Here is a 261928-nt window from a genome sequence, read left to right on the forward strand (position 1 = left end):
CCTTTGGTCTCCAACAGCCAAGATGGGCTGTATATGTTTGTTTGGGTTTTGTTTTTTTAAAAGACAGGGCTTCTCTGTGTAGTCCTGGCTATCCTGGAACTCACTCTGTAGAACAAGCTGGGCTTGAACTCAAAGAGATTCACCTGCCTCTGCCTTCTGAGCTTCTCCTACCACTTCCTGGCAGGAATGAAATATTTTCATAATTATTATTGTATGCGCATGAATGTCCACCTACCCGCATGTATGTCCTGCATCACGTGTGTTCCTGGTTCCCACAAAAATCGGCAATGGATCCCCTGAAACTGGAGTTATAGGTGGTAGGGAGCTACCATGTGGGTGCTCAGAATAGAACCCAGGCCCCTCAGCAAGAGCAACAAGTGCTTGTAACCTCTGAGGTCTCCATCTCCTGCACAGTGGAGTTCTATTTTGTTTGTTTGTTTGTTTTTGTTTTTCAAGACAGGGTTTCTCTGTGTAGCCCTGGCTGTCCTGGAACCCACTCTGCAGACCAGGCTGGCCTCAAACTCAGAAATCCACCTGCCTCTGCCTCCCAAGTGCTGGGATTAAATGTGTGTGCCAAGCCGGGTGTGGTGGCGCACGCCTTTAATCCCAGCACTCGGGAGGCAGAGGCAGGCAGATTTCTGAGTTCGAGGCCAGCCTGGTCTACAAAGTGAGCTCCAGGACAGTCAGGGCTACACAGAGAAACCCTGTCTTGAAAAAAACCAAAAAAAAAAAAAAAAAAGAAAAAAAGAAAAAGAGAAAAACCAACAAGAGGAGGAGGAAGAGGAGGAAGAAGAGGAAGAGGAACAGCAACAACAACAAGACCAACAAGAACAAGAAGGAAGTTATACCATTTATAGGAAAATGGAGAGAATCATAGTCAGTCGTGTGTGTGTGTGTGTGTGTGTGTGTGTGTGTGTATGTGTGTGATCTCTTGCTCATGGTTCCTAGATTTTTACAGAGTACCCAAAATCATATACATGGAAGTAGAAGTGAAGTTGCTCGGGGGGAACCAGTCGGACTGACAGGAGGAGAGAAATGAGAGGGGCATGGGGAGGTGAGGGAAGGGTGTGAGTGAGGGCACTGTAGACATCTGCATCGAAATTCAGAGATGGCTGCCTTGCTAAAGTTCTTGACAAGCAAGCAGAATGGTTTGAGCCCAGCCCTCACATAAACAAAACAAAACAAATGGGGGTGGCCCATGCCTTTAATTCCAGCACTCAATGGAAGAGGCACTCGGACCTCTGCAAATTCAAGGCCAGCGTGGTATACAGAGTGAGTTGTAGGACAGCCAGGGCTACAAAGAGACCTCCCCTCCATCTAAAAAAAACAAATGAACAACCCCCAACCCCTCAAAACAAAAAAATATGCATTTGAAACACAGGTTGGGAAGGTGGGAGGCAGGAACAGGTCTGAGCTGGAAGAGACCAGGGCTGACACACCCTGGTCTGGGTGTGGAAGGGCAAACCTTCCTTTCTCTGGGGAAAACCTGCCAGTGCTGTCAGATTGGCCCTAAGAGTCCTTAGGCTCACGAGGTTAGACCAGGTTAGACCTCACTAGGCGGCAGTAACCCAGACCTGCAGGCTTACCTCTCACCCTCGCCAAGTTCAGTCGGTCAAGAAAAACTAGCCTCAGGGCAGTGACATCATTTTCCAGACTCTGAAATCTTCCCTGAAGTGGAGGCTTCCAAGCCGGCAAGCTACACCCCTGGGGCCTGCTTTTGTGAATAAGGTTTTACTGAAATGCAGCTGGCCTTATTGTTGGTTATCCTCCAGTCCTCCATGCCCCTTGGTGCTAAGGCTGATTTAAGCCCTTGTTCCACAGACTGCAGAAGCCTGTGATGCTTTCATTCTGAACCACGCCCACAGTCAGGAGAAGGCTGGGGACTGAATGCCAGCAACAAATCCGAGTAACTCCGAAGGAGCATACTTTCTTCCTTCTGTTCCTGGTTCAGGGTCCAGAAGACTTATATGACTTCTCTGAAGTCCAGATTTCTCCCCCATACTCAGACCGTAGGAGCCGGGTATGGTGGCTCACGCCTTTAATCCCAGCACTTGGGAGGCAGAGGCAGGCGGATCTCTGAGTTCGAGGCCAGCCTGGTCTACAAAGTGAGTTCCAGGACAGCCAGGGCTACACAGAGAAACCCTGTCTCGAAAAAATCAAAAAAAGAAAGAAAGAAAGAAAGGCTGCAGGAACACATTAGCAAAATCTGCCACCGACTTCACAGACAGTCAGACTATTGGGCAATGGAGTAGATTCATGCTTGCCTGTTTATCTCGGAATCTGGGTGTTTATCATTTATTTATTTATTTATTATTAACTAACTAGTTAGCTAGCTAGTTAGTCTATTGTAAGACAATTTCTTATGTTGTCTAGGCCTGCTGCAAACTTCACTATGCAGCTGAGGATGTTTTTGGTCCTCCTGTTTCTGTCTCCCAAGTGCTGAGATTGCAGGCCTGTGCCACTATGACCAGCCACGAATTCACTTATCTTTATTTATTTAGGTACTTTTACATCAACATGGACTGGAACTCATGTAGACCAAAGTGGCCTTGAACTTTTGGCAATTCTCCTGCCTCAGTCTCTCTCTCTTGCTCTCTTGCAAGACAGGGTTTTTCAGTGTAGCCCTGGCTGTCCTGGAACTCACTCTATAGACCAGGTTGGCCTCGAACTCAGAAATCCACCTGCTTCTGCCTCCCAAGTGCTGGGATTACAGGCGTGCGCCACCACTGCCCGGCTCTACCTCAGTCTCCTCCTGAGTTCTGGAATTATTGTCGTAATGTTTATAGTTTTCTTTTCTTTTTTCTTTTTCTTTTTGGAATGGTAGGTGTCTTAGTTGTTGTTCTATTTCTGTGAAGAGACACCATGACCAAGGCAGCTTATAAAAGAACGTATTTAGTTGGGGGCTTGCTTAGAGTTTCAGCATTGCTGGAAGCACGGCAGCAGGCAAGCAGTTTCCATCTTTTCCAAACTAAGGAGGCAAAAAGAGATTGTGCCTGAGCATACCTGGTGACACGCCTCCTTAAAGAAGGCCACACCTCCTAATCCTTCCAAACAGTTCCCCAACTAGGAACCAAATATTCAAATCCCTGAGCCTGCAGGGACATTCTCCTTCAGACCATCCGACTAGGGGGACTCGGCAGGCCTGCTCCTGGTAGATAATCACTGAACTACTGTCCAGCCCCATGGAGGAACTTTTAAACAATTATTACTTTTTTATTATTATTTTATCGGTGTGTCTGTACATATTCATGGGTAGGCTTGTGTGTACACAGGCATCTGGAGGCCAAAGGTTTTTGTTTTGTTTTGCAAAGTCTCCCTATGTAGTCCTGGCTGTCCTACTACTTACATAGAGGACTTGTTTTGTTTTTCCTGCCATTATCTCCTGAGTACCACTGTGGTGATGTCACCCCTAGGCAAGTGGTCCTGGAGTGCAGAGCAACCAAGTCCAGGGAGGGCATTTAAGCTGGCCAGGACTCAACAGAAAAGACAGAAATGTTGGAAGAGATATAAAGTCTCTCATAAGGTCTCAGTAAGCTGGGCGTGGTGGCGCACGCCTTTAATTCCAGCACTCCGGAGGCAGAGGCAGGTGGATTTCTGAGTTCGAGGCCAGCCTGGTCTACAAAGTGAGTTCCAGGACAGCCAGGGCTATACAGAGAAACCCTGTCTCGAAAAAACAAAAAACAAAAAACAAAAAAAAAGAAGGTCTCAGTAACTTTCAAGAATGTAGGAAGTAATCATGTGATAGAGGGGAACAAAGGGCAGGAGAGAGGGGGGAAGGAGTGGGAGGGAGGGAGAGAGGCAGAGGGAGAGAAGAGAGAGTGGGGGAGAGAAGAGACAGAGACAGAGAGACAGAGATTGGTTTTGGAAAAGTCAGGCATCACAGCTGTAGTCCCAGCAGTCAGGAGGATGAAGCAGGAGGACTGCTGCCAGGAGTTCAAGGCTACCTGGGGTCTATAGCATGTTCTAGTTCAGCCCAGACTACAGAGTAAACTATGTCCCCCTGCAAAAAAAAAAAAAAAAAAGGAAAGAGGAAAAGAAAAAGAGACCATGTCTGGAGCCCTGAACCAGAAGCTTATGGTGTTACAGTTTTCCAAGGAGTGCTAGATCCTCCTTGTCTTTAGGAACCAGGAACCTCCAAGGTGAATAACCGTGGAGTGCTGTCTCCTGACTCTAAGAGTGCAGGCCACACTGATTACTCTCTGCACCCAGCGAGCGTGGGGCTGTTAATAAACACAGGGCCAGAGTTTAGGCGGAAGAGGAAGGAAGTGCTCGCTGTGTGCAAGCGTATCAGAACTGGGAAACCCCCTGGATGTGCCTTGTCAGTTCCACATATATGCCAGGCTCGGCCAGGTCTGCCATGCTCTGAAGCTGACATGAAGCTAGAGAAAAATCCCAGGCCTGCCTTCAAGCTGCCTCTAGTTCAGAACAGAGCCACCGATAGTGCTGTGTTTGGAGCCATCAGAAGGACCAGAGCAAAACCAACCCCCAAACCCCAAACAAAACTGAAATGGAAAGAATGAGCAATTCGCTAGGGTGCCTGCTTGGCCTGGCAGGCAAATGGGCTCACAAAGCACTGGGTTCAAATAGCACTGGGTTCTCAGCGGTTCCATTATGTCTCTGCCAGAGCTCTTGGAGAAAGATGTAGACCAGAGGAGTCTGGGAGGTGCTACAGACCGAGAAGTCTACCACTTGGTAGACTGAGATAAGCGGATTTTGAGTTCCAGGCAGGTTGTTTGTCACAAAACAACCAACAAAGCCTTCCATGGTGCCAGGTGAGGTGGTGCTTGACTGAGATTTCAGCACCTGGGACCTTCCATGAAGCCATGAACCTGGGAGGTTGAGGCAGACAGGTCAGGAGTTCAAGGCCATTTCTACCAAATAGCCAAGTAGAGGCCAGCCTGGGTGTGTTGGTTAGTTTTTCTGTGGGCTTGACACAAGCTAGAGTCAACTGAGAAGAGGACCCTTGAGAGAAAATGTTCCTATCAGGTCACCTGGTAGGAAGCCTGGGGGCACTGTCTTGATTGATGATTTATGTGGGAGGGTGCAGACCACTGAGTGACTTCACCCCTGGGTTGTAGAAGAAAGCAGGCTGAGTAAGCCAGGGTGAGCAAGCCAGCAAGCAGCATTCCTCCATGAATCTGCTTCAGTTCCTGTCTCCAGCTCCTGTCCTGGCTTCTCTTAACTGTGAGCTCAACTGAAACAAGTCTCTTCCTCTTCAAGTTGCTTTTAGTCAGTAAGAGAAACCAAACTGTTGGGGCCGGCCTGCAGCTCTCATATCTGGGTTCGAGCCTGAGAGGCAGCCTGGAGCTGAAAGAGAAGAGGAAATCTAGGCGGGTTGAGAAATAATGGAACCAGGACATGTTAGTCTGCACAAGGTTCAAATGTTTAATGGCGGACACGCTTTATAAAGGAGCGGGGAGGCCCATTCCCACCAGTTCATCCTTGGAGCCCAGCTGCAGGTGACCACATGTAGTCTCCGGAATAGCTAGGCGGACTCCCAGCAGGTAGCTGGGACAGCAGCTGAACAATAGAGTGATCTAGGGAGGCAGGCTCCACCCTAGGTAATCTCCTTAGTGGCAGCGAAGTTGAGGTCTGGTTCAGCCTGCTTCAGGTTAGGGGGGAGGTTACACCAAACAAGGATGCTGGGCTACAGGAGGCCTTGTTTCCAAACAAAACCAGAAAGCAAATCCAGGTGGGGTGGCGCTTTTGATGCCCAGCACTTGGGAGACAGACAGGCAGATCTCTGTGAGTTGGAGGCCTGGTCTACATGAGAGCCCTCTCTTAAAGTAACAACAACAATGCTCCTGCGTCAGTCTCCAAGTGCTGGGATTGTAGGCTGTAAGCACACCCTGCTCTTTGCTGTCCTCTCACCGTGCCCCCACACTTGCTGCTATCTTGTTTCCATATTTGAATTTTGAAGACCCCACTGGATCAAGCATAGTGCATCATACGTGAGATCCTAGATGGCAGAAGTCTCCGGAGCTAGGATAAAGAGTGTGGGTTTGAGACAAACTGGGGTACATGGTGAGATTTAGTCTGACCTAGGGTACAAAAGCAACAGTAACAATACTACACATGCACAAATCAGGAAACAATGACAGAAACAAGCTCTGGGGCTGGCTAGATGGTTCAACAGGTAAGAGCACTGACTGCTCTTCCAAAGGTCCTGAGTTCAAATCCCAGCAACCACGTGGTGGCTCACAATCACCCGTAAGGAGATGTGTCACTCTCTTTTGGCACGTCTGAAGCCAGCTTACAGTGTACTTATGTGTAATAATAAATAAATCTTTGGGCCAGAGCGAGCAGGGACTGAGCAAGCAGAGTAGACCAGAGCAAATGGGGCTGACCAGAGCGAGTGGGATTGACCAGAGCGAGCAGAGGTCCTAAAATTCAATTCCTAAAAACCACATGAAGGCTCACAACTATTTGTACAGCTACAGTGTACTCCCATACATAAAATAAATAAATAAAATTTTAAAAAGAAGGAGGAGGGAGAAGAGGAGGAGGAGGAGAACAGAAAAAAAGAAGAAATGAAATCTTTCTTTTTTTTTTTTCTGGTTTTTCGAGACATGGTTTCTCTGTGTAGCCCTGGCTGTCCTGGTACTCACTTTGTAGACCAGGCTGGCCTTGAACTCAGAAATCTGCCTGCCTCTGCCTCCCGAGTGCTGAGATTAAAGGCATGCGTCACCACGCCTGGCAGAAATGAAATCTTAAAGCAAAAACCAAAACAGCAAAACAGACCTTGTCATGAACCCCAAGATCAAGTTCTCAGCACAGAGGAGATTTGTTTGCCACAGAGGGACAGAGGACAGGGATACAGGACAAAGACAGGAGACAGAGGAAGAGGGAGAAGGATGAAATCCTGGGCTATGATGAGGTGTTTAATTTTAAATGGGTATGTTAATTAGGTGAGCCAAAGGTGGCTTTTGGCTGATGGACTTCAATATAGGTGGACCTTAATAGCCTCAGGAGAAGAAACTGACCAAATAAGGGAATAGACCTTGGCGGGTAGCTTTAGGAATGCAATCTGAGGGTTTTTAGCAAGGCAGAGAAACTGGAGGAGAAGGACAAGGCCTGCCTGAGCCATGCCTGTCATGCTAGAGCGGGCCAGAATCCCTTCCATCCTGTCTCAGGAAGGAGGAGGAAAAGTAACCATGGAGAGAGCCAGGTAACAGTCACAAGGTCAGTGAGGCAGCAGTGAGGTGGTCTGAGTCACTGGTGGGCCACCGGAGAGAAGCACTCTTCCAGCAGCCAGCAGGCCATGTGCTGGAATAGGCTTTCCCCCTGAGCATGGTATGACTGGCCATGTGTGAGAGGAACCTGGGTGTGGACTCACGTAAACCTCAGGGGAGTTCCTGCTTCCTGTGCCTAGGTGAGCCACAGTGTCTTCCTATGGGAAATGGGAACAATAGGTACACATTATCTGTCCGTTTGGCTTTGGGAGACTTGGGAGCGCTTACATGTAACTATCATGAGAGTTAAACAGAGCAGAATTCCCACGCTAGGCTTTGCTGAGGAAGAAAAGCCAGCTGTGGGCTGTGTGGGCTCATAGGTGGTGTCATGGAGCAGGTGGGATTGGAGCTGAGGTGGGGTTCATCATGACAGACAGGTGTAGGAAGGACATACGTGGAAGCATTTTTCCCAAGCACAGGCTGATTTGGGGTCTCAGGGGAATCAGAGGAACTTGCCCAGTGTTGGGGGGGCCCACAGTAAATGTCTTCCATAAAGCAAGAGAGAGTCAGCCACCAAAGCTATTGGGTAAAGATGCATGTTGGTAAAACTATCCTAAGAAGACCATTTTAAAACATTTTTTTATTATGTTTTAATCTACTTTGTATGGGGGCGCACCCTGGGGTTAAAGCATGTGTCATCATGTCTGACTTTGGGACATTCTTTTTTGAGAAAGGGTCACACACAGCTCACACAGGACTGGGGCTTGCTGTGTAGCTGAGGATGGACCCTGAATCCTCCCACTTTCTGGCTCAGCCTCCTGCGTGCAGGAATAACAGGTGTGGGCTATGTCTTGCTCAGACCTCTTTTCAGACACAGATTTCATCTTAACTATAAAAGATAACCGCAGATGACTAAGCAAATAATAAATACACACCTCATGGTGCGTAGGAGGGGCCCAAGGCTTCCAACAGCACCTAAGTGGTAAACACGGACTCTGTCCATTGTCTCATCCGGTTATGCATGGTCTTTGAAGGGCCCTAACCGGACAACACTTATCACTTATATAAACAAGCAATTAGCTCAGGAGTACATGTGTCATTGTAATGAACTGAACGGCTGGTCAGTCAGCAGTGGACTCTCCTGGGACAGACTGCCCTTTACCTGATGCTCCGTGCCCTTGTTAAGCCTGACCCTCATCCTTGGTGCCTTCTTTCCTTTTCCCTCCTTTGTCTTTGGTCTCTGTGTATGTCTGGGAGGGGTGAGAAGACCTTGCCGGTTGGGTTGATGGGTTAATGAGGTCACATGTTGCAGTCCTGGCTGTGAGCTCTCTCTCCTGAGTTCACATGTGAGGGTGCACGCTTGCATGCGTATGAGCATGCAGGTGAGTCTGTAAGTTAATTGTCATTTCTCAGGTGCCACCCACCCTGTCTTTTGAGGCTGTCTCTCACTGGGACCTGCTATTTGCTCATTAGGCCAGGCCGACTGGCTGCTCAGGCAGCCCCAGGATTCACCTCCCTAGCACTGGGATTGCAATCCTCCATGTCTGGCTTTTAAATGTGGGTTCTGGGGATCAAAGTCAGAACCTCATGCTACCAGACAAGCACTTTGCCAACTAAGTTATACCATATCCCCATTATATATATATATATATATATATATATATATATATATATATATATATATTACACTGTAGCTGTCTTCAGACACACCAGAAGAGGGTGTCAGATCTCATTACAAACTGTTGTGAGTCACCATGTGGTTGCTGACATTTGAACTCAGGACCTTTGGAAGAGCAGTCAGTGCTCTTAACTGCTGAGCCATCTCGCCAGCCCCACCATATCCCCATTTTTAAAAAAAGACTGAGTTTCATGATATAGTCTAGGCTAATCTGAAACTATATAGCCAAGGATGACCTTGAATTCCTTCTGGATCCACTGCTGTCTCTGTCTCTAAATCAACTTTCCTTTTCTCCTTCTTCCTCCTTTTTTTTTTTTTTTGGAGACAGGATCTAGCACAGGTTGGCCTTGAACTCACAATCCTCCTGATACAGCTGGGATTATACAGGTGGCAATTACAGCTCGCAAGGCTTTCTTTTTTTAAAAAAAATATATATATTTAATATATATATTTAATATATACATATATATGTGCATATATATATTTATGTGAACCACAGGAATGCAGGTGCCCATGGAGGCCCAATTGTGTCAGATCTGGAGTGGGAGTTACGGATGGCTGTGAGCTGCCTTCTGTGGGTGCTGGGGACAAACCCAGCTCTCTGCCAGAGCCCCAAGTGCACTCAACTGCTAAGTCATCTCTTCAGCCCCAAGACTGGTTTTCTTATTTCCATCTGAGCCCAGCCATGGGGGAGTTTTTGGGAGTGGAGTACACTGATGGGACAGCTGGGTACAGATGCACACTTGGGGTGGCTTTCTGAGCTCCTCCCTTGAGTTCACTTGTCCTCATAGCTCAGCCTGAAGAACAAAGCAAAAGGAAGGAAGAAAGACACACAGGCTGTGCATGGGAGACTCCTGGGTCCAGGGCACTTCTGTCATCTGACTGCCCTGTTCCTCCTTCAGGACTGCCTCTCTAAGGCTCCTTCTAAGTTACACATGATCCAGCTAGAACAGGAAGTTTGAAGAAACTCTAGGAGAGGCTGGGAGCCTATGTAGCCCTGGGGAGAGGGAGGGAAGAGTTGGAGGCAGGGGGAATAGAAACACAGAAACACTCTGGGAGAAGGAGGAGAATTTGTTCTCACTTCCCTCTTTGATCTTCTAAGCAACCACAGTGGATTATTTATTTTGTTAGAGGTCTGGGCTGTGACCACACTGCCTCCCCCAGATTCTGGCTTCTCTGGGTAAAGAGAGACAGATGCTGGGCTCTATGCCTGCCTGGTTGGCCTTCCTCCCCTCCCCCACCAAGGGTATGGAGGCAGCTGAATGGCTGCTGAGTTGAGGCCTTAGCGACACATTCTTTGCTCATTGACTTTATCGTGCAGAAGGTGCTGCCCCAGGTGGGGGGTAAACCCCAAATCAAAGGAAGACAGCAGAGACAGAAGTGGACATGAGGCACAGAAACAAGGTCTGCTGTGTGATTGAAACCATCTGTCACACCAGTAAAGCAAAACAGAACCAACCTCCTAACTTCTCTTCTGTTTTATATTTTCATGTCTGTGTGAGTGTTCTTGTGTGTGTGTGTTCGTTTGCGCCTGTGTGTGTCCTGGGCATACAAGTGGAGGTCCAAGAACTATTTCCAGGAGTTGATTGTCTCTCTGCAGCTTGTAGGTTCCGGTGCTCAAACTTAGGCGGTCAGGCTTTCCCAGCTGGGCCATCTTTCTGTCTTCAGCCCCCTGAACACACATACACACACTTTCTGGTTGAGACAGGGGTTCACTTGGTAGACCAGGCTGGCATGAAACTCACTATGTAGCCCAGGCTTTCCTTGAATTCCACAGAGATCTTGCCTCAGACTCCCAGTATTGGATTATAGACACAAACTACCATGTCTGGCTTCATCATGATTATATTCACCCCTAATTTCTTCAAAGTCGTCACTGAGCAGAAACAATACCTCACGTTTCCAATGCCAAATGTTTGAGGAATAGGCCAGAACCACCACAAGGAAAGGGCTTCATGGGACCATGATGCTAAGAGAGAGATCTACCCTAGATGTCCATCTTGGGCAGGGGCCTCACTAAGCTCTCTCAGTAGTCCCTGCTACTCAGGGCCTCATAGACATTGTTCATTTTGCTCCTGACTGGAAAAGTGAGTTAAGTTAAAGACCCAACAGATCCAAGGGAGGTTTGCAGCCATCAGAACCCTGACAACTGTATGAAGTGGAAACGTAAGGTTTCTTTGGAAAGTCAGTTCTGTCAGATGGTGTTTTGCTGAGGCACAAACACACGAAGGAGTGTTTTCCTGAAGGGGACATAAGTGAAAGCAGACACATGAAGGAATGTTTTGCTGAAGCAGACACAGGAGAGAGGATGTTCTGCTAAAGCTAGCACCCAGAAGGACACATGATGAAGGATTCTTCGATAACGACATGCGTGTATTGGTCCGCCTTACATTGTGTAGTCGGGGTCCATTTGTGGGGACTCCAAAGAGAGGAAAAGCCAAAAGATTTCTGGTGGTGTGCTGCGGTCTCTGCTTCCTCAGACGAGGGCCGATTGGCAGAATGATGTCAGCTGACACAGACACATTGTGAGGCAAGACCTGTGGGGGACATGTGATGTCTGGGGAGAATAAAAAGGACTCCACAGACAGTGAGGAAAGGCTTGCTTGGCTTGCTGGCATTGCCAAACGCTTCTTGGTCTCGTGTCTGCTTTGGGGGTAAGCATTCTACCGAGGACTCCATCTCCCCAGCCTGATGTTGGCTTTAACCCACTGAAGCCAAACGCCAAGAAAAGGGTCGGAGCATGAGTGTTGCTGAACAGACCCTGGCTTTGGGTCTGGAGGATCTGGGTTTATCCAGAACAGGCCTCTAATCTCCTGGCCCGGTGGCAGGGGGCCTGTGTGAACTCTTATAGGTCACCAGAGGCATCCCTGGCCCTGTTGCCTAGGGAATGCTGTGCTCCAGGGCAGTCAGTATCTATCTGTCAGTTCTCGCCTGCAGGCTCCCAGCCCTTCCTGTTGGGGGAACTGTTGAAGTGAGCATATGGGTTATAAAACAGAAAATGCACATCTGCATGGGAAGCAGAGAAGCCAGAGGAACAAGACGGGAATCTCAGAGGAACTGGCTGTCCTAGAAGTTACTTGGCCTCTGGGTCCCATCTTTTTTTCTCCCCTAGACCACGATTGGGAAGGGCTTGGAACTGTCTAAGCTTTCACTTCTGCCTTTCACAGATGTTTAAAGGAACCACAGGACCCTGGAAGGTGGGGTTGTCTGAGGGCACTCTCTCCGGGATGGTGCAGAACGGGTATTTACACAAAGGAGGTGAGATACTTGGCATTCACACATAACTTCCCTACCCAGTGTGTGACCCTTCCTGGACCAGGTTTTTAAGTTAAAAGCATTTTTATAGCTCTCTTGATAGCAGCTGCTTCTGGGCTCTTCCTCTCCTCTGAGTCATTTTCTCCCTCAGGCATTCTCCCTGGCCCAGATCTCCAATGAGTGAGCAGAACAGAGCTAAGGAAGGCCCAGGGAGGGAAGCAGGCCTCTGCAGCTCCAGCCCAGGCTCCTTGGAGAGATTAGCTGATTTGTCCTTTGTCCTAGGGACGCTCCATCCAGAACTGTATCAGTGTGGCTGCACTGTAGACTAGAATTCAAACTCAGTACTTAGACTGTCTTGTCGATCCAGAACTCCCTCTAAAGTAGCACTATCCCTTTCTGTTTCTGATCATCACTTTTAAAACAATGAGTCTCTGGGGTGGGGGGCGGGGAGGAGATGTGGCCGAGTCGGTAGAGTGTTTGCCTAGCATGCACGCAGCTCTGGGTTCAAGCCCCAGCATCCCCAGCACTGAATAAATTGATCATGGCTGTGCAGGTCTATAAACCTAGCTCTGGGGAGGTAAAGGCAGGAGGATCAGAAGTCCAGAGTCATCCTGAGCTACAGAAGAGTCTGAGGCGCCAGCCGAGGCTACTATGAGACCTGCTTGCCAAGGGCTGAGGTTACAGGCATGCACCACCATAGGCTGGGAGTATTTTTAGGCAAAGAAACTGAGATGAGGATTCTAAGGGATAGGTAACATCTACTTCATCCACTGGATGTCTAGATGTGTGAGGGGTTAAAATAGGGTATGGAGCAGCTACCTGCTTGTCCCTGTGGTAATATAGTCCAGGACCTCAAAAGAGCCTCCAGAATTCCACGTGAGCTGCTAGGCCCCCCGAGCTGCAATCTACATAAAGTTGCTTTTTGCTTTCTAAATAAGCAAGCAAGCAAGCAAACAAAACAAGCCTGGCACGGAGCCTCACTGCCGTGGTGGCTGCTCTATTTTATGTCTCTTTACTCTTCCAAGACTGTGGGTATGATTTCCTCATGGGAGGAGGGGTCACCTTCTAGGATGGGAAGCACTATGGAAGATAGGAATTAATCTGTATCAGGTTCCAAGCAGGCTGAGGTCCTATGAGTCCTGCTACTTTTTGTTTGTTGGATTTATTTATTTATTTAAAGACATGGTCTCACTATGCAGCCCTGGCTAGCCTGGAACTCACTATGTAGACCAGGTGGGCCTTGAACTCACAGAGATCCACCTGCCTCTGCCTCCCAAGTGCTGAGATTAAAGGTATTCACTATGAAACCTGGCTGTATGTTAACTGTTACCCTTGAATGTATGTCTGTGCACAATGTGCAGTGTCAGGTCCCCAAAGTCAACAGAGGGTATTGAGGTTCCCTGGAACCAGAGTTACAGTTGATTCTGAGCCACCATGTGGGTGCTGGGACTCAAACTTAGGTCCTTTGTAAGAACAGGAAGAGCTTTAACTGCTGGACCTTCTGTCCACAGCCCCAGACAGAGGATCCTGTAGTCAACAGTACTGAGGTGGGCAGCACAGTGAGACCCCCCATCTCAAAAATAAAAATGGTTGTGTCACTTTTGTCTGTAAGCCTGTGGTTTTTGCTGTTTTATATGCTCTAAGGTTTCATGTAGCCCGAGCTAGCTCATTATGCAGTCTGGAGTTCCTGGTCCTTCTTTCTCCACTTCCCAAAGGCTGGAACCACACACAGTCACCTGGCACCTGTGAGGAAGGATCTGTGTGTAGAGAAAGGAACATAGAGGGAGGCTACAGCTCTCTCCTAAGGTACCTCGGGAAGCCTAGTGGTTAGGGCTGGGGGGCTGCAGGGAGAGCTCCAAACTCAGGGAGCCCTGGAACCTGGATGAGGGTGTCTGGAGCAGGGACTTGGCCTCCCTCATTATCACCCGATGTGCATGATAGGAGTTGGCACCTGGCTTCCAGGGGACCTTGGGGAAAACCAAGGCAATTTTTCATAAGTAACTTTAACACAGAGTCAGTTAAATTCAGGTGAATGAAAATGCAAAATACTCTTGGGAGGCAGAGGCAGGAGACTCAGAAATTCAAGGCCACATTGGTTACAAGAAGTTCTGGGTCAACAGGAGCTACATGAGATCTGGTCTCAAGGAGGAGGGGCAGGGTAAAGGTGCCAGCCGAGCAGAGGAACTGAGATATATCCCTAGAATCCACACAGTTGAAGGAGAGAAAAGACTTCTGCAAGTTGTCCTTTGACCTCTAAAATCACCTGGCGATACAGGAGAGGACCCCCCCCCCAACACACAAATAAAATGTTAACATCAACAACAAAACTTAAACCACACACCAACCCCTGCAAACCACACACACACACACACACACACACACACACACACGGGGGGGGGGGCGGGGGGGGAGAAAAGAGAAGAGAAGAGATCAGGAGACAGATCTACAAAACGATTTTACAAACCTAAAGAAGGGAATCAGCCACCCCAAGCTACTCTGCATGTTGTTGAATGTTGACGTCATGTTGAAACAGTTCGGAATCTTGATCAGTCTCCCCTCCAGAGAAACAAAGACAAAACAAAACAAAAAACCCCAAAACCTCATCATACCCACAAATACAGAAATGTCTGTAATTAACTGAGCAATGACGTCTTCTGCCTGCCCACTGTGTGTGTGAGTGTGTGTAGGGAAGCCCTAGATCTGCCCTATCAAATTCCCTTTTTGATTCGAGGACTGTTCACTGATAGGCCACACAAGGCTCTTTCCAGTGTCTCCAGAGAACAGTTCACAAGGGACAGGCTCAGAGAGTGACTATCTTGAGTTGATGCCTACCAATCCAAACCCTAAAGGCTACCCGAGCTGTCCCGGGAAGGAGGTTACAAACAGCATTTACGGAGGGATGGCCACATCTTAGCAGACCATCCCAACATCCCCTATGCAGTCTTGGTGACATTTGGGACATGAGGTTGGCAGAGCACTTGGGGTTCAGGCGGTAGGGGCATGAGGGATGTGGATGCTCGCCCCTGGGCTATGACCTCGACAGACGCGGAGGAGGCGGGGCTCTGGCTGCCAGGGCGGGGCGGCTCGCTGTGGGATTCAGGGACAAAGACGCGCGAGCTCGAAGCAGGCCTCCGGGGTGCCGCGGGGGAGGCGCACCCGGAGCGATAATCCCATTGGGACACCGCTCGGGCGCGGCGGGGACCACGCTTCTTCCGCCCGCCGTGGCTGAGCAGCTCCGGGAGACTCAGACCCTTGCCCGTCGCTGCCGCCGAGCCCCAGGCCGCGTCCGCGCCGCAACCTCCGCGCGAAGCACGCGCCGCGGGCGCCCACCGCAGCTCGCTTCCCATTGGCTGGCCGGCCCGCGGGCGCTCCCGCCCCGCCGTCCCATTGGCCGAGGGCGCCGCGGTCCCCCCGCGCGCCAGCCGCCGCTGACATCACGCGGTCTGAGGCGGCGGCGGCGCCCCCGGGCTCAGCCCCGCAGCCCCCTCAGGCAGAGGCGCCACCGCGGTGCCCGGCGGAGGATGGTGCGCGCCGTGCGGGCCGCTCCCCGCAGCCTCAGCCGCAGCAGCGCCTCAGCCGAGCGGGCCGCGGCGGGCAGCCGACCCCCGCACCGGGCGTGCGGCCGGCCGGCGCGCTGAGGCTCGGACGCCGGAGCCCGGGCGACGCCGCGATCGCAGCGGCCATGGGGGCCCTGACGAGCCGGCAGCACGCGGGCGTGGAGGAGGTGGACATCCCGTCCAATTCCGTGTACCGCTACCCGCCCAAGTCCGGTGAGGGCCGGGCGCGCGCCGCGGGCCGGGCGGAGGGGAGGCCGCGCGTCGGATGCTGCGGGCGGGCAACGCGGTGGCCCGGGCGGCCCCGAGTCGGCCGCGGAGCGGGGGAGGTCTTCGGGATGCAGGGCGGGGGGCGCCCCCCATCCCCGGCGCCGGCGACGCCACGCGGAGGACTGCAGGTGCCTGCAGGGTCACCGAGGTCACCCACCGCTCGCGTCCTCCGTGGTAATCTGCTCTGCGACAGGGACGCGCGCCGCCGGGGATGCGGCGTTGCAGCGGCTGCGGGTTGGAGAGGCATCCCTGACAGGCACCTGTGCCAGGTGTTGTCCCCGGGCTGTCGCATCCATGCCCCCTGGGACAGCTAGAAGTGCGTTTCTGCGGGCGTGAGGAGTGCGGGAGGACGAACTTGCTAGGGCAGTTCTTAGCTTTTCCGGAGGCTGTCGGGGCGGGGGTTGGGGGAGAAACTAAGTTAACAGAGATGTGTAGGAATCTGACAAGAGTCACTTGGATTGCCCCTTTCCTAGTTTCTGGCAAGGGGATGGCTGGAGACAGAGCAAAAGTGTTTTCTGTCGTACACTGTCACTTGAAACAGTCAATGCCTCCATCAGCATCAGCATTGCAGGAGAGTTTTGACGGCAGATGAGAAAATAGTCCACTTGAGAGGGAGGACTGCTGCCCAAGCTGCTGGCGAGTGACCCGGCTACATGTCCTTTATATCCATCACCTTTATTTATTGTTTTTATTTTTATACTTGCTGATCTCAAGACCCCCGGGACCCGTGTCTACCACCTTCCCTCTGGCTTGAGGACCTGGTGTGGATTTTGATGCGGAGTAGTGAGTGAGGTGTCAGAATTGGACAGGGTCCCATTCTCCCTTGGGTAGGATAAAGACATGCTAATGAGTCGAGCTGATTTCTCAGCAGTACATCCAGTTTCTGCCAGGTGGAAGCTGGGACCAGACAATGAACCTGCCTCCCTGCGGAGTGAGTGCCAGCAGCTCCCTGTTTTGCTGCTTTTGTGCCAGAGAATGAGTCCTAGCAGAAATGAGTGAGAACCACTTTAGAGAGGTCTGACATTAAGCAGCGATTGTTAGTGTTTTTAATAAACCTCTTGCTAATTATGACCGTATGGTTACTTTTATCTATTAAAAATTGCATCTTGGTGCCCTGAAGGAGAGGCAGGATTGTTAAATTTGGGGTCAGCCTGGGCTACACAGGGAGACTGTCTCAAACAAAATAAAGCCAATACAACAACAAAGAGGCTGATCTAGCCCCCCTCCCCAGCCATAGGATTACAAATGTGAGCCACAATACCCGACTAGCATTTTGTTCTTTTAAAAACACAAATATGAAGCCAGGTGTGGTGGTGCACACCTTAATCCCAGCACTTGGGAGGCAGGTATGTATACATCTCTCTGTGAGTTCAAGGCCAGCCTGATCTACAAACCGAGTTTGAGCCAGGGCGGTTATACAGAGAAACCCTGCCTTGAAAAAAACTAAACAGCACAGCAGCAGTCGGGTTTTTCCTCTTAAGTGCCTTAGCCTTTTATCGATCAGAAGATAGAGCATGCTTTGCTGAGCTTGGAGTTTGTGAGAGAGTTGGCTGCCTCAGGAGAATATTTACCCTTCCTCCACATAATCCTCTTGCCTTAGCCTCCCCTTCCAAAGGATTACAAGGTGAGCTGCCACATCTGGCTCCAAAGCCTTTCTTAACTAACACATTCAGTATTTAACAATTCAAAAATGCTCCCCACTCTGCCAATCTCTGAAGCGTTTTACCTCATTTTAACTCATTTTTACTTCTTCAGGTTTTAGTGTTGTTTTTGAAACAGGGTCTTATTTAGCACTGGGTGGCCTCAGAGTGACTTTTGTAGCCAAGGATGACTGCAAATTATCAACTAGGCAAGTTGATAATCTAGAATGTAACCATAGTAGCTTCCTCTTAAAAAGAAGAATCTATTTTTTTTTTTATTATGTGTGAATGTGTGTGGCTGCAGAGGCATTGGACTCTTTGGAGCTGCAGTTATAGGCATGTAGGCAATTGTGAGCTACTGAGTGTGGGTGCTGGCAACTGAACTTGTGTCCTCTGCAAGAGCAGCATGGGCTCTTAACTAGCAGCTCCCTCTTTTAATCTCTTAAACTCAGGAACTATTAAGATCCCTGCCTTAGCCGGGCTTGGTGGCGCACGCCTTTAATCCCAGCACTTGGGAGGCAGAGGCAGGCGGATTTCTGAGTTCGAGGCCAGCCTGGTCTACAAAGTGAGCTCCAGGACAGCCAGAGCTATAAAGAGAAACCCTGTCTCGAAAAACCAAAAAAAAAAAAAAAAAAAAAAAGATCCCTGCCTTGGGGGCTGGAGAGATGGCTCAGTGTTTAAGAGCATCGGTCCTGAGTTCAAATCCCAGCAACCACATGGTGGCTCACAACCATCCATAATGAGATCTGAGGCCCTCTTCTGGTGCATCTGAAGACAGCTACAGTGTACTTACGTGTAATAAATAAATAAATTAAAAAAAAATCCCTGCCTTGGGCTCTGAATCGATAAGGATTTCAGGTGTAATATAGTGCTTGGCTGTTTAATTAGTCTTGCTAAGCTAGAGTTTTTAATTGTTGCAAGAGTGCTGGAATACATTTTAAAATGAATAACTATGTACTCTTAAAAATAATCACTATTTAAAAATTACCCTTCGGGTTGGAGAGGTGTCTCAGCGGTTAAGAGCACTGACTGCTCTTCCTGAGGTCCTGAGTTCAAATCCCAGCAACCACATGGTGGCTCACAACCATCTGTAATGGGATCTGACGCCCTTTTCCGGTGTGTCTGAAGACAGCTACAGTGTACTTATATATAATAAATAAATAAATCTTTTTAAAAAAATTAAACTTCTTCCAAAAAGTTCAGTGCTAATCATTTAGTGTCAGAGGTAAGTTGTGTACACGAACAATTATTGGAATGCAGAGTCACACAGGCCCTGTCCTATTAGCGTGAACTCTATTTAAACTATGATATCAGTTAGTGTTATTATATCAGTAAAATAAAGTACAAAGCTGCATGATTGTATCAGTAGGTTCAGACAACACATTTGTAGGAACCTCCATTTATCTGTGATTAGAAACCTTTAACTCTAGCACTCTTGAGGGCAGAGGCCAGCCTGGTCTACATAGAGAGCTCTAGGACAACCAGAGCTAGCCAGAGAAATCATGTCTCAAAACACCAAAATAGCCGGGCGTGGTGGATCACGCCTTTAATCCCAGCACTTGGGAGGCAGAGGCAGGCAGATTTCTGAGTTCGAGGCCAGCCTGGTCTACAGACTGGGTTCCAGGACAGCCAGGGCTACACAGAGAAACTGTCTCAGGGCTACACAGAGAAACTCTGTCTTGAAAGACCAAAAACAAAACAAAACAAAAAAACAACCTATCTGGAAACACCTCCCCCCCCAAAAAAACCCCCTCCAAACTAAAATAAACAAAACAAAACCAACCACACTTGCCAAATCAGACCTAGAAAGGAACTTCCTCCAGCTGATGAAGGACTTCCACAGGAAATGAGCATAGTGGATGTGTGATTCGGACCACTTCCCTGCTGATACCAGGAGCAAGCAAAGGAGACCCGCCTTTAGCAATCATTTATTTTTTTTCCAAGACAGGGTTTCATGTCTCCCTGATTGGCCTTGACTTTACCATTTAGCCGAGGAAGCCGTTGAACTCTTTGGCCTTCCTCACACACTAACGCACACCTTCAAGTACTAGGATTACAGGCAGGAGAACAAATCCAGGGCTCTATTCGTATGAGAGATGAGAAGCTAGCATTCAGCCGGGCGTGGTGGCGCACGCCTTTAATCCCAGCACTCGGGAGGCAGAGGCAGGTGGATTTCTGAGTTCGAGGCCAGCCTGGTCTACAAAGTGAGTGCCAGGACAGCCAAGACTACACAGAGAAACCCTGTCTCGAAAAACCAAAAAAAAAAAAAAAAAAAGAGAAGCTAGCATTCTACCAACTAGGATGCATCCAGAGCCACACATACTACCCGTACCTTTTTGACAGAGTCTTCTATAACCCAGGCTGTCCTGGGATGCAGCTGACGATTAGCTTCTTGATTTTAAAATAAATAGTAAGAAGGGTGTGAAAGATGGCTCTGCAGTTGTAATCACTGTATGCTCTTTTGAGGACCCTGTTCAATCCCCGGTACCTATATAATGACTTACAACCATTCTTAACCCCATTCCCAGGGCAACCAGTGCCCTCTTCAGTCTCCTCAGGCACCAGGTATGCACGTGGTTTATGGCATGTGGCATATGCAAGCAAAAGATTCATATACATTTAAAAAAGGCTTTTCAAAACCTTAAAAATAACTGTATATATAGAGACTGATACAATATATGAAGGCTGGGAATATGCTTCAGTAGTAGAATGCTTGCCCGGTATACACAAGGCCCTGGGTGCAATTTCTAGTGCTATTAAAAGTGTTCTGTTTTTGTTTTTTGTTTTGTTTTTCGAGACAGGGTTTCTCTGTGTTGCCCTGGCTGTCCTGGCACTCACTTTGTAGACCAGGCTGGCCTCGAACTCAGAAATCCGCCTGCCCCTGCCTCCCGAGTGCTGGGATTAAAGGCGTGCGCCACCACGCCCGGCTAAATCTTTTTTTAAAGATATTTTAAAAGACAATATGGTATCATTTCATTACAACAAGGGCATATTTTAGATCAATGGGAGAAAATTCTGAACCAGGAATAAATGCATTTATTCTCAGTTGAGCTTTTCTGAGAAAGTCTCCTGTATTCATGTAGCCATGCTGGCTTTGGAACCCTTTCCCGATTATCCCCCTCTCCTCGTGAGTATTGGGATTACTGAGTTTATCAGAAACAGTCTGTGCGGAGGAATAAACAGTGAAGAGGAAAAGGCTTTCCAGAAATTGTGTCAGAATAGTTTTGTATTAGCAGATAATCCGCTGTACTTCCACCACTTATAAGCTGGAATGTGCCTCAGTGGCAGAGTCCTTGCTTAGTGTGTGAGAATAGCCGTGCACTAACACCAGCAGGGGTGGAAACCTCAGCCAAAAATTTAACTAAAAATGGGTCGTAATGTGAGAAGACAATCCAGAGAGAACGGAAAGAAACATTTTCAAGTCATGCCTACAGTAAAGGATTTTTACCTAGAATACAGGAAGAAGTTACCTAATAGCATGGAAACCAGATTAGCTGGCCTTTGTGGCGCACACCTTTAGTCCTAGTACTTGAGAGACAGAGGCAGGCAGATCTCTGAGTTCCAGGGGCAGCTTGGTCTACAGAGCAATTTCCAGGATAGCCAAGGCCATACAGAGAAACTCTGCCTTGAAATACAACCCCCCCTCCCAAACCCAACCAAACAAAAGACTTAGTATTGGGGGCTGGTTAGATGGCTAGTGGCTGCTTTCCTAGAGGACCCAGGTTCAATTCCCAGCACCTACATGGCAGCTCAAAACTAACTCACATAGACATACATGCAAGCAAGCTAGCAATGTACATAAATAAAAATAAATTTTTAAGAAAGAAAAAGGCAAAGTTCTTTATAGACATTTCTCAAAAAAAAAATGATAGACAATGACTGATAAGCACATGAAGAGAGACAATATCTACCCCTAGGGAAAAGGTGGGTATGGTGACTCATGCCTATAAACCCAGTTCTCCTGAGGGAGGCCAATGCAGGAAGAGACTTAAGACTAGCCTGGGTTACAGAGGTAGTTCTTCTCCCTCCCAAAAGTAAACTGTGACTAGATAATAAGTCACATCCACTCGGATAGCTGTCAGCTGAAAAACAGAATAGGAACAAGAGTTGTTAACGAGGTAGGCAAATGGAAGGCCTGGAACCCTACCCACAAGACCCAGGAGCTCTCATGGTAATCTCAGCATTGAAGTAAGAGGGTAGCCTGGGCTACAGCGTACGTTCCATGTTAGCCTGGGCCAGTGTGAGATCTAGCATCAAAGTCAAACGGAAAAGAAAACCAGTTTCAAACGATTTCAGAACTTCTCAAGTGGTTAGTTACTGTCTGACTCAGCAGTCATACCGCTTACGGTGAATGCCCGTCACCCAAAGGGAGTAAATTCACACGGCATTTGCGCAGATCAGTTTTTCATAACAGAAAGGTAGAAATGACTCAGCCGACGGATGGAACAATGATGTGGAGGCACTATACACACACAGGAATCTTCCCGGGCAGTGGGGAGAGCAGCACCGATGCTTCAACAGGAGGACTGCTCAAACAGGCTAAGTGAAAGGCGCCAAATTCAAGATATCACACTGAATGCATTCAACGTGAAACATCAGAAGAGGACGCAATACAGAGACAGAAAGTAGATCCACCGGAAGCCGAGGAGGAGGAGGAGGAGAGAGAAATGACTGTTAATGGATTTCTTTTAGGGTAGTGAAAATGTTCTAAAATTAGATAAGGGTGAGTTGTACTCAGCCCTGAATGCACTACAAACCACACACTCTCGGTCTGAATGTATATTCCGGCCTCTGTGGACTCCCACACCATACCCACACACAGACTCACTCTCACACACACACATATATATGTACATTTTTTGAGACAAGGGCCCATATAGCTATGTTGCTATGTTGTTGAGGATATATCTTTTTCTATAATTTTGTTTTCATATGATATGTTCTTTTTTTTTTTTTTTTTTTTTTGTGGTTTTTCGAGACAGGGTTTCTCGGTATAGATCTAGCTGTCCTGGAACTTACTCTGAAGACCAGGCTGGCCCCGAACTCAGAAATCCGCCTGCCTCTGCTTCCTGAGTGCTGGGATTAAAGGCAAGCACCACCATGCTTATTCTTTTTTTTTTTAAATTAGGGTTTTACTTTTGTGCACGTTGATGTTTTGCCTTCATGTCTGTGTGGGGATTCCCTGAAACTGGAGTTAAGCGACAGTTGTGAGCTGCCACATGGGTACTAGGAAGTAAACCCTGGTTCTCTGGAAGAGCAGCCAGTGCTATTAACTGCAGAGGGCTTAGCCATCTCTCCAGGCCCTGTGGGGAGTAGATCTTTTTTCCACCTCCTAAATGCTGGGATTATAAACATGTGTCACTCTCCCTGGATTATACAGTTTAAAATAGATAAACTATAAACTACTGAAGTTACATTTCAAACCTTAAGCTAAAAGTTAAATGTATTATCATAAAAGACATCGGAGAAAGTATTTGATATGGATTACCTACAAAAAAAAAAAAAAAAGAGAGAGAGAGAGCTGGGCGTGGTGGCGCACGCCTTTAATCCTAGCACTTGGGAGGCAGAGGCAGGTAGATTTCTGAGTTCGAGGCCAACCTGGTCTACAGAGTGAGTTCCAGGACAGCCAGGGCTACACAGAGAAACCCTGTCTCAAAAAAACAAAACAAAAACAAACAAACAAACAAAAAGAAAGAGAGAAAGAAAAAAGGTAAAAATTTAAAGGTATTAAGAAAGGCTGGCTGGAGCCGGGCGTGGTGGTGGCGCACGCCTTTAATCCCAGCACTCGGGAGGCAGAGGCAGGCGGATTTCTGAGTTCGAGGCCAGCCTGGTCTACAAAGTGAGTTCCAGGACAGCCCGGGCTATACAGAGAAACCCTGTCTCGAAAAACCAAAAAAAAAAAAAAAAGAAAGGCTGGCTGGGCAGTGGTGGCACACGCCAGGACAGCCAAGGCTACACAGAAAAACCTTGTCTCGAAAAACCAAAAGAGCCGGGCATGGTGGCGCACGCCTTTAATCCCAGCACTTGGGAGGCAGAGGCAGGTAGATTTCTGAGTTCGAGGCCAGCCTGGTCTACAAAGTGAGTTCCAGGACAGCCAGGGCTATACAGAGAAACCCTGTCTCGAAAAAAACAAAAAAAAAAAAAAAGAAAGAAAGAAAGGCTGGTAATGACCTTTACCTGGTACAGACCTTTAATCCTAGCACTCTGGAGGCAGAGACAAGTGGATCTCTGTGAGTTTAAGGCCAGCCTGATCTACAAATTAAGTTTCAGGACAGCTAGAACTACACAGAGAAACTCTGTCTCAAAAAACAAAACAAAATAGCAAACAAGCAAACAAAAAGAAAGGAAGGAAGGACTGAAGGAAGGAAGGAGAAATGGCTCAGTGGATGAAAGCACAGAGCGCTCTTTCAGAGGACCGGAGTTCAATACTCAGCGCTCACACCAGGCAGCTCACAACCCATTCTAAATCAAGCATCATGGGATCCAATGACCTCTGTGGACTCCAGCACTCACATGCACATACCCACACCTAGACTCCCATGTACACGTCACAATATTACAATAAGGCATTAGAAAAAAGACATTGGAGCTGGGTGCCTTTAATCCCAGCACTTGGGGGGCAGAGGCAGGTGGATCTATTTGAATTGAGGCCACACTGTCCACAGAGTGAGTTCCAGGACAGCCTGACAGCCGGGGCTACACAGAGAAACCTGCTTTGAAAAATGAGAGGCGGGGAGGAGAGAGAGAGAAAGAGGAGGAGGGAGAGGAGGAAGAGGACGGCTGGTGAGATGGCTCAGTGAGTAAGAGCACTGGCTGCTCTTCCGAAGGTCCTGAGTTCAAATCCCAGCAACTACATAGTGGCTCACAACCATCCGCAATGAGATCTGACCACCTCTTCTGGTGCATCTGCAGACAGCTACAGTGTACTTATTTATAATAATAATACTAAATAAATCTTTGGACTGGGCCAGTCAGGGACTGAGCAAGCGGGGTTGACCGTAACGAGCAGAGGTTCTAAATTCAAATCCCAACAACCAGATGAAGGCTCACAACTATCTGTACAGCTACAGTGTGTACTCATATAAATAAAGTAAATAAATAAGTCTTTTGAAGGAGGAGGAGAAGAAAACAAGATGACGAAGACGGACAGTGACAGAAGACACCAGGCTAGAGTTCAGCGATCAAGAGCTCAGGCTGCTCTCCGTACAGGAGCTCAGTTCCCAGCAGCTACAGCAGGAAGCTCACACCATCTGTAACTTCAGCTCCTGGGGAACCAGCGCTGGCCTCTGCAGCTGCCCTCACTCCCATGCACACACATACATATAATTAAAGATGACGCAGAGGAGCCGAAAAGACAAGACAGAGATGTAATCGCTAAGGAAAAGCAGCTGCAGTCCTGCACTGCAAGTATGATAGGAATGTAATGGAAATGTCCATGAGAGAGGAGTCAGGCATGCAGGGGCTCAGGAGGTGAGGGCAGGAGCATCAGGAGTTCAAGGCTGGCCTTGTCTACATAGCAAGCTGGAGGAGGCCAGCCTGGACTACATAAAATCCTGTCGCACCCCCTTCCCTGCAAAACAAAGCAACGCCTCAGCATCAGTGAGGTGCCACTTAGACCCTCTAGGAGGCCTAAAATAAAAAAGGCAGAAATTATCAAATGTGACACAGAGATTAGAGTCCTTAGGAATTGCTAAGGGAAAATGTCACATGGTACAGCCACTTTGGAAAGAATTCCACAGTCTTATAAATTAACTTGTAAATGTTAAATATGGGGTGGTCTTGGTCACCATGACCACGAATCCAGTTGAGAACATTTTAGCCCTCCAAAGTGTCCCACTGTGCCTGGTACAGTTAATTCTCATTGCCTCCTCAGACAAGGTGGCTGACACCCTCGTCTTAACTCAAAGGTCTTGTTTTGAAGAGACACCGCCGCGGCAACTCTTAACAAAAGAAAGCATTTGCTGTATGTATGGCTTGCTTACAGTTTCAGAGGGTTGGTTCATTATCGTCCTGGTGGGCAGCTGGCAGGTGTGGTGGTGCAGTCCTGGAGAGCTTTACATCCGGATCCAGGCAGCAAACAGATCCAGACGCCGGGCCTGGCAGGGGCCTTTTAGACCTCACTTTCTTGCTGACACACTTTCCTCCATCAAAGTCACACCTCCTAACCCTTCCTGAACAGTCCACCGACTGATTGACGAGGCCCTCACATATCTGAGCCTGCGGGGGCCATTCTCATTTGAGCCACCACACCCTGTGATTTCAGTGAGGCTGAGGTAGAGGGGTGACTCCAATGTCTAGGCTAGTTTGGGGCACGTAGTAAGTCCCAGGTCATTCAGGACTATCTACTAAGGCCTTGTCGCAGAAAACGAAAACTCGCTGCCACCCTCAACACTGCGATCTGTCCTGTTCTCTGTCTCTGTGTGCTGCTTCTGTTCCCCACCCCACAGAAACACAGCGGACACTCGAGGCTGCCGTCTTCCACCGAGCTTGTTTGGAAAGTTTAGCGGAGTTCTTTGGCACGTGACAGGAGCTCAGTCCTGTAAGGCACTGAATATATTGTGTTGTCGGAACATAATATTTTAAAAATTTAAAAGTTAGAGCTGAGAGTGTAGCTCAGTGTCTCTCTGACATCTGTGGACCCCTAAGCTCACTTCTCAGCATGGCAAAAATTAATAAATGTTTAAAAAGAAAAAAAAACCAAGAAAAACTTAACTGTATTTTGCTTCTCCATTTATTGATTTACTGATTAGTGGATATTGGATTGTTCCAGTGCAACTTACTCCTTAAAGAAATAGTGCAGGACTAGAGAGATGTCTCACCGGTTAGGAGCTCCTGCTGCCCTTCTGAGAGACCTGGGCCCTGTTCCTGCTCGTGGGACATTTACTTGGCAGTTTACAATTGTGGGTAACTCCATTTCAGAAGTTCCAATGGCCTGTTTTGGTCCGTATGGCTACTTGGCACATGTGTGGTACACATACATACATGCAGGCATCCATATGTAGTAAAATTAATTTTTTTACGTGTAAATTTTAAAAAACTACAATGAGGGCTAGAGACATGGCTCAGTGGTTAAGAGCACTAACTAAACTTCCAGAGGTCCTGAGTTCAATTTCCCAGCAACCACATGGTGGCTCACAACCATCTGTAATGGGAACTGATGCCCTCTTCTGCCTTGCAGATAGAGTACTCATATAAATTAGATAAATAGATAAATCTTTTTAAAAATATGATACTATGAACATCTGCATGCTTTTTGAGTATACATGTGTTTTCATTTTTGCATGCGTCAATATGTGTGTGGTATATTGTGCTCATACATGTGCGTGTGTGCTTCTTGTGGGGGTCAGATTGCTCCCCACTCCCTTAGTTTTTTGAGACAGGCTTGAACCTGAAGCTAAGCAATTTAGCTGGGCTGGCTGGGTCCTTGAGCTCCCGGAACCCACCTGCCTTTCCTTACCAGTGCTGGCATTGCACACATGGGCCGCTGTTCTCAGCTTTTTTTTTTTTTTTTTTTTTCTGAGACAGGGTTTCTCTGTGTAGCCCTGGCTGTCCTGGCACTCACTTTGTAGACCAGGCTGGCCTCCAACTCAGAAATCCGCCTGCCTCTGCCTCCCGAGTGCTGGGATTAAAGGCGTGAGCCACCACGCCCGGCTTGTTCTCAGCTTTTTAAGTGTGCAATGGGACTCAAACTTAAATCTCCGCTCTCATGGGAAGCATTTTACCAATGTCTCCAGCTCTTCCCTCCCCCTGCCCAACCCCATTCGTCAGTCACTTCTGAGACCTCAGCATTAACTCTCCTGTCTTGCTTACTTATTAAAACAAAGACCATTTACTGCATGAGTAATAACAACTGTCCTCTTCCTTTGGGAGGGAGGGGTTGGCTTTATTTATTTGTTTTGTGATAAGGTCTTCAAAATACAGGCTTTAGCTTAAAACAGAGCTAGATTTTATCCCAATGCTGGCATCTACCAGCTGTGTGGCCCAATTACATTTATTGGGCTTTGTTGTTAAGCTACATTAAATAAAGTTATTTTAAAATACAGATCCATTCATTGGAATAATCAAGTATATAACTCCATTACTCTAAAAGTAAACAGTACAAGATTAATATTTTCCACTTACAGGCAGGACATTTGTTTATACTGTGACCTTAATAAGGGAAAATATGCAAAGAGGCTTCCCAGCAGGAACCATTAGCATGAGATAGCCATTGCTAAAATCTAAAATTATTTGCATGTTTGCCCTATATAATATAAAGTTTTTATGACTTGAAGATTTGAAGGTTTGGGTTTGGAATTTTGCCCCAGTTTTGCCACTCACCGTTTCTCACGTGGGGTTGTGTTTGGCTCTGCGGCATGCTACATAGTAATTACATGTTACATGTTAAAAATATCTATGGTTTACATTCTCTATCTAGGTTCAGAAGTCAGGTTTTTGGGGGTTTTGTTTGTTTGTTTGTTTGTTTGTTTGTTTTTTCAAGACAGGGTTTCTCTGTGTAACCCTGCCTGTCCTGGAACTCACTTTGTAGACCAGGCTGGCCTCAAACTCAGAAATCCGCCTGCCTCTGCCTCCCAAGTGCTGGGACTAAAGGCATACACCACCATGCTTGGCTAGAAGTCAGGTTTTTGTTTGTAGAATTATGACAGGCAGTGCAGTCTTGAGTTCTCTTTCGTTTCCTATTTTCTTTTTTTTTTTTTTTTTTTTTTTTTTTGGTTTTTTCGAGACAGGGTTTCTCTGTGTAGCCCTGGCTGTCCTGGAACTCACTTTGTAGACCAGGCTGGCCTCGAACTCAGAAATCCGCCTGCCTCTGCCTCCCGAGTGCTGGGATTAAAGGCGTGAGCCACCACGCCCGGCTCCGTTTCCTATTTTCTTCTGGGGAGGGGACTGTGTGCCGAGAATACTGGTTCCTCCATAAGATAAGCAAAACAAAAGATTGTAGTTTGGTGTAGAAAACAGAATGTTTTTGAGACTGAAGGGTCTGATTTACAGTCCTGGTTTGCCTCTGCCAGAAAGGAAACGTTCCCTGGGCTTTATCAGGGTGAGCATTTTATCATCTCAGCCTTTGTCTCTCTTAACCACAGTGCAGAACAGGAAAAGGAAAAGCCAGACAGGTTTGTGCCCTAAGGCTGCACACCCTGGCCTCTCTTCCCTGTGTCTGTCTGTGTGTACATACAAACTGCACGGCTGAGATGTGTGCTTGTATTCACGAGGCTGAGATGTGTGGCTGCTCCTCCCCCTCCACTGCTCCTCATCTCTCTCAGATTGTCGGATGCAGTTGAGTTTGGGACAGGGATTTGGGTTTAAACAGTCTCTCTTCGCTTCTGATGCTTCTTAGCCACCGTCTTTCTTCAGTCACTGGGGTCTTTGATCCACGGGGCCCTCATGGGGCCTAAGGCAGAGATGTTATAATCTTTGCAGATAGCATTGAGTTCCATCTTTGGTTGATGGGAATCTCCACAAATGAATTTTTTTTTCCAAGACAGGGTTTCTCTGTGTAGCCCTGGTTGTCCTGGAACTCACTCTGTAGACCAGGCTGGCCTCCAACTGACAAAGATCTGCCTGCTTCTGTGCTGGGAATAAAGACTTGTATTCCCCAACATGCCCCTCGAAAATCATTTTAGTCTGTGTGTTATTGGCCATGGTTTGAAATGTTGTATATCAAAACTTAACTTGGGGGTAGGAGGAGGGCGGGCTGTCCTGTGCTCTCGGACACGGTGATCCTCCTGATGGAGCTTCCTGTGTGTCTGGGACACAGGCACACACTACTGCTCAATAGAGTTTGGTGGGATTTTGTTTTTAATGGAATTTCAATACGTAGGCTGACCTGGCCTTGAACTGACGATCCGTCTTCCTCTGTCTCCTGGAGCCGGGCGTGGTGGAGCACGCAGTTAATGCCAGCACTCGGGAGGCAGAGGCAGGCGTATTTCTCAGTTCGAGGCCAGCCTGGTCTACAGAGTGAGTTCCAGGACAGCCAGGGCTACACAGAGAAACTGTCTCGAAAAACCAAAAAAAAAAAAAAAAAGAATTATAGGTCTGTTCCACCACATTAGACAGCCCTTGATTTTAATACAAGACAAAGACTGCATTCAGCTTTATGTATCTTTTGAGACAGGTTCTCTCTATATACAGCGTGGCTCTGGCCTGGGACTCCCAGTGATCACAGAGATCCAACTGCTTCTGCCGCCCGAGGATTGGGATTAAAGGCAGGGCACCACCATCCTCACCCCCTTCTTATAAAATTTGGTGAGATTCGCCAGGAATGGTGGCAGAGACCTGCGATCTCAGCACGTAGGAGGTAGAGGCAGAAGAGCCAGCAGTTCAAGGTCACCCTCCGCTACCTAATGACTTTGAGGTCGGCGTGTTACATAAGAGCCTATCTCAGAAGAAGGAAAGGCAAAATGCGTTTCTAGTAGAACCCTGCCGCCTGCTTACCCTGATGCGTAGGGTTGTTAGAGCTCCTGGCTTTCAGAGTTAGATAGATCACTGTGCTAGGTAAACCAATCAGTCCCAGTAATCTCCCACCCCACGTTCCTGTCCGACTACTGTCAGGTCCCACACTGAATTCATCTGGACAACTTTGGTTACCAAGATGGCTTCTTAACATTCCTTACTGGGACAAACCACACTCCACGTTAATAAAGAAACAAGAAACAAACAAACAAACAAACAGCGTATCTTGTCTTGTGTTTGCAGTGCTGAGCGTAGGCCCAGGACCATGCAGAGATGTTAGGAAAGCTTTTAGGTTGGGTTTTGTTGTTGTTGTTGTTGCTGTTTACGTCGGGTTTTGTTGTTGGTTGGTTGGTTGGTTGGTTTGGTTATTTGAGGCTGGCTCTCAATATGTAGCTCAGACTCTATAACTATAGGCACACAGCCGCACACCCAGCCAGATCATTTTCCCTAATTTCACCTGATGTCTAGGAAACAGATAATTTCCTGCTATATAGGAATACATCTCATTGCCAACAGTAATGGCCCAGTTCATTTGAGAAGACTTACTTTCTACCGAAGGCAGTGAGGCTCCTCCCCTCTATCAATAATGCGCTTGGAAAATAGGGCCAGCGAGTGTGCAGCATGCATAATGAATGGATGGAGGTGCTGTCCTGCGGTGCATTGCTTGCTGCACTGTGGCAGCCAGCTACTGCGTTTCTGGGTTCAGCAGGTTTTGAGGCGCAGCTCATTGCTACTTTGGTTCGGGCATCGCTGCTCTTTGCAAGTGTTTTCCTGATCTGTAGTTTAAGAACAGCCTCACTTTTTGGTGAGTGATCTCAGCCACATGGTCAGATTTAGTAGGTGTTTCTGAACTCAAGCTCCGAGTCTAGAAAGGAAGATCTGAATGTTCAGTTCTGTTTTCTGTTACATCTGTCTTCTCCCTCTCCCTTCCTGTGGCTTCTCTGTAGCTGAAAGTCCGAAAACTCAGTCTTTCAGCTTACTGAAAAGAGTCTCAAAAATCCCGGCTGACTGCAAGTTTATATTTACCTCAGCTGTATTACACACAAGGCTTTGTGGGTTCCTAAATTCTTTGCGTTATTTTGAGAGTCAAAGTACATGGGGATATTGACAGAATTTTCTGCGGTCTGAGTCCTTTTCTCGGATGGTCTCCCCTAGGATCAGATTAGAGAAATTTGAGGGCGCAGGATGTGATGCAACGTGCCTGTAATCTTAGCTCTTCGGAAGTAGAGGCAGGAGTTCAAGGCTAACCTCAGCTACTTAAACAAGTTTGAAGCCTACCTAGGCTACATGAGACCCTGTCTCAAAAATAACCCAAAACCAGCAAACAAACCAGCCACCCAAGATATTAGAATAAGAGGAACCTGTGTTCCTATCAAAGTTAAAATATGCCACCAGATAAGTGGTTCTCAATATTGCTAATGCTGCAGCACTTCAATATAGTTACTTCTTCATATTGTGTAACCCAACCCTGAACTTATTTTCAGTGCTAACTTCATAACTGTAACCTTCCCTTTCCCACTGTTACTAGTCACAGTGTAAATATCTGATATAATATACAAGATGATCTTAGACAATCCCAGTGAAAAGGTCACTCAATCCAGAAAGGTCTGGGACCCACGGCCTGAGAACCCGCACACTAGGCTTGCCCGTGTCCTCAAGTTTCTTGTTTACTGTTGAGATAATCTCACTTTGTAGCCCAGGCTGGCCTTGGATCTAAGTTATGCCTTAGCCTCCCGAGTGCTAGGACTGCAGGTACACACACCATTGTGTTGGCCACCTCCCTTGTTCAAGTCAGTGTGGAGAGCGTGCATTGGAAGGGTGTATAGAAATACCAAGGGGCAGGTGGGGGAACGGTGGGTATGAGCTACATTTAAAAACTGCAGGCAAAGATGATACATGCTGGGACCTCTAGTCAAGATTCTCAGATGCTCAGGAACCGCCTCAAGGTGAGGGGGTAAAATCAGGACCAAGCTGAGCCTGGTAGCATATGCTTATGATCCTAGCCCTGGGGGGTGGGACAGAGGCAGGAAGATCATGAGTTCTAGGCCTTCCAGGGTTTCACAAGGGAGGGCATGTGGTGGTGGCGCATGCTTTTAGACCCAGCCCTTAGGAGACATATGCAGGCAGATCTCTGGTTCAAGACTAGCCTGGTCTGCATAGTGAGTTCTAGGCCCTCATGGACTACACAGATGACACTTTGTTTCAGAAAACAAAACCAAGCAGGGTGTCAGGAGATGGCTCAGTAGTTGAAGTGTTTGCTAAGTGAGCATGAGGACCCTTGTGAAAAACTGTGTGTGGTCTGTTTGTAGACCCAGCAGTGGGGAGGGGGAAACAGGTCAATCTCTGGGCTCACTGGCCAGCCAGCTTAGTCTAGTTGGTAAGCTGCTGGTCCCATTGATACTGACCTCTGGCACTCGCGAGCGCATGCGCGTGCGCACACACACACTCACACACACACATACACACACATACACACTCACAGCAAGTAGCAAAATACAAGTAGGTTTGTCAGTGACCATTCATGGACTTTGTTGGCTTTTGGTTAATGGTATTTTAGGTCAGGATAAGGAAGGACTCAAGCTTGGTACAAGAACAGAAATGGCCTCTTTGTTTGTCGTTTCCGGTTCTGATGAGGTTTTGCTGATTTTGTGCCAGGCTCTGAAGTCAGAAGAAATGTATGTGATTCTTTGTTGGGAGTCCTAACCTCTTCCTTTCTCACAGCGTTTCCCCCTCCGTCCAGCCTCATGGCACTCTGCTTGTCTGACTCTTTTTGTCTCTCACTCTCCAGGCAGCTATTTTGCCAGCCACTTCATCATGGGAGGAGAGAAGTTTGACTCCACGCATCCGGAGGGTTACCTGTTTGGCGAGAACAGCGACCTGAACTTCCTGGGAAACAGGCCAGTGGCGGTAAGGGTAGACTCTCTTTACTGGCTGTGGGCCTACAGTGACCAGTGCACCCAGCCCTGTTAAAAACAAGTTTGCTGATGTGGCAGGGGGCTCTACGGGTTCGGTGTTGCCAGGCTGAGGGAGCTTTCCTGAGGATTCCCACTTCTAAGGGCATCTCCTTAGCAGTCCCGACCAGTGAAGGCAAGAACTGTGTTTACTGTTGTGTGTTGGACCTAGCACAGAGCCTGGTACAAAACGAAAAGCCTTGGCAAATATTTGTTGAGTGAATGAATGAAATTTCCCTGGCTTTGGAATTGCACACAGTCATGCCAGCACTTGGGGGGCTGAGGCAAGAGGGTTGCTGAGAAATTCAAGGCAATGTTAGGCTCCAGAGTCAACCCTTAGGCTCTGTAAACTTTAAATGGGGACCATTCCACATCTGCTTGAGGCTTTATAAAACAGCTGTCAGTGTGCAGAGGAAGACCCAGGTACTGTTCTCCATATGAAGACCTACCCGAGGGAGGACATACTGGGTTTGGTTTGGTTTTTTGGTTTTTTGGGTTTTTTGGGTTTTTTGGGGGGTGGTTGTGGTGGTGGTGGTGGTGGTATAGGGCCTTATGAAAGTGCTCCATCTCCAGGCCTCATCTCTATTCAGCTCTGGTCTGGCTGTCCTGGAATTTTTTTTTTTTTTTTTTTTGGTTTTTCGAGACAGGGTTTCTCTGTGTAGCCCTGGCTGTCCTGGCACTCAGTTTGTAGACCAGGCTGGCCTCGAACTCAGAAATCCGCCTGCCTCTGCCTCCCGAGTGCTGGGATTAAAGGCATGCGCCACCACGCCCGGCTCTGTCCTGGAATTTGTTACATAGACCAGATTGGTTGAACTTACCCGCCTTTCCTTCTGAGTGCTGGCATTAAAGGTATGGACTACCATGCCAAGTTTATTATATTTTATTTTCTTAATCGTTTCACTTGGTAGGACAGACTGTCTTGGACCTCACTCTGTGGTCTAGACTCAAGTCTGACTACCTTGGCTTCCTGAATGCAGGATTACAAGCCTGGGCCACCGGGTCTACCTGTCCCGGGACTTACAGTCCCTCTCATTTCGTGTTATCAGTGAAAGACAAGTAGCGGTAGAAGCTGGCATATAGAGACGGTGTGCCTGGTCCAGGGACCTTTCCAATGTTTTACATGAAATTTGCTCCCTGTCTTATAAGTAGATCTGCCTTGCTGTAAATCAGTCTTTTGCCTCTTGCTGCTTCGGAGAACTCTCTCTTCCACATTAGTGGGGCAGCTAGAACATGCAACAGGAAATGTTAGCTAAGAGAGAAGGTCTGCGGTGACTGAGTTCTCAGGAATGAGAGTGGGGGGAATGCTGCTGCTGGACGACGATTGCTTGGGTACTGAGCTGAGGGACTTGGGTGGGGCTTTGGGAACTGACTGACAGGGCTAGTGGGAAAGGGCTCTCACCTGGAGGGAGGTGCAGAGTTTAAGTCTAAGCCACCCCTGTGTTTGTAAACTTGACAGTCACTGAGCAACTGCCAGTGCCAGCTCTGTAGTAGGTGCTAGGGACACAGGGCTGAAGTGACTGAGTTTTGATGATCTTGGAACAGACAAGGGAGGCAGACTGGCCTGTGGCAGAACAACAGTAGAAAGCTGAGTGGGCTGCACTGCCCGAGAGGCTGACGTCTACAAAGTGAGTTCCAGGACAGCCAGGGCTCTACAGAGAAACCCTGTCTCGAAAAACAAAAAACAAACAAACAAATAAATAAATAAAATCCCAAATAGTCCAGTAGTGGTGGCTCATTTCTATAACTCTAGCACTCTGGCCCAATGATGGTGGCACTTTTAATCCTGGCATTCAGGAGGCAGAGGCAGGAGGATGTCTGTGACTTAAATTCTAGTCTGGTTTACAGAGTTCCAGGACAGCCAAGGCTCATTCAGCAGGCGCACAGAGCCACAGAGTTGAATATTACCAAGCCTGCAAGGGAGCCAGTCAGCTTCTGACATCACTGTGCTTCAGAGCCTCAGCACTCTGCTGTTGGGCCGTGGTCAGGCATAGCCAGTCTTTCCCACGTTCTGCCCAGGAACCCTTGTGTGGATCACCAAGAGCATTTTGTAGGTTTGGTTGAGATCTAAGAGGGCTCCAGGATTGCCGTGCCCTCCTGGAGCATTCCCTCAGAGAGTAAGCATGGTGTGTAATTCCATCTGCTGAGCTGACCTCTGGCTTTGCCAGGATGCTGTTTAGGTTTGATTGGGGGACATCCTGAAACTGAGAGTAGACACGGAGCTTTAGTTCTGTAGAACGGACTTGACTCTCAAGTGACAGAGCTGGGTGTCTGCTTGTGAGCATCGAGTTACAGAGCAGAGAAGACAGCCTTTTAAAGCCATCCAGCAGCAGGGGGCAAGAGCCACTCCTCTTTCCAGAGGGGGGAGGGGGGAGAATGGCAGAATGAGAAACGCATTGAAATTAATTGTCACATTGAAATATAAATGCCCCAGACTGCCTGGCTCCCGGGGTCTGTAGGATTTTGCAGGTATTTCCTGCTATCCTTTCCCAGTGGGCTGCAGAGAAGCCTTCCCTTCCCTTCCCTGGAGGGCTAGGGATCAACCCCCCCCCCCCCCCCCCGCCCTGCAGACTTCCTCAGCAGCTCTCAGGGTTGGATTTGGATGAATGAGTGTATGGATGTCCAGAAAGGTGGCTGAGGAGAGTGGGAATCAGTGTTTAAAGTCTTATTTTTTATCTTGCCATTAACCTCTGTGAGACCATGGAAGGTCTCAGATTGCACACTTATAAAGCAGGGATGGTTCTGACTTGAGAGGAGTGCAGTGCTTGGAAGATGCCTTCAGATTGCTGGATGAGAAGCAGCCTGGGACAGTGACAGCTATATCTGCCAGCCTTCCCTCCAGTTATCTATTCAGCTGCTGCTCATTGTGGGCAGATGGATCATCCTTTGTGTCTTTACATTATCGTTTGTTGGCTTGTCTTTAGAGTGCTACATGTCAAACATACAGCCTCATGCATGGGAAGCAAGTCACCTACCGTTGAGCTCTGCACCCTTAGCATGTACGTTGGGTTCAAGGTACTGGTTGGGTGTTTGTTTGTTGGTTTGTTTGTTGTTTGGTTTTGGCAGTGTTTTCCTGCATAGTGCAGACTGGCCCCAAATTTAAGATCCTTTTGCATTATCTGCATAGAGCTGGGGTTATAAATGTGCACCCCACTCCCAGCTTCTTCAGTGCTGTAGTAGGCGATGCCCTGGGCTTCCGAAGGCCTCTGGGAACCACAGTGAAGAAATACACAGTAAAGTCCATCCCGGTCCTGGGAAGTGCAGGTAGAGCAGCTGCTGGCCTCTCTGCCCCCTTGGTTAGAGTTAGTTTGCAGAGGAAAACCAGTGAAGCTCGAAGTTACTTAGTCAGTGGGAACTGTCTCTCCCACACTGTCCTCTCGCTGTCCTCTCTGCTTGCGGCCAGGAGTCCATGTAACATTCCTCTCGTTCCTGGGGAAACTGCTGCATTTTAGCCAGTCCTGACAGTTCCCCTCATGCTGTGTTTTCTGAAGTGGTCTGGTTCATGCCTTGCCCCTCATACGCTCTTCAGCAAAGCTGCTAAGAACCAAGGAGCACCAAGGTGTGTGCTTGGCTTCCCAGTCTTCTAGAGATGTGCCCAAAAGCTGTGCTAAATGCAGTGTCCGCAATTGTATGCTCTTATTAGCATGTGTACAGGGGGATGCCCTGCCAAGCATCCTACTACTGAGCAGGCATATTATTTTGACAGATGTCTCAGGTGGCCCAGGCTGGCTTCAACCTTGCTGTGTAGCAGAGGCTTTGAACTCCTTCTGATCCTCACCTCTATCTTTCTTCCTTCCTTCCTTTCTTTCTATTTTAAGTGATTTTAAAAAAAATTTTTAGTGCTTTGTTTATTTTTATTTTATGCGCTTTAGTGTTTTGCCTGCATGTGTGTCTTCATTACAGTGCCAGATTCCCTGGAGCTGGAGTTGCAGATTGTTAGGAGCTATAGTGTGGGTGCTGGGAATTGAACCCGGGTCCTTTGGAAGAGTAGCCATTGCTCTTAACTGCTGACCCATCCATCTCTCCAACCCTGCCTCTACTTTTCAAGTGCTGATTTTTAGAAGTGCCATGACACTCAGCTAGAGACAAGGTGTACTGGCTGGTTTTGTGTCAGCTTGACACAGCTGGAGTTGTTACAGAGAAAGGAGCTTCAGTTAGGGAATGCCTCCATGAGCTTAGGCATTTTTTAAATTAGTGATCAAGGGGGAGGGCCCCTTGTGGGTGATGCCATCCCTGGGCTGGTAGTCTTGGTTCTATAAGAGAGCAGGCTGAGCAAGCCAGGGGAAGCAAGCCAGTAAGTAGCATCCTTCCATGGCCTCTGCATCAGCTCCTGCTTCCTGACCTGCTTGAGTTCCAGTCTCAATTTCCTTTGGTGATCAACAGCAATGTGGAAGTGTAAGCTGAATAAACCTTTTCCTCTCCAACTTGCTTCTTGGTCATGATGCTTGTGCAGGGATAGAAACCCTGACTTAGACATAAGGTTTTTTCCTTTCTTTCTGTCTTAAGAAAAAAAAAAATTGGTGCCAGGCGTGGTGGTACATGCCTTTAATCCCAGCACTCGGGAGGCAAAGGCAGGCGAATTTCTGAGTTTGAGGCCAGCCTGGTCTACAAAGTAAGTTCCAGGACAGCCAGAGCTACACAGAGAAACCCTGTCTCAAAAAAGAAAAAGAAAAAACAAAACAAAACAAAACAAAAAACCCAAAAAAACCAAAACAACCCTGTCTCAAAAAAACTTAAAAGAAAAAGAAAAAAATGTTTTGCCAGCATGCCACACACACATATGAAGGTGAGGGATGGTTTTCAGGAATTCCTCCTCTCCTCCCACGGTGAGTTCCAGTCTCAAATTCTGGTCCTCAGACTTGTGCATGTGGTCTTGCTATGGTGCCTAGGCTGGTCTTTTACTTCTGAACTCCAGTGATTCCTGCCTCACCTTTCTTTCTCTCTTTCTTTCTTTCTTTCTTTCTTTCTTTCTTTCTTTCTTTCTTTCTTTCTTTCAAAGATTTATTTATTTATTATATGTGAGTACACTGTAGCTGTCTTCAGACACACCAGAAGAGGGCATCAGATCTCATTTAGATGGTTGTTAGTCACCATGTGGTTGCTGGGATTTGAACTCAGGATCTTCAGAAGAGCAGTCAGTGCTCCTAACCACTGAGCCATCTCTCCAGCCCCTGCCTCACTTTTCTAACTAGCTAAAATGATTGGATTTTACTGCAGTACCCATCTCAGGCCAGGTTGTTAACAGGAACGTACTAGCGTATTAACTTGTGAAGTAGGGGGTTGCACATAGTAACCCTAGGAGTGAGGTCGGGAGGCAGGGAGAGAGAAAGAGGAGCTTTCAGTCAGCCTTGCTGCCATTTGATATTCCTGCAGAAAGCAGGGTTGAGTAAGCCGACTCACACCTCACTCTGATGTGCCGAGCAAGCACTGGGAGAGAAGACTAGGTGTTCTGGCATGGAGAGTTTGTGCCTGTTTTCAGAGCAAGGGTATCTGAGAGGCTTGAGCAGGATGTCCAAGGCCGGAGAGCTGGGGAGGCACCAGAACTGACCTAACAGCAGCAAGAAAAGCACAGAGCAGGAACAGTGACTGTGGCTTCCAGCGCAGCACAGGAGCAGTGGCTGCGGCTCCCAGCACAGAGCTGTGTGGGTGCCACTTAGAGGGGAAACCGAGAGGACAGCGGGCCCGTGTCTGAAGGGCCGTGACTGGCATACCAAGTGTGCTTGGCCTCCGACTGGCTGAATAGAGTAAGGTGATGGTTAGTCACCAGGCCTCTGAAAGGCAGGGAAGAATTTATTTTATTATATCTTATTATTGTTATTTGTAAGCCAGATGTGGTGACACTGTAGTCCTAGACTTGAGATGGAGATGTCTGGGTATATTTACTGGCAAACCATGAACCCCAGACCCCCAGATTCATTGGGTTTCTGGAGGTGGCTCCCACCTACAGTCTGGGTGCACACAGAAGGCCAGAGCGGAAGGCCTGCTGTGAGTTAGAGGTGAGTGTGAGCTACACACAATGAGACTTTGTCTCAAAAAAACACTTTCTGCCTTCTCTGAGCTTTTCTTTTCTTAACATTCATTTTTACTTTTTTTTTTTTTTTTTTCCAAGACAGGGTTTTTCTGTGTAGCTCTGGCTGTCCTGGAACTCACTTTGTAGACCAGGCTGGCCTCGAACTCAGAAATCCACCTGCCTCTGCCTCCCAAGTGCTGGAATTAAAGGCAAGCCCGGCTTCATTTTTACTATTTTTAATTACGAATATCTGTATGTCTGTATAAGTGTATGCATATGAGTGCAGGTGGCCTTGGAGACCTGAAGAGGACATCAGATTCCTCACAGCTAGAGTTAACAGGCAGCTGTGAGCTGCTTCATGTGTGTGCTCGAATCAAACTCAGGTCCTCTAGAAGAGCACTAAGCACTCTTTTGTTTGTTTGTTTGTTTTTTGTTTTGGTTTTTTCGAGACAGGGTTTCTCTGTGCAGTCCTGGCTGTCCTGGAACTCACTCTGTAGACCAGGCTGGCCTCGAACTCAGAAATCCACCTGCCTCTGCCTCCCAAGTGCTGGGATTAAAGGTGTGCGCCACCACTGCCTGGCTGCACTAAGCACTCTCTCTTTTTTTTTAACGTTGGAAAATAACTTTATTTGTTCTAGGGCATTGGCCAGAGTCCCCTTAGAACTTCTGAAACTGCTTCTTGGTGCCAGCAGCCTTGGTGACCTGAGCACATTGAATGGCACAGTCTTGCTCAGGGGCCTGCACTCTCCAAACTGTGACATTGTCTCCTATCTGTACATCCCTGAAACAGGGGAACAGGTGCACAGACATGTTCTTGTGACGCTTCTCAAAGCGATTGTACTTTCGGGTGTAATAGAGATAGTCCCGGCGGGTGAAGATGGTCCTCTGCATCTTCATCTTCGTCACGACACCAGACAGGATCGGACCTCGGATGGAGGCGTTACCAGTGAAGGGCATTTCCTGTCTATGTAGTGCCCTCGACGGCCTCTTTGGGTGTTTTGAAGCCTAGACCGATGTTTTTGTAGTACCGAGGGAGTTTTCCTTGCCGGTTTCTCCCAGCAGAACCCGCTTCTTGTTTTGAAAGATCGTAGGCTGCTTTTGGTAAGCACGCTCCTTCTGAATGTCCGCCATCTTCCTGGCCGCCGGAGAAAAGGAGTGCACTAAACACTCTTAATTCCCAGTTCTTCTCTTAGTTTTTCACAGTTTGAGACAATAATTTCCTTTCATAATCATCACAGCCAGCCAACTGTCATCAGTCCCTTGTTCCTGTCTGCCAGACAAACACTGATCTGCTGGCCTCATCTGCTCCCTCATTCTCTTAATATCCTTTTGAACCTCCCTGGGACTCTAGGCTAATGTTAGGCTCTATAGGCTCTAGTGATAGAAAGACATAAAGTACAGCCCCTGCCACAGGCAACCTGTCCTGCAGCTTTGACATGACATGAGAAGGGTCAGACAGAAGCACCAGTGATTCATCCAAGCAAGTGAGTGCACCTCCTTCAAGTACTTGGAGGGAGAGCGGCAGCGGCAGCGGGAGGGGCAAGGCTGTCCTGCAGTGTTCTCCTGTCCTGATAGAGGTCTGGACTTCTATCCTTTGCACCTGGAAAACTCCGTCATTATAGTTTCTCTTTTATTTAAATAAAATATTCTTATTCTATATGTATGAGTGTTTTGCCTGCTTGTATGTGTGTGTACCACATGTGTGCAGTGCCCTCAGAGGCCAGCAGACAGTGGCGGATCACTTGGCACTGCAGTCACAGACAGTTACGAGGCACCATCTGAGTGCTGGCGATTGAACCCAGGTCCTCTGCAAGAGCAAATGATCTGAACAGCCAAGTCATCTCTTCAGCTCCTCACTGGTAGCTCTTTAATTGGGGCTCAATTAATACACATTCAGGTAACATAGGAAAATTGTGGAGATTCGAGAAAGAATACAGATGACAAGTTATCCAGATAAGACTCTGGGCCTCAGTAGGCACGAAGAGTACTGATGCATAGAGAGGTGGCCTTGTGCTGAGAACCAGTAGGAGAGGTAGAGTCTAGGCTGTAGCCACTAGAGCATCTTCTGGACCCTCCCAAAGGCTATAGCTAGCTAGTAAGTTCTAGCCTGTTCTAGTACGATGCTCTTCTGCCTCTGCGTAGAGACTTTCTCTAAAGAGTCACCACATGCCAGGGGATGTATCATTCAGGTCCCTCAACACCCCTGACATTAAAAAAAACAACAACAAGCCTTCCTTTCTTATTGATATTTGAGCCTAGCTATGGCAGTGGCCCGGAGGGCAGATGGGGACAGGTCTGTAGGGCAAGTATTCCCTTATCAGGTGTTACACTTATTGTGTAGCCCTTAAGCAAAGGGGAGAAGGGTAAGGGCAGATTTCTCCATTTTCAGGGAGAGGGAGTGGCCCCCTTCATAGACCCAGTTAATATGGGGTTTATAGATTTCTGGTAAATATACCCAGACATCTCTATCTCAAATGGAGTTCACTCCATTCCTACCAAGGCCCTCCACATAACATACTTGGCTTCACTGAGAGGCCAGCTTGTGTTTAACTCTACAGCTTTTCTTCTGTCTGTCTGTTTGTCTGTCTGTCTTTTGTATCTCATGCTGGCCAACAATTCACTTGAATTCCTGATCCTCCTGCTCCACCCTCCTAGGAGCTGAGATTCCAGGTATACATCACCGAGTCTGTAATTTCATGTTGTGTCTTCCGTGCAAGGTGGGCATTCTACCAGTTAGGTGAGCTGCATCTCCAGCCTCTGTTTTCGTTTGTTTTGTTTGGGGTCAGGATCTCCTGTATAGCTTAGGTGGCCTTGAACTTCTGCTGTAGCCTCCTCCCGGGTGCTGGGATTACAGGTATGCCGCCTAAATTCTGCTGCTCTTAACTACTGCTTTGTGCCTGCAGGAGGTGGGTGTGACTCACTGTTGACAGAGAAGGTTTTCTGGCCGTCAGAGTTGGGTTTAGGTTGTTGACTGTCACCATATCTGAGGTTGTCATTTTCTCTTTTCATCATGGATGGCTGCTAGTAATCACCATCCACTCTACAGTCCTGCTGGAACCTCCTCTCTCATACCTCCTGTTCCAGAGACATCAGACTGACCGGTGCAGTACATGCCACATGGTTCCTGTCTCCCTTCACCGTGGAGGGAAATTCACAGAATGCCAGGGACCAGCTATCACACCCCTCCCCCACAGTGGAGTCCCTTTGCTATCTGACTGATGGGCAGTCAGTCCACCTCCAAAATCCCATCTGTACAAACCACTGGGGTTTTGCTCTGCTCTGAGACATTCTTAGTCTCCAAACCCAGCTACCTCTGAGCTTGTTCCTCCAGCCTCTGACTTAAGTGCTAGGATCATAGATTCACACCACTGTGCCAAGGCAGACTGTCTAAGGCAACTTGTGAGTCTGACCACCACCAGATTCTGCCACACGGGGTCTCCCTCGGTCTTGTCTCTTCACTCAGGTCTGATATCACTTCCTCTCCCAGACCTGCCGAGTGTTGATTCTTCTTAGACGTTTTTTTATCCCAGTATGCTGCTTCCAGCATAAGCCGGACACACGCGTGCATGCAGGTGTGTGTGCTGCGGTGAGTGCAAGGCCTTCCTCATAAGCCGGGCACACGCGTGCATGCAGGTGTGTGTGCTGCGGTGAGTGCAAGGCCTTCCTCATAAGCCGGGCACACTCGTGCATGCAGGGGTGTGTGCTGCGGTGAGTGCAAGGCCTTCCTCAGGCTCAGCTCTTCCCATTTCAGATCTGTGCGGTTGGGAGCTGAGACGCCCTGCTAACTTCATATTTTCAGCTGCTTCTCCAAGCTACAACTCAGAAGTGAGAGTCAGCTCCATATACATGTAATTGAAAATGTTAACTATAAATAGTGTGTTGCCAAGGCTGGAGAGATGGCCCAGCAGTTAAGAGCACCTACTGCTCTTCCAAAGGTCCTGAGTTCAAATCCCAGCAACCACACGGTGGCTCACAACCATCTGTAATGGATTCTGATGTGTCTCAAGACAGCTACAGTGTACTCCTATACATAAATAAAATCTTTTAAAAAACAATCTTTAAATAGTGTGCCGCTTGTATTGGGGAAAGAATGAACAACCTGGTTAAGGCTTCTGAAGTACAGGACAAGGGTTTCCTTGTATAAGATTTTGCTTAACACTTTTAATGCCCAGTATCATTTTTAGTCGGGTTAGTAATAGGAAGCGACGTGCAGTTTATCTGGGTTCAGTCTTGCCACAGGTTGTTTCTTTGTCTATCACAGTCTTAGGCTTTCTGAGCTTCAATCTGTGTTAGCCCAGAGCTGTGCAGAACACTCAGCTGGGTTTTGCAGCTTGGTGAGACAATTAAGCATTTCACTAGCCACAGACTAAGGCCGAGTGGCACCGTGACAGTTCTTACAGGGAAGGGTACGTCACAGACTCAGGCTTCTTAGTGTAACAGACGTAATCTGAGGCTGGGTGTGGTGCACATCTTTACTCTTAGGACTAGGGAGGCAGGGGCAGGTGGATCTTTGTGAGTTCAAGGCCAACCTGGTCTACAAAGTGAGTTCTAGAACAGCCAAGGTTATGTAGAGAAATCCTGTTTCCAAAAAAGAAAAGAATTTAATCTGTATTCATTTCTAGCTAGCTATGGTTTTCTTCAAATGTTTTGTTTATTGACAGGGTCTCATGTAGCCAGGATTTACCTTCATCTGCTAATCTGCCTCAACCCTTGTAGGGCTAGGATTATGTTAACACCAAAGTTCATCTAAAGGGACAGTAACTGTGTCCTGTGTGCCACCATGGAAGAAGACAGTAGGCTGTCCCCTGCTGGGACATTTTTGTTTTTGTGTTTAAATTCCTTCAGGTCTCACTGAAAGTGGGCTGCTTCCAGTGGAGCCAGCAGAGTGGTCCCAGGCTGCTTTAGTGCACAGTGCTCTGTGCCCACCTAATGTGTCTTGTCATTTGCAGAGAGCCAACCTATGAGGATAGGAAACAGATCCTTGGCTGCCATCAACCGAGTGACAGGAAGGGAGGACCAACTCAAGGTTTTGGGGGTTTGGAAATCTTGGTTTTATTAATTATTTTTGTTTGTTTGTTTGTTTGCCACCTTGGCACATGCTGAAGTTATCTCAGGAGCAGAAGCTCTACTGAGAAAATGCCTCATCGTGTGACTTCTCTCAGGCTGACAGCTGTAAGCTGAAATAAATGTTGTCTTCCACAAGTTGCTTTTTTGGTCATGGTTAACCACAGTAATGGGAACCCTAACTGAAACATTATCTTTCTCTCTCTCTCTCTCTCTCTCTTCTAAAACAGTGTTTACCATGCAGCCCTGGCTAATCTAGAACTCACAGATCTCTGTCTGCTTCAAACTCCTGAGTGCTGGGATTGAAGGCATGTGCTAGTACCTTGACAGAGTTGGAATTTATGTCTCTGTTGGAAGTTTGCTTCAAACAGAGTAAATCCCAATAGTTCTGGGAAGACACAGTCTCTCCAAGGTCACAGCAAAGTAATGTATAGTCTAATTGTGTTTACTCCAAGTGCTCAGGGATTTATAGATGAGATACTTAATTGCTTATATTTGATTTATACTTTTTGTTTTGTTTTGTTTTTTTGTTTTTTCAAGACATGGTTTCTCTGTGTAGCCCTGGCTGTCCTGGAACTCACTTTGTAGACCAGGCCGGCCTCGAACTCAGAAATCCACCTGCCTCTGCCTCCCAAGTGCTGGGATTAAAGGCGTGCACCACCACTGCCTTCCCCGGCTATACATTATTTTTAAAGATTTATTTTTGTTATTTTTAATTATGTATATGTGTGTGTATATTTGTGGTCACCCTCAGAGTGGCATTATGAAAGACAAAAATAATGTAAGAAACAAAGCGTGCATCCCAGGTAGAAGGTGCTTTTGAGGATGATGTCACCATTGCTGATCGCTGGTGATGGCCTGTGACATGCCTTTCAAAGCATTTTCATTTGATCCCAGTTTCCCTGTAAGATACACAGGAGCTGTAATTCTTGTTCTACAGATGGGGACACTGATGTCCAGGGACATTTATAATGACTTGTCTGAGTGTCCTCTGTCAAGTCAGTGGGAGAACAGAGGCAACGCCCTGACCTGACTTTCGATGTCACCCCTGGGTTATTAAATCAGTTAGCTTAAGAAATACTAAGTAGCAAGACAACTTAATAAGTAACTGTGTCCCTCAGGTCCAGTCCTGTGGCCCACCCAGAACTCACGGGGCAGAGACTAGAGAGAGGATGCTAAAAGTTCAAGACCACCTTAGTCTACATAGTGAGTTCTGGACCAGCCAGGCCGCATGGCACGTGACCTTGTCACACAAAAGAAATGAGATCTACCTGGTGACCTTTCTTTTTTCAGTTATATTTGTGAGTGTTAATTGTGCACATGTGCCCTTTGGTCTGAGAGGCAATACTCAGTCTAGAGAGTCACCCTGGGGCACACACTGCCAGTATATATTTCTGTCTGTACTGGTTTCATCATGCAAGTGGCCCAAAAGTGGGTTTTCCCCTCCAGCATATAATGTCTCAGAATAGCACACACACACACACACACACACACACACACACAGAGTTGTGGTGCACCAGGAAGGTGGCAAGCTGAGTTCAGACACTCTTACAGGAGCACGGGGAAAGGTGCTGTGTGGTAGAAGTCTCTTTGGAAAGTGCCACTGAGAGCCCAGGGCAGCTGTGGTGTTGGGCAGATGAGCTCTGAAGCATCTGGCTGCAGGAATTTCCTCGAAATGTCTTAGAAACCACGGACACTCTCACCCGCTTCCTGTTGCCGTCGTGGTCCCTTACGGGAAACGGTGCTTACTACTGCTGCAGTTCAAAGAAAATTTTGCTTCATTTTTCTGCCTTTTTTTTTTTTTTTTCTTTTCCCTTTTTGGTATGATTCAGGCCTTGAACTTGTGATCTTTCTGCCTCTGCCTTCTGAATGTTAGGGTTACATGTACCACCACACCCAGCAATTTTTCTACTTTTAAAGATATATAAATTTTTTTTTTTTTTTTTTTTTTTTGGTTTTTCGAGACAGGGTTTCTCTGTATAGCCCTGGCTGTCCTGGAACTCACTTTGTAGACCAGGCTGGCCTCGAACTCAGAAATCCGCCTGCCTCTGCCTCCCGAGTGCTGGGATTAAAGGCGTGCGCCACCACTGCCCGGCTAAAGATATATAAATTTTAATGAGACAGTTCTACTTTCTACTGAAGGCTATAAAAGCCCTTCTGGGCCAAAAAGTCTAACAGCATCCCTAAGTGGCATACTTACTTCATTTTCTAGCCTGTCCGTGAGCCAGTGGCTTAGGAGCTCTGATATACAGAAATTAGTTATATGCTTATTTATTTATTTATTTATTTATTTATTATATGTAAGTACACTGTAGCTGTCTTCAGACACTCCAGAAGAGGGCGCCAGATCTCGTTACGGATGGTTGTGAGCCACCATGTGGTTGCTGGGATTTGAACTCTGGACCTTCAGAAGAGCAGTCGGGTGCTCTGACCCACTGAGCCATCTCACCAGCCCTATATGCTTATTTTCATATAGAAGGCAGAGCTAAGAGTGAGCTAACTGTGGAACATAGACCTCAGCTGTATCTTCTTTTCTTTTCTTTTTTTAAAAAAGAAAAGATTTATTTATTTATGTATTTATTTATGTATTTATTTATGTATTTATTTATTTATTGTAACTGTACTGATGGTTGTGAGCTTTCATGCGGTTGCTGGGAATTTGAATTCAGAGTCTCTGCTTGCTCAGGGTGACCTCGCTCAATCCAGTCGGCCCCGCTTGCTCCTGCCCTGCTCCCTCTGGCCTAAAGATCTATTTATTATTATATCTAAGTATACTGTAGCTGTCTTCAGACACACCAGAAGAGAGCATCAAATGCCATTACAGACAGCTGTGAGCCACCATGTGGTTGCTGGGAATTGAGCTCAGGACCTCTGGTAGAGCAGTCAGTGCTCCTAACCACTGAGCCATTTCTCCTGCCCAATTTTAATGTTTTTGTGTACATATGTGTGTTTGCCTGGGTGAGCTTATGTGCACCATGTGTGTGCAGGAGCCCATGGATGCCAGGAGAGGGTGCAGATGCCCTGGGGCTGGAGTTAGAGATGTGAGCTACCATGCAGGTGCTGCCAGCTGAGCCCTGGTTCTCTGCAAGGGCAGGAAGGACCTTAACTCTGGGCCAGCTCTCCAGCCCTAAAAACTACTTTTATGAATTGTTTTTTTTTTTGACTCTGCAGCAAAGTTGTTGCTTTACTGCATAAAACAGCACAGCAAATGAAATACATCCCAAAATTGAGAGTGTATTGTTCCTTCTTTGACATTGAAGAACAGACACTTAGATACTTCTCTCTACTCACAGGCAGTTCCAATGGGGAAAGCCTAGGGTTTTGTTTTTTTTTTTTTTCTTTTGTTTGGTTTGATTTAGTATTTATTTATTTATTTATTTATTTATTTATTTATTGCACTGTAGCTGTCTTCAGACACTCCAGAAGAGGGCATCAGATCTCATTACGGATGGTTGTGAGCCACCATGTGGTTGCTGGGATTTGAACTCAGGACCTTTGGTAGAGCAGTCGGCGCTCCTAACCGCTGAGCCATCTCACCAGCCCCCTGATTTGGTTTTTCAAGACAGGGTTTCTCTGTGTAGCCCTGGCTGTCCTGGAACTCACTCTGAGGAGCAGGCTGGCCTCGAACTCAGAGATCTTTCTCCCTTTGCCTCCCAAGAGCTGGGATTAAAAGTGTTCACCACCACTGTCCAGCAGTCATTTTTTTTTTTCAAGACAGGGTTTCTCTGTATAGCCCTGGCTGTCCTGGAACTCACTTTGTAGACCAGGCTGGCCTCGAACTCAGAAATCCGCCTGCCTCTGCCTCCCGAGTGCTGGGATTAAAGGCGTGCGCCACCACGCCCGGCTCCAGCAGTCATTTTTAAGTGAAATGTATTAGTGTGTTGTATGTGCACACATGTATCACATAGTCAAGGCGACGTTCCAGGACTACCTTTGAGACTTTCCACCTTCTCTGTGGCTCCTGAGACTTGAACTCGCTCAGCTTATCAGGTTTCGCATGTGGTGAGTTTACCCTGTGAGCCTTCTCACTCACCCCTTCCTGGATCTTGATGAATACAAATTTTAATCTCATAAATTATTGGGCAACTTCTTTTTTTTTTTTGGTTTTTCGAGACAGGGTTTCTCTGTATAGCTCTGGCTGTCCTGGAACTCACTTTGTAGACCAGGCTGGCCTCGAACTCGGAAATCCGCCTGCCTCTGCCTCCCGAGTGCTGGGTTGGGCAACTTCTTACAATATGTTTTATTCTTAAGGAAACAGAGGATTGGTGGGTAAAGCAACTTGTCTAAACCCACGCACACCTTTCACCAGTGGGTCCTGTTTTTCTATGACCTGTTTCAAAGTCTAAGTTACAGATTTTTAATTTATATTTTTTAAAAACAGGGTCTCACTATGTAGACTGCTCTGGCCTTGAACTCACAGAATCAGCCTGCTTCTGCTTCCTGAGTGCTGGCAATAAAGGTATGCCACACCACAACTGTGAGCTGTAGATTTTGAAGAGTACTGTGATGTCCTTATTACATCATTTCAGAGATATTCCTTATACTATGGTATTCTTTATATTATAGTATTCATTGTATTACTGTAGTACAGTATTATAGTATTCTTTGAACTATAGTATTTCTAGTGCTACAGTATTCCTTGTACTATGGTATTTCTTATAGTATTCCTTGTATTATAGGAATACTATATTCTGTGTACTACAGTATTCCTTGTCTTATTGTAGTATAGTATTATAGTACTCCTGGACCCATTATTGATCAGTCTTGATGACTTGATCCAGACAGTACAGGTTTATCTACTGAAAACTTCCACCTTTCCATATTTTGTTAGAGGCCAGTCACTAAGTCCTGCTGCTGAACTTTGGACTTCCTACTTAATAGTGGAGTTGTGCATTCTTTACAGGTTATTTTTTTTTTTTTTTTTTTTGGTTTTTCGAGACAGGGTTTCTCTGTGTAGCCTTGGCTGTCCTGGAACTCACTCTGTAGACCAGGCTGGCCTCGAACTCAGAAATCCGCCTGACTTTGCCTCCCGAGTGCTGGGATTAAAGGCGTGCGCCACCACGCCCGGCTCTTTACAGGTTATTATCAAGCATAAAAGAGTCTTTGTATAAATGGCCAGGCTGAGAATTATAAATTTAACTTACATTAATGATGTTGGGGGATGGGTAGTATGAATTACCTATTTTTATTACAGTTACTCATTGGGGATTTTTTATGTGTATTTGTGGTCTGTGTGGCAGGATTGGGGGTGCACGTGCCACAACACTCACATGGAGGTCAGGAGGCAACTTAGAGAAGTTGAGTCTCTTTCCACTTGTGTGAGGGAGTACTGAGGATGGAGCTCTGGCTGTCAGTCTGGGCAGCAAGCGAGTTCACCCACAGAGCCATCTTGCTGGCCTACGAAGCGCTTCATAAAGGATTTCTGTCTTTGCTTTACACCCTGAGTAAACTTGGAGCATGGCCCTTTGATTGTCGGTTTTAGACAGGATCTCCTTAAGTAGAGCAGACTGGCCTCAAACTGTCAACTCTCCAGCTTCTGCCTCAGCAGTACGGATTACAAGATTACAGGCATGACCTGCCGTGGAGCTGAAGCTTGGCATCCTACTGGCATGCAAGGAGTCAGTCAGAGAAGTGGAGCCGTGGAGAAAAGCTTGCTCGGAAAAGCATTGGTGGCATTGAAGCATGTGGCTCAAGGGGTCAGGATCTGAGAGGTGGTGAGGACAGAGAAAAGCAGAGCCCTCAGGAAGGACAAGGAGAGCACAGGGTGTGGGGAGCCCACATGCCCTGAACTTGATGGATTGGGAGGTCTGGGTTTTGTCTCTGACCTGTACTATCGAGAAGGTGCAATTGTAGCTACTAGATTTCAGTGTGCATGACTTAAAGCATCTTAGACTTTTATAAAAGCCAAAGAAAGTAGTCCAGCTCGTTGACTTAACTTAGCTGCTCCTTGCTCTTGAGGATGTCTGAAGGGCAGTCAGAGGTTTCAAGAGGCCCAGGAGCTCTGCAGGACAAAGTCAATGACGTCTTGTTATATTAGCTTCACGGTTGATTTTCATCAGTTTTCACATGTCTTTGTTTTAGTAACTTAGAAAAGTCTAGGAGACATACTGTTTATACAGTATATGCTGTGTGTACTGTATGCTATGCATGTTGTGTATACTGTATATGCTGTGTATACGGTGTATACTGTATGTGTGTATAGTGTATATACTGTATACTGTGTATGTCGCGTATACTGTATAAACTGTATACTGTGTGTGTTGTGTATACTCTGTATGCAGTGTCATTGTGTATGTAATGTATGCTGTGTATACTGTTTATATTGTGTGTGCTGTGTATGCTGTGTATACTATATACTATGTATGTTGTATATACTGTATTCTGTGTATACTATGTATACTATATATACGGTGTATACTGTATACGCTGTGTATGCTGTGACTTTATTTTGTGCCATTGTTCTCCTTAAATAGGATATCTGAATTTCAGGAGCAGCTAGAGAAAATACGGTCTCATAGTTTCTGACTGAGTAATGGCTTTCTTCCAACGGCTGCATTTCCAGATGCACTGGCCAGGCACAGTAATAGGCTTACAGAATTAACTCTTTCTGGTTTCATACAGCTCCCTTTTCTGGAGCTAGAGATGAGATTTTGATGCTAGGAGCTTCAGAGTATCTTTTCTCTCAGGAACTCTGGAGACCTTGCAACTCTTATAATTTACCTCGGCTCTCCCAGCAGGAGCTTTAACGTCGATCACTTCAGTGGGACTCAGAAAGCCAACTTGGAGTCTCCCAAGGTGAAGGCCATCTTAGGGTTTTAATTTCTTGTGTGTTTTTGAAATGGAGACAGAGAATATTTTGGTTCTACTGCCTTTGTTAGTAATTGGACAAAAAGAAATGTCTTTGTTTTTAAAAAGCTGGAAGCTAGCACTTTCAAATGTTTCTTTGGAAAAAGTATGTGTGTGTGATTTTAATATCCTGTCTCAGCTGGCCCTGGTACTTGCCTCTATGAGCGTAGGCTTCATGTACAGTGTCAGGCATTTCAGCCTTTCTTTTTCCCCCCGAGACAGGGTTTCTCTGTGTAGCCCTGGCTGTCCTGGAACTCACTTTGTAGACCAGGCTGGCCTCGAACTCAGAAATTCACCTGCCTCTACCTTCCAAGTGCTGGGATTAAAGGCTTGCACCACCACACCCGGCCATTTCAGCCTCTTTCCTGTCTCAAAAACCGAGAGCAGTGGTTCCAACCATTCCTCAGTATTCCCCGGTGTCTGGAAGGAAGAGAAGACTGTCTGTTTTCCCCTCTCATCTCCACCTGAAGTTAGTTGCTCTCAGTCAAGAAGCTCTTGTAATTAAAAGCAGCCCATCTTCCGCAGGGCAGTCTTTCATAGCGTGGGAGGACAAGGTCGTGCTTTAGTCTGCTGAGAAGGGAGGCGTCTTCTCATAGGGCCTGAATCCAGTGAGTTAGTTTATCACCTAAGCAGTCCCCATAGCTGTGTAGAGTCAGAGCAGTGCTGAGTTAAAATGCAAACCCAAGAAGAAAGAAGTTGCACTGGATGTCATTAAGCACGACGCACAGGAGTCTATGTTTGCCCGCTCTGAGATCGGCTGTTTTCACATTCTGGTTACCTATTATGCTTACAGAGAATTGCCTAATTGGATAATTGCTTAATTACATATTTTGGGAAAAGTCAACATTAGGGATGATGTCATATGGCCATGACATTGGTCCTGTCCTTACTGCGAGGAGACCTTGCAATGTAATTAGTAGACTAATAGAGATTGCTTTCTTGTTGAATTTCTTTGGTAGCCAAATCTAAACACAGCATTTTTGGGCTCAAAGTCATTCTGTGACACTTGGTTGGGGGTCACCTTCATAGTTTTGGGCGAAAAAGTTTTTGCATCTTGTTGCTTTGGTGACCACATCTTCTTAAATTGCTGATCGGCCCCTTAGTACGGCGGGAAATGAGGGGAAAGGGGTCTCCTGCAGCTGACACAGAGCAGTTATCCCACTCTGCAGCAGGCATGCAGTCCGTCTCAAGGATATGGCTGCTCAGAGCGGTCCGCGTTCTCACCCAAGTTTTCAAGTGAAGACTAAGCCGGTCTCCCCTGAGAGGCTCCGGGGACATTCCAAAGCCTCGCTAGCCTAAGGCAGTCCCTGCAAAGCTTCCCTGTGTTTGCAGCTCCGAGGTTAGAAATAGTGAGAGCAGAGGCGAGTCAGGCGTCAAATAAAAGTGGAGCATGAGTTTTAAAAATTATTTAATTTATTGAAAATAGTACAGTGTAAAGGGCAGAACACAGTAGCAAACATACTGCTGTCTTTTTTTTCCTCCCCTCTCAAGTAGCCCAGGTTGGCCCTAAGATTACTGTGTAGCCTCGAACTCCTGATCCTCCTGCCTCCATCTCTCAAGTGCTGGGATTACAGGGAATACCACCGAGCTGGGCTGTAACATACAGGGTTGTTTGTTTGTTTGTTTGTTTTGTTTTTTCGAGACAGGGTTTCACTGTGTAGCCCTGACTGTCCTAGAACTCACTTTGTAGACCAGGCTGGCCTCAAACTCAGAAATCCATGCATGTCTGCCTGCCTCCCTGGTGCTGGGATTAAAGGCGTGGGCCCCCACACCAGACTCGAGTGCTGTAAGTGTGGATTCCAGGTGATGTTCTGATCATTACTACAGAATTCCTTAAACGTTTCTGTTTGTTCACATTTTTTGATTATGTGAGGCTGGGGGTAATATGAAATTTGAGTAAGAAGGACATTAGTGGGGAAAATGAAATTTAAAGATTTGTACAGCTTCCTGGCTTTACTAACTTCTGTTTATATAACATGTTAACGGAGTAGTTGATGCTTCTAGAAACATGAGCAAAAGAAAGTTTTAAAAAATGATGAGCTGGGCAACAGTGGCATCACCTTTAATCATAGGGCCCATGAGGCAGGAGGATGGCTGTGAGTTCAAAGCCAGCCTGGCCTGCAGAGCAGGCTACATAGAGAAACACTGTTGAAAGGAAGGGGGGCAGGGAGGGAAGGAGGGAGGAAGGAAGGGGATGTGACACAATCCTCTAATCCCAGTACTCCGGAGTCAGCCACAGGCAAAGCTTTGTGAGTTTGAGGCTGACTAGGGCTACATAGTGAGTTCCAGGACAGCCAAGGCTACACAGTGAGATCTACCACCTCCCTGCGCCCCCCTCCCCCAAATAAAAACAACCCAGGAAAACTACACACAATGAAGGTGAAGTTGAGGCAGGAGAGACTGCCTCAAACAAATGAAAAGGAAAGGAAAGAAAGGAAAAGAGCTAAGTGTAGAAGTGATTGTGTCTTTGCAAAAATACTTCTAACCCCACTAACTCCGTGTAAAAACCCACAGCCAATGATGACATGTATAATCTCTACGCCTAGATTGGGCAGATCTACCACTACTCTATTCCCCAGCTAGGAGACCCCTTGCTACCTTCAGCTTCTCCAAGCCACGTGGTTCTGCTCCATCTTCCTCCCACCTCCTCTTCCTCCAGCCTTCTCTCTCTGTCCCTCGTTCTCTCTGACCTCCAGTCCCACCTTTCCCTCCCACTGTCCAGACACAGGCTCTAGTCTTTTTTTTTTTTTTTTAAGATTTATTTATTTATTATATGTAAGTACACTGTAGCTGTCTTCAGACACTCCAGAAGAGGGCGCCAGATCTCGTTACGGATGGTTGTGAGCCACCATGTGGTTGCTGGGATTTGAACTCTAGACCTTCAGAAGAGCAGTCGGGTGCTCTTACCCACTGAGCCATCTCACCAGCCCCCCAGGCTCTAGTCTTTATTGACCAGTTCGATTGGGGGAGGGGGAGAAGATTCACATGAAATCACGTGAGTATGTGATCCACTCCTGTCAGGGCGGCCCCTCTTGAGGAAGCAGAACTATCAGAATACAAACAGCACTAGGGCAACCCACAACAGCTCTCACTGCTGTATCCTGACACTGCTGCCGCCCTTTATCTATAGAGGAGTTCAGAGTGATCATTCTCTGCCTTCCTTCCTTCCTTCCTTCCTTCCTTCCTTCCTTCCTTCCTTCCTTCCTTCCTTTTTTAGACAGTAGGATTGAACTGAAATTCTCTATGTTTCAATTGGAATACAAACTTGTTCAGCCATGTATGTTTCATTATTTTTATTTTATTATTTACTTTTATTATTTTATGAGTGCTTTGTGTGCATGTATATGTGCATCGCAGATGCCAGAAGAGCATGCCAGATTCCCTGGGACTGGAGTTAGAGTTGATTCTGAAACACCATGTGGGTGCTGGGAATTGAACCCAGGTCCTCTTCAAGAGGAACATGTGACCTTCACCGCTGAACACTGCCCCTCTACTGCCCCTCCTTTTCATGATGTTGACCTGTTCCCATGGTGGTCACAAAATACGAATGGTTTCTACTAAGTGGAGAAAGGCCAGAGCATTCCGATCAATGAAGTGAGTCAGAGGGGAAGCAAACAAAGCCAAACCTGCACACTTAAGTTAAGGTCTGCAGGCTCAGCCCCAGCTCACTCTGTTCATGCTGCGTGTGTGTGTGTGTGTGTGTGTGTGTGTGTGTGTGTGTGTGTGCAGGAAGTCAGGAGCTGCTGTTTTCTTCTGGGCCTGGAGAAAAAACCCAGCCTCTGGCAGCACTTGCTGCTCTTCCACAGAACCTGAGTTTGATTCCTAGCACTCAGGTAGCTCACAGTATCTGCAACTCCAGCTCTCGGGGTCACAGACCCTTCTGGCTCCCAAGGACACCTCTGCATATACACAAATAAAACTTAAGGAAAGCTGTTTATTGAAGTGAATTGTTTATTTTTATGAATGAACGATGGTCTTTCTTTATGGGAAACTGGGGCTTTACGGGACAACCAGCACTTTACAAATGGAGTCAAACACTGGTCTGGTTTGTTTTTGCTTTTTGATCCCAGCTTGGCCTCAGACTTCCTGTAGAGCCGAGGCTGACCTTGAACTCTTATCCTTGTGCCCCCACAGCTGAAATCCTGAGATTAGAAGCATGTGCCACTGTACCCAGCCTGTTTTGTTCTTACCTAACGTGTGCTGTGAACGTATTTTCTATGACAGAAATGAAATTTTTTTCCTTCAACTTTAAGTAAAGTTAACAAGTTGTTTCAAATAAGCATGATAAAAACAAGCTTCAGAGTGTGCAGTCATTTACACAGTATGTAAGCACAGGCATTGCTCGCCGGTTCAGACGGGTGCCTGAACCAGCAGTTCCCTCACTGGGCACCAGGTGGCACTTTCCTTATGTACAAGGAAGTAACGCCAGGCTTGAAGCCAGAGTCTTGCTCTGCTGACACAGGCGCCTTGACTGGCAGACCCCTGGTGGATCTCAGTCATTTCTCAGATTCAGTTTGCCTGGCTCCTTGCTCGTTTCACTGCCAGGTTCAGTGCTCAGACGTAGTGCGGGTGCTGAGCAAATGGGTAAATGTCTTCGCTCTCCCACCAGTAACACCTCTTGGTACGTTTTGGGCAAGCAGCAATGTTCTCCAGCATTGACAAGCCCAGCATCCGAGTTGCTGGCTTCTGCACTTTCCATTGTATCTCATAGACAAAGACATTTGTCATGCTGTGCTCTAAGAAAGCCGTTCTCAGCGGAGACCTCCGGTATTCCTGTTAAAGTGTGGAAGCCCGGGCTGTGCGCTTTGGTGCCTGCTGCCGTCTAAGCAGAAGGGTGAGCTCTGGTGTCCCAGCTTCCAGAACCTGCGTGGAGCTTGGTTCTATTTGAAAGGACTTCATCTTTCCCACTTCCTTGTCCATTCCAACCGTGCTTCTACTTTCTGTTCCTTGGCCTTGGGACCTTCTGTGTATCACCTACTTTCTTCTTTTCTATGCTATCAGGAACTGAATCTAAACCTTGTACATGCTAAGCAAGTGTCCTCTCTGAGTTGTTCCCTTAGCCCCTTGACCCTTATCTGCCAGAGGAGGTTGTTAACATTGACAGTCTGCATTCGCTCAGGCAGCCATCGGATTTTGAGTTTCTCTTCTGTGCTGGTCTCTCCTCCAGGAGCTCACAGGCTGCTGGGAGAGGAGACTTGCCTCATCTTAGAATAGGAAGTACAAGTGTATGGCCTAGGGCTGGATGGCGGCTAAGGCTGGACAACGTATGTGTCATAATTAATGCCACTGAGCTGCGAGCCGGGATGTAGTTCACATGTAAATGTCACGTTGTATATATTTTACTGTAATTTAAAAATTAAAGTAAAGCAGGGATGGAGGCACAGCCCGGGTGGTGAGGTGCTGAGGGCCCGAGTTTGGTCCCAGGAATCCACAGAAAAAGCTGGGTGCAGAGGCACATACTTGGAATCTCAGTGGTGGGAGGTGAGAACAGGCGAATGCCCAGAACTCACTGTCCAGCCTCACTAGTCAAGTCGAGACCCTGTCTCAAGCAAGTGTGGGTGGCTCCTGGGTTAAGAACTGAAGGTGTGCTGGACAGTGGTGGCATGCACCTTTAATCCTAGCACTTGGGAGGCAGAGGCAGGCAGATTTCTGAGTTCGAGGCCAGCCTGGGCTACAGAGTGAGTTCCAGAACAGCCAGGGCTATACAGAGAAACCCTGTCTCAAAAAACCAAAACACAAACAAACAAAAAAGTGTCCCTTGGCCTCTACTGCATGCATATACATATATGCAAACACACATACACACACAACTGGGAGGAGAATGCATACAAAGGATGCATGGCACATAGTAGGGACTCAGAAGTGCTTATGTGTATTCCCTTTTTGTTATGGGTTTGTTCACATTTGATCCCACCACAAGGATTTGCTTTTATCAACATTTTCTGTTTAAAAAGTTAGATTGAGGACTGGTGAGATGGCTCAGTGGGTAAGAGCACTGACTGCTCCTGAGTTCAAATCCCAGCAACCACATGGTGGCTTACAACCACCTGTAATGAGATCTGACTCCCTCTTCTGGGGTGTCTGAAGACAGATACAGTGTACTTATGTATAAATACATCTTTGGGCTGGAGTGAGCAGGGCCGACCGGAGCGAGCAGAGGTCCTAAATTCAATTCTCAACAACTACATGAAGGCCCACAACCATCTATACAGCTACAGTGTACTCATATACATAAAATAAATAAGTAAAAAATTTTTAAAAAGGTTAGATTGAGGGTACCTGAGCCTCATTTCCTTACCCTGTATTTAGGCACCCTTCCCTAAATCCATTAAGATTTTACTACCTAAAGCCAGGTGGTGGGGGCACACGCCTTTACTCCCAGCACAGAGGTAGGCAGATCTGTTAAGTTTGAGGTCAGCCTGGTTTACAGAGAAACTTCACAGACAGCCAAAGCTACACAGAGAAATTTTATCTCCAATAAACACAAACTTTTTTTTTTTTTTAAACATTACAAACCAGGTGGTGGTAGCTCAATCCTGGGAGGCAGAGGGCGGGGGATCTGTGTGAGTTTAAGACCAGCCTCGGCTACATAGAGAGACCTCTGTCTCAAAATATCAAAATAAATAAATAAGGGTCCTTAAGAGTTTCTTAAGGGTCAGGGCTCTGGGTGTCTCCAGAGGAGAATGGCACCACCCAGACACACCAAGTGGTCGCTGTGCTGCCTGAGAGAACGCTAATCCCAAAGTCATTTACTTTGGCTTTAGAGCAGATTTAGAGTATGTGTCAGATTTTTCTGCCTAATTACTTTTTGCTTAAGCTTATTTTAAATTGGTTTTAAATTCCTTTAGTACTGCAGCCTAGGAAGTAGGGGGCGAAGAAATGGGCGTCAGATGAGAGCTGGCCTGGAATTCCCGTCCCCCCCCCCCCCCCCCCCGCCCGTTAAAGCCTCCTGGCCTGCTGCTCGCGCAACGTCGTAACGTCTTACTTAAGAGTGCGCTTACTCTTTGATCCAGTAATTCCGCTCCTAGGAACTCTTCTCAAAGACACAAGCAAGCGTGCAGAGCGCAGGGACGAGGGCGTGCGCCTACAACACACATCAGCAAAAAGGAAAGCCAACTGCTTAATAAAGCATGCGGTCGTCTCTACATGGTGTCAACATAGTGGACTTTGGAGCTGTTTGCCATGGCTTTGAATGAGAGAGAGAGAGAGAGAGAGAGAGAGAGAGAGAGAGAGAGAGAGAGACCGTGTAGTCCTTCACACAGTGAGAGCCCAGTGAGGGAGGGAGGACTGCTTCCATTCATTTTGATAGTGTGTGATAAAATGGTCACTGAGCTTGCGCCTCTTGTTTTTAAAGTTTTCTGCTTAAGCATATCATGCTTTGTCATTAAAAAGCATGTATGTATACATATGTATGTATGTATGTATGTCTACACACACACACACACACACCTGCCACTTTTGTGGCTGCCTGTGATGGCTCATGTTATTACCTCAGCACTCAGGAGGATGAGAGGCAGGAGGAGCAGGAGTTGAAGGCTTGTCCCGGGCTACGTAAGACACCGTCTCAAAGAACAACAGAAAGTAGAAGCCAGAGAGATTACTCAACAGGGAAAGGCGCCTGCTCCCAAGCCTGACCGGTGCAGATTCCCGGACCCGGGTGAGAGGGAAGAACTGACCCTTTCAGGTTGTCTTCTGACCTCCACATGCGTGCTATGGCACATGTGCCTAACATAAGTCAAATGTAATAAAAAATTGAAAACAAAAATTAAGACAAGTGCTGGGCGTGGTGGCGCACGCCCTTAATCCCAGCACTTGGGAGGCAGAGACAAGTGGATTTCTGAGTTCGAGGCCAGCCTGGTCTACAGAGTGAGTTCCAGGACAGCCAGGGCTATACAGAGAAACCCTGTCTCGAAAAACCAAAAACAAAATAAGTAAGAGGTTGCAGGCCAGGCATTGTGGTTCATGCTGTACTCTAAGCTAGACAGGAGGCTGAGACGAGAGAATGGGGTGTACAAGGCCAGCCCGGGCTACAAAGGCAATAGAATAAGTAAGTCACTGTTTCAAACCAAACACCTATAATGATAGTAAAATGTTTGTATGTAATGCCTAAAAAGTGTTTTATTCCGGGGCAGGAGGTAAGTATTCAGCACAGGTTCCTTAGTGTCTGTAGTATATTAGGATCACATTCACCCCACTCTCCTTCCCACTGAACCCCCTTTCCCTTCTGCCCTCAGTCCTCCTCCCCCTCTCCTCGGGTCACTGAGTTAAAGTTGTCACAACTTGGTGGCCGGTACTTAATGCAGCATGAGCAGCTAAAGAAAAGCATTCCTCCCCCTTTCTCTTTCTGATTGGGTCTTTCTTTGTAAGTCCTTTGTAGTCCTGGCTATCCTGGGTTCAGGATGTAGACCAGGCTGGCCTGGAACTCACTGAGATCCTCCTGCCTCTGCCTGTCATGTTGGGACTAACGGTGTGCACCACCATGCCTGGTCCCCTTTTTCTTGTTGAACTGAAATCTTACAGAGCAGCCTAGCCTGGAACTTACCATGTGCCTTAAGATAAGTGTCCGCTCCTCACTCTTCTGCCTCCCTGTGGAGGTGTTCCAGGCAGGAGCTGTCTGTCTTATGACTAGGCATGCTCTATCTGCATGGACACCTGTATGCTAGAAGAGGCATCGTGTGGCAGTCCAGATGGCTGAGAGCCACCATGTGGGTTCTGGGGATTGAACTCAGGACCTCTGGTAGAGCAGACAGTGTGCCTGACCACTGAGCCATCTCTCTAGCCACTCCAACTGAATATTTCAATGATGGGAAAAGAAAGTGTGTAAATGATGAAGCCAGCGGGGTGTGTGTGTGTGTGTGTAAAAATTATGAAGCCAGCACTGTATGTGTGTAAATGAGGCTGACCCCCAGGTGCCTGTAGGTTCAGGGTTAACAAACTGCTCTATGTGATCAGCTAAGGGGGTTTGTTCTTTGGTGTTTTCAAGCCTCTGCCCTGCACACTTGATGGGGTTCTCTATTAGTCTCAATTCTTAGAATAGGGGTTGTCTCCCCTGAAGGATAGATAGGGCTTGAGGGTCCTCCCTGTCATCTGCGGTAAAATGCAGAAGCTTTTTGCGGTTAACTTGGCCACAGTGAGTCCTTTGGTGTTTAGAACTTCAATAAGAGTTTTTAGGTTTTGGTTTGGTTTGGTTTTTTTTTTTTTTTTTTTTTTTGGTTTTTCGAGACAGGGTTTCTCTGTATAGCCCTGGCTGTCCTGGAACTCACTCTGTAGCCCCCAGGCTGGCCTCGAACTCAGAAATCTGCCTGCCTCTGCCTCCCGAGTGCTGGGATTAAAGGCGTGCACCACCACGCCCGGCTGTTTGTTTTTTTTTTAAAAATTAGTTTTCCAAGTATTGAACAGTAACCCATATAAGCTTCACATGAAGGGAGAAAAACAGATAAATCCTGCTTTTTTGACACCATCTTGAATCCTGGTTTTCCTGCACAGCAAGCTTACCTACTGTGTTAGAGGCTGCCTCCTCTGTCAGGAATGTGCCTCCTCCTCCTGCCTCATTGTTTTTCATTCACCCAAGAGCATCTTCCAGTTGGGGACAGCCATGTCTTTATAAATACACTCCTTCTCCCACTTTGTCTCTGACAGTTCCCTTACGCTGCCCCGCCTCCCCAAGAACCTGTGAAGACTCTGAGAAGCCTGATCAACATCCGGAAGGACACGCTGAGACTTGTCAAGTAAGTCCCCAAGGGCGCAGGCCAGGTCCCAGGTGCCCTTCTGCTTGTGGGGCAACAGGTACTCCACGGGAGTCAGAGCAGCTCCTGCCAGCCACGGCCTCCTGCCCGCACTGAGATGCCAGCTGCTGCTGCTGCTGAAGCACGGCTCCTAAGATGAGGCCTCGTCAGGCTGGGGTGATTTGGAACGTGACCGTGGGCAGTGCTCTCTACAGGAAGAACCTTCTCCTGCCTGCACCGGCATTTTAAATACTCTCTCTATTCTGTGGCTCTAAAATCAAAGAGCTATAGTTAGAGGGAAGGGAGCGTCTGAGACACCCCGACAAGCCTGTGTAGTGATGAGCTGCTTGGGTTAGGAGTGTAAAAGCTGATTTAAGTTGCTTATGGTGCTGTGCACTTCTGGTCTCAGCAGTCAGGAGGCGAAGGCAGGACAACAGGGTTTGAGGCCAGCCTGGGCTTCAGCACAAAACACAGAAGAGAGACAGAGCCACGGAGAGAGGACCAGCTGTGCAGCTGGCTCGCTGTAGAAGTGTGCAGATAGCTATCAGAGTTTGGGTAGAAATTCAGAATGAGTGTATGGAAAAGCAGAAGATTAACAAGGCTGTAGTGAGTGCAGGAGGTCAGGCAGGGAGAGAAACCGAGCACCGCCTGCCCGCTCTGTGCCGAGCTGGGGATCTAGCGTGTTTCTGAAGTCACTGCAAGGTGCTGTGCAGGGAGAGTTGTGATTTCCCTACAGTGTGAGGAGCGCAGAATCCTGTGGGGCAGGGAGGAAGGAGACAAACCGCTCTGTAGTAGCAAGTCTGTAGACGGTGCCTACGACCCAGTAACTGCGCTTGCTGGTTAGGAAGGAGGCTGAATGCTCATGCGTGAGTCCAGAAGAAGCTGCAGCGTAGAGGAGGAAGGGAAGGAGGAAGCCTGGCCTTTTCTAACCAGTGTACTCAGCTAAGTGATTAAAGTGAAAAAGAACCATGTTCTGGCGTACGCACTCAGCCTGTGAGATGCAGTAATAATCTAAGTGCCCCAGAGAGATGGCACAACCATGCCAATAACCACACTGAGAAGTATGCAGTGCTTTTGGGGGAGGGGGAGGTGCGGCTGGTTAGAGAAGACTAAGAGTGTTGTTTGTTTGTTTACTTGTTTGTTGTTCATTTTGGTGTTTTGTCTGCATGTGTGTCTGTGGGAAGGTGCCAGATCCCATGGAAGTGGAGCTACAGACAGTTGTCAACTACCCTGTGGGTGCTGGGAACTGAACGTAGGCACTCAGTGCTCTTGACTGCTGAGCCAACTTTCTAGCCCCACAGAGTAAATCTTAATATTTCTGACAGCGCTCGCCTTTAATCCCAGCACTAAGGAAGCAGTAGCAGGGGCTGGAGAGATTGCTCAGCGGTTAAGAGCACTGACTGCTCTCCCAGAGGTCCTGAGTGGCTCCCAAGCATCTGTAATAGGATCCGATGCCCTCTTCTGGTGTCTGAAGACAGCCACAGGAAGCAGTAGCAGTGCCCCTCTGAGTTCAAGACAAGCCTGATCTATAGAGTGAGTTCCAGAATAGCCAGGGCTACACAGAAAACAAAACAACAGAGTCCCGATCCACTGCCCCCAAAGGCTGTCTCTTGGGGTTTCCCAGGTGTGCTGAGGAAGTGAAGAGCCACGGAGAAGAGGCAGGCAAAGCGAAGGTCCACTACAATGTCGAGTTCACCTTTGACACAGATGCCCGGGTCGCCATCACCATCTACTACCAGGCCACTGAGGAATTCCAGAATGGCATTGCCAGGTAAGATGGCATAGCAGGTGAGCCAGCCGCCTTCTAGCCTCTACCCACCCGGGAACAAGCATACTCTTTTCTACGACCCGTCGGGGTCTGGACCTTGAATTTAGATTTTCTTGTGTGGATTAAATATGGATGTCTAGTAATAGTACCAGACTAGTGAAAAAAACGTTGGAAAAACTGGTTTTGTTCCCTGAGTGAGCGCTGCTGGACCGAGCGAGCACAGGTGTGAGACAGTGGGGACTGTCAGGCCGTCTGGGCTGAGCTCTAACTTTGGCTCTGCTTCCCCTCCCTCCACAGCTACATTCCAAAAGACAACAGCCTGCAGTCAGAGACCGTGCACTACAAGCGAGGGGTGTGCCAGCAGTTCTGCCTGCCCTCCCATACCGTGGACCCCTCGGAGTGGGCTGAAGAGGAGGTAAGCTGCCAGGTCCAGGATCTCCTGCCAGGAGGGCCTGTGCCAGCAGCAGACAGCCTGTCCAGATGCTGGGATGCCACGCTCAGCTGTTGTCCCTGGTGGCCCCTTCAGGCCCATCAACGGACTGCTTAGTTCAAATTAAAACTATACCTATCCTTGCTCGTTTTTCTATTCCAAAGCTAGTCTGTCAGTCAAGGACACTGTGAGAAAGCCATGCTGAAAGGAAACGGAGCTGCAGGCTAGGGACCCTTGATGCAGTGAGGGCTGGGTTGTTTGTTTTCTTAAAAGGAAATAAACCACCTTCAGTTAAACAGACCTAGACAGCTTCGAGTCTGACAGATGGGTGCCGAGATGAGGTTAACGCTTCTGTGCGGCACCTGCCTTCTGAGGGACTGATGAACATGCACACACACGCACACGCCCACACACGCACACTCACGTGCACACACACACTTGTGTGCGCAGTTCATCATCTGCATTTCCTTTTCGTCCCTGCAGCTTGGCTTTGATCTGGACCGTGAAGTCTACCCTCTGGTAGTGCACGCTGTGGTGGATGAAGGAGATGGTAAGGAGACCTCTGATTTCTTTCATGTGCCCACTCCCCTCTTACGATAGCCTCCCACCCTGAATACACCTCTGTGAGTCTTTCCTTTCCCTTCCCACCCTGCTCTGAGGGCAGAGTCTATAATGGTGTTTAGAACCCACCATTGCAGATGACCGCCCAGCACTGTGCTCCACCGAGCCGTGGGTTCTCGAGGAAGCGGGTGTGTTGGGAAAGGACTGAGGCTGTCTCATTGGCCTTCTTCAGCCTTGTGCCTTTTCTTTCAGAGTATTTTGGCCACTGCCACGTGCTTCTGGGCACTTTTGAGAAGGTAGGAACATGCTCTGTTTGGCATTTCTTTTTCATGTGAAAAAGCTGAAAAGCTGGGCACACTAGGGCTGCCCTCGGGAAGGTCTAGTTCGGCCACCCCACTGCCATGATCTTCACCTCATGAGTGGGCCTAGCTGGTCACTATTCCATGCTTACTGAGTCCGAGTGCACAGTGCCCCTGCCCGTCCTGGTCCTAACTAACGTCAGGCTTTTATTCCAGCACCCGGACGGGACCTTCTGTGTGAAGCCCCTCAAGCAGAAACAAGTGGTGAGTCCCCGAGGCCAGCAGCTCCTAGCGCTTCCCTCTCTTTCTCTTTCCTTGTGATTTTTTTTTAACTTTGTAAAACTATGCGCTCTTGTTTCTTTCTCCTATTTTTTTTCCTTTTAATAAAAGAAGATGTTTGGAGGAGTCCCTTGTGTCTGTTAGAAGCTGCTTGGGTGGCCCCGAGGGAGCACTGGCTTTTAGTGCCTTTATTGGTTTGGAATTGTCGGTGCCTCCCAGGCCACGGTTATCTTGAAAAGGGAAAGAATAATGTTTGTCTCCTGACATTAGGGTGAAGGAGAGCTCTTTTTACTTAAAATGCCATGATGGGAAACATTTCAAACACAAAGATAAAGTACTGAGCCTGTTTCAGGGCCAATCCGAGCGCTGAGCATAATTTATCCCTGAACTCCTTTTCTGAGATTCAGCGTATTGGCCATCTGCCTCCCAGGAGAGTGAACATCAAGATGTGAGCATGTCAGTTGGAAGGCCCAGCCCCTACCATGTGCCAACATTTTACACTTCTGCAACAGGAGGAGGACATGTCACGGAGGGCTAGGGACAAGTGCAGCCAGTGGTGTTGGCAAGGAGGGTAGGAGGCTCGAGGTGTGGTGACTTGTGCCTGTAATTTCAGCAGAAGGGAGGCAGAGGCAAGAACATTACCTGGAGTTCTAGACCAGCTTTAGCTACAGTGAGTTCGAGACCAACACGAGCTACAAAGTAAGAACCTGTAACAAACAAACAAACAAACAAACAAACAAAGGATGGTTTGAAAAAAGTGGTGACCAAACCAGATATGCTGATGCATGCCTTTAATTCCAGCACTTGGCAGACAGAGGCAGGTGGATCTCTGTGAGTCTGAGAACAGCCTGGTCTACAGAGCAAGTTTCAGGATAGCCAGGACGACATAGAGAAAACCCTGTCTCAAAACACACACACAAACCCAAAAACAAACAAGCAAAAAAGGGAGGAAGAAAGGAGGAAGAAGAGGAAGAGAAATAGAGCCAAGTGTGTGTGATTGCTCTCAGTACTTGGGAAGCAGAGACAGCTGGATCCATGAATCTGAGTCCAGCCTAGTCTATAAAGCAAGTTCCAGGACAGCTAGGACTACACAGAGAACCTTGTGTCATAAAATAAACAAAAAAAAAAAAAAAAAAAAAGAGGGGAGGGGAAGATTTAATTTTTTAAGAGTAGAAAAGAAAAAAATTTTTTTGAGACAGGGTTTCTCTGTGTAGCCCTGGCTGTCCTGGAACTCACTTTGTAGACCAGACTGGCCTCAAACTCAGAAATCCACCTGCCTCTGCTTCCCAAGTGCTGGGATTAAAGACATGTACCACCACTGCCTGGTGAAAAGAAATTTTTTAAAAGAAAAAAAAAAAAAAGGGCTGGTGAGATGGCTCAGTGGGAAAGAGCACCCGACTGCTCTTCCAAAGGTCTGGAGTTCAAATCCCAGCAACCACATGGTGGCTCACAACCATCTGTAACGAGATCTGACGCCCTCTTCTGGTGTGTCTGAAGACAGCTACAGTGTACATACATGTAATAAATGAATAAATCTTAAAAAAGAAAAAAAGAAAAAAAAAAGGAGATATCATCTCAAAACCAAGCTGAATGAGGACACTAATGCCTGTGAGGTGGACGCTGAGGCCAGCTTGGGCAAAACAGCAAGAGATCCCATTTAAGAAAAATCAAAGGAACCGGGCGTGGTGGCGCAAGCCTTTAATCCTAGCACTCGGGAGGCAGAAGCAGGTGGATTTCTGAGTTCGAGGTCAACCTGGTCTACAAAGTGAGTTCCAGGACAGCCAGGGCTACACAGAGAAACCCTGTCTCAAAAAAAAAAAAAAAAAAACAAACAAACAAAAACAAAAAAGAAATGGGGAAGGTATGTGGCAGCAATATGGCTTAGCAGGTAGCCTATGATAGAAAGAAGAGAATCGGTTTCTGAAAGCTGTCCTGTCCATTGAACCCCCACACGCATTCTCCATGACATGACTATACCCATATTCACAAAATAATAATAGTAATAATGGTAATAATTTAAAAGGGATGGGAAGACTGGGGCTGGAGATACGGCTCACTGGTTAAGAGCACTTGCTGTCCTCGTGAAGGGCCATCAGTGCCCAGCACCCACGGCAGGTAACTCCTGGAACTGCTGTTCCAGGGAACCTGGCACCTTTGGGCCTCTGTGAGCACCTGCACACAGATGGTGCGCGTATGTAAACTCAGGTTACACACAAGTACCTAAAGTAAAAAGAAATAAGCCACCGGGCATGGTGACGTACGTCTTTAATCCCAGCACTCGGGAGGCAGAGGCAGGTGGATCTCTGAGTTCGAGGCCAGCCTGGTCTACAGAGTGAGTTCCAGGACAGCCAGGGCTACACAGAGAAACCCTGTCTCAGAAAACCAAAAACCAAAACAAAACAAAAAAACCTTCTTATAAAATAGAGAAAACTCGAGGGTGGCTTTGTGGATGTGTACCACTGGCGTGTCGTCCCAGGACCTGCATGTCTCTGTCTTTGCCTTTTCTTCTTGAGGTAGAGTCTGGCTATGTAGTCCCAGCTGGCCTGGTACTTGCCATGTAGCGCAGGCTGGCCTCAAACTCATGAGAGTCCTCTTGCCTAGCTTACCAAGTGCTGGGACTGCAGGCATTAGCCACCACGCCTGCCTTACCTTTCCGTTTCCGTCTTCCTCTCTGTCCTTGCCATTCTCTCCTTCCTGTCAGTCTCGTGTGTCCCAGACTGGTCTTAGTGTGAGTGGAGGGTGACACTGAAGGCTTCTCGGGCCTCCATCTCTCCAACTCTACCACAACAAGGTCACACAGTGCTGGGATTCATACGTTCTAGGCAAACCCTCTCCCAGCTGAGCCACACACCTTGCCCATCTCTGCTGCTATTTCTATAGTATTTAAACTAAGGTCTCTCCTATAGTGAATGCCTACACTTTGACATACGTCCCTCCGTCCTCTTGAGTCAATGCTGTAAGAGTGAGCTACAGTACACATAGTCGGCCAGTGTGTGAAATCGCATGCTCCCTGTTGGATATGATAGTGGGTAAAAGAAACATTCCGTTGGCTTGCCCTCTCAAATGCAAATATAAGTTTTTTGTTTTTTTTTTTTTAAAAAACAAAGCAAAACAAAACATCCTTTCTAGACCCTGGAGTTTTTTCTTTGTGAAGCGGTGGTCCTGGGTTACCTTGGGAAGTGGCCAGCCCTGTGCCCCAGTCTCTTGGTGCTGAGCCTTCACTCTTCCCTCTTCAGGTGGATGGGGTCAGCTACCTTCTTCAGGAGATCTATGGGATTGAAAACAAGTACAACACACAAGATTCCAAGGTGAGGTTTGTTCAAAATTCAGCATTTGCTCTCTCCCAGAGGCAAAGTGAGAATGGGTGAGGGCCAGGAGCCAGCCCAATCCTATGAGAAGATTCTCGTTGTGGATCCACCACCCTTCTGCTCTGCAGCTTAGCTGAGCTCTGATTCCCGGAGGGTCTTGTATTTTTCCTTCACTTCATCTCTGGGCTCTCCTAGGTCCTTCTGTTCAGACCTTCAGAGGGAATGAGCTCAGGGTTAGTCCATTCTCTCACCTTCAGGCTGGCAGTTCTTAGAGGCAGAGGGACCAAGCAGCAAAAGCCATGCACGGGGCTGGAGAGATGGCTCAGCAGCCAAGAGCCCTGCCTCCTCTTCCAGGGGACCCAGGTTCAATTCCCAGCACCCTCATGGCAGCTCACAACAGTCTGTAACTCTGGCTCCAGGAGATCTGGCACCCTCTTCTGGCCTTTGCAAGCACCTGGCATGCAAAAGGCAAAATACCCATACACATAAAATAAAATAAAAACTAATTAAAAAGAAAACAAAAGCAGGGCATAAACTAAAGTCCAGCGTCAGCATAGATACAGTACCCAGGGTGTGTCTGCTCTTCAGCCTCACTGACTTGTGAGTAACTTGTGAGAGATGGAAGGCCTTGAGTGATGAGCTGTGTCCCCTCCTGGCCAGGTGGCAGAGGACGATGTCAGTGACAACAGCGCTGAGTGTGTGGTGTGTCTCTCTGACGTCCGCGATACTTTGATCCTGCCCTGCCGGCACCTCTGCCTCTGCAACACCTGCGCAGACACCCTGCGCTACCAGGCCAACAACTGCCCCATCTGCCGGCTGCGTAAGTCCTGGAGGGGCGGGCACAGAACATCAGAACACTGTACCCCGCCGGGCATAGCAAATGGACTAATGCTGGAGGGCGCATGGCTTCTGTCTGAGCGCCTGCTTATCCTTAATCCTGAAACAGGATGTCCTGATGGCCTTTCTTCTTCTTCACAGCCTTCCGGGCACTGCTTCAGATCCGAGCCATGAGGAAAAAACTGGGCCCTCTGTCCCCAAGCAGCTTTAACCCCATCATCTCTTCCCAGACCTCCGACTCTGAGGAGCATTCAGTAAGCTGGGCTCAGAAGCACAGCCCCTCCAGGGCACCTCTTTCTCTGAGTTCTTGATATTTCTCTGTAGGTTTTATTTGGGGGACAGAGTGTGACTGTGTGGCCCTAGATGGCTTGGAACTTGCTCTGTAGACCAGACCAGATCTGAAACTCTCAGTGGTCTTCCTGGTTGTGCCTTCCAAGCACAGGGGTTACAAGTGTGAGCCAGAACACCCAGTTTGTCCTGCCATCTGATGGCATTCCATCAAGAAATTAAACCCAAGTGTGCTGAAGGGTTTTGTTTAGACTGTCTGGGATCATGTTCTAGTAAAGCATCCTAAGACTGGGGCTGGAAAGATGGCTCAGCAGTTAAGAGCACTGCCTGCTCTTGTAGAGGACCCAGGTTCAATCCCCACTGGACCTCCACAGGCACCAGGCACACACATGGCGCACAGACACGCATGCAGGCTAACACTCAGACACATAAAATAAAAGTCTTTTTTTTTTTTTTTTTTTTTTTTGAGACAGGATTTCACCAGGTAGCCTTGGCTGTACTAGAACTTGCTGTAGTCCACACTGGCCTCGAACTCAGACCCGCCTATGTGTAACTAACCCCCGAGTGCCGGGGTTACAGGTGTGCACCACTCCCCAGAAGTAAATAAATCTGACACAACTTACTAATATTGCAACTGAAAGTTGAATTCTAATCATGGACAGTTCCGTTTCCTCCTTTGGAACTTGGAGTTCAGTTGATAGCTACATTTCCTGGAACCATCGTTTGGACGTTCACTCCAGCGGGATCCAGCTCACAACTGCCCCGAGCAGAAACAGGGCTGCCTGTTTTGGATTTGAACCAAATTCTCTCATTACTTGAGTTCTTGAAGAAAGTTACTGCCTTTCTTCATCCTTCTTGTGGCTTCAGAGCTTGGAAGCCAAGTAGATAAGATGATTGGCCTTAGAGTCACAGGGTGTGAGGCTATCAGAGGAAACCTGGAAGGTCTGCAGCTGCAAATCAGTCGAGGATGGGTGTGGCTCTGGGATCAGGCATGAGCCTAGCATACTCGAGGCCTTGGGACCAGTCACTAGCACTATAAAACAGCACCCTGCCCTCCAAAGACACAGCTACGTGTCCTGTCCTGCCTCGATTGGCCCAGTGGTGGAAGAGGTTTACTATTCAGTATGGGGGAAGTTGGTTAGTTATGCATAAAGGAAGAAGTCCTTTTTGCATTTTAAACTAATTTATTTTTTATATTTATTTAGAGCATGTGTGTCCAGGGCAGTGGATGAGGGATGTCTGGTAGGAGAGAACTTTGGGGAATTGGGTCTCCTTTTACTATGTGGGTCCCAGAGATGAAACTCACGTCATCAGGGTTAGTGCTAACCAACCTGGCATGCTCAGCCATCTCTGCAGCCCCCCTTTTTCAATTTGATCCTCATGGAGTAGATTTCAGATGGGACAATTAGTTAGATATTAAACAAAACAAAACAAAACAGCAGGCACACCAGGGCATGCCTTTAATCTCAGCACTTCGGAGACAGGCAGGCAGAACTCTGTGAGTTTAAGACCATCCTGGTCTACATATCAGTTCCTGGACAGCCAAGGCTACACCTTATCTAAAACCAAACCAAAACAAAAAACCCAAAAGCCAAACAAACAGACTAAATAAAGCATTATAACCCTAGAATAAACTATATAGTTATTCAGTTGACTCTGGATGGTATACTACTCAAGCAGTAACAACCATAAAAAAGCAGGGGTGTTGGGTAGAAGAGGGGGACTGTGGTCTGCCTGGTGAAGTGTTTGCCACACAAGCCTGAGAACCTGACTTTGGATCATCTCAGCCACATAAGCAGCCAGCTGCAGCAGCCAGTGCCTGTTCTCTCAAGAACAGGCAAAGATGGGTGGGGCCTCTGGAACTGGCTAGACAAACTAAGAAAGCCTCCTATCACAGGGGGAGGGGGGGGGGACTGTAGATTTAACCACATAAAAAGTCCAGTCAAGCCGGGCAGTAGTGACGCACACCTTTAATCCCAGCACTTGGGAGGCAGAGACAAGAGGATTTCTGACTTTGAGGCCAGCCTGGTCTACAAAGTGAGTTCCAGGACAGCCAAGGCTATACAGGGAAACCCTGTCAAAGTCAAGGGACTGAAGAGATGGCTCAGTGGTTAAGAGCACTGGCTGCTGTTCCAGAGGTTCTGAGTTCAATTCTCAGCAACCACATGGTGGCTCACAACCATCTGTTATGGGATCTGATGCCTTCTCTGGTGTGTCCGAAGATAGCTACAGTGTACTCATATACACAAAATAAATAAATCTTTTTTTAAAAAGCCCAACCAAGAGGCTAAGGAGAATGGCAAGTTCAAGGCCAACCTAGACCTCATAGTGAGTAAATTTCCAGGACAGCCAGGGCTATGTTGCCAGATCGTCTCTTAAAAACAACACACAAAAATCTTCTGTCAGCCAAACCTAAGCCCAGCAGGATGGTACACACCAGCACCCAGCACTGAGGGGGCTGAAGTCCAAGAACTGTGACCAAAGACAAATAGGTTAATTACACAGTGTATTCCAGACCTTGGGCTACGTGGCTCCCTCAGAACCAACAACTACCACTGCCCTGAATTCTCTTTAAGTAAATGAATTTGAGGCTTGAAATCTAAGCTAAAGGTGTGGGTTAGTGATAGAGTATTTACGAGATTACTTATCTTAATGATGAATGGCCCTGGGTTCATTCTCTAGTACTGCAATAAAATAAAATGTCAGAGGCAGGAAATGGATTGTAACTAAGAGTAGTTATTGCTCTCACAGAGGTTACACTGCAGGTGACTCACAGTCACCTCCAAGGGCATCCAGTGCCATCTTCTGGCCGCTGAAGTCACCTGCAGTCACCTCCATATCCAACACACACACACACACACACACACACACACACACACACACACACACACACATACGAGTTGCCGGAGAGATGGCTCAGAAGTTAGAGCACTTCCTACAGTCCAGCCATGGTGGCACATGCTATTAATCCCGGCGCTCTGGAGGCAGAGGCGGTGGACCAATGTCTACAAAAGGATGAATCTGAAGTTCCCAGCTATAGGAGAAGCTGGGGGATACGGGTGTACACCTGTCATCCCAGCACCTGGGAGATGGAGATAGGAAGACATAGTGAGTTTGAAGTCACATTGGGCTTTAGGAAAATCTGTCTTAAGAAAAAAGGAAGCCAGGTGTGGTGGTGCACACCTTTAATCTGAGCATTCGGGAGGCAGAGGCAGGCAGGTTTCTGAGTTTGAGGCCAGCCTGGTCTACAAAGTGAGTTCCAGGACAGCCAGGGCTACACAGAGAAACCCTGTCTCATAAAACCAAAAAAAAGAAAGAAAGAAAGAAAGAAAAAAAGAAAAAGAAAAAAGGAACTGGGCAGTGGTTCCTTTAATCCCAGCAGAGATAGGCAATTCTCTGAGTTCGAGGCCATCCTGGACTACAGAGTGAGTTCCAGGATGGCCATGGCTACACAGAGAAACCCTGTCTCAAAAAACCAAATACATATATACATACATACAGGAACATATTTATGTTTAACTAAATAATTAAAATACAAAATTGTTATCTTTAGTTTATGTGTATGTGTGTGTATGTGTGTCTGTCTTTGTGTGAATATTCACATGTGAGTGCAAGGTACCACTTGAGTGAATGGGGTCTGCCCTGGGGGTCAGAGGGCAGCATTAGCCCCTAGAGCAGGAATTACAGGTGACTGTGAGCCCCTGACATGGGTGCTGGGGTCTGAACTCAGGAGCAGCTCATGCTCTTTACTACTGAATCATCTCTCCAGCTCCTAGAATTATCTTTAAAGCTTAATCATAAATCAGCAACAAGATGAAATAATCGAAAAATGTCCTAGATTGCCAACAAAAGTTACTTTGGGTGATCGGTTATTGGTAATTTTTCTCTTCTTTGATTTGTTTGGCCAGTTTCCAACAGTATTTACTTCAATTCTCATCAGAGAAGTAGACTGTGTGAAACATCCCGGGGGCACCCGTGGCTCCCCACACTTCCCCTGTCCTTACATTTAGCATAGAAGTGTCTCCTGCTGGGCTGGTGAGATGGCTCAGTGGGTAAGAGCACCCGACTGCCCTTCCGAAGGTCCAGAGTTCAAATCCCAGCAACCACATGGTGGCTCACAACCACCTGAAATGAGATCTGACGCCCTCTTCTGGTGTGTCTGAAGACAGCTACAGTGTACTTACAAATAATAAATAAATAAATCTTTAAAAAAAAAAGTGTCTCATGCCACAGACGGATGCTTAAACACAAAATGCATCTTTTAATGTCCATGAAGAAACGTGATTGTGCCATAAATCTATAACTGCCTGACTAATTTTTGGCCTATCTCTGATTCTTGTAGTCCTCAGAGAATATCCCACCGGGCTATGAAGTGGTGTCTCTCCTGGAGGCCCTCAATGGGCCCCTCACCTCGTCCCCAGCAGTACCTCCCCTTCACGTTCTTGGGGACGGCCACCTCTCAGGAATGCTCCCGTCCTATGGCAGTGATGGCTACCTGCCCCCTGTTAGGACACTGTCCCCCCTTGACCGCCTGTCTGACTGCAACAACCAAGGACTCAAACTCAAAAAGAGTCTATCCAAGTAAGTGGTGGGTGCCCGCCAGTGTCACCCAGGGTCGTCTCTGAGAGCTTTCAAGACCGTCTTTCCCTCCTCCACATTGTGACAGTCACATCCTAGGTAGAAACCTTCACAATGATATTCACTATACAGAAGGCATAAAATAGTGAGCAGCAGCCTGGCGGCGGGGAGGAAGGGGCAGTTTCCCCCAGAGAAAGACGTAGAATGTGCATGGGCACTTAGGGGCATGTGCTCTTGGTGGGCATGGGTGCTTGAGGGGAGAGTAAAGAAAGAGGACATTGGACAGTGTTGACAGAGGGAGCATCTAAATCCATAGAACACAATCATACACACTCTCTGTGGCAAAGAGGCTATCTCAGGGATCAAGGAGCTGAGATGGGGGGTGCAATAAACCTGTCCCATCCCGCTCCCAAGAGCTGGCCTGGCTTCTCCAGCCCTCCTGGGAGTGAGGGTTGAGGCAGGAGAGAAAGGGAAGGCTGTGCTCAGCTGCTTTTCTTCTGGGGTTTTACAGATCCATTTCCCAGAATTCCTCTGTGCTTCACGAAGAGGAAGATGAGCGCTCTTGCAGCGAGTCAGACACTCAGCTCTCTCAGAGGCTCTCAGTCCAGCACCCTGAAGAGGTAACTGGCTTTCTTCTCCCTCCCTGGGTACTGGCATCAGGCATCTGCCTGCATGGCTCCTTGGTTCCTGATTCTATCTGCTCATGAGACCTTGCAGTGCCTTACAGGACGGCAGATGCACAAGTTTCCCGAGGTCCACGAGTTCCCCACCCTGTACGTCCCTCACACAGACCTTACCTACAACGTCCAGACCCTATTAGCCATGTGTCGTCCAAGCAACAAGCTAGGAGCAGAGGGTGTTCAGAGACAGGGCAGTGCTCTGGCCTCCAGGGCTCGTGTCTAACTGGGATGCCGTTTATACTCAACCACGAGCGCTCTGTGTGGCTCACTGTTGCTATCCAGTACATACTTCTTGCACAGGGGTAGGGGCGGAGTGAAATAACGTCTTAGTGTAACTTAGCTCAGGCTTGCCATGAACTAACTATATTGCTGAAGATGACCCTCCTGCCCCACCTGCCAAATGCTTGGTGGAGTACAGCTGCCTGTAGTCCCAGCTCTGGAGACTAAAGCAAGGGGGTCATAAGTTTGAGGTCAGCCTAGGCTACGTATCAAGTTCAGTGCCAGCCAGCTACTGAGGCTGTCTCAAGACAGATGGGGCAGTGTACTCAGAAGAAACCATGAAGTTTCATAGTATGGTGTGCCGTTCCCTTTAGCGGAGGACACCAGAAAGACTGTTGTGGAGGGAGTCGCCTTTGGCTGGACCTAGAAAGTTCTTAGGCATGAAAGGGAGAGAAGCATTGAGTGGGGGCTTGGAGCAGGGGAGGGACAAGGTGACAGCTCTGACTTACAGAGGTCCCCTGACAGTCACGGGTGGGCCAGTGGAGCCAGGGAGGGCTTGGTAGTTCAGACCTGACCTAAGGTGAGAGAGGCCTCCCTGGGAGCCCCTTTGCAGGCACCTAAGATGGCAAGGCTGTGTTGGGGGACTGGCAGGTGGAGGGCAGAAGTGGCTCAGATCCACTGAGCAGGAACTCCGTACATCCATATGGAGGGGCCTTGTGAGCAGTCAGGGCCCTGTTGGTTTTGTGTTCTTTCCCTTCTAAAGGAAAGCTGTTCCTAGTCCTGGGGACACCAGGGCTATCCCTGTGTGACAGCTGCTGGGTGACCTATGTCACTGGAGCTGCCACCTTTGTGTGCCCAGCAGATGCTGGGCCTCAGGCAGGAGGTGCTGACTGAAGTGTGCACTCCCCTGGGACAGAGTCACTCCAGGCCTTGGCTGAAAAGGAGTGCTGACAGAAGCCAGCACCGCCTGCCTTTCCTGTCACTCATACCCACAAGAGGAGGACCTCGTCCCTCCTGCGTTCCTCCCCAGCTCTGCTCCTAATGTAGGGCTTGTGCTGGATTCACATTCCAATTTGTCCTTCACCCCTAGGGACCCGACGTGACTCCAGAGAGTGAGAACCTCACCCTGTCCTCCTCAGGGGCTGTTGACCAGTCGTCTTGCACAGGGACTCCGCTTTCTTCTACCATCTCCTCCCCAGAAGGTACCTAAGGGAGTAACTGCATGCCCCTCCCTCACCTGGTCCACAGCTGTGACTTCCTCTGGGGATGGGAGCAGTGAGCTGGTGATTAAACCGGTCCACACTGGAGAAGGCAGGCCTCTTATCCACCCTCCTACATGATGCGATCCCCTGTGCTGTAGTAGCAGGAGCAAGCCCTCGGTCCTTGAGTTTCAGAGCAGAGTCTTAGAAGACCTTCAGTCTGAACCTTTCTCAGGACAGGGCATGTGGAGGCATTTGTATGCCTCGTTTTGGCCCTAGTGTAGGAAGTGTATACTGCTCCTTAGTAATCATGGTCCTGTCCCCACCCCGACTTCTGTGTCCACAGACCCAGCCAGCAGCAGCCTGGCCCAGTCAGTCATGTCCATGGCTTCCTCCCAGATCAGCACCGACACCGTGTCCTCCATGTCTGGCTCCTACATCGCACCTGGTACAGAAGAAGAAGGAGAGGCCCTGCCTTCCCCCCGAGCTGCTAGCAGGGCCCCTTCAGAAGGAGAGGTAAGGGAAGAGTCCTCCTTGACCTGCCTTGCTCTCGCTTCACACGGGAGTGCCAAGCAGCTTGGTCAAGGCCCATGTGCTGGCAGGAATGCTCAGGGAGGACAGCAGGCTCTCCCTTAGATCCCGCTCTGTGGGCCACCAGCCTTGTGCTGAGGACAGCTGTGGGCTTGGGTTTGCTGCCTTAAGAGCTTAACTGGAGAGCCTGTGATGACCACACCCTGTGGCTTCGTTGCTCTTTTACAGGAGACACCCGCAGAGTCCCCAGACAGCAATTTCGCTGGCCTTCCAGCTGGAGAGCAGGATGCAGAGGTAACCTGAACGTCAGGCAGCGGCTCCTTGCCCACAGCCAGGGTCTCCTACTGCTGGGGTTAGCTGGGAATGACTGTGGCAAAGGAACACTGGAGAAGCCGCCCTGGAGGCATGCCTAGACCATTTAGGAGTGTGGGTAGAGGGGAGAGTGGCCTCCACCCCTGGCCTGCTGCACTCTTCTGTCAGCAGAGGACACTGGTTCCATGTATGAGCCATAGAGAGTGACCTTCCCTTGCCAGACCCTGACAGGCCTGGGATGTGCTGGCTGTCCTGCTGTTAGTCTGTTTACCGGGGCCGCTAGGTCTCCAGCTGTGGGTGGAGATGCCCTGGGTGTGCTGTGCACCATCACTGTGCAGACCAGCCTCCATCACTGTGCAGGCCAGCCTTTACTTTCCTCCTCAGAGAGCCTCTCAGGACATTGGGTAGTAATTGGCCAATGGTGAATTTCTGAAAGCTTTGTGACCTCATGATTTTCTTTTATATCTTGTCTCTTTTGCTGGTTTGAGACAGGGTTTAACTATGTATACCCCCTAAGTATTCAGTCTGGCCTAGAACTGCCATAGTAGACCAAGCTGGCTATTTTTGTTTGGTTTGTTTTGTTTTTTCGAGACAGGGTTTCTCTGTGTAGCCCTGGCTGTCCTGGAACTCACTCTGTAGACCAGGCTGGCCTCGAACTCAGAAATCCACCTGCCTCTGCCTCCCAAATGCTGGGATGAAAGGCATGTGCCACCACTGCCCGAGACCGAAGCTGGCTTTTTACTTCAGGTGACCTCCCTGCCTCTGTCTCCCAGGTCCTGAAATTATAGGCCTATGCCCATACCTGGTTTTTATTTGCTTAATTTAACTCTTATTTGTACTTTAGTATAAGCGTATTTCTTACAACCCATCCTAAGCATAGACTTGAAGTTGATCAAGCATCCCCTGGCCATGGTGGGAAGTATGTGCTGTGAAGGTAGACCGTGGAAATCATGACGGCGGGCAGGACATGATTTGTCCTGTCTGTGCTTGGCGCCTCGATGGCAGACTCATGGGGCTTTTCTTGTGTCCTAGGGAAATGATATCATAGAGGAAGAGGACAGATCACCTGTGCGAGAAGATGGTAAAAGATCTGTCCCTGCTCTCACTCATGCTGCCTTTCTGGGTATTGCTAAGGGGGGAAGGGGGGATGACTGTGGCGTTAGTGGCGGTGCTCCGCTGTGGGAGATGCTGTCAGGCAAATGGGATATCGGTGACCTTAGTGACATGCTCAGCTCCTGCTGAGACACAGACTCCACAGGGTGGGGGTGGCGTGGATGGTGCCACAGAGGACACCACGTGTGGCAGCTCTCTAGCTGAGCCCTTGGGCTGCCCTAACCCCAAGTGGAGTAGTGGTCTCTTCCACATGAGAGGCAGGACTCTGGTAGCTTGTCTGGTTGGCTGTAGCGGAGAACACCTAAGAGGACCGCCAGCAGCTCCCTTGTCTCAAGGGTGTGGCTGACCTGAAGCACGGCCCCCTGCAGGGCTTGCTGGGGTGGGGGGCAGCACTACAGGCTGTGGTTTGCTCTTCAGTTAGATTTGTCTCCAGTGAGCCTGGAAACGCAGCATGCCCTGCAGGCCTCGGGAGGATGAAGAGGGGTGGTTAGGGGAGTCACTCTGCCCATCCCAGAAGCCAGACTCCCTGTCCTCTCTGCTCCCAGGCCTGCGTACAGTAGCCCTGGATCCGGTTGCTCCAGCAGAGGTCATCCTAGATGCTCCTGCTTTAGCACGGGCCATTGCCATTGCTTGAGGGGTGTCAGGGTTGCATGCCGGCTTGACTGCTCCCAGGGAGCACATCTGCCCAGGGCTAGGAGCTTTACCGCCTCTCAAGAGATTTCAGAACCCTACGTGGCTTCCCCAAGGAACCTTTTCTTCTAAGATGCACATGGTGGCCAGCTTGTTGGCACTCACCTCTTCATAGTCTCCATGGAGGGTTTGTCTCCTTTCTTTTCACTGAGAAAGAAAGGGGGAGCTTAAAAAACAACAATGCCTACAACTCTCCCTGGTCCTTTCATATGGCTGCAACTCTCTGGGCAGTCTCTGAGAACCTCCAGTACCAGCCTCAGCCTCCTGAGAGTGAGAATCACCATTCTGTGAACAGTCATTCCGATGCGCTGTGCAGAACTGCGCAACCCAGAGCCATGAGTTGTGCACTGTGTCTGCTTCTGCAGGCCCTTCGGTCATAAGCACACCTCACTCATGCCTGGGAGTCACAGGCCTGAACAGGGGACCATCTCACCTCAGGGCCTCAGGCCACAGTGTCATCAGGCTAGCCCGGGTGCAGCTGCCCTTCTGACCTATGTCTGGCAGCCTTCCATAGGCATCAGACTTATTAAGGAACAACTAGAAAGGAGCCACCTAAGGAAATGAGCCAGGGTGCCCTCGAGAACCCGACATGCCCACACAACTCAGTTCACAAACCAGGGTGCCCGCGAGAACCCGACACGCCCACACAACTCGGTTCTTCTGTCCACTCTTTACTTGATTTTATCGTCTTTTTTTTTTTTTGACACATGATTTTATTTTATTTTTTTACTTTTTGTCTCCATCTTAAAACTTTTACTTTTTTTTTTTAAGGACAGCAAAGTAGAGAACTCCTAGCCAGCCCCTGTCTAACTGCATTAACTCCGTTACAGGCCAGAGGACATGCGCATTTCTAGGCATGGAGTGTGACAATAACAATGACTTTGACGTCGCAAGCGTGAAAGCACTGGACAATAAGCTGTGCTCTGAGGTCTGCTTACCCGGTGAGTGGCAGTGTGCTGAACATGAACTTGGTGGGAGACGCCCCTCCGCTCGCCCCCGCTCTCCCCGTGGAGGCCTTGGAAAAGAAGCCTCAGCTTTTAGAGTAGAAACCGTAGCTCTTCCAGGGACGTACGTTTGAGGGTCACAAGGAAACTTAAAAGCATCAGTAAGTCAGTGAATGGCTTTCTGATCCACCGAGCCTTAGGTCTCCAGTGATCCCAGCGCAAGACTCGGATCCCAGCGGAGAAGGCAGGGGCGGGGATGACTCGCTCCTCTAAGGCCCCAACTTCTCAGCGTGCCCTGTCTCTTTCTATGACCTCAAACACAATCTGCAAAGCAGCCATGTTAATTGTACATTCAAGCCCACGCATGCTAGCCCATGCCTCCAACCCCACACTTGGCAAACAGAGGCAGCCCCATCATTGCAAGCTGCAGGCCAGGAGCTACGTAACAAGACCTACCTAGTCCCTCAAAAAATAAAATCAAGCTTGGTGTGGTGGCGCACGCCTTTAATCCCAGCACTGGGGAGGCCAGAGGCAGGCGGATTTCTGAGTTCGAGGCCAGCCTGGTCTGCAGACCAAGTTCCATTGACAGCCAGAGCCACACAGAGAAATTGTCTCGAAAACCCCAAAATAAAATAAGTCACAGTTGAGCACTGACTTCAGTGTGCCCATCCTGCAGCAGCCAAGACCCTGCCTGGGACAGATGTCCCTTCCTGGCCTCAGCAGATTCCCTTTACACTTCCCTGGATCGTCCCTGCAGTGTCCCCCACTGAAGACCTGCTTCAGCTTCAGAACAGCCACTCCGGGGTCCAGTGCTTTACTCGCTCAGCGAAGTAGCTGAAGTGTTAAGCCGCAGGGCCTTCTGTGGCTGCCACTTTCCTTCAGCCTGTGCCACCCATGGTCCCAGCAGGCCCTGGCCCCATGCAAGCCTGTGGCAAGGGAAGCCAGTTCCTCGGGAGAAACTTTCTCCAGCCTTTCTCTCTTTAGTTTGTCCTGAAGATACTGCCCAGGTCCCGGGCTTCCGTGAGACCTGAGAGACAGCATCAGATCACCTGCTTCTCCCGCACAGGCCCCAGGCGCTCTCCCTTCCTGTCCAAGCATGGTGGAGGGCGTTGATCCATATGGCCACCTCCTGCCCAGTTAAGGCTGGGCTGGAGCTGCTGGAGACCAGGCACGCTCACCCCTGCCTTCCCGCTCCTGGCCTTGCTTCCATCCGTCCATTTATGTTCCATGTCTTTATGCCAAATGTAGGTCTGTCTGTCTGTCTGTCTGGTTTGCTCATTTTTAACCTCATTTCTGTTTTCTGACTTGTGTGAAAGTTCATGTTCACTCTGTGCCAGCACTGACCTCCTGCCTCTGCTCAGCCCGACCAACACCAAGCTTACTCACTGGGGTGTATTTGAGGGGCTCTCACTTAGGGCTCTGGACAAGCTTCCAGTTCCTAACTGGCAAGGGCCTATGTGCAATACACTGAGTTCTAAAGAGAAAACCCGTGGGAGCTGCTCAACAAAAACAGACACGCTTCTGTGGCAAAGACCGGGATAGGCAGCCTCGGTTGGTCAGAGGGTGAAGATGGTGCCTGTGCCTAGCCCTGCCTGGGTCTGTGGTGGCTTTCTGCCGGCCAGCCTTTCCTCAAGGGCTTCTAGGCTGAGCCCCGCTTTTGGCAGAGGGAGCTGCTGCCACTGTTGGAGCCCACGGCGCCATGGAGACCAGGCTTGTTCTTTCTGCTTCCTCCTCGCCAAGTCCCCTTCCCATCACCCTGCTTGTCAGTGCAGTGCGTCCTCACTTACAGGGAGGAGGCTGCGCGGACACAGCAGCGTAAGCGGGCAGCGAGCAGCACGGCTTCCGTATGGGAATGTCTAGGGTCAGCAGGTTTGAGATTAAACGGAGCTCCCAGTTTGGCCAAACATGGACTCAGTCACCTGTGGCAGTGTCAGGAGAGGGACTCGGGGATAAGCAGCTCTTAAGTATATTCGAATTAAGTCTCTGTAGCAAAAGTCCAAGGGCTCTTGTGGAGAGGGAACGTGTCCCCTCTGCTGCATCTGTTAGAATCACACCAGTAGCAAAGGTGCCGAGGTACTCGGAGGTGTCTGTTTATCTCCTGGGTCAAAGCCAGGAGAGTCGTGTGTAGCTTCTCCGGACTAAGTTCCCACTCCTCCATGGTATGCTCATCTGACCCGGCCGTGAGAGCTGAGGGCTGGCTTGTGCCTCTCTGTTCTTTAATGCTCTTTTCTCCTGTGAGGAGCACTTGCCACAGACCCTGCCCCTGCTCGAGTCTGTGCCTCTTCAATAGGTGCCACCGCCTTCATGAAGAGCAGACAGGGGAAGGCCAAGAAGGGCAGAGGGTGCTTCCCTAGATTGTGTGTGTCATCCTCTGCCAAGAAAGCCATCATCACCATCCTTACGTGTGTGAGGGCCTTGGAGAGGGTCTGTGCCTTCCGACTCCTCTCCCCCACGCCCCAAACCCCAAGAAGCTTCCAGAGCTTCAAGGGCCCAAGACGGAGGCCAGATTTCTGGTTCCTTATGCTAGAGCCTAACTTGACAGGGGCTGTGATAAGAGCTGGAACTCTGGGACCCTGCAGTCTGTGGGGCTTCAAAGAGCAGTCCATGGCTAGCAGGAGAGTGGTGTGGGGTAATGAGCATGCTCACAAGGTGCTGGTAGGCTATGTGATGGGTAAGGAAGAGACAAAGGGCTTTCAGTGAAACTCTATACATGACTGAGCGACACAGGAGTAGACCTGAGCAGTAAAATCTAAACAAAAAGAGACCTAAAGTGAAACCCACTCCTGTCCTCAAGCCTCATGATAGAGGATGCGGTCATGTGGGGCTGGAGAGATGGCTCTGTGGTTAAGAGCACTGACTGCTCTTCCAGAGGATCTGAGTTCAAATCCCAGCACCCAAGTGGTGCCTCACAACTGTCTATAACTCCAGTTCCAGAGGATCCAACACCCTCACACAGGCATGCCACACATGCAGGCAAAACACCAATGCACATAAGATAAAAAATAAGTCATTTTAAAAAAACAAACAGATGTGGTCATGCACACCTTTCATCCCAGCACTCAGAAGGTGGAGCCAGGCGGATTTTCTGAGTTTGAGGGGAGCCTGGGTCTACATATCAGGTTCCAGGCCAATGAGGGCTACAAAGTGAAACCCCAGACTCCTGTTTTTACAATGAGATGTCTGCCGTGCACACTCCGAGGGGAAATCTCAATGACAGAATAAGCATACTTTTAACTACTCTAGCCCGTAAGTTAATCCGCACATGAGTAGAGGCAGCAGAGGTATGCCAAGTGTCCCTAAAGAGGCCTCTGGAGGTCTCTTCCTCTCATTTCTGATTCCCCAAAAGGGAGCCAACTATAGAGCACTACTGCCCCTCCCCTGGAAGGAGTCCCAGTCTCCAAGCTCCGTTTTCTTGCCAGAGAGCCTGGATCCAGGCAAATGGGAGGGCACACTCAGACATCTCCTCGGGATCCAGGCTGCCTTGTGAGTGGGCTGTGGAGAGGCAAGCACGTGAGGGCCACCATAGATCCTGTGGCTCCCTCCAGGGCAAAGGGCATCTCGTTCCCTCGCCATGTCCCTTCATTGCACATGGCCCGTCTGCAGCCTAGACTGTTCTACAGGCAACCTGGAGCCCCGACCGGAGTTCCTGGGTGGAAGATGCTGCCTAAGGACTTGTGTGAGTTTGGTCGGGACAGCGTTATTAGGCCCTGTGTCATGGATGCTGGCAGCAGTGACCCTGGTGGTAGTGATAAGGCTGCTGCCGTTTGACTTGTGTGTGCATGTGTGTCTTCTCTCTTGTTTACCATTTGCTTTTGGTCTCTCCTACTGAACAGCCGCAGCTCCGGAGTCCTGCCCCATAAACATTGAGGAATAGGTATGACATCTACCAAATTATATAACTGAACAGACCACTCATTTGACCTGGGGTCTCTTCCCTGATCCTCTTTCCCACGCCCCAGAGTGCCACCCGCAGAGGGGAAGAAACTCCTTGGACTCATGCTCAGGAGTGGAGAGCCTGTGGGCAAGACCCTGTGAAAAGGGTGTGGAGGACCCTGTACCCTTCCTTTCCCAGGGCCACACTATCTTTCTGAGCTCCAGGGCATAAACCTGTAAATGGTTCCTGCAGAAGCTTGCCTAGCAGAGCCAACAAGATGAAGTACCTTCCCTGAACATCCCGAGCCTGGAAAGGAGCAGGGCCTGCCTGCCATTGTATAAAACATAGTTGCTCTCCTGGAGAGAACAAAACAGAGCTAACTCGCCAGCTAGAGGGACCTAGGAAACACAGCAGCTAGAGGCTCCCCCAAACCAAGCTGGCAGGAACTGCTCACAGGTCATTTCTAGTCAGGTAGGTGGCTGGGCACCCTTACATAGGCCAATCTGTGAGTGCCACCCACTTGTCTCACTGGGCATACGAGAAGGCCAAGACCCCTAAGGAAGGTGACCGGCCAAAAATCAAACCGTTGGAACTTATGAACTAATCTGAGGCCCAGGTGGACGCAGGTGTGGATGAAACTAGGAAGAGCAAACAAGGTAGGTAGGTTGCATCAGAGCATGAAACAGAGAAGCGTCAGGGTTGAGTCTCCACTTGGGGCACAGATGCAGCCAGGGGCTGGGAGAAGTCAGGGTGATAAACAGCATCTTGGACTGAAAGGTGCTCAGGCAAGGAAGTGGTACAGGTGAAGGTGTGAGCATACACTGTCTCCCACCCAAGGCTTCCCTTCCCTGGCCCCTGCTATACTGCAGCGCCCCGCCCCCGCAGACACAGGCTATAGGTCAGAGTGTGCTCTGTACGCCCACCTTCCATGCAGGAAGCAGCCCAATTCAGCCTCCTAACTAACACTCCCAAGGCCAGAACCAAGTACATAACATGCAAGCTGGATGCTAGGTAAGTTCACGAGTGAAGAACACCTACAGTCTCCCCATCTGTCCATGGGTTACAGGCAGCGGCTACATAGCTAGGGAGGGGCAGCCGTGGCACCTGCCAGCACCTGCTCCTCACTCTTCCTCTCAGGAGTGGCTCATGCAGCCAGATGTCTCACGTCACACACATCCTGCTAGATTCTGTGTTGACTCCTGTGCTGCTGTACTGGGACACCATGTATGCTTGGCCTAAGGAATGCCTCCCAGAACCTCTGTTGTTCCTTCTCCAGGTACCTGGCAGCATGAAGATAACACAGTCAACTGTTGCCATACCCAGCGCCGGCGCTTATCCTCCAGCAGCCTGGAGGACCCTGAGGAGAACAGGCCTTGTGTATGGGATCCTATGGCTGTCTGAGGGCATCTGCACCTGCACCTGGGCTTCCCCTCCTGTCCTTGCCTTCCATCTGCCCTCACTGGACCACAAGCCTTCTGGTCATCTTCAACAAGACTCGTGGACTTCCTACTCACATGAAGGGAGGACGATGCGCAACCCTCCACCCGCCTCATCGCCTGTAGCTGCAATTCTTACCCTCTCAGAAAGAACCAGAAGCCTTCCTCCTGTGGGCTAATATGTGCCAGCCAAACCTGTGGGCCAGCTGAGCTGAGGGTCAGGGTTGTTTCTGTAGGCTTTCTCTTCTGAGTGGAGACCAAGAAGACTGAAGAGTTTGGCAGCTTTGTTAGACGCCCATGGACAGGTTTTGTTCTCTGGCACTCATAAGCAATTAGAAACCTAACTTGAAGTGGTTGGGAATTTGCTCCATGAGGAAGGCCATCCACTCCGGCCTCCCAGAACACCAGGAGCTCCTTGCCCAAGCCTAAGGGAGAGGGTAGCCATCGAACTATTGGTTGGAAGCCAGATCTAACAGAGTTGGTCTCCTGCACCTCCGGTGTCCACAGTTAGGAAGATCCCCCTTGCAAGGCCTGTCCTCCTCCAGTGCAGTCAGGAAGGCCTGCTGGGCCACTTCCCTGCAGTGCTTGGGCAGGCTCTTCCCATATCGTCACTTCAGCCACTGAGGGGGTCTCAAACTCAGCTAACCACTTCTCTACCCCCTTTGTGATAGCTGAAGAACTAGGCTAAGAGCTGAGGCCCAGTGGTTCTCAAACTGGTGCACAGGAACACCAAAGGAACGGTGGAGGCTCTGGGGCCAGAGGATTAGGAGACCTCCCTACCTAGTGCATTCCTCCTCCGCCTTTCAGATGGGAGAGGTGAGAGGTGCTGACTCTCCTTGGGCTCACCAGTGCTGAGAGATGTTGTCAGGTCAGCACTCGGACAAAGCCATAGCAGCAAGCTGGCAGGAAATGGTTGGGTGACACCTTTCTCAGTTCAGTGGGTTTTAACATGGCTCTGAAGTAGATGCCTATCTAGTGGCTTTTGGAACAGAAAGTCGTTCAGTGGAACATGAGATGGTTCGGGGATCAAGATTAGTGACTGTCACTTATGAGGGTGCGATACGAGGAGCTTTAGACTTGCAAGTGTGTTCTTTGAAAGGCTTTCCCCAAAATGCCAGTGCCCAGGATCCTGAGGGGAGGTTGGGGGTGGAGAGTCTGGCCTCAAACTTGCTATGTGGCTGGGAATGACCTTGAATTTCGGGTTTTCCTGCTGGTACTGCCCAAGAGTTAGGATCACAGGCCTGCACCACCGCACCGCTCTCCTTTCTGTGGTAATCCCACTGTTAGGGGCTCTGCTGTGCTGAGGGACGTGTGACAGGCTGAGCTTCAGATCCCGTGTTGCCCCTTCTGAACACCCTGCCGTTTCAAACCCTGTTTCATGTCTTTTACTTCCTCAGCATTCTGACAGCCCCTCCCATACTTAAGGTTTACACCAGTGTAGGCTGAGCAATATCCACACCTCAAAAAACAGAACAGAAACAACGGGGAAGTTCCCTTAGCCTGGGACGGCTGCACATAGCCCACCTCCTCCCCTGGCAGGCAGTAGGTAAGCCGTATTCACAGTGTGGTGTGACCTGGGAGGAGGGGAAGAAGCTGAGATAAAGGAGATTCGGGTAAACAGTAGCCACAGTGGCCAGGAACCCTCGGAAAAGCCATTATAATCAGCCCTTCCGTCTCCCTTCACAAGTGCTCAGCCTGAATTCCATAATCCAGGCACCCAGGTTAGCATACCCTTTGCTCTGCCTTGCTCATTCCGCCCCTCACGCTGCCCTTTTACTTCTTGGCAAGCAGAAATAGCCCATTCAACAGGGTGGCCCTCAGTCAGCTGCCACACAACCCAGTTCATTTGGGAACTATCCCTTTCTTGGGGCTCAAGTGTAGGGTCAGGCACATTCTCCTGGTGCCTTTGGCTCCTCACCACACAGTATCTGCACCTTTCCATGCTTGGTACTGCCCTGATCTCGGCCTCCTCAAAGAGCCTTTTTTGCTTTACCTAATTTCATCCCACCAGAGTGTCTATCCCCTGTGGCATCTGGCAGGCACAGACTCAAACCCTAAGCCATCCATCCCACTGGGGAACTAGTCCTGTCCACCTGGTGTTGGCGTGCTGGCTGCTCACTTTGTTTTAGGGACTGAACACCTGGTGTGTGTGTGTGTGTGTGTGTGTGTGCGCGTGTGCGTGTGCGTGCTCTGTCTGTGCCATCTGTGTACCCCTCACATTCATGGAGTACACTTATAGGCACATTACAGTGGGGACATCAAGATGCAATATTTATGGATTGCTGCATGATTCTTAAAAGTGAATAAAACTGTTTACAGGGGCAGGGGTGCCGTTAATTACAACGTGAATTTGTTTGTGAACGTTTCGGTCAGTGGTTCAGGCTCTTTTTAGTATTTCTGCAGACCTGGGTACAAGGCCTCGCTCCCCAGCTCCGTTCCTGACTGCCCTACCTGCTTCTGCATCAGCCTTTAACCCGATCACTTCCAATCCTGCAGCTCATCAATTATTAAAGAACCCCAAAGCCGGTGGCAGTAGGGAAAGCTAGGGCCCACAGTCCCTTATGCTTAGTAGTTCCCATCACTTAACCAGTTCCTGGCTAAATCAGTAAACAAATGACCTCTTTGAGAATCTTGCAAGCCCGGGGCTTTTTTGTTTTTTGCCGGCTGGCTCTGCTTCCTAGGCTGTCTGAAAGGACAGGCACCTCCGCAGATGCCCCATGGAATGCCAGCTTCCGGGAACTTGAGCAGGGTGAGTGGGCGAGCTGCTTACCGGGAGACGCTGGGTTACCCTACCCGCCTCGGTGTGTCTGCGAGCTGTGTGGCCGTTTCTGCGGATTATAAGCGACAGGTGGCATCAGAGAGTCAAACTTGCCTGTGGGCACCAGAGAAGACACTCGGGGACCAGGGAAAGGCCCCAGAAACCAGACAAAGGCCACTGGCAGCCCGGTGAGGGCAAAGACTTCAAGGGCACGGTTCCCCGAGACTTGGTCTGCAGAATCCGGGGCTGGGTCCCCTCAGCGGTCAAACCCGACGCGTTGGGGGAGGGGTTCCCGGGGCCTCGAGCGGGAGCCGAGCACCCGCCGTGAGACCCAGCGCGGGGCTCTCGGGCGGGAATGCACAGAGTCGGATCTCGGTGGCGGGTAGGGGGCTGGGTGGCGCGGGAGAGGGCGGCAGAACCAGAGAGTTCCAGAGAGTTGCCGCCAGAGGAGCTGCAAGGGCCCGCGGTCTCCTTGGAGACGTGCTGGCCAATGACAGCAGCGGAAGCTGTTTATGGGGGCGGGGCGTCGCCATGGCAGCAGGAGAAGCCTTCGGAGCGTCTACTTAATGCCGGTCCCCGGGCCGTCGGCGCTCAGAGAAGCGCCGTCGGGCGAGGGGGGGGGGGGGCGCGACGAGGGGCGCCAGCACAGCCCTCGAGCTGGGGACAGAGAACCGCGGGAGGTGGGAGGAACTTCTTCCAGAACCTTCCTCTGGCCGGCTGCGCTCTGAGCCAGGTAAGGGACTGGGAGGGCTGTGGACCACGGGATGGGAGGGCGTCGGGACCTGCTGGCTATCCAGTCCATCGGTCGTCCACAGAAGTAGTGGGGCCACTAAATGAAATCTGAGGAGTTCGGGAGATCGCTTCCTGCTCCTCCATAACTCGGTCCTGTGAGCTTCCTTTCCCGAGACCCTTCATCCTAACACCTCTTTTCAAGGATCAGATGACCTACTTTGCCCCAGCCGCGTCGTACTGACCCCCCTGGACTATTGGGATGTGATCTTAGTTTCCCACTCTTTGGGGGAAAGAGTTAGTTTGGGCCTTCCTACCCTCTTCCCTCATTGTGGCCAACAAACCCTTCAAGGGCAGATGGAGAGAGGTGGAGACGCAGGGTCAGACCAGGGTCCTGTGTTTCCCTGACCTCGCCACAGGCTGCGGGGATGAATGTGAGGGGCTCCCCCCCCACCTAAGGCGCCTCTTTCCTCTCGGGGTAGGGGAAGAGTGCTCAGTTCTGTGGTGCTCCCGCAGGCCTCACATTCGTGTTCGGAGGAGGCGACCCCCCGGGTCGCAGAATGGAAGTGAGTGTTCTGGAGACTGTGTAACTGGAGTCTGGGGTACCAGCGGGCCAGAGAGCGCGGCGGGCCACTCCGGCTCAGCCTGTGGATGTTGACCGCCCCTTCGGAGAGTCCCCGCAGACATGGCGGAGAGCTGGCTGCGCCTCTGCGGAGCGGGTCCCGGGGAGGAAGCCGGGCCGGAGGGCGGCATGGAGGAGCCGGACGCCCTGGATGACAGCCTGACCAGCCTGCAATGGCTGCAGGAATTCTCCATTCTCAACGCCAAGGCTCCCACTCTTCCCCCAGGAGGCACAGACCCCCACGGCTACCACCAAGTGCCGGGTTTGGTGGCGCCCGGGTCACCGCTGGCGGCAGACCCTGCCTGCCTTGGGCAGCCGCACACACCGGGCAAGCCCACATCGTCGTGCACATCTCGAAGCGCGCCCCCGGGGCTGCAGGCCCCGCCCCCTGACGACGTGGACTATGCCACCAACCCACACGTGAAGCCACCCTACTCCTATGCCACTCTCATCTGCATGGCCATGCAAGCCAGCAAGGCCACCAAGATCACTCTGTCGGCCATCTACAAGTGGATCACGGACAACTTCTGTTACTTCCGCCATGCAGACCCCACCTGGCAGGTAGGGGGAGAAGAGGTGCGGGTGGTGGCCACTCCCTCCTCACGACCTCCTTCTGGCACTTAGCCAGGCTCACATACCAGATCTGCAAGGCCAAGGAGACACCTGGCTGTGAGGTCAGGCCTCTCATGAGGTTTGACCACCCTGCCAGGTGCTGAACCTGCTCCCTCTGTCTTGAGCCAAGGCCCTGGAGGTACAGACGAAGTTGTAGAAGAGGGACCAATAGGGCCCAGTGTAGCCTCATGTGGGATGTAACGCTAAGGTACATTCTTGTCCCGTGTCCGGAAATTCCTAGACAATGATCTGCCCGAGGAATTAGAACTGGACTCTGAAATGGAACCCAGGTGGCCTCTCTGCCAACTTCTGCACCCTGCGTCTAGAGAGTAGGGCAGAGATGAGCCCTCTGGGGACAAAGATCAGTTGTCCAGGCGGAGGGGTCAGGAAGTCATCCTGAAGCCACTGACCCACCTCCCACCTCAGCTCCTCCCCAGTTTCCTGCCCCCACCCCCACCTTCTCAGCCAGCCTCCCTAGGGGGGCAATTACCTGAGCCAGGTGCTTTCCACAGGGGCACTTCTGCTGCAGTGGCTTCGGGTTCTAAGTCTCCAGAACCTGGCACAGAGCAGCCAATGGGCCAGGCTGCCGTGTAAACATCCCAGCCCTGCCGGCCAAAGGGGCACCCACTCTCTGCCCACCTGCCTTGCTAGCATAGCCTGGGCCCCTGGACACCAGTGTGGTGTGAGCAGAACTAAGCTGCTGCGCGTGGAGAGGGCAAGATAAGGCTCAGTAGACAGAGACAGCTCTGTGAACATCCTCCAGTATCAAGATCCATGTGCTAGAGATGAGGCCTGAGCTTGCCCACTCTTCCCTAAGGCAGCCAAGGAGCAGAGGGCAGGATCATAGTCCGAACCCATTCCAAATGGCTCTAACCCTGGGTCAAAAGATTCCCCCATCTTCTCTTTATTCAATGCCTTCGCCAACTCAGGTCCCAGAAAAGAGCCTTATGCACTTGGCTGGGTAATAATCAACTGAGGTGGTTTGGGTGGGAAGAGAGGATTGTAGGGGGGGGGGGAGGCCTAGGCCAGCAGCTGGCTCAACAAACAAGGAGTCACTAAATCTCCCAACACACACACACACACACACACACACACACACACACACACACTCCTTGGTCACCCAGCCCCCTCCCTTAACGCACCCACTTCACAAACAGAGGGAAACAGCCAGGCAGAGGGAGATGGCAGTCCAGGCCGTGGGGGAGCTGAGGGCTTTGGCCAGGACCTGCAAGCAACAGGGTAAGGGAGGGAGGGAGGATGACAGAGGGTGGCACTGAGAGCCACCCTGTGGCTCAGAGCTCGGATGACTGAGCAGGCAGATATCCCAGCAACAGAGAACAAAAGCCCCCCCCCCCCCCATGCACTCCGGGCTCCTCATACCCTGTGGCTGGTGTCCCAGAGTCCCCGAGCTACAGCTGCCTGGTCAGGGCATCGGATCTGCCCCTCCCCCGTCTGGGAGGATGCAGGGAGGATGCAGGAGCACCGGGTGCCACTTCACTGCCAGTCCCCTGACCCCTATGCCTTTTCTCTTGTTCTCTCTCTGTATCCAGAATTCCATCCGCCACAACCTGTCCTTGAACAAGTGCTTTATCAAAGTGCCTCGGGAGAAGGATGAGCCCGGCAAGGGGGGTTTCTGGCGCATCGACCCCCAGTACGCAGAGCGCCTGCTCAGTGGGGCCTTCAAGAAGCGGAGGCTTCCCCCAGTCCACATCCACCCTGCCTTTGCCCGCCAGGCCTCCCAGGAACCTAGCGCTGCCCCCTGGGGTGGGCCTCTGACCGTGAACAGGGAGGCCCAGCAGCTGCTTCAGGAGTTTGAGGAGGCCACCGGGGAGGGGGGCTGGGGCACAGGAGAGGGCAGGCTGGGGCATAAGCGAAAGCAGCCGCTGCCCAAGAGGGTGGCCAAGGTCCTGCGGCCTCCCAGCACCTTGCTGCTGACCCAGGAGGAGCAGGGTGAGCTGGAACCACTCAAAGGTAACTTTGACTGGGAGGCCATCTTTGAGGCTGGCGCACTGGGGGAGGAGCTGAGCTCACTGGAGGGTCTGGAGCTAAGCCCCCCGCTAAGCCCCAGCTCACATGGAGATGTGGATCTTACAGTCCATGGCCGGCACATCAACTGCCCTGCTACCTGGGGACCTCCAGCGGAGCAGGTTGCTGACAGCCTGGACTTTGATGAGACCTTCTTGGCCACATCCTTCCTACAGCATCCCTGGGATGAGAGTGGTAGTGGCTGCCTGCCCCCAGAACCCATCTTTGAAGCAGGGGATGCCACCCTGGCCGCTGACCTGCAGGACTGGGCCAGTGTGGGTGCCTTCTTGTAAAAGGTCAGGCCCCACCCCATCTCCGGACAGTGCTCAAGTCAGGGCCCAGAACTGCCTCCCAAGACAGGCCCGTGGACATCTCAGCACCCAGGCAGGGACTGGGCCAGGTCTCTGAAGGCCACACTGCTGCCAGCTGGGGATGTCCTCATATCCAAGCCCAGAAGACTGGGAGCTGGGGACCCTGCCCCTCCCCCCATCAGCAACCCCCATACACACAGTGTTTCATCCACCGATGTTCCCTCAAGCCCAAGGATTGGCAAAAGCACCCCCCTGCCCCTGCCTGCCCCCCCCCCCCCTGCACTCTGAGAGCTGAAGCCCGGAAGGGTCCTACCAGGCCAGGGAGGAACTGAACAGGGCCCTCACCAAAGCTTCACCTCACCCACTTCTGCTGCTTCTCTGGGTCTCTACCCAGAGAAAGTTCCCAGGTACAACAAACGCTCATTAGATGATAACAAATTAATTCCCAGGAGGTCCCTCCCGGCAGAGCTTTCCCAGGGGCCCTGGCAGCCTTGGCCAGGGAGAGAGAGTGAGGGCAGGAGACTGGGGAAGGGAAGAGAAAGGAGGCAGAAATCCGGTGGGGGCAGCGAAGTGGGGCGAGATGGTCTCTAAGCCCGCTGGGGCCTTTCCCTGATCCATCACCTGCACAAGGGAGGCTGCAAACCTTCCAGCCTGACTTGAGGCTAAGAGCATCAGGAAGATGGGGTGTGGGGTGGTTGGGCCAGGGGCAGCCAAGCTGCTAGGGGGTGGGGGGAAGAGACTAATATAGTGAATGTAGTTATAGCTAAGACTTAACTGGGGAAGGGATGCCCGGCTTACTGGGAACATTGGGGCCAGGAAGGGGACAAGCCCTAGGCCCCTGTCTATACTGGGGGGATCAGGTCTTGCTCCACCTTGACCCCTGGAGCTGGAACCTGAATCTACCCTCCACGTGGAGCAGTTTAACCTTTTTCATGTAAAGTTCTTTACAATAAAATGTTTTTTCAAAATAAAATTTAAAAAAAAAATCTGAACACGGCCGTATTTCCAGCTTTCTTTGGGAAAGGAGAGAAGCCAAATGTGGTGGCTTTGGGAGGAAAGGGTTGGTGTCTCTTCTCCATGCCAAGAGGGAATGGCCAGGGAAACAAGACAGAAAGGGTTTGTAGGTCTGTCCTCAAGCTAGGTCCCTAGGGAGGAGAGGGCCCTTCTCAGGGCCCTTCCATTCTGTACCTCAGGACCTCCGTCTGTACAATGGGACAGTTGGACCCACAGGCCCAGTTGAACAAGAGTCAGGGAGGAGATTGGCTCCGCCTCACCCCGAGGATTCACAAAGGCCAGTGTGCCCTGGCCCAAGCCGTCCCCCGCCATGAGAGCCTGCCCAGGCTTGCCTGCCCAAGAGTCCCGGGACTCTTTCCAGCAATACCCTCCCTGGGTCCTTCCCCAGAGGGACAGGGTGTGAGGTCAGAGGAGCCCCAAGGCCCCACATCCTGCTCTGATGTGTGTTTACCAGACCCAGTGCAGGCTCAGGGAGGCAGAAGGTCACCGTAAAATGAGACTTGCCCTCCCAACTGTGAAAGTCCAGGCTACCAGAGCTCTGACAGCAAAAACGGGATGCTCCTATCTGGATGGGCCCCTCATCTTAGGTTTGGTTGCCTGAGACCCATTTCTCTACCACTACCACTCGATTCCACCCTACATAGCATCCTTGTGCCCACCCAGCCCTTCTCTGTGGACAGCTTGTCTCGTGCACAGGTGCACACACATGAACAACAACACGCAGAGAGGAGCAGCATTGCCCGGGCGCTGTCCAGAGCTAGCCTGCCCAGCCTCCATGGCCTCCCCTTTCTTTCTTCCTCTGTCCTTGAGCCTGGCCCCAGGCCAGCCTGGCATTCCCCTGCTTTACACGCCGCTGCTTTCATTTGCTAATTATTCCAAATATTCCAGAACGGCTCACACTGAGCAGGGCAGGCTGGCCAGGCCTATCCCTTCACCCAGCACACAGATGGGGCCATTCCCCAACCAAAGCCTCTGTTCTACTCCCCCCCACCCCACCCCCAGTTGCCTCCCCCACCCCCTTCCTCTCTACAGACCACAGCACTAAAAGAACAAAGGCAGCCCCAGCCTTCTCCGTTTGCCTCAAGGATCAGCCTTCGGCCCTGGCCAAAGTGGGCACACCCTGGATTGACAGTGGGGCGAGTTACTGCCTGCCCCAGGCTTATGCTGGGAAGAAGAGAGGCAATGTCTGGGGCAAGTAGAACCGCCCCTCTCATGAATACAAGGCCAAAGACTAACGGAAGATGCCGAGCAGAGCAAGGCGTGCCCTTGGCTACACTTCACATTCACTCCGAGTTCCTGAAAATTCTGATGCCCAGGCTGTACTTTGGACCAATCAGACCAGAGTCTCTAATGGGCCCAGCACAGATCTTCTTAAGTCCCCACATACTTCTACTGTGGAGGGTATGCGCTGCGGGGGGTGGGTGGGGTGTGTGTGTTAAGGTGCAGCACCTGTCTTCTCCAGAGCAGGACAGTGGGTGTCTTCCTCCGTGGCTGTCTGCCTCATTACCTTGAGACAGAGTCTCTTGTGTGGAACCATAGCTCACTGTGCTAGGCCAGTAGGTCATCAAGTTCTTTTGCAAGGGAGGTGTCTCCGTCCCCAGTGATGGGGTTATTAGTCACATGGTGGCAATGCCCAGCTTTTAACACGGGTGCTCGCTCGGGACATCTTCTCAGGACCTCGTGCTTACACGATCAAGCCCTCTTGCCCCTGAGCCGTCTAAACCTCATCTCATATAGGTTCAGTATAATCTCAGCACTAACTGGCAAGCACAGTGCCCAGGACCACTAAGCATTTCACACACATTTCCCTAAAACTGAGAGACATACATAAAGGCTACTCGGGCCACAGAACTTCTCAAACGGTACGGGGCTGCCTCGCTCGCCTCGCTGGGCCAGCATCAGCAGCCTTCAACTCAGCTGCCTTTCTGACAGCCTCTGGGCTGTGTAGCTTTGTGTTCAGGACTCCAACTCTCAAAATGGGTCCCTCTTCCACGTGTATTCGGGAGCTGATGGCAGTTTTGTGCCTGGTTTTTATTTATTGGTTAGTTTATTGGTTAGTTTATTAGAGGCGCTGCTCTCCATGGCAGCTGATCGGGCACATTTCCCTCGGCCGTACATGAAGGATCCCGTTTCTTTCACGATTATGGGTTTATTTATATTTTTCTTATTTTCTTTTTAAAGATTTATTTATTTAATGTATGCGAGTGCCCTGTCTCTTGCATCAGAAGAGGACATTGGATCCCATTACAGATGGTTGTGAGCCACCAAGCAGTTGCTGGGAATTGAACTCAGGACCTCTAGAAGAGCAGTCAGTGCTCTTAACCATTGAGCCATCTTTCCAGCCCTTGTTTTTATATTTTTTGATTTGCCTGTTGTTGTGTTGGCGTTTGGCCCTAGGACGTCACAAGCACTAGGTGAACATTCCGCGCTGCACTGGATCCCCCGCTCCTGCTGGAGTTCCTTTTCCTTTGTGAGATGCAGCCTCACAGTGGGCAGTGGTGTCGCACACCTTTAATTCCAGCACTTGGGAGGCAGAGGCAGGCAGATTTCTGAGTTCAAGGCCAGCCTGGTCTACAAAGTGAGTTCCAGGACAGCCAGGACTATACAGAGAAACCCTGTCTCAAAAAAACAAACAAACAAACAAAAAAGATGCAGCCTCACTACGTTGCTAGCTCCAGCCACATACTCACTCTGTCCTCCACAGGTCTTGACCTTTCACCTCCCGCTGCCTGCAACCTCCCTAGCATCAGTCATTCCAGGCCTGCACCACTGCCCGGCCACCTACCTGGTCTTTAATTCTAGGCTTCAAACCCCAGGTTTTTGTTTGTTTGTTTGTTTTTGGTTTTTTGAGACAGGGTTTCTCTGTATAGCCCTGGCTGTCCTGGCACTCACTTTGTAGACCAGACTGGCCTCGAACTCAGAAATCCGCCTGCCTCTGCCTCCCGAGTGCTGGGATTAAAGGCGTGTGCCACCACACCTGGCTCAAACCCCAGTTTTGCAGCACCAGTCCCCGAACCCATCTCTTTTTAAGTATTGGGGGAAAGCCAGGAGCCACCCTTCCTGCCCCCAGACTTCCGGTCTATCCCAGCTTCTCCTTCACCCAATGTATCCTCTCCACTACCACCTGGGACCATGACAGGACTGACCATAAGAAAGGCCACAAGCTTGGAGCTTGGGGGCCTCCCACTCCTGGCTCTGAGTTCTATAGGACAGGACACTAAGGGGGTCCAGCGGCTCTCATCTGAAAGTCCCCAGGGGCATCCCTTGCCCTTGGTAGTGTTCGAAGCTAGACCCCCTTCAGAGCTGAACTGGACCTGAGACGCTCCAGAGTTGGGCTGGAGTCCACCCCCAACCCTGCGCAGCAAGGAGGGCAAGGGACAGGAAGGAAGTGGACACTGGCCAGGAGTCAGGTGTAGCTCCTGCTTTGTCCTTGGCGGAGCCTCAAAGGTAAACAGGTGTGTAAGGATTCCAGCAGGGGGGAATGGGCTGCCGCTGGGGCAGGTCTGGGCCTGTCCTGTGGGGAGGTGGAAGGGCAGCATTGTTAACAATGGGATGGGACAGCAGCCCAGGTCCTGCAGACACATTCTTGTGTGAGGAGAAAGAAAACACAGGTGACAGGGGGAGGAGGAGTGTTGGGGAGGGGAGGGGACTTTGGGAGGCCACCAGTGCCAGGCCTGTGCTAAGGAGTGTGAGCTGAAGCTCAGCAGGAGATGAAGTACACAGAAGCCCTTGGTTGGGGAGGGGGAGGACAGCTTCCTTCCTCCCAGGGGACATGTGCCCATCTCATTCCGTTTCTCCCAGGTGAGACAGGTCAGAGCCACCTGGACAGGCGGGCAAGCTGGGGCCTGAGCTGGCAAAGACACCTCAAAGGACACTGTCCCCAGAAGCTGAGGAGCCTGAACTGGCCTGGCAAGGTCAGGTCCAGACTCAGCAGGAATCAAAGAGGGATGCTGGAAGACCTGCCCTGCTGACCTTGCTGGCCTATATGGATGGTCCAAGTGCCCACCTTCTCTTCTGTGCGAGGCAGACGGGGAGCCTCAGTTCTGAAGCCCAAAGTTCTTTCCCTGGAGGCAGCAGCTCCGCTAAGCTCCTAAGAAAGCAAAGCCCCCAGGCAGGGTCTGCCACTGCCACCCCCATCAGCCCACCCTGCTGGGATCCACCTCTGCTGAGGCCTCCATCCCGCATGCTCCCAATCTCCATCTCAGTTGATCTTGGAAGCTAAGCAGGGTTGGGCCTGGTGAGTACTTGGTTTGGGGACTGTCTGGGAATAGTGAGCAGTCTAGGCTTAGCCATGGTGGAACACAGGTGAGGCAGGAGGATCGCTGTGAGTGTGAGGCCAGCCTGATCTACATAGCGAGTTCCAGGACAGTCAGAGCTATGTGGAGAGACCCTGCCTCAAAACCAACCAAACAAGAAACGACAACAGGAAAACCTAAACCACCAGCCCCCTCCCAGCGCTGCTGTGTGTCCAAGGAGTTAAGCTGGGGCCAGGAAGCTGCCCAACATCCTTCTTGCCCAGCTCTACCCACAGGCTCTAACTGTGGCCTCTCCCCCTTCTGCCCTCTCTCTGTACAGTGTCAAGGTTCCCTCTAACTTGCATTAATCGAATAGTGCCGGAGATGAACTGGGTACGTTGGGCTAGGGAGGGTAAAGTGGGTTTCAGACTGAGTTATTAATTCCACATTCCTGTTCCTGTGTCAGCAAAGTCCTGTGGGCAGACAAGCAGTCCACCCAGCCCAGTCTACACTGAAAGCATTAAACACAGTGGCCAGTGTGCTGAATCGTGACCATATGAACGAATGGATCATTGGAGTGAAAAACAGAAACACAGCCTTCACAAAAATGCTTTTAATGTAACGGGTTCCTGGCACACGCGTGCACTGAGGACATCCCCAAAACTGGTGAAGCTGCTGTGGCTTGACCCAAAGGTATACAGAGTCTGGGGCAGAGTGCCCAGGCCCGGGGAGAACTTGGAGGCTAGCCTGCACTGCCTTGTGGGAAAACAAGAGACCGGTTTGCTGACCCTACATATTTGTGTTCCTTGGCTGTGGAGGAGGCAGCGGAGGCCTTGAGGGTTGACCGAGGCTACCTTAGCTCAGGATCTGGGGAAGATGTGAGCCAGATGAAGAGGAAATGTCATGAAAGGGAAAGACCTGGTCCTCTGATCTCCAATCCTCTAGGGCCTGGTTGCAGCCATCTTGGGAGGCAGTGTGGGAGCCATAGAAGTTAGGGATGAAATGGGGAGGCAGCACACGGGATGCTCCATCCAAACACATCGGGGCAGCATGTAAGCCATTCATCCATTCATACCCTGGCCACAAGGTCACCAGGACAGAGCTGTGCCCGACTCAGCTGTCCTTGCTCACCTGCACCCCACTGTAGACCAGGAGCAAACAGAGCTTCTGGGCCTGACACTCTTATTATCCTGGGTGTACTGGCTCGTTCCTATAGCAACCTGACACAGTCGAGGGCCGTTTTGGAAGAGGGAACCTCAGATGAGAAAATGTTCCCACCAGATTGGCCTGTAGGCAAGCCTGTGGTTCACTTTCTTGATTGATATGGGAGGGCTCCGCCCACAGTGCAGAGATCTCATCCTGTGGCTCTCAACCACTTTGGGGGTTCAATGACCTTCAGGGGTTGCCTAAGACCATCGGAAAACACAAATGTTTGCATTACAATTTATTTATTTATTTATTTTAGGATTTATTTATCTTATTTATATGAATACACTACACTGTAGCTGTCTTCAGGCACACCAGAAGAGGGCATCGGATCCCACGACAGATGGTTGTGAGCCACCATGTAGCCCCTGGGAATTGAACTTCAGGACCTCTGGAAGATCAGCAGTCAGTGCTCTTAACTGCTGAACCATCTCTCCAGCCCTACGCTACAAATTTATAACACTAGCAAAATTACAGTTATGAAGCAGCAACAAAAGTAATTCTGTGGTTGGGGGTCACTACAACCAGAGGTACTGTGTTCAAGGATGTCAAGGAAGGTTAAGAACCGCTGCTGTGGCGTGGCGGGTGGGGCCATCCCTAGCCAGGTGCTCCGGGAGTGTGTAAGAAAGCCGGCTGACTGCATGGGTGTGCGTGCTATGCTTGTGTAGCTTGTTGCTTGTGAAACTCCTAACAGTGAGAGCAGAGCTGTTTCTAATCCTTTGCCTGCTTTGGGGACCCTTTTCTCCAACTGGGTCACCTCATCCAGCCTTGACACTGGGTAGGCGCCCTGAGAACCAAGACTGTGGCCCCAGCAGAAGAGGAACATCTCAGAGTGTCAAAAAAAACGGTAAGAAAGGATGGGGGAGTGAGGTCACTTGGATGGACAGCAGGAACAAAGGGCTGGTGGGGAGGGATCAGGGTGTGAGGAGTGTGGCTAAGTCCAGGGTGAGGTGGGAGGGCAGATGGGGAGGGGAGCAGAACGCCAGGAGGCCTGGCCAGCCCCCCAATATCTCCTATTTCCAGATTCCCAGCTTCAGACAGGTGGGCATGTGGACAGGATTCCTGCCCTCAGAGAGGATCCTTTGGTGTTGGACACAGGGGTCAGCCACTCACCAGAAGGAGAGTCTACACAGGCTTCTCCCATCCAGCAGTACCCTGAGCCTCAGTCATTACAAGATAACCAATTGCCTTTGCCAGGAGAACCCAGATTCCTGGGGTTCTGTACTCAAAGCATGATCCCTTGTGGGAGATGAATGGCCTAGGACCCCCTTCCTACCCAGAAGCAGTGCACGTACCCCTCAAATGCGCCACAGTCCTTCAGGTCCTGCATCTGCTTGGCTGACACCTGGCCACTGGTCAGGCCACCCAGTCTCCTTGGCCACTGTCCTCGATACAGTGTGCTCTCCATCTGCAGTCAGTGAGACCTTTTCTCACTGAGTTACTTACTTGGTTTTAGAGTACAGGGGATTTTAATGCAGAGCCTCACAGGTGTTAAGCAAGTACCCTGCTTCTGGCCAGCGCTCCCAGCTCTTCGACTCATTTTAACTCTTTCCTGCCTTTTGAATTTTAATTTTATTGTTTGTTATGTGTGTTTGTGTGTATTTGTGTATGTGAGTGTGTGTATTTGTGAGTATGAGTGTGTGTTTGAATGTGATTGTGTGCATATGTGTGGGGGTGAGTGTGTGTTTGTGTGTATGAGTATGTGTATTTATTTGTGTGTGTGAATGTGTGTGTGTGTGTGTGTGTATGGGTGTGAGTGTGTGTGTGTTTGTGACTGTGTGTGTGTGTGTGTTGGGGGTTACCCACATGACAGTGCATACATGAAGGTTTGTAGAGTTAGTTCTCTCCAGGCACTGTGGGTGGGAGGGAGCACTGTGGGTGGGAGGGAGATCTGTGGATGTAAAGAGCATTGTGGGTAGAAGGAGCGCTGTATGTGGGAGGGAGACCTGTGTGGAAGGAGCACTGTGGGTGTGAGGAGCACTGTGGGTAGGGGGAGTCCCTTGGTCCAGAGCCTGGTTCTGCTGCCGTGGAGAATGAATGGTCTTGGTGGAATGGACTATGTGGGTAAATCATGAGAAGACATGGGGTACAGACCAAGTACCCACACTCCAGCTCTGTGTGGTGACCTTTTGCAGAGTCTGGGGAGAAAACCATGTGACCTCTCTCTGTCACCCCTCCTGAAGGCTTCAGGAGTCCTGATCCATTGTCAGTTCAGATTTGTTGAAATCTCTTGTCTGATGCTATCTCCTCTCCCCACTGTCCACCTCCTCCTGCCCCTCATTCTGCACTGAAGTAAAGGTCACAAAAATCAAATGCTCAGATAGGAAGACCACCAGGTTTTTGTTTGTTTGTTTGAGGGAGCTGTGTCCCTCTGTGTGTGTGTGTCTTTGTGCCTGTGTGTCTGTCTGTCGATGTGTGCATGTGTGTCTGTCTATGTGTCTGTCTAATGTGTGTGTGTCTGCCTTTGTAAGTCTGTATGTTTGTGTATGTATCTGTTTCATGTGTGGGTGTGTCGGCCTGCTTGTGTGTCTGAGTGTGTTTGTCTTTGTATATCTGTCTGTTAGTGTCTGTCTGTCTCATGTGTGTGTCTGTGTGTCTGTCTCATGTGTAAGTGTGTGTGTGTGTCTCTGTCTCATGTATGTGTGTGTCTGTCTCATGTGTGTGCCTGCACATGTGTGTGTTAGGAAGCCAGAGTTCCATGTCTGTCTCTCCCTCCACCTTTATATGGGTTCCAAGATTGACCCCAGGCCCCCAGGCTTTTGCTGTAGGCACCGTCACCCATGGGGCCATTTTGCCAGCTCCAGTTTGTCCCTTTTTATGGCCAAATAGTATTCAGTTTGTTTAGCCATTCTCCTCTGATGGATATCTGAGTAGCTTCCAGTATAGGGCTATTGTAAACAAGCTTTTATGAACATTCCTGAACAAGGCTTTTGTAGCGCTCTCTCTCTCTCTCTCTCTCTCTCTCTCTCACACACACACACACTCACACACACACACACCACACATGCAACACACATTCCTTTGCATTTCATTTCATTTGGCAGGGCTGGGGGAAAGACCTACATGTGTGGGCTATCTGCCATGTTCAAGTGGGCCACGTCAAGGCAGCCTTAAAAGAGCAGGCATGGGTATTCAGCAGAAATGCAAAGAGAAAGGCAGAGCCAAGGGAGGTGTGGAGGTGAATCCCAGCAGGGGTGTCCAGGGCGCTGATGGCTACTTCATATGGGGCTAAGGACCCTGTCAAATGTGGCTCAGGCAAAAACACCTCAAAGACTCCCTACCTCCCCAACACACACACTGACAGTCGCTTGACACTGTCACCTGTCACTCAGCCTCAGCCTCCTCAGTGCTGCCATCATGGCTATGCACCACTGTGAGGGTCACACTGGGCTCCCCCTCACCTCCCCCTCCTTTCCCTTTTCCTTTCCTTCTTTAGTCCCAGGAGCCCCTAGTCCAACCAGGTGCTCAGCCTTTATCTGGTGGTTCCGTAGCTCCGTTGGGAGCTGACTGTCACCTTCCTACCTTATCCTTTTAGTAGCTCCAACTCCTTAAGTCATAGGACAAGTGTCGGGCACTGCCTGCCTTCTGCCTAACCTGGACCTCACCTTCCTCTACAGAAACACAAAGCCTCCTCCCTTGGGGCTCCTGGCAACACTTCTCAGGGGAGAGTCTGACTACTGAGTCCTAAGCTTGGGGAGGTCACTGCATTAGCTGCCCAGGCCTCTGGCAAACCTCCGGCTCAAAATGTCTGGTTTTGGTGAGCCCTGGACCCTGATCCCTAGACGGGAGGCCACAGTGCTGGTCTGTAACAACAAGATAGCATCATAGAAAGAGGCAAGGGTGCTCTTCAGTCTTTAGGACATGGCATCCTTCTGGGGTTGCCTACAGATGTGGACACTGAGATGCAGAGGACCTGCGGATGCCAGCACAGGTGAGGCCAGCTTCCGGGCATGCCGGCACTGTGTGGACACCGCCATCCGTCTTGCTTTCCTATTACTACAGGGGCAGAATCCCCTGCCCCATGGGAAGCTCAGGGTGAGCGGGGCAGGGACTGGTTCCTGTGATATCTGCCGAAAGTAGTGTGGAGAATATGGCACAGCGGAGTGGGGGGGGCCGCAACGCAAGACTCAGTGACCTGTCAGCAACCGGAGCTTTTCACCGAGCGGGCAGTGGGGATGCGGGGAGGTGTAGGTCAGGCTTGTCCCTGCCTGGGCCTACACTTCCCCGGGCCTCAACCTAGCTCTCCTTTCTGGCCTTATTTTAAAGCCCCTATTAGTTGGGCCTGGTAGTATATGGAAGTGGAGAAAGATTATGAGTTAGGCCAGCCTGGGCTACATGCAAAGATAGTCCCAAGAACCGTAAAATGTTCGAGGCCAGCCGCGTCTACAGAGTGAGTTCCAGGACAGCCAGGGCTATACAGAGAAACCCTGTCTCGAAAAACCAAAACCCAAACCCAAACCAAACCAAAACAAAACAAAAAAAATCAAAAAACAAAAAACCCCAAAACAATACAATCTTTATTAAAGACAACTGGTGGTGTGTGTTGGTATCAGGACCTCCCAAACCTATGACATCACATAGGTGACAGTGCAACCTGCAGACTGGCTGCCAAGGGAACAGGCACCATATTCCCAACATCCACTTGGCTCACTTTCCACCTTTACCTGAATTACCTCATTCTCCATATAAATAAGGAGAACGCCCCTCCCTCACCCTCTCTCCCCCTCTTCTCTTTCTGCTGCCACCTTCTCTCTCTTCTCCCAATAAAACCTCGTCCACGTGGAACTGTCTTGGCCCAGTGTGCTGTTGAGATGCAACCTGCCATTCTAACACATCAGTGTGTGTGATGTCTTTCCAGGCCGGGTGTACACTGATGGCGGCGGCACACACCTTTCTTTGGCCTTTCTGTTCATTCATTCATCCCATCAGTCAGTCACTCGAGAGCCTCGGGCTGGAAGACTCTCCCGTGGGTACGCAGGGCTCTCTTAAACACGCTCAGTAAAACCGAGCCTTGGTCCTGGAACCCTTGCTTCGGGGTAGTTCTGGATCAAGGGACTAAGACCTCCCATTTCCCACCACAGAGGCAGGATCTGTAAGTGCTGTGCCGGGGAGGAAAAAGGCCTTCTCTGCACCCCCACCCCTATCCAGCAGCTCCAGAGACCCCAGCTTGAATGTGGTTCGCCTCTGCCCAGCCACCTCCATTTGTACCTGCGGCACTGGTGTGAACTCTTCACTTGTATCCCAGTTACAATGAAGCCCATTCTTCTTTATCTGTCCTGAGACAGGGTTTCTCTGTATAGCCCTGTCTGTCATGGAACTCACTCTGTAGACCAGGCTGGCCTTGAACTCAGAGATCCACCAGCCTCTGCCTCCCGAGTGCAGGGACTAAAGACCAGGTGAAACCACATTGTCTTACCTCAAAGCTGCTCTAAAGTGCCTTACCTTTCCTGGCCGATACCTGTTCTTACTCCTCTGGTGACAGCCATCTCTGCCTTACTTCTCACAGAATAGATGTCCTCCTGGGACCCACCTTCCCACCCTTCAGAATCCAGGACACACCTGTGCCTCTCTGGTGGGCCATTCCCCTGTGGTGGTTTTTCCTTTAACCAGTCCCCACAGTCCTTGTCCCTCCTGTGACTGGCAGGACGCAGATTTGCTGTGAATCCCAAATTCTCAAAAGGACTTTCTTTTCTGCAGTCTTAGCAGGGAAGGGGGATCTCTTGCTGTCTCTTCCCTCCCAGGCTTTCCCGAGTTTTCTCGGCTACCTACACAGACAGGTTATTGAAAGCCCCAGCGATCTTACGTTTGTGATCTTGCACAGGAACCAGGGCAAACGTCCCTACGCCTGGAGCCAGGGAGCCTCTGTCCCCATGTGTGGATTGAACCCGACCTGCCAAACAATGCAAACCAGGATGCCCAGCATGTGAAAACGCTGAGTCACATTCTGGGAGCAGGAGCCCTGGGGACCCTGCCCTTCAACAGTGCGTTCTGCCGCGTTTGCGTTGCAGGAGTGCCCCGGGGGCTGCACTGGGCTGCGGGAACATGCTTGCAGGTGCAACTGGGCTATGGAATCGCGCTGGGAGCTGCAACTGGGCTATGGGAGCACTCCGGGGACTGCAACTGGATTGCACCTGGGCTGAGGGAGCACGCCCATGGCTGTGAGGGCGCCCCTGTCCAGGCCAGAGCTAACCTCCCCGCAGCACCGGCTGGACTAGGAGACTAGCGATCACGGGATTCGGGGCGCGCTTGGCACCCAGCAAACTTCTGGGGCCAGACTGCAGGCCCCTGGTCCAACAAGAACTGCCCCGGTTCCAGACGACGCCTGCACTCTCTCTCTCCCTACCGGCGCGCGCCCCCTGGTGGACGCCGTCCTGCTCGCTGTTTCCCCACCGCGCCGGGCTCTAAGCTCCCCGCAGGAAAGTGGTGACCCCCTTCCCAGAGCCAGCCCAGAATAGGAGAATAGTGGAAAATGCCGTGGTCTGAAAAGATAACGGTGTGGGCTAGTGTGCATACGTGTGTGAGCACATGAAATGATACATGTGTAAATAAGTAAGTGTTGTGTATGTGTGAGTGGATGTGGTATGGATGTACACATAGTGTAAGTGGAGCACTGGGTGGGTGGCTGGTGTGTGATTAAGTGATCCATCGTGGAGGGCAGGGGCAGGGTGTATGTCTAGTGGTCTCCAAGTGTCCAGGCACGGTTGGGTAACTCCTGAAAGCCTTTTTGTGATACTCTAGGGATTAAACCTAGGGCTTTGGAAGTTAGCCAGACCACTCTCTTCTTAACTTTGTTTTGTGTTCTGAAACAGGGTCTCACCATGAAGTCTTAGCTGGCCTGGAACTTCCTATGTAGACCAAGCCAGCACAGCGGGTAGCCTGCTTCTGCCTCCTGAGTGCTGGGGCTAAAGGTGTTTGCCACCACACCTGGCTCTTTTTAACTTCTATATTTACATTTTTTTAATTATCTGAGAATTTCATTCACGAGTACTGTATTTACATCATTCCCACCATCCCCATCCCCCTCCAGCTCCCCCCAGGGGTGAGACCTTAAGAACTTTCTCCCACTGGTGAACCAACTGGTGTCACTGTGTTGGTCTTGTCTAGGCAGCCATATTGTTGAGATTTCTTGGGTGTAATTTCCCTTGCCGTGTCTACAAGACATTGTCTTGGTGGTCCTCTGGTTCTTACAACCGTTCTGTGAGTTTCTCTCTCTCTCTCTCTCTCTCTCTCTCTGTGTGTGTGTGTGTGTGTGTGTGTGTGTGTGTGTGTGTATGTGTGTGTGTGACTATCCCTGAGCCCTGGGGATAAGTTGCATTACAGATGTACCAGGTCGGGTTGTGCACCCCACAGACACTAATTCTCTGCATTCTGACACAGTCAGCTTGACACCAGCTAGAGTCATCAGAGGAAGGAAGCAGCTTCCAGTTGAGGAAATGCCTCCATGAGATGCAGCTATGGGTGTCTGTAACCTTCTCCATCTGAAAAAGAAAACAAAATCATTCTTTGATGAAAAGCAGGAGCTACAGTCATCTGATGGTCTAACTATATAAAAGTTAATTATTTTATGTGTGGGTGTTATATGTGCATGTCTGTATATCACATATATGCAGTGCCCATGGAGGCCAGAAGAGAACGTTGGATCCCCTGAAACAGGTACTACATACACCACTGCTATGTGGGTGCTGGGACTAGAACCTGGGTCCTCTGGAAGAGCAGCCAGCATTCTTAACTACTGAACCACCTCTCCAGACCCTGGCCTACATATTTAAGATATAATTAGAAATTATACTGGTTTAGGAAAATGACTGTAGTTGGTTCTCATATAGGGCCTATGACCATGAACCCACATAGCCTGGTCTTACAGTCTGTCCTGGCTGGTTATGTGTGTTAGCTTGACACACGCTAGAGTCATCAGCTCAGTTGAGGAAATGCCTCCATGAGGCCCAGCTGTAAGGCATTTTCTCTATTAGTGATCAATGAAGGAAGGCTCAACGTATTATGGGTGGTGCCATCCCTGAGTTGGTGGTCCTGGGTTCCATAGAAAGCAAGCTGAGCAAGATAGGTGCCATCCCTGAGTTGGTGGTCCTGGGTTCCATAGAAAGCAAGCTGAGCAAGATATAGGGAGCAAACCAGTAAGCAACACCCCTCCATGACCTCTGCATCTGCTCCTGCCTTGGTTCCAGCCCTGCTTGAGTTCCTGTCCTGACTTCCTCCAGTGATGAATCATAATCTGGAAGTCTAGCTGAATTCACACTTTCCTCCCCGACTTGCTTTTTAGTTATGGTGTTTTTGTACCCTCTGTAGAAAGCCTAACTAGGACAAAGCCCTTCTGTAGTGCAGGCAGGTCCTGAATATAAAATAATCCTGCTTCAGCATCCTGGAAGCTGGCTACAGCCCAGGTGAGTACCTCTTGGATCTGTGTTACACAGCTCTGACCCAGCCTGGCTTAGATTTCCACTTTAAGATTCAGAGGTGTGCTGGAGCAATAACTCAGGTGTTAAACTCACTGGCTGCTCTTCCAGAGGACCCAGGGTCAATCCCCAGCACCCGTTATGGCAGCTCACATTTGTCTGTAACTCCAGTTCTAAAGGATCAGACACCCTCACACAGACATACATGCATGAAATGAGGGGTACAAAAGATCCAAAGGAAGCCGGGTAGTGGTGGTGCACACTTGTAATCCTAGAACTCGGGAGGCAGAGGCAGATGGATCTATGAGTTCGGGGCCAGCCTGGTCTACAGAGTGAGTTCCATGACAGCCAAGGCTCTCCCACCCCAAAAAAGATCCAAAGGAAACTGAGCTCAGTGGCTCAGACCTTTAATCCCAGAACTAGGGGGATAGAGGCAGGAGGATTGCTCCAAGCTAGACTACACACTGAATTCTAAGTCACCCTGAGCTACAGTTCAAAATCCTATCTAATAAAACATAGCAATAAGCCGGGCGTGGTGGCACATGACTTTAATCCCAGCACTGGGGAGGTAGAGGCAGGTGGATTTCTGAGTTCAAGGCCAGCCTGGTCTACCAAGTGAGTTCCAGGACAGCCAGGGCTATACAGAGAAACCCTGTCTCAAAAAACAAAAACAAACAACAACAAAAAAAAAACATAGCAATAGAATTTGGGGAGATGCCTCCATGGGTCAAAAAATCCACATAGAAGCCAGGCATGGAATGTTTGTAAGTCAGAGACAGTAGAATCCTGGAGGTTTGCTACCTAGCCAGAATTAGTCAGTTAAGGGAGGGATTTTTAGGAGTGCTCTTAAAAACCCTCTGTTATTTAATCTCGGTACTCTCCGGTGCCGAGGCCAGTAGATCTCTGAGTTTGAGGCCACCCTGATCTACATAGCTACTTTTAGGCCAGTCGAGTTACATGGTGAGACCCTGGCTCAGACAACACAAAGAAGTGCCCGGGGCAGGGGTGATGGGTCAGTAGTTGAAGTGCTTGCCCTTAAAGTGTGAGGACCCATGTTCAGACTCCCCAGCACCCACATAAATGCCAGTTGGGCAAGGCAACTTGCTTGTAATTCCAACCTTCAAAAGCAGCGACAGGGAATGCTGGAGCAAGCTGGCGAGCTAAACGAGCCATCACCACGACACTCTGGGTTTGATTAAGAAACCTGCTTCAGTGATTGATGCTGAAAGCCAATGGAAGATGATTTCTTTTCTTCTTCTTTTTTTTTTTTTTTTTTGAGACAGGGTTTCTCTGTGTAGCCCTGGCTGTCCTGGAACTCACTCTGTAGACCAGGCTGGCCTCAGAAATCTGCCTGCCTCTGCCTCCCGAGTGCTGGGATTAAAGGCGAGAGCCACCACGCCCGGCCTGGAAGATGATTTCTTAAGTCAGACGTGGCCCTTCACATCCACAAGCACCCACAGAAGTAGGCTCATGCACACATGCGCGCTGCTGCACATACATAAAAGAGAGCTTCCCACCCAGCTCACTCTGCTTTCGTATACAGCCCAGGGCCTCCTGCCCAGGCGTGGCACTGTCCACAGTGAGCTGGGCTCTCCCACAGTCTTATCTATAGACCAATCCCACGGAGGCACCTTTGCAACTGAGGTCCACTCTTCCCAGATGACCCAAGCTTCTTTCAAGTCGACAGGAGCAAGCCAGCTCACCATCCAGCCTCACATGCAAGCTGTGCCTTGTGTGGCACGTGCTGTGGCCTCCACCAAAATCTACCCCAGTACGTAATACTTTCCCAGATATCCACAGTCCTGCTTCAAAGCCACAGGCCTCTCCTGGACCTACCCTAAGTAAGCATTCGAGGGTGAGGGCCGCCTGTGGGTTGTGGGTTCGATTCGAGAGGAAGGTATGCTGATTTGCCATACCCTGGGGCATGCATTACTGTTGCTTGTAGGCTTGTGGTTGGTTCTCATGTCAGAGAGACTCGTGGATACCTCAAGGGGGCACCCAGTCTCCTCTGCTTTCCCTCTCTGGGATACAAATGTCCCAGTGGTCGGTCCCCAATACCCTCAGATTCAGCTTTTTGTGCACACATCTCTTATTTGTTAGCCAAAGATTTGTTGAGTACCCTAAACACCTCCAAATGTAGGGTCAAGGCTAGGAGCTGGGAGGCAGCTGGGAAGGCAAGCTGGCTTTTTCTGGTTACCATGGTGACTCCATCAGCCCCGTGGCCTGGCTGACCTCCTCCTTGTGTTGGTCAGCTGAGAAGACAGTGGTCCTCTGCCTGCTTTTGATCTGCCCAGCAGGCTCTCACTGGCCTGGTCCCTCCTTACCCTAGCTCCTTCCTGTGAAGCCCAGGGAACTATTTGCTGCCTCTGTACCCCCCTCTTACTGCCACATCCAAGTCAATACCAGGACCATGGTCAGGCCCGCGGGAGGATGGGTGATTCCTGGTAATGATGCCCTCAACACTTGGAGGACCTAGTTTCAAACCACTTTGCTCAGAGAGCGCAATTTGTACATACAGATTTAAAATTTTTAATTATACTTATTTATTTGTGTGTGTGTGTGTACCACATGTGTAGAGACCAGAGGACAATTTACAGGAGTTGGTTCTCTCCTTCCACCAACTCTGGGGATTCTGGGGAACACATCCAGGTCCTCGGGCTTGAGAGCAAGCGCCTTTACCCACAGAGCCATCTTGCTAGGCCATGAGCACAAGTTCAAAATGCACCTGGCAAGCCTTGTGATCCCAGCGACCTCCAATCTGAGGCAGGAGGATCTGTAGAGTGAGGCCAGCCTGAGCTACATATCTTTTGTCCCCCAAAAGAAAACACAAAACAATAGCCAGGCGTGGTGGCGCATGCCTTTAATCCCAGCACTCGGGAGGCAGAGGCAGGCGGATTTCTGAGTTCGAGGCCAGCCTGGTCTACAAAGTGAGTGCCAGGACAGCCAGGGCTACACAGAGAAACCCTGTCTCGAAAAACCAAAAAAAAACCAAAAAAAAAAAAAACACAAAACAGAAGAAAATGCACCCCCTCCAAAAAATAATCCCCCCCCCAAAAAATGCAGGGACTTGTGTTTTGGGAAATGAGAACCTAAGAAAGAGTCTCCCCGCTGGTGTTAGGCATAAAACTCAGTTCTCAAGCTGCGTTAGTCTAATGGGCTTCCTGTGGGGCTGTGCTGAGTGACCAGCAAATCCCAGAAAAAAAGGTCCAAATATCTTCTTGGACCTAATTCATGCTATAGGTAACATTTTAAGTCACAGGTCATCACTAACTAATGAGGAAATGGTACAGGAACGACTAGGTCTCCGCCAGGGAGAAAATCCAGATGGTTCAATGAATAAGCATTTAAAAAGAAAATACTAGAAGCTGGGAAGGTGGGCCCACCATAATCCCAGCAGGTAGGAGGCAGAGGCAGGAGGATAAATTCAAGGCCATCCTCAGCTACACCGGGAGCTGGCGTTTCAACCTGGGCTACATAAGGTTCTCACAAATTCGGATAAATAAAAGTTAAAGCCTGCAGAGACAGCTCAGAGGCCACAAAGACCAGAGTTCAGATCCCAGCGCCCACATAACAAGCTGGGCATCTTCACACACACACCTATAATTCCTGCTCCAGGGAGGAACAGAGACAGGTCACTGGGACCTGGGGCTTCAGGCCTAGTTGAGAAAATGCAAACCCTAGACTTCGGATAAGACGCTGCCCCAGAGGGATAGGCAAGGCTGGAGGTGGTGGCACACGCAGCCTTTAGTGCCAGCACCCAGGAAGCAGAGGTGTGGGTCTCTGCGGATTTGATACAGCCTGGTCTATGTAGTGAGTATTACGGCAGCCAGGGCTACACAGCAACACAGCAAGGGCCTGTCACAAACAGACAGACATCAAAGGGATAGGCAGAGAGTGGTAGAGGGGACACTGGACACCCTCCTGGCCTCTCTGGCAGCACTCTGCCCATGCATCACCAGGTACGCTCATACAAATAAATAAATACGTGAATAAGTCTTAAAAAAGTGAAAACTAGCAGAGAGAAATACCAGCAACAAAGAAAAACTAATCATAAAAGGGGGGAAAAAAGCCCTCATATAAGAGGTGACTAATGTCTTTAAACCTAAAGAATTCTGAAAACCAGCATGAAAATATCATTTGTATTATTAAAAAAGGGACAGAGGACCTTTATTTATTTGTTTATTTATTTTTGCCAGCCTGATCAACATAATGAGTTCCAGGATAGCCAGAGCTTCATAGGGAGACTTATTATTTAAATGCATTTCCACTTTTTAAAAAAAGATTTATTTATTTATTATAATATGTAAGTACACTGTAGCTGTCTTCAGACACACCAGAAGAGGGCATCAGATCTCATTATAGATGGTTGTGAGCCATCATGTGGTTGCTGGGATTTGAACTCATGATCTTCAGAAGAGCAGTCGGCGCTCTTAACCCCTGAGCCATCTCTCCAGCCCACATTCCCACTTTTGCTACAGGGCCGGGAAACATTAATTTAGAAAAATTACACAATTGAATTCCCAGGAAAGACACAAAACCCATAGTAGTTAAACTAAAGAACACACTGTTGGTGGAGGGACATCCTTCTTTCTCTCGGGACCACTCTCCTTCCTGAAAGAGACTTAGGGTGCCCTTAGGGTACTGGAGCTGTGCATGTAATCTTTGCATAGCTTGGTTTGGGGTGAATGTAAGAGAGACTTACAACCAGGCATTGGGGGGAGAGTAATTTAAACTCCATCCCCCACCCTGTTCTGTTCACTTTTGAATAGTTAGGATTGTCATGAACATAACCGGTTTTTCAGAACAGACTGTCTCAAAAGCCAGGAACTTGCTAGCATCAAATTCCCGCGCTATCTAGCTGGTGAGGCAGAGGCTCAAGCCTCAGCTGCCCCCTCTCTCCACCAGCTGTGTTGACTTAGTATAACCGAAGGAACTGGCTTCCTCTGCCGCAGAACGGAGACAGCTGGGCCCAACTTGTAGTTTACCCTGAGGATTATAAGAGATCATGCAAGGATGGCCTTTGTAACATGAATGTGCAAACAGAAGGCTCTCAGGCTCTTGGTGCTTGGTAGTTGGCTGTCAAGTTACACTTAGACATTGAAGGTGTTTGACAAACATGCAGAAAGGCTCACACATCCTTGTTTTGTTAAGTTAGGTCCAAAGTGAGTATTTATTTAATTTGCGGTAGGGTCTCTTATATCCCAGGCTCTGTTGGCAAGGATGAGCTTGGCCTTGATGTATGTTTGTGTGTGTGTATTTGTATGCCTTTGTGGGTGTTTGTGGGTGTGTATGTGTGCATGCGCATGTGATACAAATGCTGACTCTCCGACATGACAATAGCTCCAGAGACTGGCTGAAGGAGAGGTGATAGTTTGTCAGACCGAAAAAGCTTTGAATGTTGCAAACTTATTCCTGGTTATGGTATCTATGCTAGCTATACAGGTAACAAGGCTCAATTTTTTAAAAAGGTTTATTTATTATTATATGTACATGAGTACACTGTAACTATCTTCAGACACACCAGAAGAGGGCATCAGATCCCATCACAGATGGTTGTGAGCCACCATGGGGTTGCTGGGAATTGAACTCAGGACCTCTGGAAGAGCAGGACCTCTGGAAGAGCTCTTAACTGCTGGGCCATCTCTCCAGCCTAAAATGTTTATGTTCAGCCCTCCGACTGTGAGAGGGGTAAGTTGGGGAGACACGGATGTCTCTGCAATGAATCATTTTCACTACCTCGTGCTCAGGACTCATTATGATGTGCCACCCGTTCACGTGGTATAGATAGGGATTTATAGCACCTATTACAGTTTAGTTATGCAGTCCAAACTGACTTACAGATGTCTTTCACCTGCTCTGGCAGAGAGCAGAGAATTATCCTTAGCTGATTTGGCCATACTTCAGATTCCATACTCACCCTCAAGGATGCTGAGACGGATGCTGACTGGCTGAGACGTGTATCTGTTCCAGCATCCTGCCGGGTCCTGGTGTTTCCTCCAAATCTGCATCCAGGACAGCTTCAAAGCCGCTAGCCCCAGATGGTGCAGCCTCACAAACTGCTTCAGTTAGCACTTTAGCTAAACCCTGCACTTTCTTGGCGGTAGATGATCCCACAGAGCCTGCACATCAGTGGAACAGCCAGCTCTCCCAGGACTTGGCCAGCATCCCAATTTTCTTAGAGTCCCAAAGATGATGTTGCACCCGGACAGCAGGAAGCAATCTATAGAACACAATACTTTCATTCTGGAGATGCGGGGTGGGTGGCTATTGGTCGCTTGATGGGTTTTGGATGGTTGTCATTTAGGGGGGTTGGTTGCAAGTTGTTAATGGTTGCAGTCAGGGAAGAAACAAAGGAGATTGGATTCAGAGATCTCTTTCTCTCTCCCCTCTGTCCCACTTTTTCTACTGTCTAGGAGAGTTAGGGGGTGAAAATGTGAGAATGAGAAAAGAAGGGTGGATTGCATCTCCTTTTAGATTAAAAACACATCAAGTCTCAAATATCTTAGATTGGTATGGATTTTTGTATGATGGTAGAAATTTTAGGTTGTATTACCTACAACATAATATATACATGATTCAACTCTTGTAGAGGGTATATATACATATAACTTGAATACAACTCTTTTTTGGGGGGGGGGTCGAGACAGGGTTTCTCTGTATAGCCCTGGCTGTCCTGGAACTCACTTTGTAGACCAGGCGGTCCTCGAACTCAGAAATCTGTCTGCCTAAGCCTCCCAAGTGCTAGGATTAAAGGCGTGCGCCACCATGCCCGGCTGAATGCAACTCATTTAAAATATAATATAAAGTCCTAGTCTTACGATAGCTACTATTGTGAACTATTAAGAATATTTAAGAAATGCAAGCTAGCGGTCAATCACCTATAAATAATCAAATCTTTTAGCGTGTTCAGAACCATACTTGTAGTCATGTTAGGAACTAGTGTAATTACAGGAATAAGCCTTATTAAAACCCCTGTTGAATTTTTGAAACAAGTAACTAAAACCAAGCAAGGTTTGTGTATTTAGAAAGAGAGAGTCCTCAAATGCTTCAGAGCTCTGTAGAATATGCTGTTTAAGATGTTTTGTTTTGTTTTGTTTTTTTTAGATTTATTTATTTGTTTATTTATTTAATGTAAGTACACTGTAGCTGTCTTCAGATGCACCAGAAGAGGGCATCAGATCTCATTACGGGTGGTTGTGAGCCACCATGTGGTTGCTGGGATTTGAACTCTGGACCTTCGGAACAGCAGTCGGGTGCTCTTACCCACTGAGCCATCTCACCAGCCCCCTGTTTAAGATGTTTTAATAAAAAAGTCTTTTCATAGCCAGGCAGTGGTAGCACACACATTTAATTCCAGCACTTGGGAAGCAGAGGCAGGCAGATTTCTGAGTTTGAGTCCAGCCTGGTCTACAGAGTGAGTTCCAGGACAGCCAGGATTGCACAGAGAAACCCTGTCTCAAAAAACCAAAACCAAACAAAGAAAGGTGTGTGTGTGTGGGGGGCTCTTCATGGTAGAGAGACACATCAGCTGTTGTAGCACCCAACCTCCTCCTTAGAGGATGGGCACAGAAGAACACAGCCAGGGGCCTGCTTCAGACATGCAAAACTGCCAGCACTGGGCTACAAACTGTCCTTTACCCCACCTGGTGACCTCACACTGCAAACTGTGGACAAGCGGGACACTGGGGAGTTGAATGCCTCACTTTGCCTAGCCGAGGTAGGACTGTCCCCCCCTAGTTCCGGAGTCACAGGAAAGTCTGTCAAGTCTTCTGGCCTGGTGGCAGAAGATAGATGCCCCACCAACCACAGAGGAACCATGGTGACCATCCAGATAGCCAGTAAGTCGCTGTCATTTTCATAGACTCAGAAGCTGCTCTGTGTGCACTTCCTGCTTCTTCAGTGAAATGTTGAAGACTGGACAGTTACAGCTTTATCAGTTTTTCAGTAACAACCAAGGCTTGAGCTGCCATCTTGGTTATCTGCATATGTAAAATGCAGGCCACACAGGTCTGGCTCACTGGAGTCTGTCTTACAGTTTTCCTTGTTACCAGATTGAGAAAAGTGAAACTCACAAAAGAGGTGTAAGGTTAGCAAAGATTGAAAGCTTAAGTTGTGAAGGATCTAAGAAGGTGTTTTTAGGGTCTAAGAAGATGGTTTTGTAAATGTTTATTTATTCATTTATTTACTTTTATTTGATTTTTTTTTTACATTTTTCTTCTTTCTTTTAAATATTTATTTATTTAATGTGTATAAATACACTATTACTGTCCTCAGACACACCAGAAGAGGGCATCAGATCCCATCACAGATGGTCATGAGCCACCATGTGGTTGCTAGGACTTGAACTCAGGACCTTCAGAAGAGCAGTCAGTGCTCTCAACCTCGGAGCCATCTCTCCAGTCCTCTCTTTATTTACATTTCATCCCCTTTCCAAGATTCCCCTATCCCATCATCCCCCATCCCACTTCTTACCAACTCACCCACTCCTTCTATCCTGGCATTCCCCTACACTGGGGCATCGAGCCTTCTTAGGACCAAGGGCCTCTCCTCTCACTGATGTCCAACAAGGCCATCCTCTGCTACATATGCAGCTGGAGCCATGGGTGTGTGTGTACTCTCTGGTTGGTGGTTTAGACCCTGGGAGCTCTGGGGGTACTGGTTGGTTCATATTGTTGTTCCTCCCATGGGGTAAGAAGATGTTTTAAGGTCAGTAAATACAAGTTATGAAGGTTGGAGGGTCTAAGAAGGTGTTAAAAGGCCAGTAGGTGCAAACAGAGGACGGAAAAGCTTAAATGGTGATAAGAAAAGGATTTAAGGGGGCTGAAGAGATGGCTCAGCGGGTAAGAGCACTAGCCGCTCTTCCAGAGGTCCTGAGTTCAATTCCCAGCAACCACATGGTGGCTCACAGCCATCTATAATGAGGTCTGGTGCTCTCTTCTGGCCGTGCAGGCAGAACATTGAATACATAATAAATAAAACTTTTTTAAAAAAAGAAAACGAGGGGGCTGGTGAGATGGCTCAGTGGGTAAGAGCACCCGACTGCTCTTCCGAAGGTCCGAAGTTCAAATCCCAGCAACCACATGGTGGCTCACAACCATCCGTAATGAGATCTGACTCCCTCTTCTGGAGTGTCTGAAGACAGCTACAGTGTACTTATATATAATAAAAATAAATAAATCTTTAAAAAAAAAAAGAAAGAAAACGATTTAAGGTATATGTGCTTCAGATTTCTTTCCCTTATCCACTTGACACAAACCCTCTACAGAACTTTGAACTCACTGAGACAGGACAAATGGACTAGACATTGTGCTATAGAGCCATTTCTTGATCTAAAAGGGGAAGAGGCTGGGATGATTAAACCCACACATATTGCATCAAATGCCTATGCAGTTGTGTCCTGCATTTTCAGTTGTTAATTGCTGTGCTGGCAGGATATTTAATTACTGTCATTTCTATGGCCTATTACCTGCCTTTTTTTTTTAAGATTGATTTATTTATTATATGTAAGTACACTGTAACTGTCACCAGAAGAGGGAGTCAGATCTTGTTAGGGATTGTTGTGAGCCACCATGTAGTTACTGGGATTTGAACTCAGGATCTTCAGGAGAGCAGTTGGTGCTCTTAACCATTGAGCCAGCTCCCCAGCCCGATATTACCTGCTTTCTATATGTAAATGTTTGTCCTTCCTTACCTGCCAAAAAGGTGTTTCTCTGAGATTAGCCTGTTAAAAAGAAAGCTGCCTGATGAAGGTCACAAAGCTGCCAAAGCCAAAAGACAACACAGAGATATGGACCGGGCGTTGTCCTGCTGCTGATTGGCTCAGACTAGGCGTTGTCCGTTGCTGATTGGCTCAGATTGGATGAGTGAGGCGTGTGGCCTTTGAGGAATAGAGTTAGCAGTTGGAGTTGGGGCAGGAGGAGAGAGAGAGAGACAGAAGCAGAACTGGAGCAGGGCAGGGAGGTTGAGCAGAGAGAATGCCAGGGACTCGTAGCAGGGAAGTCGGGTTGAGTCTGGAGGGTTAGCTGAGGGACTGCCCCAGCAAACAGGCAAACAGCCTAATACTATACAGATGTCTCTGTGTCTCTGTTATTAAACCCACGTGGGATCCCACAAGTTCTGAAGTATCCATTGTAAGCCACTCTGTGTGGAATCCAGTCTCCAGACTTGAACCGTTAAGATATGATCTGCAAAAACAAAATTGTCTCCTCAGTCAGAGCTTTTATCCCAAACCAGGGTTTAGCCAGCTGGAAAGATGGCTCAGCAGTTAAGAGCTCTTTCTGCTCTTCCAGGAAGCCTGGGTTAGGGTTAGGGTCCCCAGAACCCACATGACAGACAGCTCACTACTGTAATGTCAGCTCCAGAGGGATCAGATAACCTTCTGGCCTTCCAGGGCACCTGGCATGCAAGTGATGGCACAGACATACATACCCACGGGCGAAACATCTATACACCTTGTTAAAATCCATAAATAAATCATGAGCTGGTGAAATAGCTCAGCAGGTTAAGGCATTTGCCACAAAGCCTGGCACCCGAATTCAATCCCTCTGGATCTCCCACCCACACATGGGAGGGAGAGAACTGTAAACCCTGTATACCACTCCGTGCCAGCCTCCACCTCCTGCCTTCCGCCACCGCCCTGCTTTTTCTCGGGTGAGCTGGGTTTGGCGGAGCACACCTTTCTTTAATCCAGCCCACGGTAGGCAGAAGTCAGCTGGGTCTACAAAACCTATTCCAGAGCATCCAAAACGATCTAAAAAATATATATTGTTGGTTTGCTTGATTTTTGGTTTGGAGACCGAGTCTGACTCTGTAGCCTAGGCTAGCCTGGAATTTACTATGTGATCCAAACTGGCTTCGAACTCGTGAATGGCCTCCTGCCTCAGTCTCCCAGCAAGGGGCTGCCTTTCAAAGGAGCGAGCAAACCAGCCTCTGGCTACGAGGAAGGACCCATGCATGCCTCAGGTGAGCGTCTCTTCCAGCCACATTCAAGATGGCGTCGACCCGCAGCCCGCTCGCGAGCTCTGGCAGGAACACACTTCCGCCTGCCACTCCCAACATGGCGCCCCCGAAGCGTCCGGGGGCGGGGCCGAGGGAGGAAGTGGGCGTGACAGAGACGGAAGCCGAGCAGGGTTTGGAGCTGAGACAGCGGGGAGTGGGGACAGCGCCGTCAGCTGCGATGATTCCCCCGCAGGAGGCTTCCGCCCGGCGGCGGGAGATCGAGGACAAACTGAAGCAGGTGACGCTGGGGAGAAAGTGAAGGAAAGGCGCTCAGGGGCATCGAACTGGGGTGGAAGGGAAGATGGGGTTAGGCGTAGGCCGTGGGGCTGGGTGCTGGTGGTCGCCTTTCACCATCGGCTTGTGGTGATGTCCTCCTCTCTGCCCCTCGTAGGAGGAGGAGACGCTGTCGTTTATCCGAGACAGCCTGGAGAAGAGCGACCAGCTCACTAGGAACATGGTGAGTAGCCCCTTAGGTGGGAGGCTGCCGCCAGGCTCCTGAGCCCCAGAGGAGGGGCGTATGATGGACGTGTCCTGCGCCTGAGTCCAGGGACTCCAGCGTGGGTAGTAAGCAGTGGGCATCTCTTGCGGCGATGGGTTTCTCTACACCCAAGTTTCCACCCCATCACCGAGGAAACCGCTGCCCTATACCTGTTACTGTCTGTCCTTCTGCAAACATTTCATGATATCCTGTACATGGCCTGGTAGCGAAGTCACAAGGGGCTTTGGAAACAGAACCATCTCAGAGAGTTAATGCGTCTTAGATCTACCCCTTGTCCTACAACTTACTTATGTGGTTCCTGGTGGTAGGCCTTGAGTTATGTTAATTTATCTGGTAAAGCAGACAATGTCAGCCTCCCAGTGTGTCCGTGGAGGAGTCTCTGCATGCTTCCCACTGTCTGGTATACGGTAGATGCTTTAAAAGTGATTGCATTTGTGTTTACACAGTAATAAAATACTTGTTGAGTGAGATTTGCCCTTAGGGAAAGAGGTTGGCTGTGTGTTTGGTTTTTGAGGTAACAGTAATATATTTGCAACTATTTTGGGTGAGGTTACTTTCTGTTCAGTCTAGGAAAACTTCAGAGAGAATGGAAATTGAGATTTGACTTTCAAGGGTAGAAAGGAAGCTATCCTGAGGTGATTTAAAAAAAAAAATTTTATTATGTATAGTGTTCTGGTTGTATGTATGGCCATATGCCAGAAGAGGGCACTAGATCTCATTATAGATGGTTGTGGTTGAGCCGCTATGTGGTGCTGGGAATTGAACTCAGGACTTCGGAAGAGCAGCCAGTGTTCTTAACCGCTGAGCCTGCTCTCCTACCTGATTGTCTCTTTTTGTAAATAAGCAAATTTATTTTATGTGCATGAGTGTTTGCATGCGTGTATGTGTACACACGAATGAGCAGTGCCTGCAGAGATCAGACGAGGCTGCCATATCCTGTGGAATTGGAGTTACAGGCAGTCAGTTGTAAGCTGGCTGATGTGCGTGCTGGGAACTCAGTACCAGTCCTCTGCAAGAGCAGAGTCATCTCTCCAGCTCCCTGGGGATGGCGATCTGAAGGAAGAATTCGCTTAATGTTCCTCTTGCCGTCAGATGAACTTTCAACCAGTTTATGTTGAGCCGTGTACCAGACTAGGAGTGCAGTCATAGCAAACCAGTCGACTGTGTTCCTTCCTATGTGTAGCAGTGTATCGTCTAGAAAACCAAGAAAAAACAAGAAATGTCTGTGAGTATTTCCAGGACAGCCCTGGGAGCCATGAGCCAGAGGAGTTCCCCCCACAGGTGTCCATCCTGTCGTCCTTTGAGAGCCGACTCATGAAGCTGGAGAACTCTATCATCCCTGTGCACAAGCAGACAGAGAACCTACAGAGGTTGCAGGAGAACGTGGAGAAGACGTTATCCTGCCTGGACCATGTTATCAGCTACTACCATGTAGCCAGCGACACAGAGAAGATCATCCGAGAGGGGTGAGTTCCATGCAGAGCTCAGCTCACATAACTAATGTCTCCTGGACCCATGGAGCCAAGTAAAACCCATGTGAGCGTGGAGCCCCTTATGTGCATTCTCTTCTTCTCCCGCAGCAGACCGTGGCCGTAGTCTGTCTATGTCATCCCTGCCCTCCAAGGCTGAGCCAGCTTTTCTCTTTCCCAGCCCCACAGGTAGGCTGGAAGAGTACCTGGGAAGTATGGCCAAAATCCAGAAGGCTGTGGAGTATTTTCAGGACAATAGCCCAGACAGCCCAGAACTCAACAAAGTGGTAAGAAACGTATAGGTTAGCATGAGACGACGGACAGATGGACATCAGTCCCTGTCCCGCTCTCACCAGGGACATGTGACAGTTTAAGGAAGTCTGTAGAAGCCAGGTGTGGTGGCCCAGGCCTAGAACTTGTGAGTTTGAGGCCAGCTTGGGATGTGTGGTATTCCAGACTAGCCTGGGTTATGTAGTGACACCATGTCTCAAATGTTAAGTAAACAGATATAAGAGGAAGATGCATAGCAGTCACAATGTACGTGGTAGGTCCTGTGCCTGGGGACCAAGCGATATGATTTTCCATCATACTATTTCAAGTGTAAGTTTAGCATTTGACTTTTATATATGGATTGGAGGTTTCTTCACTATGGTAAAAAATATGTCTTGTACCTAGCTAGGCATGGGGCCTCACGCCTGTAATTCTAGGACTTAGGAGGGTGAGGCAGGAGGATTGCAGCAAGTCCAGATTGGCCTACATAGTGAGTTCCAGGATGGCCAGAGCTACATAGCAAAACCTGTCTCAAAGCTGTAAAGCAAAACAAACACATAAATTGTATAAAATCAGCCATCTCAGCCAGGCGTGATGGCAGGCAAGACCTGCACTCGTGATACTTGAGAGGCAGAGGCAGGAGGATGGCTGCAAATGTGAGGCCACGCTGAGCCACATATCGTATTTCAGGCCAGAAAGGGCTTGAAAACCAAAACCAAAACAGCAGTTGTCTCCACTGTAACCCTTTGTGTGAGTTGGAGTTGGGTGTCATAGACGCACTCACAGTTTTCCCAGCAGTCCCTGTCATCTCCAGAACCTCTCATCTTCCTGAACTCAAGCTCTGCACCCATCTGACACCGCATGCCAACCCTGCCTTCCTTCCAGCATCTAAACATCCTTCTACATTGGTTCTCTTTTTATACAGGCTGTGTGTGTGTGTGTGTGCATGCATGTGTATATAGTGTATATACATATAAACATGCGTATGTGAAGGCCAGAAGTTAGCCTGATGAATTGTTCCTCAGTAATGTCACCTTGCTCTTTGAGACAGGGTCTCTTGTAGGGACCTGTGGCTCACTGGTTAGGCTAGGCCAGCTAGCTACTGAGTCCCAAGGATCTACCTGCCTTCACGGCCCCTGAGCAAGGATTAAAAACACTCACCACCCATAAACCATCCTTTGATTTCCACATATGCCATAGCACATGTGTGCACACAGTTTTCTGGTTTTGACTTTGGAGACTGGTCCCATGTAGAAATCTATCTGGCTCTATCTCTCTCTAGTGCTGGCATTAAAGGTGTATGCCGCCATACACCTCATGCCTGGCTTTTGATGTGGGTTCTGGGAAGAGAACATAGCTTTTCATGCTTGTGTGGCAAAAAGATTACCAACTAGGCCTTGGCTTCTTTGTTTTAGCATATTTCTTTTGTATTTTGGAGTTTTGCTTGTTCTTTTCAAGACAGGGTTTCTTCCATCTTGTGGGAGGCAGAGGCACGTGGACCTCTTGAGTCTGAGGCTACTTTAGACAGCCAGGGGTACACAGAGAAACCTTGTCTTAGAACCCTCCCCACCTCCCCAAAACACAGGGTTTCTCTGTGTAGTTCCGTCAGTGCTGGAACTTGGTCTGTAGACCAGGCTAGCCTCGAACTCTCAGAGTCACCTGCGAGCATTCTGAGCGCTGAGATTGAAGGCTTGCACCACCACCTTGGGCAGCATAGTGTTTTTATTGATTCACATCATACTATATCAGTACAGGACTAAATACCTTCTTATTACCAAATAATACAGATATGCAACATTAAGAAATGATTTATTCAGACTGGAGAGATGACTCAGTGGTTAAGAGCACTGACTCTCTTCGAGAGGACCCTGGGCCAAATCCTAGCACCATATGGCAGCTCACAACTGTCTGTCACTTCAAGATCTGACACCCACACACAGACATACATTCAGGCGAAACACTAATGCACATAAAATAAAAATAAATAAAATTTTAAAAAATTAAATAAAAGAAAAAGTTATTCATTCATCCCATTTGTGTTGTGGGCACACGTGTGCTCTAAGGACAACACAGGGCTTGCCCTCTCCTTCCCTGTGGCAGTCACTCTCTGAGATCAAACTCAGTACCTCAGGCATGGCAGCAGACACCACACCCACAGAACCATTGACCTGCTGTTTCCTACGTGTCCAGCCATTTACCACATGTTGATCACTGGGGTTGTTTCTGCTTCTTGCCCATCGTGAGCACTGCTGTATGAATCTTTGTCTGTGTTCTCCAGGCATGATTTGTAAATATTTTCTCAGTCATTTTTTTTTTCACTTTCTTGTTGATAACACTTGACACTAACTTGCAATAGTCCAACTTAGCCAGGGTTTCTGTTGCTGTGATGAAACACGGTGACCAAAGCAAGTTGGGGGGGAAAGGGGTTTGTTTTGTGTACACTTCCACATCACTATCCATCTTTTATTATTTATTTATTTATTTATTTATTTATTTATTATATGTAAGTACACTGTAGCTGTCTTCAGACACTCCAGAAGAGGGCATCAGATCTCATTACGGATGGTTGTGAGCCACCATGTGGTTGCTGGGATTTGAACTCAGGACCTTTGGAAGAGCAGTCGCTGCTCTTAACCACTGAGCCATCTCACCAGCCCCCGTTTTTGTTTTTGTTTTTGTTTTTGTTTAATTTATTTAACTATCCATCTTTGAAGGAGGTCAAGACAGGAACTCAAACAGGGCAGGAACCTGGAGGCAGGAACTAATGCAGAGGCCCTGGAGGGATGCTGCTTACTGGCTTGCTCCCATGGCTTGCTCAGCCTGCTTTCTCATAGAACCCAGGACCTCCAGCCCAGGGGATGGCTCTACCCACAGTGGACTGGGACCTCTGCCATCAATGAATCACTAGTTAAGAAATGCCCTACAGGGGCTGGTGAGATGGCTCAGTGGTTAAGAGCACCGACTGCTCTTCCAAAGGTCCAGAGTTCAAATCCCAGCAACCACATGGTGGCTCACAACCATCCGTAATGAGATCTGACTCCCTCTTCTGGGGTGTCTGAAGACAGCTACAGTGTACTTACATATAATCAATAAATAAATTAAAAAAAAAAAAAAAAAAGAAATGCCCTACAGCTGGATCTTATGGAGGCATTTTCTCAATGGAAGTTCCTTCCTCTCAGATGACTTTAGCTTGTGTCAAGTTGACATAAAACCAGCCAGTACATCAACTTACCTACTTTTTTCTTTTTTCAGATTGGTTTCTGACAAGCACACAAATTAACAATGACAATGAAAAAAAAATCAATAATACTTGTTAAGCCAAGTCTGGCCTGTGAGCATCATGTATTTTTTGTTTGTTTTGAGGGCAGGGCCTCACTGTGTTGTCATGGCAGGTCTCAATCTCAGAGACCCACCCGCCTCTGCTTCTTGAGTTGTAGGATTCAGGGTGCGCGCTACCACACTTGGAATGACCATTAGTCGTAGGAAGCAGAAGGGAAAGAAGTGACCAAGTCCGGTGTCCCAACATTTCCCCTGTGGGATAAAGGAGGAGCTGCTGTGGCCTGTGGAGGCCTGAGGGCAGGCGAGGACGAGGGGCCCCAGAACCCCCTCTGCAGCAGCAACCTGCCTCCTCCTGTCCTTGCAGAAGCTGCTGTTTGAGCGAGGGAAGGACTCCCTGGAGTCGGAGTTCCGCAGTCTGATGACCCGGCACAGCAAGGTGGTCTCCCCCGTGCTCCTCCTGGATCTCATCAGTGCTGATGACGAGCTGGAGGTGCAGGAGGACGTGGTCCTGGAGCACCTGCCTGAGAGCGTGCTCAGAGACGTGGTCCGCATCTCCCGCTGGCTGGTGGAATACGGTCGGAACCAAGGTGAGGGGGCTCCCTCTGTCAGAAGAATGGCAGCTCTTCTTCCCCTCCCACACCCCAACCCCTTTTCTCCTTTTAAAGACAGGATGTCACTATAAAGCTCTGGTTGTCCTAGAACTCTGTGTGTAAACCAGGCTAGCCACGAACTCATAGATGATGCCTTTGCCTCCCGAGTCCTGGCCTCAGGCGAGTTCACTCTCAGCCATTGCTCACCTCTTTTGACAAAGTTAAATCTGGATGTTGCCTTTGTTTTTTTTTTTTTGTTTTGTTTTGTTTTTTGTTTTTCGAGACAGGGTTTCTCTGTGTAGCCCTGGCTGTCCTGGCACTCACTTTGTAGACCAGGCTGGCCTCGAACTCAGAAATCCGCCTGCCTCTGCCTCCCGAGTGCTGGGATTAAAGGCGTGCGCCACCACGCCCGGCTCGTTGCCTTTGTTTTTGATTTTTGTTTTAGATTTATTTTCCTTTTTTTTTTTTTTTAAAGATTTATTTATTTATTATATGTAAGTACACTGTAGCTGTCTTCAGACATTCCAGAAGAGGGCGCCAGATCTCGTTGCGGATGGTTGTGAGCCACCATGTGGTTGCTGGGATTTGAACTCTGGACCTTCGGAAGAGCAGTCGGGTGCTCTTACCCACTGAGCCATCTCACCAGCCCCCTTTATTTTCCTTTTATTTACACGTATGTTGTGTGTCTGTGTGGATATATGGAATACATGTCACATGCAGGCACCTGCCCAAAATAGGCCAGATGAGAGAGAGAGAGTCTCTCATATCCTGGAACAGGAGTTATAGGTGCTTGTGAGCCATCTGCAGTGGGTACTGGAGCTGAACTCAGGTTGTCTGAAAACAACACACACCTATAAATACGCCTCACACCCTACACACAGAACAACAACAGAACTCAGAACTCAACAACAAAAGCAAATGCAGACCAGAATTGGAGTTGATACAGTGTGAGTTGGGAGGTTGGGAGGTCTGGCTCTGTGGAAGAGTGCTTGCCCGGCACATGGGAATACCTGGCTTTGAACCCCCGACCTGGGGCCCTGATGGTCTACCTTCCTCACCATCTCTCCAGACTTCATGAATGTCTACTACCAGATCCGCTCCAGCCAGCTGGACCGCTCCATCAAGGGCCTGAAGGAGCATTTTCGCAAAAGCAGTTCCACCTCTGGGGTGCCCTACTCCCCCGCCATCCCCAATAAGAGGAAAGACACACCCACCAAGAAGCCCATCAAGCGGCCAGGTGAGCGCCCACCTTAACCGGCTGAGTAACCAGCAGATCCAGGATCTCTGCAGTCTGGCTCGGCTTGGTCCACTCTGGGATGAGCCTTCTGGAGTTCATGCCTATAAACAGTGTCCCACTCACAGGGACCCAGGAGAGAGAGCACATGTCCCCTGCCCAGCAAGGCCCCGTGGAGAAGTTCTTACACCCAGCAGCTGGGTGATTTCTATAAGCTGGGGATGGGAGGGGCAGGGCCACTCGTATGCTTAATTGTCTCTGAGGCAGAGTGGCAGAGGCCATAGGTCAGAGCCTCCCTAGATCTCCTGTCCTCGCTGTGTGTTCCCACTGGGTGAGAAACAGCAGCCACTCTAGCCTTCCAGAAGCCAGAGCAGCATAAGCTTCAACAAGGCTGAGAGGTGGGCACTGTGGGCAGCAAGACTGCAGTGTGCTAGAAGCAGCCGTCATCCACCCCTCCTCACCTCACATCCAGTCTGTCAGCCTGGCAGTCCTTTGCCTCAGGAGAGACAGGGTAGTCTAGGTTACTGCAGTAGTGCCAGGAGAGGAAACCAGTGGGCTGCCAACTGCTGCTCAGGTACACCTAGGGGACACACTCTGCTGGCCTAGGGGACACACTCTGCTGGCCTAGGGGACACACTCTGCTGGCCTAGGGGACACACTCTGCTGGCCTAGGGGACACACTCTGCTGGCCTAGGGGACACACTCTGCTGGCCTAGGGGACACACTCTGCTGGCCTAGGGGACACACTCTGCTGGCCTAGGGGGCACACTCTGCTAGCCTAGGGGACACACTCTGCTAGCCTAGGGGAACACACTCTGCTAGCAACAGGTCTTGAGCAGGGCTCACACCCTCCTTTTCCAGTTCAAACCCACCCAGGCCCATAAGAGAGCAGCCAAGTCACCTGCTACGCCTCAGGCCTTTTGTTTAAGGTTTGGAGACATGACCCAGGGAGGCTGCCTTCAAGGCTTCCTGGCTTCAGCAGGAATTGCATTGTCTTCTGTCCTTCAGAGAGTGTCCTGGATTCCTCACTAGAGAACTGTGACTCTACTAACCTTCCCTGCTGGGCTATATCTGCCTGGCCAGTCCACCTCTGCCTTCCTTATGTGAGGAGGAGCTGTGTTCATGAGGCTACAGGGCCTCAGCTGCTCTCTGCTCTCTTCTTCTTGGTCCTTGACCAGCCCACTGGAGGCTCCAGATGGCTCTTTGCCCCTCCCCAGTCTCCACTGACCCTACAGGACCAAGCCTTTCAGGAGGAGCAATCTGAAAGCTCACCAGGAACTTAATCTGTCCTTGCTGTAGAGATGCAAAGCACCTTGGCTAAGGTCCCTGACATTTGTAGGGTTTTAGGAGTTGGCAGGAGGGAGTGGGTTTAAAACTGAGGTGAGGATGACGGAATCAGGCTCTTGGGACATCTGTTCTGCTCTGAGGACGGCCCCATTGGTGATGAGGCACTGACCCCAGCATCCGTCCTTATAATTGTGTACCCCGATGGCCTTGATTGCTGCCAGGCCAGCATGCCCATGTCCTTCCAGCCAGTGTGCTGGTTAGGTTCCAGGTTGAGCCTACAACCCACCTGCTCCTAGGTAGGTTGTGAGCAGCAGGAATCTGATTGACTCATTACTAAGGTGTTCACAGAAGAGGGGACATGGAGGGAAGCAGATGTGAGCTGGCCTGCCAGAAGTTCCCAGTAGCTAATTCCAGTGTGGTACAAAGAGAGATGAGCCAGCTGAAGCCCATCCCACCCCTCGCCTGCTGGGTACTATGGGGACAGGAGCCTTGCTGGGGTTGGATATGGTGGTGGGAATCTCCTGGAAAGCGGTGCGGTTAATCTTCTGGATGATGCACCTCTCCAGTACATTTTGCTAACTCAAGGCTGCCCTGTGGCTGAAATGCTGCTTATGTCCCCAAGTTGTGGGCTCCAAGATGTCTCACAGCGGAAGCTGGCTGTCCGGAAGGCCGGCTGCCAGGATGTCATCTGTACTCACCTGTGGTACTAACTGTTCTTTTTTCCCCGTGGCAAGAGCATGTCGTCTTTACTGTGGCTAGCCTTGCAGGTGGTGACTCCTGTTGGCCCCTCCCTAGCTTTCCAGCTTGTTACCATTGCCGTGTGGGCTCAGTGCCTTCCAGGGTGTGGGAGCCTCTGCCTCTGGGTGTCAGACTTCCATCTTGGTTACAGCTCCCCGGGAAGCTTAGACCTCCCTTCTAACCCCGAGGGGCTGCCTGCCCTCCACTGATGTTTGGCTTATGTCCCAACACTGAGCATGCTCAGGGAACCCAGCCTGGAGTCTAGGCTGGTTTCCAAGGAACCCCCAGGTTGCCCTGTCCTGCCCTTCAGTGTGAGAGCTTTCTCTTAGCTCCCCCGCCTGCTCCGTCAAGTGTGCTGTTCAGTAGCACTCAGGAGAACTTTCTGCTCTTCCTGCTTGCTCTTTGTGCATCACCTTCTGACCCTCTTAAAGTGACTCAGACCCAGACCTGAGGGACAGTGAAGAGCTCTGGGTTGTTTGAATACCTTTTCTTCTCTCCATCCTCAAGGGTGTCTGGTGGCCCTGGCAGAGGCGTTAAGGGGCATGCTCGCTGTTGGGTGGGCGGGCGGGCGGGCGAGGGTGGGCCCGGGTGGGCGGGGCAGGTGGAGGGCCGCTGCTGTTCTCTCTCACTCACTCCCTAGGTCTTCCTCTCTCCTCTCTGTGTGGCTCTGGTGACAGGGACGATCCGTAAAGCTCAGAACCTTCTGAAACAATATTCCCAGCATGGTCTAGATGGGAAAAAGGGGGGCTCTAACCTCATTCCTCTGGAAGGTAATCACCCTGTGCTCCCACCCCTTCCACTGTGTGTCTGTCGCTCACTCATCAGGCAGGGCAGAGCCTCCCCCAGGAGGGCCGTGGGACAGATCCTAAGGGGCTGGGTGGGAGTGGCAGACACCCCTGATACCCCTCAGGCCTCAGCAGGCCCGAGGACAAGTTTCATGGCCCTGGTCTGATCCTGCCTGGCTCTGCCCTTCCTAAGGTTCCCTCCCTGTCCCTGTTCTTGTATCCTGTGTCAACTCAGAGAACACTGTCATGGGGCAGCCCTTTCACGCCGAGATCAGCAGGGCAAAGGACCAAGTTGGCCAGGGCCTTCTGGCTCCCTGCCTCTGCAGAAAGAGTACTTCAGGTAGCCAAGGGGACGGGCTGCCTGAGGAACATGTCCCTCCTCTCCTGTCAAGAGAGGGACAGCCGGGCGTGGTGGCGCACGCCTTTAATCCCAGCACTCGGGAGACAGAGGCAGGCGGATTTCTGAGTTCGAGGCCAGCCTGGTCTACAAAGTGAGTGCCAGGACAGCCAGGGCTACACAGAGAAACCCTGTCTCGAAAAAACCAAAAAAAAAAAAAAAAAAAAAAAAAAAAAGAGAGGGACAGCCAGATCTGCTGACGGACCCAGCCCCTTACAAAGAAGGGGGTTCTCATTCCCTCAGCAGTGACACTTTCACTCTGTCACCCTGAGGCCATGCACCTTCTCCTGGTCTCCCTTGGTCAGGAAACACATAGGCAGGCATGGTCCTGAGACTCCCTGAGAATCAGGCTTGAAATGGCTGTTCCCAGTGGACTTTGAGGCGGTAGAGGGGCTCAGAGCCCTCCTCAGTGCCCCCTCCCTAACCCCACTTCACACTCCGCTCCTGGAGGTTAAGAGCTTCTTCCCCATACCCAAGGGGCAGCTGCCTGGCCCCTGGATAAATGCTGCTTGTGTTTGTGCGGCCAACGTCTTGCTAGGTCACGAGCATGATTTCCGAGTTAAGCACCTGTCGGAGGCCCTGAACGACAAGCACGGGCCACTGGCTGGTGAGTACCGTAGCCCAGCCCCAGGCGAGCCAGGCATGGCCTTCGAAGCAGTTCCCAGGGTGGCCTGCTCTACTCTAAGGATGGGCCTGGCCTGTGGCCTCGCTCCCACTCCAGGCTCCTTTGGGCCCAGGTCTCCTTGCCTCTTGTGAGATGGGAACACATGCTTGGCTCCTGGGGCCTGGCCAGAGCAGCAGCTGCAGCTTGAGCTTGGAAGGCAGGCAGGAGGACAGGTGGCTCCTCCGAGGTCAAGGAACCTGGATCTCCCACTTCTTGGAGCCGGTCCATGCCACATAAAACTGGACTGTTCTGTCCTGGCATGCCTGCATCTCCTCCTGGGGCAGCTCGACACGGAGACTCTGAGAACCACTTATGTCTTCTCAGATTGTTCTCTTTTGTTGAGGTAGCCTCACTGTGTACTCCAAGCTGGCCTTGAACTCTGTAGTCACACTGCAGCCCCGACAGTTGAGTGCTGGGATCACAGTTGTACGTCACACTTGGCCAGCTCATTCTTCTAGAATCAGCTGTCCTTTATACACATGCCAGCCGGCCTCATAGGCCATCGCCCACACTCCCTTACACTTTCAGGGCTTGACGAAGTTGGCAATGACCTTCATAGGAACCCCCCCACCCCCCAGTGGAGGACCACAGTGACTCCCTTCTTAAAATGGACACTGCCACCTGCCTATCCTAGATGGCCCTCTTTCAAGCAATTCAGAGTCCTCACACCTGGGGTCAGACAACCTTTTCCAGGAAGTCAGTTTAGGAACTTCCCTTCCTTTGCACTTTCTCCCACCACCTCTAGTGTTTGATCTGGGGACATAAATGCTGCCTGTGCTGAGCTGAAAATGGTGCCAGGACACGGTGTGGACTCAGCACCTGATCTCTCAGGTCTGCCAGAACAGTTCTTACAGCTTCCCGTCAGCATAGTCCTCCTCTTCCCGTGTGCTGCCTGTCAGGGCTCAGCCCAGGAGCTGGGGAGACTCGTAGCCCCAGTAGAGTGAGTGGTTCCTCCAAGATCAGCCACTCAGGGTCACTGCTGTCCCCCTAGGGAGAGACGACATGCTGGACGTGGAGACGGACGCCTACATTCACTGCGTCAGCGCCTTCGTCAAGCTGGCACAAAGTGAATACCGGCTGCTGATGGAGATCATCCCTGAGCATCACCAGAAGAAAACCTTTGACTCCTTGATACAGGTCTACCCCTCCCTCCCACCACGCTGCTCTGAGCACTGCCCCATGTAGCTGTTACTGCAGGGCCTAGAGGGTGGGGCAGGCCTGTTGTCACCCTAAGCCCTCAACTCTACTTGGTGTGGTTCCCTCCTCGATCCTTCACAGCATTCTGGCTTTCCTTCATGCCCTGCAAAGTGGCCCACTGTCCCTAGGAACCAACTCCATCCCTGTCCCTCTTCTAGGATGCCCTGGACGGGCTGATGCTTGAAGGGGAGAACATCGTATCTGCTGCCAGGAAAGCCATCATCCGCCATGACTTCTCCACAGTGCTCACCGTCTTCCCCATCCTGCGGCACCTCAAGCAGACCAAGCCCGAGTTTGACCAGGTGCTCCAGGTGTGTGAGCCGGGAGGTCTGTTAGACACACACAGACACACAGAAACACACAGAGAGATAGACACACACATACACACACACACACACACACACACACACACGCACAGAGCGTCCCTTTACTCCCTCTGGGAAACCATTCCGTGCTCACCCACAGCTCTTCTGAGTGGCTCCCAAGGGGCTTTGGACAAGTCAAGATGCTCCCAAGGTGACAGAAGAGCTGTGGTTGATCTCCACCTGCAGAAGTCGGTCTCTGCTGAGGGTTGGGAAGGACCTAGAAGGAGTGACACTTGGGGCTTGCTGGAGAGGGCAGTGCTCCGCACTTCTGATGACTGTGTCAGCCATGTCCTTCCTCAGGGCACAGCAGCCAGCACGAAGAACAAACTGCCTGGCCTCATCACCTCCATGGAGACCATTGGGGCCAAAGCTCTAGAAGACTTTGCTGATAACATCAAGGTGCCCGAAATCCCTTTCCCTTCACCAGCCCAGCTTGCTCCCTGAGCTCTGGGGACTCCTCAGAGAGCAGGCCTTCAGGAGAGCCAGGTTTGCTCTTAGAAAGGTGCCTGCAGTGCCGATTCCCCGGGGAGACCCTTGGAGAGCTTTGGTTTCTTCCCATGTGCCAGTAGATGGCGCCATGAGCAGGCTGATTTGGGCTCAGAGTGAACCAGAAGCAACTGGTCAGAGCCCTTTCCAGGAACCAGAGGCTGTTGTGTTTGTTTTCCTACAGAATGATCCAGACAAGGAGTACAACATGCCTAAAGACGGCACCGTCCATGAGCTCACAAGCAACGTAGGTGTTACTCAGTCTACTGGACTCTGCCTGGGGCGGGGTGGGGGGCCCTGAGCACCATGGACTTTGTAGGAATGAACATGAGGAGGGAGGGCCGGCTTTGTCAGTGTATGGGCAAGCCCCCCAGCTCAGGCTCTGGGGGATACAGCAACAGTGGGGACTCTGCCAGCCCAGGGCTCCGGGCCTCCATGAGCAGGCATTGGTGACGAAGGGCTAGCTTCTCAGGCAGCCAGAGTCCAGGGACAACACCTGAAATTGCCAGTTGTTCTTGTCACTGTGCAGACCCCTGCTACAAGACTTCCCCTGTTGGCTGGAAAGGGTACATGTGGGAAGCAATGGCTGCCCTGACCCTCTTGTGTGTTTCTCCACCAGGCCATCCTGTTCCTACAGCAGCTTCTGGACTTCCAGGAGACAGCAGGTGCCATGCTGGCCTCCCAAGGTACACCACCCTGAGCTGGGCTTGCCTGTGCCTGCTGTCCCCTCCTGCCTAGGGACATGGAGTTAGGCCCCTAGGAGGCACTGACTTGCTCTGGGTGAGGGCAGGGTGTGGTGAGAGGTCTCCAGCCTGGGGTGGGGGGACTCCAAGCCCCATGGACTTTGTGGGGATGAACCTGAGGAGGGAGGGCCGGGTTTGTTAGCATTCTTATGAGCCCTAACCCTGCACTTGCTCCTTTGGCTGTTGGTGCTCGCCCCGCCTCCATACTTCTCTGCTTGTCCCGTGCTGTCTGCCTACTGTCACTCTGTGTCCTCACTGCCCCTTGGTGGGGCTGGCGCATAAGGAAGAGTGATCTTCTGGGTCACTCCAAGCACTGAGGTCCCCGGCCCTTCCCACCCGCCCGGCTGCTTTTATTTTGGGGACATGAAGCCAAGAGCTGCCAGCTGTCCTGGGCTGCACTTTGCCAGGTTTCGGGTCTTGAGATAGTTCAGCTTGGTGTGCGCTGCTGTCCATGTCTGGCTGCTCTGCTCTGGGGAGGGTCTGCTTGGCTTGGGGCGGCCCAGCCATTTCTAACCTGTTTTTTGCACTTTGCATCTTTCCCCTCCTCTGTTTCCCTCCTCCCTCTCTGTATGCACTGCCTGTCACTCCGTAGTTCTTGGGGACACATACAATATTCCTTTAGACCCCCGAGGTAAGCGGTGCGGCTCCCCAGCCCCATCCTCCCCTCCAAAACCCGGTGGGTGAGGTTCCCAGAGGACCAGCCCTCAGGACCCACTGGGGCGGGGCAGAGGGGCTGAGTTCCTTAAGGATGCCCTCACCTCCCCTGGCTCCCTTCATGGCTACCTTCTGCCTCTGAGCCTATCCAGGCTGTACCCTGATGGGTCCAGTGCCCTAGGAACAACCCCTGATTAGCCCAGCCCCGCCCCTCTACCTTCTGTTCCATATCAGCAGGTTCCTGTGCTGGGGGTGGCAGTGTAGCAGGGGTTTGTGAGGAGAAGGTGGAAAGACTGACAGGGTGACCCTATCCAGAGACCTTGCTGTTGGCAAGATACTAACCATCATGTATGGGGACCAGGTTGGGAAGGAGTTGGTACCCGGCACCTCTCCTAACTGCCTACCTGCTATCATGGGCTGGTTCCTTAACATGTTAATGTAGAGGGCAGCCCGACCGGGACGCAGAAAGAGTCTAACAGCATTGCTCCCTGTGGCTCCGCAGGTGCCCATCTATCTCTGCTTGAGTTTTCACTTGAGTCCTGCCTGTCCCATGAGGGACTGTCCCGAGATTTCCTCCTCTGCCCCTGGGGTGTGGTAAGGGCCATCGAGGGTCTTGGCCATTGCCACCATGGTAACAGTACACCTTCTCTCAGAAACCAGCTCTTCGGCCACCAGCTACAGCTCCGAGTTCAGCAAGCGGCTGCTGAGCACCTACATCTGTGAGTCCCCTGTCCCCCGACCCTGGCCAGCTCCCTCCCTTGTCTCCGTGCTGTCCATCTCTTCCTGGTCCCTTCCTGACTAGTTCCAGTTCAGGAGCCAGGGCTTTGAGAAGAGCTTCAGAGGCCTGGTAGTCAGAAGAACAAGCAACAGTTGTCAGGAACTGGTTAGCCTGGAAGTCCGGGGTCGCAGATATTTGATCACACTGTGAACCTCTAGATTGTGTTATTTACTGGAAAACCCTGTTTCTAATTGTGGTGTGGCTCAGTGCTTAGTACACACCTTTAATCCTAAACAATGAGGGTAAAGTTAGTGTGTAGAAGGAAGCACCCATGTTTGAAAGTAATGTCTAATTGAGTGGCAGACAAAGTGACAAATCAGACAAAGATTTGACAGAAAAGGATGCCCAACTTTCACAAGAAGTGAAAGGAAGAGGAGGCTACTTAAGAGAGAGACTCGTAGACAGAAAGAAGGAAGAGGCAGTTTTACCAGGACAGTGATAGAGACAGGCTGCAGAAAGAGAGAATGAGCCAGACACAGGAAAGATAGACGGAGCCAAAGAATGAGAAGGAACCTGAAGATTAGAACACATTGCTAGAGTTGGTTTGAGGCCAAGCAGGGCAATTCAGAAGAAGCCCAGAGAAGCCAGATTGACTCAGTCAGCTTGGAGTAGAGTTTGAGCCAGGAGAGCTGAGCTGAGTGGCCAAGCAGAGCTCAGAGAGAACTAAGAGGGGTGAGCTTTCTCAGCAGTAAGTCTCGGAGGCTGAAAACACTTTAAGCTTAGATTAGAGTGTATGGATGCTAGAAGCTCCCAGACCTAGGCCTAGGTGAGCAGACAGGGGCAGTGAGCCTCTGAGATGACAATTACATCGGGCTGAATAAAAGATACTTTTACAGTCGGGTCATTTGGAGCAGACACCCCACACAGATGGGGTGGATGTAGCCCCATGTCTCTGTACAGGCAAAGTCCTGGGTAACCTGCAGCTGAACTTACTCAGCAAGTCCAAGGTGTACGAGGATCCAGCGCTGAGCGCCATCTTCCTACACAACAGCTACAACTACATCCTCAAGTCCCTGGAGAAGTAAGTGACCTTGGCTCCGCTGGGCAGTCGTGCCAGCCGCTGCCCTCCAGGGCTGGATGCACCCTACAGTCTCCTAGGACTGGGTGTTCAGTTTCTGTCTTTGTTCTGCACCTACTTGAGAGCTCAGGAAGGCTGGGCACAGGAGGCCTCCTTTCTGGTGCTATTGCAAGGCCAAAGATGGCCAGGCCCCTCTTTTCTCTTTCTCCTCTGCCTTCCCCCCAGGTCTGAGCTGATCCAGCTGGTGGCTGTGACCCAGAAGACAGCCGAGCGCTCCTACCGGGAGCACATTGAGCAGCAGATCCAGACCTACCAGCGCAGGTAAGCAGCCACCAGCATCCTTCTCAGCCCCTCATAGAGCGAGGTCCCCAGCTAAGGCCTGACATTCCAGGTGATAACCCTGTTTCCATCCGTTGTTGCTCTCCTTGGAGTTTGTTTTTAGAGTAGGGCTCAAAGCCAGAGCCTTCTAGAGGCTGAGTATAATGTCTGCCATCGAGTTGAGTCCCTAACATTTTTCTTTTCTCTAATTCATGGGTGAGGAGAGAGAAGCTCTGTCCCCCCCCCCCCCAGCCTCCCTTTGGGAGCTGCTCCCGAGGGACCACAGAGCCTCTGCAGAGTGCTGTGCCAAGTGTCCTGGCTAAGATAGCTGAAGAGCGAACTGTCAGAGATGTGAACAGTGTTTAGCCCTAGAGAACAGTAGGGTCATGAGAGCCCTTGAGCTTGGAAAGGTTCTGGCTACTTCTCTGGTCCTCTAGTGTCCCCGGCCTGTTTCTTTCTGAGCGCCTCCCGCTTCCTTCCTGTTTATCTGGCCTCTTTCCCCATCTGTTTCTCTATCTTAATTTGCCACAATATTGATGTGAGCTGCGGTCGACAGCATTTGTTCAGTGTATTGAGCGCCTTCTGCTTCCTGTTCTTAATTGTCACAGCGAGCAGCTTAAACACTGCCTGTTCCCAAGGAGAGCGTCTCTGCTGTTTTGCTTACTCTTGACCCAGATAATTCCTGCTCCCCCCACGTTTGTTCGTTCGGTAGATTGAGAGCTTTGAAAAGCAAAGCAAGCAGACTTTAGGAAAGATGCAGTTGTATGAAGCTGCCCCTCATTGTCCTCTCCCCCTGTTGTCTGGCAGCTGGCTAAAGGTGACTGACTACATCGCAGAGAAGAACCTACCAGTGTTCCAGCCCGGAGTCAAGGTAAAGGCCAGGCTTGTTCCAGGAATGGGTGGGTGTCAAGCAGATGGGGTACTTGTATCTTAGGAAAGACAGACAAGCACCTCTCTGCAACAGAGATGTTCGAGGCCATGAGGACAGCAGGAGAGGGCGGGGCACAGTGCTTGGGGCAGGAGAGGGCAGAGTAGCTCTGCTCTGAGCAAAGCTTTCTCTGCTGCCTTCTTCTCCCCTCTGGCTCTCCAGCTCCGGGACAAGGAGCGGCAGATGATTAAGGAACGTTTCAAGGTGAGTCAGGTCCTCCTGCATGGATGGTGGCCGCAGCGATGGCAACAGAGGCACAAAGCTTTTATCGCTTTTTGTTTGGTTTGGTTTTTTTGAGACAGGGTTTCTCTGTGTAGCTCTTGCTATCCTGGAACTCGCTTTGTAGACCAGGCTGGCCTTGAACTCACAGAGATCTGTCCTCCTGCCTCTGCCTTCTGAGTGCTGGGATTAAAGGTGTGCATCACCATGCCCAGCCTTAACTTTGTCTCTTGGTCCCTCCTTCCTACCTGTTTGGTGGTCAGGGGTTCAATGATGGACTCGAAGAACTGTGTAAGATTCAGAAGGCCTGGGCCATTCCAGACACAGAGCAGAGAGACAAGATTCGACAGGCTCAGAAAAACATTGTCAAGGAGACCTATGGGGCCTTTCTGCACAGGTGAGCCCATCTCCTCCTGGGCCCTTCGCCAATCACTTTCCAGGTGGCCCACGTGCTCTATCTTAGGGAAACACGAGGGGTCATGGGGGAGTCATGGGGTAGACAGCACGTCCCTGGGCTTTGGGACTTTACTCAGGCCTGCCCCGCCCGCCCACGCCATCTTAGTGCCTGGCAGAGGTGTTCTAGGTTGAGGATGGAGACGGCCTTCCCCTGACCTCTCATCATGGTGCCTGGTCAGGTATGGCAGCGTGCCCTTCACCAAAAACCCGGAGAAATACATCAAGTACCGCGTGGAGCAGGTGGGCGACATGATCGATCGCCTTTTCGACACCTCTGCTTGAGTCTGCCAGTGTCTCTGCCCAGTTCTGCCGGCATGCCTAGCGTGTCCTCGGACTCATAAACCAGGCCAGTGTCTCTGCCCAGTTCTGCTGACATGCCTAGCATGTCCTCGGACTCATAAACCAGTGGTGACACACTTCCGAGCGGGGCGAGTGTGAAGTCCTTCAGAACAGAGACCTGTGTGCCCAACCCAGGAGCCCCACCCCCATAGCCCTGGTGTCTGTGCCTTCCCTGCAGCCTTCATCTGCCACACTAGCATCACCCAGAGCGTAGGTCTCATGATGGAGTGCATCTGGCCAGCAGCCATGTGGATACCAAGAATAGGATGGCAGGCTCCACCCTGGTCTGCTTTCATCCCTTCACCCATGGATGTGGATGGGCTCAAAGAGAAATAGACCACATCCCAGCCGGCAGATCTAGAGGAAAGGCCGTCAGGCCCCACTCTCTTAGGTAGGGCATTGTCCGGATGCTGAGCTCTGGAATGCTCTGACACCTGGGCGTCTGCTAGCTGTCAGTCTCTGGTTCCTGTGGAGCTAGGCACTTCAGAAAGTGTTTGGAGGAATTCTGAGCCACCCTCTGGGGACAGCCACTCAGCCACCTGTTCCCTGGTCCCCAGCTTCTGTACTCGCCGGCCTGGGCCATGCACCAGTGGTTGAGGAGCTTAGGCTGAGAGTGTGAGGGACAGGGAACTAGGGGGCAAAGCAGAACAATCCAGGGTCAAACCGGAGGGTCACAAATGTAAAGTTGGACCCTACTGCTAGGACTGCCGGGAACGGCTGTGTTCAAAGGGCAGGCCCTTACGGTGCACTTGGGAGATGGTTGGTTTTTCTTTTCTACACAGAGGGGAGGGGAGAGCTGAGCCGCCTGTTAGAGAGTGAAGCTGACATGTCTCTCTGAGACACTGTTGTAACCCTCACCTAGCTGTAGGACCTACACTGCACCCTTAAGTCTGTATCCCTAGGCCCACTCTGTTACAGACCAGGCTGTCCACCATGCACACACACCCTGCCAGGGGCTGGGTCAGACTTGCACATGCTCACGCGCAGATCGCCACATACATGAGCCACACCCATGAGAGGGAAGGTGTGGTCAGCGGCTGTAGCCGGCCCCTCCTCCAGGAGCTGCTGTCAGGGAGAGGGACTGTTCTTGGCTGCTCCAGAATGTTCTTCCAGAGCAGAGTGGTCAAAGGAATTCAAAGCAAAGAAATTCTTGCTCCAGAGCCTCCCTTCTTCAGATCTCAGCTAATTAAAGGTTGGGTCTGGCCCGTCCCAAGCTTCCTCCGGTGGTGGGAACCCCCTCTTAGAGGGCTTTGCTTGGCAGAGACTTCTCCCAGGTGCCATGGAGGCCTTTAGAGGGATGGATCTGCCATACTCGAAAGCTGCCCCTACCTCAGATGTAGAACAGAGTGGGGCACCAGCTGGGAGCCATCGTCAATACAGCAGGCCCGGCCATTCAAGCCTGGCCGCTGTGAGTGCACGCACAGCTTGTCACCCTGCTCTGTTAAATCTCTCCATGCCTCGAGCCTCGTGGTCCTCCACGACCGCAATGGTCCTTAGGCTTTCCCTACTTTCCATATTAGGTCCTGGGTTCTCTTGATCACTCAGTTCACCTCGGGGCACAGGTTTGGGGCTGCCCTTGTCTCTAAGGCTGTATGTGGACAGCAACCTGGAAAAGCAGTAGCTGCTAAGGAAGCAGCCTGGGCCTCGCTGCAGAGCCCTGGCAGGGAGTTGAGGGAGCAGGTCTTACTGAGCAGAGCCTGCAGGGGGAGGAGTGGAAGACAAGGAACCGAGCAGCACTGCCACTTTGTAGGCAACACACTCACTGGTTTGGAGGGACAGCGACCCTCACACACATCAACTAACAGCAGTGCCTTCCTGGGGCCCAGCAGCACCAGGATGGCTTTGAGCTCTGTATTTTGGTTCAGCTGGAAGAAAAAAAAGGCATTTCCTGGAGTGTGGAGGGATCAGACAGCAGGGAGAGCACAGAGCCTCTGGGTGCCTCTGGAGGCAGGGCATGGGTGCTGGGGTGGGACCTGAGCTTTCAAATCATGAACTGTGTTTTCTCTCTTGACACAATCTCGAGAGTCTACCCCGTGGACCTGAGTCTCCATCAGCTCCATCACTAAAAGGGATGGGATGCAAAAAAAAAAAAGGGGGGGGGGTGACCTATGATGAGAGACTGGAGCCCACAGAAGCTGTTGAATTCTGAAGGCCTCTGGGGGCAGGCAGGAGGGGAGAGAGCTCATCCTCAGGTCCCCTCGCTTCTAGAGCTCATCGGATGGCCTCCAGTAAACAGTACCTCGTGGCAGGGAAGTGACCACAGATCATCTCTGTCCTCCATCTCACTCTAGAAACATTAGGGTCCATGGGGCAGCAGCTGTGGGCTTCCTGGGAGTGCTTTGCCAATTCAGCATCAGGTGGGTTTATGCATATGACCGGGTGGCTGCCTCTTCAGCTGCCTTTGGGATGAGCCTCTGGATCGAGCACTCCTGGCCCAGGCACTGTAGCCTGCCTTGGTGGCTGTGGAGAGCGGTCGCTCTGGGGAGAAAAGACTGAAGTGACAGGAGCCAGCTGCTGTGGAGTGGCTGCGACAACTGTAGCTGTGAACTGGAGGACTGTGAAGATCCTCCTAGGGGACCTGGAAGATGCACTCACTTGCTGGGAGATGGAGAATCTGTGTGGCTCTGTGCCACTCAGCTGCCATAAGACTGCGATGGACTAGAGGGGAGGATACAGTCTCGTAGACCACAGAGCCCTGTGCCAGGCTGGACTGGAGACCAGCCTCCTTTCTGACGCCCCACCCAGTCTCCCACTCCAGGATCTGTGTTGCTGAAAGGGTAGAAACCGAGACTGCAGTCACTGTGGTCCCTGGGAAATGGAGAAGCTCAAAGTTGCCATTGGTCTCTGGTTAGGACCTGGTTAGCTCCACATGGCCATCCTGGTCTACCCATAGCCTTCAGGGAGAAGCATCGTGGTCAGAGCCCAGGCTATTATTGTGCTGGGACAAGAGAGGTCCCCAGTTTTGCCAGTTCCACCAGGACTCCAGTGAGGCCTGGTCTTCCATATATATGTGTGCTTAAACTTAGTATGTTGATGAAGGCTGATGCTTTGGAGTGTGACTCCACCCTGACCTCCCCGAGGTGGGCACTTACCAGCCATAGCGTCAACACAGAGGACACTGTGAACTGCAGGATGTCCTTGGGGAGGGGGACATCAGATTGGGTTGGTTACTGTCATAGGCAGCAGGAAGCCCAAGCACTAGCCGAGGCTGAGTTCTGCCCTCTCCCCAGTTTGGCACTGGATCCTGTGCCTTCCTGCATCATCAGGGAATTCACCACATTAAACATGGCGGACACACCTGCATGCTCACCAGCACTCCCCGTTCTCGGGATCTGGATGACCAGGCTGATGGATGGGATCAGGTTTACCACTGGACCCAAACTCTAACACTTAAAACCTTGAGCCCTCTGCTACCAGCTGTTGGGATCCTGGGGAGCTGGGCTACAACCTGCACTCAGCCCATTCAGTGGGGCCTGAGCCACTGGATGGAGGCAGCTGCTCTGTGCAAGGACTAAGCCTTGGACTAAGCATGCCTTCTCCCAAACACCCAAACATGTTCTACAAACGCCCAAAGACAAAGCTTAGGGTCCAGCCCCAGCTACTACACCTGCCCACATGTTCTTTCCTGCTCTATTTCCAGCACAGGGTAAACGCTGCGCTATGAGACAAGCCATGTTTCTTTTCTTTCTTAAGTTTTACTTGTTTGTAAGTATTCTGTGTGCATAGATGGTGCGTGTCAGAAAAGGGCATCAGATCCCATTTATAGATGGTTGTGAGCCACCATGTGAGTGCTGGGAATTGAACTCAGGACCTCTGGAAGAGCAGCCAGTGCTCTTAACTCCTGAGCCATCTCTTTAGCCCCACTTTATCTCTTCTGTATGATCCTAATTGGGGTTGGGGTATAGGCTGCGCACTTTAGTGACTTTGGCCAAAGTCAGCCTACTCCGTGACGTGAGATGAAGACGTCTTTGCCCTTTTACTCCTTAAACACTGTAAAGTGCCTTGGCTCAAGAACTCAGGGATAGATAGAGACCAACTTGGGACACTCATGTTCTGCCAAATTAGGTTGCCCCAAGCCAAAGGAACTTTGAATCAGTCACTGTAGTTAGTGTATAAGGAATGGAACTTGCTGGAAGGTGACTTTTTGACCCCAAGCAAAAGTTAAGATGCTGGATACTTGATCTTGCCCAGCTGCAGGCAGGGAGGCAAATACAAGGTCACTAATCAGGCTGCCAATGAGAGGCCCCCTGAACTTGTGCGTGGACAAACTAAAACAGAAACACAAGTGATTCCTGTTGTCCATCAGTCAGCTTCAACCCGCTCAGATGTGTTACTTGTCTTGATCATATGAGTTGGCTGATGACTTAGTGATGTATGAACAACTAGCACCTCTGGGTGACCACATGCTAGGCATCACTGAACCCATAGCTGCTAGCTTTCACCCATAGCTGCTAGCTTTCTGTTCCGGCTGCTGTCTTCTAGTAGTCAAGCTAAGCCCCCTGCACTGAGAAGCCTCCTTCACCCTGTAAAGTCCCAGAGACGTTTTACCCTGGGCTTTGGGGTTTCATGACAGAAGTCCCACACACATCACAGCATATGAAGTGGTATGAGCATTTTTAATTTTTGCTCAAACAGGATCTCAGGTAGTTCAAGCACTCCTCAAACTTGATTCCTGGCTTTGCTCCTGCTCCTGCTTCCACCTCCCAGCTGCTAGGATGGAAGGGCTATGTCACCACTTTGGCAATCTGTGCAGTTTAATAACAGAAGGTTCCCTACAATCCTCGGTCTTTAGCTGCAACCCTGTAAGGTCCAAGCATAACCCCCAGGTATCGTCTGGTCACACTGTCCAGAAGCTGTTAGATGCCCTTTGGTCCTTTAACAGGCTGGATCGAGGGTTCTACTCAAGGCGGTGCAGTTGGGAAGTGCGGGTGCGGGGACAAGGGGCCCAGCTGCCTCGCTCACCTGTGTCAGGTCTGTGGACTCAGGTTCCAGCATGCCACCGCTATGGTTTCCAGGCGCCAGGATGCACACTCGGCCTGAAGCTCTCCTCGGGGCACGGCGTAGCAGGCCTGCGCAGATTTTGCGGAAACCTTTGCGGAAATGCTTGGAGACCAGAGCATAAACGATGGGGTTGACACACGAGTTGGCATAAGAAACTAGATGTGAAAGGATGCGCAGGGCGTAAGTGGCACGCGTGAGCGGAAAGCGACCAAACCACACGCAGAGGATAAGCGCGTGGTGGGGCATCCAACAGAGGCAGAAGAGTACCGCCACGATGACGATCATCCGTGTCACCTTGTGCTTGGCGCGCTGGGAACCTGAGCCTGCAGCTACTGGGTCGACTGTGCGCCAGAGGTAGTGCAGGGTGCGCGCATAGGTCAGGCTGAGGACCAGCACTGGCAACAGGTAGCTAAAGACGAAAGTGCAGAGGTCCATGGCGCGACGTCGTGGTGCGCTCCACGCTGGGTGGCACACCGTCAGATTGGCCAGCTGCGACTGACTGTAGTAGCTCAGGTAGGGCCCGGAGAAGAGCAGTGCTAGCCCCCAGATGAGCCCGATGGCCGCCAGCGCGTTTCGAGGTGTGCGCAACTCTCGGGAGTGCAGCGGGTAGCGGATGGCCAGATACCTGTGTGGACGGGGGAAGGTGGGGCGCGGGGGGACGTCAGGTAAGCGAGAGGATTCACTAATTCACTGCTAGACCATTACCAACCCTGGGAATGTGGCCACTGACCTACCTTGCGAAAGAGCACCCCCAAACCACCGAAAACTAAAAGTTGTAGAATCTGCCTGGACTTCTGGGGGCAGTGATTATTAACCTCTTGTGACAACCTAGGGAGGCAGATCTCTAATGCCTGAGGTTCTCTGACAGACAACCTGGAGAAGACTTGGGTAGAGCAAGGAAATCCCTGAAGAAAGCTGAAGTTTTGTGCGTCCCACCAGCGGACTCAGAACCCACCCACATGTTGCACTCAGTGGAAACCAGAGAATGAGGATCACCGCTCTACTGTGGGAAGGGCCAAGTGATGCGAAGGGGCAGGGAACTAATGACACCCAACCAGGAGTTCCTTCCCAGGACCTGTTTCTAGTGTCTTTTCCAGTCACTAGCCCTTCAGAGAATTCTGGAAGTTTCTCTTTCTGGGTCCTTTAGCTAGGGAAGGAGCATCAAACCGCTGGCGTCTCTGGGTGGGGAGCCTTGGCCTGGAAGGCTTTGGACGTTGGCTAGGAGCCCTCACTCACACTGCCTTGGACTTCAGCATGGGTCTATCCAAAGTACAGCTCAGTCCTAAGCCTAAAGCCGGACAACGCTCCAGGTGCTGAGCTTGGGGCCAAGAAGCAAATGCCTCTCTGCAGCTCTCAATTAGCATTTGAATACTGGCAAGTTACTTTGCAAGCCAACTCTGGTCTGAGTACTGAGTTCAGAGAGACATTTAGCTCGAGCAACAATAACGAAAAGACACCAGAGATCCGATTTCTCCAGCCTTCGAAGTCTGAGGACCGACTTAATCAAGGGACACTCTTAGTCACGAAGTCTTAATCCCCCTTTCCCTTGCGTTTCACGGCCTCGGACCACTTTGTAATTTTAGTGTTCTCCCCGACTAAGCATCCCTTCTGGATCCCTGCGTGGCAACTCCAGCCCAAGCTCCTACCTGGGTACCCAGTTCTCAGACACCACAGAATGTTCACTCACCTGTCCAGGGAGACAGCGGCCAGCGTGAAGCTGCTGGCGTGCATAGTGAGGAAGATGAGGAAATGAACGGTCTTGCAGAGCAGTGAGCCAAACACCCAATCGTCCAGGGTATAGATGGTGGCCTGGAAAGGCACGCAGCACAGGATGAAACACAGGTCGGCCACACCCAGGTTGAGGATGAACAGGTTCGTGGTGCTGACCGCCTGGCCGCCGCGCAGCAGCACCGCCAGCACCAGCGCGTTGCCCACAGTGCCCACGAGGAAGATGAGCGCGAAAAATAGGGGTACGAGGACCGCCTCGGGCTGCCAGCCGCCGCCACCTTCCTGGCTCGAGTCCTCCGCCCCCTGGCTGTCTGAGCCATTCATGGTATCACCAAAGCGGACACCGCCCTGGCTCCCGCAGCCGTCCGGGTCTTGGTGAGCGCGTAGCTCCCTGGCTGCAGCGCCGCAGCAAGACTGTCGAGCTCCAAGAGCCAGAGCAGGGGTGCGCGGGGGACGGGAGGAGGAGCGAGCACCCAGAGTGTAGGATGGTACCCCGCTCCAGTCTGCAGCTGAGAGAGGAGCTGTCGAATGATTCTGGCTCCATTTGGCTCCGGCACTCAAGTCCTGGGACGCGCTCTGCTTTAGACTTGAGTCGCTCAGGAGCCTGTCACACTGTTCCTGGATTGGTGGAGGGAGCAGGGTGCCTGTGTGACATGGGGCGCCTTTAAGAGATCCATCCCATTCTTGGAACGAGGGGGCTGACACTGATTACTGGCCCTGTGGTTGGTCACCCCTCAACGCCCCCTCCCCCAAACACAAAGTGTTATGGCCAGCCATATTTTTAGGCCTCTCCCATTTCTAAATCCTTGGAATACCTCAGCCTGCCACACAGGAACTCCAGAGACCAACCCAGAGGAGCCAGAAAGGAGGGCTGTGGGTTTTTTTGTTTTTTGTTTTTTGTTTTTTTTCTCCTTGTTTTGAGACTGGGTGTTCCTGTGGAGCCAAACTAGCCCAGACTCACCCTTTTGCATCAGCCTCTGTGGTACTGGGACTTTAGCCATGCGCCACTATGTCCGGCCAGAATGGAAATTTTCATCTTTTTTTTCATCTGCTAAGTATTTTCCCTCCCTCTTAACCCAGAAGTTCGCTGAATATGTACTATTATCACCTTGTCTGTGACCCTCTCTTCCCTTGTCTGGGATGGAATGGTCTGGAAACACTGCCTCAAAGAGGTGTGAGGTAAGAAATACTAGAAGGGTTGGAACAAGGCTCAGCGGTTAAGAGCACTTGCTGCTCATGCAGAGGACCCAGGTTCGGTTTCCAGCACCCACATGGCAGCTCTCACAGCTGCCTGTAACTCCAGTTCCAGGAGATCTGGTACCCTCTTCTGCTCCATGGGCTCCTGAATAAATATGATGCACATAAACTCACAAAGACACATGCACGCGCGTGCGCCCTCACACACACACACACACACACACACACACTGCACAAATAAATCAAATATAAGGAGATGTAAGACTAGAAACCAGTTTATTAGTGGATCAAATCTACTAAAGCATCCAGTCTTTATTTAAAAGGGGGTGGTGGTGGTGGTGGTGAACGATGGCTCAGTGGTTAAGAGCACTGACTGCTCTTCCAGAGGTCCTGAGTTCAATTCCCAGCAACCACTTGATGGCTCACAACTAGCTGTAATGGGATCCAATGCCCTCTTCTGGTGTGTGTCTAAAGACAGCTACAGTGTACTCATATAAAATAACTAAATAAATCTTTTTAAAAAATTCAGATCTTAGCCATAAATATTCTTTTCCTAAACTGGGCTTTGTGGACCCAGGCATGTAGTAACAACACTCTGGAGGCTGAAATGGGAGAATTGCAAGTTCAAGGCCACCCTGGGTTGCAGAGTGAGTTGTAGGCTAGCCTGAGCCACCAGTGAAATCCTGTCTTAAGAGGGCTGGGATGTTCCAGGTGTGGTGGTGCACACCTTTAACCCCAATCCCCAGGATGCAGGCAGGAGGGTCAATATCTGTGAGTTGGAGGCCAGCTTGAGCTACAAAGAAAGGCATTATCAAAAATAAAAAAAAGAAAAAAGAATGTGATACTAGTTGTCATCATACGTGTGTTCCCTGGGGATTGAATCCAGGGCCTCAGGCATGCTTGGTAAACACTCTGCCACCAAGTCATATCCTTATTGCAGAAAAACATAATTTAGCTAGATGTGATATATATCTATAGTGTCAGCTACTTAGGCATCCAAGGCTGAGGACCATTTGAGTCCAGAAGTTCAAAGCCAGCCCAAATAAAACAATAAGACACTGTCAAAAAGAAAACAAGAAAACTAAACCAAAAAACCCACAACCAACCATCTGAACATAGGTATAATGGCAAGGAAACAGCCCACTATCGGGGGTTGGGGGTGGAGGGAGATACAGAAAGAGGGAGCAGGAAGGAAAGGTGCCCTACCGTAGGAATGTGGTGGGTCTCTAAGTCATGGCTGGCCTGGCTCAACTGAATGGGTAAGAAAAGTGACAAGAACCAGGCAGTGGTGGCACATGCCTTTATTCCCAGCACTTGGAAGGCAGAGGCAGGCAGATTTCTGAGTTTGAGGCCAGCCTGGTCTACAGAGTGAGTTCCAGGAGAGCCAAGGATACACAGAGAAACCCCGTCTCAAAACAACAACAACAACAATAAAAAAACAAAAACAAATTTGTAAATTTTTTTTTTTTTTTGAAGCAGGGTCTCTTCTATGTCATCCTGGCTGCCCTGGAACTCTCTCTGTAGACCAGGCTGCCCTCCAACTCACAGACATCCTCCTGCCTCTGCCTCCTAAATGCTAAAAGATGTGTACTGCTCTGCCTGGCCTGTAATTTTTATTTTTTATTTTTATTTTTTTGGTTTTTCGAGACAGGGTTTCACTGTATAGCCCTGGCTGTCCTGGAACTCACTTTGTAGACCAGGCTTGGCCTCAAACTCAGAAATCCACCTGCCTCTGCCTCTGCCTCCCAAGTGCTGGGATTAAAGGCATGCGCCACCACTGCCCGGCCTGGCCAGTTATTTTTAATGACGGTTATATATGTCTGCTTGTCTGGATGTACACCGTCTGCATGTGGTGCCTGTGGAGGCCAGAAGAGGACTCACGAACCCTGTATTTGGAGTTAAGTTTATTGTGAGCCACTGGAGTGGGTGTTAAGAACAGAGCCTAGGTCCTCTGCAAGAACAGGAAGTATTCTTGAAGTCTGAGCTATCTTTCCTACCCTGTTCCTCAGCCACCTTTTATTTACTTATTTTTAAATTAGAATTTTATTTTTATTTTATGTATACTAGTGTTTTACCTGCATGTGTGTCTGTGTCAGGATCCTGGATCCCCTGGAACTGAAGCCACAGACAGTTGAAAGCTACTAGCCACCATGTGGGTGCTGGGAATTGAACCTGGTCCTCTGGTAGAGCAGCCAGTGCTCTTAACCACTGAGCTATCTCTCTACCCGCCCCCCCCCCTTAATTTTTTTTAGATTTGTTTATATGTGATTATTTTGCCTGCATATATATGTATGCACCACATGCCTAGTGCCCACAGAGGGTAGAGAAGGTACTAGACTCTCTAGAACTGGAGTTACAGATGGTTGTAAGCCATTGTGTGGATGCTGGGGATTGAACCTGGGTCCTTTGCAAGGGCAACTACCGACTGAACCATCTCCCCCAGCCATCTATTGATTGGCTGATTGATTGATTGATTGATTGACAGAGTCTCTTGTAGGCAGATTGGCCTGGAACTTGCTATGTAGCCAGAGCCCTTGAGCCTTTTATCTTCCTGCCTCCACTTCCCAAATCTTATGGCTTCAAGCCTGGTTTATGTGATGCTGGGGTTCAGACCCAAGACTCCGTGCATGGCAGAGAAACAGTTTAGCTGAGCAGCACCTCTGGGCCCCATCTTTTTCCAGTCTGAGGGTAGTGGCATTTAGTGCAGGAACATGAAGAGATTCTGAAGGGCTTTGAGGAGAACACTGACATACTTGTTCTCTCCTCCCCAGCAGCTTCCCCTAAATACTCATCTAAAGCATTTGCTTGGGGCTGGAGAGATGGCTCAGAGGTTAAGAGCACTGACTGCTCTTCCAGAGGTCCTGAGTTCAATTCCCAGCAACCACATGGTGGCTCACAACCATCTGTAATGAGATCCGATGCCCTCTTCTGTGTGCCTGAAGACAGTTACAATGTACTCATCACATATATAAGATAAATAAATAAATAAAAATTAAAAAAAAAGCATTTGCTTGGTTTTTGGTATGTTCATGGAGTTGGGTGACAATCGTCATACTCACACGTACATGTTATGCTCTTGTTTGTTTTGGGAAAGAAGCCATCCTATTGTGTGCAATGCAATACCCAATGTTTTAAACATTTCTCTCCCCACTTTATGGGCCACCTCCGCATCCTCCAAAATTCACCCCGAGCCTCTGGCAAGTGCTTATCTTTCTAATCTACGTATTGTCCCAATCCAGGCATTTCATACACATAGAATCACAAAATATGAGCTCTTAAGCCGGGCGTGGTGGCGCACGCCTTTAATCCCAGCACTCGGGAGGCAGAGGCAGGCGGATTTCTGAGTTCGAGGCCAGCCTGGTCTACAAAGTGAGTTCCAGGACAGCCAAGGCTACACAGAGAAACCCTGTCTCGAAAAACAAAAAACAAAACAAAACAAAAATATGAGCTCTTTGGCATCTGGCTCCTTTTACTTACTGTTTATTACAATATACTCAGGGTTCATCCATGCTGTGACATTGTTAGTAATCTTTTTCTTTTTATGGCCAAGGAATAATAATATCACAAGGTTATGCAGCATCTTTTCCATTTAAATGGGATAGATATTTAAGAGATGTTTGCTTGTTTGTGTGTTTGTTTGTTTGTTTGTTGAGACATGGTTTTTTTCTGTGTACTCCTGGCTGTCCTGGAACTCACTCTATAGACTAGCCTATCCTCAAACTAGAAGATCCATTTGCCTCTGCCTTGTGAGGGTTGGGATTGAAGCTATGCCCACCACTGCCCACCTTGCTTCTCATATATATATATATATTATGTATGATTTTGTCAATTTGACATATCTAGGTAAAGGGAACTCTTTTTTTGCTTTTTTGTTTTTTGCTTTTTTGAGACAGGGTTTCTCTGTGTAGCCCTAGCTGTCCTGGAACTCACTCTGTACACCAGGCTGGCCTTGAACTCAGAGACCCACCTGCCTCTGCCTCCCAAGTGCTGGGATTAAAGGTGTGTGCCACCATCGCCCAGCTGAGGGAGCAAGCCAGTAGGTAGTGTTCCTCAGTGGTTTCTGCTTCAGTTCCTGCCTCCAGGTTCTGCCTTGAGCTCCTGTCCTGACTTCTCTCAGAGGTGGACTATTTGTTACCTGAGAGCAGTTAAGATGAAATAAACCCTTTCTTCTCTAATCTGCTCTTGGTCATGATGTTTGCCTTAGGTTTCCATTGTTGTGAAGAGACACCGTGGCCAAGGTGACTCTTATAAAGGACATTTAGTGAGGAATAGCTTGCAGGCTCAGAGGTTTAGTCCATTATCATCATGGTGGAAAGCATGGCAGCACACAGTCTGACATGGGGCTGGAGGAGCCAAGAAGGGACAAGGGGACTGTCTTCCGCAGGCAGCTAAGAGGAGGCTCTAATTCCACACTGGGTGTGATTGAGCAAAGAGACTTAAAGCCCTCACCTAATAGCGCCTCTCCTCATGGGCCAAACCTTCAAACACATGAGTCTATGGAGGCCAGACCTATTCAAACCACCATGTTTTACCACATCAGCAGAAACTCTAAGACACCATTTATTTGTATTTTTAACTGCACCCTGGGATTGCAGCCCTTCCTTTCTCTCCCCTCCCCCTTTCCTTATGGCAACTGACCTGGCCTCAGTTCTTGGGGCCTATGAACTCAGTAAGAGAGCAGCTTCCCAATAAACCGCCTTTAATATAATCTTTGAAAAAAAGGGGGGGGGGGCTGGAGAGATGGCTCAGTGGTTAAGAGCACTGACTGCTCTGCCAAAGGTCCTGAGTTCAAATCCCAGCAACCACATGGTGGCTCACAACCATTTGTTATGAGATCTGACATCCTCTTTTGGTGTGTGTGAAGACAGTTACAGTGTACTTAGATATAATAATATATAAGTAAAAATATTTTGAAAAAAGTTTATATAGCAAGTTCTTTTTCCTGCTGGGCCATCTCCATGGCTTATTGTTTAGGTGTGTGTGTGTGTGTGTGTATGTGTGTGTGTGTGCAGGCCCATGCTTCACAGCTCAGTATGTGAATGGAAGTCGGAGGACCACTTTTTGAGGTTAGTTTTTTGCCTTCCACCTTCTGGAAGCAGTTTGTCTCATTTTTTGTTTTCAAAAGCCTTTAACCTTTATTTTTATTTTGTTTTATGTATATGAACATTCTGTCTACACGTATGTCTGTGTACATGTGTTTTGTAGACTAAGAAGCCAGAAGAGGGTTGGATCCCTGCGACTGGAATTCTAGATGGTTTTGAGCCACCATTCGTGTGCTAAAAACTAAACCCAGATCATCTTGATAGAGCAGCCAGTGTTCTTTTTTTTTTTTTTAGGTTTTTCGAGACAGGGTTTCTCTGTATAGCCCTGGCTGTCCTGGCACTCACTTTGTAGACCAGGCTGGCCTCGAACTCAGAAATCCGCCTGCCTCTGCCTCCCGAGTGCTGGGATTAAAGGCGTGCGCCACCACGCCCGGCTGCAGCCAGTGTTCTTAACCACTGAGCCTTCTGTCCAGGCCCAGTCTTTCTTGATATTTTTGCTGGAGAACTAGTACTCCACACTAGCTGGTCTCTGAACTCCGATGGGGGCAAGGGTTGGAATCGTACATTTTTTTTAATAACACAAAAGGGTAGACTGAGTTACCCGGCCAGCTTCTTTTCACCTGCAGTGATTGGCACAGGATTGAGACTCCTGGAGTACTCGATCGCAAAGATTGATAAAAGTCATACTTGGATGGTCACATGATCTAGAGGAGGCCACGGGTCTCAAGCTATTGGGGACACTGCCTTCTATTCTGACTGAGGCCTCTTCGTATGTGTGTGTGTGTGTGTGTGTGTGTGTGTGTGTGTGTGTGTGTGTGTTTTAAATAAGGTCTAACTGTGCAACTCAGACTGACCTCAACTCGAGGCAATCCTCCAGCCTCAGCCTCCTCGGTATTGGGATTAAAGGCGTACGCTACCATTCTCTGGGTGCAAGGATGCATGAGGTGGGCATCTTTCTCGGGTCCTCCTATCCTTGGTAGATTTGGAGCGAGGCTAATCCTTAGGAATGAGGAGACCTAGCAACAGCCACGAACGCAACCCAGAAGGCGCAGGCGCACACCAACACACCGCAGAGGCCCAAGAAATCCACGGTCGGCGGCGGAGTCCGTCAGTGTACCATCGGCCCAGCCTGGAAAGTGCCGCTCTCTCTCGCCGCTGGTCGTCTCGCCTGCTCCGTCCCATCGTGCTTTGCGGCTCAGGGGCAAGATGGCTGCTGAGAAGCAGATCCCGGGTGGTGGTAGTGGTGGCGGTGGAAGCGGCAGCGGCGGCGGCGGCGGAGGGAGCAGTGGCGGACGCAGTGCCGGAGGAGACGAGAATAAAGAAAACGAACGCCCTTCAGCGGGATCGAAGGCAAACAAAGAGTTCGGGGACAGCCTGAGTTTGGAGAGTATCCTCGAGCGGTGGCCTAACTCGCAATGACTACGTGTCGCTCGGAGGGCTGGGGGCGGGCGAGGCGGCCGGGGCCGGCACCGGGCTGCGGAGCCGAGGCGCGCCGCTGCCTCCTGCCCTTCACTTTGGGCATTCCCGCGTGCATGGTTTGCCTCTCGTCCTGGCTTTCCGGAGCTTGTTTTTGCAAGGGATATAGAGATGGTGGGCAGGGTCCCCTCTGTGCCCCTCAGATGTCCAGTTGGAGGGATGAGCCGGGGTTGACACCCTGCCCACCCCACAGAGCTCCTGGTCGGTACCTTGAGCCACCGGACTGTGGAGGGGAAACTGCAGCCTTGACATTTCAGCGTGGAGCTGTTGTCGGACAGCTGTTGTACCCTGGGTCATAAAACAGCGAGATGCTTTGAAAATGGAGGGAGGGTGCTCTCCGGGAAAGCTGCTGCTTACCTGTTTTGAATAGTGGTTACTTTAGTTTGTTAATATCATGTGTATCGTTTTTTGTTTTTTCAAAAGTAGGTCTGTAAGGCATTTTATCTTGTTGGACTCTTCTCGAAGAACTGTAGGAGTTACTTTTTTTTTGAGTGTCCAAGTCCGCATGGGTATGGGTGTAGGTGTAAGTGCTTGGTGCTGTGTGTGCAGGTCACAGGTCAACATCTTCCTAATTCTCTACCTTTGAGACTGGGTCTCCCTCCACAAGTGCAGCTCACTACTTGGGATAGACTGTATGGCCAGTGGGCTCCAGGGATCTTTCTGTCTCTTGCCATCCCAGCTGTGGGATTATGTGTGCAAACAACAGTATGACCTTTTTACGTGGGTTCTGGGGAGATCCCACCATGACCTCATGCTTGCTAACAGCAAGTCCTTTATCAGCTGAGCAGTCTCCCCAATCCTCAGGAGACATTTTCTGGTTTGTATTAGTTTATATATCATTTGTGTGGTTCTAATAGCATGTGGCCTTTTTTTTTTTTTATGTGTTACTTTAAATACTTTTAAATGTTGTTTTATCTTATTTTATGTGTGTGTTTGCCTGCATGTTTGTGTATCACATGTGTGCTGCTACATGTGTGCCTGGTGCCCACAAAGGCCTGAAGAACATATGGATCTCCAGGAACTGGAGTTACAGATGTTAAGTTCCTCCACGAGGGTGCTGGGAGCCGACCTGGATTCCTCCAGAAGAGCAGGAAGTGCTGTTAACCACTGAGCCGTCTCTCCAGCTGGTTTGTTGGTTTCTGAGTCAGAGTTTGGCTGTGTAGCCCAGTCCGGTCTTGAGCTGCTTCTCATCCCCCCGCCCCTCCTGTCCCCCCGTCCCCCCTCCCCCCCCCCCCCCCCCGTCCCTGTCCCCTCTGATGCTGAGATAATAGGCATATACTATTGTTGGAGTCCCTTGTGGCTTTTTGAGATGCATACCAAATGGAGGTGATTTAGAGGAATTTCTGAAATAAAACATGCACTTGTGTGTGTGTGTGTGTGTGTAAATTCTCATGGATTCGTACTTTGCTTTTTGCTCTGGTATTATTGTTCTTACTACATGTTAGAATGCCCAGGAGAAAGAAAAACTTGGATTTTTTTTTTTTTAATGGAAATTGGCGTATCTTGGTTGACACATGCTGATCATAGATTTTGAGCATTACAAGATGTTGTAAATTTGGCAAGCAGTGTAGTTAGAACCTGCCATTTATAACTGGAGTCTCCTTGCATGTGAGATCCAGGTGGGCACCTCCGAGGCAGCATTCAGAACAATCTGCTGGGTTTGAGACTCCCTACCAGCACTGCCCTCTGGTTCTGTCTGAAAATAGTAACAATTGGGACAGTTCACAGAGTATAAACTTAGCCTTGTCCTTTGATAAAGTAACTATTGGACAGTTACAAAAGGATCGGAGGCTACCACCCCTGGGCTCCCACAGTTCAGTGTGCGGTTGGGGCACTGCCTGACCTGCTGTCTTCTCACCCCGGAAGCTTTTCCTTGACCTAGGCTCTAGTTCTGCAGATCATTAAGGAGTCGCAGCAGCAGCATGGCTTACGGCACGGAGACTTCCAGCGGTACAGGTCAGTGTCCTGCACACCGTGCGTGGCAGTAATTGTGGCATTTTCTAACGTAGCTGCCTTTGTTAATCTCCTGCTCACTCTGCTATCTGGGTAAATGTACCTAGATGGTTCAGCATTATACTGCATCTTCAAAAGGAATGCATTCTAAGTTTAACATTTTATGAGGGCTGGAGAGATGGCTCAGTGTGAAAAGCACCAGAGGACCGGGCAGTGGTGGCGCACGCCTTTAATCTCAGTACTTGGGAGGCAGAGGCAGGCGGATTTCTGAGTTCAGGGTCAGCCAGGGCTGCACTGAGAAACCCTGTCCTGAAAAAAACAAAAAAACAAAAAACAAAAAGCAAGCAAGCACCATCCAGGTGGCTCACAACCATGTGTGGAATTCCAGTCTCGGAGAGTTGAAAGCTCTCATCTGGCCCCTACCTGCACTTCATGCATGTAGTGTAGAGACATACATTCAGTCAAACACTCACGCACATAAAGGATAAAAATAATTTCTTCATGGTTTGAGTGCTTGCTGAGGTGTTTTTGTCTTTGATTAAGGAGCTTGGGATACTCTCCCTGTAAAGTCACTCTCCTCTAAGTGTTTTATAAGAAGGAACTCTGAAATCCTGTGAATGTGCATTCTTGTTAGGCTCATAGTATATTCATGTATATTGTGTAGTGTCCAGTTGATTTTATGACATCAGCTAATATTATTTTGATGCTTAAATTGACTCAGGCTTGGTCTGCAGAAACCTTTTCAGGTGGCCTCTTTGACACAACTGACCCGGGTCTCCCCTTACTTAGCCAGGTATCCTGCAGTCACTTTTTGCATATACTAGAATGGGAATGTGCCCTTTTCAAATGCAACTTTATTTTTCTGGGGATAGAGCCCAGGTCATTGGGTGTTGGAAGAACTTTACTGCTGAGCTACACCTCACCTCTGGGTGCAGCTGTTTAGATCCGGCCTCTGGGTTAGGTGTTCTGAACTCGCATCTGTGCTGTCCATGTTGGCCTCCAGCTTGCTCTCATTGACTGCCAAGTGCTCGGTTTACTGGTGGGTGCCTGGCTCATGTTTCATTGTTTGGCTTTTTGAGAGAGTCTTACTATGTAATTCTGGCTGGCTTCCGAATTGTATGTAGCCCAGGCTAGCCTTAAGTTAGGATCTGTTTAAGTTGGCCTACCACGTGGTAGTTGCACAGGTGTGGCTCTCCACGCCTGCAAGTCTCAGGCTGTTAGTTTATGGTCCTGGGGGTTGTGCCCAGAACCTTAGGCACTTGGGTAAGTGCTCTGCTGTGTATCCCTAGATCTTGCTTTTCTTTGAGTCTGACTTGGGCTGGCTTGACAGATCAGGGACTCACAGCCACCTGTAGCTCCAGTTGCAGGGAGTCTGCTGCTCTCTTCTGGGCAGGTGCCGTGGAGTATAGAAGAGGGTGTTGGGTCCCCTGGAGCTAGAGTTCCTGCTAGAGGTGGTGATGGGCTGCCTGATGAGCTGCTGGGAACTGAACACAGGCCTTTGGGAGCCAGAGCTCCATCTTAACCCCAGAGCCATCTCTCCACTCGCTTCTTTTTCAGTGTCTTCATATGTTTTGTGTTCACATGTGTTTGTATATGGGTACATGCTTGCCGAGGCACACTTGTGGACATTGAGGGGGCAGCTGAGGAAGTTGGTTCTCTCCTTCCACCATGTGAGTCCCAAAGATGGACTCGGTGCCGTCTCCCTGGCCCCAATTTGGGCCTCACTGATGACGTCCTAGGAAGAGTCAGGAAGGTTAGAGGCCGAGTGGAGTGGAGCGGAGAACAAGGAGCTGAGGAGGTGCTGCTCTGCAGTTCCAGGGACAGCGGGACCTGTGGAATGCCCTGTGTGGAGCTGCTCCCTTCCTGCAGAGAATTCATAACTCACTCTCCCTTGTTCAGGGCTGCGCTTGTTTATCGTCTATAGTCACAGGACTTGCGCATCCCAGTTGTTTAATAAGGCTCTGCTCGATGACAGTTGGGAACAGCTCTACCCCACGGCTTTCTTACACAACAGATTTTCATGGAAGTGCGCTCGCTAGGCTGACAGGTGCTAGTAACCATATGCTGATTATCACTGTCCTTATGTTGGAGACTTGTCTGGCACCGCAACTGCTGCCACTCCACAGCTGTGCTCTCCTGCAGGCCACACTCCACAGAGACTGTCTCTCCTCATGCAGGCCACACTCCACAGAGACTGTCTCTCCTCATGCAGGCCACACTCCACAGAGACTGTCTCTCCTCATGCAGGCCACACTCCACAGAGACTGTCTCTCCTCATGCAGGCCACACTCCACAGACACTGTCTCTCCTCATGCAGGCCACACTCCACAGAGACTGTCTCTCCTCATGCAGGCCACACTCCACAGACACTGTCTCTCCTCATGCAGGCCACACTCCACAGACACTGTCTCTCCTCATGCAGGCCACATTCCACAGAGACTGTCTCTCCTCATGCAGGCCACACTCCACAGAGACTGTCTCTCCTCATGCAGGCCACACTCCACAGAGACTGTCTCTCCTCATGCAGGCCACACTCCACAGAGACTGTCTCTCCTCATGCAGGCCACACTCCACAGAGACTGTCTCTCCTCATGCAGGCCACACTCCACAGACACTGTCTCTCCTCATGCAGGCCACACTCCACAGAGACTGTCTCTTGTGCTCTCTTTTCTTTTCTTCCAGCAACAAAAGTTGAACTGTACTTTAGTGTGCTACATAATGAATGTCCTGTCTTCTGCAGGCCACACTCCACAGAGACTGTCTCTTCTCCTGCAGGCCACACTTCACAGAGACTGTCTCTCCTCATGCAGGCCACACTCCACAGAGACTGTCTCTCCTCATGCAGGGCCACACTCCACAGAGACTGTCTCTCCTCATGCAGGCCACACTCCACAGAGACTGTCTCTTCTCCTGCAGGCCACACTCCACAGAGACTGTCTCTTGTGCTCTCTTTTCTTTTCTTCCAGCAACAGAAGTTGAACTGTACTTTAGTGTGCTACATAATGAATGTCCATCTCCTTTTCTTTCGGCAGACTGTAGTGACGCACCCCTTAGTTGGTATTTTTTCCAATCCAAGGCCCAGGGCTGGCTCTTCCTTTCCTTCTTTTCTTGAGTTCCACATAGAATGCGAATTTATAAACTGTTACAACAATGGAACCAAAATGAATGAATTTTTTTTTTTAAGCCTAGAGATGAGCAACTATCATGGGCATTTTGGTAGATTTCAGTTTTAGACTTTCCTTTTTTTTTTTTTTTTTTGCCTTTTTTTTTTTTTAAGAATTTTTTTTTTTTTTTTTATTATATGTAAGTACACTGTAGCTGTCTTCAGACACTCCAGAAGAGGGCGCCAGATCTCGTTACGGATGGTTGTGAGCCACCATGTGGTTGCTGGGATTTGAACTCTGGACCTTTGGAAGAGCAGTCGGGTGCTCTTACCCACTGAGCCATCTCTCCAGCCCAGTTTTAGACTTTCCTAATTTGTATATTGATTTGGCTTTTCTGAGACAGTCTCATAGCTCAGGCTGACTGTGTAGAACCCCTGCTCCTCCTGCCTCAATCTCAGAGTGTTGTGTGTGCACTGCCATGCCTGGCTCATGTGTTTAGTAGTCTGTGTCCTGGAACCTCTAAGACTGTGATTGTGGGGCTGCAATGGTGGCTCCGCAGTTCAGAGCACTGACTGCCTTCCAGAGGACTCAGGTTTGGGTCCCATCACCCATGTGATGGCTCACAACTAACTAGGGTTGTGAGGTTAGGGTCTCTAGACCCTAACTCTAATTCCAAGGGACCTGACTCCCCTTTTCTGGCCTCTGCGTGTACCAGAGTGAACAAGTGATGGACAGGCATACATGTAGGCAAAACACCCATACACATAAAACAATTTAAGAAAAAAAAAAATCTTTAAAAAAACTGATAATGGAGGCAGAGGCAGGTGGGTTTCTGAGTTCGAGGCCAGCCTGGTCTACAAAGTGAGTTTCAGGACAGCCAGGGCTACACAGAGAAACCCTGTCTGGAAAAAAAAACCAAAACAAAAACACCTGATAATGGGGCAATATTTAAGTATTTTTAGCAAGACACATGGCTCACACGTGTACTCTTAGCACTTGGTAAATGGAGACAGGCGGATTGCCTTGAAATCTGTGGTCCAGCCTGGGCTATCTAGTGAGCTCCAGGCCTGCTTGTGCTGCAGCGTTAGACCCTATCAGAAAACCAAGAAGCGGGAAAACATCATTTTATGTCAGATGATTTATGGGTGTGTAGAAACTGTAATTTGTCCCAGCAGTCACATTGGCTTGTGTGTGTTAGCTGTTAGGCAGGTGACATGATGTCAGTGGTCACCATGAACAGTCCTCTGAACTTTGCCCTTACTTTGTTATAGAGTATTATGTCCAAAGTACTCCCAGCTTGGTTGAATGGATCTCGTTTTGTATTTCATTGCAGGGGCTACTGTTCTCGAAGACAAAGACGCCTCCGGAAAACACTCAACTTTAAGATGGGGAACAGACACAAATTCACGGGGAAGAAAGTAACGGAGGAGCTCCTGACTGATAACAGGTGCAGGCTCTAAGTCTCTTATTACACACCCAGCCTGAGCCGTGGCAGACAGCACCCCATCCCCTGAACCCCCTCCTGTGCCCTCTGAGCAGCTCTGTGGGGAGGCTGCACGGATAGGTGAAGAGACAGCAGTAGCTTGCTCAGCAGCCGCTGCTGGGGTTGGGGTGTAGTTCAGTAGGGGTAGAGCCTGGCTGTGATCTACAGCAGCACAAAAAGATGGATGTGTCAGCAAACACACCCGTGTGTGTTCCCATGCTTGGGAAGGGAGGCAGGAGGACTGAGAGTTCAGGGTTGTCCTTGACCACTTAGTAATTTCGAAGGCAACCTGAGCTCTCTCTTTTTTGTTTTTAAGTATTTTTAAGACTTATATATTTATTTTATGTGTATGGGCGCTGTAGCTATCTTCAGACACACCAGAAGAGGGCGCTGAGCATGGGCTCTCTGACACCCTGTCTCAGTTACTCCCCTCCCCCCAGAGAGATGAGTCTGTGAAACAATATAAACACCGTGCGTGCGCTGAGCGTCTCCAGGGAATCAGTTCCTAGAGCTTCAGTTCGGAGCACGTGGTCTCCTTGCTGTCTGCTTGTCTGTATTGAGCTTTGTGGCTGAGAGAGAGCTTGTTGGCACAGTGCTTCCATTCAGATGTGAACTTGAGTTTGGATCCCTGGCACTGCAGGAAAAGCTGGGAAGTGACCCGGTACTGGGGAGTAGACACAGCATTATCCCTGGGGTTTGCCAGTCAGCCAAGAGATCTGTCTCCAAAAGTAAAGTGGAGACAAGCTATAGAGATGACACACCCAGCATCAACCTCTGACCTCCAGCTGTATGCATGTAGACATGCACACACACGGGTGTGTTTACCACACATACATACACAACGTAAAAATGCCCATCTTTAGTCCTAGCGCTTGGGAAGTGGAGGCTCGTGGCTCTCTATAAGTTTAAGGCTAAAGCTACATAGAGAAACCCTGTCTCAAAAAGAAAACAAAGACTTAATTCATTTAAGTATTGTTTATGTTTTGTTATAAGAAAAGTGACAGAACCTAAAGCATGAGTTCTTTACAGAAAACATCGTAGAGCCAGGGTGGTGGCACACGCCTTTCATCCCGGCATGAGGTCCTCTGAGTTTGAGGCTAGCCTGGTCTACAGAAGGAGTTCCAGGACAGCTGGGTCTGCACAGAACATCCTGTCTTAACACCACCACCCTAGCCCACCTGCACCTCCCGAGCAAAAACCAAGTCTGATGCAGAGTATAGCCGGGTCTGAGCTAGATGCCATGCTGAGCTAGATGCCATGCTGACACAAGAGGGAGGGGTAAGGGAAGCCTTTGCTGAGCGCTCTGGGTCAGATGCAAAACCAGGGAGCACTTCTAAGCATGGCGGAGGTAGGAGGGGAGGACTGAGCAGGGTGCACTTAATGAGTAAACTGACATGGAGGACAGCTGCTGGGGAGGGAGAGCAGCTTGGTGTTTGAGGACTGAAGGGACAATAAAGCTCTGCAAGCTGCCCTGTGCCTGGGAAGTGGGGGCTGGGAGCCTGGTGTGCGGTGCCTGGGCAGAAAGCTCGAAGTGGAACCCGTGATGGAAGGAGCAGGACAGAGCGATGATCCCAGGAGGCCCAGTTAGAATTGCTTCCCCATGGCCTTTCTGCCCCAAACTCCAGCCCCAAGATCCTTTATTTTGCTTGGACAGAGTTGTTTGTTTGTTTGTTTAAAAAAAGATTAACTAGCCTGGCCTGGAGGAGCAAGCCTGTAATCCCAGCTTTTTGGGAGCCTGAGGCAGAAGGATCTGAGATTGAAGACTTTCGTGGGCAGCAGAGTGAGAAGGCCAGCTTGGGCACTTAATACGCTTCTGCCTCAAAAACAAACAAACTGGTGGCTGGGCACCTAGCTCAGTTATAGAGAGAGCACTTTGCCACCATCCATGAGGCTGGCTCTGAGTATAGTTTCCATTAGAAGAAAGAGGGGAGCCGGATGTGGTGGCGCACGCCTTTAATCCCAGCACTTGGGAGGCAGAGGCAGGAGGATTTCTGAGTTCGAGGCCAGCCTGGTCTACAAAGTGAGTTCCAGGACAGCCAGGGCTATACAGAGAAACCCTGTCTCGAAAAACCAAAAAAAAAAAAAAAAAGAGGGGAAAAAAAGTAATGAGACCACAATTTAAAGCCTCCTGAGGAAGTGCCGGCTGTGGTCGGTGTTGTGTGTATTAGCACAGAGTGAGGTGTAGAAAGATCGGTATTCCCCAGTCACACAGCCTAGTAAGTGAAGGCACAGGTCCTCCAGCACAGCCTGTGGTGAAGCCTGGTCCTCCAGCGCAGCCTGAGGTGCAGCCTTTCAACACTCCACAACATAACTTTCTCTGAGGTTTTTGGATGTTTGTTCGCATGCTTGCTTTGAAATAGGGTCTCACTCTGTGGCCCAGTCTTTCCTGGAACTTAAGATCCTCCTGCCTCAACCCTGGGAATGCTGGGGTTAGCAGTGGGTGCCACCATGGCCAACAGAACCTCCTACCACTTAAGCACTTGTTTCTGATTGGGTTCTGCTCCTGGGGTGGCCTAACCTGAGGTGGTAGAGACTTTTCAGTGAGATATGCCCTCTAGTGACTATAACTGTGAGGTATAGCCCTGGATGGTGCCAGAGATGCTGTTCTGGGAGGAGTCCTGAGGGAGGGGCAGGAAGAAGGAGAAAAGATAAGAGCACACTGTACCTCAGAACGCACTGGGGCCTTGTTCACTCTCCCAGCTCTCTGCTGTAGAGCACACTGTACCTCAGAACGCACTGGGGCCTTGTTCACTCTCCCAGCTCTCTGCTGTAGATACTTGCTGCTGGTGCTGATGGATGCAGAAAGAGCCTGGAGCTACGCCATGCAGCTCAAACAGGAAGCCAACACTGAGCCGAGGAAACGGTTTCACTTGCTGTCTCGCCTTCGAAAAGCCGTGAAGCATGCAGAGGAACTGGAGCGCTTGTGTGAGAGCAACCGGGTGGATGCCAAGACCAAGCTAGAGGCTCAGGTCTCTGTCTTACCGATCATCCAGGTTTACCTCATTGTGGAAATTAGACACATGACTTCAAAACAAAATGCAACTAAACAGAGCAGTGTCTTACTAGGCACAAACTGCCACTGAGCTGTAGTTCCGATTTTTCTTTGAAGGGCTAAGTTAGTGCATCTTATTTTCAGTTTTTTGTTTTTTATTAGTTCTAGTCTTTTAATAAAAACCAGGCTTCTTTTAGTGAGTAGGTAGAAACGTTTATATTTTATATCTGGGAAAGCTCCCAGGAATATTTTTGGCAATGAACTTGTTTAGAGATGATATATAATATTGGTTATGCTTAATTTTTTGTTTGTTTGTTTGTTTGTTTTGTTTTTCGAGACAGGGTTTCTCTGTGTAGCTCTGACTGTCCTGGAACTCACTCTGTACATCAGGCTGGCCTCGAACTCAGAAATCCGCCTGCCTCTGCCTCCCAAGTGCTGGGATTAGAGACGAGTGCCACCACTGCCCTACGCTCAATATTTTTAAGTTATCTGGAATGTGTAGCTTTTTGCCTGCATGTCTACATTCTACATGCATGCTGGAAGTGAGAGACAAAGACAGTAAAGCTTATATTCAACTTGGTTTTGTTTTTTTTTTTTTTGTTTTTTTTTTTTTTTTTTTGGTTTTTCGAGACAGGGTTTCTCTGTGTAGCCCTGGCTGTCCTGGAACTCACTTTGTAGACCAGGCTGGCCTCGAACTCAGAAATCCGCCTGCCTCTGCCTCCCAAGTGCTGGGATTAAAGGCGTGCGCCACCACGCCCGGCCCCTTGGTTTTGTTTTTAATTATTTTATGTATGCATACCAAACGAGGGAATCAGATTCCATTACAGATGGTTGTGAGCCACCATGTGGTTGCTGGGAATTGAACTCAGGACCTCTGGAATAGCAGTCAGTGCTCTTAACCACTGAACCATCTCTCCAGCCCTACTTTCAATTATTTCATGCGTGGCTATTTTACTACATAAATGTCTGTATAGGACATGTGTGACTGGTACCCCTGGAGGTCAGAAAAGAATGTTGGTTCTGAGTTATAGACGGTTGTGAGCTGCCATATGGGTGTAAGGAGTCGAACCTGGGTCCTACGGAAGAGCAGCCAGCTGTCTTAACTCTCTTAACTGCTGGGCCGTCTCTCCGAGTCTACTTTTGTTCTCTTAAACTGGGTCTTATGTAGGCCAGGCTTAACCTGCACTCAACCATCTAGCCAAGCCTCAGTCTCTTGAATGCTGGAGGATTTTAAGGTGCGCACCATCATGCCTGGCGGTGTTGAAATTGAACAAAACTGACTACTGTATCTGGGGTGTGGGCGTGGGTGCAGGATGACATGTTTGAGGAAGAAAACGGTTGGCATTCGGGTTCCAGGGATCAAACTGAGGCTCTCACAGTAACACTTAACTACTCCAAGGCCCAGTGTTGAACCTCTGATGCTTATGTGATGGTCTAGAGACCAGTTATTAAGTGAAATGAACAATGTCCTTTGGCGTATGATGCTCTGCCCTGAGCTGTGCCCTGGGCATCCTTTGTTTTGAAGTTCTTTCCTGGGAAGAAGGGAACCATAAGAGTGTATCATCACACTTTAGCATTTTAGTAAGTTTTTCTCTTTAAAAGTCAACTTGCTGGTGCTGGAGAGATGTCTCAGTGGTTAGAGCACAGGCTGCTCTTCCAGAGGTCCTGGGTTCAATTCCCAGTCCCAGCACGGCAGCTCACAGTTGTCTGTAACTCCTGTTGCAGGAGCTGTGATGCTGTCTCTGGGCATCAGGCACACATTCGGTACACAGACCTATATGCTGGCAAAACACTCACACACACTTGAATAAGAAAGAAAAGTCAGTCTTATTCCAAAGCAGGGCAGCGCTCACCTTTCGTCCGGAGCCCTCGGGGTAGAGGCAGGGGGAACTCTGCGAGTTCAGGGCCAGCTAGAGCTGTGGAGTGAGAAGCTGCATGTCTCTCAAAAAGAAAGAGGGAGGGAGGGAGGGAGGGAAGGCCATGGGGCCAGAACACTGGGTCTTTGTGCTGAAGCAGTTCTTTGTGGGCTAAGCATGAAGCTTCGTGGTCAGGCACCTGCCTAGTATACACAGAAATCTGGGTTCCTTCCATAGCACCCCAAAAGCAACAAAACAGATGTGAAAAGTTCCTTGCTTATTGGTCTTTGCACTCTCCCCAGGCCTACACGGCTTACCTCTCAGGAATGTTGCGCTTTGAACATCAAGAGTGGAAAGCTGCAATTGAGGCTTTCAACAAATGCAAGTAAGTCCTCCAGTCCAGAAGCGATGGCTGCTCTTTGTTACAGCCACAGTCCGGCTGCAGAACCCTGTGACTGGCTTCTTGGAAGCTAGGACATTTTCTTTCTCCCTTTTGTGCTTAGAGCATGCCATTCCCCCCGGTGCTCAGCAGATGCCCTCAGAGGGCTGGGTTTTGGTTTTAACCACATGGTTTTCCTGAGTTTTCTTTTCTTAAATACAGCTTCCATATTTTAAGAATGTCTGACATCTCTTTGCTCGCAGAACTATCTATGAGAAGCTAGCCAGTGCATTCACAGAGGAGCAGGCTGTGCTGTACAACCAGCGTGTTGAAGAGATCTCGCCCAACATCCGCTACTGTGCATATAACATTGGTGAGCAGGCTCTGGTGTGGTGCTCCAGTGAGGTGCTCCTCACCTCACCTGGCTTGCTGGGAGGCCTGTGTGACTCTCCCTCTGTTTCAGCATCTAGCTGTGGCCTGAGAGTGTTTGTTTGTTTGTTTGCTTGGTTGGTTTTGGGTTTTACCATGTAGAAAAGGCTGGCCTCTCACTCATAGAGACCCCCTGCCTCTGCCTCTGCCTCTGCCTCCCAAGTGCTAGGATTAAGGGTGAGCACCACACAGTACAGCTGGGTTAGCCTTAGATGTAATGATAGTAATAGTAGAGCTGTCTGATGTATACTGTGTTTTACACACACACACACACACACACACACACACAAGACAATGATGAAGAGCTGTCTTTGACAGCCCCACTCCAGTCTACAGACCTTGGCTGTTTGGCTTCTGTTTGAATCCCTTTATTTTCTCCACTCCCCAAGAACAGTTTAGAATTTCCAACTGATGTTATCTTACATTTTTGGAGAAGTTTCAGGTATACAGTAAAACTAAGTGAAAGATTAGAGAATTTTCAAGGTTTACCTGAGTCCAAACCTGCACAACTTCCCTTCCCATCATCGCCCTGAAAGATGTTAATATTTGTGTCTCTGTTCCTGTCCAGGTTTATGTCTGCTATGTGCATGCATTGCCTAAGGAGGTCCGAGGAGGGTAACAGATCCCCTGGACCTTCCGTAAGAGCAGCGAATGCTCTCACTGCTGAGCCGTCTGCAGTCCCATGGCAGTGCTGTTGTACAGTTGCACCTACATTAACATCCCATAGTTTCTCAAAGTCCACAGCTAAGCTTAGGGCTCAGCTCGACATTGAGCCCTTGAGCACTTAGACCACACTGTTAGCAGTGTTTCCGAGGCTCCAGCCAGGCTCATTTTGAACAGAGTCATCTTCAGAGCCGATGGACGGGCCGGTTGCGTGTTCCAGTTCACTAAGGGAGGAACTGTCAGTCTGGACTAAATTGAGGGCTTGTCAAGAAGGCACAAAACCCTAAACGATCCCCCTCCCTTCTCTTTCTCTCCCAGGGGACCAGTCAGCTATCAATGAGCTCATGCAGATGAGACTGAGGTCTGGGGGCACAGAGGGGCTCCTTGCTGAAAAACTTGAGGTAATACACACTCCAGTCTCTGGGGATATTTACTATTCTTATATATATATTTATAGCTATATCTACATTCAGATGTTACTTAAATATTTTAAGTATTTAACTTATATGTATGTTTACTGTCAACATGCATGTGTGTGTTGTATTTTGGCCTTATTTCTGTAATTCTGGCTGGCCTATAGATCACAGAGATCTGCCTAGCTCTGCCTCCTGAGCACCATCAAAGGCATTACGTCACTACACTTGATTTATAATCTCACTGTGTAGCCCTGGCTGGTCTGGATCTTGCTATGTTGATCAGGTCAGGCTGGCTTTGAACTCATAGAGCTCCACCTGCTCCTGCCTTCCGAGTGCTGGGATTACGGTGTGTGCCACCACTCCTGGAAACTTTTTCCTGAAATATTTACACATTAACTTACGTATGTACGTACGTGTGTGCGTGTGCGTGTGCGTGTGTGTGTGTGTATGTGCGCGCGTTCATTCTATAACCTATGCTGACCTTGAACTCATGGTAGTCCTCTTGCCTCAGCCTTATAAGTGTTGGGGTTACAGCCGTGAGCCATTATATCTGGAAACCTATTTGCTCTCTGAGCATGTAACATAGATGCATTGAAAAAGTAAGAAATTTTAAAACTGGGGGAAGAATTTTGACTTTCCATAAACTTAAAATTCATGATACCAGGGAGACATTGAAAATGAGGAATTTTGCATGCTGCAATGTGTCCTTGTCGGTTGGAGAGAGAGAGCCTGGCAGGCTGTTGTCCTGTCACAGAGCAGCTGCTAAAGCTCTGACCTAAACCCCTGTGCAGGCCTTGATCACTCAGACTCGAGCCAAGCAGGCGGCGACCATGAGTGAGGTGGAGTGGCGAGGCCGGACGGTCCCCGTGAAGATCGACAAAGTGAGGATCTTCCTACTGGGCCTGGCCGACAACGAGGCCGCCATCGTCCAGGTGAGGAGGGGACCCGTGGTGCTCGCCTCTGTGAAGTCAGGTGTGAAGGGTTACGTTTATGGGGTAGATTTACAGTGACAGTCATGGGAAAAGGAGCTCAAAGAGGCTGGCTCACTGCAGAGGGTCACGCTGGAGTAGCAGGGGCACTGCTGTCAGGTTCCTGGAGTCTGACCTGCTGTCCCCACCTCCTTGCCCTCAGGGCCACCCCTCATTCCTGGGCCGTTCGTTCACAAGAGCCCGGGTGAACCAGAATATCTGGTTCTGTATGTGGTCTGCAGGTAATGGCCATGCAGAGCTGTACTTGAAGCTGCTTATTGACATAATTACCTGCTTGTGGCTGTGAACAAGCAGATGTCGCCCCAAAGATAGGGATCCCAGAGTACTCCTGAGGCACCAGTGAGGCCCTTTAGAGCTCCTTCACAGGAGGTGAAGGGCATCTTTTAAAACAATGGGGTATGTTGACTTCTCCGGTCAGGAGTTGCGAAAGCCTGGCACTTACTGGGCCTGCACTGCTACCCCTGTTGATGAGGATGTTAAACATCCAGACTTAACAGCCACTTCCCACCCAGGCTGCTTTGGGTCGGAAGCAGCTTTTTAGCAATTGAAGGATTTTCCTTACGTGCTGGCCTGTGCTGCGTTCTGCTCTGCCACGGTTTTCCTTTGCGTAAAGCAGAGTGACACAGCAGCACCGGGAAGTTCGTTTTTCTTAGAGGACTGGAGAGCTCACTTTAGTTTTTTACATTTCTTTATTTTGTGAGTGGGCTCACACACATAAACAAGTGTTTGGATTTTTTGTGACTAAAGGCCGACATCTGGATAGACACTTGTTAAGCAGCTCGGGCTGGGGTGCAGCGTGGGCGGCAAGCCACTCACGCTGGAGACCACAGACCAGTCCCTAGCACCAGGAGGAAAAGGCCGCTCAGGATTGACCAAGATTTTGATGACTTTGGGAAGAGAAAAAGTAAAGTGACCATGGTTATGGTTAAGTCTCAAGTAAATAAAAAGCAAATCCAGCCAACCATTGTCAGCTCGTTAAGTCAGAGTTTAATTGTGTTTATAGAATGAAATGAGTACGTTCTGTCTATCTCATCAAGCTGCTAATAGCAGGTGTGCCTCTTCAAGCCTGCCTGTTATCTGTTATCAGACTCACATTGCACATGGTTAAGGGATGAGTCTGCAAAGCTTTGCTGCAGGAAGAGCTTTTGTTGTCTGGTTGGAAGAGTTTTTCAGGGCTGAGGACAGACCCAGACCCTAAAGCCTGTGAGGCGCTTGCTCTGCCATGGAGCGTACCTCAGCCCTGCTCCATGGTTGGTTTTGTTTGAAGTAGGCTCTCATTCTGAAGCCTGGAACTTGCTAAGTAGACCCGGCTGGCTTCAAACTCACAGCGCCTGCCTGCCTGTGCCTCCTGAGTGCTGGGATTAAAGTGTGGGGGCCACACCTGACTTTCTCCCTGCTTGCTTTTTTGGCTTTTTGAGACAGATTTCTATGTAGCAAATGGTGTTCTGGAACTTGCTTTGTAGACCAGGCTGGCCTCAAACTCCTAGAGATCTACCTGTTTCTGCCTCCCGAGTGCTGGGATCAAAGGGTTTTTTTTTTCCTATGCTTTTAATTACTACTGAAAATAGATTTCAAACTAAGAACACTGTCTTAAGTTTTAAACTTTTATTATATTTTATTTCCTTACCATGTGTGGGGCCACGTGTACACATGTGGAAGTCAGAGCACATCTTAGAAGGAGTTAGTTTCTTCCTTCCACTACGTGCTTTCTAGGGATTGAATTCAGCAGGTCTCCAGGCTTGGTGGCAAGTACCCTCCAATCCTGCCACCAGGGAGGCTGAACCAGGCAGATTTCTGTGAGGTCACGGTCATGTAGGGCTGCGCCGTGACAGCCTGTCTTAGAGTACAGTAAGTAAGTGGGGTCTGTCTGTGAGTGACAGTGACTTGAGTTACTCTGAAGCTTTCTTCAGCCTCCTGCTCTCAAGGTGAAGGGCTGTCCACAGACTGTCTGGGTTGCTGGCAGGGCCTTTCTGGTTTCTTGTAGAAGAGAAGGAACTGCAACGGGAAGACAAGCTCTGGAGTGGGCTGCTCTGTCTTGGGACCTTTCCCAAAGGTTCCCAGCTCCACCTAAGGGCCATTAGTTGTGTGTGTGTGCGTGTGTATGTGCGCAGCGTGTGTGTGTGCATGTGTATGTGCGCAGCGTGTGTGCGTGTGTGTGTGTGTGTGTGTGTGTGTGTGTGTGCATGTGTATGTGTGTGGGCTCTGGTGTATGTCAGTATGTGGTGGTCAGAAGGCAGCTTTGTGCAGTTGGTTTTTTCCTTTTCTTTGTGTGGGTTCTAGGGATGGAACTCAGGTTGTCAGGCTGCCATTGTTGGGAGGTAAGCTCTTTACCCCGAGACATCTTGTCATTGTCAGCCCTACTTAATTAACTTTTTTTTGGGGGGGGGGGGTCGAGACAGGGTTTCTCTGTGTAGCCCTGGCTGTCCTGGAACTCACTTTGTAGACCAGGCTGGCCTCGAACTCAGAAATCCGCCTGCCTCTGCCTCCCAAGTGCTGGGATTAAAGGCGTGCGCCACCACCGCCCGGCTTAATTAACTTTTTAATTGTGAAATCATATAGGTGCTTCTTCCTGGAACATGTAGTGATCATGTCACGAACTCTCTCATCGTGTGGTCCTAGCTAGCTTCTACGTAGACCAGGCTAGCCCCTAACACTGGGATTAAAGGGGAGTGCGGCAGACCCAGCACTTCCCTCGCCCTTACTGAGCATGATTGACGTGTGTCCGCGGGGAGTTGGTCCAGGTTCTGTGTGAGGGTGAGTCTAGAGTGTAGCCAGCAGCCTGTGCCTGTGGACCCGAGGCTCTCTGCCGTGTGTAGCTGTTCCTCAGCTACACTCAGGTGGAAACTCCATTCAGGGACACCTGGGGACACCCGGACAGGGGACGGATGGTTTTTGTTGGTCTTCATTCAGCGACTCAAGTGCACCTCTATGCCTTAGAGGTGCAGGCTGCTTAATCTCAGTGTTCGATATCTCAGTTGATATGGTCCCTACCACTGTCTGGGAAATAGAATGCCATTTTGGTAGCCCTAGCTGATTTCTTCCCGCTAGCGATCTTCGTGGCATAGAAATACTTAAACAGCAGCTGGAAAGTGGAAGGGAGAAGTAACTGGAGAGAGAAAACATGCCATCCTTCATTCCTGCTGTCTAATGTGTGTGCTCTGTGTGTGTGTGCGTGCGCGCGCTCATTTGTTTTGTTTCTTGAAACAGGGTATCTCACGTAGCCCTGACCGCCCTAGTTTTACTTTATTGGATATTTTCTTTATTTACATTTTAAATGTTATCCCCTTTCCTGGTTTCCCCTCCGAAAACCCTCTCCCTCCTGCCCCTGCTCATCAACCCACCCACTCCTGCTTCCTGGCCTTGGCATTCCCCTACACTGGGGCATCGAGCCTTTTCAGGACCAAGGGCCTCTCCTCCATTGATGTCCAACTAGGCCGTCCTCTGCTGTATATGCAGCTGCAGCTCTGTGGTTGGTGGTTTAGTCCCTGGGAGCTCTGGGGGTACTGGTTGGTTCATATTGATGTTCCTCCCATGGGCTGTCATTTTGTATCTTAATCTTTATTCAGTCCTTGGTGGTCACCGGCAGCGGTGCTGTGAGGTTGTTTGTGGGCAGCTTGTTTTGAGAGATTTTAAAACATTTGTGTGCTTGGTCATTTATGCCCCATTCAGTTCTGGGTGTTGGGGGGAATCCAACAAACCTGTTTTCATTGTGTTTGTTATATTTATTTATTATTACATTTTTAAATGTATTTTGTGGGGATAGGAGAGATGTGTGTCCCACAGCACACAGCTGGTGTCAGAGGACAACCTGAGAAAAAAGTCAGTTCCCTTCTTCTACCATGCAAGTCCCAATGATTGGACTTCCCCTTCACCAGGTAACCTGACCCAGCTTTTTGGAGTCTGAGTAAAATGAACAGCATTTACCTTCCTACCCCTACCCCCATTTTTTAAATAAAATTTTCAATTTTTTTTATTAAAGATTTATTTATTTCATATACGTGAGTACACTGTCGCTGTCTTCAGACATAACAGAAGAGGGCATTGGATCCCATTACAGATGGTTGTGAGTCACCATGTGGTTGCTGGGATTTGAACTCAGGACCTCTGGAAGAGCAGTCAGTGCTCTTAACCACTGAACCATCTCTCCAGGCCCCCCCCCTCTTTTTTAAGGAAAGAAACAACAACAACAAAACCCCCTTTCTTTATTTCCTTATCTTTTTTCTTCTGAGCCTCTCTCTCAGGTTGGGTGAGACTTGGTTCCTATCCCCATGATTCTCCTGTGGGTGTGGTGGAGAGAGAATGTGGCCAGGCTTGCCTGTGTGTCTCTTAGTCACACACCACCTTCTCCCCAAGATTCCTGTCAGCCAGTGAAAACAACCCAGCAGTGTCTGTAATAGCGGGAGACACTCTGGTGCCGTGTCCCTGCACTGGCTGGCCCAGAGGAGTTCCGTTGATTGATTGAGACGAGCAGGCAGGTCATCCTTTCCAAGCTCTAGACACGCCATTGACACACCGGGAACAGGGTCCAGCGGGCCACATGTTTCTATGCAGGGAGTGTGCCATTGAGTACTAGCTTGGTAGCAGATGTGGCAGGCTGGCATGTGGAGTGCAGTCCTGCCCCTGCATGTTGAAAGGCGTGTCTCCCTGTGGGAGTCACCTTGGCATCAAATATAGGTTCTAGAGTAAACGAGAGCCGTAAATATATGAAAACTTCCTGTTTGGAGACATTTTGCCCTAGGTAGGAAGATCCGTGGCAAGTTCTCAGATACTGGTGGTCTCTGAGTCACTCAGCATTGTGGGTGGCACTCGGAAAACATCCCACTAAGTCCTTCCCTTCAGACATACCTTTTCCTTGGTTGTTGTGGAATATCTTCATAAATTTCTACTGAGACGTAGAACGTGGGGAGCACCGGAAGTTTGTCCTCCGCACTCTGGTGCCGAGGCAACCGCAGAGGCAGTGACGAGGCTTAGCGTTCTGGCATCCTTTGATTTTATTTATTTATTTATTTTTAAATAGTAGAGAATAGAGTTTATTCAGGGCACTGGGAGGGGAGTTGAGGGGGTAGTAGAGACAGAGAAAAGCAGAGAGTAGAGGAATAGAGGCCAGCTATGAGCAGTGGAGGGGGGTGGAGGGGGAGGAGCAGGAGGAAGAAGACAGAGAGCAAGAAGCCAAGAGTGCATCCTCTGATTTTTAAATGTGAACTTTTCCTACCGATAGGAGAGAAGACAGATCCTCATTTATTGCCCACTGCCAGACAGCTCAGCGCCACCCACCTGAAGCAGTGCTGCTGTGGATTTGTGGGTTCTAGGGCTGACCCTTTCTGCGGTGGCTGCACAGGGGTTTGCCTATCTTACTCGGTTTCCACTGGAACCTCAGAGTCTGATTAGGTGAGGAAAGGGAGGGAGCCTTTTCTGGAGTCCCAGCGGACGGGACAGCACCTCGCTGTGTTTGTTCTGTGTAACCTACCATGGTCCCAGCAGTCCACACTGCTGGCCGCTGGCTGCATGGCGGACCTCAGCTAGAGCAGCTGTCCATCTTGACGTCTGTTGGACAGCAGGCACTGCTCTGGTGGGAAGTGAGCTAGCTGATGGGGTGATGTTCGCCTTCAGGGCACGGGAGGCCATGGTCCTGATTTGTTTCCCAAGTTAGTAAGGGACAGGAAAGTCAGGTGGCCTGTAAAGTGGCAGTGTCTGTGTGGTATATATGGGGCAATTTACAGTTATTTCCTTATACTAGAATGTAGGGAAAACACAAGAGATCTTCAGAAAGCTTTATCTGGGCTCCTCCTCCTCTCACAGGAGTGGAGGGTGTTCTGGGCGGGCTTCTGTGGTCCTGAGAGGCCAGTTGAAGGCTGGTGTTTTTCAGGCTGCCTGTTAGTTCTGTGGAAAGTCAAACATGACCATGGAATGCTTTCACTTCAGTGGGTCTGCTCGCCGGTGGCACAGGGCCATCTGCTTCCTGCCTTTTGTGGCTTCCCTGCTCAGTCAGATTCTTTAGGTTGGAAACATGGTGTGGCAGGCATTCAGTTAATAAGTCACTTTGTGGTTTATCGAGCAGTGTAGTGAGGGTGACACCTAGTACTGGGTGAAGACTGTCGCCTCTTTCTTGTCAACCATTTCTGCCCAGAAGTTGTTCTCAAAGAGTTGGCCATGTACAACAATGGACCCAGAATGTCTAGAGAAGACAATTTAGTCTTATATTTAGAAGAAATATTTTCCTGGTTGGATATTGATTAGAAATGTCTGTCTTTTGCTCGAATCTGAAAGAAACCAGAAACTGCAGGTTGGCTCAGATTGTAAAGGTTTGCAGACAGCGCCTCCGAGCCATGCGATGCCGTGCCTCCTCCAATCTGCTCAAAACAGTCTCTTGCTCCATTTTGCCACTGTGTAGGCTGAAAGTGAAGAAACGAAGGAGCGTCTGTTCGAGTCCATGCTGAGTGAGTGCCGAGATGCCCTCCAAGCCGTGAGGGAGGAGCTCAAGCCGGATCAGGTCAGCCCATCTCCTGTCCTCCCCCAGTCTGAGCTGTCCTCGGGATGCTCCCAGGGGCCATCACTGGGCCTTGGGCCGTTTGTAGATGTGATCAGCTTGTAAGCAGCAGATGCCTCTGGGCTCCTGTTCACACTTCATACTTCATTCTCTGGCCATTCGTGAGTCATCCAGTGGTCTCAGCTGCTTGTCTCCAGGGGCACCGCCTTTACTAATGGTGCCTTACTGAGGTCCTTCCCACTTTATACCACACCCTAGAGTCTCCCTCCCTCGTGTAGTGTCCCCTACAGATAATCCCACTACCTCAGCCTGTGGAGAGCTGGGATTTTTTTTTTTAAAGATTTATTTATTATATGTAAGTACACTATAGCTGTCTTCAGACACACCAGAAGAGGGCATCAGATCTCATTACAGATGGTTGTGAGCCACCATGTGGTTTCTGGGATTTGAACTCAGGACCTTCGGAAGAGCAGTCAGTGCTCTCACCCGCTGAGCCATCTCTCTAGCTCCTGAGAGCTGGGTTTGCAGAAGCTGAAGCCATGACTGGTTTCTACCTGTTCTTAAGTAGCATTTTAACGTATACTGAGATGGCTCTAAAGGTGAGGTGGTGCACACCTGTAATTGTAACATTCTGTAGACAGAGGCAGGAGGACTGCAGTTTAGTAATTGAAAAACACTTAAATATTCCCACCCAGAGTCTCTTCTACCACATGCAGTAACATCTCCATGGATGCTGGAGGTCAAGGATGTGGGTGGCTTAGGGTACTGGTCACACCAGGCATACAGGGATGGTAGAATTTGGGTCTACAGCAGGGAGGGTGTGGTCTCAGAGCCGACAGTGGGGCTGTGGTCTCGCTGCTTTTTTTGTTTTGTGGTTTACTGCATATTGAACCTAGGACTTTGTGCATGCTGGGAATGTCTTGTGGGTTTTTAAAAAAACTAGTTTGAGCCAAGATCTCACTAAGTTCCCAGACTGTAATTAAACTCAGGCTCTTCCTGTCTCAGTCTCCTATAGCCAGCACTGCAGGGGGGTGTGCCACACCTGACAGAACTGTCTGATTGTTGGGTTGGGGACAGAACAGGAAGCCTCAGCTGGCTGTTGTCAGCCTTCTGTCAGTCAAGGCCAGGTGTTGGCTGACAGTGGCAAAGGGGTAATCTTGTCCTTCTCTTAATGGATTCCTGGGGGCATGGTGACAGACCTTTTTTTTTTTTTTTTTTTTGAGTTTTTTGAGGCAGGGTTTCTCTGTGTAGTCCTGGCTGTCCTGGAACTCACTCTGTAGACCAGACTGGCCTCGAACTCAGAAATCCACCTGCCACTGCCTCCCAAGTGCTGGGATTAAAGGCATGCGCCACCGCTGCCTGGCATGACAGACACTTGATAGACTTTGTGGCTCTGGGGAGAGAACTTTATGGCCCATCGTATTGAAGGGCACTGAGAGCCAAGGCCAAGAGTTTTACTTTATACCTTTTTACCTTTACAGAAGCAGAGAGATTATACCCTTGATGGAGAGTCTGGGAAGGTTTCAAATCTCCAGTACCTGCACAGGTGAGTTTGACTTTTGTGTGTGTTTATATGCATTTACATTTTTAAATTTTATTTTATATATACAGTTGCCTGCATGCATATCTGTGCACCACATGTGTCCCTGCTGCTCCTGGAGGCCAGAAGAGGGTGTTGGGTGCCCTGGGACTGGAGTTACAGATGGTTGTGAGCTGTCATGTGGTGCTGGGACTCTAACCCTGGTCTTCTGCGAGAGCACCTAGGGCTCTTAAGCACCAGTCTAACTCTTGAGCCCTTCTGTTCCTTTTTGTTTGCTTGTTTATTTGAGGCAGAGTCTCTCTACATAACCCTGGCTATTCATTGTGTAGACCAGGCTAGCTTCAGATTCATAGAGATCCTCCTGGCTCTGCCATGTCCTCCCACAGGAGGTGCCCAGGTGAGTGGCAGCGCCTTCCCTGCCAGTCTCTCCTCTCAAGCCAGTCCTTGGCTGCAGCCTTGCTTTTAGTTTTTGTTTCTCTCTCTCTCTCTCTCTCTCTCTCTCTCTCTCTCTCTCTCTCTCTGTGTGTGTGTGTGTGTGTGTGTGTGTGCGCACAAGTGCAAGTGCAAGATCTCACTGGTAGCCTAGGCTGGCCTCTAACTCTTATAACTCCTTGTGCCTCGGTCTTGAGCATGGTGGAATTTGAGGTATGAACCACCACAGCCAGCCTCTGGCAGTAACTTTGGAGCATCTGTGACCTAGGGCTCACTCCCTACAGCTCCCGAGCTCTGCAGTTCATGTCACTTTCACATAATCATTTTGGCTCAATTGGATTCCACCTGCAAGCCTCCGAGTGAGACCAGGGTCTGCCTGGCTTCCTCTGAGCGAGCGAGCGAGCGAGCACTGGACACCTGTGTCCAGTCTCGGGGGCCGATTCGCTCTCCCCTGCGTTTGCTGCCACTGCTGTAGTTGTGCAGTAACACAGTAGTTGTCTTCCCCAGGGCTCTGTGCTTGTGTGCCCACTTGCCACCAGACACACACACTCACACACTCCTCCCTTGTCACACTTGGTGTCCATTCTTGGGGGTTTGGTATTTGTGGATATCAGACTGACTGACTCAGGTCCTTGGCATATCGTACAGGGTTCGCCATAGATGTTATCTGTTTAGTCAGCCTGAGGAGAAAGAGGCTCCTGGAGAGCTCTGCCTATGCATCTGTGTAGCTTAGAGCCCCACACTCAGAGCTGAGCTCACCTGACCTGGAGCGGGGCCTCTGAACCCTCACCTCCACTCAGACACCTCCCCTCCTTCAGCGCCAGCTGTCAGGGTGTGGCTTTCCATTCTCCTAAGTTGCCCGTGGTTGAGAGGGCAGCTCTGGGGCAGAAGGGATGAGTCAGGAAGCAGGGTCTTTGTATTTTTGTGAATGTGGTGAGCCTATGCCTGCTTGTGTGTAATAGGAAAATCTTTTAGGAACATCTTCCCGTTCCCATCACCTGTTCCTCAAATTCAACTTACTCAGTTATTTTAACATTCTTTGCATATTTACTTCTCTTATCTCTCAAAATGTCGCTGGTCTTGACTTGGTCACGTGTATGCCTAGTGTAGCTGTGGCCTCCCCTGCTCTGCGCACGTTCCACTGAGCTGTGGCCTCTCGGTGCCTTCTCACTTCTCATCTGTGTGTGGTCTCTGTGACTAGTGTGAATGGGGCCACAGGTGACGGCACACTGCCCTGTGTCAGAGCCCAGCAGCTGCCACATCAGAAGTTGGCTGCTGCTTTCTGAGGACTAGCAGTGTCCTCTGAAACTGGGAGCTTGTGGCTTTGAGAAAGGGTGTGAAGGGCCAGATGGTCCTGCTCTGTGATCCTCCACACCCCACTAGGTCCGCCCAAGTCAGCCTAGCATTGTTTGCAGAGCGTGAGCTTTCCTAAGCTGGTGTGTGGTACGTTGCAGCTACCTGACCTACATCAAGCTGTCAACAGCAATCAGGCGAAACGAGAACATGGCTAAAGGCTTGCACAGGGCTCTGCTGCAGCAGCAGCCGGAAGATGACAGCAAGCGATCTCCCAGGCCTCAGGACCTCATCCGGCTCTATGACATCATTCTGCAGGTAACCCCTGGGGACTAGAAAGGCAGCTACTTTCTGCCATGTTGGGTAGTGAAGGGCTTTTGAGAGCCTAGGGCAACTAGTTGGAAGACAAAAGAAGGTCTTATGGTAATTCCCAGCCTAGTATTCCATATTTCAGGCACTTTGAGGTCTGAATCCTTGTGCACCTACAGGCATTCACTTTCCCCGTGTAAGATACTCTACAGGTGCTAGGGCGTCCAGAGACCTGAATCCACACTGTGTCAACCTGCTGGTCAGTCAGTAAGCTTACCTCATGTAAGCCCTGCATGGGGAGTTGTACCTGTACCCTAACATGTGGGACCCATGGACAAGCTGTGCAGTAGATACAAGGTCTGAGCTGTATAATCTCCAGAATAATGAACCGAGATTAGGGGCTGGGGAGGTGGCTCAGCAGAGGACTTGCTTCGAGGACCTGTAATCCCAGCACTAGGAAGGTAAAGACAGGAGGCTCCCTAGGACTTGATGGCCAAACAGTCTAGCAAAGTGGGTGAGAGTGTCTCGAAAAATAAGGTGAGGGAGGGGTCTAAAGGATGGTGCTACAGAGTGCTCGCTGTGAGCAGGAGCCATGACTCAGTGGTTAGGAATATTATCATTCTTGCAGGGGATGGGAGTTGGGTTCCCAGTACCAGTGTGGGCGCTTCACAACTATGTCACTCCAAAGAGTCCAACATCCTCCTGGCCTCCATGAGCCGCCAGTCATGTGTATATAAATATACACACACACATAAATAAAAATAAAGTTACTCTTTAACAACAACAGTGCTGGGCTGGAGAGATGGCTCAGTGGTTAAGAGTTCTGACTACTTTTCCAGAAGTCCTGAGTTCAATTCCCAGCAACCACATGTTGGCTTACAACCATCTGTAATGTGTTGTGTGTAGTTTTATGCCACAGCCTTTAGCTCCAGGAGGTGACGGTGCTACCAGCCCCCACCTGGCTTCCTTTGAATCTGAGGATAAAAGACACTCCCTTCCTGGTTCAAAGAAGATTTTGACAGATTAAAGAACCAATTGAGGAGCAGGACCTTAGCATCAGGACCGCCCATTCATGAGTGGGTTCCAATGCCCTCTTCTGGTGTCTCTAAAGACACCTACAGTGTACTCATATACATAAAATAAATAATTACAAAACAACAATGCTGAAGACAGTTGCAAAGCATAGTGGCATACATCTGTGATCCCAGTCCTCCAGAGGCAGAGGAGGTGGGTCTCTGGGTTATAGGTCAGCCTGGGCGACATAGATAGACCCTGCACCTTTCCTCCTCTTCGGAGAACCTGAGATTGGTTCCCAGAACTCAAGTCAAATGGCTCCCAATTGCCTGAGCTCCAGCTGCTGAGGATCTAAAACCTCCTCTGGTCTCTGCGCACTGCACGTGTGGCTTACATAACTGCATAAGGAAGAGCTTCCTGAAAGAAAAAAGGTGACACCGGGTGTGAGGTGTGCCTTTAATTCCACACTGGGGAGGTAGAGGCAGCTCTGTGCACGTAGTGAGTGCCAGGACAGCCAGGGCTACATAATAGAGAGGCCTTGTCTCAAGAGGGAGGGAGGGAGGGAAGGAGGGAGGGAGGAAAGGAGGGAGGAAAGGAGGGAGGGAAGGTTAAGCAGAGAACAATTGAGGAAAATACCCAGTTTTGACCTCTGGCCTCCATGTGCGTATGCACACATGTGTACATGCATGTAAGTACAGGCATGCACATAAGCTGACTGTCATTGTCAAGTGGGTAGACCAATCTGAAGTGCAGATTTTCCTGTCCATGTAGTCCAGGAAGTCTCTGAAGGTTGGTGAGAGGTGGATTGAGTGGTAAGGGACAAGTGTGCTTTTGGTGACAATGGGTACAGGGCTGCCAGGCCACCCCTCACTTGACTTCCTAAAAGGTCTTTGGGGCTTCTCGTGGATTTTCTTGTTCCATCTGTTGTACAGAATCTGGTGGAATTGCTGCAGCTTCCTGGCTTAGAAGAGGACAGAACCTTCCAGAAAGAGATAAACCTCAAGACCCTGGTGTTCAAAGCTTACAGGTAAGCTCCTTCACGGTTAGAAGGCTGAGCTCTGCGCCCCAGCACTCAGCTCCATGGCTGGCGGCTCCCACAGGTCGTTTGCAGTTAGCCGTGCTGCCTAGCTCTGCCGGGGCTCTCAGCAAAGATGGCGGCCAGGAGTTTCCAGAGTTCTTCAGCTAAGAGAGTCACAGGCTGCAAAGGCACTGGCAAAGTGGAGCAGCCAGGTCGGGGGGCCTGATCTGAATTGGGAAACTGAGCACCTCAGGTTCTCACACAAGAGCTGAGTCGGTGTGGCTCACTTGAAAGGGGTCCAGGCAGACGGGAGGAGAGTGTGGGTGTCATATCTCGGGCTGCCTAGGCTGCCCCGTCTTTGCTCCTGCCCCTCCTGCTATGTCAAGGGCAACACTAAAGCTCTGTGGGCCCTGTAGAATTTTGGTGTGATTTTTTTTTTTGAAAGGCTCTGGTTCGAGATGAATAACTAGTTGTGGTGTAGTCATGCAGACAGGCGATGAGCAGGGTTCTGTTGGTATAGTCAGCGCTCCTCTCTAGCCTGCCTCTAGCTGCCACCATCCTGGGGCACTGCCTCCTCTGAAGTCAGTCACTGAAAGACAGTGGCTCGTGTTGGACCTGCAGAGCCATCTGAAATTGCTGAGACACTTGGAAGTTTGCCTGCAGAACGTTAGGGTGGGGTTTCACAAGCAATGATCCAGAGTTAAGAATCCTGTTTCCAGCTTTAACATTAAGCCTGCCAGTGGGGACAGCCCTGGTGTTGGGCAACTATTGCTTTAAATGGCGACTCTCTCCATCAGGTGTTTCTTCATTGCTCAGTCTTACGTGCTGGTGAAGAAGTGGAGCGAAGCCCTCGTCCTGTACGACAGAGTTCTCAAATATGCAAATGAAGTGAGTTCTCATGGAGGAGCCTCCAAGAACAGCCTGAAGGTGAGCTGGGCCTCCTCGTGTTTCCAAGCCAGTGAGGGGTTCAGGGACTGGGAGGGTGCAGCCACTGGCAGCTCCTAAGGCAGCCCTTCTCCGCCCTGCACCCTGAGTCACTGTACTGTAACCTACCCTGCTCTGGACTTGAAGAGGGTTTAGCTATGACAGAAAGCCATTACAGCCTGCTCTCCTAGGACACACCCGTAACCCTTGCCCTGAAGAGGTTGAGGCTGCAGACTCAGGAGTTTGAAGCTAGTCTGGGCTATAGAGCAAGCTCAGAGTCACAGCCAAAGCCTGTCTGCAGGAATTTGGGGGGGGGGGGGGCGGGGGATGTCGCTGCTGATTGCAGAGACGCAAACCCCACACATTGTCCTCAGATTGGCTGCTCACTGACATCACCTGGCAGGGTTTTAAAACTGTGTCCCCACCAGAGTGCCCCTGACAGGTGTGAGATCTGGATCGACAAGGGATTTCACAGCCTGACTACACCCACCTTTGTTCTTGGGGGTGTGGCTGGCCGAGCCTTTACCCTTACCGTGGTTCAGGGCTCTCATTTGCCAAATTCGAGTTGAGAGTGGCCACCCCAGAGTGCTAGAATGTTTGAATTAACAGGTGTGTGTCCCCTGGGTGTCAGCTTGCACTCAGAGCTCAACAGCAGAGTGTTGCTCTTCATCATTGCTCTCGAGCTATGTCAGCCTTTCCCACTTGGAAGAAGACAGGGCAGTGCTGGTATTGGTCTCCGATGTTTGCAGGGATGGGGTCTCTCCAGGTTGGTCTCAAACTCAACTGTGTGGCTGAGGCTGGCCTAGAACTCATGTTCTCTTTGCCTCTACCTCCCAAGGGCTAGGATTAACCACCAGACCCAGCATGTGTTGGGTTTTTTGTTTTTCTTTTTTATAGTAGAGACATTTTTTATTTATTTATTTATTTATTTATTTTATTTATTTATTTATTTGGTTTTTCGAGACAGGGTTTCTCTTTATAGCTCTGGCTGTCCTGGAGCTCACTTTGTAGACCAGGCTGGCCTCAAATTCAGAAATCCGCCTGCCTCTGCCTCCCGAGTGCTGGGATTAAAGGCGTGCGCCACCACGCCCGGCTGAGACATTTTTTAAAATAGAGACTTTTTTTTTGTTTTGTTTTTTTGAGACAGGGTTTCTCTGTGTAGGCCTGGCTGTCCTGGAACTCTCCTGAGGAGCAGGATAGCCTTGAACACAGAAGAGATCTGCTGCCTCTGCCTCCTGAACCCCAGTGGGATCAGCTACCACAGGCCTGCAAGGCTCATAGCTCCACCTGGCCTGCTGGTGACTGTATTCTCTGTTATACAGGACCTGCCCGACGTGCAAGAACTCATCACTCAAGTGCGGTCAGAGAAGTGCTCGCTGCAGGCCGCAGCCATCCTGGGTGAGCCACCTCTCTGGTCTCGGCTGTGTCCCCAGACTCTGCTGCTACTCCTCTTCCACACTCAATGCCACCTTTTTTACTATAAAAAGCAGTTGCAGTTAATCTCTTAAGATTGCTATTTCCTAGCCGCATTGCCTGTTACACTGGGCACTGAACTGTGCAGAAAAATTAGGGAAACCCCATCAAACTGTCGCTCCTCCTTAGCATCTCACAAACTCTGCAGCTCCTGTGGGTTGGCCACAGTGGGTCCCTCGCTGTGTTTGTCCTGACCAGATTGACTTGGGGTTTAGAGCCCTGTTCACCATGATGAAAAGCCATACTGCGGTAAGAGTGTGCAAAGTCCCTGTTCTTACTAACTCCCTGTGGAATTTCCAGATGCAAACGACTCTCATCAAACAGACACCTCGTCCCAAGTCAAAGACAATACGGTAAGGCCAGCTGTGGCATCCGAGGGATAAGGGAGCATTCTGTCCCTGGGTCTAGGCACCCCGACTTCTTTCCTTTTCTTGCCCGGACACCCACAAAGTACTCAATGGCTTGTTGATGGTCCATGTCCCCTAGGGAAGTGGAGGAATGTCCCTCCAGGTTACTCCGTGCCAGTAACTGCTGTTGGGACTGGAGGATGGCTTAGCGATTGCTTGTTCTTGCAGGGGACCCAGGTTTGATTTCAGGTATCCACTGGGGACCTTCTGACTGATGTTTTCATGTGTCTTCCAGCCTCTGATTGAACGGTTTGAGTCCTTTTGCCTGGACCCGTCCCTCGTCACCAAGCAAGCCAACCTCGTGCACTTCCCACCAGGGTTCCAGCCAATCCCTTGCAAGCCTTTGTTCTTTGACCTGGCCCTCAACCATGTGGCCTTCCCACCCCTTGAGGACAAATTGGAGCAGAAGACCAAGAGTGGCCTCACAGGCTACATCAAGGGCATCTTTGGTTTCAGGAGCTAACCAGGCTCTTCCTCGGGGCAGGGAGGTCCTGGCTTACTCTGTATTGAGACAGACCCGACAAGTTCCATGGCATTAAATCCAGTTCTGCGTTGGCTGGGGCAGAACTCAGCACCCTCAGCCCTGCGGCCGTTCATCTTGTGTGTTTGTGACTTCCTTTTGTAGCCTGTCATCTTCTGGGCCCAGAGTCAGGGTCTCTGTGTCCCCTGTGCCTCCTGGGGACTGCTGCTGTCCTGCCCTTGTAAGCCATGGCTGATCACTTTTGGTCAGTATGTCAAAATTCAGGGTCCATGCCAGGCTTGGGGGGCTTGGGAGTGTTTGCCATGTGTCCTCAGTCCCATGGATTTGAAATGACCCCTCCTCGCTGTGAGAGTCCAGAGTCTCCTGAAGTTTGTCAATGACTGAAACGCGAGCAATGTCACCCAGAGTTGTGGTCAGCCGTACCCCTTCTCCGAGAACAAGCAGAGCGCTCTATTTTTAACTATGTTACACTCGTAAATGACAAAACCAAATCTTCTATTAAAAGGCAAAGATGATGGAGACTCTGTCTGGTTTTTGCATGTCCTCCCTCACCCCCCACCCAGCCCCCTGGGGCCTGGTTGAATGACTATGAGGGCAAGTACACACTGCCTTGCTGGCAGCTAGATGTGGCCTTAGAAGCAGTTTTCAGTGTCCCCATCTGTGAGTTTAGACATCACCACATTTTCTCCTCTTTACCCGTGGCTGTTTGCTTTGGACATACTTTTCTTTAATTTCCATGACAGATTCAGTAACAGCCATCACAGAAAGCAATGTAAGAAAGAATAAACTTAGCATAAACCTGACATACACAGGTACCTCTCAGTCCCTTTGGAAAGCAAAGGTCCACCAGGAATGAGATGTTGGTTCCATGTGCTTCAGACCAGAACGGGCTGGATAGTGTGAGGGAGGGCAGGCAGGGGCTGAGGGGCTGAGGGTGCACTCCCGAGGATAGATCCCAGCACTCACACCAAGGGTGAAAGATCTAGAAAGGGTTACAGGAGACATGCTGGGCTAGCCTGGGCTGCTCAGAGGGGCTGCCTTCTCCCTGGGGAGTTGCTGAAGTGTCAAGGAGCTGCACGGCTGTTTATCACTTGTGAGTTGGCCTGACATGGAGCTTGCTCTGCTCGGTTCTGTTTTTCAAGTTTCGTCATCTGCCTGTGATTTAGAAGTTTCCTTTCTTTCCCTCTGTTCCCTCCCCTCCCTGTGAAGAGATAGCAAGATGAATGCCTACAGGTTGACAGCTGCAGATGAGTCCTGAAGGGTCTGGTCAGTGTCCCGGATGGGCTGAGGCGATTCTGAGGTCATTATATTACCTTTTGGAATTGGTGACAGAAACCAGGCCTTGCCCATGCTGGGCAGGAGCTCTACCATCCGGTCACTGAAGCTCTGGGCCTTTCTTCCTACCCCTCCCCTCCTCTGCCCTTGCAGCCCCAGGCCATGCTGGCTGAGGCTCTGCCAGCGTCTCTGCACTGCCCTGAGGCACAGCTGTGCAGGAGTTTAAGCCCAGTGTATGTGTGAGGGGGTGAGGCATGGAGAGGTTCCAGCCGTGGCTCAGTTTACCTCTTCTTAGGAAGCAGGTCTCAACCTCCAGCCTCAAGGGGAACCACACTCCAAATGGTGGGGACAGATAGGGAGGGAGGTCCGTCATTCTGACTGCACTCACTCTTCATTGGTTTTCTTCCTCCCAGTGGCCCTGCCCTCAGCACCCTGAAGAGCACTGCCCACTGTCAGCCTCATGCTGACCATGACATGATGATGTAAAATACTGCATTTGGGACACATGCATGTATTTATATAAGAAAACGGACAGGGCTAGAGAGTTGGCTCAGTGGTTAAGAGCACTGACTGTTCTTGCTCAGGGCCTGAGTTCAATTCCCAGCAACCACATGGTGGCTCACAACCATCTATAATGAGATCTGACATCCTCTTCTGGTGTGTCTGAAGGTAGCTACAGTGTACTTAGATACAATAATAAATAAAATCTTTGGGCCAGAGCGAGCAGGACTAGAGCAAGCAGGGCCAGCCGGAGTGAGTGGGGCCTGAATTCAATTTCCAGCATCCACGTGATGGCTCACAGCCATCTACAGCTACAGTATACTCTTATATATAAGAGAAAGAAAGAAAAAAAAGAAAGAGAGAGAGAAAGAGGGAGGGAGAGAAGAGAGAGAAGGAAAGGAAGGAAGGAAGGAGAGAAAAAGAAAGAAAAAAGAAAATGGACCTGACGGGTCAGAGCTGAGATCTCTAATTAGCTCACAATTGGGTTCATGGAGATTCAGGCAGAGTCTGGATTACAGACCTCAGGCTCAGGAGATGGGCGGGCCCTGTTCTGTTGTGGCTCATGTCCTTTCTGTCTTCTGTCTCTCTGAATTGAGAGAGGACTCTAGAGAGAATCCATCCCTGTTAACACTCACTAGCTTCCAGTCTACCCGATGGGACACTTCGAGAGACAGGGTTCTGCTTGGACAAGGGACACTGGTGCGGGGGGGTGGGGGGGACTTAGAAACTCCTGAGTGTTTTTCCCATCATGCCCTCACCTGATGTATGCCTCTCCCTCAGTACTTCATATCAAGAGTAAACTTTTGGAACTCCTGATTGCAGTGGGACATTGCCAGGCCTGCATCCTTCCCTGTAGCAACTGAGGGTCTCACCAGAGCAGTAAGCTGACAGCTTATGATAGAGCAGTAAGCTGACAGCTTATGACCGAGCAATCCTTGTCCCTCAGTGGCCTTAGACCACAGGAAGCACTTCTTCCTAAAAAGCTGGGGTGCTGGCTTCATCATGTCCTGGAAAGAAGGACCCTGCGCACTCTCAGGTGCCGCGACCATACACACCTAATACCACAGAAAAGCTAGTTGATTGCAGGATGCAGAGCGGGCCCTTGCTGCCTGAAACTCTGAACGTTCAGAGGGCTGAGAAAATACCCAAAGATAGCAAAGAGATGTGCTGCCCTGGATTTATTAGGTGTTTTTATTCCTTGAAGACAGTTGTTGCTATAAAGGAGACAGAAAGCAGATTTAGCTGTAGAATTTGCTGATGCTCCAAGGCTCCAGAGAATATATTGGATAGCACCAGTTGCAAGTCTAACCTGCTGTTCCTTTAGCATTAGACACACTTGCGTGATGGCTGCCAGAGGTCTGCAGAGCCTGGGAAAAGCTATGGTCAGGGACACTTCAGGGCAAGGCAGAAACCCTCTGGATGCCTGTCTGACTTCCTCTCTGTATCATCCTCTGCGCAGGAAAGGCTCTACAAATGTCTACAGAGAGATTGTTAGTTTCATGTAGGTCTCACCCCTCCATAGCCCCCTAAAAACCCCCAAAATAAAAAGACAAACAAACAACAACTTTATATGACATATTTAATTTACCCTTCCTGGAGGAGGGGTGCGCACATGCTGTGGTGTGGGTGTGGAGGTCGGAGGACAACTTTCAAGGTTCACTCTTCCACCGTGGTTCGTCTCCCGAGTGCTGTGATTAGAGCCTTGGCAGCCCCGGTTAGGTTTTAAACTCTGCTTCCAGTCCCTTGGTGTAGAAGACCCCAAAGGAAGAGCAGCATCCAGCTTGCCCTCCCTCCACACACTTCAGATGCCCCGGTCAGGTGGGCTGTGCCTCCTTTGATGCCTCCAGCATTCCATTTTATAGACACACCATCAAAAGAACCTCCCCCAGGCGGCCATGCGGATGCTGCGGCCCAACCTGGTGTGTCTCACTGAAGGAAGGAGGCTTCTCTAACTCCCCCGCCTAGCTGCATTCTCTAGGCCTGGTCGGTGGATGGCTTCGTTGGCCAGAGAGCACAAAGAAAGAAAGGGCATTCGGGCTGTCCAAGGGTCAGGCGGCGGATTATGTGCAAACCAAGGGCAATTTCCTGCTTCCAGGGAAAGAGAATTAATTGCCACCATCTGCTCCCAGGGGCCAAGGCCCGCTGAAAGGGCTCCTGAGCTAGGGGAGGCTTGAGGCCTGGTGTGTTTGCCAAGTGCTCCCCAGGGGCCTACCTGGTCTTGTACTTAGCTGTGCTGCATGGTTCTCAGTCTCCTCAGCCCTCCTCAGAGCCCACTATGGATTCACATGAGCTGCCCACCTCAGCCTGGAGTTGCAGATTAGGGACATGAATGCACTGCCACTGAAGTCACAGGGGAAGAAAGGGACTGGGAAACGCAGCTGCTTTCAAACGCCTGGATCCACAGAGGAGGAAGCAGGGCAAGGGGCAGGGAGGACCAGAAACCATGTCCCACCATGTCCCACCATGTCCCACCATGTCCCACGGGGCTGTAGGCGGGCCCCTGGGGTCTGCCCTGTTCAACTGGTAGGTCAGAGCTAGGCTACTAAGTCTCTGGTTGTTTCTTTCTCTGTTTTAGACAGGGTCTTGGCATCCAGTTCTGCGTCAGTCCTCTTGCCTCTGCCTCCCAAATAGCAGAATTATAGGAATGCATCACCATTACTGGCTTGTGCCATAGAGTTTTGTTTTGTGACAGCCTCGTGGAGTTCAATCATGAAGATGACTTTGAACTCCTGATCCTTCTCTCAGGTTCTGGAATAGCAAGCATGGTCAGCCACCCACCCGTATGTCAGAGAGATCCAGCATGAGCTATGGACACAAGCTTCACCTGCTAGGAGTCACAGAGCTACTTATTTTATTTATTTGTTTGTTTATTCATTCATTTGTTTGTTTGTTTGTTTTGTTTTGTTTTGTTTCGAGACAGGGTTTCTCTATGTAGCCCTGGCTGTCCTGGAACTCACTTTGTAGACCAGGCTGGCCTCAAACTCAGAAATCCGCCTGCCTCTGTCTCCCGGAGTGCTGGCATTCAAGTTGTGCACCACCACTGCCCAGCCAACTTACTTATTTTAAATTTTATTTTTTAAATTCTATGTGAGTGTCTTGCTGCATCCTTTCCTGTGCACACCAGGCATGCAAGGCTCAGGGTGGAGGACGGTGTCAGATCCCCTGGAACTAGAGTCACAGAGGGCTGTGAGCCATCACGTGGGCTCTAGGGATTGAACCTGGGTCCTTGGCAAGAACAGCCAGTGCTCTTAACTGCTGAGCCATCTCTCCAGCCCTCTATTTATTTATTTATGCTTATTTATTTATTTTTAAGACAGGGCCTCCTATTGCTCTGGCTGGTCTCAAACTTAATAAATAGGCAGAGATAGGCTTGATCTACTGATCTTCCTGCCTCTACCGATCCAGTCTTGAATTGGAAGGATCACCACACTGGGGTTATGCAGCTCTGGATATCGAACCCAGGGCCTCATGAACACTAGGCTGGCACTCTACCAAACTGCACTTCATCCCTAATAGTAAAAGCCAAAATAAAAAAAAAATTTAAAAGGTGGGGTGTGGTGTGGGAAGGATTAATATATTTAACTCAATATATTTAAAGCATCATTGCGACGTATCATTAATGTTGGGAAAGAGCTCGACATTTTGTCCTTTTCTATGGAAAGCCTTTGAGAGACAGTGTAAATGTTGAACCTGGAGTAGACATCTCACTTTGGTTTAGGCATGTTCAGATGGGGAGCAGCCACAACAAGGCGGATCAGAGCCAGGAGCCTTCCTGCCTGCAGCTGGCCAGCCCTCCGCTGGGAGCTGATTTGATTTCCTCGGACAGTGGACAGTCACACCAGGAGGTCAGCTCTTGTTTTTTTTTCTTGCAGTGAGTCAATTAGCCCTTGAGCCTGGGCGCTGTGCTCGGCCACCACAGTGCTGGCTGCTGCCTGAAGGGCTTCTGGAAAGGAGTTAGAGCCTCAGAGCAGCTGCTGTCTGAGCACCTTCCACCACTCCACCCCACCTCCCACAGCTACTGCCTCCCGGGAAGTGCCCTGTCTCAAAGGTGAAGACAGCTGTGTGGACACCGGGCTGGTGGGGGAAGGTGGTAGTTAGTGCAGACCTCTGGGCTATGCAGTCACTTAAATAGCCCCTTGGGAGGAGAGCTGATTGCAGGCGTGACATTAGTGTTTAGAAGGAAATTGTCACCGGGATTGAAACGGAGGAGGGCTGGGACAAGGCTGAGTGGTTTGCACCCCTGATGACATCTCTCACTAATCATTTTGTGCCTGGAGCAGTGGGCATCGCAGGCCACTGCGTTTCCTGTGGCTCTTGGCTCTGCCAGGTCCTTCCTCTGCCTTCTTCAGCTCCCTTTGCCACTAGCAACCTCTTTCAGGAGCTGAAAATGGAATCTTCTCTGTACTTCAGTGGCCATGCTCAGTAGCTTCTTGGTGAGATGCAGCCAAAAGACGGCTGGGCCTCTTCTGTTGCTCCGAGGCCCTGCTAGAAATAGGAGTTGACTTGGCGTCAGATGTGAGAGACAAGCCACTAAATCTTTTTTTTTTTTTTTTTAAGATTTATTTATATGAGTACACTATAGTTGTTTCCAGACACACCAGAAGAGAGCATCAGATCCCTTTACAGATGGTTGTGAGCCACCATGTAGTTGCTGGGAATTGAACTTAAGACCTTTGGAAGAGCAGTCAGTGCTCTTAACCACTGAGCCATCTCTCCAGCCCCATGCCACTAAATCTTAAGACAGTGTGATCATCAGACAGTCTGTCTGACTTCGTAGAAACCACAAGGACTAGTCAGTGGCTTTTCTACCTGGAAACCAGACAAAGTAACAAGCAGGGTACTTGTGGACTTCAGAGAGCTGGGGCTCCGCTACAGGGCTGATCAATTCTGGTCGTGACTCGAGGAGGTATGCATTGGGTAGCCTGGCCTCTCAGAAGCTAGTCTGAGTTCCTATCTGAACATGGAGAACCAGCTGGGTGGCACCCGCATTTTAAAAATAGATTCGAGAGCAGTTATGGTGGTTCCCACCTGTAATGACAGCACTTGGGAGGCTGAGGCAGGGAGGTTGGTTGCCATGGTTGCCAGCTTGGGTTACAGAGCAAAAGCCTCTCTCAAATTTAAAAGAAAAAAAAAAGATAGCTGTCTGATGTGAATGTCTACTAGCTGCTCCGTGGGAGACAGAGCAAGGTCCAGGGTGGCCCCACCTCTCCACCTCTCCTGGCAGGCCGAGCTATGGGTGGGGGCCCGGTTGATAGTGGACCTCTGTGCAAGAGCCTTTGAAGTTGGCTAACCCCGGCTCTAGGACCCGCTGAGCCAGGACCTGAACAAGTGCTTGAGTCAGTCTGTCTCGCGGTGCTCCAGCCTGGCCACTTCCCCACCTGGGTGTGATCCCTGCTCTCTGGCTGGGCATGTGGGTGTAACAAGTCCAAACCTCCGTGGGAGTCGTACGGGCGCCCCGCCCCTGGGCTGTGCCCTCTCCTCCCAGACTGGTTGTGCAGGAGCTGGCTGCGCACGTCGGGGCGGGCGCTGGGGCATGCGCGGGCCGGGCCTGGCGAGACACCGCACCTGCAGGGAGGAGCCTCCCAGAAACTGCCTTCCCTGACCGCCGCCCCACCTCCCCAGAGCCCGGCTAGTAGCCAGCCAGCGAAGACGCGCGTCGCCTTCCCGCCCTCCTCCCAGGAGAGCCCAGCCTGAGCCGGCACCTGCTTCACCACCATGTTCAAGGGGCTGAGCAAAGGCTCCCAGGGGAAGGGGTCCCCCAAGGGCTCCCCAGCCAAGGGGTCCCCCAAAGGCTCCCCCAACAAGCACAGTCGGTGAGCGGGGCCCTGGGTAGCGGTGCTGGAATCAGGGTGGTGCAGGGCCCAGGTATGTTTCAACTACCTGTTGGCGGCAGAGCTCAGTTCTGGCATTTGGTGTCCTTAGGCTAAAGGCCTAAGGGCCTCTCTCCTGCCTGTGGCCCAAGTTGAGCAAGGGATGGATAGCCTGCTGCCACCCACATTCTCCTGCAAATGAGGGATGTGGGGGACACAGGGGAATGGTGCCCTTTCAGAGGTGCGGGAGGGATGGCTGGGACCAGAAGAATCTGGCTCCCTGTTTTGACATGCAACCCTGATGGTGCACTTGTGTTGGCTAAGTCTTGGACTGAGTGTGGATTCAGGATGGGCAGGAGTAAGAGGCTCAAGAGAGGGCTTTCTGAGCTGGAGTACACCCCACCTAAACCACTTTCCCTCGGGTCCCAACTCTGGGTCTTGTCTGTCTCCTTCAAGAGTCAGGAGGCCTTTCTCATGGGGGTGAGAGGAGGTGGTGGTGCCATGCTCTTATCAGTGGCTCTCTGCAGAGAGACCTGACCACGTTCATCCCACTCACTGGCCCCAAGCCCTCTCTAGGAGGTGGCAGCCTGCCTGGATTCAGGTGTCGGTCGGGGTGCAGAGGTATCAAGATAAGAGTGTAGATGAAAGGCAAAGATCCAGGTACCCATTACCTCGACAGGGATCAGGGTGCCAACCCAGAGGCTGGGCATCTGGGCCAACAGGAAAGACAGTGCTTAAGACTCTCACTGCAGTGACCTGTCTCCCTGAGGCACTGAGCCCAGCCCAGGGTGGGGTGCATAGCTCCCAGCGGAAGCATCTCTGTCAGGAGGCCCAACTTGAGGCTGGGCTCTCCCTGGAGTCCCAGAAGCCTCCTGGTCTCCAGTCCCTGACTCCTGTAACTTCATTCACATGTCCTCCTTGATCCCCTCAGAGGTGTCAATTCCTTGAGCTCTTCTTTATGCCTGGACTGCCCTAGCCTCTGGGAATGCCTTGCAAGCAAAACACTGGCATCCCTACCTTGAAGGTGCTTGCTTCCATACAATAAAAATTAACTCGTTGCCTTTAATCTCAGCACTCCAGAGGCAGAGACTAGCGGATCTGTATGTTGGAGGCTAGGCCAGCTAGGGTCACACAGTGAGATTGGGGCCTGGAGAGATAGCTTAATGGCTAAAAGCACTGGCTATTTCAGAGGACCTCTGTTCAATTCCCAGATTCTACATTCATCTTCAGGTCCAGGGAATCCTGTTCTGGTCTCCACAGGCATCAGGCACACACATGATACACAGACATACATTTAGGCAAAACATCCGTGCACATAAAAATAAAATGATACATACTGGGTGCTGACTCCAAGGCACTGAGCTGGATGCTTCCCATGGCTTAATTCTTTAAGTACCTAGGAGACCTCTGTGCTCAGCGCCAGACATGGTGGCACAGGCCAACTTTAATCCTAGCACTCAAGGCTCAGGCAGGCAATCTCTATGAATTTGAGGCTAGCCTGGGCTATATAGTGAGTCTGAGCTAGCCAAGGGTACATAGTGAGGTCCTGTCTCATAGGAGCAGAACAAAACCTGTGCTGAAGATATTAAAGAACCCATGTCTCACACCAGTAATCCAGAACTTGGTAGTCCAGCCTGGACAACACAGTATGTTCCAGGCCAGCCTGGGATATAGAATAAGCCTTAGTTGTTGTGGGTTCTTGTTGTTTGTGGGAGGTTTGGGAGAGGGGAAGGGTATTTTTGTTTGTTCGTTTGAGACAGGGTTTCTCTGTGTAACCCTGGCTGTCCTAGAACTCACTCTGTAGACCAGGCTGGCCTCAAACTCACAGAAGTGCTCCTGCCTCCCGAGTGCTGGGATAAAAGGCGGGCGCCACCACTGCCCTACTGTTGTTTGTCTTTTTAAGGTAAAAAAAAAAAAAAATGAAATAAGTAAACCCAAATGTGGTAGCATATGCCTATGGACTCAATACCTCAGGAGGCGGAGGAAGAAGAGGAGGAAGAGGAGGAGGAGGAGGAGGAAGAGGCAGGATGACGAGCCAGGCCAACCTTGGCTATGTACTGAGTACTCATAAGAAGGACCAGACCCATCGTGGCCACAGACTTAGACAATTTTCTTCACTGGCGCTCACACTTCCCTGTGGCCGGAGGGAGTGTGACTCCTGCAGGGTGTTGTGTTCACAGGGGTACCTATTCAGGTCTGCCTGATTCACACCCCCAGAGCTCAGGCACACAGTAGGAACTCTGAAAGCTGCAGCCTGATTCACACCCCCAGAACACAGGCACACAGTAGGAACTCTGAAAGCTGCAGCCTGATTCACACCCCCAGAACACAGGCACACAGCAGGACCTCTGAAAGCTGCATGGGCGAGAAGCTTGGGGACCGAGCAACAGGCTTCCTCAGGGTTCCTAAGTCAGCAGGAGGATACTGGGGCACCCCAACCATCTCTTGGCCTCTCCCTACCTGGTTCCTCCAGAGAGTCACTAAAATCTCCTTACTGCTGAAGCCCCTTGGGCAAGAAGAACAGTGGAAGCAAACAAGGTAGGGTTGGGGAGAAGCTGGGGCTGGGGATTTGCCTCTACTCCCTGGCCTCAGTCAGTCAGCAGTTTGCCTCTCCTGAAGCCAGATAGGCGGTCCTAGGTAATTTCCTTTCTCTCTGGGCCACCTGCCACCACCCCAGGAAGCAGGCAGGCGTTGGGCAGGTCTTGGAGCACCTGAGGTAGCCATGCTTTGTAGCCACACAGAGTCCTAGACTCTCACCTTCTAAACCCTCTACAGGGGACGGTACCCTCCTCCTCCATCTAAGGCTGAGCCTCTCAGAGCTCAGACCATGGACTTTTCTCTAGGGAAGGTCGGGGTGAGAGATGGGGGAGCGGGTCCTACATGGCTGGCACAGAGGGCCTTTCCATAATGGCTGTCCTCTGGCCTGGACAATCCACCAGGGCTGCAACCCAGGAACTGGCTCTGCTCATCTCCCGCATGCAAGCCAACGCTGACCAGGTGGAAAGAGACATTTTGGAGACACAGAAGAAACTGCAACAGGTAAGGACTCTGTCAGGACAGGAGGGGAGGGGCATGGAGCCCCAGGGTCAATGCCAGAGAGGCCCCAGAGGGTCTCCTGTGAAGAGAGATCTGTCCACAGCCCACCACAGCCCAAGGGAGGGCTTTCCTTCTGCACCCTGCTCCCTGCTTTGGGAGTCAGAGGGACATTTTGCTATCTGACCTAGGTGTCCTCGCCACCTGCTATACGGATGCCCTAGCCTTCTGCTTGGTGATCCCCAAGGTGGGCTGGTCCAACTAGCCCCAGGGCCTGGTGGGGAGAGCTCAGTCCAGCAGAGGCAGGTCAGCAAGAACATTGGGGAAGTTGTGAGTCTTGGAGCCCTGCACGTGGGTCATGTCTCACCAGGATCGGCAGAATGGTGAGCAGAACCAGGCTTTACAGCACCAGCAGGAGACTGGCCGCAACCTGAAGGAAGCGGAGGTACTCCTCAAAGATCTCTTCCTGGATGTAGACAAGGCGCGGCGGCTCAAGCACCCACAGGCTGAGGAGATTGAGAAAGAGTGAGTGAGCTGGTCTCACCGTGGAGGGGTTGGGGGGATCTCCGGAGAACGCAGCCCAGCGCTGACCACCAGGCGTCTCTTCCTTGGCAGCATCAAGCAGCTGCATGAGCGGGTGACCCAGGAGTGCTCGGAGTACCGTGCTCTGTATGAGAAGATGGTACTGCCGCCAGATGTGGGGCCCAGGGTCGACTGGGCGCGTGTGTTGGAGCAGAAACAGGTCAGGGGCGGCCATACAAGGATGTGTTCTCAAGGAGCTCAGAGCCACACCCGGTGCAGTCAGAGAGCAAGACAGAATGGTGTCTACTGGAGTTTTAACTTAGAACCTGGGATCGTCGAGGGGAGGCTTCCTCCAGAAGGCACTGAGGGCTGGAAGGACTTAGCTGGGTCATAGTGACAAGTGGGGGCCTCCTGGGAAGGTGAAAGGCTCCCGCTGGGGGGATTGGGATAGGGTGGACAGTGGACATACCAAGTCACAGGACACTGAGCAGTTGTCTTTGATACATTGTGATGGCAACTAGGGACCATGGGCAGGGGCATTTCCTAGGACTGGCTGGACACATCCAGGCAGCAGTCACTGAGGCTTGGGCTACAGATAACACAAGAGTACAGTGTGAGGCCTGAATCCTGGGAACCAATGGGACTCAGAGCCTTAGTCCTGATGGCCACATGAGAACAGTCATGTCCCCACTATGGGGAGCAGCTGCCATTCGCCCGGGCTGCTTACCCGGCCTGTCCACTCTGTCTCTCCTGCTGTGGGGAGGGCACAGGTGGCTGTGGGTGGTGGTGGGGGTGGGAAGGGCTTTCTGGGCTGTAGGACGCAGACCTTCCTGGTAGGGCTGAGGACCTGGCTCTTCTGCAGAATCTGGTCCGTGAGGGCCACTATGGGCCTGGGATGGCAGAGCTGGAACAGCAGGTGGCCGAGCACAACATCCTGCAGAGAGAAATCGAGGCTTACGGGCAGCAGCTGCGGACGCTGGTGGGACCGGTGGGTGCATTCCCGGCCGGCCTGGTGTGGATCCCCCTTCCTCCCGTCACGATCAGGCTAGATATTCTGGCCTTAAAGGGAGAGATAAAGGGGATTGATGCAGGGGCTGGAGCACACAGGGGGTAGGGGGCAGAGCAAGAGGGAGAAAGGGAAGGGGAAAAGGAAAAAAGTGGGGAGCGATGTTGATGGGGATCAGCCTGTATGTGGGGAGCCATCACACTAAACCCCGTTTCTCTCTTTGGCTGAGGCAGGATGCAAACACCATCAGGAACCAATACCGTGATCTGCTGGTGAGCTGGGACCGGGTGCTACACTTGGTGGGACCTCTTTGCCTCAAGCCTTCCCTAGGGTCACTTGCTGAGGGCCCTGACACTATGGCCTGCCACCCCCTTCTCTCCTGAGCACAGAAGGCAGCGTCGTGGCGCCGACAGAGTCTGGGCAGCCTGTACACCCACCTTCAAGGCTGCACGAAGCAGCTGAGCGCCCTGGCCGATCAACAAGGCCACATCCTGCAGCAGGATTGGAGTGACCTCATGCCGGATCCCGCTGGCGTGAGGCGAGAGTATGAGGTCTGTGGGGACAGGCCCAGGCCGGGGGCAGCAGGGGGGGGGGGGCGAGGCGCGCATCTCGGGCCATCTTCTTGCTCATGGCCATCCCCGCTTCAATCGTCCCCAGCACTTCAAGCAGCATGAGCTGTTGGCCCAGGAGCGGAGCATAAACCAACTGGAAGATGACGCAGATCGCATGGTGGAGCTTGGGCACCCGGCCGTTGGGCCCATCCAGGTGTGGGGTCCCGCCCTTACGCCCCACCCCTTTTCCTGTGCTCCCCAAACAGCTTAGGGAGCTGGTGGGTGTAGTGGGATTTCAGCATTCACCCTGCCGTGCTCCAGGTCCACCAGGAGGCCCTCAAGATGGAGTGGCAGAATTTCCTAAACCTTTGCATCTGTCAGGAGAGCCAGCTGCAACGTGTGGAAGACTACCGTAGGGTGAGACTGTGGTGGGGACTGCAGAGGAGTTGGGGGGCGGGGTTCAAGGGCAACGTAGCACATAAGGGGTGCTGAAAAGACAGAGCTGAGGCTTTATGCCTAACTCCCTGTAGGGGAATCAAGAATGACCTGGTCGGTCTCACCCCTTGCAAATGGGTTTATTTTTCTAATTTTTAAAATTAATTAATTAGTTTGAGACAGAGTCTCATGTAACCCAGGTTGACCTCAAACTCACGATGTAGCTGAGGCTGACCATGAACTTCCGACCCTCCTAAGTGCTGGCCTTAAGGCGCGTGCTGCCACATCTTTTTATGTGGTGCTGGAAATTGAACCCAGGGCCTCTCTATCAACCCTACAAACTGTGTTGTATCTCCTGCCCCTGAGTTATTTTTCCTTTTTTTATTATTTTATTTTAAGCTATGTGTACATGTGTATGTCTGTGTGTGAATATGTTACACACACGAGTGTGTGGGTGCCTGGGAGGCCAGAAACGGGTGAATCTGTATGAGTTCAAGGACAATCTGGTCTATCTAGCAAATTCAAGGCCAACCAAGACTATAGTAAGACCCTCATCTCAAAAAAAACCAAAACAAACAAAAAAAACTACTAATAAAAAACATAACACATGGTGTCCAGTGTGGTAGCAGTGGCTGGAAGGGCATACACATAACCCAGCACTTGGGGAGCAGAGAGCAGGATGACAATCTTGAGGCTAGCCTGGGCTACTTAGTGAGCCCCTATTGCAAAAAAGGAAGATAAAATAACTAGGGGTATTATAGCTCATTACTTGATTTGACTGGCATGCACCAGACTCTTAAGTACAAAAGCCAGCATATTATCGTATGACACTAAAAGCTATTTTCAGTGAGCCAAAAATGTCCCATGTGTGGACACCCCCTTTTAAAAAGGTCCCATGGTCTGGGTAGATGTAGCTGGTCTTTGCTCAACTGGTTGAGATTTAATCTGTTTTGTTCTGGTTTTTGTTGTTGTTGTTTAAAGCTGATTTGAGTGTAGCTGGCCTGGGATGAGCCTGACTTTATGAAGTTTATCCTAGTATGACTTTAGCCTGGTCCATCTCCAGCTATTTTGCAGGGTCAGTGGGTAGTAGGTTGCCCCCTGGCTCTGCCCTTGACCACCCAGTGACCTTAGTTCCAGGAAGAGGCGGACTCAGTCAGCCAGACCCTGGCAAAGCTCAGCTCCAACCTGGATACCAAGTACAACTTTGGCACTGGGGACTCCTCCGGCTCCCCCACAGAACTCCTGCTACAGCTGGAGGTAAGAGTCCCACTGGGCCATGTTCATCCTGCCTCTGGGTTGGAGCTTTCTCTCTAGAAAAGAGGTCCTCAGGAGAAGGGGCTGCTCCAGCAGGAACCCTGGCCCTCCTGCACTCCGGTATGCTATCTGTAATATGACCAGAGAAGCCTGGCCCAGCTCTGAGGTCCCCACAGCTTCCTCCCACAAGGCCCTGTGTGGTTCTTTCTAGCCAGCATCTGTACCCTCCATCCATCCACAGACAGTCTGACTTAGCTTCTCCCCTGATGAAGCCCACACTCCTCTTGGGAGATGGAAGGGAGGCAGGTGGCTTCTACTATAGCCTGGCCTGTGCTCCTGTTGCCTGGGTTCCCAACAGGCAGAGGAGAAGCAGCTGGCCATAGCAGAGAGGGCTGTTGGAGATCTGCAGCAGCGAAGCCAGGAGGTGGCCCCACTGCCACAGCGCAGGAACCCACCCAAGCAGCCCCGGCACGTGGACAGCATCTGTGACTGGGACTCGGGAGAAGTATGAGCCCCACCTGCTTTTCTCGCCCACCCCAGCCTCTGTCCCCCACCTCTCCACACTGCTTCAGTCCCTAACCCACCCCACCCTGTCCCTTCCTCTTCTCACTCTTTCCCTGACCCAGCCCCACCCCTGTCAAACCTGTCCCACCTCTGACCTGTCCTTGTCCTTACCCCAGCCCCTCCCACCTCTTCTCTAGCCTTGTTCCAGCTGCTGTCTCACCTACCCATCTTGACCCTAGCCACCTCTGCAGTCCCCAACCCTCAATCCCACTGGAGTTCCTTTTCATCCTCAGGTTCAGCTGCTCCGGGGAGAGCGGTACACACTCAAGGATAATGCTGACCCATACACATGGCTGGTTCAGGGCCCTGGAGGAGAGACCAAAAGTGCCCCAGCTGCCTGCCTCTGCATCCCAGCACCAGACCCTGAGGCTGTGGCCAAAGTCTCTAGGTAGCTCACCCCAGGATGCCCACACGAACCAGGGCCAATGCTTTCCTCTGCGGCAGTGGGTGCTAGGGCCGGATAGGCAGGCAGACAGACAGACAGACAGACAGACAGATAGACAGACACCCTCCTCTCATCCTCTCCAGACTGGCCACGGAGCTGCAGACCCTGAAGCAGAAGCTGTCTACAGAGAAGAGCCGCCTGAAGGCTGCTTCTGTGGAACACTTACAGCCTGGCCAGCAGGGTACCGGAGGATGGTCAGGGAGGGCCAATGGGTGGGCGTGCTGCATAGGAGGTACTCCATCTTTACGACTAGACTCTTCTTCCCTCAGTCAGGCCCTGCCCACCCTCCAGGTCCCACAGGCACCCAGGGAGGGCCCATCTCAGGCAAACATAAGACCCTCACTAGCACTTCTGTCCCCAGCTCCGGCAGGCTCAGCCCCCGCTGACCCACAAGCTCAGACGCTTCTGTCACAGATGACCCAGCTGGATGGGGAACTGGGGCAGATAGAGAGGCAGGTTCTGAGCTGGGCCCGGAGCCCACTGAGCCAGTCTTCTTCACTGAAGGACCTCGAGGGCCGCATCCACAGCTGTGAGGTAAGTGGGTGGCCTTGAGAGCTTCAGGACAGGAAAAAGGGCCCTGCCCTGAGGGTGCACTCACTCCTGAGCCATGGACTCAGAAAATAGGGCTCCCATCCTGGTTCTTCCCCGGACAGGATCTGTCACCGTGGTCAAGTCAGTATTCTGACTTTGGTTTGCTTACCTCTGGGGTGATGCCCGCATCCTTTGGGCATCCCGGAGGTGAAAGTGTGACAAAGCCTGGCCCAGAGTAGGGACCCCTAACACATGAATGTTTTTTCTAATGAGAGTGATGGGAACAGCAGGGGAGCTGTGGCTGTCCCATAGTGGGAGAGTTCTAAACAGGGAAAACCTACCTGGAGGGATGAAAACACTGAGTCAGCCAGTGATGACCATGTGTCTCTGACACATGAACCCTGAAGCCTGGAGGTACCTGAGCATTCTCGTTAGCCTTCCAAACCGGTTTCTGTTCAAATAGAGCATACCATTAGTGTTTGGATTTTTAAAAATGTGAACCATGTTCATTTACATTGTTGTCTAACCTGTTCTGGTCTGTCTGCCATGCCGTAAGAACAGGGTAGCATGGGGGCGGGGGGCAGCCCAGCCTGGCAGGGGTGGGAGTGGGAAGGGGCTTCCCCAGGGTGAGGGATGGGAAGCCATGGGCTGCACGAGGATGCTCAGGCGGCGTAGGGGGAGGAATCTGGGTGCTCGATCATTGGAAGGTCTCACAGATGGGATACTGGTACAGGATGCCGGAGGCTGGTGGCTGACCCTGCCACACCAAAATAGGTGAATTAATTGTGATGAAAGACAGAAGGTAGCTGCCCTGAGTGAACTGTGAGTCAGGGTTCTGCCTGCTTAGCTCAAAGTAACAGCAAGGTATTGGGCTGACAGTGACCAGGACACTGACAGTAGCAACGCCAGGCCATGGTGTGCCTGGCTCTTGTTGCTAAGGATCTAATACACAGAATATACCTCCCAATCCATCATTCTGCGGATGAAGAGGCCAGGGGTGTGGCTATGGGCTGAGAAAGGTTGTTCTGCCCTCGGCTATCTCCATGGGGACAAGAAGAGGCAGGCCTGGCCCCACACTTGGACCACGCCTTCAGAGGCATAGGGTTAGGTGACCCAGAAATCCCTGACGGTGTCCTCTGCCTGCTCCACCCTTGACCCAGGGCACAGCACAGTGCCTTCAGAGTCTGGGAGCGGAGAAGGAGGCAGCCCAGCAGGAGTGTGAGGCGTTTCTGTCTACCAAACCTACGGGCTCCGCTGCCCTGCAACTGCCCGTGGTTCTCAACAGTGTGAAGAACAGATACAATGATGTGCAGAGCCTGTGCCACCTCTATGGGGAGAAGTGAGTGCCAGGGAGAGCCCGTCTAGAGGGCACTGGAGTGTGTGACTGAGCTGACTGACTGTTGCTTCCTCACCGCAGAGCCAAGGCTGCTCTGGGCCTGGAGAAGCAGATCCAGGAGGCAGACAGGGTCATCCAAGGCTTTGAAGCCTCCCTGGCACTTGAGGGCCCCATCCCCGAAGGCTCTGGGGCACTGCAGGAGAGGATCAGCGAGCTGCAGGTAGGGTTCCTGAGAGAAGGGGAAGACAGGAGTGGTCTGCGTCTCCCAAGGAGCCTAGGGCACACTCCATTCTGCTCCCTTTCCCACAGCGCCAGCGGAAAGAACTCCTTCAGCAGCAGGCCTGTGTGCTGGGGCTGCACCGCCAGCTAAAGGCCGCTGAGCATGCGTGCGGGGCACTGCAGAACAATTTCCAAGAGTTCTGCCAAGACCTGCCGCGCCAGCAGCGCCAGGTTCGTGCCCTCACTGACCGTTACCACGCCGTGGGGGACCAGCTGGATTTGAGGTAAGTAGAAGGAAGGGGTTCCCGGGCACCGCTGCCAACAAGCTAGTGACTTAACCCCTCTGGGGCTCTTTTCTTGCCTCTAATGGGGATAACTATACTTAATTCCCTCTCTTATGAGTGCCAGGCAGGCCGGGCAGTGGTGGCACACACCTTTAATCCCAGCACTTGGGAGGCAGAGGCAGGCAGATTTCTGAGTTCGAGGCCAGCCTGATCTACAGAGTGAGTTCCAGGATAGCCAGGGCTACACGGAGAAACCCTGTCTCGAAAAACCAAAAAGAAAAAAGAAATGAGTGCCAGACAGGCACCGTTCATTGTGTCTCAGACACAATCTCTGTTACCTGCAAGGCTCAGGCCTTCGGGTCTGTCTCGGGATGGAGGCCAGCTTCTCATGCCTGTATGGGACCTTGTCTCCTGGCAGGGAGAAGATACTACAGGATGCCAGCCTCACCTACCAGCAGCTCAGGAACAGCAGGGACAACCTGAGCTCTTGGCTGGAGCAGCTGCCCCACCACCGGGTGCAGCCCAGCGACGGGCCAAGCCAGATTGCCTACAAGTTGCAAGCACAGAAGGTGAGGCGCTGAGGCTGTGGGGATGGACATTACCTGCGTCAGGTCCTGGCCTCGAGCTGGGGCCTCCGGATACCTGTTTCTTCAAAGCCACCTCCTTAGCAGGGGCAGCTGCTTGTATACATGAGGCCAAGGCTCAAAAGCAAGAGATGCCATAGGTCAGATCAGGAAGTAGTGGTGGGGTGGCCCTTACCCCTCCACAGCGTTGTCAACACCGCCTTCCCCTGGTGGGATCCTCTTCATCCTTGGTAAGGCTGATGGGGAGAAACCAGGAGTGGAGGGTACAGAGCCACACCCTCAGGCACACCACCTGTTGGGGAAGTCCATCCCTGCAGCTTTTAGAGACAGGCCAGCCACCAGCTTGATATGAGTGCCCCCTGGTGGACACCTGTGAGGGCAAGTGACCTGAAGAAAAAAACCTGAGGGAAAAAAATCAGGTAGAGCCAGGCAGCGGTGGCGCACGCCTTTAATCCCAGCACTTGGGAGGCAGAGGCAGGTGGATTTCTGAGTTTGAGGCCAGCCTGATCTACAGAGTGAGTTCCAGAACAGCCAGAGTACACTAAGAAACCCTGTCTCAACCCCCCACCCCCCCAAAAAAAAAACAAGTCAGGTAGATGAGAAGTATCTCTTCATAGATGAGAAATGTCTCTTCCAAGGACTCTGGTCCCTGGGAGCTGGACAGACCCTGAAGGTTCTTCTAAGTATAGGATGGAATCCAGACTTAACATTACAGTATTGGGAGCCCCGCTGGAAGAGGGTCACCCTCAGACTGAAAGTTGTCTATGGAGGCCTCAGGATCAGCGAGGACAGACGTTCAAGGGGGTGGGGGCAGGGCCCTTCCCAGAAAAATGAAGCTGGACTTCTCAGAGCATTTTGGTACCTTTTCTCTGTTGTGTTCTCTCTCTCTCTCTCTGATACAGGTTTCTGTATAGCCCTGGCTATCCTAGAACTCACTCTGTAGACCAGGCTGGCCCTCAAACTCATAGAGATCTGGCTGCTTCTGCACCACTACTGCCTGCCTTTCTTTCTTTCTTTCTTTCTTTCTTTCTTTCTTTCTTTCTTTCTTCTTCCTCCTCCTCCTCTTCCTCTTTTTCCTCCTCCTCCTCCTCCTCCTCCTTTTAGATTCTAAGTAAATCACAATGCATACCCAGGGTTCAGAATGATTGGATAACCAGTGGTTTCCAGAGGCTGGTCCCTGAAAGCTTGAATGGTGCCTCAGAGCTTCAGGGTCTCACTGGACAGTTGAATCCAGCAGATCTGTGGCCTAATGACACCAGAGCTACAGTCTAAGAGCCACTGGGCCAAGACAGAACTCTAGGGCCATCAGACAAGAATGTCAGAGAATGGAGGCATCCCTGAGTCCCTGTTGCTTATGTGTGCTGGGGACACCAGCTGGTGGGGAAGGAGCTTTCCCCAGCCCCTGTGACTCTTGCTTCCTCCTTGGCAGAGGCTGATACAAGAAATCCTGGGGCGAGAGAAGGACCAGGCCACGGTGTCCCGCCTCACCCGGGACCTACAGGAGGCCCTCCAGGTGAGCACTTGTGCTTCAGCTTTTCCCTGTTATCCCACCAGTCTCCCTCCCTCTTCCAGCCCCTGGTCCCCCAGGTCCAGTCTCTACAAGTGGCTTTCCCTCCTCTTCAGGACTATGAGCTGCAAGCAGATACCTACCGCTGCTCCTTAGAGCCCTCCTTGGCAGTGTCTGCCCCTAAGAGAATCAGAGTGATTTCCTTGCAGGAGAGCATCCAGGCTCAGGTGAGGCTGGTCCTGGCAGGGTTGAGCATCTCCTGGCACCAGCCCTGCAGCCCCTCAGGCAGGAGCTGACTCTGCTGTCCCTCTCCCCACTTTGTTCCCCAGGAGAAGAACCTTGCGAAGGCTTACACTGAGGTTGCCGCAGCCGAGCAGCAGCAGCTGCGCCAGCTGGAGTTTGCTAAAAAGATGCTCAGGAAGGTAAAAAGATGGCGCCCACCCTGGGACGACAGTGGGGGGGGGGCAGCCTGGTTGGTTGGGGGTGGCTCCCACACTGGGATGACAGCGGACAGCCCAGTCTGGGGTGGCGCCCACCTTGGGACAACAGCGGACAGCCTGTTCCCGGTTGGACCCGGATGTCACCTTTCTCCCTTGCAGCCTTAGCTTCTGGACAGGCCTGGGCATGGAGATTTCTCTAGAAGTTCATGCAGACTGTGCCTACTCCAGGCAGGCTCTGGGGGTGCCTTCCAGTCTTCCCTTAGCCAGAAGCAGTCCTTCGGTGGGGACAAGAGAGCTTTAGAGAGCCAAGAAATGTGCCATAGTCCTCAGCCTTAACACCAGTCATGTTGAGCCGAGCAGTGTTGGCACACGCCTTTAATCCCAGCACTCGGGAGGCAGAGGCAGGCGGATTTCTGAGTTTGAGGCCAACCTGGTCTACAGAGTGAGTTCCAGGACAGCCAGAGCTACACAGAGAAACCCTGTTTTGAAAAACCAAGGGGGGAAAAAAAAAAAAAAAAGATCAGTCACATTGGCAATAGGCCATCTAAGTCTCCGTTGTGGGTTGAGCAGAAGCCAGGAACTCTTTGTGGTGCCTGTGGCTTGCCAGCTTTTCTTTTTTTTTTTTTTTTTTTTTTGGTTTTTCGAGACAGGGTTTCTCTGTGTAGTCCTGGCTGTCCTGGCACTCACTTTGTAGACCAGGCTGGCCTCGAACTCAGAAATCCGCCTGCCTCTGCCTCCCGAGTGCTGGGATTAAAGGCGTGCGCCACCACGCCCGGCTTTGCCAGCTTTTCTTATCCCGAGCCATTTTTTCAGTATCTACTGGAGAAGGTTAGCAGTCCCCCAGGGGGCGGGGCTGGGGATACCCAGACCCTGCTTTGTATCCTGATAGCATCTGAGTGATCTCTTCCGAATCCCCTGTTCAAGTATCCCAAGTCTTCAGCTCCGTTGCCCAGGATCTACCGGGAAGTTTAAGACAGCAGGCTGGGATCTCTGACCTCAGGGGTGGGGTGCAGAAAAATGGGGCTCCAGTGTTCTCTCTGCTCACCCCAGGACTGTCTCTCTCTTTCCCGGTCACCTACAGAAGGAACTTGATGAGGACATCCAAGCCATCCACAGCGCAAGACAGGGATCTGGGAGTCCGGCACACGCAAGGACGGCAGAGTCAGAGGTCCTGAAGACCCAGCTTGAGGAAGAGAGGAAGCGGGTGGCTGAGGTGCAGCGTGAACTGGAGGAGCAGAGGCAGCGGCTGCTGCAGCTGAGGACCCAGCAGCCTGTGGCACGGCTGGAGGAGAAGGAAGTGGTGGAATTCTACCGGGACCCCCAGCTGGAGAGTAACCTGTCTAGGGCAGCATCCCAGGTGGAGGAAGAGGGCAAGAGGCGAGCCCGCCTGCAGGCCGAGCTGGAGGTGGTGGCCCAGAAGGTTGTCCACTTGGAGGGCAAGAGGAAGACCATGCAACCTCACCTGCTGACCAAAGAGGTCACCCAAATCGAGAGGGACCCTGGCCTGGACAGCCAGGTTACCCAGCTCCACAGTGAGATGCAACGGTTGCATGGGGAGAACAGTATCCTCGCAGCCAGGCTGGAAGAGCTGAAGGACGAGCTGCTAGCCCTGGAGCAGAAGGAGATGAACGTGAAGGAGAAGGTCGTGGTGAAGGAGGTGGTTAAGGTGGAGAAGGATCTGGAAATGGTTAAGGCGGCCCAGACTCTGAGGCTCCAGATCGAGGAAGATGCTGCACGGAGGAAGGGGGCGAAGGAAACTGTTGCCAAGATACAGGCTCGCATCAAAGACCTGGAGCAGGCGATCAGCTCAGTGGAGCCCAAGGTCATTGTGAAGGAGGTGAAGAAGGTAGAGCAGGACCCGGGCCTTCTCAAGGAAGCTTCCAGGCTGAGAAGCCTCCTAGAGGAGGAGAAGAACAACAACGTCGCCTTGGCCAGGGAACTGCAGGAGCTGCAGGAGAAGTACAGGGTGGTGGAAAAGCAGAAGCCCAAGGTGCAGCTGCAGGAGCGAGTCAGCGAGATCTTCCAGGTGCTCCCGGAGACAGAGCAGGAGATCCGGAGGCTCCGGGCCCAGCTGCAGGAGACAGGCAGCAAGAAGAGCGGCGTGGAACAGGAGGTAGAGAAGCTGCTGCCTGAGCTGGAGGTCCTGCGGGCTCAGAAGCCCGTGGTGGAATATAAGGAGGTGACTCAGGAGGTGGTGAGGCACGAGAAGAACCCAGAGGTGCTGCGGGAGATCGACCGTCTCAAGGCTCAGCTCAACGAACTGGTCAACACCAACGGGCGCTCTCAGGAGCAGCTCATCCGGCTCCAGGGCGAGCGCGATGAGTGGAAGCGGGAAAGGTCCAAGGTGGAGACCAAGATGGTGAGCAAAGAAGTCGTGCGGCACGAGAAGGATCCGGTGCTGGAGAAGGAGGCCGAGAGGCTTCGGCAGGAGGTGCGGGAGGCTGTCCAGAGGAGGCGAGCCACGGAGGATGCTGTGTACGAGCTGCAGAACAAGTTGCTGCTGCTAGAGAGGAGGCGGCCCGAGGAGCAGATCGTGGTGCAGGAGGTGGTGGTCACCCAGAAGGACCCGAAGCTTCGCGAGGAGCACAGCCGGCTGAGCCGCAGCTTGGATGAGGAGGTGGGGCGCCGGCGGCAGCTGGAGCTGGAGGTGCGGCAGCTGGGCGCCAGAGTTGAGGAGGAGGAGGCCAGGCTCAGCTTCGAGGAGGACCGCAGCAAGAAGCTGGCCGCCGAAAGGGAGCTGCGGCAACTGACCCTGAAGATCCAGGAGCTGGAGAAGCGGCCCCCTGCCCTACAGGAAAAGATCATCATGGAGGAAGTGGTCAAGTTGGAGAAGGATCCCGACCTGGAGAGGTCTACGGAAGCTCTGCGGCGCGAGCTGGATCAGGAGAAGAACCGCGTGACCGAGCTGCACCGGGAGTGCCAGGGTCTGCAGGTTCAGGTCGACCTCCTCCAGAAAACTAAATCACAGGAGAAGACCATATATAAGGAAGTGATCAGGGTCGAGAAGGACCCGGTGCTGGAGGGCGAGAGGGCCCGAGTGTGGGAGATCCTTAACCGGGAGCGCGCAGCGCGCAAGGGCCGGGAGGAGGATGTCCGGAGCTTGCAGGAGCGGATCGACCGAGCCGAGGCTCTGAGGAGGTCCTGGTCCCGCGAGGAAGCTGAGCTCCAGAGGGCCCGGGACCAGGCTAGCCAGGACTGCGGGCGGCTGCAGAGACAGCTGCGGGAGCTGGAGCAGCAGAAACAGCAGAAAGCCCTGCAGCTACAGGAGGAGGGGAGGCTGCTTAGCCAGAAGACGGAGAGCGAGCGCCAGAAGGCCGCCCAGCGGAGCCAGGCCGTCACGCACCTCGAGGCTGCCATTCTCCAGGAAAAGGACAAGATCTACGAGAAAGAGAGGACCCTCAGGGACCTGCACACCAAGGTGAGCCGGGAGGAGCTCAACCAGGAGACCCAGACCCGGGAGACCAACCTCTCCACCAAGATCTGCATCTTGGAACCGGAGACCGGCAATGACATGTCTCCTTACGAGGCCTACAAGAGGGGTGTCATTGACAGAGGCCAGTACCTCCAGCTGCAGGAGCTGGAGTGTGACTGGGAAGAAGTCACGACCTCCAGCCCCTGCGGGGAGGAGTCTGTGCTCCTGGACCGCAAGAGCGGGAAGCAATACTCCATCGAGGCCGCCCTCCGCTGCCGCCGCATCTCCAAAGAGGAGTACCACAGGTACAAAGATGGCCGCCTCCCCATCTCCGAGTTTGCCCTGCTTGTGGCAGGGGAGACCAAGCCGAGTTCTTCACTCTCCATTGGGTCCATCATCTCCAAGTCTCCAGTCTGTTCCCCAGGCCCCCAGAGTACCGGCTTCTTCTCCCCAGGCCTCTCTTTTGGGCTCACTGAGGATAGCTTCCCCATCGCGGGGATCTACGATACAACCACAGACAACAAGTGTAGCATCAAGGCAGCTGTGGCCAAGAACATGCTGGATCCTATCACTGGGCAGAAGCTGTTGGAGGCCCAGGCAGCCACGGGAGGCATTGTTGACCTTCTTAGCCGAGAACGGTACTCCGTACACAAGGCAGTGGAGCGGGGACTCATTGAGAACACCTCCACTCAACGACTGCTCAACGCTCAGAAGGCCTTCACCGGCATCGAGGACCCCGTCACCAGGAAGAGGCTGTCGGTGGGTGAGGCCATCCAGAAGGGCTGGATGCCCCAGGAAAGCGTGCTTCCCCACCTGCTGGTACAGCACCTGACTGGGGGCCTCATTGACCCCAAGAGGACGGGACGCATCCCCGTCTCTCAGGCTGTGCTCTGCGGGATGATCAGCGAAGACCTGGGCCAGCTCCTGCAAGATGAATCCGGCTACGAGAAGGATCTGACAGACCCCATCACCAAGGAGAGGCTGAGCTACAAGGAGGCCATGGGGCGCTGCCGCAAAGATCCACTAAGTGGCCTACTACTGCTCCCCGCCATGCTAGAAGGCTATCGCTGCTACCGCGCGGCCTCCCCCACCCTGCCGCGATCCTGTGTGCGTTGATGAGGGGCTCTGCAGAGGGGGAGAGAGAATGCACACGTCGCCTTGCCCTGGAGCTGCGTAATCTGAGGCAGCGGGTCCTCCTCCTGAGTGTCCACCTCACTGAGCAATCGTTTGTGGTGTTGGGCTCTGTCCCCAAATATGGGAAGCTCCGTTGTTCCTCCCCACCCCGTGCTTCTAATAAATGAATTATCTCGGTGCCGAGTCTCCTCTCATTTGGGGTTGCAGGGTCGGTGTGTCTGGGGTGTGAACCCAGAAGCAGTACTGCTTGGGGATTTTCCCCCCAAAAGTATGTGTTGTGTGGGGTAGATGTGCCCAGCTCACCTGCCTGAGAAACAGGAGGTCATGAAAGGAGACCCTGGAAGCCCCATAGCCCCTCAGTTCCTGCCAGAACTGTCTCTAGCCCTCTGTCGAGAGCTTCCCTTTGTTGTCAGACCATGTCCCTCATACGAAGATTGACACCAAAAACTCAGGAACAAGTTACATTTATTTTCCGTGTGTCACACAGAAGGACATCAACTGCCTATTTTTGATGACGTGCCTACTTAGAACACCCTCAGGTGTTGTAAACTCTGATCTTAGGATCAGAGACCTGCCCTGCCCCTCCTCCCCTTTAACTAGGTCCTCTGACCTGGAATTCAACTCTCCCAATAGCCTAAACCAAAAGACCAGCAGAGGGCACGCTCTCTCAGGGGCCATGCTCTGCAGCTGCGCAGTGAAGGCGAAGGGCTAGGGTCTCTTATCTAACCTGACACCTATGTCTGGCGTCAGTCGGAGGAGTTCTGCGCCCTCCCCCCAAGCAGGGAGCACCTGCATGCCTTTCGAAAGTGCTCCATTAAATCCAACAAACAATACAGGAACTTGCCAACCTGTAGACGACATGAACCCAAGCCCCTCAGGGTCTGTTCTTCCCCAGAAAGTCAGAAAGGGAGGGAGGCAGCTGGCGAGGGTGTGAGGTGGTAGGCCCCACATGCGTGTTCTCAGCGGGAGGAACGCCCCGCTGTACATTGTTGGGGTGCTAGGGAGTGCCCAGGAGAGAAGTAGGGATGGGCCAGGGCAGTCTTGGCCGAGATCCGCTGGCTGGGGTCGTACTGCAGGAGTTGCTGGGGGGGTAAGGACGAGAGATTGTTGGGTGAAATTAGGGTAGAGAGGAAGTCCCTTCAACAGGTCCCAGGGGGAGGGAGAGCCATGCCCCTGAAAGGCTGCTTAACCCCAGAACTTTGTGAAGCCGCTGCCTGCCTCTTAGCTGTGTGTGTGTGTGTGTGTGTGTGTGTGTGTGTGTGTGTGCGCATGCGCACACGCAGGCAGAAGCATCAGGTCCCCCGGCCCCCGCCCCCCCCCCCCAACTGGAGTTAGAGTTGACTATGAGACTCCTGGTGTGGGTGCTGGGAACTGAACTCTGCAAGAGCAGCCATCTCTCCAGCCCCCAAACAGGGCCTCTTTGTTTGCCAGCACTGCATAGGCCAGGCTAGCTGGCCTGTGAGCTCCAGGGATTCCCCCTGTCTCAGGCCCCCATCCTGCCCTTGGAGCAGTGAAGTTACAGACTCCTGCTTCTGTGTTCAGCTCTAGGTACCATGACTGGGCCTCAGGAGCCTTACCCACTGAGCCACTCTACCCCCAGGCTTTGTGTGGTTCTGCAGATCTGAAGCCAAGCTCTCATGTTTAAATGGCAAGCACGTTGCCAACTGAACCATCTTAGCCTGAGTTTCCCAGCTTTTAAGCCAGGTCTGGATGCTTCCAGAACTGAGGTTAAACAGTTAGTTTTGAGTCCAGGCCTGTGATTCATGGTTCCACCTGCTCCTGCTTGAGAACAGATGTTTCATGGTAAGCAGCAGTCCCTAACCCTGTCCAAAGAGTGCGCACTTGCGGTGGGGCAGGATAGACGAGCAAGTGGAGGAGGAGCTAACAGCCTAAGGGCAGGCCTGTGCGGCTCACTCTCTGTAGTCACACACATAACCCAGGCAGGGTGCCAGGAAACAGCATTTGAAGGAAAAGTGGCTTTAGCAGGAAGTGCCTGCCATCCTAGGTTGCTAGGCAGCACACACAGCCTTCCGGTGAGGTCACTTTGGCCTCGATGGAGGCCCTGCCCTTTCTTCCCTGGCCCAGCGTGGGCAAACACAGAAATGGGGACATCAGGCTTGTGAGCAAACAGGGCTGGCTCTGAGGCCCAAGAGGCAGCTGAAGCATCAGTAGGGAGCCAGTGGTCCACAGGTAGGGAAGAGCTGCCCTGCACAGCCAGTCCTATGTGGAGACTGACCTGTGAGAGAGGTGCTATGGGGGACACTGAGGCAGGAGGAGGTGTGGCCTCTGCTCAGAGAACTGCTCCACCCAGATGGGGCAGGAAACCCACAAGAGAGTCAGACACAAGACAACAGCCAGGGCACAAGGCCAAAGCTAACTACTTTTGAGGAGTTTCGAAAGAGAAAGTGGACATTGGATTTATCAGGAGAGCCAAGAGACAAGCCAAGTGTTTACAAAGGTCAGAGGAGTCCAGTCTCACTTGGCTAGTTACATAAGAGGGTGGCTTGAAACAGGGGACCTGCTGCTGCTGCTAGGTCCTTGTTTATTGGTACCTACCAGGAGCAGGTCCTTGCCTTCTGGTCCCAGACTAGGCACGATTTCCTCCAGCCCCTTCCTGTTCCATTTGGGGAAGCTACTCTGATAGTCAGGCATCTGGGAGACTCCGGGCCATGTGGCTTCACTGGGGGTCCCCAGGGTGCGAAAGATCCGAAAGAGCTGGTCAATCTCTGAATCACCCGGAAACAGAGCTTTGCCAGTCACCTGGAGCAGGAGAGAAGGGTGTGCTCTGTATGACTCTAGTGATAGATGGTACAGACACGGGAAGGGGCATCATTCACAAGATGGGTGTGTTGGTGCACACCTTTCATCCCAGTACTCTTGAGACAGGAAGGTGGATCTCTATGAGTTAGTTCAAAGCCAGCCTGGTCTACACAGTGAGTTCTAGGCCAGCCAAAGTTCCATGGTGAGGCCTTGTCTCACAATAAACAATAAAGATGTCTTTCCCAGGGCTATGTTAAAATTCTCATCTTTTCTAGAACAAGGCTTGCCTCCCCAGCCAGCCCCATACACTCCTCAACCCACCTCTAATACAAGTATTAGCTGCAGTAGGTTCCTGGTGGGCTGCCAGGCTGGCCTTGACCTACAGGAGATCCTCCTGCCTCAGTGCACCCCCTTCCCCCATAACTCCTGTTTCTGTTGTTATTGTTTATGCTAGACACGTGTTCTATCCTTGAGCTGCATTCTTAGCCCTTGTGTTTGAGGCCGGCCTTAAACTCGATATTGTCCTGTCTTTCCAAATGCTAGGATGACCGGCATGTGCTACGATGCCTAGCTCAAATTTGTTGGTTTATATTTTTTTGTTTTACATTTATTGATTTAGTGTGTGTGTGTGTGCACGCACACACACGAGTGTGTCACTGTGCATGTGTGGCAGCAGTCAGGTGAGAGTTTTGGTTCTCTCCTTCCACCATGATGGTTCTAGGGATCAAACTCAGGTTGTCAGGCTGGGTAGCAAGTACTTTTACCCACTAAGCCATCTCCCTGGTCACCAGCTCAAAGTCTGTTTCTGTTTTTTGTGGCAGTCTTGAAAGCCATGGCCGTCACCAGCTTAGGCGACCACGCTGCCACTGAGAGACACCCCCGGCCCAGCTTGTCCCCTCTACCATCTCTGCAAAGATGCAGCCAATGCTCCAGATGTCCACAGCTGTTGAATAAAACTTGCTGCCCAAGAGGATCTCAGGGGCACGGTACCACAGGGTCACCACCTGTGGGGACAAGAACCAGCATCCTTCATGGTGGCTGAGTTCGCCAGTGATGCCGTATGGCTGTCCCTCTCCTCCCCTGCCCTCCACTACCTCGTGGGTGTAGGTGCGCAGGGGAACCCCGAAGGCCCGCGCCAGTCCAAAGTCGGCCAGTTTGATGGTCCCAAGCCCATCGAGGAGCAGGTTCTGCGGCTTCAGGTCTCGATGAATGACCCGGTGGGAGTGGCAGAAATTCACCCCTTCCAGCAGCTGCGAGAGGTAGCTCTGTGGAAATGACCAAGAAATGCCATGGAGCAGGATGTGGCTGGCAGGAGTCTGGGTGTGGCTTTCCCTGTCACTTTCCCCCTGGGCACCTTGACAAGGGGCAGAGGGAGCTCTGAGGTGGGGGAGGAATCCATGTGCTTCTTCAGGTCCTGAGTGAGGAACTCAAACACCATATACAGTTTCTTCTCTCTATGACCACATCCAGCAGCCTGCCAGGGAGGGGTCAGTCTCAGGATACGGCATTTGGGGTCCCACCCACCCCCACTTCCTTTCCCAGCTCACTTGATAATATTGGGGTGCTTCAGTTCTTTCAGCAGTGAGATCTCCCTGACGGCAGTGCTGGGAACCCCCTCGGCCTCCCTGTAGGAAAGGATGCAGCACCAGTGGGCACAGGGAGTCACTTCTGGCCGGGGTGCATGCCTGTGCACCTTACTGCTGTGTTCCATTTCTGTACAGGAGGCCTGTCCACTATTGCCCGCGCTTTTGTGTCCCCTGGTAAGAACACGCTCAGGGCAACCGGAATCTTCTGCAGCACAAGCTTTATTGCTTACCCCATCAGGAGCCAGTGGCGAAGAGAGCCAGAGAGGGAGCCAGAGAGAGAGAGAGATGGCGGAGCCCCCTCCCTTTTATGGAGGACTGTCCTCCGCCTCGGACGTGTCACTCCCTGATTGGCTGCAGCCCATCAGCCGGAGCTGTCGTCACGGGAAAGGCAGAGCACATGGCGTGGAAAGCTACCCCGGCACATGCGCAGCTTGCTTGTTTACTACTTAGAACACAGGTGCCAGTGCCATCAGCGCCATCTTGTAATGGCGAATGTGAAGGCGGCTCCTTACATCTCCCCCTTTTATTTAAGAGCAATAGGCCACCCATATTAATGAGAGTGGAGATAGAGGTCAAATCCCCAGTGTGTAAAATAGGGGCTTTACACAAAACCTCCTCCCAGGCTCATCACCCAAAGGGGTCTTGGTCCGCTCCCGTGTCGTTTGTCCTGGGGGAAGGACACTTGGACACTCAACCTTCTTGAAAGATGACATGTCTCCCTAGAATAGGCTCATAAATGCCACAGAGCCCTTCTACTGCAGTGCTTAGCCGTGCAACTCTCTCGGGCTGCTGAAGCACACTCACTCTATCCCGTGCAATGAGACTAGCCTCGTGGGGTGCAAGAGCTGAGTGGCCAGCGACCTATTGCTTAAGCATAGATAACCATATATCAGGGGAAGCACCATGTTCTAGTGCTGCAAGCGCCTGGGAAATAACCATGTCTCTCCTAGTTTGGGCCTTAAGCTTACAGACCAATCAGAGAAGCAACACTAATCCACAGCAAAGAACAGCTCCAAATAATTCCACCCCCACCCATTCTTTAAAGAAGGAAAATGTTGGGGAGATAATCCTTTGGTCAGGGACAGGTCCAAGTGCGTGGGGCAAGTCTCAATTTTCAAAGGGTCTGTTCAAATTTAGCCGTCCAATTCTGTATCTCCCAACGCTGCTCTCCCTTTGTTGTTGTCGCCCTGGGCATCACCATGATGAGGGACATCTGGATTTTTTGGGTGAGTCTTTCTGGTATCCAAAATGGGTTGTCTTCATTCTGTGGAAAAACACAAACAGCTCCCTTGGATCTTATCAAAATAGGATCCGGGCCTTTCCATTTGTTATTTAAAACATCTTTCCATTTAACCATTTTTTTGGGCCTATCTGGCTCTGAACAATGTCGTTCAGCCGCGGTATGGCCATGAGAATCAAGATTTAAAAAATTGAGTGTAAAAAGTGCTGTAGACACAGACACTCTTGGTACTCGGGGTAGAGCCTCCTCGACTCCCCCTTTCTGTTTTATTAGATGGAAGTCCAGTCAGGTGGGTCACGTCCATCTGACGGCAGAACTGTTGGAATTTTTGAGATGTATAAGCTGGTCCATTATCAGTCTTAAGGAGTTTGGGTTTTCCCCAAGCACTCCATGCCTCAAGGCAATGTTGAATCACATGTGAGGCCTTTTCTCCAGTTAAAGGAGAGGCAAACAAAACTAATTGTATCTACTGAAAAATATTGGCAACTGGAAGGCTTAATCACTCCAGCCATTTCTAAAAAATTAATGGGTTCTAAAAAGGTTTTTAAAACTTTTAAAACCACTAAACATTCTACCACTTGAGGTGAATTTTCATTATATTGTTTGGATACTACTTTACCATTAGCCACATAGGCACCTATGCCAGTTTTTGATCCATCAGTATATACCACAACCCCATTTTTAAGTGGGTTTCTTACTGTTATTTGTGGAAACACAACAGAATGATTTTGGGCGAACTGTAAAATTGGATGTTTTGGATAATGGTTATCTATTTTTCCTGAAAAGGAGGTAACTAAAACTGCCCAATCATTGGATGTGGCTGCCAAGGTCTGAACCTGTCAAAAGTCCAATCTCTCTGCTCTGGAGTCAAAGCAGCAGCGTTTGCTTGGGCCTGCGTTTGTGCAGCCTCTTGCCATAGAACTCTCCATTCCATATATTTGCCCATATTGGGGAGAGCGGCTTTTGCAATCATTTGCCAGTCGGCAGGAGTTAGTGCCATGCCGGCAAGCCTGTATACTCTACTGGAGCATGAACACGCCTACCCTCGGCTCCTTCAAAGACCGGAAATGCCTGTTGCATCTTCCTTTGTTTCTCTCTTGAAATGAACGAGTCTGTGCACTGCCTCTCTGTGCAGGGCTGACGCACTACGCAAGGCAGGGGCTCCGCATAGGGTGGAGATGCACTATGACCTTGAAGCCGACTGCCCGGAGGTTGAGCAGCAAGCTGGCCTTTGCCAGCCGTTTTTGGCTTCTTTCTTGACCTATAAGCTCACATTTCTCTCTCATAACGAGCTGCTCCCTCCTCCAAGTCTGTTTTCTCAGAAGAGCTAATTTTTTCATCTGATTCACAGCTACTAAGAACTGGCTCTTTAAACTCGTCTCTTTTCTCCTCTTTCCTTCTAATCTCTCCCCAGGTATTCTTCCCTGACATGAACTTTTCTTTTTTCCTTTGTTTTTCTCCTCTTTCCTTCTAGTCTCTCCCCAGGTATTCTTCCCTGACATTAACTTTTCCTTGGGTTCAAGACCCGTGGAAAGGCCTGTATACTTATTTGGCGCGCCATGCTTTCTCTTTTTTCCTGCTCTCTCTCCCCGCTTTACTTCTGATAGACTGTCTTGAATTTTGTCCAGAATTCTCCACCCTGTCTTAACCACTTGTTGACATGTGAAAAGAAATAAAAGGGCTTTTAACACTAGAGAAAGTTCAAGACCAGACATACCTTGTAAAGCTGTAACGCGCGTCCCATCCCCATAGTTCTGGTTCCGCTCCATTCCCCAGCTGAAGAGTTCTGAACCCATGCCGGATCCTTCTCAACAGTCTGTTTTGCGGGAACACTTCATTACCACAGTTCCCCAGCTGAAGAGTTCTGAACCCATGCCGGATCCTTCTCAACAGTCTGTTTTGCAGGAACACTTCATTAACCGCTCCTTCCCCTTGATGTAGTAGCTCCCGGGTTTCGGCACCATTTATTGCCCGCGCTTTTGTGTCCCCTGGTAAGAACACGCTCAGGGCAACCGGAATCTTCTGCAGCACAAGCTTTATTGCTTACCCCATCAGGAGCCAGTGGCGAAGAGAGCCAGAGAGGGAGCCAGAGAGAGAGAGAGATGGCAGAGCCCCCTCCCTTTTATGGAGGACTGTCCTCCGCCTCGGACGTGTCACTCCCTGATTGGCTGCAGCCCATCAGCCAGAGTTGTCGTCACGGGAAAGGCAGAGCACATGGCGTGGAAAGCTACCCCGGCACATGCGCAGCTTGCTTGTTTACTACTTAGAACACAGGTGCCAGTGCCATCAGCGCCATCTTGTAATGGCGAATGTGAAGGCGGCTCCTTACAGTCCACGAGCGGGACCTGTGCTCTGCCGTACACTTTACATCCACCAAGCTTCACAGAGGCTAATCAGAGGACAGGGAGGTAAGGGCTGCCCCTTCGTGGCTACCCTAGGAGTTGGGTGCAAGCCCCTGAGAGATCAGGTTTGGGCATTCCCTTGGGAGACAGGGTGTTGGGGAGAGCCCCAACACTCACAGATCCAGCCTGATCTTCTTGAGGGCCACAAGCTGCCCAGTCACTTTGTTCCTGGCCTTGTAGACCACCCCGTAGGTCCCCTCTCCGATCTTCTCTACCTTCTGGAACACATCCATGTCTGTAGAGCTGCCCGGGGAAACAGACCACATCTGGACATTTAAATTTTACAGCAAGAATCAATCCTGTCCCCCAGACTCCAGTCTCCACATAACACCCACCACAGCCCCAGCCAAGGCCTGGCTCTCCCCATGCACTGCCTGCCACCCATCTTGCTCGGGAAGATGGCTCAAGGCTGAGGACTGCTTCTTGCCCAGTCCGCCTGACTCAGCTCCAGGCGGCTTCTCCAGCGCCTGGCTACGGAATGCAGGAGAGCCCAAACTTCTACCTTAGCCCATGCCTGGGTCCAAGCAAAGCTACGCTCTGGGGGCCACAAGAATCGACCCATAAAAGCTGTACAGGGGAGCTGACAGCATGAGGCAGAGGTTAGGAGTAGGCCAAAGCTTCTGAGACCACAATCCCACCCTGGGTCACACATCAGGACCCTGGACCTCAGCCTTACCCGTCTGGCGATTCTTAGCCTCCACTGAGGTCAGAACCCCAGTAATAGTGAGCCTTTTTGAGTCCTGGGCCCCCCCAACTCTGCCCCTAGGTCCCTAGCCGTCTCCCCTCAGCCTCCTAGCCCAGAATTCACCAGAAGCCTTCGGCAGGCTGCAGCTTCTCTGTCAGGCAAGCTGTCTGCTTGTGGCTCCCCCTGCTGGCCCCTTCTGGCTGCAGCCGGCTCCGCATCAGCACACACACTATACGCTCATACTCTTTATTCAGGAACCCTTCACATCCCTCACAAGCCACAGCGCCAGGGCCCTGGGGTGGGGAATCATATTCATTTTTGTTTTTCTTCTTTGAGAGAAAGAGGGCATATGTGTCATGTAGCCCAGACTGGCTTTAAACTCCTCCCGCCTCTCCCTGCCTGCACTGGGATTGCAGCATGGGCCACTACGGCCAGATTGGGTGGGCTTTCTGGTCAGTCCAGAGTTTGGGGAAGGGGCACCTGCTGCCCCCTGTTCTCTGGTTCCAGACTAAGGCTGTCACTGGGAAGCGACTGAGGAGCAGGTGTAGGGGGTTGCAAGGTGCTGGCGTCTCCTATTGGCTGCTGCCTCTTCTGCAGGTGCCGCCTCTGCTCCAAGATGGCTTTCTCTAACAGGGACAGATCCATCCCCTCCACACAGGTGAGCAGTCGGGCCCTCACCACAAAAGCTCCACCTGGAAGACAGAGAGATGCCGAGGCATTAGCAGGGACTTCCTGGAGGGTCTGTGACCATCACTGCCGACTCTGGGACTCTGAGTGTTCTCAGACTAGTTCACTCCTGAGGCACTAAGAAAGCTGGCAATCTGTCTCCAGGAGACTCAGAGCCTGGGCCTGCCATGCTCTGCAGAGGGCAGGAAAGTGGACCTCCACACATTTTACACACACACACACACACACACACACACACACACACACACACCTATTATTCCTTTGCCTTCCAAAAGCCCAGGGCTCAGGAAATACTCTGTCTGCCCTAAGGGAAAGGCCTCCTTGGGACTCTGGGACCAGGTCCTGGAAAATTGGGGTGAAGGGAAACCATGTCTGATAAATCTAAGGGTCTGAGCTCCAGCAAGTTTGGCCTCGATGGGGCGAGTCACTCGCACACAGCTCTTCAGTGACATGTACACAGTTGCAGAGTGTGCATAGAGTTCCCTGACAGGGCAAAGGGGGCACTGGATCCCCTGAAAGTGGAGTTGCAGGTGGTTGTGAGCCCCTGTGTAGGTGCTGGGAATCAAAACCATGTCCTTTTCTTTTTCTTTTTTTTTTTTCTTTTTAGATTTATTTATTTATTATATGTAAGTACACTGTAGCTGTCTTCAGACACTCCAGAAGAGGGCGCCAGATCTCGGTACAGATGGTTGTGAGCCACCATGTGGTTGCTGGGAATTGAACTCTGGACCTTCGGAAGAGCAGTCGGGTGCTCTTACCCACTGAGCCATCTCACCAGCCCCCATGTCCTTTTCAAGAGCAGCGAGTGCTTTTAACCACTGAGCCATCGCTCCAGTCCCAATACCTATTCATGCTCAGATTTATTTTATGTGTATGGACACTTTTGCCTGCGTGGAGGCGTGCGTACCCAGTGTGTGTGCCTGGTATCTCCGGATGACAAAAGAGGGGGTCCTATCTTCTAGAACTGGATTTATGGATGGTCCTGAGCCACCGTATGGATGTTGGGAATGGAGCCAAAGTCTTCTGCAAAGGCAATGAGTGCTCTTAATCACAGAGCCATCTCTCTAGCCCCTACTTAGGTTTAGACAGGGTTTATAGCGTCCAGGCTGTCCTGAAATTTCCGATGTATCCTAGAATGGTCCAGAACACTTGATCCCCCTGCCTTTCCCTCCCAAGTACTAGGATTGCAGGTGCATGTCACATCCCTGGCTCCCTGTGATTATTAGAAAAACTTTCTCCACAAGTTCTCCTTGCTTCCCAGGAACTTCCACGAACAACTCGGTGTTCCAGGACATTGCCACATCTGCTTTGGATGCACTGGAGACATCAGGCTTAGGTCTAGCCTGGCCTTTCAGGTCTAGACCATTCACTCACTGCAACCAGTCTGGGGCAGAACTTATCATCAAGATGTCTAGGTTTCAACCACCTACACAGATCACCCATGAGAAAAAAAATGGACTTATTTGAGCCTCAGTTCCTTGGTGCCAAGTTACAGAGATGCTGCGCTTGCAGAGGTCTCAGAGTGTGACCCTGTCTGCATCTACTGATGGGTGTTGGTTGCCCATCATCACCTCTCAGGCCTCTGGACAGGGGGTGTCTATATACGTTAATCAAATATTCATACCGCCCTGAGCCCTGAGAAGCCTGGGGCACACTTAGCTGTAAAGGGTTTTTTGTTTTTGTTTTTTACAATGTAAGTACACTGTCACTGTCTTCAGACACACCAGAAGAGGGCATTGGATGCCATTACAGATGGTTGTGAGCCACCATGTGGTTGCTGGGAATTGAACTCAGGACCTCTGGAAGAGCAGTCAATGTTCTCAACCTCTGAGCCAGCTCTCCAGAGTTTATAAGAGCTCCAAGAACAAGAACAGAATGAGATGTTCCCAGCATCTCAGCAGCTGCTTGGGGGCTGGAGAGATGGTCAGACAGGAGTACCTGCTCCTCTTCAGGAGTCTGAGTCCTAGCCCGTCAGGTGACTCTCATGCACAGGTCTAGCCTCTGTGAAAGCCTGTACACACACACACCCACCCACCCCCCACGCAAACAATAAATAACTTAAAACAAACGGCAGCAGTAACAACAAAAACCAAGTGAAGACACACCAGAACAACGGGAAAAGAAGAAGCCAGGCGTGATGGTGCACACCTTTCAACCCAACACTGAGGAGCGACTGATGGAAGATCTCTGTGAGTTCAAGGCCAGCCTGCTCTATATAGCAAGTTCCAGGACAGCCAGGATGACACAGATAGAGACACCCGGTCTAAAAACAAAATGAACTGAAACAAAAATGGAGGGCACGGGAGGAGTTTGTTGAGAGCCCTTGCTTATGATTTGATTGTGACACCATGGGGGGGTGTGGGGTTCCACAATGAGAGGTGGGAGACACAGAACTCAAGGCAGGATCCTGTGTCAAATATTTCCAAACTTCTGGGGTGAAGATTTTCTTAGAAATCTGCTTAATGTCGGGCACTGGTGGTCCACGCCTTTAATCCCAGCACTCGGGAGGCAGAGGCAGGCAGATTTCTGAGTTCGAGACCAGCTTGGTCTACAGAGTGAGTTCCAGGACAGCCAGGGCTACACAGAGGAACCCTGCCTTGAAAAACCAAAAAAAAAAAAAAAAAAAAAAAAAAAAAAGTAAGAAAAGTAAAGAAAAAGAAAAAAAAGAAATCTGCTTAAATTTCACAGACTCTTAAAAGGTGCTTGCTTATACTTTAGAAGATTTAAATTTGTAAATTAGATATATATGTGTGTTCTATGAATGTGCGCATATGAGTGCAGGTGCCTATGAAGGCCTGAAGAGAATACTGGCTCCCCTGGAGCTGGAGTTACAGGTGGCTGTGAGCTGCCTGTGTGGGTGCCGGGAAGCAGGCTTGGATCCTGTGGAAGAGCAGCGAGTGGTCGCAGCCGTTGAGCCTTGGCTCCTGCTCATTCCATTCATCAGTCTCAGTTGGCTTTATCGTTTATTGTCTACAGAGCAAGCGGTCCCCAGAATGGACGGCTTCTCAGTGGCTCAGTCAGGCCATGGCTGCAGTCCAGGTGCTCCAGCCCATTCTGGATGGAAGGAGGAGAGATGGGAGTGCATGTGTGGCATCTGAGGATGGCAGCCTGTGGGTAGAAGGTGTGAGGTAAAGCAGGCAGGAAAGGGCTTGCCTAGAGTCCTAGCCCTTGGCAGGGTGTGGCTGAACAAAAATCCCATTTCAAAAAATAAATAGAGCACTGCTAGTGTGTGCAAGGACCTGGGTTTGACCTTCAGCACAAACAAAAAACATACATATACACATACACACACATATGCACATACACATACCTATGCACATACACATACCTATGCACATACACACAGGGTCTGGGAGATGGGTTGGAGGTTAAGAGCATGCAGAGGACCTGAGCTCAGTTCCCAACCTAAGTTCAGTTGCTCACAAGTCTTTGATCCAGTTCTGGGCGGATCCAAAGCCACAGGTCTCTATGGGTACCTGCATATATGTGTATATACCTACACACAGACAGACAGGAACACACACATACACACACATTTAAAAGTAAAATAAATCTTCAAGAGAAGGGAAAAGGCCGGGTATGCAACTCAGCTGGCAGAGCACTTGGCTAGCACCCCCTCAGCCTAGCATCCGAGCTCCCACGAGCACCACATGAATCGGACACGCTAGCACATGCCTGTAACCCGGCACCAGGAGATCAGGAGGTCAAGGTTCTTCTCCAATCAGCTAGGGAGTCTGTTGTACATGAGAGACCATCTAAGAATAGTCACACACAACCACGTGCCTAGCATGCAGGAGGCCCAGGTTCAAGCCTAAGCACACATGCAACTGTCAGGTACCACTGCCCTGTGGTGTGGAGACCACTAGTGCTGGCCTGTGCGCCTTAATGGCAGTCACTCGACGACGACATCAGAGGGTAGTCCTTGTACTGTCACCCCAAACCCACCAAGTCCTCATCCCTGCTCACACTCCTGGGTCCTGTGTCCTTCCTCTGTTGTACTGTGTTTCCCTCTTCCAGTGTCCTTATAAGATTCTCACCTTTTCTCTGGGACTTGGCTGAAACCTGGCTTTATCCATACCAACAGGTCCTACTGTGCAGGAGGTGAGTCCAGAGTTCACCTGCTGCTCGGGTTTCACATTACACGCCCTGCTCCTTCCCACTGATAACTGTTTACAGAACAGTTTACCTCTGCTCCAGTTCTCCCTCCCACACCCACCTCGCACCTTGGACTGGTTTGTTCTAGAATCTTACACCCCTGTTTGTTCTCAGTATCTTCCTGACCTTTCACTCCTACTGCAGCCTTCTTCACCCCTTGGTCTCCTGGACTCCCTCACCTTCTCTGTCCCTTCCGCTGGCCCTAAGTACCTCCCAGCCATTTTCCTGGTATTGTAGGAATCAGCCTTGGCCTTCCAACCTGCCTGCCTGATGCATCTCCAGCCTCTGCCTTCCCCCGTCACATCACTGACGAGTACAGAGAAGCCTCAGACCACAAAACAGATCCTCACTGTAACACAGGGACTTCAGAGTCTCCTCTCACTGAACAGCTTCCCTGCTCTGTCTAGAAACTCTTCTATGTCCTGGCTAGCCTGGCCTCACGCTCAGTGACAGTTATGCAGGCATTACCAAGCATGTAACTCTCCTGCCTCATACCTATCTCTCCTAGAAAAATTCCTTTACCTTTGTGTTGCCACCTCTGAGCTTGGCTTCCTTCCCCAAACTCCCTTCTTCTTTTCACTCATAACTCTCTGAGGTATGGCCTTGCCAAGATACCCAGGCTGCCCCTGAACTCACTCTGTATTCCTGGTAGGCCTGGAACTTCCTGGGCAGCTAAGATTACAGTCACTGTGTAACACCAGGCCTATTTGTTGCCAACGACTTCAATTAGTTCAAAACATCTAGCAGAGAGGATATTTTGAGTATTCTGAGCACACACAAACACACACACACACACACATACAGAATATAAATGCCTACAGAGATTGATATACCAATTGTCATGGACATGTACTGAAATGTCACCTTGTGCCCATAGTATGGCTATACAATCACCATGTCACAATTAAAAGTTTTTACAAGTCAGGCGTGGTGGTGCAAGCCTTTAGTCCCAGCACTTGGGAGGCAGAGGCAGGCGGATTTCTGAGATTGAGGCCAGCGTGGTCTACAAAGTGAGTTCCAGGAGAGCCAGGGCTACACAGAGAAACCCTGTCTCAAAAAAACCAAAAAAAAAAAAAAAAAAAGTTTTTACAATAGTTTTTAAAAGGTGAGAAAAGAGGTTTGTGAGGTGGCAGTTGTTACAGCCAGTATGCTTATACTAGGTGTGATTATTACTAATTACACACAGGGGAAGATGTTTAGAAACACCTCAGACAGGGACCCATCAGGGCCTTGGATGGTACCAAGCGGTGTCAGGTTCCGGGAGTTGATCACATAGCTGGTGCTGTTCCACACTAGTCTCCTGGCTGGCTCTAGATATAAAACATGGGAGAAAGGTTCCTCTGCCCGACCTCTCCTTTGTCCTCAGAACTTTCAACCTGGACACAGGGCACAGCACATGTTTGATGGACCTTTGTATCCGCCAGGACTTAAGGCCAGGCCCAGGAAGGATGAAAGCCGTGTACCTTCTGCTCAGGGGAGAGGTCAGGACAGGCATGGCCACACTCAGCCAGCTCAGGGCTCCAACCACGGCTCGTTCATCAATTCCTTACTCCACATCACAGTGGCACATTAAAATCCTCAGGAAATGCACAAAAACGTTATAAGGGAGGAAGGCAAGCAGAAGGTGGAGCACGGCCTTAGAGAGCACCAGGCCAGCACACAATGCTCAAGGAGGCCGATGTGAGCGTGTGCGCCCATACAGTGAATGAGGAGGGTGTTTGTTTTTTTTAAGATTTATTTATTTATTTTATGCATATGAGTACACTGTAGCTATCTTCAGACACACATCAGAAGAGGGCATCCGATCCCATTACAGATGGTTGTGAGCTACGACATGGTTGCTGGGAATTGAACTCAGGACCTCTGGAAGAGTAGTCAGTGCTCTTAACCCCTGAGCCACCTCTCCAGCCCAGGTTTTTTTTTGTTTTTTTGTTTGTTTGTTTTTTAAGATAAAAGGCCCTTAGTGCCTCCTCTCATTTCTCTCTCAAATCAGTTATGAGGGAAGGAACTCTGACCTTCAAATCTTAAATCTGGGTCAGAGGAACTTTTATTAAGTCCATTATAATTAAAATCAGCACTATTTAATTAATTACATTAATTGAAGTCCTGGGATTAAAGGCGTGTGCCATCACTGCCTGGCTGCTAAAATCAATTTTAAAAATGCTAAGAGAAGTCTAAAAATTAGATGGTTGTGGTTACATACATGCAAAATCCTAGTTCTCAGGAGTTAGAGGCAGGTGGATCACAAATTCAAGGCCAGCCTGGGCTATATATTGAGAGACTCTGTCTCCAAACAAGGGGAAGGGAGGGAGAGTTTTATGCCATAGCCAGTCTAGTGGCACGTTTATGAGGGAGGCAGGGGCAGGGGCAGGGGCAGGGGCAGAGGCCAGGGGATCACAGTTTTAGCTTTTAAAATTTTAAAGATGTATTTACCTGTGTGTATGACTATCTGTGTGTATGTCTGTGCAGAGATCAGACAAGCATGTCACATCCTGTGAACCTGGAACTATGGGCAGTTATGAGCTGCCATGTGGGTGCTACAAATATGTATCATAACGGGCATGGTCATCTACAAGAACAGCAAGTGCTCTTAATTGCTGAGCTTTCTCCAGCTCCAACCACAAGTATAAGGCCAGCCTTGGCTATACTACTAATTAGAGGTGAGCCCAGGATATATGAAACCGTCTCAAAAGCAACACACACACTAAATAAATAAGAACAAATTTTATATGTTTTTTAAAAAACTTAAAAAAAAAAAAAAACCAACTAAACACAGACAGGAAGTACAGTATGCTATTAACCATGTAAAGGAAAATGGCATAGAAAAAAATCCTGGGGACGCCGGAACTCTCCGGCTTAAGTGACTTACTGCTCCCTGGCAGCGGATCCTGCACTGTCTCTCTTTCTGATCATTTTCTGAAGATTTTTTTTTTAAAGATTTATTTATTTTACTTATTTGAGTACACTGTTGCTGTCTTCAGACACACCAGAAGAGGGCATCAGATCCCATTACAGATGGTTGTGAGCCACCATGTGGGTGCTGGGAATTGAACTCAGGACCTCTGGAAGAGCAGTCAGTGCTCTTAACCGCTGTTTATTTTGTTACTTTATACACGTAGGTGTTTTGCCTGCACGCATGTGTACCACATCCATGCATGTATGCAGTCCCCGTGGAGGCTGAGTGAGGGAGTCGGATCTCCAGAGCCTGAGGTTATGGACGGTTATGAGGCTTCGTGTGGGTGCTGGGAATTGAACTGGGGTCTGCAAGAGCGACAAAGCGACAAGTACTCTGAACTGATGAGACATGTCTCCAGCCCCTTGCACTGTTGAGGTCAGTAAATTTAACTTTTAAATAAAACTCCTTGCTGCTTGCTGAGAGAGATGGACAGACTACTGACTACCGGAGCCAGGTTCAGCATCACGTACCTGCAGTGCCAATTACCTAGAAGGCTAAGGCGAGAGGATCAGCTGAGCTCAGGGAGAACCTGACAGGACAATGTAAGGAGACATTGTCTCTAATTAAACAAAGTTGGAAAGTACTGGCCGGAAGTTAGTAACGGTAATTGCTCTAGGTAGGGTTAAAGGTGAACTCCTCTGTTTCTTTCCCTCCCGGTTCCCTCCATCTCTGCACTGCTGCTGATGAACCATGGCCTTCTCCATGCCAGGCAAGCGCTCCACTCCTCACCTACAGCCTCAGCCCCCTTTCCTGCTTCTTTTTACTCTGTAAATTCTCTACAAGGAACACTCGCTCCTTTGATAGAAGAGTTAGGGAAGCAAATGCTAACAGACACCCAGCTACACCACTGATAAATCCCCCAGGGGGAGAGAAGTCACCGCCCCCTCTCCAGCACCTGGGAGCACAGCCTGATCAATGACTCTTGTATTTTTTTTTTAAAGCAGGGATTAGAACCCAGGACTGGTGCATGCTGGGCGCCTACCCCTTACCCACACTTCAGCCTGGCCCCCGATGCTCTCTGCCAGACAGACTGCTGCCAGACAGACTGCTGCCAGACAGACTGCTGCCCCACACTACTTTTAACTCCCCCCTGCATTTTCTCTCTCATGGGGACTTCCTGGCCCGTCACTACAGCCCCGTCTTCTCTTGAGTCATAAGATGGAAATTAGGGCCTGTGGGCATCTTAGGAAAGATCTAAGCCAACTACCTCACATACAGAGCCTCAGAACCTGGCTCTTCTCTTTTGTCACGTCTCCATGGTGACATCTCTTCATATGGCTGGTTCATTCCAGTCCAATTACACACGTTTCCCAAGAGTCCTTGACCTCTTGGGCTGATCTGTAGGCAAGGATAACCCCAGCAGGTCACAGGACAGGCCCAGCCCATTCCTACCCTAATTAGTCTTCATGTGTTGGCCTGTGCATGCCATGGCACACGTGTGCACATCAGAGGCTAACCTTGGGAGTCGGGCCTTGCCTTTCACCTTGTTTGAGGTAAGGCCTTTTGCTCACCCCTGTGTACAGCAGTCTGGCCTCTTGTCTCTGCTTCCCATCTCCTTGTGGGAATACTGGAATCAGAAATTTATTGAGGTTCTTGTTGTGCTCTGGGAAACTGAACTTCTGGGAAACTCACATTTCTGTGGCAAGCATTTAACCACTGAGCTACAGCCCAGCCCATTTCTCTGGCTCTTTTGTTTGTTTGTTTGTTTTGTTTTTGTTTTAGACAGAGTCTCTCTCTGTCTTTTTTTTTGGTTTTTTGTTTTTGTTTTTGTTTTGAGACAGGGTTTCTCTGTATAGCCCTGGTGTAGCCCAGCCTGGCCTTGAACTCACAGAGACCCACCTGCCTCTGCCTCCCAAGTGCTGAGACTAAAGGCGTGGGCCCCAGGTCCAGTGCATTCTCAATTTACAGGAGCCAGCGTGAAGCAGGTTGTAGGTAGCACACCTTACCCTCCATACGCTCCAGGTCCCCAAGAACCATGTACAGGAAGTTCACATGAGCCTCAAAAGGCTCCACCAAGTTGGTGCAGACAAGCAGTTGACACTGATCAGGTTTCTGCGGAGCTGCCAGGGTCATGAGGGAGCGTGCCATGTCATAGAGATACAACCTGGAGGGCACAGGAAGTGTGAACATTTCTACTCACAGTCAAGCCCACCACCAAGCTCCAAAGGTTTGAAGAGGCCAGAAAGTACACGGAAGCCCATGCTTGGCCTCAATCTGATCTAAGAAATAAAATATAAGCAACAGATCTAAACACAACACATGTTTCTCACTACCACACGGATAGGGTGTCTTTCACATTCTTACTCTTGCTTTGAACTTGGTAGACAAGGTCTCAGTATGTTTCCCTGGCTGGCCTGTAACTCAATATGTAGACCAAGCTGGCCCTGAACTCGCCTGCCTCTGCTTCCCAAGGGCTGGAAATAAAGGCAGGAGCCACCATACCCAGCTTATTTTTTTTCTCTTTTGAGAAACGACATTGCCAAGCTACCCAAGCAGGCCTTAAACCTCAGATGCTTCTACACCGCCTTCCAAATGGGGACAGCGTGTCCCATGCTTGTGTCACTTTACTCTCAGGTAACTTGTGACATAACAACATACAACTAACACAATTGTGTGTATGTGTTCATAATTAGGCAAAATTATACTAAAACTGAATTAGTAGAGTGTTTTAGGAGGGGAGCTATTTAGCTATCTGTCTCCTACCACATGAAGAGATGAGCCTTACCTGCCAAATGTTCGCAGTGTGCTTCCTTCGGGGGCGTGGCCATTACTGACCTCCCAGGGAAAGTAATAGACCCCAGGCTTAGGCAGCATTGTCAGCACCAGGATCCAAATCGTTGGCACAGGACTTTGAAGATTCCTGATAAATCAAGCCAACCACAAGTTTTGAGAGATTTCCCACATTTGGAAGACTAGCTGTCTGTTAGCATTTCTCCTAGGCTCCACCCCACAGTTACCTGGCAATAGCCAAGTGATGCCTGGCTTACTATCAAAGGGTCTGGCCCCTCCTTAATTTCTTACTCTCTGCCCTTTCTCTCCTTGTCCCTTCTCCCTCCCTCGCCACTGTGTTCATGGCCGGCCTAGACTCCTCTACACTCTCTTCCCCACTCCTCTCTCTCTGTCTCTACTTCCTCCTCAACTCCCCTTCCCATGCCCTAAATAAACTATTCTATACTATACCATCACATGCTGGTCCCTCCAGGGTTAGGGATACCTCAGCATGGGCCCGCAGAGGTACCCCCTTCCACCTCACTATACCTCGTTTCTACCAAACATATCCTAGGTCCTTCTTTTTTTTAATTTATTATTTATTATATGTAAGTAAACTGTAGCTGTCTTCAGACACTCCAGAAGAGAGGGTCAGATCTCATTACAGGTGGTTGTGAGCCACCATGTGGTTGCTAGGATTTGAACTTCGGACCTTCGGAAGAGCAGTCGGGTGCTCTTACCCACTGAGCCATCTCACCAGCCCCCTTCTTTTTTATAAAACGTAACACTAGCCCCAGTAGGAAGGGCTTTGAAAGTGAAAAGGTTTTTTTATATAGGTTATGAGTTCCCATGTTAATGTACAAGCCTGCATCACACACCGACCCGTATACATTAGACATAAGGAAAAGCTACAGAGAAAAAGCACTGTCCCACTGCAGTCTCCGTTCTGAGTTCATAAAGCAGAGGTCTGTAAAGTAGTACATGTTAGCTGGGTGGTGGTGGCGCATGCCTTTGATCCTAGCACTTGGGAGGCAGAGGCAAGTGAACCTGTGAGTTCGAGGCCATCCTGGATTACCAGAGAAGTTCCAGAACAGCCATAAGCACACAGAAAGACCATGCCTCAGAAAATAAAACAAAAGAATGCACGCATGCATTCAATCTTTGTGAGCAAGACGGCCTCTATGTCTGCTCACCTCTGCCACAGAGGTGCTTTTGATTGTGATCTTATGTGTATGAGTATTTGGCTGCGTGTGTTTCTATGAGCAAAGGCCCGAGGAGCCAGGAGATGGTAAAAGGATCCCCTGGAACTCAAGTTACAGACATTTGTGAGCTCCCATGTGGGTACTGGAAATCCAACCCAGGTCCTTTGGAAAAGCGGCATGCCTATCGAGGCCAGAAGAGGGTGTCAGTTTCCTTGGACTGGATTTCTGGGCAGTTGTGAGTCACCTGATGTGGGTGCTGGGAACTGAACTCAGGTCCTCTGCAAGAGCAACAAGTGCTTCTAACCCTGGCTGAGCCATCTCTGCGGCCCTTGAACATTTTCCTTTAAAGACTGGGTTTCACTCTGGGGTCCCACCTGGCTTCTAACTTTCTTCCTCCCAGATAGATCAGCTTCTCAATGCTTGCACTGATAGTATGCACTATTACATGAAGCTCTGTGGACCTTTGACCCCAGATTTCCTGCTTTTAGAAATGGGCCAGTAAATGTCTGCCACTTGGGTCACTCTGTGGCTTTCTGTTGCAACAGTTCAGGGCAGGTAACAGAATATCACTTCTGACTCTAGATTAGGTTCAGACTAAGACACTTCATAAAGGACAGAGCCACTCAACAGTAAAGCCACGAAAAGAAATGTAGATAAGACGGTGGTAGCCCGAATCAACATTACGTTATCTTCATCAACATTAAGTTATCTTAACCGTAGTCATTCTGTAAATGTCCTTATTTGTAGGAAATTTGTACATATGGGTAAATAAAGGAAGACTTACACAAAGTTTCCTTACACAGCTCCAAAACAGGGAGTGAATAAATAAGGCTGACCTCCGGGTGACAGATAAAGCAATGATAACTAGAGAACCTGGGTGAAAGGTGGATTGCTTCTTTATTCTCTTACTGAGATCCACCAAAAATAAAAAAATCCATAATTGGTGGTCAGACTACAGAACTCCCTATAAATGGTATGAAAGGTCACCTCTCTCTATAACCAACAGAAGTCAGTCTTAGCTTGGTTCAAGGTGCCACACTGGGTGGGAAGTTGCCTAGTGTCAGCCTTTATTTTCCGTCTCCTTCTGACTCACAGACTCAGGGCCTGTACCTGAGCCTTTCCTGATACTCAAACAGGTTTTATTCATCTAGTTTTAGACAAAAACACGTGGCAGGTGGGAGTTGGGTGGCACGTGCCTTAATCCCAGCACTTGGGAGGCAGAGGCAGAGGTAGAGGCAGACGAATCTCTGACTTTGAGGCCAGCCTGGTACACAGAATGAGTTCCAGGACAGCCAGGGCTACACAGAGAAACCCTGCTACAAAAAAAACCAAACAAACAAACAGCCATGTAGCTCTATGTGGCTTCTAACTCACAACATTATGTAGTAAATCAGGCTGGCCTCAAACTTACAGAGATCACCCTGCCTCTGCTGCCTGACAACAGTCTTTTTGAAAAAGATAAACAGCATTTACTATTGGTGTATACACATGTATATGCGTGTCAGAACACACAAGTGGAGGTCAGAAGACAACCTTGTGGAGCTGGTTCTCTTGTTTCAAAACCTTTATGTGGGACTGGAGAGATGGCTCAGAGATTAAGAGCTGACTGCTCTTCCAGAGGCCCTGAGTTCAATTCCCAGCAACCAAGTGGTGGCTCACAACCATCTGTAATGGGATCTGATGCCCTCCTCTGGTTTGTCCGAGAAGAAACACAATGTAGTCACGTACATAGAATAAATAAATCTTAAAAAAACAAACAAACCAACCTTTATGTGGGTTCTGGGACTGACCTCAGGCCTGTGGACTTGCATGCCAGGAAGCAAGTGCCTTTATCTACTGAGCCAGCTCAGCAGCCCAATGTGAACAGCTTGTTGTTTTCCAGACTTCCATGACTCCTCTTCTAGATGCCCTTTTATATCAGATATTTATAAGTATGTCTCTGAAACTGGGTCTTTTTCCTCTATCTACTGCCCTGCCCAGCCTGTACCCCCACACTGATTTATCTCATTCACTGCAGTGTACTGAGTAATCAGATCTCAAACAGTGTGACTGTGCTCACCCGATTATCATCCCCATGAGGGCAGGGCTCTCTGATGACTGTTTTCTTTGCGCCTACCAGGTTTTTTTGTTTTTAAATAATTTATTCTTGTTCTACATGCATTGGTATTTTGCCTATGTATGTCTGTGTGAGGGTGTCAGATCCCCTAAACCTGGAGTTACAGACAGTTGTGAGCTGTCATGTAGGGGCTGGGAATTGAACCCAAGTCCCCTGGAAGAACAGTCAGTGTGCTTAACCACTGAGCCATCTCTCCAGCCCATGCCTACCAGTTTTGGGGCATTATTAACTATGAATGGAAAAACAGATCCATGAAGAGAATAAAAATCAAGACAGCCATCCTACGCTTGCTGGGCACTGAGCTAATGTCATACCTTACTACCCTCACGAATGTTAATCTGCCAGCATTGGCCTTTATCAGCAGGCAGAACCAGCTCTGCTTGCACTGTCCACCCAGGTTAATGGCTTCAATATTAACTGTCAGTCCACTCTCAGAGGTTATCTGAATCCCCTCATCTTGCCATTTCCAATTTTGTACTGATTCTTTTGTTGTTTTTGCTGGTTTCTGTTGTTGTTATTATTTTGAGACAGGGCCTCAATATGTAGCCTTGACTGGCTTGGAACTCACTATGTAGACCAGGATGGCACAGAACTCATAGAGATCCACCTGCCTCTGCCTCTGAGTGGGAGGACTCAAGGCATCCCCACCCCACCCAACTGTACTGCGATTCTTATGCAGCTATAATTAAAACTCATGGTTCAAAGTGCTGCCTTAAACCAAACTAACAGCTCTCTACAACCCAGGTTGGTCTTGAACTTGTGATCTTCCTGCCTCAGCCTCCTGAGTAGCTGACGTTCCAGGCCTATGCCAACAGGCCAGGTCAAACTTCCAATTGTTGATAAGTCTGACCATACCTTTCCCTCTCTGAGATACTGCCAAAGGTTTGCCATGTAGTCTTTTTCCTTTACACCAGTAAGCAATAGCCTTGGTTTTTATCTCATCAATAACTTGTGAATTGTATTTGGGATCCAAGCTTCTGCTAAGAGGAATAAAATTCACAAGAACCAAACTAAACAAGATATTAGTGCCTAAGTGTCCTTGAAAATAGCCTCAGTAACAGAACCTTGCTCAGGTATATGGAGCCAGAGCCAAAGGTACAATCAACAACAATGATATAGTCTTTATTTAACTTTTCAGAATTTTTCTTCTTTTCCCTTTTAAACTTTTAAATTTTGTGGAGCTGAGGATAGAGCTGAGAGGTCTATCTCCTGCATCAAGAAAAAAAAAAGTGTGCCAGGCGTGGTGGTGGCGCACGCCTTTTATCCCAGCACTCCGGAGGCAGAGGCAGGCAGATTTCTGAGTTTGAGGCCAGTCTGGTCTACAAAGTGAGTTCCAGGACAGCCAGGGCTATACAGAGAAACCCTGTCTCGAAAAACAAACAAACAAACAAACAAACAAGAAAGAAAGAAAGAAAAAAGAAAAGAAAGTGCATTAAAATACTGCATTTTGGTGGCTCCATTAACTTTTGCATTCAGGATAAAGCCTTCATTCGTTTAGCCCATTCTCAGCACCGTTACTGTAAAAGGGTCTTACATATGTTGTTACAAGGGCAAGTTAGAGAGGTAATGAAGAAATGTAGTTCTTTTTGGTGGCATGAAATCAAATGAAGAAAGAGTGCATTTTACTTAGCACTTAAAGGCTTTTTGAAACAAGGCATTACACAGCCCAGGCTGCCTTCAGTCCGATTTTATACAGCTGATAATGATCTTGGACCTCGAGATCCTCAGACGTCCACTTGAAGTTGCAAGCACGGTGCCCAGTTTATGCTGTGCTTTGAGATTATATTTTGGCTTTAGTGCATGCTAGACATCTCTGGCCTACTACTTAGCAATTTTTAAGGAATAAAAGACAAACTGGTGAAAACTGGCTGTCTTTGAGGCTCAGGAACTCTTTGTTACAAGTCCTACGCTAGAACTTCTTAGGCGTGGGTACATTTTACATCTTCGATGACGATAATGATACGGCAAAGTAAAGTCTAGATTTCAAAAATTCTAGGACCTGCCCTGCCGGTTTAGGTGGGAAAAGTCTTGGACTATAAAATGTAGAGAAACTGGACCTGTTCCCTCTCGCTCAAAATCCAGGCCCAGTGCATAAACCCGGAAACTCTGCAGGACCAGGTCCTTGCATCCCAAGTCTCTAAAGTCAGTCTAGTCGGCAATATTTTTAGCCAACGACAAAGAACCGTCTCCCGAACGTAACCTTTGTCCTGGTACCCTTTCGCTCCAATTTGGTTGGGTTCCAGTAAAATCAACAGCTTTCCCCTATTAGCCTCCTCACCCCGCCGGAGACCCTTGACACCCACTCCCTTCTGGTTTCCGGGGACACTTTGGCGAGAGGGCCCCCCCCGCCCCCCCCCGCCCTAGCCTGAAAGTAGGTGAGTCCCACAGCGCAGGCGCATTCCCGCCCCTCAAGGCCCTGGCCAATCGGTTGCGCGCGTCTCCAAGGCTCTTTTCCTCCCGGAAAGATCACGTGAACCTGGAGAAGTGAGGCCCGGAAAGAGCCCCACTCCCCTTCCAGTGCCACTGCGGTCCCTTGACCTTCTACCTTGCTCTCCTTGGCGAGGAGCCGCTCGGGGACCTCCCCTGGCCCGCAGCAGGGGATTCGTCCGTCCGGCGGGCGGTACCAGCGTCGGGGATTGCAGCCGGTCACGTGAGGAGTGGCGGCGGGGCCGGGGCGGGGCCGGCCCGAGGGGGCGGGGCCGAGGGCTGTCTCGCTCGGCTCTTAGGGCCCGGTCGGCGCCTGAGCTGAGGACACAGGTTATCTAGCTTTGGTGTCTGTCACTTCTGTCGCCACCTCCTCTGCCCCCAGCAATGGTCTCCGTCATGAATCCCGATCTGCGCAAGGAGCGGGCCGCCGCCACCTTCAATCCGGAGTTAATCACGCACATCTTGGATGGTAGTCCGGAGAACACCCGGCGCCGTCGAGAAATCGGTGAGACTGGAGGGCCGGGCCTCTGTCTTCTACTGAACCAGGCGAAAGACCCCCGTGAATAAGGATTTGGGGCCTCTGGACTTTAGGGGAAGCGGGGACCCCTACTTCGATGGGGCGTCCAGTGTCAGGATTAGGAAGGGATCGTCCTCCGTTCTAAATCTGATGGGAGTCAGGAGGGGGAGTACCTGTTTCTCTTGATGTCATTTAACCCTCTTTCAGAGAACTTGATTCTGAACGATCCAGACTTCCAACATGAGGACTACAACTTCCTCACTCGAAGCCAGCGTTACGAGGTGGCTGTTAAGAAGAGTGCCACCATGGTGAAGAAGATGAGGGAATTTGGCATCGCAGACCCTGAAGAAATCATATGGTTTAAAAAGTAGGTGTACCTTAGCACATTAGTGTATGCCCAAACTACAGCTGCAGTCCGGGGAGGTCTTCTTACCTTGCATGTCGTTTAAAGGCTTAAATTGAACACTTAATGATTCAATTTTATGTGTGAAAAATAATATTACTTTTGCATCTAGATCTTTTAGTAGGATAGCATAGCATATTTGTAAAATGCTAATAATGAACGGTTGTGCCCAAAATCGTTTTTTTATTTTAAAAAACTTTAAGGGATGGTGAGGTGGCTACCCGGCCTAATCATCTGATTTCAATTTGTAGAAAGAGAGTCACCTCCCTTAGGTTGTCCTCTGACCATTTGCTAAAGGTGGCTATTGTACTCACACACACAATAAAATGAAACTTTAATTTATAAAATTCTTTTGAACTGGGCCATGGTGACCCATGCCTTTAATCTCAGCACTTCGGAGGCGGCAGAGGCAGGCTGATCTCTGGTTTTGAGACCAGCCTGGTCTGCAGAGCCAGTTCCTTTTTATCCTGTCTGCAGGACAGCCAGGGTTACACAGCGAAACTGTGGGAGAGGATGGGCCAGAAGGCCGGACAAACACTAGTGAAGCCCTCTGGGGGGATGGGGGAGACAGAGAGGCAAATAATAAAAAAGCTTTTTGTTCCAAACATCCCTATGAAAGTTCTTTAAGTGCAAAGTGAACCTTCACTTTGTAAGAAAGCTTTCTGATACCAAGGGTGTGGCTCCGTGGAACACAGATTGCCTAGTGTCCCAAGGGTGGGGCTCCGTGGAACACAGATTGCCTAGTGTCCCAAGGCTGTGGGTTTGATTCTCAGCACTGAAGACAAAACAGAGGGGGTGGGGAAATCCGCCTACTGATTTTCTGAGGAGCTGTATTGCAAGACCAGACATTTAACTATTTTTGGAACAGATTCTGTTTTTATGTAATGGGTAGTTTGAATATAAAGTAATAGAAAGTGTGAGAGTCCATGGAGAACCTGTCAGACCTCAGAATGAATCCGATATTCTCAGAACCACATTCTAAGAACGTCGCATTGTCGGATGTAATGATGGCGTTGCCTACTGGCTGTCCGGTTGGGAAGACCCGCTTTAGTCTGTGGTTGAGGAAAGCCGTTTATTCTCAGACACTCATCTGTTACACTTTGCTTTTCTGTTATACATAAGGGGGCTGGAGACATGGCTCAGTGGTTAAGAACAGCGTCTCATCTTCAGGGGACCCAGGTTCAATTCCCAGCACCATCACAACTGTCTGTAACTCCAGTTCCAGGTTATCTGACACCCCCGCATAGGCGTACATACAGGCAAAACACCAATGCATATGGAATAAATAAGTCACTAAAAAGGACTTTTAAAAAATTACATATAAAGGTCCCCCTCCCCCTAACCCTAAAGTCATCCTCGCACAGGTGTTTTGCTTGCAGTGGCTCTGCTGCTTCTCCTTTATTTCCTTTAAAGCCTCTGTTGGGTTTTTACATAGTAGAGGAACTCGTCAGCGTCTTCATTAATAGAGATAAAATTGGGAGGCTGGAGATACACCTCGACAGTATAGAGCCTTTACCTAGCATGCACAGTTAACTAGGTTTAGTCCCCAGCATTTATAAATAAATAAATAAATAAATAATAGAGGGGGTCAGTCATCTGTTAAGAGCACTGGCTGCTCTTCCCCAGGTCCTGAGTTCAATTCCTAGCAACCACATGGTGGCTCACACCCATCTGTAAAGTTGAGACCAGGAGACCACTCACTTGTGCCTCGCATGTTCCAGATCCTGGATGACATCTGCGACACCTTAGCAACAACAACAAAATTTTGTTTTTGTTTTCTTTTGAAGTTTGGCTTTGTCTTTTGAGATAGGTTAATCTCTTAAGTCACTATGTAGTCCAAGCTGGCTTCCAACCCCAAATATTCTTTCTGCCTCAGCCTCTTTACTGCTGGGGTTACAGAGGTAAGCCACCCTGGCTGGCTTAAAAAGCTTAAATGTTATTAAGAATATGTTTTCAAGAACTAATATAAATATTACAATTCCTGCCTCGTGTGGTAATGGTTACTTCTTTTTCCTTTGAGTTACAGATGCAGTGCATCCAGAGTCTGTTTTTTTTTTCTTTAGGTTTTTTAAGACAGGGTTTCTCTGTGTAGCCCTGGCTGTCCTGGAACTCACTTTGTAGACCAGGCTGGCCTCGAACTCAGAAATCTGCCTGCCTCTGCCTCCCAAGTGCTGGGATCAAAGGCGTGTGCCACCACGGCCCGGCCAGAGTCTGTTTCATAATTCACCCATTACTGTGACAATGAAGTGGTTTGCTTCGCTCCTTAGGCCTTCCTCAGAACTCCACTAGATCTTACTAATCAGAAATACTAGTTTACTTGTGCTTGTAATCTATGCACATGGGAGGTGGAGCCAGATCAGAGTCATCCTACCGTATATCCAGTTTGAGGACCGTCCAAGCTACATTTCCAGTTATTTATTCACGGTTAGTTTCGGCAGCCCAAATCAGAAGACTCACCAACGTCCAAATACTTGCTTTGTTTCTAAAGCTTGTAATCTGTGGGATTCGGGTGAGTCCTAGGGAGAAGTGTTGCCAAATGGACTGAGCTGGGTTCACAAGCAGAAGCTGCTGAAATTTAATATCTTCTCAGGACAACATGGAGGAGAGCTGTTGTTTGGTAGAGTGGATGATACAGCATATTTTATAACCTTTGTAACTGCACGACAAGCAGCCAGACTCAAGTGAGGTCACAGAGACCTAGAACAAAGTCCTTCCTGTGGACCATGCCTCATGGGAAACATGAAATACTAGCGATAAGTTTCAGTGCCCTTTGAAACAGGAAGTGTTCCCAGGATGTGACGGGAAGTCTGTTTAAGTTGAAGGAGCAGACTGGTAGTTAGCCTTCGTAGTGACTGCTGTCAAGTCGCTCTGAGCATACAGGCTCATCTGTTTCTTGAACCATTATTCTTTCTTGCCCAGTATCTTTTTTTATTTATTTTTATTGTTTATTTACATGTACATGTGTGTGTGCCTGTATGTGTGCATGTGCCCAGGGATGGGGCAGTCCTTGGAGCTGGAGTTACAAGCTACCTGATGAGGGCGCTGGGGGGTTGAACGCTGGTCCTCTGAGAGAACAGTACATGTTCTTAACCACTGAGCCATCTCTCCAGCCCCCCTGCCCAGTTTCCTGTCACTTGCTGGAGATGGCTTACTTTTCACCTAGTAATAAACATTTAGAGGGGAAAAAAAAAACCCTTACCATTCATTGTGAGGTACAGTGGGCATGGTCAATGAGGGCCGAGGACTAGAATTACTGAGGCAGGGGGATTTCCAGGAATTTATGGCAATTACTGTTATCTTTGTTGTGTGTTTATTACTAACCCCGCTCCCGTCTGTTTGCTTTTGTGTTTTGAGGCTGGGTTTTTCTGTGTAGCTCTGACTATGTAGATCAGGCTGGCCACAAACTTGGAGATCTGCCTGGAAGGTGTGCATCACCACTGCCCAGCTGTGGCTGCAGCTACCGTTGCAGCTGCGGCTTCGCCTTCTTCTTCCTCTTCTTCCTCCTCCTCCTCCTCCTCTTCCTTCTCTTCCTTCTCCTCTTCCTTCTTTTCTTCCTCCTCCCCCTCCTCCTTCTCCTCCTTCCCCCCTCTTTTTCTTCTCCTCCCCCTCCTCTTCTTCCTCTTCCTCTTCTTCCTCTTCCTCCTTCTCCTCCAAATAAGGCTTTTTTTTTTTAAATCTATTTATCTATATTCTATGCACATTGGTACTTTGCCTGCATGTGTGTCTGAGTGAAGATGTCTGATCATCTGGAACTGGAGTTACGGACGGTTGTGAGCTGTCATGTGGGTGCTGGGAATTGAACCCAGGTCCTCTGCAAAAACATTAAGTGCTCTTAACCACTAAGCCATCTTTCCAGGATCTGCTATTTCTTTTTAAGACTGGGTCTCTTATGTTTTGTTTGAGGTTTGTCATCTTTTTTTTTCTTTTAATGTGTTGTTTTTATAAAATTGATTTTTAAAAAATAATTGATGAAAGTAGATGTTTGCAATCGTGTTTGTTTATATTCCACTGTCTTGCCTGGTGCCAGAGGGGGTTAAAAGCAGTGTGGGCTCCCCTGGAAGTGGCGTTACAAAAGGTTGTGAACGACCCTGTGAGTGCTAGGAGCTGAAGCTACGTCTTCTGGGAGATCAGCCAGTGCGCTGAACGGCTGAGTCCTCCATCACCTGGTTCACAGACAGGTCTTAGCTGTAGCTCCCATTATCCTTCAACTCCTGCCTTGGCTTATTGATTGCTTATGACTCTACTGCTTGCTCTCAAGTTCCAACAAGGGTCGGTTGGGGTTTTTTGTAGACTCCTTGGGCTTTTAAAACTGATTCATTGAGGCTGGTAAAGGGACATATCCATTGATAAGGTCCTGAAGTCTAGCCCAGTCCTTATGATAATTAATTAAATCTGATTTCTTTCTTTCTTTTTTTTTTTTTTTTTGGTTTTTTGAGACAGGGTTTCAGGGTTTCTCTGTATCACCCTGGCTGCCCTGGAACTCACTCTGTAGACCAGGCTGGCCTCAAACTCAAAAATCTGCCTGCCTCTGCCTCCGGAGTGCTGGGATTAAAGGCGTGCGCCACCACGCCCAGCTCTTTCTTTTTTTTAGATTTATTTATTTTACTTATTTGAGTACACAATTGCTGTCTTCAGACACACTAGAAGAGGGCATCAAATCCCATTACAGATGGTTGTGAGCTACCATGTGGGTGCTGGGAATTGAACTCAGGACCTTTAGAAGAGCAGTCAGTGCTCTTAAAGCTGAGCCATCTCTTCAGCCCCCTTCTTTTCTTTTCTTTTGTTGAGGACAGGGTCTCCCTATAGTGGGACTTTCTTGAATCCTTCAGAGGTATAAATAAGACATGGAGACTTGTCACATAGGTTAAAGCTTTGACCTTTGGCTAGGGCAGTCTCGCAGCTACTGTAAACTTAACCTGACTATCCTGGCCATGACCTGTCAGTCATGTGGCTAGTTCTGCACCTCTCTGCTGCACTGCTGACGTCAGTCCTGTTCCCTTTGTCCTTTGTATCTCTTCTCCCAGCATCCCTCCCCTTCCCCTACCTCCTCCCCCTCCCCCCAAGTTCTGCCCTCCACTTCTTGCCCAGATATTGGCTGTCAAACCTTTTTTTTTTTAAAGATTCTTTTTTTTAAAAGATTTATTTATTTATTTATTATATGTAAGTACACTGTAGCTGGGATTTGAACTCTGGACCTTCGGAAGAGCAGTCGGGTGCTCTTACCCACTGAGCCATCTCACCAGCCCTGGCTGTCAACTCTTTATTATAGCCAATCAGATACAATACTGTATTGCCTCAGACTAATGAGAATTAATATTATAAGACTTAATAAGAATTAATATTTTTAAAATATGAGGCCAGCTGGAGAGATGGCTCAGAGTTAAGAGCATTGACTGGCTCTTTCAGAGATCCTCAGTTCAATTCCCAGCAACCATGGGGTGGCTCACAACTTTCTGGTGTATCTAAAAACAGCTATAGTGCCCTTTTATTTAAAAAAAAAAAAATCGTTCTTTAGGAAAAAAAAAAGCCAGGCGGTAGTGGTGCACACCTTTAATCCCAGCACTTGGGAGGCAGAGGCAGGTGGATTTCTGAGTTGGAGGGCAGCCTGGTCTACAAAGTGAGTTCTGGGATAGCCAGGGCTACACAGAGAAAACCTGTCTCAAAAAAACCTAAAAAACCAAAACAAACAAAAAAAGGCCATTGATAGGCCATAGAAATAACAATACGGGGCTGGAGAGATGGCTCGGTGGTTAAGAGCACTGACTGCTCTTCCAGAGGTCCTGAGTTCAATCCCAGCAACCACATGGTGGCTCACAACCATCTGTAATGCTATCTGATGCCCTCTCTTGGTGTGTCTGAAGACAGCTACAGTGTACTTATATATAATAAATAAATAAATGAATAAATAAATAAATAAATCTTTAAAAATAATAGGAACAACAATACCAAGATCCTGCCAGCATTTAGCTCTTTGCTGGTCCAGAGACACAGCCTGGCCCAGTGTGCCCCAGCATCTGCCTAGGTAGCTTCAGCATTCACTTCCTCCCATTCCAGCTCTAGCTGTTTGCATTCTCAGGTGAACACTACCACTTCTAGCTCTCTCTCTTCTAAAGCTAAATTTCATGTGGTTTAGGGAAGGGAGAAACAACAAAAAATTTAATTAAAAAAGAAAAACAGGGCTGGAGAGATGGCTCAGTGGCTAAGAACGCTGACTGCTCTTCCAAAGGTCGTGAGTCCAAATCCCAGCAACCACATGATGGCTCACAACCAACCATCTGTAATGAGATCTGACGGCCTTTTCTGGGGTGTCTGAAGACAGCTGCAGTGTACTTTTATGATAAATAACTCTTTAAAAAAGAAAAAGAAAATCAATAGCGTATGTGTCCTCTCTGTCTCCTCCTCCTTAATTGTAGGCCTGCCTAGCCTAGAGCTCACTATGTAGACTCTGCTGCCTTTGGACTCTTCAGATGCCTGCCTGCCTCCGCCTTCTGAGTGCTGGGCTCCTCGCCTATGCCGCCACGCCCAGCTCCTCTCATTTTGCATAGGAGCTTTTGAGTTAAAATCCTTATCACATTTTCCAGTTTTCAGAGTAGTTTATTGAATTAAAATTCAATAGTCTTTTCAGCTCCTTCATGGAAATGTGGGTGTGTTTTATATTATACCTTATTTCTCAGAACTTGCTGTGTTTTCTCTTTCCTTTTATCTATCCATCCATCCCCATGAGGGGATGGGGAGAAAGTGTGTGAATGGCAGTGGTTTTAGTGAGACTCAGACACCTTAGGCCGCTGCTCTGGTCTTACCCTGGAGCTGATGTACACGTCTGTCTGTCTGTCTGTCTGTCACTCTCATCAGGCTGTTGGTGCTTAGCTCCGTTCTCCCTTTGTATTCCTGTCTCTTCTGATTTCCTATCTGGTTTTTGCTTTGTAGCCCAGGCTGTCTTCAGACTCAAGATCTTCCTGCCTCAGTGCCCTGCTGTTTCCTGAGGTTCTAAGCATGTTCCGTTCCAGCTCCACTCAGTTTAAAATATCTGGTGATGAATATGATGCTACAGAAATCAAAGACAAAAGGCACTTCATTATTTAGGGCTTTTTATTATTATCTATGTGCAGTTTTGTTTTGTTTTATTTTGTTTTATTTTTCAAGACAGGGTTTCTCTGTGTAGCTCTGGCTGACCTGGAACTCACTCTGAAGACCAACCTAGCCTCAAACTCACAAAGATCTACCTGCCTCTGCCCCGCCAAGAGCTGGGATTAAAGCCAGCCACCGCCGCCTGTCTCTTCTGTGTACTTATGTTGGCTAGTCAGTTATCTCATGGGCTTTAGGTCATTTGTTTCCAGCACACCCAAAAAGTGATTTGTTTGTTTTGCTGGGCAGTGAACAGAGTGTCTCCTGCTAGACAAAGCCAGGCAAAGGCAGGCAGAGAAAGCATCCTGCCCCAGCTGGAAAGTGACCTTTCTGCCCTGACCACACTGCTGAAACCATTGATGGCGGAGCAAGCGGTCACTGAACAGCAGCAGCAGCAGCGGCATCTGTTCACGTCCCCCAGGACTGACTGCACAAGTCACGGTCTCTCATACACAGGCACTGGAGTTGCAGGAGCTCATTTGTGTTGATTGGCAACATCAGTCTCAGCCTGGGTGGCTGTGAGCAGAAGAGGCCAGGGCTGCCTTGTGTGCTGTTTATTTCTGAAATAGAATAGTAGGCAGTTGCTGTGGTTGCTGCTGCTGCTTTAAGGTGATGGGCTCCGTGGTGTGACAGTCTTCCCTTCCTACCTACGTAGTCCTTGCTCTGCTCCTTGTGAAGCCCAAGCTCTCCTGGGTGAGAAGTTTTCAAAGTCACTTAGCTGACACATCATTTGTACTTCAAATTCTTCTGGTGCACACGGAGCCTGTAGGAAGCAGGTGACTGGTGAGGTTTGTTTGTGTCTTCACCTTTCATGGGTGCTGTTTTCGGAAAAGGCAGTCAAGGGCTAGATCGTGTACACCTTCCTTAATCTGAAGCAGTGCTTGCTGGTGACTTTTAATGCTCACATTAGATATCCTGGAGACCTTTACAGATAGTGATCCTGCCCTGAATGCGTACTTATTCCTCAGGGCACTTGCTTCGGTCACCTGGCGGTGGGTGGGTGTAGTCCTAGCCCATGGGTGTAGTCCTAGCACTTGGGCATGATGGATGAGTGTGAATCTTGGGAGTGGGAGACTGCACTGAGCCTCAAATAACATTCTGTGGCAGCCAGAGTTAGGTAGTGAGACCCTGGCTCATAAAAATTTTCTTTCTTTAAATAGATATTCTTTGTTGTTTTTTAACAGCTCTATAAAGAATATTTTGTGGAGTTCCTTAACTTCAAAGCGAATTAAACCTGAAAGTAACACCAAGGTGCCCAGCGCTGACTCAGAACAGCCAGCCAGGCAGACCAGAGGAGGCACAAAGCCCACTGTTTTAGATAAGTGTAGAATTTACACAAAACTTCTTTTTAAAAAAAACAGAACAAGCAGTCGTTGGTTGTGTCAGGGTGGAACCAGACTGGGTCTTCCTGAGGTGCCTGGTCCATCCCCAGCACCAGGGAGGAAACAAAAGGAGTCTGGCCCTGAGGTGAGAAGAGACGTTACAGGAGAGCTTGCTCTTGGCTCTTAGCTCTTGGCTTGTAAAGTAGAAAATTCTACATTTAATAGAAGAGATCTTTAGTTTTCCATCCTTCATCCTGAGGGGTAAGAATTTATTTTATTTTATTTTATTTTGTTGAGAATGTGAGGTTAGGGGCTAGCAAAGTGGCTCATGGTGCTTACCACAGAGCTTGCTGGATGGATGCAGTGTGATTTCTGGACAGTAAAGGTGGGAAGGGGGCTGTTGTACACAGCTGTCCTCTGCCCTCCACATGTGCTGTGCACATATGCCTCCTTTCCTGTGTCTCTCTCTGTCTCCCTCCCTCACACAGGCACACGCACGCACATGCTAATCCTAACAGTGGTGATGAGAGAGCGTATAGCGGACAATCTATAGTGGGAGTCTGAGACCGCGCACACACACACACACATACACACACACTAATCCTAACAGTGATGAGAGAGCGTGTAGTGCACAGTCTGTAGCGGGAGTCTGAGACCGCACGCACACGCACGCTAACCCTAACAGTGATGAGAGCAAGTAGCGCAGTCTGTAGCGGGAGGCTGAGACCGCACGCACACGCACGCGCACACACACACGCGCACACACACACACATACACACTAATCCTAACAGTGATGAGAGCGTGTAGCGCAGTCTGTAGCGGGAGGCTGAGCCCGCGCACACACACACACACACACACACACACGCACACACACACGCACACACACACACGCACACACACTAATCCTAACAGTGATGAGAGCGTGTAGCGCAGTCTGCAGCGCTGGGCTGAGATACTTTTCTTTTCTCTCCTGTAGACTACATTTGGTCAATTTTGTGGAACCTGTTGGCCTCAATTACTCCATGTTTATCCCTACCTTGCTGAATCAGGGCACCACTGCTCAGCAGGAGAAATGGATACACCCGTCCAAAGAACTCCAGATAATTGGCACCTACGCCCAGACGGAGATGGGCCACGGTTAGTCCACATCTGAGGGACCTGGGATGACCACTTAATGAGTTCAAGAAAAGTGACTCCTGCTGTTGGATCATGTTTTCTTCTTCTCCTGCGGCTATGTGTTTGGGATTTTATTTTTTTAATTGTGGCATCAAAACCCAGTTTCTCTTTCTGAGTTTATTTCTTCATAAAATAGGTCCAGGGCTCTGATGAGCATCTTCAGTGTCACTCCTTAAAGCTTGTCATTCTCACAGATACCTACTGTTAGCTGCTGTGCAGCTTGGAGAGATGGTGTTTAAAGGTGTGGAACACCCAGCTATGTTGGTATGTGTAATTGTGAAGGACTCTGTTGGAAGTGCCTCTGAGTGTTGATGCCTCACCAGCGTCTAGAGGTGACGTCAGAAGCACGGCTGTAATGATATGGTGAAAGCAGGGAACTGTCTTGCTCTTACGTTGCCTGCTAGCTGCTCCAAAGTTTGTAAAACGAATCCTGTGGTTTTCTCCGGCTGTTTTGTCGTACAGTTCCTCCGTGAGTGTCTGTGGATCCTTTACCGCCAGTAGCTTTTGGTTAAACTCTTCATAAGTGCTTGGGTGTATTCAGAAAGTTGTAGTCTCAGTGTGGAATAGGATTGATTGTTTTCAGAGCTAAAACTCACAGTAAGTGTGCATATTTTAGCTTTTGTTGTTTGCTTTGGTTGTTTAAGAGAAGGTTGGCCTTGTTAGCCTGGGCTGGCTTGAACATGCAGTCTTCCTCCCTTGGCCTTCATGTGCTAGGATGATAACTTGGCACCGTGTGCCCAGCAGGTGTGAGTGTTTTACATTTGAGATGGCCTTCTTCATACTTCAGTGCCATGATGGAGGAACCATGAAGAGAAGGGAGTTGGACTGCTAGAGCAGTCTTACAACCCAGCACTTGGGAGGCTGCAGGAAGATTGAACTTTGAAAGTCAAAGTGAACCTGGACTTTGAAGTTCAACCCTCTCAGAGAACCACGAAGGGTGTGGGGTGAGGATGCCAAACAAATCTGCATTATAATCTCCAGGGGATTGGTGCTATGTTTATGGATTAGATGGTGTATGTGAGCTATATCACAGACACCCAAGGCTTTATTCAGGGCCAACACTGGAAGGACAGGCCTAGAACATCTCCCGAGGGGAGAATGCTGTAATATTGTGTCTTCCTTTCTGGATGTTCTGACCTGCATCCTTCATAAGAGGCCTTAGGTGTGAAGTGCAAGGAAGTTTATATGGCTTTTTAGTCTTCTCTTGTTGGCCTAATGTTTCTGCTTTACGTTTAGAGAGAGGACAGACTTAAGACCTGAACTCTTGGCTGAGATCAGAAAGTGAATTCATAGGTCTTTCTCTGGACAAGTTTGCCTGCTTCTAATTTGGGAAATTTTCTTGTATCTGTCAGCTCGGTTGTGTGTCTGTAGAGCGCTGTCGGGGTGCAGTGGTAGAGGATTAAGTTTGGCTTCTTGGTGATTTGTTCAGTTTTGGTCTTCTTTCCCACCCTCTTTCTGTCCTGCAGGTTAAGAGGTCAGATCTGTTGGTTAATTTACATATGACTGTATTTCCTGATAAAGAACTGGTTAAAACACAGTCCTTTCCCATAAAGGAAAAGGCAGATGCCTGTCAAATTTGTCTTTTCCCTTTATGCCTTCCTGTCCCTTCAGACATACCAGGAAGTCTTGACAGATCTGTTCCTGGTCTCAAGCAAGGAGAGGGCTGGGCTGAGGAAGATGCTCTGCAGGCTTAGTGTTGGAGGAACACTGCGGAAAGCAGCCGTACGTCTCTTCAGGTCACAACGCAGACAATCAGTTGCAGATCTTGCCACTGATAGGGACTCTGTCTTCTCCCTCGTTTCCCATTCCCGTACAGGGAGGTAAAGCTTCTGTAACATGGCTGCCGACAGCGCTGGGGGACAGCCCTGGGGAACAGCCCTGGCGGGCTCCTCTCACTGAAGAAGGGTCCTTTCTTCGTCAAACTTGAAAAAGAGCCAAGTTGATCTCATGAGTCTTAATCCTCCTGCATTGCGGCTTCACTGCTGTTCCCCATCCTAATCTGAGTTCTTCCAAGCTGAGTGGACGCTGTAGGCTCCCATGAGACTTGTGTCTTAGGTTTGGGTTATTGTAATTTTCTCAGCCTTATTCTGTCAGTCTGTCTTTTTCCTTTGGTGCTGGGATGGAACCCAGTCTTTATGCTTGTTAGACAAACTCTCTACCACTGATCGTAATCAAAAGTCCCTTTTTCTGCTGTAATCTAACTTCTTTATAAGAGCAGTGGCTGCCTAGCACACAGAAGGCCCTCAGTTCAACTCCCAGCATTGCGGTGGAGAAAGAAAAAACAAACTGTATACACAGGCATGTGTTCATAAATGTATGTACTGTCTGAGGTTATGCCTTTTGTCTATTATCAGAAATGAATCTCTTCATTGAAGGAAAGACTTTTTTTTTGAGGCAGACAGATCTCTGTGAGGCTAGCCTGGTCTACATAGTAAGTTCCAGGCTGATCAGGGTTACACAGTGAGACCCTGTCTCAAAAATAAAACAAAAACACCTGGGTTTATTTTTATTCTTGTGTGTGTGTGTGTGTGTGTGTGTGTGTGCATGCGCGTGCGCGCGTGTGCGTGCGCGCGATTACCACAAATGTATTGGTACCCTCAGAGGTCAGAAAGCATAGCAGATCCCCGCAGCCGGAGTTACAGGAGCGGGGAGTCTCTGGTTAGTTCTTCCTGGGCACTGAGACCTGAGCTCAGGTCTTGGCAAAATCACAAGTGCTCTCTTCATCTCTTCAGCCCCTCTTTGCTGTTTGCTTTGTTTTGAGACAGGGTTCTAAGTAGCTTGGAACTCATTATGTGGAGCAGGCTGGCACCTCTGCCTCTGCAGTGCGGGGATTGCAGGAGAGCCCTGCAGTACTTCACAAAGGTATAACCCAGGCCAGTTTCAACTTTTCCATCTTTCTCCCTCACCACAGCATTTGCCCACCTAGGGTGCCAGCACCAGGTTTTGACTTTGAATGCTGATCTCAGTTTGTCAAGTTGAAAAAAAATATTGCAGAAATTTGAGTTAGGGTTCTAGCAAAGCTTTGTGTTTTCTTGGGAAGTAATTCTTCCATGCTTCTTCTCTCAGGCAGAAACTAGCTAACTTTTTCCTGTTAGTCAGATCTTTGGGAGGAGGGTGTTTGTGGGATACAGGCGTTGTGAAAGTCCCTTTATAGACCAGCCTAGTCTCAAACTTGTAGGGATCTTCCTGCCTGAAGGGATTATAGGCATGAGTCACCAGGCCTGGTTTTTCTTTGGATGGAAGTTGGCTTTGTGCAGGCTAGGCAACTACAGTGCTGAAGGCTCAGCTATGCTCCCAGCCAGCCAGAGCATTTCCCCCTGCTGTTGGCTGCCAGCCTGTCCAGCTTTGTAGCCTATGGAAGGAGAGACTGAAGAGATCTTTCCACGTAACAGCTTTAAAGGAAGTGACTTGAACACGTCACCAAATGGAGAGCTAGTGCTTGATAACTTAGGACAGATGATCTCACAGTAGGACCTTTCACTGTCACGCATAATCAACTTTAATAGAGAAGCTAAGGCACTCATTGTACACTCCTAAATGTTACCCATGTGACTAAGACTTAGGTAAGCTGCGAGAGAGGCTCTCAGCCTGACTCAGTGCCTCCTGCCTTCTCCGGTGTATTGACACACTTGTGCTCTTCCTTCCGTAGCACTGCACACAGATACAAACCTTCCAGGCTCCTCCTTCACCACCAGTCTCGGCTTGTTAACAACACAGAGCAGCTCTCCTGAAAGCAGAAAGCGGGGTGCTCCCAGTCCCCAGGCGCCCCGTCTAGGTCAGGGTTACTGCTCTGGGGACCTGGCACGTGTTTCTTTTGCTTACTGGATACTATTCTTTTGGGAAGGGAGTGCTGTGGATTAGCTCAGGGCCTAAGCGAGCAGGACTTCTCCCCTGAGTGTCCCCAGGCTGGTATTCTCCCAATCCCTACTTAAATCCAGGGCCTCCTGTAAGAGTTCGAGTTTTGGGCGTAGGGGTTAACAGTGGTTTGCTTTTTGTCTGTCTGTGGTAGAACAAACCCAAGGCCATTGTCCTACCACTATGCCGCTGTGTACCACCATTCTCAGCCCTGGCCTTCTAGAAGCTTGGCAAGCTCATGAGTGAGAAAGGCATCTCAAGGTGGTAGGCATGGCTCAGCCGTTAAGAGCGCTGGCTGCTCTTCCAAGGGACCTGGGTTTGATTTCCAGCACCCACATGGCAGCTCACATCCCTGACTGTAACTCCAGTTCCAGGGCCTCTGACACAGTCACACAAACATACAGACAGACAAAACACCAGTGAACATAAAATAAAAAATAAATTGCATATTTAAAAGAAAGAAAGAAAGAAAGGAAGGAAGGAAGGAAGGAAGGAAGGAAGGAAGGAAGGAAGGAAGGGGCATTTAGAGAGTCCAAATTGGTTGGTTTCATTTGGCTTTTAAGGTAGGATTCCTCTATGTGGCCCAAGCCGGCCTTCAACTTGCATCCTTCTGCCTTTGCCTCCTGTGTGCTGGGATTACAGGTGCTCACCATCACAACCAGTTCCACTGACTGGTCTCAGGAGTTTTCTCTAATTTTAAAATTACTGCAAATTCCTAGGGCGTTGCAAAAGCAGCACAGACCTTTCACCCGCTCTGCCTGTGGCCAGTCTATGATATTTCCAGTTTCCATGTTTCTGAGGAACATGTATGTGGATTTTGGATGTTCTCCACCCATGTTGGACTTGGAGATTAAGCTGGCCAACCAGAGACCAGAGACAGGACTAGGCTTGCAAACTCTCGCTCGTCCTGGTCTGCCACCATCGTTTTGATGCACATGTGGCGTGTGGCCATGCATTTTCCTTTATTCTCTGTGAGGGGAGGAGATTCACTGTGTCTCTGTGAACGGTTAGCTGGAAGCGCAGCCGCCTGCCCTGGAGAGGGCTCATAAGCTCCTGCTTAGCTGCTAAGGCTGCTTGTCTCCTCCCCAGCTTAGACGGAGGAAGCAGAGAGGATGAAAGGTATGTGGTCCAGGCTCTTCTCTAAGATAACGCGATAGCATAATAACGGGACACAGCCTGTCCTGCACAGGTCCGTAATTAGCAGCTATAAAGGTTGTCACTAGAAACTGCATGTCTTAAATTGATGCCGTTATTGGGATGAAGAGCACTGTCATTTTTTGTGTTAATTTGCATCGGAAGAGCCTGGCTGAATATTTGATATGGTGAACTTGAATGAATTTGTTATGTGAAGACTGTGAGTCTCCTATTGAACAAACAATATCCCAGTCTAGACACCTCACTGAAATTGCATTCAGGAAAACCTTAGCCAAGGTTTTATCACTGAGAGAACAGCCATGCTCTGCCCCACCCAAGGGCACCTTGGTTCCCATTCAAATCTACTTTTCAAATTTTTTATTTCCTTTTGTTTAATCACCAAGCCAGAGTCTTGCCTTGAACATACTGTTCTTTATTGTATGGGTCTGGGTCTCCACAGCCCATCCCCGCTGCTTAAGAACGATGCCATTGTTGGCTCTGCCAACGTAAGAAAGAGGAGCATTGTTGAGAATCCCAGCTGACACAGAAAAGGACAGTGCTCGCGTCCGAGGTGAGGCGCACCTGATGATTGTTACTCACAGTTTGTTTTTTCTCCTTCCCTGCTCTATCTGTTCGCTTTTCTGATTCTTACACACCCGATGATCCTTCCCTCAAATGCCCACCCTTGGTATTTCTTCGAAGCTCTGTGCACCGAGGGCATCCTGAGCCTTTGGACCTTCACTTGGGCATGTTCCTGCCCACCTTGCTTCACCAGGCCACCGAAGAGCAGCAGCAGCGCTTCTTCATGCCGGCCTGGAATTTGGAGATCACGGGCACTTATGCGCAGACAGAGATGGGGCATGGTACAGTGAGTTTAGTCCTTCCTCCCGCAGGCCTGCCTCGGTGGGGTGGAGCTGGGGAGTCTCACAGTTTCTGAACTGGTGTCTGTCTGCCATTCATTTGCAGCTGTCGGCTTGTCCCCATGTTCTGGGGACTCAGCGTGTGTATTCCACACAGACCCCTTGGTGCTGAATAGTATTTTATAGGTTTCTCAGAGGATGCAGTGGGGCATCCAGTTGGGTTGGGCTGTGCCTGTGAGGACTTCTTCTTTACTGTGCTCTCTGATATGGCCCAAGGGCTTCTTCGGCAGCAGTGTTTACTGAGTGCCTGGTTTCTTGACTTTTCCTTTGAAGGCTGTGGCTCACAAACTGTCCATTTCTGTGGCTCAGTTTGGAAATTTCTAGATGTTTCAAAGTGTTCAGTGAGACCTCAAAGGCTCTCAAAGTAGTTTGTTAAAAAGGTTCTCAGCGTTTATTTCAATGTAAAATGCCAGCCACATTTTTTAATAGTCCTTTTCAAATAATTACAGTGTGTGACGGTCCAGCTCCAGCAACACATGAGCCTAAGCCCGCACTTCCTCCCTCGTGAGCAGTAAGCACCGAGCCGGAGCCTGCCCCACACAGTGAACCCAGGCCTGTTGGACCTATAAGTTATTAAATGTTTCCATTCTAGAGGTCGTTCTAACATAAGGTGCCGTGAATGTACAGAAGGGCTAACTGGAGTCTGCTTCTGTCACACATTGCTTAGTGTCCTCACAAGTACAGCGGTATAGTTCACTAGAGTCAAAGTTGTCATGTTAAAACTTGAGAAGAGGACCCAGGCTGGCAAGGTGGCTCTGTGCTAAACTTGCTGCCAGGCCTGATGTCCTATTCCCAGAACACACTTGGCAGGCGAGAACTGATGCCCACCAATTGCTGCGACTCGTGTGTGCTCGTGGCACCTATGTACATAAGGTAGATGGAAGGTTGGTTTGTGTTTTGAGACAGGGTTTCTTTGTGTAACCTTGGCTGTCGTGGAACTTTCTCTGTAGACCAGACTAGCCTCAAATTCACAGAGATCCTCCTGCCTCTGCCTCGAAAGCACTGGAATTAAAGGAGTGTGCCACCACTGCCCAGTGGAAATGTAGGGTTTTGTTTTGTTTTAAATGTAAAAGAACTGGGTTTAAAGGAAAGTAGCCATCTCTGTTACATAGAGGAACACAAGTTGCCTCTGCATTTTCTTTTATTAGTCTCAATAAATACAGCACATTCACTGAGCCACACTTAGGAGTGGGATGCTCAGGACACTGTTGCTAGCGGCCTAGTGGGAAATGTCTAACGGGACAGTAACTGCACGGTGCCTGTCACTCACAGCTAGTCTACAGACTCATTGCTGGTATTTAGCTTCCTCTGAGTCCCGGCTGGTCTGTTTTCTTGGTCTTTTCCCTCTCTGCTGTACTGAGGCCATGTGATCTCTGTCCTCAGGAACTCATCTTCGGGGCTTGGAAACCACTGCCACATATGACCCCAAGACCCAAGAGTTCATTCTCAACAGCCCAACTGTGACTTCCATCAAGTGGTGGCCTGGGGGACGTAAGTTGAATTTTTTTCTTTAAGTATCTTTTGGATGTTTGTTGTTATTGTTGAACATTTTGAGGACTTATTATGAGATTGCGGCCGAGATAGAGGCAGTTTATTAAAGAGAAGAAAGGTGTTCCCGGGAAAGGAAGTGAGGGAAAGGGCAAAGACAGGTTCAGAACCAAAGCCTGCATTGCACCAGAGAGCAAGAAAAACAAAAAATCAAAATACAAGAACATAACCAAGTGTAGTACACACTTGTAATCCTAGCACTAGGGATGCAAAGGTGGGAAGATCAGGAGTTCACACTCACAGTCCCAGCGCTCAGGACTCAGAGGTGGGGAGATCAGGAGTTCACACTCACAGTCCCAGTGCTCAGGACTCAGAGGTGGGGAGATCAGGAGTTCATACTCACAGTCCCAGCGCTCAGGACTCAGAGGTGGGGAGATCAGGAGTTCACACTCACAGTCCCAGCGCTCAGGACTCAGAGGTGGGGAGATCAGGAGTTCACACTCACAGTCCCAGCGCTCAGGACTCAGAGGTGGGGAGATCAGGAGTTCACACTCACAGTCCCAGCGCTCAGGACTCAGAGGTGGGGAGATCAGGAGTTCACACTCACAGTCCCAACGCTCAGGACTCAGAGGTGGGGTGATCAGGAGGTGAGACCTAACTTGAGCAGGAACACACACTCTCTGCTCTTGCTTCTTGCTCTTGCAGTTGGGAAGACTTCCAACCATGCGATAGTCTTGGCTCAGCTCATCACTCAGGGGGAGTGCTACGGGTTACATGCCTTTGTTGTCCCTATCCGTGAAATTGGGACCCACAAGCCTCTGCCAGGTAAGGATTGCTCATCTGGTACCAAGGTAAAAATTAAAACTGCAAGAGGTGCCAGGCGTGGTGGCGCACACCTTTAATCCCAGCACTCGGGAGGCAGAGGCAGGCGGATTTCTGAGTTTGAGGACAGCCTGGTCTACAAAGTGAGTTCCAGGACAGCCAGGGCTACACAGAGAAACCCTGTCTCAAAAAACCAAACCAAACCAAACAAAACAAAACAAAACAACCCCCCCCCCAAAAAAAAAAAACAAACAAACTGCAAGAGGCTGGAGGAATGGCTTAGCAGCTAAGAACACTGGCTGGTCTTTCAGAGGACCAGGGTTCGGTGCCATCATTTACCTGGTGGCTCACAACCAGCGGTCACTCCAGTTCCAGGGATCCCACACCCTCTCTGGCCTCCTGGAGCATCAGGCATGCTGTGGTACATGGGCATACATGCATGGAAAAGACCCACACACATAAAACAAAAGAATGAAAATAAGCAACTGCAAGAGATGTGAGGAGCCATTAATGGGAGCAGAGGGAGGCAAGGACTTCACACACATGCCCGTCACGCGTGCTTCCTGTTGTCTGTGGCAGGCATCACTGTTGGGGATATCGGCCCCAAGTTTGGTTATGAAGAGATGGATAATGGCTACCTGAAGATGGACAATTACCGTATTCCTAGAGAGAACATGTTGATGAAATATGCCCAGGTACATTTACTTATTTGTCTATTTTATTTAGTAGTAGATTGTTATTGTTAAAGCAGGTTCTCACCATGTGCCCCAGCCTAGCCAAGCTGAGGATCAGGACTGTCCTGGCCCAGCTGCAGAAGGTGGTGGGCTTTTCCTCTGACAGTGACGTAGAAGCAGGTGGGCAGTGTGTGAGGAGCATCGCCCGCTTGGTGAACCTGCGGCTCTCAAGCCTTTAAGTAATTTAGAGTCACCTGAAAGGCCAGTTAGACCTCGGATTATTAGCCAAGTATAGCGTGTACTGGAGAGGCGGGTGGGGGTGAGTTCAAGGTCAGCCTGTGATACATAGCAAGCCCTTGCTCCAAAATCTCTGGGTCAGAAGAGGGAGCGAGATTTAGTGTTCCAGACAGGTTGCCTGGCCCAAATGAAGCCAGGTTCCCTGCTGTTCCAGGAAGCACAGTTGGAGAATTAAATTAGTACACGGCCTCTCCGCCTCACAGAGACACTTCAGCCTGTTTGTTTTTCCAGGTGAAGCCTGACGGCACGTATGTAAAACCTCTGAGTAACAAGCTGACGTATGGGACCATGGTTTTCGTAAGGTCCTTCCTCGTGGGAAATGCGGCTCAGAGTCTGTCCAAGGCATGCACCATTGCCATTCGATACAGTGCTGTGAGGCGCCAGTCTGAAATCAAGCGAAGGTGAGGGTAGGGTCTGAGATGAACTCGGTGCTGAAGGCTTGCTCTGACCCTCTTCTTTTTTTTTTTTTTTTTTTTTTTTTTTGGTTTTTCGAGACAGGGTTTCTCTGTGTAGCCCTGGCTGGCCTCGAACTCAGAAATCCGCCTGCCTCTGCCTCCCGAGTGCTGGGATTAAAGGCGTGCGCCACCACGCCCGGCTTCTGACCCTCTTCTTAAGAGGAAAGGTTAGAATAAATACTTAAGCCACCTCTCTACCCTGGCACCAGTGCCATGGGGCTAGGTGTTAATCCAGGATCTCATACATGCCAGGCCTTCCAAGGATATAGCACCTGGCATGCATGATGGGAGGCAGAGAGGGCAAGCAGGCTGCTTCTGTCTGTCATCTCCAGGATTGTGGTTAGAATGCAGTGGGTTGAGCCTTGAGGTAGGCTGGGCCTTTGATAACATTCTCTTTAGTTGTGAGCGGACCATTGGGTTTCTGGGTAGTTTGGAAATGTAGTTGTCTCCGTCATACTGGAAACGCTGCAGCAGTTAGAGCACTGTCCTGATGTCAGTGCAGTAGAGGGAGTCAGGGCATTGCCAAGGGTGTGGCGCATGCCCTCAATCCCAGCATTTGGGAGGCAGAGGCAGGCAGATCTCTGTGAATTTGAGCCAGCCTGCTCTACAGAGTGAGTTTCCAGACAGCTGGGCCATGTAGGGAGACCTTGTTTCAAAACACAGGAAAAGGAGACACAGACTGCCATTTTGATCTGTGTGACTTGAGGCAGATTCCCTAACCTCTCATTTCCCCATCTGTAAGATGACAGCAGTGGGAGCAGCTGCCTCATAGGGGCGGGGGGAGGGAGAGGGGACGTGACTCACTGCTGTGTAGAGTCTTGGGCTGAAACTGGGACCGAGTGAGTGAGTAACATCGGCTGTTTTCTCTGTTAGCGAGCCAGAGCCCCAGATTTTGGATTTTCAGACGCAGCAGTATAAACTCTTCCCGCTCCTGGCCACCGCCTACGCCTTCCACTTTCTCGGAAGATACATAAAGGAGACCTACATGCGGATTAATGAGAGCATTGGCCAAGGCGACCTGAGTGAGTTGCCTGAGGTACGTCAGCCGCGCCGGCCTCGCTTCCCTTAGGCCTGCAGGGATGCCCTTAGGTTTGTGTTTGCCTGATGGCAGACATCCAAACGCTGTACGTGGGACTCCTGAAAGGAATTACAAAATCCTGGAACTTTTTTCATTAAAAGCTGGACAGATGTCAAGATGGAATTTTTATTAATATAATTTAAAAGGAGAGAGAGTACTGTTTGGCCAAGTATAGCAGTTGAGAAAGAGGCCTGAGACTGTTACTAATTCAGTGGGTCAGGCGACTGCCTCCTGATTTGCTCTGACAGAAGCCGCACACTTAGGAGAGCATGTGTTTTCTCATTAGAAGGTGGGTGTGAAGCCAGGGTTCTCATGGCCTGTGCTTGTCCCGTAGCTTCATGCCCTCACAGCTGGGCTGAAGGCTTTTACTACCTGGACAGCCAATGCTGGTATCGAAGAATGTCGGATGGCTTGCGGTGGGCACGGCTATTCTCACAGCAGTGGGATTCCAAATATTTACGTCACGTTTACCCCGGCCTGCACCTTCGAGGGGGAGAACACTGTTATGATGCTGCAGACAGCCAGGTGAGAAGCCCACCATGGCTGCTCTGCCCTTGGGTCTTCTTCCCAGGCCCGGGGGCTTGCTTTCTCCACCGTGAAGGACAGGCCTGACTCGCTCACCCTGTGGTTTGTCGTAGTCAGGTCGCTCTTGCTGCGATGAAGCAGGATGCCCAAGCACCCTGCGGGAGGAAAGGGGTTTTAAGACATAACCTTCGGCTTTTTTGATTCATCCTCAAGATCTCAGATTAATAAGTACCACACATGTAAAACATAACAATTTGAAAGTTCTAGTCTTTACCAGTTCAAACACTTTAAAAGTTTAGCCTATGAAATGGCTCAGCAGTTAAGAGCACTGACTGCTCTTCTAGAGGACCAGGTTTCAATTTCCAGCACGCACATGGCAGATTACAACTGTCTGTCACTCCAAGATCTGATACCCTCACACAGACAGATATGCAGGCAAAACAGCAATACACAAAATAAAAATAAATTAAAAAAAAAAGCTTAGGGCTGGTGAGATGGCTCAGTGGGTAAGAGCACCCGACTGCTCTTCCGAAGGTCCAGAGTTCAAATCCCAGCAACCACATGGTGGCTCACAACCATCTGTAATGAGATCTGGCGCCCTCTTCTGGAGTGTCTGAAGACAGCTACAGTGTACTTATAATAAATAAATCTTAAAAAAAATTTAAAAAAAAAAAATATAAAAAAAAAAAAAAAAAAAAAAAAAAAAGCTTAGTCTCTGTAAAACCCCAAAATTTCTTAGAAATCCAAAGTCTCTCAGTGTGAGCTCCTGTCAAAGCCTTTCTTACTGAAGAGGGAAGAACCAGGGCACAGTCGCAGTCTGAACACAGCAAGCCCAAGCTCCATCAGGTAAACAATGTAATGGCCAGTGTCTGGGATCCCCTCAGGTCTTCTGGGCTCCTCCAGTGGCTTGGGTCACCTCGGCTCTTCCCCCTGCAGCACACACAGCCGCTCCTCTAGGCTCAGGCTGTCTCCACTCCACTGCTGCTGTTTTTGGTGGTCATCCCATGACACTGGCATCTCCACAGTGCTGGAGTCTCTGCTGCAACTGGGCTGCTCCTTCATCATTAGCTTCTCCTGGGCTCAGACTCCAACCCTGTCACACAGTGCCAAACCTCAGCTGCTCTCCATGACCCCTTCCTGCCTTCAAAACCAGCACCACCTGGGTTACCAAGCTAAGTTGCCAGCACAAAGAACAGCCAGCCTTGGCTGCCTCTGGAGCACAGCTTCTGTGTGCTCACCCCGAGGAAACACTTCCCAGAAGGCTTTTCATCAGTGATGCTGGTCTCTTCTTAATCACAGCTGACTCTTCAGCCCCAGCAGACCAGCATCTATTGTCCCATGGAAGCAAAGATTTAACTTTAGTGGTTCTGGTTTCTTGTCAGCCAAGCTCCAGCTGACCAGACTCCACAAATTCGTCACATATACTGCGTGTAGTCTTTGCATCCCTCTGAAAAGTCACAGGCCAGGCCTCTCTCTGTCAGCTGCACCGCTCTCCACATCCTCACTGTGCAGGCTATTCCGAGACAGCTCACTGAGCTCTCAACTCCCAATGACTTTTCCAGCCCAAAGTTCCACAGTCCTTCCACAATCCTCGTCAAAACACGTGGCCAGGTCTATCACAGCAATAGCCCGCTATCCCGGTACCAACTGTTTACTGGTTAGTACTGGTTTCTTTTTTTTTTTTTTTCTTTTTTTTTGGTTTTTCGAGACAGGGTTTCTCTGTATAGCCCTGGCTGTGATGAAACACCATGACCAAAGCAACCTGAAGAGAAGGGGTTTTATTTGGCTTGCATTTCCACATCACCGTGATTTCATCATCAGAGGGAGTCAGGCAGGAACTCAAACTGGACAAGACCTGGAGGCAGGAGCCGATGCTTACTAGCTTGCACCCCTGACTTTCTCAGTCTGCTTTGTTTTGTTTTGTTTCATTCCTTTATTTACTTTACATTGTGATCAAAGTTTCCCCTCCTGCCTCTCCTCCCAGTCCTTCTCTCTTACCTCCTCTCAGCCCCCCTTTCCCATTCTCCTCAGAGAAGGGGTAGCCTTCCAAGGATACCAGCCAGCCTTGGCATATTGAGTTGCAGGAAGACTAGGCACATCTTCTGTTGTAGCCTGCTTTCTTACAGAGTCCAGGACCACCAGCCCAGAGATGATACACATAGTGGGCTGGGCCCTCCCACATCAATCACTAATTAAGAAAATGCTCTACAGCATTGGTTTTCTACCTTCCAAATGCTGCAACCCTTCAATACAGTTCCTCGTGTTGTGGTGACCCCCCCGCCAAGCATAAAATTATTTTTGACACTACCTTATAACCGTAATTTTGCTACTGTTAATGAAACATAATGTATACATCTGTGTTTTCCGATCATCGTAGGCCACGCGTGTGAAAGGGCTGTTCGACCCCAAAAGGGTCATGATCCCCAGGTTGAAGACTGCTGCTCTGCCCCTTGCCCGCAGCCCAGTCAGTCTTTTGGAGAGGGTTTCCGAGTTCCCTCCTCTCAGATGACTCTAGCTATATCAAGTTGACATAAATTTAGCCAGCATAGCACATGGTCACGCTAGCAGGTACTGAATGCCTGTCCTGCAGTGTGGAGTCACTTCAGTAGATTGCTAAAAGCATGTGCTCTGGTGGTTTCTAGGTTCTTGATGAAAATCTATGACCAGGTTCAGTCGGGGAAGCTGGTGGGCGGTATGGTGTCGTACTTGAATGACCTGCCGAGCCAGCGTATCCAGCCACAGCAGGTGGCAGTTTGGCCAACTCTGGTGGACATTAACAGCCTGGACAGCCTGACAGAAGCCTACAAGCTACGTGCAGCCAGGTGAGCACCCGTCACGGGTGAGAGGCCGCTGTGGGACCTGCTGGCTGGGGCCAGGTCAGCTGTGAGAACCATGGGTTTCTCAGCTCTCTGCCTTTCCTTCTTGATTAACAGATTGGTAGAAATTGCTGCAAAAAACCTTCAGGCCCAAGTGAGTCACAGGAAGAGCAAAGAAGTGGCGTGGAACTTGACTTCTGTCGACCTTGTTCGCGCAAGTGAGGTCAGTGGTGGCCTCTCCCCTCAGCTCGCTCTGCTGCCCTGCCTTAGTGCTGTGTCACTGGGGCAGCCTTCCTGGAGGCAGGCTGGTCTGGAACTGACCTCCAGCTCCTGGCGGGCCTGCTACAGCCTCCCAAGTGTTGGACTCAGAGGTGGGCGGAGCACCACACCCTCCTTTCCAAGGATTCCCACGCCCCACCATGTCCCTTTCTTCTAGGCGCACTGCCACTACGTGACCGTTAAGGTCTTTGCGGATAAACTCCCCAAGATTCAAGACAGAGCTGTGCAAGCCGTGCTGAGGAACCTGTGTCTCTTATATTCTCTCTATGGGATCAGCCAGAAAGGAGGGGATTTTCTTGAGGTCAGTGTTCTGAAGCAAGGCCTTTGGTGTGTGTGCTTGCTATCTGGTTTAACGGTTGTCCATTTTATAGTCCTTTGCGTAGAATTTGTCTGCTCTGTGCTTTTATTCGTTCATTTTTTTTTTTTCCCTTAGGGGAACATCATCACAGGGGCTCAGATGTCACAGGTAAACAGTCGGATCCTGGAGCTGCTCACAGTGACGCGCCCCAACGCCGTGGCTTTGGTGGATGCCTTTGACTTTAAGGATGTGACCCTTGGCTCTGTTCTTGGCCGCTATGATGGCAATGTGTATGAAAACTTGTTTGAGTGGGCCAAGAAGTCCCCACTGAACAAGACAGAGGTAAGGCTAACAAAAGCCTCTCCCGAGCTTCTGAACCTTTCATTTAAATTTGTACAGGTGCTAGGCACAGGACTCCCTATAACTCCAGTGCAGGGATGTGTGTGTCTAACACACTTTCTGACCTCCAAGGGCACTCAGAGGAACATACCAGTGTAGACGCACGCACATAAATAAATGGTAAAATTGAATACATTTACTTATTTAGTTAGTTTTTCAAGACATGATTTCTCTGCATAGCCATGGCTGTCCTGGAACTATCTCTGTATACCCAACTGGCCTTGAACTCACAGAGTTTACCTGCCTCTGCCTCCTGGTGCTGGGATTAAAGCCATATGAGACCATCGCACAGCTTTAATTTTCTTCAAAATAAAGGCCAGGAATATAATGAGTGGACCGCACCTTTAATTCCAATATGTGGGAGGCAGAGGTTGGTGATCTCTGAGTTTGAGGACAGCCTGGTCTACAGAGTGAGTTGCAGACAGCCAGGGCTACACAGAGAAGCTCACAAAGACCAAAAAATCCCCAATACAAAAATATTTGAATTTGTTTTCATATAAGGCCAATATATTTTCTCAATTAAAAGTTTTGTGTGTGTGTGTGTTTTTTTAAGAAAATGCTACCAAAAAAAAAAAAAATTAGCCGGGCGTGGTGGCGCACGCCTTTAATCCCAGCACTCGGGAGGCAGAGGCAGGCGGATTTCTGAGTTCGAGGCCAGCCTGGTCTACAAAGTGAGTGCCAGGACAGCCAGGGCTACACAGAGAAACCCTGTCTCGAAAAACCAAAAAAAAAAAAAAAAAAGAAAATGCTAATTTACCAAGATAGGACCTTATTCACGTCTCCACTTTCCCTGTAGGTCCACGAATCTTACTACAAGCACCTGAAGCCCCTGCAGTCGAAGCTTTGAAGTTTTCCCAGGGACAAGTCTGAGCTCCACAGAGCGGCGGAATCTCTCCTTGATTCACTAATCCTTGTGAAATCGTCATCAGATTTGTGTAGCTATAGAGCAAATGATGGGCTGGCCTTTCCCTCTCCATAAGTAAAGAGAAATGAGCAGACTTAGAGATGACATGAGAAATTCAGTGTTGTAGGTGCAGCAGTAGCCCAGGAGACACAGGAACTCAGGAAGCCGCCGCCTGTGGTCTGACTTACATTTATTTGTTCTGCTGCTAATCTCTGTAGGCCTTGACTCTGGGGGAATCAACAGAGTTTAACTACTAAATACTTAGTAATTTTCACATTTTTACTGCTAATCACTGGATATATGTTTTTTAAACAAAGGTGTTCTATAGAGCTGAACTTTCCAGGCTTCCTTGCCAAGCACTTTCTGATCTACCACTAAGAAGAGGAGTTTGGAGGCCAGAAACTAATAGAGACCCTGCTGTGGGTGTGTGGCCCTTACAGGTGCCCTGCTGCCTGCTGTGTGGGTGGGTGTGCCATTCCTACCAACTGTCACATTAACATATCTATCAACAAGACGAGTCCTTAAACACCCACCCACCAAGAAAGCAGCACTCCGGGAACTAAGCTCCCACTCTGGTCTTCCTAGCAATGGCTCGCACCCGCCCTGTGACCCCACTTCCTGACACAGCTAAATTGCTTGTCTTTATCTCCAGGCTTTCGGCCATTGCCTGGACTTCAATCATGGTGGCTGACCTTCCCTTTCTTGCTTGCCTTCTCCTCAAAGAGCTAATAGAGACAATGACCAGTCTTTCCTCCCAGATCAAGTATGGGGAGAGCCCTCGGCTATGCTATTCCTGTATTTTGGTGACTTTGTTAAGGAAATTTCCTGGGACAATCCAGATTTGAAAGATTCTGTCTTCTTGTTGTCATAAGCTATTAAAATGCTTGGTGGTCACCAAAGTATTTAGCATAAAAATAAATAAATCATTCAGGTCACCTTTTACACCAGAAATCACAGGAAAGCCCTGGGCCCCAGCCATCTGCTGAGTGTTAGTTGAGAAGATGGGTCCAGCTGAAGAATGAGTGCAGGCTGTGGGGAGGTTCATGCTGAGTAGCTGGCTTTGTGGTGAGCTGCTAGCAGCCTTACAGGGTGGTGAGGCAGCCCCCTCAGATGCAGAGCAGAGCCTCTACAGTCAGCCTGACCTTAAAGGTAGACGACGGACCTTTTGTGGTATGTGTGTGTATGCATTTTTTTGTGTAGTGATTTTTTTTTTTTTTCTTGAGACAGGGCCCAGAGTGGCCTTGACCTCTGATCCTCAGCCTCCCAGATGCTGGGGTTACAGGTTTGCTCTGGCATGCCTGGCTAATCGGAACTCTTTGTCCTTAAGAGCACAGTAGAGAGATCATTGTGACCTATTAAGTCTGTGTCTGTGGCATTGGCATCGTGAGAACAGTTCTTTCAGAACAGGTCTGAGAACACAGTATTAGTGGAGTGGAAATGACGTCAAGTCAAAGCCATCAGATTTGCTGACACAAGCCTTAACCTTTCTCCTGGAATGACTGATAATCCCCGAAGCTTGACAGTAAGCAGCAAGTCACCTTTGGGGTTTCTATGTGACAGTAATTCATATTCTGGAAAATAGCAAATAAATTTAAATGACTGAATCTTGGCTGTTACGTGTAGACTTATTTCTGAATTTAAGCACCGTATTCAGAGCTGAATGTTAGTAGGCAGCATCTGCTCTGTGAACCCACCCACCCTATCCAGATGCATCGGCCTTGATTCTTAGTACGGCTGAAGAGGGCTTCTACACCACAGAACCACCTCCAACTAAACAACCGAATTCTGCTTTAAAAGTAAAAGTGTGGGGTCAGAGACGGAGGCAGATGGATGTGTGTGAACTTGAGGCCAGCCATATTTGCACACTTAAGTCCCAGGCAGCCAGAGGTGCACTAGCAGTTTTCTCCAAGTGCACGCCGTTGCTTTGCCACGTGTAACCTGTGCACCATATGCTCAGTGTTCTTGGAGGCCTGAGAGTGATGGGGCCCTAGGAACTGGAGTTACAGAGAGTTGTTAGTTCTCCATATGGGCAACTCCAGTTCCTGGGGATCTGAGACCTTCTAGCTGCCCTCTAAGGCCGTTGCACACAGATGGCAAGGAAGAAAGAGAAGGCTACTGTTGCTCAGCCCTCTCCACGCCAGAATATCCTGCCCAGAAACAGGCCCACCCACCTTAAAGGGGAGTCTCCCACATCAACTGACATTCCCCTCCAGACATACCCACACCCATCTTCCCTGTTTCTAGATTCTGTCACGATGACAACACTAGCTTCCCAATGTCCCTTGGTTTTCACCTTCTGGATAAACCAGCTGAGGCGCTTTGCTTATTACGCCTGCAGGTTTCTCTGTGGTTTCACAGTGCTTAGAACTTGCAATGCCTCCTGCACCCTAAAACTCTAAAAGTCATCGTGGGGCGTTTTGTTTTGTTGTTGGTTTTTTTTTGTTGTTTTGTTTTGTTGTTTTATTTTTGAGACAGTTTCTCTGAGGAGCCCTGGATGTCCGCTGCCTCCCAAGGACTGGGATTAAAGACATGTACTGTCACCACCCAGCTTCATATTTTAATCTTAATTCCTGGCTTTCCTCCCCTGCACAGCTTTTACTTGCAGCCTAGAACTTGACAAATTCATCACCTACAGGGATCGTCATAGGAAGTGAATTAGGTACAGGATCAACAGCTTCCTCGGTGACAGGTCCCGAGAGAGGAAGGCCCAGGAGATAAGGAAATAGGAACATTTGGGGTCTCTGTCATGGGGCATCCACCAGAGAAGAGTGCTCCAACATGGGTTTAAGCCAATAGAAAGTCCTTATTAGCTGGCTGGCAACTACACTGGGTGTTTGGGATCCCAGTGTAGCCCTGAGCCTTTCTCAGAATGAGCTTTTAAACACAAAGACAATGTTCTGGGTTGACATACTTCAGTTAAGAACAGTCAGAAGGGGAACTACTACAGAACCCAAAAGGCAAGGTTAGTACATTGAGACTTCCTCAGAACTATGGACTTTGATGGATTAGGTCTTGGTTTTAGTGTTGACAGGTGGTGCTGTCTGCTCACTGAATGTTATAGCCTGAATGGTACTTCCATCATGGAGTCAGTCTGGGGGCCCTGTTACAGTTTGGAGGTCTCATTCGAACTCTATCTTAACTAATCATCTAACCTGTAAGGAAGGCTTCCCAGAGACCCCATGAAAGGAAAACAGGATTGCTAGTTCTGTGTCCTTGCCCAGGGGCAGACTTGAGGTCTAGTCTGAGGCTGGGGCCAGGGCCTTGAAGGATTGAGTTCCCAGTTTGTGGGAATTTGACTTTTCTTCCTAAAGAGTGTGAGTTATCAGTCCCAAGACTCTCCTATACTTGGTCTGTGGTGCCCTGAGAGAACCTGTGTTCCTTTCATGTGGTGCCCTGAGAGAACCTGTGGTCCTTTTAGGCAGCACTGCTTGATTAGCTTCCTGCCGACATCATCCGTGGTATGGTTGCTTTCTCCTGAGTCTGTTCCATTTCCCTCCTACAAAGGGTATATAAGATTCTCCTTCCTCCTCCCCCTCCTCCTCTTCCTTCTCCCCCTCCTCCTCTTCCTTCTTCCCCTCCTCCTCTTCCTTCTTCTCTCCCTCCTCCTCTTCCTCCTACCCCCTCCTCTTCCTTCTCCCCCTCCTTCTCCCCCTCCTCCTCCTCTTCCTCCTCCTCTTCCTTTTCCTTCTTCTCTTCCTCCTCCTCTTCCTTCTTCCTTTGAAAGACTCCGAGAGGAGCCCCTCGCTCAGGCCTCAGGACAATAGCGGACACCCAAGAACTCACGACAGACCGAGCTTGTTGCAAACCACATGAGGCTTTATTCGGGGAAAGCCAGAGCTCTGGGGACGACTCATATCCCACGCAGGGGTAGAGGAGTCGACCTCGAGGGGAAAGAGGTCCCAGTTATTATAGGCCCTCAGGGGGGAAAGGAGAAGTGGGAGAGTAGGGGATTTCCAGATCTAAACAATGTCTATTCTCAAGAAATGGGTATGGGAGGGGTACAAGGAAAGAGTCTAATGAAGGTGCAGCAATGGGCACACACCTGGTCAGAACATTGGCAGACACACAGGTTCAAGGAGTGGCCAGAGCATTGTGCACCTCTATTTTTCTAAATCAGTGAAGCTAGTTCTGCTAACACTGACATCTATCTTGCCAATTTCAGGGCTTCTGTGTCCTTTTACATTCTGCCAGGATCTTTCACCTTCTCCTCTCTTTCCTTGTAAGACAGGTGTATTAGCTGATTTTGTGTATCAACCTGACACACCCTAGAGTCAACAGAGAGGAAAAAGCATCAGATGAGTAATTGCCTCCATGAGATCCAGCTGTAAAGCATTTTCTCAATTAGTGATCAATGGGGGAGGGCCTCACCCATGGTGAGTGGTGCCATCTCTGGGCTGGTAGTCTTGGGTTCTATAAGAAAGCAGGTTGAGCAAGCCAGAGGAAGCCAGCCAGTAAGCAGCACCCCTCCATGGCTCTACATCAGCCTCCAGTCCTAACTTCCTTCAATGATGAATAACAATATGGAAATATAAGCCAAAAAAAGCCCCCTTTCTCCCCAACTTTGCTTTTTGGTCATGGTGGTTCATTACATCAATAGAAATCCTGACTAAGACAACAGGTATATCTCCCAGCTGCCCTGGAACTCACTTTGTAGACTAGTCTGGCCTTGAATTCACCAAGATCCACCTACCTCTGCCTCCTGGGTGCTGGGATTAAATTAAAGGCAGTCACCACCAGGACAGGCAGCTTACTGAGGTTTTAAACATTCGGGTAGTCTATGATGGTAAAAATACAACAAACCATATTTGTGGTTATAAACCAGTTTTTTAGTGGTTGCAAATTGCTAGATTCTAGTGCAGTTTGGTTTAACCACTTAAATTTGGGTTAACTTCATGAAAAGCTTCGTTTTGCAATAGATGGCAATTAATACAAAAACAATTGGTCAACATGCAAAGAGTAAGATACTATAAAAATGCAGTCCTGGGCCGGGCGTGGTGGCACACGCCTTTAATCCCAGCACTGGGGAGGCAGAGGCAGGCGGATTTCTGAGTTCGAGGCCAGCCTGGTCTACAAAGTGAGTGCCAGGACAGCCAGGGCTACACAGAGAAACCCTGTCTCGAAAAACCAAAAAAAAAAAAAAAGAAAAAGAAAATGCAGTCCTAAATGGACTTCACGCACGCGCACATGCACACACACACACACACACCACGCACGCTTTCAACGTGGTTGAGGAGAGGCTACATAGTACTGCTGCTACCTGAGGAGTTATTGGCAATTGATAATTGATAGGAGAGTGAGTGCCAGTTTTATTCAAGACCCGCCCCCCCCCCCCCAACGCACACAAAGAATTCTTCCTCTCATAGACAGCCTGCGCTCCAGTGTACCTGTGCATATACTCAAGGCACTAAGTTGCCCGGCAGTGGTGGTGCACGCCTTTAATCCCAGCACTTGGGAGGCAGAGGCAGGTGGATTTCTGAGTTCGAGGCCAGCCTGGTCTACAGAGTGAGTTCCAGGACAGCCAGGGCTACACAGAGAAACCCTATCTCGGGAGGTGAGGGGAGATGGGGGGGGGGGGGTCAAGGCACTAAGTTCTTTTCTATAAATAAGAACACATGAAGTTGGGGAGGAAACAGCTATGGGAAGATTTGGAGCAGGTACAATAGTACAATGGAGGGTGGATTCGATCTAAACATCAGCGCATATAAAACACAAATTTTTAAAATTAAATTTGTAGACATTTGGAGCATCTGTGTTGGCAGAGCACCACCTTGCCTCTGGCTAGAGATCTACTTACTCCTTCTTTGGATTGCACCTAAGAAAGTGTGTTAAGTGTTAATTCTGAGACAGTATTATGCAGCCAGTTTTGACCTAGGAAATTGACAATCTAGGTCTAGCCTAGGTTTCAAACGCTATGATTCTGGGCGTGGCGTGTCCACTGTGTGCCTTTGTTGATAGTTTTGGGTTTTCTGACAGAGCAGCTTTGACCTTATGATT

The 261928-nt window shown here is 50.0% G+C and overlaps 9 protein-coding genes and 1 pseudogene across 16 annotated transcripts; 6 read left to right on the plus strand and 4 right to left on the minus strand.

Annotated features, from left to right (window-relative positions):
• Window positions 1-15546: 15546 nt before the first annotated feature.
• Window positions 15547-86295, plus strand: Rnf157 (ring finger protein 157). Of its 4 annotated transcripts, XM_029483906.2 has the most exons (20): window positions 15547-15875; window positions 32808-32926; window positions 60527-60615; window positions 62237-62383; window positions 62678-62795; window positions 63294-63360; window positions 63624-63667; window positions 63887-63934; window positions 67186-67257; window positions 67918-68077; window positions 68236-68348; window positions 72725-72963; window positions 73472-73580; window positions 74950-75061; window positions 75405-75574; window positions 75818-75883; window positions 76934-76982; window positions 78535-78645; window positions 82482-82522; window positions 83799-83917. In XM_029483906.2, the coding sequence occupies exons 1-19, from the start codon at window positions 15788-15790 to the stop codon at window positions 82520-82522; spliced, it is 1962 nt and encodes a 653-aa protein (XP_029339766.1). In that variant the 5' UTR covers window positions 15547-15787; the 3' UTR covers window positions 83799-83917. The 4 variants fall into 4 exon arrangements, with proteins under 4 accessions (XP_029339766.1, XP_021032992.1, XP_085685538.1 ...); XM_021177333.3 differs by lacking the exon at window positions 82482-82522 and having other exon boundaries at window positions 83799-86295; XM_085829412.1 differs by lacking the exons at window positions 82482-82522; window positions 83799-83917 and having other exon boundaries at window positions 78535-81413.
• On the minus strand, window positions 39599-40108 carry LOC110305382 (small ribosomal subunit protein uS17 pseudogene; annotated as a pseudogene).
• A 1034-nt stretch (window positions 86296-87329) lies between the features above and the next one.
• On the plus strand, window positions 87330-91954 carry Foxj1 (forkhead box J1). Its single transcript, XM_021177332.2, has 3 exons — window positions 87330-87449; window positions 87962-88628; window positions 90230-91954. The coding sequence occupies exons 2-3, from the start codon at window positions 88131-88133 to the stop codon at window positions 90995-90997; spliced, it is 1266 nt and encodes a 421-aa protein (XP_021032991.1). The 5' UTR covers window positions 87330-87449; window positions 87962-88130; the 3' UTR covers window positions 90998-91954.
• Window positions 91955-116982: 25028 nt separating this feature from the next.
• Exoc7 (exocyst complex component 7) lies at window positions 116983-135673 on the plus strand. 4 transcript variants are annotated; one of them, XM_021175784.3, is made up of 20 exons: window positions 116983-117117; window positions 117271-117336; window positions 118660-118844; window positions 119029-119134; window positions 122761-122983; window positions 124056-124223; window positions 126923-127015; window positions 129083-129228; window positions 129447-129599; window positions 129954-130052; window positions 130324-130386; window positions 130759-130825; window positions 131475-131513; window positions 132190-132255; window positions 133215-133335; window positions 133558-133653; window positions 134458-134521; window positions 134741-134782; window positions 135061-135194; window positions 135433-135673. In XM_021175784.3, the coding sequence occupies exons 1-20, from the start codon at window positions 117058-117060 to the stop codon at window positions 135533-135535; spliced, it is 2094 nt and encodes a 697-aa protein (XP_021031443.1). In that variant the 5' UTR covers window positions 116983-117057; the 3' UTR covers window positions 135536-135673. The 4 variants fall into 4 exon arrangements, with proteins under 4 accessions (XP_021031443.1, XP_021031444.1, XP_029339615.1 ...); XM_021175785.3 differs by lacking the exon at window positions 131475-131513 and having other exon boundaries at window positions 116996-117117; XM_029483755.2 differs by lacking the exon at window positions 126923-127015 and having other exon boundaries at window positions 116996-117117.
• A 4599-nt stretch (window positions 135674-140272) lies between these two features.
• Galr2 (galanin receptor 2) lies at window positions 140273-143054 on the minus strand. The gene is made up of 2 exons (XM_021178180.2): window positions 142281-143054; window positions 140273-141218 (listed from the first exon to the last, which is right to left on the minus strand). The coding sequence occupies exons 1-2, from the start codon at window positions 142643-142645 to the stop codon at window positions 140468-140470; spliced, it is 1116 nt and encodes a 371-aa protein (XP_021033839.1). The 5' UTR covers window positions 142646-143054; the 3' UTR covers window positions 140273-140467.
• A 6692-nt stretch (window positions 143055-149746) lies between these two features.
• Srp68 (signal recognition particle 68) lies at window positions 149747-180197 on the plus strand. The gene is made up of 16 exons (XM_021177067.2): window positions 149747-149947; window positions 151926-151992; window positions 156427-156540; window positions 159350-159545; window positions 161727-161809; window positions 162067-162176; window positions 163214-163296; window positions 164103-164243; window positions 170692-170790; window positions 172269-172333; window positions 174214-174370; window positions 176308-176402; window positions 177191-177320; window positions 178640-178715; window positions 179091-179143; window positions 179433-180197. The coding sequence occupies exons 1-16, from the start codon at window positions 149767-149769 to the stop codon at window positions 179658-179660; spliced, it is 1878 nt and encodes a 625-aa protein (XP_021032726.1). The 5' UTR covers window positions 149747-149766; the 3' UTR covers window positions 179661-180197.
• Window positions 180198-187104: 6907 nt separating this feature from the next.
• On the plus strand, window positions 187105-204699 carry Evpl (envoplakin). The gene is made up of 22 exons (XM_021177821.2): window positions 187105-187267; window positions 190204-190303; window positions 190668-190822; window positions 190913-191039; window positions 191682-191807; window positions 192059-192097; window positions 192215-192376; window positions 192483-192590; window positions 192698-192793; window positions 193943-194068; window positions 194424-194570; window positions 194863-195017; window positions 195158-195255; window positions 195436-195608; window positions 196766-196944; window positions 197023-197161; window positions 197251-197444; window positions 197863-198013; window positions 199458-199541; window positions 199652-199762; window positions 199865-199957; window positions 201057-204699. The coding sequence occupies exons 1-22, from the start codon at window positions 187170-187172 to the stop codon at window positions 204501-204503; spliced, it is 6108 nt and encodes a 2035-aa protein (XP_021033480.1). The 5' UTR covers window positions 187105-187169; the 3' UTR covers window positions 204504-204699.
• A 330-nt stretch (window positions 204700-205029) lies between these two features.
• Window positions 205030-208755, minus strand: Cdk3 (cyclin dependent kinase 3). The gene is made up of 5 exons (XM_021177929.2): window positions 208636-208755; window positions 208376-208546; window positions 208184-208285; window positions 207078-207281; window positions 205030-205603 (listed from the first exon to the last, which is right to left on the minus strand). The coding sequence occupies exons 1-5, from the start codon at window positions 208717-208719 to the stop codon at window positions 205481-205483; spliced, it is 684 nt and encodes a 227-aa protein (XP_021033588.2). The 5' UTR covers window positions 208720-208755; the 3' UTR covers window positions 205030-205480.
• A 4671-nt stretch (window positions 208756-213426) lies between these two features.
• Ten1 (TEN1 subunit of CST complex) lies at window positions 213427-229694 on the minus strand. The gene is made up of 4 exons (XM_021176182.3): window positions 229565-229694; window positions 223718-223852; window positions 222939-223096; window positions 213427-213886 (listed from the first exon to the last, which is right to left on the minus strand). The coding sequence occupies exons 2-4, from the start codon at window positions 223804-223806 to the stop codon at window positions 213648-213650; spliced, it is 486 nt and encodes a 161-aa protein (XP_021031841.1). The 5' UTR covers window positions 223807-223852; window positions 229565-229694; the 3' UTR covers window positions 213427-213647.
• A 10-nt stretch (window positions 229695-229704) lies between these two features.
• Acox1 (acyl-CoA oxidase 1) lies at window positions 229705-257538 on the plus strand. Of its 2 annotated transcripts, none has more exons than XM_021176179.3 (14): window positions 229705-229951; window positions 230171-230330; window positions 239791-239951; window positions 247283-247390; window positions 248093-248212; window positions 248789-248904; window positions 249412-249581; window positions 250509-250671; window positions 251048-251238; window positions 253881-254060; window positions 254172-254277; window positions 254491-254634; window positions 254767-254973; window positions 255827-257538. In XM_021176179.3, the coding sequence occupies exons 1-14, from the start codon at window positions 229831-229833 to the stop codon at window positions 255875-255877; spliced, it is 1998 nt and encodes a 665-aa protein (XP_021031838.1). In that variant the 5' UTR covers window positions 229705-229830; the 3' UTR covers window positions 255878-257538. The 2 variants fall into 2 exon arrangements, with proteins under 2 accessions (XP_021031838.1, XP_021031839.1); XM_021176180.3 differs by lacking the exon at window positions 239791-239951 and adding an exon at window positions 245682-245842.
• The last annotated feature ends 4390 nt before the right edge of the window (window positions 257539-261928 follow it).

The sequence above is a fragment of the Mus caroli genome, unplaced genomic scaffold (genome assembly GCF_978045245.1).
Source record: "Mus caroli unplaced genomic scaffold, Mus_caroli_1 scaffold_13, whole genome shotgun sequence".
NCBI classification, from domain to species: Eukaryota; Metazoa; Chordata; class Mammalia; order Rodentia; family Muridae; genus Mus; species Mus caroli.

Coding starts and splice junctions, on each gene's coding strand:
- Acox1 (XM_021176179.3), top strand. CDS start 229,831: ATGGTCTCCGTCATGAATCCCGATCTGCGCAAGGAGCGGGCCGCCGCC. Junction 248,213..248,788: donor GACCCACAAGCCTCTGCCAG/GTAAGGATTGCT, acceptor TGTCTGTGGCAG/GCATCACTGTTGGGGATATC. Junction 254,061..254,171: donor TACAAGCTACGTGCAGCCAG/GTGAGCACCCGT, acceptor CTTGATTAACAG/ATTGGTAGAAATTGCTGCAA.
- Galr2 (XM_021178180.2), bottom strand. CDS start 142,645: ATGAATGGCTCAGACAGCCAGGGGGCGGAGGACTCGAGCCAGGAAGGT. Junction 141,219..142,280: donor GCCGCTGTCTCCCTGGACAG/GTGAGTGAACAT, acceptor CCGTCCACACAG/GTATCTGGCCATCCGCTACC.
- Rnf157 (XM_085829413.1), top strand. CDS start 15,788: ATGGGGGCCCTGACGAGCCGGCAGCACGCGGGCGTGGAGGAGGTGGAC. Junction 63,668..63,886: donor TTCTGGGCACTTTTGAGAAG/GTAGGAACATGC, acceptor CTTTTATTCCAG/CACCCGGACGGGACCTTCTG. Junction 75,171..75,404: donor ACCGGTCCACACTGGAGAAG/GCAGGCCTCTTA, acceptor CTGTGTCCACAG/ACCCAGCCAGCAGCAGCCTG.
- Cdk3 (XM_021177929.2), bottom strand. CDS start 208,719: ATGGTGTTTGAGTTCCTCACTCAGGACCTGAAGAAGCACATGGATTCC. Junction 208,547..208,635: donor TCCCTCTGCCCCTTGTCAAG/GTGCCCAGGGGG, acceptor TCATTTCCACAG/AGCTACCTCTCGCAGCTGCT. Junction 205,604..207,077: donor AAGGCAAGGACCTGCTCCTG/GTAGGTACCAAT, acceptor TTACCCCCCCAG/CAACTCCTGCAGTACGACCC.
- Foxj1 (XM_021177332.2), top strand. CDS start 88,131: ATGGCGGAGAGCTGGCTGCGCCTCTGCGGAGCGGGTCCCGGGGAGGAA. Junction 88,629..90,229: donor ATGCAGACCCCACCTGGCAG/GTAGGGGGAGAA, acceptor CTCTGTATCCAG/AATTCCATCCGCCACAACCT.
- Srp68 (XM_021177067.2), top strand. CDS start 149,767: ATGGCTGCTGAGAAGCAGATCCCGGGTGGTGGTAGTGGTGGCGGTGGA. Junction 149,948..151,925: donor GGACAGCCTGAGTTTGGAGA/GTATCCTCGAGC, acceptor CCTAGGCTCTAG/TTCTGCAGATCATTAAGGAG. Junction 179,144..179,432: donor CCCAAGTCAAAGACAATACG/GTAAGGCCAGCT, acceptor TGTGTCTTCCAG/CCTCTGATTGAACGGTTTGA.
- Exoc7 (XM_021175784.3), top strand. CDS start 117,058: ATGATTCCCCCGCAGGAGGCTTCCGCCCGGCGGCGGGAGATCGAGGAC. Junction 117,118..117,270: donor TCGAGGACAAACTGAAGCAG/GTGACGCTGGGG, acceptor TGCCCCTCGTAG/GAGGAGGAGACGCTGTCGTT. Junction 133,654..134,457: donor ATCCAGACCTACCAGCGCAG/GTAAGCAGCCAC, acceptor GTTGTCTGGCAG/CTGGCTAAAGGTGACTGACT.
- Ten1 (XM_021176182.3), bottom strand. CDS start 223,806: ATGCTGCCTAAGCCTGGGGTCTATTACTTTCCCTGGGAGGTCAGTAAT. Junction 223,097..223,717: donor ACACTGCGAACATTTGGCAG/GTAAGGCTCATC, acceptor TGTGCCCTCCAG/GTTGTATCTCTATGACATGG. Junction 213,887..222,938: donor GGACCTGGAGCGTATGGAGG/GTAAGGTGTGCT, acceptor TCTGTCTTCCAG/GTGGAGCTTTTGTGGTGAGG.
- Evpl (XM_021177821.2), top strand. CDS start 187,170: ATGTTCAAGGGGCTGAGCAAAGGCTCCCAGGGGAAGGGGTCCCCCAAG. Junction 194,571..194,862: donor GTGACTGGGACTCGGGAGAA/GTATGAGCCCCA, acceptor TTTCATCCTCAG/GTTCAGCTGCTCCGGGGAGA. Junction 199,763..199,864: donor AGGAGAGCATCCAGGCTCAG/GTGAGGCTGGTC, acceptor TTTGTTCCCCAG/GAGAAGAACCTTGCGAAGGC.